Consider the following 288,358-nt stretch of genomic DNA (forward strand, 5'->3'; position numbering starts at 1 on the left):
ACCACAAGTTACTCACATTCTCTCCCCTCTCCTCTCCAGGTCCACAATCCGCCATCCAGAAACTTGCACACCCTCGCAGAAATCTCAAACACCTCAACCTACACTCACTCTATGAATCTCTCCTCCCTCTTGTAGACATACAATCCTTACACAATACAGATGCTGCTTCCTTATATAACACCACAACAGAAGCAGCTCTTGAATCGGTCTCTCCCTTCATACATAGCAAAGTTTGCACAATCAACAGGCAACCCTGGCACACCAGCCTGACTAAAGAACTGAGATGGGCTTCCAGGGTTGTTGAGTGGAGATGGAAAAGTTCCCACTCCAAAGGACACTTCATTGCATTCAAACATGCCATCACTACTTTCAGGTCCACACTCACGGCAGCAAAACAAACTCTCATCTCTCAAATGCTCCCTGTCTCACAACCCTAAACAGCTATTCAGTACTTTCAATTCTCTCCTCCATCCCCCAGCACCTCGTCCCTCTCCACTCATCTCAGCTGAAGACTTTGCCTCATTCTTCAAGCAGAAGATTGACCTTATCAGACAAAGCTTTTGCCGTAAGTCCCCACAGCTTCTCCTCATATCTACTCAACTCTCCTCCTCCAAAACCAGAAGATCAACTTTTCTCTTTACTCTCCAAGTCATATCTCACCACCTGCAAACTTGACCCAATCCTGTCCTACTTCAGCCCAACCCTAACCCACCTCTTCTACCTGTCACTAGCAACTAGTGTCTTCCCCTCATGTTTCAAACATGCCTCGATCACACCCATCCTCAAAAAGCCATCCCTTGACCCATCCTCTCTGTCTAGCTATTGCCCCATATCACTTCTCCCCTATGCCTCAAAACTACTGGAACAAGACGTCCATCTTGAGCTGTCCTCCTACCTCTCCTCCTGCTCCCTCTTTGACAGCCTCCAATCTGGCTTCTGACCGCACCATTCTACTTAAACTTTCCTGACTAAAGTCACCAATGACCTACTGACCACCAAATCCAAGCGACCCTACTCTGTCCTTCTCCTTCTGGACCTGTCATCTGCATTTGACACAGTAGACCATTCCCTCCTACTACAGACTCTCTCGTCTCTCGGCATCACAGACTTGGCCCTATCTTGCATCTCCTCATACATAACAGACTGGACATTCAGCGTCTCCCACTCACACACCATCTCCTCACCTCGCCCCCTATCTGTCGGTGTTCCCCAAGGCTCAGTTATAGGACACCTGCTCTTCCCCATCTACACCTTCGGCTTGGGACAGTCATAGAGTCTCACGGTTTTCAGTATCACCTCTATGCTGAAGACACACTGATCTACCCCTCTGGACCGGATATCACCTCCTTACTAACCAGAATCCCACACTGCCTATCTGCTATTTCATCTTTCTTCTCTGCTAGATTCCTAAAACTTAATATGGATAAAACTGAATTCATCATCTTTCCACCATCTCGCTCAACCTCCCCATCTGACCTATCTATCAAAGTCAATGGATGTCCACTCTCCCCAGTCCCGCAAGCTCGTTTCCTCGGGGCAACCCTTGACTCTGATCTCTCCTTCAAACCTCATATCCAAGCCCTTTCCACTTCCTGCCGACTCCAGCTCAAAGTTATTTCCCGGATCCGCACATTCCTCAACCACGAATCTGCAAAAACACTAGTGCATGCCCTCATTATCTCCCGCCTCGACTACTGCAACTTCCTGCTCTGTGGCCTCCCTTCTACCACTCTGGCACCCCTTCAACCTATCCTAAACTCTGCTGCCCAACTAATCAACCTGTCCACCCGCTATGCCCCGGCCTCTTCTCTCTGTCAATCCCTTCACTGGCTCCCCATTGCCCAGAGACTCCAGTTTAAAACTCTAAGCATGGCATATAAAGCCATCCACATCCTGTCTCCTCCATACATCTTTGACCTAGTCTCCCTGTACTTACCTACACGCCACCTCCGATCCTCACAAGATCTCCTTCTCTACTCCCCTCTTATCTCCTCTTCCCACAATCGTATACAAGATTTCTCCTGTGCATCCACCCTACTATGGAACTCTCTACCCCAACACATCAGACTCTCACCTACCGTGGAAACCTTCAAAAGGAACCTGAAGACCCAAGTCTTCCAGCAAGCCTACAAACTGCAGTAACCCTCGCTCCACCATCAGCTCTACCCTCACCTACTGTATTCTCACCCATCCCTTGTAGATTGTGAGCCCTCGCGGGCAGGGTCCTCTCTCCTCCTGTACCGGTCGCTGACTTCTTTTTGTTCAAATTATTGTACTTGTTTGCTATGTATACCACTGTTAAACATGTAAAGTGCCATGGAATTAATGGCGCTATAATAATAAATAATAATAAGCAAAACAAGGCAAACTATTAAATAAGTTCCCCCTATTTATATCTACGAAGATCCAATCTGCAAATTAAAGTCCCTGCACCATTTCTTACTAGGTCTTGTGATATAATCAGGAATTTATAAGCATCGTACACTGCCTAATACTGTATTCATACATTTTAGAATTCAATCTTGGTGTACACCAATTATACTTCATGGCCAAAAGTATATTAAAATGTATTAATTCCATTTCATACGGTGTCAGTGATGCTAATGACACCACCATCACCATAATGTCAATGCTGGCAGGGGTTCTAAGCAGATATTATATAGAGGCAGCCCTGTAATGCTAAAAAGAAAACATTTTTAAACAATAATAAACATCTGGAAGTCATTTTACTAAGTCGTTGGGATGCTGCCTTCCAGGCACATGCTAATAAGAGGGATTGTATGTTTGAGAGGGATACTCTTTTATCAATGGCCAAGTTCATAAAGCTGTTGAGTGTGAAGGGCAGAACAATATTAAAATTTATAGCCATATATATTTTAAACAAACTGTGAATCACATAAAATCACAAGTTTATGTAAGAACATAAATAACAATGTTACTTTACAATAAAGAGAAAGTTAAAGGCGTGTTCTCATCTTCTGTTTGTCTTCAGGACAGAACTGCTCCCCTGCCTTGTGGCCTCCTGCTTGCCTGGGGGTGATGCGCTCCATAAGTTCCTCCAACACCTCATATTGAAAAGCCCCTTTTTCTATTAAAGGAGGCAGATGGAGGATCATGTGTCCAGACCAGTCCATCAGCAGCCATTGTATAGGTAGAAGTGCTGGTCAGTTTCTGAGGAAGGTTGCAGTTTCAAGAAAATGGCCAACCTCCTGAGAATCCATCAGAGATCTCATTCTGACAGTCTAACAGGAGAGTTTGTAAGAGCGCCTCCCGGCTGATTTATGGCTACAAATTGCATTAAAGTTATTATTAAAAGGGATATATTTAAAATGAGACATTATTCAGGAAGACAAAAAAAATATATAGAGAATGACTACAACTAAAAAAAAAAGCTTATAAAGCCATGTATTAAAAGAGATATGAACTCGCAGGATAGAAATGTAATACTACCCCTTTACAAAGTGTTAATGTGACCTCATCTGGAATATGCAGTCCAGTTCTGAGTACCAGTTCACAAAAAAGATGGCATATAGCTAGAAAAGATATAAAGAAGAGCCACAAAACTAGCTGGTCACAATGGATGGTTTTAAAAAAGGCTTGGATCCTTTTTCAGCAGAAAATAACAAAAACTTAAGTAAATGTGAAAAACAATTCATATTCTGAATATTGATCCAGTCTATTGACATTCGAGATAAGGAGTGAAAAATTTGCTCTTTTAGATCAAATCGGCTCATGCTTTGTAGTAACCTGTTCCCCTTCTTAAGCATCTTCCTCGGTTGAACTTTTTACAACAGAACTAGCTATGTTACTATGCTCCTGAGTTCTAAAAATGTAATTATTTCATGACAAATCTATATTTATTTACTAAAACAGACATGTGGAGGTGACCGGTCCTCTAGATAGAATAGTAATACACATAGAATGGGATGTATAGTCAGATGCAGATCTAAACAATGTTTTATTGCGGTTCCTTACAATGTAAACATAGAATTTTAAAAACTGTAAAACGATAAGAAAATTATCTTGTAAGTGCTACAAGTCAGAGTTAAATATAAGCCACAAGTTATACATTGAGCATAGAGACACGCTAGTCCTATTTTGACCATTTCAGAACGTGCTAAATCTGGTTAACTCAAAAAATAACTTACACCACCAAACACGTGTTTAAAATGGGTTGTCCAATTCCTCAAAAAAAGGAAAAAGAGGAATAGAAATGCTCTAAAACAACAATTAAATCTGTATTCACCTCTCCTGCCACTTCCAAAGCATATTCTCTGGCACTCTCCCATCGGTGATGAAGTGATGTACTGCCATGCGCCCAACAATGACCTCAGTAGTCATTGTAAAATCTTAGGGAAAGTTCCAAGAGTGAAGTACCAAACAATTAAGAAATAAATGCAGTATAAGATCTATAAGAATTAGGCTTTAATTTCAATGAACATACAACACAACATTTAAAGAAGACTTTAAATAAAAAAATGAAAACAGTTTAGCAATTGAAAGTAGACTTTTATACTCATTTCTGAAAAACAAGGCCTGTAGTTTGTTATTGATACAGCCTGAAGACATAAAGAAGGGGATTGCTGTCTAGATCCTTGTAAGACAAATGTTGGCTATACACTTTAGATAAATACTGGCCAACCAGATGATTTCAGTAGAATGGAATAAAAATCTTATGTATGTTTGGGCAGCCCAAATTCCTGACAATGGGGAATAAATAAGCCAATTCCTTGGCTCCCGGGGAAGATGAGCGTCTTTGAGATCTTTAGTTTTTGAAATAAAAATGCACACTAAAAGCTAGTTGCTATATACATTGATAAAAGCTAATTTGCTATATGCATTGCCATTGGGCACAGCAAAAAAATGATGTGGCACTGTGTAATGCCTTATTCACATGTCAATTTTTTGGGTCGGTATTTCATTTGTATGCCAAAAACCAGGAGTGACTCGAAAACACAATAGATGTGGTGCTTCCATAATGCCTTTTCTCTCTATAGGTTCCACTACTGAATTTTGGCTTCCAAATACTGAGACAACGCTGTCCAAAAAAAACCTGAGACGTGAATAAGGCATTATGGTACATTTCCACTGGCTGATAACGGCTTCTAAATGACCCCTGATCGGTCGTATTTACACAGGACAACGAGCGGAAGAGAATGATTACTTTTAAGCACCAAATCATTCATTGGTCAGATGATTGCCAGTCATTACAAGTCATCAAGAAACGAGCGTTCCCAAGAATGCTCATTCACAATCAGCCAATGGAAATGCACCCTTATTCATTCAAATCTATGTGAGGTTTAATGTATTTGTGTCAAAAATTATAATATTACAGGAGTAATACCTTTATTAGCTAACCAGAAAGATAACTGCAAGCTCTTGGAACAAAAAGGCCCCTTCACCAGGCAGGTTTACCAAACCTTAAAAAAAAGGCCTCTGTGATTGAAAAGTTTTCACTGATCATTTTGAAATCATCATTTAACAATACATACATTTACTGGCTATAATAACAAAAAAAATCTTTTTAGGCTAACACAGTTCTGCATTATCTTTTTGTTGTACTTAATGGCAATATATGTATTGAGGTTTTTCTCAAAATTATCAGTTTGGCTCATATTTTAAAGAACATAGAAAGAGCAAAAAAATTATTGAAAGTCACAAGATTAATGCAAATTGGTATTATTTTTGTCAATAACTTTTAATAGGACAAAAAAAATGTATGTTTTATTTTATAATTTATGCAGCATGGTGGCTCAGTGGTTAGCACTGAAGCCTTGCAGCGCTGGGATCCTGGGTTCAAATCCCACCAAGGACAACATCTGCAAGGAGTTTGTATGCTCTCCCAGTGTTTGCATGGGTTTCCTCTGGGATCTCCGGTTTCCTCCCATACTCCAAAGACATACTGATAGGAATTTAGGTTACGAGCCCCAATGGCGACGGAGATGACAATATCTGTAAAAGCTCTACTGAATAGGATAGGATGAATATAAGTGAGTAAAATAATCAATTTTGCACCCGGCGTATCCATAAACTGAAAAACCTTCACACATGATTATATGTAGTGTATACCAGCAATGCCATAGCCATCAAGTAACATTCATCAATATTATGCTGACTTCACCTGCAAACTTTCCATAGGTAACTTCCACTGTCCTCTTGAATATTCATCAAACCAACTTCTCTATTAGAGCCTTTGCATGCATCTATCAACAACATTCTTTGACGATCCAAAAAACGTCAATTCTTCTAGACCTTCATTACACGTTTTAAAAAGTATTAGCCATTACAATAGGGCACACACTTGGATGGTATGCTTCGTTAATATGTACGATGATGCCTTCTAGCCGCCCCCTAAAGACATTAACATACTGATTTCTTTCCTTTTCAAGAGCCTGAGAGGTTAAACGACATGGGTGCGGCTGGCCACATGAGTGAACCTCCCATGGAAGGCTAATGGTTACACAATGGTGAAACAAAATCATGTGGACAATGGCTCATTGGGTGGCCTCACGCAAAATGTGGACCCTCCTAGATTTTCAACATTAGGAGGCCACACAAGGCAGCAGAACTTTATATATTGATTATTGTAGACAAAATTGAGGCAGTTATTTTAGTTTTATCAGGGCATTAAACAATGAATAAGGATATAGTCAGTTGCTAAAGAGTTATTTTAATCTGTGGCCTCCTAATGTGGATTCTGTAAAATGCCTCCAAACTACCATATGCCATTTAGAATACTGATGTCTTGCAATGTTGAAAGGCTCTTTGCTATCAAAAACGACATGCCTGGCCTCATTTAAAGTGTTTTGCCCTAGTAATATTCTTCCAATTAATAGCAAAACATGACTACTTATACCACAACCCATATAAGACAGTAGGACACAGTGTAAAAGTGGAAACATCAATCAAAAGTGGCGACAGTGGGACCTTTCTGAAAGGATCATCTCCGATGAAACTACACTTCACCAAAAGGTGGAGATCAATGTGTAAATTACAAATACTATAATCGGAAAAAAACTATTTGGATAGTAAATTTGGATAGTGGGATAACGTCACAACTCCGCAACAGAGATCGGAAGAGAAAGCCGAAACTGTGAATATGATTAGTGTGTGAGGAAGAGAGAATAAAGTGGTTTTTATACATCATAGTTTTTCTCTTCATACATGAAAAATGGTCCCTTTTTTTTCAATGTGCTGGATCCATATTTAGTCAGTGTCAGTTTTTACAACCCAAGTTGATCTATTTACCTAATATGGAAAAATGTAAAAAAAAAATGTAGCTTCTCCTATTTAAATAGTAAAATATGGACAGTACATTGTTGACATCAGTGCCTTGTTTCTTTTTTTTTTTTTCACAATACCATTGACTTGCAATATAGATCAGAGTAGGACATGTCTGTTTTTTATGCTGAGGTCACTTTGACATTACTAAGGCGAGTGTTTGCATTAAAGACCATGAAAGGGGTTGGATACCATCCTAGGAGACGCGTCTTTTCAGGACAACCGGAGACACTGCAGGGCTTTCAATTTGGGGCAACGATTTGCCACAAACCAAAATTTCCTAGAAAAATTCAGCAAATTTCAAAAGCTCCACTCATCTCCATTATGTGTGATTAGAACCACTTTCCAACCTTGAATTTGAAGTACTCAATTGGAAATTGAAATGCCTAAATTGGCTGAGAAACCATTGTAACATACGGCACAAGCTTAAGTCTGTTTATATAGCTGGCTGAAATATAAAAAAAATAAAATACTAAAAATAATTGAAAATAGAGGTTGGCATACAAAAACTATTGCAAATAGATGTGTTAAAAATCTAACAGAATAATTTGCCAACAACCTGACAGTCTGTAGGATTTTCTATATGATCGTAAATCAAAAAAAAAGGAGGGGTTCATTTTCTCCTCATTAGTTGAGGGATCAGGCTTCTTTAAAGAAGCACTCCTCCCATAAAAGTTTTTATCCTCTTAGTATATTGCAGTCATCATATTATATGGCACTGTGTGCTTACAGTTGCTCATTTTGTCCTTCTACCCAGCTAATTCGTATGTTTCCCATTAGGTTAATGACATCACATGATTAAAAACTGGCTAGCTGAATCTTTCTAAGCTAGGCATTGGGGAACCGCAGGCCTGAGGGCCCTTTATGGGCCGCGATGACCTTTTATCCGGACTCTGGGTAGATTGCCCGCAGTGCTTGGGCGAGCAGCTGGGTTTTGACAGCCGCCGGCCCATTAGTTTCTTCTCGCTCTGTGAGCACACACACTTCTGAAGCAGTGAAATGACAGATTAGGTCCTGACACCAGTGCCAGTGCCAGGACGTTCTTTGTGGGAAGTGTTAGCATGCGATTAGTACGGCCCCCAAAGGGTGGTATAAATATCCAAATGGCCCTTGGCATAAAAAAGGTTCCTCACCCCTGTTCTAAGCTCTATGTAGAAACAGGAAGTCTATTTTCCCTGTATGAGCCATGAGTCACTGCAATGAGCCATGAGTCACTGCAATGAGCCCTGGCAGGGGGGATGGGGAAGCAGTTGGGTCATTAGTTGAAGAGGAGAATCATTCATACAGGCAAAAGAGACTTCCTGTTCCTACATAGAGAAGAAAAAAAGAGAAGAATTAGCTGGGTAGAAGGGCAAAATGAGCAATTGTAAGTACACAGTGCTATATAATATGATGATTGCAATATATTAAGAGGATAAAAACTTTGATGGAGCACTTCTTTAAGCATGGGTGGGAGACAGCTCCTGCTGCATGCAATTGCCATCCTGGAAGACCAAAGTCTGTTATGAGGTTTGTTAGAAGAGAGGGTTGGCACTTAAGAGTTTTTAGATTTTTGGGCCAGTTTTGATTGCAATATGTTACTGGATAGGAAGAAAGGAGAGACTGATCTTAAAGGGAATCTGTCAGCAGGTTTTTGCTATGTAATCTGAGACAACCATGATGTAGGGACTGAGACCCGGAATCCAGTGGTGTGTCACTTACTAGGCTGTGTGTTGCTGTTTGATAGGATCAGTGTTTTATTAGCAGGAGATTATCACTAGAGGACTAGATGTGTCATGCCTCCTTTTCAACAGCTGTTTGTGTAACCCCGCCCCCACCACTGATTAACAACTTTCTGCTAATATACAGTGTACACAGAAAGCGACCAATCAGTAGTGTGGGTGGGGCTATACAGGGCTCAGCATTCTGAGCACTGCTAGAGCTGCAGCAGAGAAAACAGTGATTGTATTAAAATGACAGCAAGCAGCCCACCAGGTGACACATTGCTGGAATCAGGGTCTCCGCTTTTACATAATGCTGCTCTCAGATAAGGTGGAAAAAATGTGATGACAGATTCCCTTTAAGAGAAGAATCACTGGATTATTTTTTACATTTTTTTATATTTAGACTGTTTTCACTGTGGTGCAAATTACCTTGTAGCCATGTGCCAAACCATGTATGAATTTCATATATTGTAAAATTTAAGGGCTGTCTCTTAACATTACAGGGTTCAGATGCTGATGGTCCAGTGACCCATAAGTAGGTCAGCTGCAATGGTCGAAGAAGAGAGGCTGTCCATGTTTAGTAAAATAAGAATAAGATCTAAGGCACACAAAACGCAAAGATGTATAACTATTCAACTACGTGCTGTCAGGCACGACAACATGAGAAGACCGCATGCTTGGCAAAGAAGATTATAGCAGATATAAAATATGTTTTATGGTGCATTTTTTTAATTAAATGAATTCCCTTTAAAAACAAATATTCTGTCATTTCCCAAGTGTATCATAGAGAAGTAATTTGTCCCTGCTTTCATTGTGTTTTGCATCGGCATTTTATTCATGTCAACTATACTACATCCAAGAAAGGAAAATAAAGCTATGAAAACACACAAGACACAAAGCAAACCACATCCGTTCTAGCACTATTGACGTGATGTTGACTTACGTCCGGTTTACACAAATGAATTGCCAATAAGATATCGAATGGAAGAATATAATACTTCTCTTTACACCTAACTAAAAGAAATTCAAGCCAGTCATGATCTTTATTAAAATATGAATAAATTAAAAAATTAATGAAGTTGCTCAAGAGTCTTTAATAAGGGGGGGGGGGGGCAGGTTCAAATGTGACATTACCTATTACCTTGATGGATCCTGCGTTATCAGCCATTCTAACCATGCCTCTGATGACAAGGAAAAGGCTGAAAACTCTTCCAGGATGGGCAGGATGAATGAGTCGATAACAGTCCCGGTGGCCAGTGTGAATATTGCAGTTACTAATTTTGTTTTATTTGAAAAAAAGAGGGATATATAAAAAAAATAGCTTTTTTTTTCCAAGTACACGTAACACAAAAACCTCATTTAAACAATAGGTTATTTTCTGTTGATACATTTCTTTTAAGTCTAAAAAATGGGTGGGGTTCTCAGTGGTCGAATCTCCAGAATCCGTTCCTGTATATCCAAACAGTACGTCATCACTTGCTTTGGTGGAAATACCCACTTCTACTTACAAATTAGCATTATCAAAGCAAATGTTCCCTTTGTTGTTTCATTACAACCAGAGTTCATTTTATTTTTTACTTCTAATATCAGGACAGATAAACTATTCCTAATTTGTGCTAACATTTTTACCATGCCATTTTGCCAGCTACTAACATACAGAATAACAATTACAGTACCATTGGATCACTCCCTTTAATCCCTTCACATTGCTAGTGCAATCATGATCGACAATCACTTAGTTCCCTCTTGACCAAAAATTCCGTCACAATTAAAAATGACATTATTCATTAACTCTAGAAATAAACTCAAAACATCAAATTAAATATCCAGCCTAAGAAATAGCTTTCAAGGCAAGTAGTTACTACAAAAACGTACTACCTGCTCTACGTCTTCTACAGTCGGTAATATACATTACTGGCCATTATGGGATACAATGTTAATCAGTTTGCTACAAAGATGAAGTTGTTACATAAATACATATAAACAAATGTAGCTTATTTCCCAGATGGAAGAGTCGAATACATCTACTTGGGAGAAAAGCCTCAAGCATGTATTATTTAGTAGAATGGGTGCGCACATAGCCACTATGACTATGTCACAATGGGATGCCAATCAATATGCGCAAAAAGTAATAAGATTAGGAACCATTGGATTGACCTACATTAAAATTTGATCAGCACTTAGTTAATAGGAAGAGTCCTCCTCATTAGGAGGAATAACAGAGAATCATTAGGCTGGATGTTCATTTTTTTTTTCTGTAGTGAACATAGTAAAATTATTTCTGCACATTAGTGCAGTTCAGAATGACCTTAGGAGATGTCTCCTTACAAATATATAAAAAATAATTTGAAATTAAAATATTAAAAAAAAAATTATAAATTTGAAAAAGTTATCCTATTTTATAATCCCAAAATAATTGCCTGTTGCAGTTTCAATTTAATTTCTTAATTTGGTTTTTTATTTCCTTCATACAAAAGTTGCACCCCAGATAAAACATTTTTACATATATTGGTAATTCATCAGCAATATTGTAGCCATATTGCATCTATACATTTTGAGCCTTTCATTAGAGAGAGTTTTGTCATATGATCTCCATTCTGCCATAAGTCCAGTATAGGCTCTGATGGAAAAACAAGAGGAAAATCTCTGCAAGAATAATATCACCTATGAAATCCCTCCTGAGGGTTTACCAGATACCCTCCCTTCCACTAAGCTGCACTCCTCTTATTCCTGTCTACTATGTGATACAGTATCACACTGTTCTTCCCCTGCCTCCTTCTTGTGAGAGCTAACAGGGAGAAACCTATCACAAGCAGGAAGCAGAGGAGGCAGGTTGAAGCTACAACATGTAGGATACAATGAGACAAAGTGACTTCTCCATCACTGACATATTACTGCTTCCAGCAAGTAGATAAGACTCTGTTTACTTTGTTTCTGCAAAGCCAGAGGCATTATAGGAAATGTAGTCTGCATTAGGAGAAGGAATCAAGATGGCAGAAAACTCCGAAATGGCATGTTAGCTAAAACAGGTATGTTTAATAAAAGCTTATGGGCATTACATAGGCAAAACAAATGGCTGAAGGGCTGCTTTAAGCTTTAGTTTTCAATGACCTCACAGGAGGTTGTAATCTAGCTACTTCTATACAAAACCGTTATTCATCACATTGCCAAAGGAAGAAGAGGATCTATTGCTTATTAGATCAGCTCTTTTCCGCTCTTGCTACTTTAAAACAATGACAAGGAGATTTGGTCCCAAGGTGGCTTGAGGCAGAGGATTAAACTGTGATCCTGGATCCTTATACAAATTCTGTAACAGGACCACCTATTACATGGGACAATCAGATGGGGCACAAGGACCTTTTAGACGCTCTTAAAGGGATTGTCCAGTCAAAAGTGAAAAGCCTACAATCACTCTCTGTGACAGCAGACTTAAAAATCCCCCCCAAGCGCGTGCACTGTGTACTGCGAGGATTCACCGGTATGAGACCCGGTAATGGAGGGTATGTATACGTTATGCATGCCCCTGGCCAGTGGGCGCGGCCTCGCTCTCCATACACTTGTATGGAGTGAGGCCATGCCTTCTAGTCAGATCTGCCCACTGGCCGTCCACATCACTAAAGGGAGCGTGGCCTCGCTCCATACAAGTGTATGGAGCGAGGCGGCGCTGAATGGCCGGGGGTGTGTATAACGTATACATACCCTCCAGTCCCGGGTATCATACCGGCGAATCCCCGCAGCGCACAGTGCCTGCGCTTTGGGGATTCATAAGTCTGCAGTCACACAGAGTGATTGCAGACTTACCACTTTTGACTGGACAACCCCTTTAAACTATGAATCTGGGTGCAGCCATCTTAGTACCCCTATAGTTATGCCCCTGCTGTTAACAGACCAGCAAAAAATAAAGAATGATGAGGACAATCAGAGTTTCTGTGCACTTTCCACTGGCACTAATTATGGTAGATCAATACTTCATAAAATATAAACATAGAAATAAGCTTAGAAACAAACACAAATGAAAAATTTCATAAAGTTAATACTGACATTGTATCAAATGTTTTGACGTTACAACAAAATAGAACATAGCTGTGTGAGAATCCTGGCTATCTTGAGATTTTAACCCAGGTTGACAAGTCGGAAGATGGTCCCTCATAAACCTCTATAGACATAAATATATCAATCCTACCTAAATTAGCCTTTTTATTTTACAGCCCTCTTCATCACATCAGCACTCATTACAAAGTTAATCTTGGCTACTTGGAATCCTGTTTGTCTAGCGGTTATGACAGGCTTTGTGCATTTCTTTAAAATCATACAAATGCCTCATCTAGGAAAAAAATATCTAAAAAAATAAAATAAAAAAAAATAGATATTTATAAAATAAATCATCATATAACAGAAAAAGACTACAAACAAAAAAAAAACTAGCACAATGCTTTTGTTTATATTAGAAAAGTGTCTATTTCCGTCTTTTTTTTTCCCTTTAAGGCAGTGCAGCTAATGTTAACAAACCACTCCAAAACTTTGTCCATCACAGGCATGCTGATGGGACTAAAATGTAGGTTTTATTTCATGGATTATATTGTATTTTTTTATATTTGTTTCGTAAATTAACTATTTTTTTTTCTACAGAAATGGCAGTTTTAAATGTGGTAAGTTCATAAACATGTTCTAGGTGGGCGAGCCGCTATTGTGTGGCATTAGACATTCATTTGTTAAGGTTGACAGGTTTCAGTATGTTTGGAGTTAAGCCTGTTGTGTTCAGGAATCGTAGTAAAATAGGCTCCTGTCCTTATGCTGGCTCTGCAGCACTCAGCAGTGAGGCACACACTCCAATATGGTCCACATGGCCTTGTCTTTTGACCCGTTCCGTCCTAGTTCACACAACAGAATGGTCATTGCTGTGCACACCAGCCAAAATAGTATGGTTGAGTGAGGATGCAGATCGGTCAGATCCCTCTTGAGGACCATTGGCATTTTCCGTTCTCTGGCAGCACAGGATCTGTTTGAATGTGGCGCTCATTTCCTTGTCCCGGTAGGAATAAATGATGGGATTCATAGCAGAGTTGAATTCAGCCAATAGTAGGAAAAACTTCTCGTAGTCCAGAATGTTACACTGCGGACAACACACGTCAAGTAGTAACAGAACCAGGCCCGGGGTCCAACAAATAATAAAAGCTCCTGCGTGGATAAAAGAATGATAAAACAATTAGAATATATATTATATTAAAATGGATTTATCAAGAAAGAGAAGGAAAAAGTCTGGGCACAAGGTTATTATATCATAGATCAAATAAATTAAATCGGTCACACAGAACAACAAAAAGAGCATACTTTCTTCCAGGAACAGCGTCACATCTGTTTATGACTGGTATTACATCTCAGCTTCATTTACGGTAAGTGAATAAGGCTAAACTCTTCCCTCCTATGAATTCAGTGTAGGGGCAAATTAAATCTAGTTAAAGATTTTTTTCTGCATGGAGAATTATGAAATGTGATGGAGTCTATTGATCGTAACAGATGTCAATCTTCGGTCTCATGCTTGTGACCATATGACAAATCTAAAATAGAATTGTATGAATTTTAGATAATACAAAGCATTTTTTTTTCTGCTAACGAATAAAAAAGAAAAAAATGAAAATGGTACTACATTCTCCATTGCTTGCACATCATCCCATAAAAGCACTGCACCATGTAGTGAATATGGGATTTCATGTTCTACAGTTATATGGCTTTGCAAGCAGTGTCTACAGCTGGGTAGTACAGATCCATAGGAGGGACACCATGCTCCACTGTACTATAGGATAGCATATGTGATAAGAGTTTAGGAAAGCTAACACAGTGTTTCGAATACATTCTCCCAATTTGTTCCCTTTTTCTGCTAACCAGGATGGAAATCTTAGAGCACTAATCACTGCATGCTCTCTTCTATGTGAAGGACTACAGCACGGCCCAGAGTTAAGTTCTCATTTTTGATGACTTAGTAAGATAAGCCTACTAGAAAAGGTAAATCTCATTAAAGGACGCAACACTAACACGGAGCAGTGCATAAGACATGGATTCTCTCTGTTGCTCGAAAGCATTTTACACTTCTGACAGTGGATTATTATGGAATAAACAGAAAATATTCACTAGATATGGTTCACAAAAACAACTCAAACTCTTAATGAATGACCAATTATATAAACACATAATTGCCTATTCTTCAAAATAAATAATGTAATGTTATAACATTTTGGCATTCTTGAAAATAAAAGAAAGCAAAAAAAAAAGCAAAACAATAAAAAAAAAAAAACTTAAAGTAAACTACATATGCTATTTTGCTGTTTCCTAAAAACGTAGATGTGTTTGTTAGTTTAAACATCCCCCCCTAGGCATCCTCCTTCTTATCAGATAATTGACTAAAACAAGAAGGGCGTGAGAGTGTCATTCCCATTGGGGGGAAAAGTTCAATTAAACAAAACCAAGGAACAGTATATGCTACTCACAGAAAAGTCCTCAAAACCACTGTGAACTAGTCATCTGCTAGGCTATTGATTTTAGCGTCAAACATACTGTTAGCTGCTAATGGTGAAGTTTATATATATTTCTATATTTTATTAGAAAAGTTACAAAGTACATGTTAAGCACATAGGACGACAGAGGACGAAACAGCCTCCATTGTGCTGGGATTCAGTTAAAAAAAGTTAGTTAAATTTCACCCCATTTCATATGTCCTAACTTCTCAACTATCAGTTTTCTAGCATACTCCTATTACCTACCCTGCGCCTGTAAGCTCATCTCTATGTAGGCCATCTCGTCTTCTGTTATGATTCTGGCTATGCGTCTTCAAGTCTGGAAACCAGAATCGGAAGAACTGAATAGCGCACGTCATTGGTGGGGTTGGGGCTACCATAAGCTTCACTCTACTTCTCTGTCTGGATCCTGCCAATGCTTTGGGGTGCTGTTCGTTCAGCTGACAAGTACTGCAATGTGCTGCTTGTTATTAGAAAGCATATCACAGGGCTTGTCAGCTAGAGACCGCACTTCAAAGTATCAGCAGAGTCAGTCTGCACCATGAATGACGGAGCTCAGATCAGGCTTTACTCTCCTCCTCTGCCTAGATCCTGCTGATGCTTTGAAGTGCCGTCCCTTCAGCTGACAAACCCGTGACATGCTTTCTAACAACAAGCAGCATATCGCAGTGCTTGTCAGCTGAAAGAACAGCACTCCAAGGCATTGGCAGGATACAACCAGAGGAGAGAGAAGTTTGATCTGAGCATGCGCACTCCGACTGCTGTCACTCACAGAGGTAGCCCCGCCCCAACCAATGTGCACGCTTCTCAGGTCATTCAATTCTGGTTTCCAGACCAGAAGTAGCGGAGCCAGAATAACAATTGAAGACTATATGGCCCACATAGAAATGAGCTTACAGGAGTAGGGCAGGTAAAGAAGTATATTAGAAGTATTAGAAAACTGATAGTTAGAGAAACGTCTTTAAGATTAGCGTAGTAAACTATGCTGCTCGATACAACAGTATCCAGTAAAAAAATAATGCACACTATACAGTTTTCCTTTTCACAATGCCTCTGTATTGCACCCATTTATCAAAGGCCTCCATATAATGTAAATGTTTGGTGCTTGCTTATCCTTAGTATACATCAAACAGAGGCTATAAACGGGATGAGAATATGGCCCAACCTGTATTTGTATAAATCGACAAGACACCAACATATATTCAGCAAATCAAATTAGCCATATATTCATAAATGAGAAACTAAATCAGTAGCCATGGTCAGTTAATTATTACATTATGTTTTGCATTTTTAATGGCTGAATTCACATGTGACAACTAATATGGCTGCACTTCTTGTTTTCACGTTTCCATAAATGACTGCCAAAGCAAAACAGAAATTGACAAATCTGTGAAAAAACACCATATTAAGCATACTTAGGCAGAGAACTCTCTTCCGCTAACACTTCTGTTGTTAGTTCATGTTTATTGCACTTGTATTTTAGATATGTATTTTTTATATTTTACCCTCTTCACATATACAACATTCTGGAATTGTTGGTGCTTTTATTATTATCATTTTATTTATATTTTGGTTCCTGTTCTCAGATTTACTAAAATAGTGGTAATTTTGGTGACAATCACTATGTGATCATAATAGTGGAATATATTATTATTATTATTTTATGGCTTGCATTAAAATTGTCCTCAAGCTCCAATAATATTGATAGAAAGGAAATCCCAAGTATAATAGGGCATTTAGGTTATATCTGTATGATCTTATTGTTTCCCACACTTATCTCTTTGCGGCATACAGTCCAACAGTTTATGTTAGGCCACAATCACACGTTCAGTATTTGGTCAGTTTTTTACATCCGTATTTGTAGCCATAATCAGGAGTGGGTGATAAATACAGAAGTGGTGACGTGTTTCTATTATACTTTTCCACTGATTGTTCCACTCCTGGTTTTGGTTTACAAATCTTGATGTAAAATACTGAACAAATACTGACTGTGTGAACGTGGCTTTATTGTGAGAGTAGGACCTGATAAATGTTCTTCTACATCAATCACAAGTGTAACTATGTAAACACTGATGTCTGATTATTTTTATAGCAGACAAAAATTCTTCAGTATAGGGTTATCAAATCTATGTGGTCAACACATCATTCTAGAAATAAGATTTCTATGAAGTCACCCGTGGGCATTAGCCCAATACTGAAAACATACCTTTGCCAACATTTTCACTATAATATTCCTCATTAGGTCTTGCACAAACAGCCTGTATGTACACTCTTAATAGTCACGTTCTTTAGCATTGGTAGTGCACAACAGAGCATGTGCAGATGCAGAGCATGTGCAAACCCTTAACTCAGAGCTGCAAGTACAAGGCGGAGAACACTGGGACATTTGGACTTGTGTATAGAAGTTGAAGTTGAAAAACAATTGTTGCAAAAAGGGCCTTTTTTGCACAATGTAGAATAATTACTTCAATTTTAAAGAACATTTAAAGAAACCTTTAAAATTTGAAATGCAGATCCACCGGTGATCAGCTCATCCATAAAGTAATGGCTGCTGAAATGCTCAAGGAATAAATGCAAACATGAAACAAGTTGGTCATGGTCGTGTCAAGTCTGCCAAAGCGGGAGTCACTTTTTGCTGCAGCTCTCAACTATAGCTAATAGAGAGACACAGGTCCTGACCGGAATACATACTCCATGATATCTACTCAACTGCCGGCTGTGGCAAGAACTGTAGGGTAGCTCCATTCAGGTGAAAAGGAAAGGCTGCATTTCCCTCAAAGCCAGGTGCATCGCTATGCATGGAAAATCAGCACTAAATGAGTGTTTTATCCAGTGGGGCCATTATGATAAGACTAGAATAATGCATTAAATAATTTGTCAACTCCTCCACCCATCTGCTGTACAGACGAGTGCACAGAGCTGCACATGAAGCTAGTCACATCTGCAATTTGTGGATGCGACTGGTCCAATAAATTCAGCGCTCAATTGAAGTTGGTGTAAGGGTTTCATAAAAGTACGGATCGTAGTTTCGAACAAAGCAGAGGCTCCCTTTTGTCTCTCATCATCAGTTCTAGCATTGCAGTCACCGGGGATGACCATTTTATACAGGTAGCCCAAAACCTAACAAAGGCCCATAGGGCAGTTCATTATTAGTGCTTGTGTCTAAAATTTAGGTATACCCTAGCAGATGTTATATAATACTATATGGATATAACATTACTTATGTTGAATGGAACCTTTCTGCAACTTTTACCCCCCAAAACCATTTACATGACTGTACAGCCCTTTAACCCTAGAACGCATACCTGGGGCCTCGCAGGCCTGCCCTGTTAATTGTTTTCTATTTTCTGCAAGATTACTTTAGTTAGAATTTTGAAACTCTAGGTATTCCTCAGGTATATAGTTGTTTGTCATTTTTGTTTGAGTTATTCCATGTTATTTGCACACGGGCCTAAAAGGCCCCAGGTATGTGAAAAAGTAGATTTTTATGGTCATGCATTCTAGGGTTAAAAGATAAGCCAGTCAGATCCCTTTATAACCTAGCAGCGAGAAATTGCTTACTGAAGTACAGCTTGAAAGTGCATTGGGGTATGAGGATGCACTTCTAGCTTCTCAGCCTCACGCTGTATTCCCTATATAGCACCACCTTCCCTTGCTGATTGACAGGTCAGTGGCCATGTAGGAGAGCAAATGTCTTGTCAATAATAAGCCAGGGGAAAGTGCTGATAGTTAGAGAATACAAAATACGCTGAGAAGCTGTAAGTGCCTCGTCTGCCCCAATGCACTTCCAGATTGAACTTCAAAACGCGATTTCTCACTGCTGAAGCAGCACTTTGGGGTCATAAAGGCATTCTCTGGCTGATCTACTAAAAGGCTAAAAAGTGGTTTTGGGGTCTAAAAGTTGTTGATATTTCCTTTGAAATGTATATATATTTTTTCAAGTACCACAATGGGACTTAAAAAGGGTTAAATGACTCTACTACATTTCTTAACTTGGTTCTAGTACAAATATGAAAGCACAATGAGGCATTAAACAAATGCAGTAGTAATAAAGTCTCCTGAAGCAAATGTTCTGTCTTCCATAAACCGGAGTTTAGTAAAAATGCAAACCAGATCGAGCAGCAGAGAACACTTAGCTGAGAAGTATGTTAAAGCCATGGCTGCAATTACAAGGTCAGCCAATTAAGACAGGAAAGCACTAAATGAAAATGGGCTTTGAAGATATTTTTGTTCTCGTGTTGATTTTGTGTAGAAACGTGTGACATAATCCAGACCGTGTACAATGCTAGGCAAACACTTGCTGTACATTACTCAGACAGCCTAGAGATTTGTGTGTTTATCTGGGCATGTTAATCACATCTGAAATATGTTGGTTTATGCTCAATAGTTCTTAAGCTCTACAGAAAGTGGTCGCCAGGCTACATCACAAGAACCAATGGAAGTATGGAAGGGTTTGAATAGTTTATATCAAATCTTTCAAAAGTTCACAATGTATTTCATTTTTTTAGTAAACAGATTTACCAGTTGAAGCGTAGAAGAGAGTAGAAAGAGGGCAAAAAAAAATTAAAGGAGAACTTTAATCTAATTTGTTTTGAGTTTTTTTTAAAGACCCAGTTAGACAGGCCTATAACGGGGGTGGAACCTCATTTTCTCCAATTACTGGTTTGTCTAAACAGTCTAGCAATCACCCAGCAAACAAGAGAGCAAGCTCATTCAGATGAGATCATTTTTAAGCTAGCTCAAAAATTATTGCTATTGGCAGGCAGCATGTTGTTATAGGCAGCACATCTCCTGTTTACACAGGACAAATAAATGATCGTTTTGTGCACATAGAAGAGCCCTTGGCTTATCTAAACAGGGCATTAAATGACCATCCATCAGGTTGCATGTAGTCCCTCGGTGGTCAGTTAACATCTGTGGTCAGCCCCAGTAAATGGGCCCTTAGAATGGAAACTACAATGCATTTTCACATCTATTACATTACAATGACTTATAGAATCCGATCCATCGTTTCCATAATTTTAATGGGAAAAATATTGATGCATGCTGAGGCTATTAATTTAGACTCTAAACTGAGCTCCTGACCACAGGGTGAACATAGCCAAAAGAAGAATCTTTTAAAAAGCCAACTAGAATTGGCATTTCCACCAACATCTTGAGAGGATACCACCAGGAGCCTTCATATTCTCTACTTGGTACCACAGAGATATCCAGCATTCTATTTATGGGGTTGGCAGGAGAACATCCTAAAACACAAAACCATTGTGAAGATGACCTGGTTGACTTATGAGAAATTGTGTACACTAGTATTATTGATGCATACTTATACACCAATAACCACTCATATGCATGTATGGTGTCAGAGAGCAGTTCAGTAAGGGCTTGGTAACTACAAATTCTGGGCGTAATTACAAAGATGACATGATGCCCTCACCATCATGAGTTGGGTAATATAGCTATGAGGTACTTATAAAAAAATCTGTCCGTACCAGCATCAGTACTGGCGGTTGTGCTACCTCAAACAGGGAAGCTGTCGTACTCCAGTCATATTAAAAGGGTTGTGCTTGTATTTTTTCTTCAGGTGCTTACTGCTCCCTAGCCTGCCGGGGAATGGGTGCTCATGCTTGAATTACAGTTCCGGCCAGCAGAATCGTTGCAGTGCTATGGCATGCTCAATGTATACTTTAATGCTACTATATGAGATAGCTCCTGATCCCAACCCCAATGTGTTTCCAATGCTACAGAGGCAAAGCTAACCTCACTCTCCATAGAGAATGGCTGGCCTCAGTGTAGTGCTTACGAGCTCAGTATAAAAGATTGTAAGAGCTGTGATCAAGTGTCCATGGCGGGTCCTCTTGGCAATCAGCAGTAAGCAATGAAATATTAAAAGTTCCCAAAATAACAAGTTACCCACTATCTATAAGGGAGGAGATAACTTGCAGATCGCTGGTCTGAATCATGTACTCTGCTTTCTCTGGCAATGAATGGAGCATAGGCAGCGCATGCACACTTCAGCTCCATTCAGGACAAGGCCGTGCTAAGTCCATTATGGGGTTTCCCGAGCTCTATTTTCAAGATCAGCAAGTTATCCTAGAGGATACCGTATTTTAGGAATAACTCGTTGAAATAAGGGAAGGTCGGGGGCAAAAATTTAATACAAAGTTGATTGCAAAGTTGCTTGTTTTTACAAGTACTATGCAAATAAACCATTATAATAAGGTGGTAATAACTCTTTAAGGTGCTATAATGGTCTTGATGAGGACATTAGAATATATAAGTAGTGCTGTGCCACAACACAATTTTCTTTTGGTCTCTCCAAGCACTGGATGTCCATAAACATCCTTATTTAATAGCCTAGGATTATGTCAGTTTATGTGAATGATGCAATGAAGAGCAGCTGATGGAAACTGGGAATAAGTTGGACAGGAAAGCATTTCCTTCCTGTGCTGAGCAATCATTTCCAGAGCTATAATGAGGCTCTAACCACAATTACCATCATCAATGTAACAATTAATGGGGTTTTTCAGTCTTTCCCCAAAATTTACCGGTGACAGCAGTTGCGAAATAATGAAGTCAGGTATATTGACCTGCATTAACTTCCTGGATCTAGCGCAGACTATTCTGCTGGTCTGCAACAGAGGGGAAGTGATAATTTACTTGTCTTTGGTCACCTGACCACTGAAGTCTGGAATTGGCTGCTGTGGATGTGACTGACACATAATAGTCTACCTAGCTTATTAAAATCATTCAAATTAGTCATATATATTCAATACTGAGAAAAGATACTGGGAGTTGTGGATATGCCAATCAAGACTGGAGGGTTCTGGATGGAAATGCCAATCAAGACTGCAGGTTTTGGGGTGAATATGACAATCAAGATTGGAGAGTTGGGGTTGGACACCATACTGCTTGACTTTCCATACAAAATCTAAAAGAGCAGAAAGGAGTATGTTTAAAAAGACTGTCCGGTCACCATAAGACACGTTGGTGCTTATAGTGGTAAACGATGTAGCAGATTATTTTAAGTTGCTGTTTACTAGTACCAAGACAAGTTCCAATATATTATTATTGTTTATGGTGTGTACTGAAAATAAAAAAAATACTAGTTTCCTGCAGAGGTTATTCTTTTTTATGTGAGGACTTGCTTTATCAGTATTAAAGGGAATCCATCATGTAAAAAACTCTTAATTCACAGATATGGGGTTAATCTGCAGGTTAACCTGCCCAACATACGCACCGAGAGTCCCACTGCCAGGGGGAAATTAACTTTATTCCTCCCGGCAGGAGCAGACTTTCAGTCATAGGGGCGGGCCAGGACAGCTTCAGTCACCGCTCAGTGAATAGTGAGCGGCAGCCGTAACCTCGCACTCGGTACTAACTGACAGGTTCCCTTTAAAAGGGGTTTTTCGGCCAATTAAAATTAATATTAAATTATTAAAATAGCTCAGACCAGTTAAAAATAAGCTATCCTTACACACAATGACCCACCATAACACTTATTTCGGTGCTTATCCTGTCCATGCTGATCTGTGCTTCCTCGTCCAGACACATTGCACATGGTCTGATTAACGGAGCAGGCATATCCATAAGTTTCTGGTGCGCCCAGGATAGAAAAGACCAGCGGGGAAGGAGTGACTGCCAGAACAGTAGCTGCGGAGTGTCAGTTTACTATAATTTTATTATTTTTAACCAGAACCTCTTGAGAACAATTTTTCATCGCCTGAAAAATCCCTTTGATTATTTTTTTCTAGAAATGTCTTTTTTTTTTTTTTTTTTTTTAATTTTTCTAATTCAGTTGACATTTTGATGGAGATTCAGAATGAATAACCAGCTGTACTGTCAAGTTAGATATTTTTAAATTACAATATCACAACTTGATGGAGCACTGCATTATAAATGGAGTACACTTAATCCGGACGATGATGGTCTAGAATTCCTGCTAATCTGCTCATGAAAATTTTTCCTTGTGCCTGACTGGCCAATCTTCCTGCAATTTAACCCTTTAAATTTTGAGAAGAAGAAGTAGAGGTCATAGAAGAATGCTGGAAACCTCTCAGCATGTACTAAATCTATACATTCAACAGCACCGGAGCGAGTAAATAATTGTGGAAAATTAAACTTCCAGGAAAGAAACAATAAGAAAACCATTTGTTGGCTACAAGGTTCACCGAATATTAGAATTTTACCCTACCAGTAGAAAAATGGCTGGACAGTTCAGTTACTAGATGCCTCTAACAAATGGAAACCCCGTACACAGCTTTCTCCTATCAGTCAATGACAAGTGACATACAGTAAGCATCTGTGTCAGGAAGCAGACATGGCCTCGGAGATAAGCTACCTCTACAAGTATCCTCTCATGTATATCTGGTGACTAGACAGGCGACAGTTTGACTAATCTAAACACAGAAAAGGATATTTTACGAAGCAAAGCTGCCATTTCTCAGCAATCGGAAGTATCAGACTTGACAGTACTGGAACACAATGCCATCGTGGGCTGACATTGCAGGCCCAAAATTATTTAAAAAGGATTTCTACCCAAATCTTGAAACAATTCATGTAATCATGGCTTGATAAATCAAAAACTATAAGAAAAGTTGGTTAAACCCCTTTTGTTTTTACTGCGCGACTTCTAAAAATCACAAGACTTAAAAGGGGTATTCCAACAGGTAGACCTTGTCACCTAGCCACAGGAGCCCCAATGAAAGCCAGAGAGGGGCACTTTTATATCCTTTAGAATGAAGTGACCACTCCATTCACTCTCTAAGGGCCGTCAAAGCGCTCCACTAAATTTTTGGCAGTCCATTAAGGCTTAAACGGAGTGGCGATCACATGTGTGCACTGCCACTCCAATTTAATAAAAATAACGTCCCATTCTGGCAATCAGTGGGGATCCTGACAGAAGAATAACCATCAATCACTTATTATTACCCAACTTCTATTTCCTGGAATACTCTTTTAAAAAAAATCTATAATAAAATTTATATTAAAGTCACATGACCATATAGTGTGATGAATAAACACAGACTGTTTTGTGGCTCGAAAGCATAGATCTTATTAGTCTCCATCCAAAACATGCCATCATGGAGCACGGTAATCCCTTGAACACGTCAGCGCCCTAGAACATAGTGCTTCCCTTCTTCATTTAGGATTCGGGATGTACATCCCAAGGTCACGTCCTAATGGGAAACTTCTTTCATTCATCCACTCAGCCTTTAACTTAGTTGTATTTACATCAGCATTTCACCTCGCCTGTAACTTTATATACAGCAAAGTCTCCAAATGGAGCGGGGATCCCTAGAGTTTCCAGTTAGCCGCACTCATGAAAGGCTCTTTACAGAAAATCGCCATGTTATTCAGGAAGAGAAACCTTCTGCATCAAGGCAGCAAACACTTTCATTTTGTGCAAGTAATCCCCCTCCAGATTTCCATATTCCTAGATCATCTGCACATTTTTCACTTTAAAGCTTTTACAGACACAGTTCCAGCACCAGTGCATAAAGCAAAACCTGTCTCTTCCTGACAGAGTGCTAGTTTAAAGGGACATCATAGAAAACAGCCGTACTTTGAAGTGTATACTGCCGTCTCTATCATTGGCAATCATAGCAATGTAGGTCTGTTCCACATCTGAAAGGTGCTTTGTTCAGAAGTTCCTAGAACCATGCTGCCACTGGAGGCGCTGTTTCCCTAACATTGTACAGTAAAGAAAAGAGAACACTCATTCGTTTGTCAGCAGTTGCATCTATTCCTTGAATCTTGAAAAAAAAACATCATGAAACCGAATACAAAGCAGTAATACCTTCCTGAACCTTTATGCAGAACAAGTATGCTAAAAGAAATCCATTTTAGTAAATCATATTCCTCTGCTGTCATAGTACAAGTGCAAGCATGCACAACCAGAACATGGAAGATGCAAAAAGTATCCATATGCATAGAAAATCGAATTATATATATTCAGCTTAATTCACTCTGAAGAGAATAAAAAAAGTCATATCACAATGACCGGTAGAAGATTTGTTTAGTTTGTAAATTAGAATACATTTTTTTCTTCATTTTGTTTGCAATTCTTTTTAATTATTTTACCTATTTCTTTATTTTTAATTTATAACTTTAAATTTTAGTCCTTAGGACTTTTCAAGTAGTCATTCAGCTTAGCCACGATTACAGCCTTCGCGGGGGTCACTTATTTTCAGCCTAACAATGAGCTAATCTACCTAGTTATAGGAAACAACGTTCCATCCCCTGTTCCTGTATCATTGTACGACTAGGAATACCTGTCATTCAGGGGTCTGGGGAAGGTAGGTGTGTCAGGGAACTTTCATGGTGGCCACAGTAGTGATTACCTTGCACCCTGTCACTGACGAGTTACTATACATTTGACATGTATAATCACCGAGAATTCTGTTTATTTCCCGCTGTCTCTCCATTGATACCGGCGTTTCAGTCCTCCTGCATCCAAGATGGCTACTGACGTGGCTAGGAGTGCGCACTAGTAATCCCGAACCACACCTCCCTCTGCCTTTTCTTTGCTGTGCAGGAGTGGCTCAAACCTACCACTGTAGTGGCCATCTTGGATGCAGGAGGACCAGAATGCTAGTCTCAGCCAAGACAAAAGGAAGGCAACAAGTACCGTGACTATACATGACAAAATAATAGTCTCTTTTCCACGCCAGGGAAGAGGATTGATTTAAATTACCAAATAGGATTTCAAGGGTTATTGACAGTAAAACAAGTTATCCCCTATACATATGATAGGGGATAACTTGTCAATTGCTGGGGGTCCAACCATTGGGACCTTTAGTGATCCTGACCTCAGGAACCTCGGCAGCCCAGTCTTGAATGGAGTGAAGGTCCTCATGCTCCCCTCCATTGATTGTCAATAGGAATGCCAGAAATAGCCAAGTACCACTCTCCGCTTTCTACAGTATTCTATAGACAATGAAAGGAGCTGAAGTCGATCAAGTGCAACTCTGCTTCAATTCAAGAAGGGGCTGTAGAGCCTTTTTTGGGGTTCCAGAACCTCCATCTTAGGATAGCTGGACCCTCAGCCAGGGGCGCACAGCTGCACAGGGGTCTAGAGGTGGATGGGGACCCATGCAGGACCGAATTATATTGCAAATTATAATCTGGCACGTTGCCCTCATAATTAGGGGCACGCTGGGCAGGGAGCATTCCAGCAGCTCAGCTGCCAACAGTAGAAAACCATCTTCAGCTTCCTGCCCGATGCTTTCTCTAGGATTCAGGCACGCAGAGGGATGACAGTAGAATGCTGCCTGCATCATTTAGATACTAACTGGCCAGAAGAGGAAGGAAGTAATGCTGCGGGGATCATCTGGAGATGAGCGATTCTTCTAATACAGTGGGGAGAGCACGATGGGGGGAAAAAGGGATATAGGACGCTTTGTAATAAAATGGGGGATGAGGGAGGATGCTATCAGGAACTTATAATGAATTAGGGGATGAAGGAGGATGCCATCAGGAATATATAATGCATTTGGCAGTTCAGGATAATGCTATACAGAGACTTGAAATGAATTGGGGGTGAAAGGATGCCATCTGGGACTTGTAATGAATTGAAGGTACTCTATACGGGGACTTCTAAAGAATTTGGGAAAGAGATGACACAGGACAGGGATTTAGAATGAATCTGAGGGGAGTCAGTGTGACTGCTTAATTTATACTTTATTGGGCAGCAGAAATTATATGGAGGCACAGCGCCGGCTTTTCAATTTATTTTTCTAAACGGTGGGTGGCTAATTGTATGTTAATGGTGTGGTATACATTTCTATTCTGAGATACAGTGTGGGGGATTTTTTTTATCCAGGAGATAAATGTACATATATGTGACCTTGTTATTTACAGGGTTGCGGTGATCAGTGTGATAAGACGACTCGTGGTTGGAGGAGGTCCACATGAAGCTCTTATCAGATGAAGATGAAACAAGAGAGAACATCTCTAATCAGAGGAGACATCAGTGGTCACTGGATGTATTTATTCAGTATCTACTGTACATTGTATGACACGCAGAGAGATTATGGGAGTAATACTGCTGCTTGCAAAACAACCTCCCTTAAACTACACTCAGACATTTGTGTGAAATGTCCGTGTGCTTCTAGATTTTTATTTATTCGGACAGCACATACAATATGAGTATATCTAAATATATATCCGTGAAAATCACAGATCGGAGAATGAGATTTGTAAGACTGAGAGCATATCTATTTCTGATCAGATTTTGAGGCTCAGAATAGGACATTCTCAATGTGTGTGTGATGTCTGGGCAGCACAGACTTCACATGGATGCATGAACATAGCGCCGTCCTTAATTACATAATTTCTCCTCTTATTACGTCCATTATTATATAGCATTCGCCAAAAGTTAAGCAAAGCACCGTCCCTTACATAGCGTATTCTCATTTTTGTTAATAACAGCGCCCTCTCTTTACATAGAGTCCTCTCTTTTTAGATAGAAAAAAAAGAAGCTTTCCAATATTACTCAGGCTTTTTTTTAATTTATATCTAACAAGAGAGGACACTATGAAATAAAGAAAGGGTGCTATTAATAACAAGAGGATACTACAACCCCTGGCAAAAATTATGGCATCATCGGGCTCGGAGGATGTTCATTCAGTTGTTTAATGTTGTTGAAAAAAAGCAGATCACAGACATGGCACAAAACTAAAGTCATTTCAAATGGCAACTTTAGGGCTTTAAGAAACACTAAAATAAATCAAGATTAAAAATGTGTTACTCAGTAAGGGTAATTTTTTTCAGACCAAGCAGAGGGAAAAAAATTATGGAATCACTCAATTCTGAAGAAAAAATTATGGAATCATGAAAAACAAACACACCAAAGAACACTCCAATACATCACTAGTATTTTGTTGCAACACCTCTGGCTTTAATAACAGCTTGCAGTCTCTGAGGCATGGACTTAATGAATGACAAACAGTACTCTTCATCAATCTGGCTCCAACTTTCTCTGATTGCTGTTGCCAGATCAGCTTTGCAGGTTGGAGCCTTGTCATGGACCATTTTCTTCAACTTCCATAAGGCCATGACATTGACCTTATGTGTCTTCTTTCAAGGAATGTTTTCACAGTTTTTGCTCTATGGCAGGATGCATTACCATCTTGAAAAATTATGTCATCATCCCCAAACATCCTTTCAATTGATGGGATAAGAAAACTGTCCAAAATCTCAATGTAAACTTGGGCATTTATTGAAGATGTAATGACAGCCATCTCCCCAGTGCCTTTAACTAACTTGCAGCCCCTATCATCAAAGACTGTGGAAATTTGAATGTTCTCTTCATGCAGTCATCTTTATAAATCTCATTGGAACGGCATCAAACAAAAGTTCCAGAATCATCACCTTGCCCAATGCAGATTCGCGATTCATCACTGAATATGACCTTCATCCAGTCATCCACAGTCCACGACTGCTTTTCCTTAGCCCATTGTAACCTTGTTTTTTTTCTGTTTAGGTGTTAATGTTGGCTTATGTTTAGCTTTTCTGTTTGTAAATCCCATTTCCTTTAGGCAGTTTCTTACAGTTCAGTCACAGACATTGACTCCAGTTTCCTCCCATTTGTTCCTTATTTGTTTTGTTGTGCATTTCCTGTTTTGGAGACATATTGCTTTAAGTTTCTGGTCTTGACGCTTTGAGGTCTTCCTTGGTCTACCAGTATGTTTGCCTTTAACAACCTTCCCATGTTGTTTGTATTTGGCCCAGATTTTAGACACAGCTGACTGTGAACAACCAACATCTTTTGCAACATTGCTTGATGATTTACCTTCTTTTAAGAGTCTGATAATCCTCTCCTTTGTTTCAATTGACATCTCTCATGTTGGAGCCACGATTCTTGTCAGTCCACTTGGTGCAACAGCTCTCCTTGGTGTGATCACTCCTTTTTAGATGCAGACTATCGAGCAGATCTAATTTTTATGCAGGTGTTTGTTTTGGAAATGAGAATTTACAGGGTGATTCCATAATTTTTTTCCCTCTGCTTGGTCTGAAAAAAATTACCCTTACTGAATACCACAGTTTTAATCTTGATTTCTTTTAGTGCTTCTTAAAGCCATAAAGTTGCCATTTGAAATGACTTTAGTTTTGTGCCATGTCTGTGATCTGCTTTTTTTCAACAACATTAAACAACTGAATGAACATCCTCCGAGCCCGGTGATTCCATAATTTTTGCCAGGGGTTGTATGTAATAAACAGGGCGCTAGGAATAATAAAAATCAGAGATTATGCTATGTTAGGGATGGTGCCATAGATAACCAGAGAGGATTCTATATAATAAGAGATGGTGCTATACATGACAATTGATGATGCTATGAAATAAACAGAGGGTGCTATAACAAATATGACAAGAGAATCCACTATGTAAGGTACAGTGTTTTATATAACAAGAGAGGGTGATACGTAATAAGGGATGGTGCTGTACATAACAAGAGAGGATGCAATTCATAATAAGAGGGAACTCTGTAATACACACACAAAATATATATTATCTGTAGCTTTGTCACCATAAAATAAGGGGGGTTGCCAGACATACTTATTGCAAATCAGTGTTCATCCCTGACCCCCAGCGACAGATAGGGAATAGCTTGTTATTTTTGGGAGTAACTCATAAAAAGTTCACATCAATCTAATAGAGAACATATTGAAGGGATGGTCAGAGTCCACTTCTTGTTAATGCAGTCATAAATAACAGAATAATTTCAGACAAGCATTGTTTAATAAATGGGAGTTTTTCTTAGATAAGAAATGATTTGAGTGCTAGTCATTAATCATTTGCTTTATACAATGTAGAGTCAGCCGTGCTCCGGGCACAGATTCTGTACCACAGGCTGGCTTGGCCCAGAGGAAAAGAAAGCCACTAATTTGAAAAAAACAGCAGAACTTGCATGCAAGCTATAAATGCCTTCTGTTGTAAAACGTGATATTTAGTCTTTCTGGAAAATAATGTAAAGAATGCATCTTAAAAACGATTTCTATTGGTTGTCCCATAGGAACTTCATAACGGCTGGCCATTAATATCAGTGGTATGCAGCAGTTCCACTGTGTAGATGTTCACATGGAACTAACTGGTGGAACATTTCTGTGTGATGAACACCATCCTCGGCTTTTCTTACAAGCTCTTGCAAGGTCTGTGATTCAATCGGAGGAGCTTAGGTTGTCCTAATAGTTTCTAGTATTGGTAGATCTTCACACTTCTGTATTGAGGAGGTGTCTACATGGACAACCTAAATTCACTGTCTTGACTTCAGATGCAAGGAAATCCAATGCACCACATCTAATCCAGGGACAGCAGAAGTATTAATTCTGTACTGATAATATTATGATACCACCTACTTCAGTATTCCATCTGTGTCACAGGAAAGTATACTCGTTTTTTTCTAAATATTACACGACTAATTTCCTGCCTCCTCTATGGTCTCACTTTTTTTTTATACAGTTATAACTGTCTTCAGCCAGGCCATATAGCCCAAGGGGCCTTTATTAGGCGCCTGGCTGCCATGACAAACATCAGTAACCTGCAGGTTTCCTATAAGGATACAAAAGGGAGACCCCCTCCCTTGGTTATGCTCTTCGATGCCATGGTCACAATTCACCTTGACATCTAATATTATATTATTAATAATAGTAATTTATATAGCGCCAACACATTCCACAGCACTTTACAATTAAGCAGGAACATGTGCAGACAATAAAGACATTACAGAGTAACTCAGAGTTAACAGTTACAGGAGGAGTGAGGGCCCTGCTCGCTAGATACAATCTACAAGGAGATGGGGAAGGGAGGGGAATAGAATAAGTAGAACGTGCTTGTCACGTATGGTCCAGCCATGATTTTAATACATAGGGGTTACGATCTAAAGCGGCTTGACCAGGTCATTAACCAGTATCTGGTTACCAAGTGCTATTGGGTGCATGGAAGATGTGGAGACAGATGAATAAAAGGGACCAGATTCTGAGAAAAAATTAGAAGGGGGAACAGGGGATAGTTAGATTAGTGAAATTAAGTGATAAACTTGTCTAAAGAGATGTGTTTTTAATGCATGCTTAAAAAAGTGGGGGCAAAGTATTAATTAGATCTTCCGAGAAGACTGGCGCAGCAGGAGAGAAGTCTTGGAAATGGAAGTGGAAGGTTTGGATTATGGAGGATGCTAATCTTAGATCAGTAGCAGAAAAGAGCACAAATAGGGTGATAGGCAGAGGTGAGTGAGGTGATGTATGGTGGTGCAGAAATGTGGAGAACTTTGTGGGTTAGGGCGATGAGTTTATATTGTAATCTGTAGTGGATGGGCAACCAGCGCAATGACTGGCATAAGGTTGAGGCATCGGTGAAGCGGCTGGACAGAAAAACAATTCTGGCTTTCACATATAGACCAGATTACAGAGGACAAAGTTTGGTAAGAGGGAGACCAATCAGTAGAGAGTTGCAGTAGTCCAGGCGGCAAGAAGGAATAAGAGCGACAGTAAGAGTTTTTGCAGTTTCAAAGGTGAGGAAATGTCAGACACTGGAGAAGTTTTTTCACATCCAGGTGACACGAGTGAGTGATAGGATATAGGGAATAAAGAACGGTTCTGTGTTAAATGTGACCCCAAAACAGGGAGCGTGCTGTTTGGGAGTTATGGTTGAATCACCCAAGAAAATTGTTGTATTGGGTATAAGTAGGTTAGTAGAGGGAGGAAACACAAGGATTTCGGTTTTGGAGAGATTCAGTTTCACATATGGGGAGGACATGATGTTAGGGACAACGGGCAGACAATCCCTTGTATTTTGAAGTAATGCAGGAGGATGTCAGGAGATGATGTGTATAATTAAGGTGTCATGCGCATATACAGTAGATGGTACTGGACATCTAAGGAGTTTAATGGCATGTTGGGTGTATACTACAGCTGGCACCTGCTGCTGATACATGGGGCACAGGAGCTGTGCCCCATCCTCCCACAAAATAACTAGGTCGTGGTTAAATTACTTCATATCACAACATAGAGTTACGGTGTGGCAGGGAGAGGGGCTGAGAACCTTGGATTGACGACTAAAATGGCTTTTGCTTCAGATAACATGTATGTTGTGCAACGTAAATGCAGAGAGGATAATCCTAATTAATTATTAAAATATAGCTGTTGATCAGATTCGTGCTAAATTAATAACAGCTGTCCATAAAAAGTCCATAATTGTCTACCAATAATAGGTTTAGCATGTATGGAAATCTGTGAGTCTTAACTGTTACAAATCTGAAGGCTAGAACCACATCACTGCAGATCCTTGATTCCTTCAATGGTAGACATTGGGGAGTCCCCACAAACATTATATTGTAGAGTATCCTGACTAAAATTTCATGTTCATGGTCAGCCTACTTTTTAACTAAACATACACAGCAATATTAAGTAAAAAGATACGTAGTCTAATGGAAGCAATTACATTCACATTGGATTTCAAAACGATACTAAAGAATCCATTATTCTTATAATGAAAGATTTTATCCAGGCTTTCAGAAAAAAACAAACAAAAAAACCTAGTTGTCAGACTAAACAGGACCGATCAGGTCTCCTGACTGTTTTTCTAGCAAGATCTGAGACACTCAGAACTGCACAGACTGCTAATACATGGACTGGCCATGGGTCTCCCGACCCAAACGTGACAGCTCACTCTCCACAAGGAGAAACGTTACCCCTTAGACCTAGCCCAGAGCCTCTCATGCAGCCAAACCAGTTCTCACACTTTCCACTGACGAGGGGCAATTCCCCGAAACACTGTTTGCAAATTAAGGTTCTGATTTGGCTTTTATCCCAAGTCATATTACAAGGCTCGTTAAAGGGTCGATAGTGACTTGTAGGATTGCGGCTTTCAACAGATGACGCTATAGAGTTCTAGTCCTCTCTGAAGAGGCAATTCGCAGCCTCAGAAATACAGGCAGCTGTCATGCTCCGGTCTGGAGACTCACGGCCGGTCCATGCATTGCAGTTCGAGATCTGACCGATTTGCATGGACGTCTGCATAAGCCCTTACTCTGTTAATCCTTCTGGAAATGTATCATTAAATTGACATCTTGGCATTACAATTCCCATTGTGTTCCTACACAGTCTGGCTCTGGTAGTACTGATTGGACAGTATCAGGATTTGAGAACAGATGCTCCAGTGTAGGTATTTCGTGCAGAATACACCTATTCCCTAGGACAGATGTGTCTAGAAAGTGGTCAGATGCCATTTAAAAGCTATATAATGGACTGATAGCAGCACAGTGGCTCAGTGGTTAGCACTGCAGCCTTGCAGCGCTGGGGTCCTGGGTTTAAATCCCACCAAGGACAAGATCTGCAAGGAGGCTGTATGTTCTCCCCTTGTTTGCGTGCCTTTCCTCCCGGTTCTCAGGTTTCCTCCCACACTCCAAAGACATACTGATAGGGAATGTAGATGGTGATCCCCAATGGGGACAGTGATGATAATGTCTGTAAAGTGCTACAAAATATGAAGGCAATAAATAATAAATGGATTGTGACATTATACAAGTGAAGGATGTGCCAGGGAGATCTGAGTCATGAAGCTAAAATCATGCATAGCACACAAAGTTTAGCAGTACATGTGATATACAAGTGCCGACAAATCATAGCAGCTCAATGGTCTGTCTTATGTCAGTCTTGGAACCACTAAATAGATGACGCCCGGTGCCTAATCCCAGTTTCTCCGCTTGGCTTGTGGGGTCATCTTATTCACCAGCACAACAATACGCCCTGTTACTAAAATCACTATGGTCGTGGGCTAAACAAAGGCTGACATTTACTGAATGGACAGCTTTCCTTCAATGTATAAAGATACATCTATGAATCTATGAAAACCTTTGAATAACCGTCATTTTTGGTCATTTTCTTTTACCCCTTTACCACATTAGCAGAACTGATGGCTTAAAAGAGAACTTCTCTAAAAAGATTGAATTTTACTTTTTTTCTTTGTCCTTTGTTTCCTGGGGTAGCTAATACAAAGAGCGTTTTAATCACATTCACGGAGCCCAGGACTGACAGAACCAATATTAATAAACTACTGTTATGCCCGAGTAACACATAAATTTTATATACGGGACATTGGGAATTTGTATAACTTTGTGAAACATTATAATATATGCAGAGGTCAATTATTATAACTACAAGAAAACAGAAATGTGATTTCCTGCAGATGCTCAGGAAATAAAGTGTTAAATAGACTATTTTACAGTAATAGGTCATACTTGTCACGTACTGTGGTAATAGCGCAGTGCAACGTACAGAGTTAGTGCCAAGGGAAATGCAGATATTGGAGTCATTTGCTCGTATAAAGGGGTTTCCAGAGACTAACAAAGCGACGTATCCTTAGAATAGGTCATCAATGTCAGATTAGTGGGGGTCCAACACCACCACCACTCAGCTGATGACTAGAGCCCCAGCAGCCGGTGGTTCAGTGTCTGAAGTCGGGACACCATTGTTTTGTACACTCTGCAGTGGGGTTCTGAGGTTCTGTAGCTCAAATTACTTTGAAGAAATTATGGTGTTCTGGCTCTGATCACCGAACCAGACTAAAGCCCCCGTCTCACATAGCGAGATCGCTGCTGTGTCACGGTTTTGGTGATGCAACAGCGACCTCACCAGCGATGTCGCTATGTGTGACACTTTGCAGCGATCAGGCACCTGCTGTGAGGTCGCTGATCGCTGCAAAGTGTCCTGGACCATTTTTTGGTCGTTGCCCTCCCGCTGGTCAGCACACATCGCTGTGTGTGACCAGCGGGAGCAGCGATCAGGCTGGTAACCATGATAAACATCGGGTTACTAGGGGCACACGCGCACTTAATAACCCGCTGTTTATCATGGTTACGAGCCTGCTAAAGTGAGCGGTAACCTCCTGCTCACTGTAGCAGAGTGGTAACCATGATAAACAACGGGTTACTAGGTGCGCGTGTGCCCCTAGTAACCCGATGTTTATCATGGTTACCAGCCTGCTCCTGCTTCAGCAGGCTGGTAACCAGGAGCAGGACATCGTGGAAAGATTCTTTCCACGATGTCGCTGCTCCCCTGATCGTTGGTGAGCCTGCCTGTTTGACAGCTCACCAGCGACTACATAGCGACGCAGCAACGATCCCTGACAGGTCGTATCGTTGTCGGGATCGTTGCAGCGTCGCTAAGTGTGACGGGGCCTTAAGTATCAACTGAGAGTGGAGGAGTCAGACCTCCATAGATCTGATATTGACGACCTTGATTAACAATGGGTCATCAATATGCAAATACTAAAAAATTCCTTTAGTTACTTGTAAACTTTATAATTTTGTGGGTATTTTATTTTCTTGTATGCTGAAGGAAAGATCAACTAAAGCATAATGATTTTGGTGATTTTCCATCTTCTTTCTCATGTCATACACACTGCGATAGAAGTAAAGCCCCTCCATACATCTTAGATGCTTGTCGGCCGATAGCCATATCTTCAGTACCGCCGAGCACTCCTGTGTTTCCTATGAGAGAGCAGCTGACAGACATCTCTGGCGGTGGCCATTTCAGGGAGATCAAAAGGATCTGCAGTCCACAAATTGGACAACCTGAATATTAAAAGGAGTATTCCCATCTCCAAGATCCTATCCCAATATGTAGTAGGTGTAATATTAGCAAATACTTCCATTTAGAAATGTAGTATAATTTTTCTGATTCGCTATGTCTCTTTCCTCATGTGCAGGCATTGCAGGACCTTAGGTATCCATAGTTACGACCACTAGCAACTAGCTAGCTAACTGTCACTATATTAGTGGTCGTAACCATGGATACCTGAAAAGCCTGCACATGAGGAAAGACATAGCGAATCAGAAAAACTATACTACATTTCTAATTGGAGGTATTTGCAATAATTATTATTACATCTACTACATATTGGGATGGGATCTTGAAGATGGGAATCCCTTTTAAAGGCTCCAGGTCGAGCTGCCATGTTTGACACCTCTAGTATTCTCCCAGGAGACCCCCCTTGGTTCTCAGTTTCTGCAATAAAAGCAGGCAGATGTTACCTCCTGTGTGTAGAGACAGTATGTGGATGCAGCATTAACTAGTTATTTGTAGTATAGTTTTTCTGATTTGCTATATCTTTCCTCACGTGCAGGCATTGCAGGACCTTACGTATCTATGGTTATGACCACTAGCAACTAGCTAACTGTCACTATATCAGTGGTCATAACCATGGATACCCAAGGTCCTGCAACGCCTGCACATGAGGAAAGAGACAGCGAATCAGAAAAACTATACTACATTTCTAATTGGAGGTATTTGCAATAATTATTATATACTGGGATAGGATCTTGGAGATGGGAATACCCCTTGAACTTCCCAACAATCATCTGTTCAGGGGAGCCTTTACACATTGGATTGTCAAACAAACCATCGATATCAGCAGGTTCGGCAGACTTTATTCTAATCTATATGGGGGCTTCATGTCCAACTCACAGGTTCAATTCATGCCCCAAATCCAAACATTTCTATGAATGGGTTTGTGAAGTGAATGGATAGCACATGGAGGCCATCCATATTGAATCTGTGTACTCTATGTTACAAAACACTGACGTGAGCATTTAACCGGACAGTGCGGGAGCAAAATTTGGCTGCTTATATTATATTACATTTATTGTATCAAAATTGGAAGCTATCCTCTATAGGATAGGTGCTAACTTCCCCATCGTTGGTGGTACTAGAGTGGGGACCACGACCGATCCGGAGTACGGGGTTCTGAAGCACTCCTCTGAATGGAGCGGAGGTTTAGCATGCACACCTCTGCTCCATTCATCATCAATGGCACTGCTGATGATAGCCAAGCACTGCGCTCAACTGGTGTTTGGCACTTCCATTAAGAATGAATGGAACGGACATGTACATGCTCAACTTCCACTCCATTCACAAAAGGCTCTCAGGATTATTATCTCGCCATTGGTAGGGTACCAGCTGTCAGATCCCAGCTCATTTTATACTTTATTAAAATGTTTTGTTTGATTAATAATACTTGTCTGAATGGTTTGAGCCAATGCATCATTTCCCCTCCCTAAAGATCTGACCCTGAGCATACAGCAGAAAAGCAATAGGAAAATAAATATCGATATTAAAACATTGAAAATAACTTTACACGTTTGTAAACCTCAGTATAAAAGGAAGGGGCTTCTATCCAGAGAGTAGGTTCCCTCTTGCTTATTTATATGGTGAGATTTGCTACCAAATACTACAGATTTACTACTGCTTAGAAAAGTGATCACAAACTGTATTTTACGAAGGTTGGAAATCTTTTTACATTGTATTTTATCATTAAAAAGGTACATGCTGATGATGTACTTGCTCGTGATCAGGAATATCTAGCTCTACTATACATACATCCACCTTATAATGTCGGTCCATGATCTCCTGCCGTCCTTCCTGTGCTGTAGAATACAGACCTTCAGAACCACAATATAATGGACACCTTCAACTAAACATCTTCAATAAGTTACTGCATAGAAACAAATACACTTACCTAAAACAATGACAACGGTTTTCAGAAGACTCATCATAGTATCACGGTTTCTCCTGGGACCAGAGCTGTGCCTTGACATCCTCATAGTCCTCTGCCTGACATATACAAATATATGTGCGTAGAGAACCACCATAACCACGAAGGTGACCAAGTTGAAAATAGCCCAGAAGACCAAGTAGGAATCGCTGTAGAGAGGAGCCATATTGGAACAGTGCTCAAGGTCGCAGATACAATTCCATCCAACGCTTGGTATTGCCCCCATCACGATTGCCATAGTCCAGATGACCACTATCACCACGACCACTCTTCTGTTGCTCATTCGTGTATGCAGCTGCATTCTGAATACTGTAATGTGCCTTTCTATGGCGATGGCAAGCAAATTGGCTACAGAGGCGGTCAAGCTAGTGTCAATCAGACCCTGTCGGAGAAGCCATGTGCTTACAGTCAATCTTCTAGTGTTAGGACCCGTATTAAACATTAGATAAAAGTAAGCTAGTCCTGCAAAAAAGTCTGCAGCGGCCAAATTGGCCATTAAGTAATAAATAGGAAAGTGGAAACGCCGATTCACATAAATAGCCACCATAACCAGTAAGTTGGCTAACATGATGAATATACATACAGTGATGCCAAGTCCCATCACTAGCTTGTTGACAGTGTGCCATTCGGTGGCAAGAGGTTTTCCACTTCGGTTGTAGAAGAAAGCAATCGTTTCATTGTAGTAGCACTGGTGCTCACTCACTGAAGAAGTCTGTTAGAAGAGATAAAAAAGATATAAATGTACAAAAAAGCAGAACACACCTAATAAATATACTAAATATTACTGTATTACAAAAAATAGAAGCCCATACCATCTTCAAGCTTATTATGCACAGCAAAATAATCATTTGAGCCATGTTCTTCACCTATCAAAACACTGGACGCCTTTATTTTTGCTGAAATTATACATGAAATTTAAAGGAAGCCAGTCAGGTCCCCCAATGCCTTTCAAACTGTCATTGTAATGCTTTAGAGCTTATATGTACATGTATATCAAAAATCTTTCACCAGGTTTTCGCTATGTAATCTGAGAGCAGTAGGATGTAGGGACAGAGACCCTGATTACAGTGCTGTTTCACTTACTGGGTTGTGTTTTGCTGTTTCAATAAATCAGTGTTTTATCAGCAGGAGATTATTACTAGAGGACTAGGTGTCTTGTGCATCCTAGTCCAACTTCGCCCCCAGCACTGATTAGCAGCTTTCTGTCACTATACTATATACACAGAAAGCTGCCAATTAGTGGTATGAATGGGGTTACACAGGGCTCAACATTCAGAGCTCATATAGAACTGTAGCAGAGAAAACAGTGATTCTATCACATCAGCAGCAACCAGTAAACTAAGCTATACATTGGTAAAATCTGGGTCTCTGTCTCTACATCATGGTTCTATCAGATTACATAGCAAAAACCTGCTGATAAATTCCATTTAATCAGGGCTAGTCCAGCAGAGTGTCTACTCACCCAGTGTCATAGCCTCACTTGCTGCAATCACATCCCCTTTGGGGTGGCTGACATTCTCTGCACTGCTCAGGGAGTCTCCTCAGTCCCAAGAACCTTGTAGATACGCACAAAACAACACATTTGCTGCCTTGACATGTGTAATAAAAGAAAGCATACCCCAGGTTTCATTGTGCATACCCAGGCGGGAAATTCACTGGTGCAATCTGAGTTAGTAGATGCCCCGCAGGACTAGTCCTGGTTAATTGGAATACAATGAGCCGCACTTTATAACTTCACATATGAAAATTTACATAGCACATAAAGAATATTATTTTAATGTAGAAATATGGCTCTAACGCATTAAGGTAACAGTTTAAAATCATTGGTGGACCGGACAGGTTCTCTTTCAGTGTCTTCCATGTTTACCTCCATCACTTAAAAGCACCACTCCGGTGGGGTTTTTTTTTTCATTTCACCAACAGAATGGTATCACTGCTCCCAGTAAAATACCAGCCACAGTCTTCTGCTCTTCCCTGTGCCACTCCAGTCCCATTCCTCCATCTTGTGACCACAGCTTCTAATTGACCGGAAGTCAGAGCCAACAGACACAAGCACCCAATGCAAGTCTACAGAGCCTTGTTCTGACTCTCATAGACTTACACTGAGAAGTGACCTCCGGCTCACCCAGAAAACACTGCAGCAATCCGGCTAGGTACAACTAGAAGATGACTGGAGCAGTGCCGAGAACAGGAGAAGTCAGAAGTAAGTATATTACTAGGGGCAGGGAACATGCATTAGTGATACCACTCCGCGGGTGATACAAAAAGAATGAAGGAGCGCTGCTTTAATAAATGGTCACACCACCAAAGCTGATGAAAGCCTTTTGTTTAGCGTAAAGTGACACTTTGCAAATGGTCTCTCTCAGTATCCCAAATAATAAAGAAACATTTGCTGCCCAAAGCATTATAAGCTTGTAGAAGAAAAGAAAAGAAACCGTTTATGACCAGAAGAAACCAAAGCAATGTTTATTAGTCAACTATTGTCGCCACATTGTACGCAGACGGTATACAGGAATTCCCACAAGTGAGAACAAATATGGGACTTGATGACCAGGACAAGTAGGTCCTAACAAATGTTAACCCAGTGGAGATACTTATTCATTGTTTTAGAGCTAATGGTGGAATATGTTGTTAACAGGATTCTACGGAAAGATAGAAAAAAAGTCAATAGAAAGTTCTTTGACCAAGAGAGAAAGATTCCTTGTTCTTTACTAACCCAAGCTGTGACATAAAAATTCTAAAAATGTTGACTAGTTCATTTTGTTCCAGCTTGCGTTCTTCATGTTTGCTGAACAACTGAACGCTCTAATTTAGCACTAAGCGTCCTTTGTGATCAAAGATGATCCGTGGGGCACTCTAAAATGGTCTCTTTAATAAAAGGCTAGCAGGCAGAAAATACACAGAACTGGAGATGTGGAGGCTAAAAATATACAGGCAAGGAAGGTAAAAAACCGCAAGAGACTAGAATACTATGGGAAGCAGTCATTAGCTTTTCCACAGGCGTTCAATATAAACCCAAGAGAAGGGAGTTGACCTTTTTTTAAGCACATTTATTGTTAACATGGACGCAAAAATAAAGTGAGACTAGATATGAAAGTAATTTTAGGAGATGACTAGAAAAAATCAGAAATAGTCTATGCACCCTGAGTATACCTCCCATACAGGAACATGAACATGCTAAAGCCTGCAGCACAGAAAGCTGGCCAAGATCAGATCACATTCCGATATCTGTATTTCTACGTTATACTGGTTGAATATTTACATTGCCCTATATGAAAAAGGCTCTATGGGATCAACCAATGACCTAATGTGTATGGGAGCAGCCCTAAAGTCTCCCAATGACAGGTGTTGATTGAAGGAATAACATGGTGAATGACAAGTGATGCTGGAAGTATCTGACAGTGGCTTGTTCAGCTCCGTCCAATTGAATGGAGACGTCAGGAACGACTTTTTGAATGATCAGTAAGTCAACAACTTACGATCAAGATGCACTGTAAAAAATAAAAAAGGAACTTAAAAAAAAAAATTTGCTTCAAGTTTCCTGCAAGAAATATTCAGGTTTATAATATCTTGCCACATTCAACTGTGCAAAGAATGTCAGCTATCTCAAGTTAAATCAAGGTATTCCAAGTATTCCATGACATGTAACTATATCCAGGTAGACTGATATGAATGCAGGACAGAAGTTTAAATCTGGACTCAAACTAAAAAAAAGTTCACTTTTTGTTAAGTTTAGGGTCAAATTCCTGGCACCTTAAATCCTACTTATCAAGGGTTCCAGGTTATGAAGGTGTCAAGGTGAACCTTCTTCCAGGGAAGGGCGTGGACTGCTTTATTCCACGCTCACTCGTTGATTTAATAATTGGGTTGTACTAAGTCTAGCAATAAAGGATCGTATCATGCCCATTCCTTTCCCTAGTTCAATTTTAGTTTGGGATTTGTACTCCAGACACGTTCCAGTTTTCCATGATGTCTAGTGCTCAGTGTAATTTAGTTTAGATTTTGATTAACTTTTTTCATTCCTTATTTTACACAACTAAAGAAAAGGGTTTAGTTTCTGAAAACATAGAATAAGAAGTTTACAGCTGACTACCATTCCTTTCGATGCACAAGTAATAAATATACATGTGGTATCCATCAACTGTTGACTTAGTAATAGATTCTTTCTAAACACTGGAGGACGAAGCTTGAGAGGCCCTGAAAGCTCAATTACAAAACCATCTGCATGTTACTATGGGAGCTCACGAGCTTTTCCTGCAGCTCGCAATCATTGCTGTTTTCAAGGGACAGGTATAAAATTACAAAGGTCTTCACAGGTGAATATGAAGAATACGCAACTGCAGGAAATGATGTAACCAACAGGAAAGACAGAACGTTATTTTTTTTGGAGTTTACTTCATATTTTACTTTTAGATCACTATTTGATCGGTAGCGTGGTGTTTTTCCCACATGTTTGATTGTTGGAACTCTGACTGTTGGGTTTTGACTGCTGGGTTCCTTGCCTCAACCAGAAGAATGAGGCTTCCATGTCCTCTGTTACATGTAAGTAAACTAAAGACCCCCCATACAAAATAATGGGCACAATCCGAACATATTAGCTGGATCATCCAACAGTAATTTATATGGGGGAAGCCTCCTGATTCTCATCCGCCAAATGAGAAGAATGTTGAATTTCAACGGATGATCCCTATGTTCTCCTTATAGATAAGAAGCTGCTGGAGGAGTTTGGCTCTTTCATAGGAAAATACAGAAATATTAAGCAGAGCTTTCCTGTGTATGTGGAAGTCGGTAGAAATAATAGATAAAAGCTGGTTGACAGCTATCTAAAATATATGAAGGCCTTTACAAGAGAGGAGAAGAGAAGAAGGACAAAGAGGTGACTGGTGTTGGATCTCTCCATTCTTTCCTAATTAATGATGACCATTGCACCCATCACCAGCTTAAAGTGTGTGTATTCTAAACAGAAAAGACGACAAGACAAGGTCATACAATAACAATAGCTGCAGATGATCAGCTTTCACCATGGTTTACTCCAACACCAGATGGGAATGTGCAGGGGAAACAAAGACTGATGACAACACTGTAAGAAATGAAATCTTAGTAAATAAACAATTATGTAAAAGCTACACATGACATCTAACAGGCACAGACAAGAGGGGGCTGAAAGTGATGGAACCAGTAGGGCATAATGATCTCCCCCGTGGAGAAAGAAAGGGCTTATTCACACCAGGTCTGGAATGGCTCAAAGATTCTACACTTCAAAAGTGTCTGTGCAGAGTAAACCATGAGTAGTGTGAAACTGCAAGAAAAGAGGACTTTCTTCTTTGGAAGAAGATTAGGAAATAGATAACAACATATTTAAACAAAAGCTCCGATAATATAACAACTTTATGACTGTCTGGAGAGACACAAGACTGATATAAAGGGATACTAACGGTGGCTTTATAAAGGCTGCTTTCAGCCTGTTAATGAGCGCCAACTATATCCTATTCAATCGATGCTTGTTTCCTGGGCGGATTACCCAGGCCAGCAAATACTGATGGGAGCAGAGCGAAGGTTAATATAATCGCTCTTTCCCCATACAGCACAACCTGTTTACATGTGTCGCCAATCAGATGATGTTTATGACACCATAAGTAATCCAAATGACCCCACGAATCAGCATTTTGCCTGTTTATCAGACAATCACATAATGCTTACAAGGGGCAATACTCAAGGATGAGAGTTCTAAGGCCAAGTTCAGACTATCAGTATTTGGTCAGCATTTTGCCTCAGTATTTGTAGCCAAAACTGGAGTGGGTGATAAATATAGAAGTGTTTCTATTATACTTTTCCTCTGATTAAGACAAAATCAGGAGAGGAACAGTCAGAGGAGACGTATAATAGAAACACATCACCACTTCTGGATTTTTTTTACCTACTCCTGGTTTTGGCTTACAATTACGGAGGTAAAAAACTGACCAAATACTGAATGTGTGCACGTGGCCTTACAAACACTCGCACCTTCATAACTTTTTCTTGCACAGGGTGTTCCAGCTATTTACTGTGCAGGGGTACTGCAGCAGTGAATAGGGTAGGCTGCACTTTGAATACTGGAGTACCAATGTGCATGCATCATAAAGAAATGGCATATGTTAGTAATGGGTCATCTCTTTATGTGCAGTCCAAAATTGCATAAAGATTTTGCACAAACAAGCAATTTAGACAGTGCGTTATAAGGCTGAATAACCCAAATTTCATAAGACAATTTAATCAATGTGGATCACCGCTGTATATAAACCTGCTAATCTATACAGTCATGGCCAAAAGTGTTGGCACCCTTGAAATTGTTCCAGAAGATGAAGTACTTTCCCAGAAAATTATTGCAATTACACGTTTTGTTATACAAATGTTAATTTCCTTTGTGTGTATTGGAACAACACAAAAGACAGAGAAAATAAGGCAAATTGGACATAATTTCACACAAAACCCCCAAAAATGGACTGGACAAAATTGTTGGCACCCTCAACTTAATATTTGGTTGCACAACCATTGGAATATATAACTGCACTCAATCGCTTCCTATAACCATTGACAAGCCTCTTACTTACACTTTGCAAAAGAAAAGTGGTCCAAAATTCCAGTTGAAAACTGCTCCAGGTCTCTCCTATTTGAAGGGTGTCTTCTCCCAACAACAATTTTAAGATCTCTCCACAGGTGTTTAATGGGATTTAGATCCGGACTCATTGCTGACCACTTCAGAACTCTCCAGCGCTTTGTTTCCATCCATTTCTGGATGCTTCTTGAAATATGTTTGGGATCATTGTCATGCTGGAAGACCCTTGACCTAGGATGCAAACCCATCTTTCTGACACTACATTGCGACCCAAAATTCTTTGGTAATCTTCAGATTTCATGATGCTTTGCACACAGTCAAGGCATCAAGTGCCAGAGGCAGCAAAACAACCCCAAAACATCTTTGAACTTTCACCATATTTGACTGTAGGTACGGTGTTCTTTTCTTTGTAGGCCTCTTTCTATTTTTGGTAAACAGAATGATATGCTTTAACAAAAAGTTCTATTCTGGTCTTATCTGTCCACAAGACGCTTTCCCAGAAGGATTTAAGCTTACCAGCGTACATTTTGCCAAAATTTAGTCTAGTGTTTTTTATGTCTTTGTGTCAGCAGTCCTCCTGGATCTCCTGCCATAGCGTTTCATTTCATTTAAATGTTGACTGATAGGGTGCATCAGTGTCAGCACGACCTGAGCCTGTAGGACAGCTTGAATTTCTTTTGAACTTGACGGAAGCTGCTTATCCATCATCAGGACTATCCTGCGTTGCAACCTTTCAACTATTTTCTCTGCCATCCACGTCCAGGAAGATTAGCTACAGTGCCATGGGTTGTAAACTTCTTGATTATGTTGCACACCATGGACAAAGGAACATCAAGATCTCTGGAAATGGACTTGTAACCTTGAGAATGTTGATATTTTTCAACAATTTTGGTTTTTAAGTCCTCAGACAGTTTTCTTCTCCTCTTTCTGTTCTCCATACTTAGTGTGGCACACACAGACACACAAAGATTGAGTCAACGTCTCCCCTTTTTATCTGGTTTCAGGTGTGATTTTCATATTGCCCACACTTGTTACTTGCCACAGGTGAGTTTTAACGAGCCTCACATGCTTAAAACAAGGACAGAGAAAAAAAGGCAAATTGAACATAATTTCACACTAAACCCCGAAAATGGGCTTAACAAAATTGTTGACACTTTTCGAAAATTGTGGGTAGTGTGAAATTATGTCCAATTTGCCTTTTTTTCCTCTGTGTTTTTGTGTTGTTCCAATAGACACAAAGGAAATAAACGTGTATAACAAAACATGTATAATTGCAATAATTTTCGGGGAGAAATACTTCATTTTTTGGAACAATTTCTAGGGTGCCAACACTTTCGGCCATGAATGTACGTAATTAAAAAAAAAAACACCTCACTGGTCTAAACCACATTTGTATGTGTAAAAACCACATGGAAAAAAATAATGCGTTATGGATTGCAGGTTACATTCTGTCACAATTAATTCACTGTGAATGACCCACACTTTGTGCAGAATTCGTCCATTTTTTATTATTACTTTTATAGTGCCATAATATTCGGCAGCATTTTACATACATTATCATCGCTGTCCCCATTGGGGCTCACAATTTAAATTCCCTATCAGTATATCTTTGGAATGTGGGAGGAAACCGGAGAACCAGGAGGAAACCCACACAAACACGGGGAGAACATACAAACTCCTTGCAGATATGGTCTTTGATGGGATTTGAACCCAGGACCCACATCAAAAGTTACCAAGAACCCCGACGACACGTAGCTACTATACAATGTTTTGCACCCCTCTGAGTATGACATGGGGTAGGGGTTGTTGTACTACGGTTCACTACAACCATACCAGAATTTCTATTTTTTTTTAATAATTTTTACTTTTGAAAAGTAGAAACATTAAAGTAACATTACAACCAAGCAGAAACAGTGACACTACAGGTAGAACATATTTACATATAGCAAAAATAGAGCCGAGATAATAAAGTGCTTTATACAGAATAGCGTATGTCAATTCAATCAATCAACATTGGAGTTTTAAAAGAAATAATAAAGAGGTTAACAGCATTGACATGTTTAGTATTTAGGTTTACTTAGAAAACACATTCATTCATCCTTCATACATTACCAATTATCTGCCCTAGCCCGAAAGTGAAATAATGGCTGTTTGTGTGTTAAGCCAAAGGTCCCATATCTGTAGGAATCTTGTCTGGCTTATCAAATTGTTTACCACAGAAATTTGGCGTAAAACTATTTTAAAAGTTGCTAAATTTTTGTGCAACATGAGGTTGGGCAAAAATGTTGCACCTTTTGGCGTTTCCATGCCAGTCCAGCTAACTCTGCTAAAATTGGCAAAGCTGGGGCAGGACAGAGGCAGTATGGGGCAACACCTGCTCGACTAATTCATGATGAGAAGTGGCACATCTTATGACATAAATCTTTACTCCAATCTCTGACTGGAGTAAGATTTATGGCAATGCGTGTGTCTCTTAATGAATCAGGCGACTCTGACTCCGACACTACCCATCATCAAGACCAGGGTGAATTACACCAGTTTTGATGAATCAGGGACTGTGTGTTTTGATCCAGCTAAAAAAATGAATAGCAGCTTAAAAGGAAGCAAACAGAAGATAATTTATGATCCATTTCCATTCCAATGAATTGTTCCTGTACTGGAACATTTTATTTCAGTTTTTATGATCATAAGACGAATCCAAAAATCAGAATAGTTACTGTACATGTAAGCAGAGCCTAACTAGTCCAAACATCTGACGTCAGTACAAAATCTGCCATATTTGGAGGGAAAAAGAATGTCTTATCAATCCCAGGAAGGAGGACACTCCCGGAAATCCCAGTTTTCTATTTATATGCAGGTGCATCTCACAAAATTATCTCACATTGGATACCTAAGCTACTGCAATGCCCTAAATGAGGTAAGCGACATAGTGAATCAGAAGAACTATACTACATTTCTAATTGCAGGTATTTGCTAATACAGTATTATATTATGACACCTACTACATATTTGGATAGGATCTTGGAGATGGGAATACCCCTTAAGTTTTGACTACAAGTAAAAGCCCTCAAACAGATTAGACTGAAGTCGACCAAACCCCCTGATATTGACAGGATTGGGCAATAGCTCAATGTGTATGGGGGTCCTCCTGACAGATGATTTTGTGGGAGAGAATGGTCTAGCCTGCAGAATTTCAACGTCTGATCTTTTTGTTTTCCCTGAAGATAAGTTGCTGCCATAAGAGTCTGGCAGTGGCTCTCTCTCTGAGAACACAGGAGCAATCAGCCAAGCCCAGTATTAATGTGCATGGGGGAGTCAGGGGAGACGGCTGTTGGCTAAAAGATTGTTCGGCCAACTGCTATGTAATGTGTATGGGGGCATTAAGCGTCAAGTCACTTGAACAGACAGAGGTCTCCTAGGGCTCACTGGTTGACACATATTGTAAGTCACTAGACACAGAATAATCACCTTTATGTGGCGGCTTCTTGTTCGTCACAGAGCGTAAGGGACACAAGAGGAATTTCCCTTCCCTTGTAAAATATAGGCTCTCATGCATGACGTGGGTATTCTTGCTGTAGCAGAAGAATAATGGAGTCGTGCACATAATGGTGATCTATACAAGAAAGCTTCACGCAGCAGGTAAAATGCTATATATGACAGTAAGGAGTGCTGACCTATACAGAAGAGATCATGCTCACTGACAAACATTCTAGGTTCATTGTGAGCCGGATGCTACTGAAATAACACGTGAACTTTGTCATTGTCTTACAGGCAGCATTTCAGGTCAAGCCATCCGAAACTTGGTAAAACTTTGCTCATATATCAATACCAGTATGTGCAGTGTATACACCGCATGCACCGCCACATAGCTGATCCTTCCTCCTATAACCTACTAAATAGAACAGTTTACAGACCGAGACCACTCTTCTTTACACACAGGATCAGATTCACTATTTAGATTCAGATGGAATTTTTGGCATCACTTTCTGCTATAATTTAAGTCAAATGTTCCACAAATACATCAGGAATATACATGGCTGTCAGAAACCACACTGTAGGGTCAGGAGGAGTTAAAATACATATAGAGCCCCCCATAACAAACCAGAAGTGTTTCACGTCAGCCCACCCTTATAGAGTCCAGAATATGACACAATATCCAGCCACCAGAAAGTGATTCAAGGGCTTTTGTTTAGTCTGAAACAGGCACGGTCATCAACATAGGACGACATCACATACAAGAGCGGAACAGAACAGCCTTGTACTCCTTTACACAGTTCAATAAATCACATCTTGTGAATGTGCTGTGCAAGACACAATGACCATCACATCACTCCAGAAGACAAAGCCGGCGAGAAGGCGCATTGACGTGGCAACGGGGTCAGATGCTAAAACAAATTCATGCCATAGATTGTAAGCTCTTAAGAATAATTTGAAGAAACCCACCAACAGAGAGACGAGACCCCTGACAGCTTTCCATTCTCCAACACCCATTAGAGCATAGCAAAAGAAACCATAAAACTTCAAGCGAATAAAAGAAAACATATATTAAACTACTATTGATAACGGCTACGGCACTGACCCCAAAAAAGGGATAAACACAGTGCCCTATGTGCCACAGTGCCAACCTTCACTTATTGTCAGCCAGGAGGCCAACCTGAGTACCAGCCAAAACCCCCATATGATTTTGGTTTCTCTCTGTAACTGAAGTCTTTCCAAAAAAAGAAGCAAATCACTCAACGCTAACTACTTACTTCGTATATCCCTAAAACCTTCCTACTCGTTCCTCTATAAGGCCGCCTTTCTCCTTCCCCTCCAGCGGCCGGCCTCGCAGTTAACACTGTAGGAACCTGACACAGACAACGGCCATAGGGATAAATAAATTTTTTATATTATAAGCAGAAATAACCACACACAAAAATAACTTTCAGCACACTGTGCACAGACGGAGCCAGGATGAAGCAAAGCGCGCTCTATCCCGGCTAAGTCTGTGCACAGGCAGACGGAGCCGGGATGAAGCAAACCACATTCTATGTGAGCGGCGCTTTGCGCATGCCTGGGAAGTCAGGGAGCACAGTGCACATCACAGGGCCCTGTGACGTGCAGGGGAGGGTGGGAATATGATAACTAAGTATATAGGCGGGGAGGGAATAATAAGCACATAGGCAGGGATTACTTGGCATCCCCCGGACGCCAAGCCTGTACAAAATAGAATTGATTAAAGTGCTTTTCTCTGCAATCAAACCTCTACTATGGGCCATACAGGTATGTATAGATTTACTTTTCTATACCCTGTATGCCCATAGTAGAGGACTGATATCTCCAAAATGGTGACAGATTCCCTTTAAAAACTGCATTTTGTGTTTACTTGTGTTACCTTTATCTAATATTTAAATTTGTTTTGTGATCTGAAACATTTAATTGTGACAAACATGCAAAAGAATAAGAAATATATACCACAGTATATGCACATGTAGCTCTTTCAAAGACCAGACAAGCAAAACCTTTACATGGCCAGTCTGTTCCTATGTTACTAAGAAATCAGTATTTGAATTGATATGCAAATGAGGATGTAGATCTGAAACCTCTGTCACTCCAGCTCTATCCCCCGTCCAGTGGTGCCTCCTCCTGCTTGACTAAAGGCTCCTTTGCATGAAGTTACACTGCATAGAGGCTGCCAGTGAAGCATGAGGAGGCAGCACTGGGGAGAGAATAGAGCTGGCGTGACAGAGGCTTCAGTTCTACAAATAGATAGTCAGTCATTGACTGGCCAAGTAAAGGTGTTCCTGAACTTGTCTTTCAAAGACCTACATGCGCATTTATATAATATATAATAACAATAATAATAATAAGTTTTTATTTTTATAGCGCCAACATATTCCGGAGCACTTAACAAATTTTAGGGGGGACATATACAGACAATACAGAATAAGAATATCTCATATCGAAAGGAGTGAGGGCCCTGCTCGCAAGCTTACAGACTATGAGGAAAAATATATCTAAAATCCGTTGGTTATATTTTTTCCTATAAGAATTTAAGTAACTAAGAGGACACAATATTCTCATTTGTTAGTAGACGATATACATGTAAAATAATGCAGCATTGGAGAAATGCTAAAAAAAATTATTATATATATATATATATATATATATATATATATATATATATATATATATATATATATATATATATATATATATATATATATATATATATATATATATATACACACACACACATGTTATATGAAAAAGTTTGGGCACCCCTATTAATCTTAAGCTTAATGTTTTATAAAAATTGGTGTTTTTGCAACAGCTATTTCAGTTTGATATATGTAATAACTGTTGGACACAGTAATGTTTCTGCCTTGAAATGAGGTTTATTGTACTACCAGAAAATGTGCAATCTGCATTCAAACAAAATTTGACAGGTGCATAAGTATGGGCACCTCACCAGAAAAGTGACATTAATATTTAGTAGATCCTCCTTTTGCAAAAATAACAGCCTCTAGTCGCTTCCTGTAGCTTTTAATGAGTTCCTGGATCCTGGATGAAGGTATTTTTGACCATTCCTCTTTGCAAAACAATTCCAGTTCAGTTAAGTTTGATGGTCGCCGAGCATGGACAGCCCTCTTCAAATGATCCCACAGATGTTCAATGATATTCAGGTCTGGGGACTGGGATGGCCATTCCAGAACATTGTAATTGTTCCTCTGCATGAATGCCTGAGTAGATTTGGAGCAGTGTCTTGGATCATTGTCTTGCTGAAAGATCCATCCCCTGCGTAACTTCAACTTTATCACTGATTCTTGAACATTATTGACAAGAATCTGCTGATACTGAGTGGAATCCATGCGTCCCTCAACTTTAACAAGATTCCCGGTGCCGGCATTGGCCACACAGCCCCAAAGCATGATGGAACCTCCACCAAATTTTACTGTGGGTAGCAAGTGTTTTTCTTGGAATGCTGTGTTTTTTTGCCGCCATGCATAACACCTTTTTGTATGACCAAACAACTCAATCTTGTTTTCATCAGTCCACAGGACCTTCTTCCAAAAAGAAATTGGCTTCTCCAAATGTGCTTTAGCATACCTCAGCCGCCTCTGTTTGTGGCGTGCTTGCAGAAACTGCTTCTTTCGCATCACTCTCCCATACAGCTTCTCCTTGTACAAAGTGCGTTGTATAGTTGACCGATGCACAGTGACACCATCTGCAGCAAGTTGATGCTGCAGCTCTCTGGAGGTGGTCTGAGGATTGTCCTTGACTGATCTCACCATTCTTCTTCTCTGCCTTTCTGATGTTTTTCTTGGCCTGCCACTTCTGGCCTTAACAAGAACTGTCCCTGTGTTCTTCCATTTCCTTACTATGTTCCTCACAGTGGAAACTGACAGGTTAAATCTCTGAGACAGCTTTTTGTATCCTTCCCCTGAACAACTATGTTGAATAATCTTTGTTTTCAGATCATTTGACAGTTGTTTTGAGGAGTCCATGATGCCACTCTTCAGAGGAGATTCAAACAGGAGAACAACTTGCAAGTGGCCACTTTAAGTAGCTTTTCTCATGATTGCATACACCTGGCTATGAAGTTCAAAGCTCAATGAGGTTACAAAACCAAAAAAGTGCTTTAGTAAGTCAGTAAAAAGTAGGTAGGAGTATTTAAAACAAGAAAACGATAAGGGTGCCCATACTTATGCACCTGTCAAATTTTGTTTGAATGCAGATTGCACATTTTCTGTTAGTACAATAAACCTCATTTCAAGGCAGAAACATTAGTGTGTCCAACAGTTATTACATATATGAAACTGAAATAGCTGTTGCAAAAACACCAATTTTTAAAAAACATTAAGCTTAAGATTAATAGGGGTGCCCAAACTTTTTCATATAACTGTATATATATATATATATATATATATATATATATATATATATATATATATATATATATATATATATTACAGACCAAAAGTTTGGACACACCTTCTCATTTAAAGATTTTTCTGTATTTTCATGACTATGAAAATTGTACATTCACACTATGAATTAACACATGTGGAATTATATACTTAACAAAAAAGTGTGAAACAACTGACAATATCTCTTATATTCTAGGTTCTTCAAAGTAGCCACCTTTTGCTTTGATGACTGCTTTGCACACTCTTGGCATTCTCTTGATGAGCTTCAAGAGGTAGTCACCGGAAATGCTTTTCACTTCACAGGTGTGCCCTGTCAGGTTTAATAAGTGGGATTTCTTGCCTTATAAATGGGGTTGGAACCATCAGTTGTGTTGTGCAGAAGTCTGGTAGATAGAAACACAGCTGATAGTCCTACTGAATAGGCTGTTAGAATTTGTATTATGGCAAGAAAAAAGCAGCTAAGTAAAGAAAAGTGAGTGGCCATCATTACTTTAAGAAATGAAGGTCAGTCAGTTTGAAAAATTGGGCAAACTTTGAAAGTGTCCTCAAGTGCAGTTGCAAAAACCATCAAGCGCTACAAAGAAACTGGCTCACATGAGGACCGCCGCAGGAAAGGAAGACCAAGAGTCACTTCTGCTTCTGAGGATAAGTTTATCCGAGTCACCAGCCTCAGAAATCGCAGGTTAACAGCAGCTCAGATTAGAGACTAGGTCAATGCCACACAGAGTTGTAGCAGCAGACACATCTCTACAACAACTGTTAAGAGGAGACTTTGTGCAGCAGGCCTTCATGGTAAAATAGCTGCTAGGAAACCACTGCTAAGGACAGGCAACAAGCAGAAGAGACTTGTTTGGGCTAAAGAACACAAGGAATGGACATTAGACCAGTGGAAATTTGTGCTTTGGTCTGATGAGTCCAAATATGAGATCTTTGGTTCCAACCACCGTGTCTTTGTGCGACGCAGAAAAGGTGAACGGATGGACTCTACATGCCTGGTTCCCACCGTGAAGCATGGAGGAGGAGGTGTGATTGTGTGGCGGTGCATTGCTGGTGACACTGTTGGGGATTTATTCAAAATTGAAGGCATACTGAACCAGCATGGCTACCACAGCATCTTGCAGCGGCATGCTATTCCATCTGGTTTGCGTTTAGTTGGACCATCATTTATTTTTCAACAGGACAATGACCCCAAACACACTTCCAGGCTGTGTAAGGGCTATGTGACCAAGAAGGAGAGTGATGGGGTGCTACGCCAGATGACCTGGTCTCCACAGTCACCAGACCTGAACCCAATCGAGATGGTTTGTGGTGAGCTGGACCGCAGAGTGAAGGCAAAAGGGCCAACAAGTGCTAAGCATCTCTGGGAACTCCTTCAAGATTGTTGGAAGACCATTTCCGGTGACTACCTCTTGAAGCTCATCAAGAGAATGTGTAACGGGTCTGGGAGGCGGAACCTCTGAGCAACTATACAAGGGAGCGGTCCTTGTAAGGAAGCGGGTGGCTCCCAGGGAAGACGGGCAGGTAATCACGGCAAGTGACAGGGACAGTCTCTGGGTAGAAGGGCAGGTAGTCACGGCAAGTGACAGGGACAGTCTCTGGGTAGAAGGGCAGGTAGTCACGGCAAGTGACAGGGACAGTCTCTGGGTAGAAGGATGGGTACTCACGACAAGTGACAGGGACAGTCTCTGGACAGGCAGGTGGTCACGGCTAGTGACGGCAGAGCCTCCAGGTAGGCTAGCAGGCAGGTAGCAGGTGAGCGCTCCTAGGTGAGCAGGCGAGAGTCTCTGGACAAGCAGGTGGTCACGGCAAGTGACGGCGGAGCCTCCAGGTAGGCTAGCAGGCAGGTAGCAGATGAGCGCTCCCAGGTGAGCAGACAGGAGTCTCTGGACAGGCAGGTGGTTACGGCAAGTGACGGTGGAGCCTCCAGGTAGGCTAGCAGGCAGGTAGCAGATGAGCGCTCCCAGGTGAGCAGACAGGAGTCTCTGGACAGGCAGGAGGTCACGGCAAGTGACGGCGGAGCCTCCAGGTAGGCTAGCAGGCAGGTAGCAGAGGAGCGCTCCCAGGTGAGCGGGCAAGCTGGTCCATCGACAGACTGACAGGTGTCGGAAGGCAGACCGTCGGACCGCAGGCTTGCAAGCAGGTAAACGGATATCTGGCAGGTATCAAGCAGGAATCTGGCAGGTGACTGGCAGGTAACAGGCAGGAATCTGGCAGGTGACTGGCAGATAACTGGAAACAGGACCTGAGGGCTGAAGCAGAGTGAAGGCTTTGCAACAACATTGCTCGGGCACCTCCATTTTGGAGGAGGTGCCTTATATATGGTGAAGTCCTCCGGCCATTGGCCGGGGACTCCTTAGGACGGCGCGCGCGGCCCCTTTAAGAGAGGGGGCGCGCGCGCGCGTCCTAAGCACCGTGGCCGGGAAGCAGCGCGCGCTGCCAGCAGAGCGGGAGGAAGACGCCGGACACAGAGCGGAGAGGTGAGGGGAACAGCGTCCCTGCCTAGCAGGAGGCAGGGACGCCGACGCTACAGTACCCCCCCCCCTTTAGGCCCCCCCTTTTTTAGGCCAGAGAGAAATTTATCAAGGATGAGAGGGGCATGGATGTTCTCCCGGGGCTCCCACGTTCTCTCCTCAGGACCAAACCCCTTCCAATCTACCAGAAAAAAGGTTTTTCCTCTTACCCTTTTGGTGGCCAGAATGTTCTCTACCTCAAACTCGTTCTCAGCGGAAACCGGAGCAGGAGGCGTACCTGTAGACTTGGAAAAAGAGTTAAGTACCACGGGTTTGAGGAGAGATACATGGAAGGAGTTAGGGATCCGTAAGTTGGCCGGGAGTTTTAATGTATAGGCCACCGGGTTGATCTGTTTGATAACTTCCAGTGGGCCGATGAACCGAGGCCCTAACTTGTAGGAGGGAATCTTGAGCCGGACATATTTGGACGAGAGCCAGACTTTATCTCCAGGACGGAATTGTGGAGGATCCAGGCATTTCTTGTCAGCGTGTTTTTTCATCCGTTCGGACGACTGAAGGAGTGCGGATCGGGTACTCTCCCAAATGGAGGAGAATTCGCGAACGAGAGATTCCGCAGCCGGATTGTCCACCGAGGTGGAGACGGGAAATGGGATCTGAGGATGCTGACCGAAGACTACAAAAAACGGGGATTTGAAGGAAGATTCGCTCTTGTGATTATTGTAAGAGAACTCGGTCCATGGTAGGAGATCCACCCAGTCCGAATGGTGGGCATTAACGAAGTGCCGGAGGTAACTGGTCAGGTTCTGATTGATCCACTCCACTTGACCATTGGACTGTGGATGGTAAGCGGAGGAGAAGTCCAGAGTGACGTCAAGCAACTTATATGTGGCTCTCCAGAAGCGTGAGGTGAACTGAACCCCACAATCTGACACGATGTGGAGGGGCAGGCCATGGAGACGGAAGATGTGGCGGATAAAGTCTTTAGCCAGCTCGGGTGCAGACGGGAGACCCGGCAGGGGAATGAAGTGCGCCATCTTGGAGAAGCGATCAGCGACCACCCAAATGACCGTACAACCGGCAGAGACAGGAAGATCCGTTATAAAGTCCATAGCAATATGCTGCCACGGGGCAGCAGGTACTGGAAGAGGAAGAAGGCGACCGGCTGGCAGGTGTCTCGGAACTTTGTTGCGGGCGCAGGACACACAGGCAGAAACAAAGTCTATTACATCCTTGTGCAGGGTAGGCCACCAGTAATGCCGGGTAATGAGCTGGAGGGTCTTTTTATGACCGGCGTGGCCAGCTAGCTTAGACGAATGACCCCAGTGTAGGACCTTCTTCCGATCAGGTACAGTTACAAACGTCTTACCGGGAGGGAGACGATTTAGATTCACGGGAGCCCCTTGCATTACTCTGGCGGGATCAATGATGTGCTTAGGTTCCTCCTCTAGATCAGACACCAGGAAGGATCGGGACAAGGCGTCAGCTTTGATGTTTTTGTCTGCCGGGCGAAAATGAAGAACAAAATCAAAGCGGGCAAAAAACAAGGACCACCGGGCTTGGCGCGGGTTAAGTCTCTGGGCGCTCTGAAGGTAAGCCAAGTTCTTGTGGTCCGTGTAAATTATTACCGGGTGAAGAGCCCACTCGAGCAGGTAACGCCACTCCTCCAGTGCCAGCTTAATGGCTAACAATTCACGGTCTCCAATAGAATAGTTGCGCTCAGAAGAGGAGAAGAGTTTGGAGAAAAAAACGCAGGTTACCATTCTCCCGGAAGATGACTTTTGGGTAAGTACCGCCCCGGCTCCGGAGGAGGAAGCGTCAACTTCTAGCAAGAATTGTTTGTTGCCGTCCGGACGATGCAGCACCGGGGCGGAGGAGAAGGCCTGTTTTAAGGAAAGAAAGGCCTCCTCAGCTTCGGGCGGCCATCTTCTGGGATTAGTACCCTTACGGGTGAGCGTAGAGATAGGGGCAGTCCGGGAAGAGAAGTGCGGTATGAAGAGGCGGTAATAGTTGGCGAAGCCCAGGAACCGCTGAATAGCCTTCAACCCCTCTGTTCGGGGCCACTTCTGGATGGCAGACAGTTTCTCAGGATCCATTTGTAGGCCGGTCTGAGAGATTATATAGCCCAGAAATGGAAGAGAGGTCTGCTCAAAGTTGCACTTCTCATATTTAGCGTAGAGGTGGTTCTGCCTGAGCCTGAGCAGGACCTGACGAACATCCCTCCGGTGAGTAGGAAGGTCCGGAGAGAAGACCAAGATGTCGTCCAGGTACACCACCACGCAGGAGTAGAGAAGGTCACGGAAGATGTCATTGACCAACTCTTGAAAGACGGCAGGAGCGTTACAGAGACCGAAGAGCATTACAAGGTACTCATAGTGGCCGTCCCGGGTGTTGAATGCCGTCTTCCACTCATCCCCCTGACGGATACGGACTAGGTTATACGCCCCACAGAGATCCAGTTTGGTGAAGATTCTAGCCCCCCTCAGGCGGTCAAATAATTCAGGAATGAGTGGGAGGGGGTATTTATTCTTCACTGTAATCTGGTTAAGGCCTCTATAATCTATACATGGACGGAGTGAGCCGTCCTTCTTTTTGACGAAGAAGAAGCCTGCTCCCGCCAGGGAGGTAGATTTCCGGATAAATCCCCGGGCCAGATTCTCCTCAATATATTCGGACATGGACCGGGTCTCCGCTGCGGACAAAGGGTAGATACGCCCAAGGGGAGGAGTAGAGCCGGGAATCAGGTCGATTGGACAATCGTATGGTCTATGAGGGGGTAATGTCTCTGCTTCTTTTTTATTGAAGACATCCGCATAAGACCAATAGGGAACCGGTAGACCGGGTAGACTGACTGGGGTAGGAGAAGGACGAGCAGGATGAACGGGAACTAGACAAGTCCTATGGCAGTCCTGTCACCAGTGAAGGACTTCTCCGGTCTGCCAGTCAAGCACAGGTGCATGTTTCTGGAGCCAAGGTAGGCCTAACAAGAGTGCGTGAGAGAGTCCAGGCAGAACATGAAAGGAGATGCTCTCAGAATGCAGCATTCCCACCTGCAGAGTTATGGATTCGGTGATGAGTTGAATGGGATGTGGTAAGAGGCCCCCATCCACGGCGGCGACAGATAAAGGTACGGCCAGAGGTTTGGTGGGAATGCGGTATTTCTCTACCAGAGACTGAGAAATGAGATTTCCAGCAGCTCCTGAGTCAAGTTGAGCCAGTTCGAAATAGCGGTTCTCTCCGCAGGTGATAGAGACTGACAGCATCAGAGATGGAGAGGGTTTACTTATGTCTAGGGCGACCTCTCGGAGCGATCCTAGACACAGGCGTTTCCCGACCTCTCTGGGCAGGAACGGATCTGGTGCTCCTTACTGCCACAGTAGAAGCAGCTCCCCTCGGCACGGCGTAAGTCTTGACGGGTTTTGACCATCTTGGTCTGGTCGACCTGCATAGGCTCAGGTGAGTGTGCCTGGGGAGTAATGGAGGGAGTGACGGGTTTCTGGAAGGTGGGGGCTAGACGTGGAAACCTCCTCTCACGGGTAACCTCTTTGGCGCGCTCCTGGAATCGGATGTCAATCCGGGTGGCAAGTGTTATTAAGTCGTCGAGAGTGGTAGGAATGTCCCGACCGGCGAGTTCATCTTTAATACGGCAGGACAGACCCTCCCAGAAGACAGACACCAGAGCGTCGTTATCCCAGGCCAGCTCCGAAGCAAGGGTACGGAACCGTATGGCATATTGGCCCACGGTGAGATCTCCTTGACGGAGGCGTAGCAGAGACGATGCGGATGAGGTCTTCCGTCCGCGTTCGTCGAAGACTTTCCGGAAAGCCGTGAGAAAGGCTGGCAGGTCGGACACCAGGGGATCTCCTCTCTCCCACAGAGGATTTAGCCAAGCCAGAGCCTCCCCCGTGAGGTAGGACATGATAAAGGCTACTTTGGACCGGTCGGAGATAAACTGGTGGGACAAGAGTTCAAAGTGCAGGGTGCACTGGTTTATGAAGCCCCGAGCTTGAGCGGAGTCACCTCCGAAACGAGGAGGTGCAGAAAACCAGGGTCCGGGATAGGATACCATGGTATTGGTGGGCAGCGGCGCTGCCGGGTTGCGAGTCATGACACTAGCGGTGGTTGCAGGTGGAGCAGACAGAGTGTCCAGGCGAGAGTTGACACTCCGCAGGTGACTCAGGATGGACTGCTGTTGGGACCTCTGACGGGACAGTTCATGACATAGGTCCGAGAGCGAGGGAGCTTGGGTGCCACCGGATTCCATGGCCCGAGCAAACTAACGGGTCTGGGAGGCAGAACCTCTGAGCAACTATACAAGGGGGCGGTCCTTGTAAGGAAGCGGGTGGCTCCCAGGGAAGACGGGCAGGTAATCACGGCAAGTGACAGGGACAGTCTCTGGGTAGAAGGGCAGGTAGTCACGGCAAGTGACAGGGACAGTCTCTGGGTAGAAGGGCAGGTAGTCCCGGCAAGTGACAGGGACAGTCTCTGGGTAGAAGGGCAGGTAGTCACGGCAAGTGACAGGGACAGTCTCTGGGTAGAAGGACGGGTACTCACGGCAAGTGACAGGGACAGTCTCTGGACAGGCAGGTGGTCACGGCTAGTGACGGCAGAGCCTCCAGGTAGGCTAGCAGGCAGGTAGCAGGTGAGCGCTCCTAGGTGAGCAGGCGAGAGTCTCTGGACAGGCAGGTGGTCACGGCAAGTGACAGCGGAGCCTCCAGGTAGGCTAGCAGGCAGGTAGCAGATGAGCGCTCCCAGGTGAGCAGACAGGAGTCTCTGGACAGGCAGGTGGTCACGGCAAGTGACGGCGGAGCCTCCAGGTAGGCTAGCAGGCAGGTAGCAGATGAGCGCTCCCAGGTGAGCAGACAGGAGTCTCTGGACAGGCAGGAGGTCACGGCAAGTGACGGCGGAGCCTCCAGGTAGGCTAGCAGGCAGGTAGCAGAGGAGCGCTCCCAGGTGAGCGGGCAGGCTGGTCCATAGACAGACTGACAGGTGTCGGAAGGCAGACCGCCGGACCACAGGCTTGCAAGCAGGTAAACGGATATCTGGCAGGTATCAAGCAGGAATCTGGCAGGTGACTGGCAGGTAACTGGAAACAGGACCTGAGGGCTGAAGCAGAGTGAAGGCTTTGCAACAACATTGCTCGGGCACCTCCATTTTGGAGGAGGTGCCTTATATATGGTGAAGTCCTCCGGCCATTGGCCGGGGACTCCTTAGGACGGCGCGCGCGGCCCCTTTATGGCCAAGATACATAAAGACAATAAAACCATTTCATTTAAACTGTGTTATTACTCAATAAGCTTTACTTACAAAAAATGGAGGTTCTTAGCGCATAAATTGGCCAATTCATGTGTGCCTCCTGTTTGACCTTGCACTCCCCCCATTTAACCAGCAGGTGATGTATATTCTACTCTACCAGCCCATTTAAATTGTAGGTGTTTTAGCCCAGAAGTGACATGTTCTGTCCAGAGTTATAGGCTTGTAGCCCAAGAGAGGCACGTAGGCAGAGAAGTACCCATCAGACGGGAGGTCACCTTGCAGCGGTTGATGGGCACACATGAATTGGCCAATTTATGCGCTAAGAACCTCCATTTTATTGTCTTTATGTATCTTGGCCATAATGGAGTGCTGCTGCGCTTTCTTTTTATATATCTTATGCAGTTTCTGCAGATTGCACCTGTTCACATTTGGGATGTGCTGGTCAGTTTTTTTGATATATACATATTATATATATATATATATACACATACACACACACACACACATACACACAATATAGCATAATACACTGTTCAAAAAAATAAAGGGAACACTCAAATAACACATCCTAGATCTGAATGAATGAAATATTCTCATTGAATACTTTGCTCTGTACAAAGTTGAGTGTGCTGACAACAAAATCACACAAAAATCATCAATGGAAATCAAATTTATTAACCAATGGAGGCCTGGATTTGGAGTCACCCCCAAAATTAAAATGGAAAAACACACTACAGGATGATCCAACTTTCATGTAATCTCCTTAAAACAAGTCAAAATGAGGCTCAGTATTGTGTGTGGCCTCCACGTGCCTGTATGACCTCCCTACAACGCCTGGGCATGCTCCTGATGAGGTTGCGGATGGTCTCCTGTGGGATCTCCTCCCAGATCTGGACTAAAGCATCCGCCAACTCCTGGACAGTCTGTGGTGCAACGTTGATAGATGGAGCGAGACATGATGTCCCAGATGAGCTCAATCGGATTCAGGTTTGGGGAATGGGCGGGCCAGTCCATAGCTTCAATGCCTTCATCTTGCAGGAACTGCTGACACACTCCAGCCACATGAGGTCTGGCATTGTCCTGCATTAGTAGGAACCCAGGGCCAACCGCACCAGCATATGGTCTCACAAGGTGTCTGAGGATCTCATCTCGGTACCTAATGGCGAGCACATGGAGGGCTGTGCGGCCCTCCAAAGAAATGCCACACCATTACTGACCCACTGCCAAACCGGTCATGCTGAAGGATGTTGCAGTCAGCAGATCGCTCTCCAAGGCGTCAACAGACTCTGTCACGTCTGTCATATGTGCTCAGTGTGAACCTGCTTTCATCTGTGAAGAGCACAGGGTGCCAGTGGCGACTTTGCTAATCCTGGTGTTCTGCACGGTATTGGGTTGTGAGCACAACCCCCATCTGTGGACGTCGGGCCCTCATACCACCCTCATGGAGTCAGTTTCTAACCATTTGTGCAGACACATGCACATTTGTGGCCTGCTGGAGGTCATTTTGCAGGGCTCTGGCAGTGCTCCTCCTGTTCCTCCTTGCACAAAGGCAGAGGTAGCGGTCCTGCTGCTGGGTTGTTGCCCTCCTATGGCCCTCTCCACGTCTTCTGGTGTACTGGCCTGTCTCCTGGTAGCGCCTCCAGCCTCTGGACACTACGCTGACGGACACAGCAAACCTTCTTGCCACAGCTCGCATTGATGTGCCATCCTGGATGAGCTGCACTACCTGAGCAACTTCTGTGGGTTGTAGAGTCCGTCTCATGCTACCACGAGTGTGAAAGCGCAACCAACATTCAAAAGTGACCAAAACATCAGCCAGAAAGCATTGGTACTGAGATGTGGTCTGTGGTCCCCACCTGCAGAACCACTCCTTTATTGAGGGTGTCTGGATAATTGCCAATAATTTCCATCTATTGTCTATTCCATTTGACAACAGCATGTGAAATTGATTGTCAATCAGTGTTGCTTCCTAAGTGGACAGTTTGATTTCACAGACATTTGATTTACTTGGAGTTATATTCAGTTGTTTAAGCGTTCTCTTTATTTTTTTGAGCAGTGTATATTCATAAATTACAATAAAAAGCAGATATCCATTACAAGCACCTTGCATTATCCTAACCAGGGCATTCTGGACGGTATCCAAGATCTCGGTGTTACATAGGAGAACAACAATGAAGTAAAATTTTGACCTCAGGAAAGATTATTTTCAGTTTTCACTACTGACTAGTATAATCTTATTTTATAGTAACATCACTTGTTATAGGAGAATGGTAATCCTGCAGTGTCATCTATGCAGTGAACCCACACTATTATATTATGGACAACCTTCGCTGGCACAGCTGTTCTCTAGCTGGGCAAGGCGACATTAGTTTGTTTACTCTGAATAAATGAGGCAGGCAGATCATGGGTGGCCAACTTACAAAGTTAAAGACCCTACTAAAGTCAAGGGTCATGTTGTAGACTTGATGGCCGAGTGGCTCTATACTACAACTTTACAAACTGTATACAAATATTGGAAACTTTTTTTTTTAACGTATAGGAGGGATTCCGTGAGACCATGAGATGGGTCAGTGCCACTGTTCAGGAAACAGGTACTGTGTTTTTCTTCTTGCCATGCTTTTTCTCTAGGAAAAGCAAATCTTATTCTATTTTTAACTGAAGAAAAGGTCATGCTATTTTGGGTAGTTCCTAAAATAATCAGAATATTCTAATATATGTCCTATGTGAAAAACTAGGGAATGGCATACATTGGGGTTACTATTAATTATTACACAACATGACATTAGCATTTATGATACATGCAAGATTTTAATACAATGGAATCAGTTATATGCATGAAGAAATAACATTTTTGTGTAACCACTAAGCCCTTGCTTATAATAGTAATATTGTGGCCAAATTTTGGCAGTATATTGCTCTAGCTGTGGAGTTAAGCCCCCCATACACTTTAAATAGTTGTTAGCCGACTGATGGTTAGGTTGATTATTCAGCGGCAACTATCTTACCCGACTCTCGCATACATAGAAGCGCGAGTTCTGTGTTCTCTGAGAGAGATGCTGCTAGACATCTCTGGCGGTGGCCTCTCTCTTAGAGGATGTAAGGATCAGCAGTCCAAAATTAGACATGTCGTATCCTTATCTCCTCAAACAACATCTGGTGGGGGTCCCCATACACATTAGACTATCCGCAGAACCTGCTGATGTCAGAGTGTCTTTACCCAGGACTCTTCAACTTCTACAATATTCAATTTATATACAATTGTGCTCAAAAGTTTACATACCCCAGCAGAATTTTTCCTTTCTTGGCCTTGTTTCAGAGAATATGAATGATAACAAAAAAAAAAATTTCTCCCCTCATGGTTATTGGTTGGATGAAGCCATTTATTGTCAAACTACTCTGTGTTCTCTTTTTAAATCTTAATGACAACCAACCCCTCTAACATCAATGACAGCTTGAAGTCTTTTGTGGTAGTTGTGGATGAGGTTCTTTATTTTCTCAGATGGTAAAACTGCCCATTCTTCTTGGCAAAAAGTCTCCAGTTCCAGTAAATTCATGGGCTGTCTAGCATGAACTGCGCGCTTGAGATCTCCCCAGAGTGGCTCAATGATATTGAGGTCAGGAGACTGAGATGGCCACTCCAGAACCTTCACTTTGTTCTGCTGTAGCCAATGACAGGTCGACTTGGCCTTGTGTTTTGTATCGTTGCCATGTTGGAACGTCCAAGTACGTCCCATGCACAGCTTCCGGGCTGATGAGTGCAATAACGTGCAGCATTCATCTTTCACCAAGTTTCCTGTGCCTTTGTAGCTCACACATCCCCAAAACATCAGCGATCCACCTCCGTGCTTTACTGTAGGAATGGTGTTCCTTTCATCATAGGCCTTGTTGACCTCTCTCCAAATGTAATGTTTATGGTTGTGGCCAAAAAGTTCAATTTTGGTCTCATCACACCAAATTACCTGGTTCCAGAAGTTTTGAGGCTTGTCTCTGTGCTGTTTGGCGTATTGTAGGCGAGATACTTTGTGGCATTTGCACGGTAATGGCATTCTTAAGGCAACTCGACCATGCAGCCCATTTTTCTTCAAGTGCCTCCTTATTGTGCATCTTAAAATAGCCACACCGCTAGTTTTCAGAGAGTCCTGAATTTCAGCTGATGTTATTTGTGGGTTTTACTTTGCATCCTGAACAATTTTCCTGGCAGTTGTGGTCGAAATGTTTGTTGGTCTACCTGACCGTGGTTTGGTTTTTACAGAGCCCCTGATTTTCAATTTGTTAATCACAGTTTGAACACTGCTGACTGGCATTATCAATTTCTTGGATATATTTGTGTATACCTTTCCTGTGTTATACAGTTTAACTACCTTTTCCCGTAGATCCGTTGACAATTCTTTTGCTTTCCCCATGACTCACAATCCAGAAACATCAGTGGTTGGATGAAAGATGCAAGAGTCTGTCTGGATCCCAGACACTCACTCAGCTTTTATGCACACACACTGATTACAAGCAAACAGGTCACAGGTGAGGATGTTACCTTTAGTAGCCATTCAAACCCATTTGTGTCAAATTCTGTGCATGTTATCAGGCCAAAATCACAAGGGTATGTGACCTTTTGATCAGGGTCATTTGGATGTTTTTTGCTGTCATTAAGATTTAAAAAGAGAAAACACAGTAGTTTAACAATAAATGGCTTCATCCAACCAATAATCATGAGGGGAGAAAAAGTTTTTTTGTTATCATTCATAGTCTCTGAAACAAGGCCAAGAAAGGAAAAATTCTGCCGGGGTATGTAAACTTTTGAGCACAACGGTATGTAACCTAGAATAAAACCGATGTGTAGAAACACTGCAGTAAGTACATAATTAGTGACATATAAAAACATAGGGCACCCTGATGACCTTTTTTTGGATCAAAAAAGTAATTAAGCCACGGCAAGGTGTACCCAACCAGGATGGTACCTAACTCTAATATCTCACCTATGTGCCAACCAGTAATCAAAATAGACGGGGGGGGGGGGGCAAGCAGGACCTGTGCCTGACTGTTAGACACCTGCCCATGGAAAGATGAGTAGATAAGGTAACCAGCACATAACACTCAATGTATACAAACAAGTAAAGTATTATCGTTAATAATAATAATAATAATAATATATTATCAATGGGATCAATTTAATAGGAGGGTAATTGTAATTGCAGATCATAGTAATACAATGCCCTAGTAGCCTCCCTAACGGCTAATCAGTAAACACACACTATTTTATGATAGTCTGTGCCTATGACTACTTACTGAATATGCACAGTGCTATAAACTGCTAAGTTCAGATTCATGGTATAATAGAAAGGACCCTGAATCCCATCCCCTAGAAATGTCAACTTTTAATCAATTAGGGTGCTTTTACATTGCGTTTAGGCACCTGTTCAGTGGCCACACCAAGGCTTACTTCCGAACCCCCTGCAGTCTGGGATTCGGATGTATGTGCTGATGGGGCCATAGACTATAATGGTGCCGACAGTGTGAACGTGGACTCTGACGTGCATGATTTTCGGGGGTATACGTCTACTGGAGGTAGACACCCGGACGCAGTCTACTATGTCCGAGTGTCCACCTCAAGTAGGCGTATACCCCCCAAAATGATGCAGAGCGTGCACACGTTTGCTCTGCCAGCATCATTATAGTCTGTGGCCACGTACGCTTACATCCCGTTTTGGGGGTGGGGGGAGTTTGGACGTATGCCTGACAGGGCCACCGAGCGTGAAACTAAATGCAATGTGAAAGCACTCAATATTACAAATGTTTTATTTATCTATGCCCAATAAATGTTATATTATTTTGATTGTGTTTGGTCACCTCTGAAGTTTCTACTTTTGGCTGTGGGTCTTTAAATAGACAAAAGCAAAAAAGTGGTTTGGTACCGTGTTAGCCAGTTGAAAAAAAGATTGCTCTCAGTGGGAAAAATCAGATAATCTTGTAGTTATGATACCTTTTAATGGCTAACAAAAATAAAATAAATGATGCTACAAGGCAAGCTTTTGTGACAACTTAGGTCCCTACCATACCATGCCTGAGGAAGGGACCTAAGTTGCCCCGAAAGCTTGCCTTGTAACATCATTTATTTTATTTTTGTTAGCAATTAAAAGGTATCATTACTACAAGATTATCTTGTTTTTCCCACTGAGAGCAATCTTTTAAATAGACAAACATTGCACTTATAGATCGATGTCTGTGCAAGGGCTCATGCAGACGTCCATGGATTACAGTCCAATCTCGGACCGCAATGCACGGACTGGCCGTGGCTCTCCCAGCCCGAGACTGACATCCTCGTAATATATATTTCTATGAGGCTGTCACACTCGGGTCAGGAGACCCTGGGCCAGTCCATGTATTAGCGGTCCGTCCGCAGCCCGATTTGCACGGATGTCTGCATGAGCCCTACTATGGTGCATTCATATGATTAGAGTGAGTGAATAAGTGTTTGTAGGGATCCCAATAATCCACCACTGTAAGTATGCTGATGATCACCCAGCGAGCAAAACATTTTTTACCAGTAAAATGAAACAATGCCATTAGCAGTGAACAGGCAATGTGCTGCCAGTAACATGCTTCTGCATGGGGACAGGACAATCGTAGTAAGGTGCACTAACATTGAAACGCTCATGTCATCATAATCTTGCAGTGTAAACAGGCTGACGATCATCTGATGAACGAGCAATGCCCTCCTTCATTGGGTGAAGTGTATCGTCCTGTGTAAAGAGGACCGGTGCTGCCAAGAACAATGGCAGCCTACGCATACAGGCTTTTAAATAAACAAATATTTACCAATGGACGGTCGTTTAGTGCAGTCGTGTGAATGGACTCTTAGTGATTGATCTATATCTCTGCTCGTAAACAGGCTGCTGAATGAGCACTGAACGATTTGTATATAGTCGATCGGTGCTTATTAATTGTGTATTGAAGGGCAGAAATCAACACGTCTAAATGCACCATTACTTCAGCACTACATAAAGTTATGGAAAGTCCATAAATGGAGAACCGCTACCCATATCAAGCTAGGAGGCCAAAAGGAGTACCCTCTTATATCTCTACTCATCTGGGTGACTTTAAAAAAAGTGTCTATAAGAATGTCTGTCGTTTTATATGTATAACGGTGATGGATCAGACACCAATAACATTTCACAATTCCAAGTAACTGGTGACGGAGCAGCCAGCTGATGCAGGTATAGCTAATGCCCTTTCTTTAGGAGTAGAAAACATCAAAGTGATTAGGGACGTCAGAGTCTGGAGTCTGGCAAGTCATAAATCTGTAAGGAAAAGCTGGAGCTGGCAATAAAAGGGCATGGTATCAGCAAGGCTAACCCACCTACACCTTTATTTTGGAAGTCTTTCTAACAAGTGAGGCTCCTTGAAAACAAACAGGGGGTACTGTGATTAGGCAATACATGGAACTCTGAATTGTTCCTTTTGTTAAGACGTTACCTGAGACTGAGACATCATGCCGATCGGCTCAGTGACAAATTCAGAAAGCGTAGCCATCTTGGGGCAGCAGGATGGGTTTTGTCACACGTTGTCAAGTCAAATTAGGTCAAATCTCAGTCATACTGGCAGAAAACTCTGTAGAAGAAGCACAAATATAATTACTTATTCACTCGGAAGACACAATGAGCTTTGCTTGACGAAGTAATGGCACTTTACTGAAACAGGAAAAACTTCTTTCCAGAAACCTGACAGTTTTTGAGGTGTAAAATCTCTTCTAAGAATATCAAACCTAGAAAAGCAAAATGAAAAGAAAACAGCTGTCAGTGTCCGCAGGCGTCTGCAATGTGACAAGCAGCTCTCAGTCGTTCCAGTGATCAGCTGATCGTCAAGCGTCAATCCCTGGCCATCAGCTGATCGTCAATCCCAGGCCATCAGCTGATCGTCACTCCCTGGCCATCAGCTGATCGTCAAGCGTCACTCCCTGGCCATCAGCTGATCGTCAAGCGTCACTCCCTGGCCATCAGCTGATCGTCAAGCGTTACTCCCTGGCCATCAGCTGATCGTCAAGCGTTACTCCCTGGCCATCAGCTGATCGTCAAGCGTCACTCCCTGGCCATCAGCTGATCGCCAAGCGTCAATCCCTGGCCATCAGCTGATCGCCAAGCGTCAATCCCTGGCCATCAGCTGATCATCAAGCGTCAATCCCTGGCCATCAGCTGTTACCACTGGGGGGGATTTACGGGTCTATGTGTGGCACCCTGCTACCACAGGACCCAAAAGGGTGCATGGATGGACTTCTCCACAAAAGGCCCTCACTACATTACAAACACCTCCACCCTTCCACCTCATACCACCAGAGGGAGCCCCGTTAGGGATATATATAATGGAGGGTGGAGTTAGGCAGTCAGTTTAGTCAGAAAGTCAGAGAGCGTGCTGGCGCTGAGACCAGTGAAGGAGCAGCACGTCTGCTGCTGTGTTTTGAGGGCCCCGAGTGTGGCAGGAGGCAAAGAGGAGAAAGGATTTAAGGGGGCAGAGGAGCATCACAGGCTCACCCCAGAATACAAACCGGACACCGGGTCCGCGCCTACAGGGTCCTCTATACCCAGTAGGGATTACCGGCATACCAGGAGGATTACAGATCGCTGGTCGACCTGAAGCTAAACCCTTTACAGGACTAAGAACCACGAAGGCCCCGGCGTCTAGGGTTAGTGGTTGCCAGAGAAAGGTCCTACTACCAAGCGACAGGTGAGAGAACGACAACACAGAAGCTAGGCCCAGTTGCAGGCTGGCCAGGAGCTTAGCGAGAGAGGGAGAAACGGACCAGGAGGCCTTATACCCGCTCACTGGGGAGAGTCCAGAAGTGCACCCTTCCTACCGAGTACCCTGGACCGTACCTGACATCAGCACCAGTAAAGGTACTGAAGTGAATCTCCTGTCTCTGTCAGTTACTCCTGCTGCGCCATCTCTCCTGCACTACAACGTCCAGCATCACCATCTGCACCTACACTGCCCCGGGGGCCCGCTCCGCCTGTGGGGAGCAGAAACATCCCAGCTGCCATCCCATCATCCCCGGAGGTCTGCAGCAGCGCTGGTAACTATTACCGGAAACCACAGGTGGCGTCACGAGACAAACTGTACACTAAAACCCCTTTTCAAGAGAGACCCCAGAGTACGGGCCCGGGAGCCGACTGCCGTGACATCCTAAACAAGGTAAAAGGCCCGGGTACCGAGTCCCCTATATCCCCCTGGGCGAGACATATGCAATACATGGCTGTGCATGGGCTTACACAGCGTAGACACTTGTTTTGATGGCTCTCTATTAGGGTGCCTTCACATAGCGTTCTGCGTCCCCGTCGGGACATACGTCCTAAAATTCCCTGCAAAACAGGGTCTGGACGTATGCTCTGACAGGGCCATAGACCGCAATGGTGACGGGCAGAGCGAACGTGCGCTCTGCCGTGCACTTTTTTCGGGAGTGTATGCCCACAAAAGGCAGACACTCATTCGTAGGCTGCTGCGTCTGAGTGTCCGCCTCCTGTGGGCGTACACTCCCGAAAAAAGTGCACGGTAGAGTGCACGTTCGCTCTGCCCGCCACCATTGCAGTTTATGGCCCTGTCAGAGCATACGTCCAGACCCCGTTTTGCGGAGAATTTTAGGACGTATGCCCCGACGGGGACACAGAACGCTATGTGAAAGCACCCTAAGCATACATCCTCTAATTGTTCAATAGGGCATAAGCACTGGTGTTGTCCAATCTGGATATTTAATGCGATTAACTTGGTATTAAAAAAAAAATCATCTCGCTCTCAAGGACAGGGGGGTTTTTAAGTTGATAGTTGACTGCTCCTTACCTAGGTTACAAGCTATCTACGCAGTCTATCAGCCTGTCTCTAAGGTGATGAGCGCAGCTCTGAAGCTTCAATGCCCCTGCGCTCCTCCGATGCTGCAGAAGCTGCCTAGACCAGCAGCATTGGAGAGCAGGCAGTTTAGACCAACTGTCAATTTTCAGGAGAGAGCCGGTAAGGTGGGATTTGAGGAGGAGTGTGCTGAATGCTCTTCAACTGAACGAGGCAGCACTGCATTACTGGTTGAAGTTTTAAGTGAGGAAAACATTAGCTTATACCAAATCACAGGCGGAATGAGACCGGGTCTGTTACGGCAGCCATGTACAGTATATTTCATTACGATGCCAAGTCCAAAAGGCACATTCCTGATGACTTATCCATGCTGCACTTCCCTAGACTGACAGGGGTATGTGTGTAAAGAGAGACAGTCAATGGGAGCAAGGTACGAAATAGTGGGTGAACCTAAAGGGAATCTGTCAGTAAGTTTTCGCTAAGTAACATGAGAGCAGCATAATGTAGAGACTGAAATCTTGATTCCAGTGATGTGTCACTTACTGGACTGCTCAGAGCAGGTTTGATAGAATTCCTGCTTTCTTTATTGAAGCTGTAGCAGTGCTATGAATGCTGAGCCCTGTATAACCCTGCCCACACCACTGATTAGTACAGAGAAAGCTGCCATACATTGACAGAAAGCTGCTAATCAGTGGTGGGGGTGGGGTTATACACATCAGCTGGACTGTCTTGCACTACATGTAGTCCTCTAGTGATCATCTCCTCCGGATAAAACACTGATTGTATTGAAACTACAGCACACAGTCTAATAAGTGACACATCACTGGAATCAGGCTCTCTGTCCCTACCTCAGATTAAGCAGTGAAAACCTTCTAACAGATTCCCTTTTAAATGGATTCTTGATCTTCCAATTGGGAACCACGTTTTTTGGATGACAGTTGTCTCATGTAGAGCATCAGGGGTTGTTAATTTGGTGTGGAATTAGGGATCCCCAATAGAATTTGGCTGATCAGTGACATCTGCCAATAAATATCTAATGTCTATGGGCAGCTTAAAAAGAGAAGTCAAATTTCATTACAATTTTTACACTGAAAAGGCATCTATCATAGGACAGTTCTATTTATTTCACAAGATATTAATGACATTTCAAGAGAATTGGAGCTGGTGTGGAGTAACCGTCAGCAGCCTCCACACATTGAATGGAAATGTGCAGTGACATGCCTTTCAATATGTTTAAATCTGGCTGTCTTTGGAGCTTATAACAGTTGATGGGTGGGAGTGCTGGGTGTCGGACCCCCACCAATCCGATATGGATAACCGTAGTGATCAGTCATCATTATCTTGTGCCTGGACTTGAATTTCGGAATACCTGTAAAGTTTCTTACTGGGCAAGTAGGGTTCTTTAAGACAGCTCGGACTTTACCTGCTTTCATGGTAATCTGTCAATATCCTAGATATGAACAAAGAACAGGAGAGATCGGGATCTATCTCTGCTTACTGTTTTATGGAGGTGGAGTTCACAGAACCTGGTTATCAGCTAGAAGGAGGCAGCACTATCAGTATTCATCAAGACGCTCACTGATGTCTGCTATTTAACTCGCCAGAGAGCAGCTGATTTATATTGCCCACAAAGAAAATACAGCTGACCTATCAGTAGGATATTTAACATTGGGGCTGCGACTCCGACACCTTTATGTGAACACACCTGAAGCTGTCCATACAATGGGGCAGATATATTAGGATCGGTATACAGCTCTAATGTATACCAGTCGGTATTTACAGACTAGGAGGTGCTATGTCCTCTAACAAGACTCACGTCAGGTGGGGGATAAGCTACCGAACTATGCCAGGCACAAGCACCATATTCTTACCATATCATGTTGATATTTACAGATTAAAAAAATAAAAATGTGTTAATAACAACAATAATAATAAGTAATCTGAATGTCTAGCGTGATTGTATTTCCGGTCCGAGTGCTGTCCATGAAAAAACAGATCGTACTCGGACCAATGTTATTCAATGGCGCAGTGCAGATGAGCGACCGAATCTGCATGTGAAAAAAATCACAGCATGCACAAGTTTCTTCTACAAATCAGATATTGTTCACCCATCAAAGTCTATGGGTGTGGAAAATTACATAAATCGGATGCCACAGAGAGCCACGGTGTAGCATTCGATTCTTACAGATACATTGCAATTCTATAACATAGGAAACTGGAAATGGCCCTGTAAATCATTAATAGCTGCTGCTGTAAGTAATGGGTTGCACATGGATGATAAGTGAGAAAAAAAATCACTGAGTTTTCTGGATGAATGATTCTTTATAGACTGGTGTGACACTACCCTCAGAGGGTGCAATGATAAGGGGGAAACGCACACTGCCGAATTGGTGATTATTTCTGCTACATTTCCGCATTTGTTACATATTGTGATGCAAATTTTGCACCGCAAAAGGCGAAGTCCGCAAATAATTAGGCACAAACCACCGACATGTTGGGGATCTTAATATACCAACCACAGGTCGATTTACGCTAGGGAAGTATACGTAAAGTGTAGACTAAGTTATTAAAATATCACTAACTAAGCTAGTGTGCATACTGTCAATTTTCTGCAGCAAATCCGCATTTACCCTAAGAAATGGCTGCAACGAAAAGGTTTTTCTGTGTGGGCGGAAAGAGCTGAATGCATTACATTTATAGAACCTCATTCACACCGTGCAGTTTTCGCCTTGCATTTTTTTACTTTTGGTGCATTTTCTTTTTTAAAGAACGCAGCATCTATTTCAGAGGTTTTACCGATGTTTTCCCCATGGAGATAAAAGAGGTTAAAAAATAAATAAAAAGCACCAAACCTGCAGTTTTCCCACTATAGTCTGCATTTCTCATACAATAAAAAAAATGCATCAAAAACACAAGTGTGAACATACCCTAATTCTCACTCAATGAGCTTCTTTAAAGGGGAATTCTATAACTAAAAACAAAAGCTATCCCCTCCCACAACGACACCATTACAGGGATGTCAGCTCTTCTGGGACCCATGTGACATTATGTTAGGTGAGCCCTGTAGCCAGCGGCCGCAGCGTGCTCATGGTCCTCGGACAAGCAGCCCAATAGCAGCGCTCATGTGACAACAATATCACGCATGCCCCAGGATATCTGACGTGACAACCCCTTTAATTTACAAAGTCGGAAAAAATGCAATGTACTGTAGAGAACAATAAAAGTAAAGCTAATCATCCTTATGATTCAGATGTAAGATGGTACCTATGGCTCGCTACCCAGACCATACAGCGCTGGGGTCCTGGACTCAAATCCCACCAAGGACAACATCTGCAAGGAGTTTGTATGTTCTCCCCCTGTTTGTGTGGGTTTCCTCCGGGTACTCCCATTTCCTCCCACAGTCCAAAGACATAATGATAGGGAATGTAGATTGTGAGCCCCAATGGGGACAGTGATGATAGTGAGTGTAAAGCGCTGTGGAATTAATGGCGCTATATAAGTGAGATTACATCTCCTCACTAGAGAGCAGCAGAAGGTGTGACCCCTGCTATTAATCCAGTGAGAAGCGCAGAAGACTAAAGTAATGCCCAGTATAATGGAGTATTGGTCCACTGCTCACTAATATAATAATAAAGCAGCAGCCCCTGACTCCAGCTGCCCTAGGACCCCCACACTGGTACATACCGATCTCCAGCCTGCTAGTCCAGCTCATGCTTTTCTCCCCACTCCCAAGAGCGCAGGGCATCAATGTTCCACCAAAGTCACAACCTCAGTGGAGATAACAGTCAGGGATAGTCAGAGGCTAGAGGGGAGGACATCAGGGCAGTGACAGAAGCAGCGGTGATTTTAGTGCCGGCAGGGCGAGCTCCGGGGCCGGCGGGGATCATCACTCGGGCTCCCGGCGAGCTCCAGCACTACACAAGCTCACACACTGCACGCTGCACAGGAGGCGTGGCAGCCGGCGAGCCTCTGCACACTGACCAATGGGGAGGCCGCTCACTGCTCACTGGGCGGAGCGCAAGAGGCTGTGGTCAGGGGAAGCTGAGGGCCACATGACTGGAGCCACACACGGGGCAGCCACCAAGCGTCATCTACGTCACCTCCATCAGGCTGTGCGGCTCACATCTGTCAGAAGGGACTGGAGCAAAGGGAGAAGGGAGCTGCACTTCAATGCTATGGTGCTACCCACTGGAGGCAACTACTAGCTGTGTTACCTGCCCAAGTGGTCGCTTTGTGTGTCTGTGTTATCTATGTATGCGTGTATATATAGAGCTATAGAAATATGTGTGTATATTTATAGAAATGTGTGTGTGTATATATATATATATATATATATATATATATATATATATACAGTACAGACCAAAAGTTTGGACACACCTTCTCATTTAAAGATTTTTCTGTATTTTCATGACTATGAAAATTGTACATTCACACTGAAGGCATCAAAACTATGAATTAACACATGTGGAATTATATACTTAACAAAAAAGTGTGAAACAACTGAAAATATGTCTTATATTCTAGGTTCTTCAAAGTAGCCACCTTTTGCTTTGATGACTGCTTTGCACACTCTTGGCATTCTCTTGATGAGCTTCAAGAGGTAGTCACCGGAAATGGTCTTCCAACAATCTTGAAGGAGTTCCCAGAGATGCTTAGCACTTGTTGGCCCTTTTGCCTTCACTCTGCGGTCCAGCTCACCCCAAACCATCTCGATTGGGTTCAGGTCTGGTGACTGTGGAGGCCAGGTCATCTGGCGTAGCACCCCATCACTCTCCTTCTTGGTCAAATAGCCCTTACACAGCCTGGAGGTGTGTTTGGGGTCATTGTCCTGTTGAAAAATAAGTGATGGTCCAACTAAACACAAACCGGATGGAATAGCATGCCGCTGCAAGATGCTGTGGTAGCCATGCTGGTATCAGTATACCTTCAATTTTGAATAAATCCCCAACAGTGTCACCAGCAAAGCACCCCCACACCATCACACCTCCTCCTCCATGTTTCATGGTGGGAACCAGGCATGTAGAGTCCATCCGTTCACCTTTTCTGCGTTGCACAAAGACACGGTGGTTGGAACCAAAGATCTCAAATTTGGACTCATCAGACCAAAGCACAGATTTCCACTGGTCTAATGTCCATTCCTTGTGTTCTTTAGCCCAAACAAGTCTCTTCTGCTTGTTGCCTGTCCTTAGCAGTGGTTTCCTAGCAGCTATTTTACCATGAAGGCCTGCTGCACAAAGTCTCCTCTTAACAGTTGTTGAAGAGATGTGTCTGCTGCTAGAACTCTGTGTGGCATTGACCTGGTCTCTAATCTGAGCTGCTGTTAACCTGCGATTTCTGAGGCTGGTGACTCGGATAAACTTATCCTCAGAAGCAGAGGTGACTCTTGGTCTTCCTTTCCTGGGGCGGTCCTCATGTGAGCCAGTTTCTTTGTAGTGCTTGATGGTTTTTGCAACTGCACTTGGGGACACTTTCAAAGTTAGCCCAATTTTTCGAACTGACTGACCTTCATTTCTTAAAGTAATGATGGCCACTCGTTTTTCTTTACTCAGAATTTGTATTATGGCAAGAAAAAAGCAGCTAACAGTCTATTCAGTAGGACTATCAGCTGTGTATCCACCTGACTTCTGCACAACACAATTGATGGCCCCAACCCCATTTATAAGGCAAGAAATCCCACTTATTAAACCTGACATGGCACACCTGTGAAGTGAAAACCATTTCCGGTGACTACCTCTTGAAGCTCATCAAGAGAATGCCAAGAGTGCGCAAAGCAGTCATCAAAGCAAAAGGTGGCTACTTTGAAGAACCTAGAATATAAGACATATTTTCAGTTGTTTCACACTTTTTTGTAAAGTATATAATTCCACATGTGTTAATTCATAGTTTTGATGCCTTCAGTGTGAATGTACAATTTTCATAGTCATGAAAATACAGAAAAATATTTAAATGAGTGTGTCCAAACCTTTGGTCTGTACTGTGTATATATATATATATATATATATATATATATATATATATATATATATACGCTGCTCAAAAAATAAAGGGCGTAAAAATTAATTCATCACACACTCATAGGAAGTTTTGCTTTTTAGTGCCAATTTATTTATACAAATGAAATGTAGAAAAAATAACAGTGGTGAAGGCGACAATAGGTAGACGTTTCTGCCACACTGGCCTTATTCATTAAGTCGCTATTGTATCAAGTTTGTTTTAGTAGAATGTAGAATGTAGAGAGAAGTTCCAGGTTAGGCTGGGAACGCTGCCTGTACCCTCCACTTCTACCATTTATGGGACTCCCCATCTAGACACCCCTGATACAGGAACTACAGCTCTCCACAGGCTGATGAACCCCTGTCTTTTGTTAAGCTTCTGACTGGAACTTCTCTCTACATTCTATGGTGCCTTCCTACTAAAACAAACTTGATACAATAGCGACTTAATGAATAAGGCCAGTGTGGCCGAAACGTCTACCTATTGTCGCCTTCACCACTGTTATTTTTTCTACATTTCATTTGTATAAATAAATTGGCACTAAAATGCAAAACTTCCTATGAGTGTGCGATGAATTAATTTTTACGTGATTTGAGGACATTTCCAGTCCATTGTATCTGCACCTCAACTCTATTTGACAGTGTGCACGCTAATTTTCTATTTACAAAAAATAAAGGGAACACTCAAATAACACATCCTAGATCTGAATGAATGAAATATTCTCATTGAATACTTTGTTCTGTACAAAGTTGAATGTGCTGACAACAAAATCACACAAAAATCATCAATGGAAATCAAATTTATTAACCAATGGAGGCCTGGATTTGGAGTCACCCCCAAAATTAAAGTGGAAAAACACACTACAGGCTGATCCAACCTTGATGTAATGTCCTTAAAACAAGTCAAAATGAGGCTCAGTATTGTGTGTGCCCTCCACGTGCCTGTATGACCTCCCTACAACGCCTGGGCATGCTCCTGATGAGGTTGCGGATGGTCTCCTGCGGGATCTCCTCCCAGACCTGGACTAAAGCATCCGCCAACTCCTGGACAGTCTGTGGTGCAACGTGACGTTGGTGGATGGTTTTGAATCAGGAAAAAATATATTTTTTGTTATAATTTTCACTTTGTTTTTTTTTGTTTTTTTTAGTTTCCCTATAAATTGTACTTATATATTGTTCTATATAGAAAAATTACTGATCCTCTATGAAACCCAGCAAAAAAACTGTGCTTTGTAGGAACACCCATGATGGCGGCTGTGGGGCTTTCAAGCCTTCAGCAGTCCTCTAGTTGACATGGCAACCAATTGGCTAATACCTCATTTCTGACCATTCTAATGCTGCTGTCAGATATTGGCAGCAGCATATCTAATATACATACCCAATTAATTATATAAAGCGTTCCATATATCACAGTGCACATAATCATCCATCTTACCTGAGTGAGCCAACATGGCTGTGGTATGGATTAATCACTCTTCATCATCCAGCTGACCAATGTGGACCTGGCCAACGTGCACTAATAGTGACCATCTAGAGATGTCCTGGCTAGCTAGAGCTACACTCAGAGTGATGTATCTCTCTCCAACAGCTGTCTGAGCATGCACATAGGGAACTAGTGCAGCCATCGGCCATCTTTAATGAGGGATACTCAGAGACATTGGGCAGATTTATCAAAACTGACTAAAAAAAATATAACATATAAGAAAGTATAATATGCGTGTCTCCATTGCCAGGTTCATACAAGTGTATGGAAAATCGTCTGTTTTTCCCCGTGAAAAAAACTAACGTCTTAGCATCCATGTTGTGCTCCATATATCTGTATTGCATCCGTATGTCCATTTCTTACATCTATGTGCCATCCATACAGGGCCACGATCAGGGCATTAATGCTCTTAATACTGTATGGGGCCCAGTGAGCAGAAGGAAAAAGGGCGGTGCACGGCCAGCCTGGGCCCTGGGCCCCCTTTCTGTTTTCCTCTACTCACCGGGAGTCAGGGGCAACCGATCAGACCTTATGCACCAGGTGGCCGTAAATGAGCGCTATACCTTTAAACCGCCGCCAGGTGCATCATGACCCTGACGCCAGTCATGTGACATGCTGCGCTCACTTTCATTTTGGAGCAGAGCAGCAAGCAGTGTGCCACATGTGGATTGGGACTGCCCAGGACAGGCAGGCAGACTTCAGCGGCAGCAGCAGCAGGCAGACTGTGTGTCAGTGTCTATATGTGACAGTGAGGAGGCCACAGCAGCAGCAGCAGGCGGTGTATGTATGAGGACTGGGGAAGGCTGCTGGGGGGTTTCTGGCACTGTGAGGGGGGCTATTTCTGGCCCTGAGAGGGGGCTATTTCTGGCCCTGAGAGGGGGGTTATTTCTGGCCCTGTGAGGGGGGCTATTTCTGGCCCTGTGAGGGGGGTTGTTTCTGGCCCTGTGAGGGGGGCTATTTCTGGCCCTGTGAGAGGGCTATTTTTGGCCCTGTGAGGGGGTTATTTCTGGCCCTGTGAGGGGGCTATTTCTGGTCCTGTGAGGGGGTTATTTCTGGCCCTGTGAGGGGGCTATTTCTGGCCCTGTGAGAGGGCTATTTTTGGCCCTGTGAGGGGGTTATTTCTGGCCCTGTGAGGGGGCTATTTCTGGCTGCGGAGTTGGGGTGGAGCCTGGGCAGAGTCTCAAGGGGGCCCCAAAATGTTACCAGTATGGAGCCCCGAAATTCCTAGTGGCAGCCCTGCATCCATATGTCTGTTTTGGATATGCATATAGTATACAGTTTTTACCTGAATAATGTAGTAATAAAGGACAAGTACAGTACCCTATCTTAATAATTGTAATGTATCCGTGAAAAGCGCCTGCCATACGGGTGGTAACAAGATTGTTATCCATTTTTTGTGCTCCCATTGACTTATAATGAGCGAGTCTGATCTGAAATGCTTATCAAAGCGGTGCAAGCTGCAATTATTTTACACGAAGACCATTAGCCCATGTGTAAAAACGTTCATGTGACGTAGCACATTGACTCGGTCCTCCTGCTGTCCGCATGCTACCCGCTCTGCATGCGGACTGCACAAGGACATTTAATACTCTCCTCTGAAGAAGCCCTAAGGTTGAGTCTACATGTTGACTTAGGCTGCGACAAACCGCAACATAGTGCAAGTGAATGGGGTCCCATTTTGACACACAGGGTACTGTGACTATCTTCTTCTGACTTTTTGCGACTTTAGGGTCGCCACCCCATTCACCTACGTGTAGAAGCGGCATAGAGGGATCTTTGGCCGCGTGACCAGTGTTATGGCCAAAAACGCTGGGCAGCCCCAGTCTGCTATAGTGACGTACTGCACAGAAGTTCTATATTACCCTTTATAGTCTATCGTCCTCCCAGTGGGCTGAATGATCATGTGTAAATATGACAGTCCCTCCGATGTCGTTGTGACCTGTTTCACAAATAGCACACCATGGACGACCTCACCAGACAAGAGCTTGATAGCATACTATATAGGGGCATAGTTCACCAGATTGTGTCGTATTTTATGGGAATAAGACCCAATAGAGAAAGTTTGTAATCATAATCTTAGACCGAAACCGCACTCTAAAAACGCAGTGCATGTTGTAAGAACAATTTATTAAACATAAAAATCATAATTATTTTTATATTTAAACCATTCTCCAGGATGTATTATTACAGCCTATGTCTTCTGCGGGTCTGTGGAGCGGACTCAGGAGCTGAGCCCGCTCCACACATGGCTTGTGCAAGCTGTGTTATATAGCCGGCAGTTAAGTCACGCAATCTTAGATGTGCATTTATTCAGACACCTATTGTTCCCCTCACACCAAAAAGAAACGTCATTGCAGGGTGCTGATGGTTGACCATGACAGTTGGGGACCAGCTTAAGGCGCACGTCACCATCTTGGTGCTCCAGTGGACCCCAAGTCATAGGAAACTGTCATCTTCACTATATAGTGCAGTATTGCAGTATAGTGCACAAGTGTTCAAATGATTAGATACTTAACTTCTCTATGGGACTAAAAATAAACAGTAAATTAAAAGTTTTTTTTAAAAATTGGTAAACGCGCTAAAGGAAAAAAAATTCTCAAAAACAAGTTAAATTTGCCGTCTTTGGTCGGTGCACCTCGCCATCAAAAATGTAATACAAAAAAACAATCAGAATATTTTATGTACGCTAACATTTTAGCAATAACTATACCTTGACACAGAACAAAATCCTTCATATAGGTTCATAGATGGGAAAATAGGAAAGTTATTGATCTTGTAAAAGAGTAGGAAAAAATGAAAATTGGCCATGTCCTTAAGAAGTTAATAAATCATATTGAACATAATGGCCCAATTCTTCATTCACGATTTATTGATTTACTGTTATTTTTCTTTGTCTTGAGGTGTTCATGGACGTTTCTTTCAAATGGCGCAAAAATGTTCTTTATTTTGTCTTTAACCAATGTTTGCATCTTTTTAGCACCAAAAGTCCCCAAAATGAAAACTCACCCAGAGTCAAAAGCTGTATTTGATAAAAATCGCATTTCATGAATCTGTCTAAAACATCTGGAAAAGTAAGGTTGTCAAGAAATTGAAAAAAAAAAAAAAAAAAAGTGGCGCAAAGTATATAGAGGATATAGTGCAAATACCAAAGTCACTAAACAGAAGAAAATGACTCCAGAAAACTGGAGAAACAGCAATGATGAATTGGGGCCATTGTGTTTTTAGAGTGAGGTTTCGGGATATTTCATCACAGAGCTCCACTAGACCATGCTACCTTTTCTTTCCTGGCTTGTGCTCTACCTAGTTAGTACATCCCTGAAGTTATTTGCTATTAGTGCATGTCAGGCATGTCCGCATTGATCAGCTGGGTGCTAGTAGTACCTTTCTGGGGTGATGTGTGTAGAGTCCCCCCACAGTTTTCTGTCAGTCTTCTGTCAGTAAGGTCTATTTACATGGACTGACTGGCTGCACGATATTGCCACTGATCAGTAAACTTTTGAATGCCTGTTTAATTAGGCAGACCAAAATAAATGATGCTTACTGTGCAATCTATACATAGGATGATTCACTGATGAGAACAATGATTTTTTTGTGCTGCACAAAAGATCATTTCGCCTGATGAACAAACATTTTGCTCACATTTGTGTTTTGTTTACATTGTGGTATAATTGTGAAACGATTGTTTTCAACCGGTTCAGGACCGCCCACTGTACATAAACTTCGGCGCTGCCTGGGCTCTGTGCAGCGCCGACGTTTAAAAACGGTGGGTGGTCCCGCAGCGCTCAGGACCCCCAGGGTCCTGCAAGCGCTGCGGTTCTGGTGCAGAGCGATAGCTCTAACAGGGGACATCATCGGGACCTGATTGGATCAGGTCCCAATGATGTTAACCCTTTGCTATCTTCTATATGCCGCGATCTATAGTGATCGCGGCATATAGAAGATAGTGAGAGGAGAGGGGGTCGTCAACTTACCTCTCCGACGGCCCCCTGATGTCTTCCAGGACCTGCCGTTGTTATGGCAGCTGGAGGTCACATGACCGCCTCCAGATCTGCCATATATGGTGTCCTGCTGAGCTCAGCCTGCAGCTGAACTCTAGCAGGAGACAGACAGTGTAAAACTGTCAGCAAAGATCTCATCCAATGCAATACATGTCTATTACATTGCATGAGATCAGTGATTAGAAAAATAAAAATTAATGTCCCATACAGGGACTAAGTAAAAATGTAAAAAAAAAGTCAAAAAAATGTTTTCAAACTGTTAAAAAAAAAATCACTAAATAAATAAAAATAAATAAATTAAATATTAAACCAATCAATCCGTATATTTATGCAAAAACAAAAAAAGTACACATATTTGGTATCGCCGCGTCCGAAACAACCCGATCTATAAAACTGTCACACTAACTCCTTCTGTGCACACCGTAATAAAAATAAATAAAAAAGGGAGCAAAAAACTATGCTTTTTCATCATATCGCCAAACAAAAAGTGGAAAAAAATGCGATCAAAAAGCAAAATGGAAATAAAAATGGTAACGCTGAAAACGTCATCTTGTTCTGCCAAAAAAAAGCCGCCATACAGCTCCATCAGCCGAAAAATAAAAAAGTTATAGCTCTCAGAATAAAGTGATGCAAAAAAATATTTTTTCTATAAAATTGTTTTATTGTGTAAAAGCGCCAAAACATAAAAAAAATATACAGTAAGTGTAATATCGCTGTAAACGTACTGACCCGAAGATTAACGCTGCCTTATCACTTTTACCACACGCAGAACGGCATAAAAAAAACCCTCAAAAAAACAATTCCTGAATTGTTGGTTTTTGTTAATTTTACCTCCCAAAAAACGGAATAGAAAGCGATCAAAAAATGTCACGTACCCAAAAATGGTACCAATAAAAATGTCAACTCGTCCCGCAAAAAACAAGCCGTCACATGACTCTGTCGGCCGAAATATGGAAAAATTATAGCTCTCAAAATCTGGCGATGCAAAAACTAGATTTTGCAAAAAAAAGCGTCTCTTAGTGTGTGACAGCTGTCAATCATAAAAACCCGATATAAATCTGGTATCTCTGTAATCGCACCGACCCGAAGAATAAAGTTATCTCATCACTTATACCGCATGAGGAACGGCGTAAAAAATAAATAAAACCAATTCTTCAACTGCTACTGATTTGTTTATTATGTCTCCCAAAGATCGCAGTAAGGCTCTGCTCACATTTATCCTGCGCTCTGCGCTGAGCACTTACACCAGAGTTTCCGTGTAAATCTCTGAAATACGTGATTCAGACGGAACCCATGACGGAAGATTCCCTGTAATGAGGCAGATATAGGACACTGTGGATTCCGTCTGGCCTGTGATCCCACGGTGTCAGTTTTTTTAGGCGTGCATAAAAGTGCGGTTGGCCACAGTTTTGTGCACTTCTGAAAAAAAGGACACCGCTAAACAGAGGCCAGACGGAGTCCAGAGTAACTCTGCTGCCTCATTACAGTGAATGGATCCCGCAGGGGTTTCATCAGAATTACATCACTTGGAAATTTAGATGGAAACCCTGATGTAAGTGCTCAGCCTCGAGCGCCGGATAAATGTTGCGTAAAATGTTCCCAATAAAAGCTTCAACTCAGTCCTCAAAAAAAGCTAGTCCGCACTCAGGTGCGTCATCTGTTAAAAATATAAGGGACTTCCAAGTTACTGGTAGCAGAAAGACTCTGGAAAAGCGAAATGGCCCTTACCCCCCAAAAGAAATTCAGAAAATTTTGTGCTCCCAAATCCAAATGCCTATTCTACAATAATTTGTTCTCCAATTGTCAAATAGCGCTCCGTCCCGCCAAGATCTCGCCGTATGGCTAAGTGGTACGATACTTTCACATATGGGGTATTGACACTTTTAGAAGAAATTGTGTGACACATTTCGGCACCATTTTTACCCATTGCCCTGTGTGAAAATGTAAAATCTGAGGGTAAAACATTTTTTTGCGGTAAAAATATAATTATGTTTTCTTCACTGCCCAATGGTATAAATTTAAAAATTAAAAAATACTCACTGCTTCCCTAGATGAATTCCTTGAGAGGTGTAGTTTACAAAATGGGGTCACTTGTGGGGGTATCTGGTGTTTCGGCATGTCAGCGACTCTTCAAATGTGACATGGTGTCTGCAACCTATCCCAGCCAACATAGCGCTCCTTTCTCTTCCGAACCCTGCCGTACACCAAAGCAGTGGTTTTCCCCCACATATGGGGTATCAGCGTACTCAGGAGAAATTGCACAACAAATTTCATAGTGCAATGTCTCCTGTTATCCTTATGATAATGCAAAATTAGGGGATGAAAAACATTTTTTGTGGGAAACATGTGAAAATTGTATTTTTATGGCTCAATATTCTAAATTTCTGTGAAGCACCTGGGGGTGCAAGGTGCTCAGCACACATCTAGATAAGTTTCCTAAGGGGTCTAGTTTCCAAAATGGTGTCACTTGTGGGGGGTTTCCACTGTTTAGGCACATTAGGGGCTCCCCAAATGCGACATGGCGTCCGCTAATTATTCAAACAAATTTTACATTCAAAAAGTCAAATGGCGCTCCTTCCCTTCCGAACCCTGCAGTGTACCCAAATAGTGGTTTTCCCCCACATATGGGGTATCGGCGTACTGAGGAGAAAATTGCATAGCAAATTTCATGGTGCAATTTCTCCTGTTACCCTTATGATAATGCAAAATTAGGGGATGAAAAATGTTTTTTGTGGGAAAAATGTGAAAATGTTATTTTTACGGCTCAATATTATAAACTTCTGTGAAGCACCTGGGGGTGCAAGGTGCTCACCACACATCTAGATAAGTTCCCTAAGAGGTATAGTTTCCAAAATGGTGTCACTTGTGGGGGGTTTCCACTGTTTAGGCACATCAGGAGCTCTCCAAACGCAACATGGCGTCTGCTAATTATTCAAACAAATTTTACATTCAAAGTCTAATGGCGCTCCTTCCCTTCCGAACCCTGCAGTGCGCCCAAACAGTGGTTTTCCCTCGCATATGGGGTATCAGCGCGCTCATGAGAAATTGCACTACAAATTGTGTATTCCATTTTTTCCTGTTACCCTTGTGAAAATAAAAAAATTGGGTCTAAAGTAACATTTTTGTGAAAAAAAGTTAAATGTTCATTGTTTTATTCCACATTCCAAAAATTCCCGTGAAACAACTGAAGGGTTAATAAACTTCTTGAATGTGGTTTTGAGCACCTTGAGGGGTGCAGTTTTTAGAATGGTGTCACTTTTGGGTATTTTCTGTCATAAAGGCCCCTCAAAGTCACTTCAAATAAGATGTGGTCCCTAAAAAAATGTTTTTGGAAATTTTGTTGGAAAAATGAGAAATCGCTGGTCAACTTTTAACCCTTATAGCTTCCTAACAAAAAAAAATTTTGGTTCCAAAATTGTGCTGATGTAAAGTAGACATGTGACATGTGGGAAGTGTTATTTATTAACTATTTTGTGTGACATATCTCTCTGATTTAAGGGCATGAAAATTCAAATTTTGAAAATTGCAAAATTTTCAAAATTTTCGCCAAACTTCCAATTTTTTCACAAATAAACGCAAGTGATATCGAAGAAATTTTACCACTATCATGAAGTACAATATGTCACGAAAAAACAATCTCAGAATCAGGGGAATCTGTTGAAGCGTTCCAGAGTAATTACTTCATAAAGTGACAGTGGTCAGAATTGAAAAAATTTGCCCGGTCACGAAGGCAAAAACAGGCTCTGGAGCGAAGTGGTTAACTAGGCTCGTTCACAATTTTCCTGCAGTGTAAATGCCCTTTAGTGCTATGGTGGGAATGGGATCTGATAAATATGATATTAATGCTTTTGTTATACACCTCCTGCTCCCACTTTTTTACAGTAAATGTGTATGGCATATTTTTAGGGTAATCTCAGACAGGAATATTGCTGATATGTTGAAATCCACAGCAGAATACAAGGACAGGTTAGTGAATAAGATTTTAACAAATATGGATTTATCCACACAGAAATGTACCTGCGGTGAGGATTGTTAGATCTCCAGCAGCTCACTTTCTGTTATGGGAAGATCAAAAAGTAGTTGTGAATTTTCCTGTTGCATTCGATATAGGAGGACAAAAATTGTCACTTAAAGGGAACCTGTCGGCAGCATTTTACTAAGTAAAGTACAGACAGGACCATATTGGCGCTGTCATACTGATTAAAACGATACCTCATTTGTAGAAATCCGTTTTGTAGATTTTCTTGAATCCTTTTTTAAAGTTTCCTTGGATTCATATCTTTGTGCATCGGGGCAGGCCTGTGGATGGGACTGTAGGTAGGGTCTTCAGCTTTGTTCCGTCCCATCTGCTATTTCTGGGCGGGGTTATACAGCACTCATCATTCTGAATAATGGTAGATCTGCAGCAGTTAAAACAGTGATTTTATCAAAACTGTATTAAGCAGCCCAGTAAGTGACACATCTTTGCCCTTACATCATGCTGCTCTCAGATGGGGTAGCGAAAACCTGGCTACAGAGTTCCTTTAATGATATCTACAGCAGTGTTTTAATGTTTTGGGCAAGTGTGGGAAAAAATGCTGCAAAGTAAGAATGCTTCTAAAAATAAGTCTTCAGGCCACGTTCACACTTTCCGTATTTGGTCAGTTTTTTACCCCAGTATTTGTAAGCCAAAATCAGGAGTGGGTGATAAATACAGAAGTGGTGACGTGTTTCTATTATACTTATCCTCTGATTGTTCACTCCTGATTTTGTCTTACAAATACTAAGGTAAAAAACTCACCAAATATTCAACGTGTGCATGTGGCCTAATAGTTTATTTTTATCAATTAAAAACAAAGTGAATTAATAAAAGAGAAATCTAAATCAAAACAATATTTGGCGCAACCACTTAGGCTACATGCACACGTTCAGTATTTGGTCAGTATCTTACATCAGTATTTGTAAGACAAAATCAGGAGAGGAACAATCAGAGGAAAAGTATAATAGAAAAAAGTATAATTATCACCCACTTATTTTTGGCTTACAAATACAGATGTGAAATACTGACCAAATACTGAATGTGTGAACGTGGCCCAGCATCAGTTCTTCTAGGTACATTTGCGCACAGTTTTTGAAGGAACTGAATATGAAAGTTGTTCCTAACATCTTGGAAAGCTAACCACACATCTTCTGTGGATGTAGTCTGGCAATAATCCTTCTGTTTATTCATGTAATCCCAGACAGACTCAATAATGTTGAAATCAAGGCTCTGTGAGGGTGATATCATCACTTTCAAGTCTCATTCTCCTTTATGCTGAAGATTGTTCTTAATGACATTGGCTGTATGTTTGTGTTCTTTGTTGTGCTAGAAAATAAATTTAGAGCCATTCAGACATTCCCCTGATGGTATTGCATAATGGATAAGTATCTACCTGGATTTTTCAGGATTGAGGACACCATTATTCCTTGTTTTCTGTTTCATGAAGACTGTTTCTGGCCAGGTTTCTCCGAACAGTAGATAAATATAGCTAGCTGGGTCCCACTGGTTGCTGAGAGTTCTGAGGTGATGGCACTGCTGGACATCTTTCTACTTGGAAATTAAGTAAGCGTGATGTGTCTTTTATTTGCTGCACTAAGTGTCCTTATCCGACCACTGCATCTAAGGACCTCAATGTTGCCCATTCCATGGTGCTTATTAAAAAGAGATTGAAAAGCATCTTTCGAGACCTCAGTCTGCTTTGAAATTTTTGCCTGGGAGAAACCTGGCTGATGCAGTATAACTACCTTGTGTCTTGCTGCGCTCAGTTTTGCCACGGTGTATGACCATCGACAGCCTCACCTTTGTAGCAGAGTTTGATTTGATTTTGATTTCTATTTTGTTCATTCACTTTGCATTTTGTTCATTGATAAAAATAAAGTATTAACACTTCTGTTTTTGAAAGCATTCTTACTTTGCACCATCTTTCCATTCCTGACTAAAATTTTTGAACAGTACTGTCCATCAGTAATGTATTTTACTTTCAGACCATCTAACTTTTGTGAATTTTGTGTACTTTGCATGACTAAAGGATCGTACTTATTTATTGAGTGTGAATTACATCATCTGTGTCTGCTGAAAGTTTAGCACTTAGTAACCTTCAGATTTTACAACTTGTAAAAAAAAAAAAGTGAACATGATTCTTTTTCTTAGGAAGAACTATTAATATTAAAATGACAGTAAAGCAAGTCGTACACTAGTCATATACAGTGGCATAGACAAAAACAATCATACTTATTTTACATGGAAAAGATCTGGTTTTGTGCATGTATTCTTTATTTCTATTCAACCACTCAGCACTTATCGTAAATTACTTGACATTTCCCATTATTTAATACCTTAGGATTCAGGGCCTCTGTATAATCTTTATGCTAGGCATCGGTCTGTATCTCTGACTGGCCAGACTATTCCTTCATTTGTATACGTTTTCTTTGCTATTCATGTATACTATCTTCTCGGTGGTTCAGGTCATGCTATTTTTAATCATTTGTCATACATTCTATGTACTTTAATTAGTGTGGGTACCCGGTTCTTTTGTGCCACTAATGCCACAAAACAGGAGAATGGTTTAATAAGAAAGAAAAGCCTTTTCAAGTTGCCCTTTCCTCAGTTCGAAATGTAATTAAGAAATGGCAGTTAACAGGAACAGTGGAGGTCAAGATAAGGTCTGGAAGACCAAGCAAAATTTCAGTGACGCTGCTTGTAGAATTGCTAGACAGGCAAATCAGAACCCCTCCCCTTGACTGCAAAAGACCTTCAGAAAGATTTAGCAGACTCTGGAGTTGTGGTACATTGTTTTACTGTTCAGAGAAACCTGCATAAATATGGCCTTCATGGAAGAGTCATCAGAAGAAAACCTCTCCTGCATCCTCACCATAAAATTCAGCGTCAGAAGTATGCAAAAGAATATCTAAACAAGCCTGGTGCATTTTGTAAACAAGTCCTGTGGACCGATGAGGTTAAAATAGAACTCTTTGGCCACAATGATCAAAGGTATGTGTAGAGAAAAAAGGGAACAGAATTTCAGGAAAAGAACATCTCGCCAACCATTAAGCAGGGGGTAGATCAGTCATGCTTTGGGGTTGTATTGCAGCCAATGGCACAGGGAACATATCACGGGTAGAGGGAAGAATGGATTCAATGAAATTTCAACAATTTCTTGATGCAAACATAACACCATCTGTAAAAAAAAGATGCAGTTGAAAAGAGGATGACTTCTACAAATGGATAGTGATCCTAAACACGTCAAAAACCACAATAGACTACCTCAAAAGGCCAAAGCTGAAGGTTTTACAATTGACCTCACAGTCCCTGATCAGTACATCATTGAAAATCTGTGGCTAAACCTCAAAATAGCAGTGCACGCAAGAAGACCCAGGAACTGTGACTGTTAGAGGCACATGACAGCTGATCAGAGCAGCTGTCATGTGCAGGGAAAGATGCGGGTTTAGCGTCGGAACCCGCATCAAATGCAGGGACATGAGCTATGACATACTTATTCCTCCAAGGTCATAAAGGGGTTAAAGACATTAAAAAACCTACATGTGAAGGAAGGCTTTCCATGGCGATATACAGTATATGAGTCTAAGGTGCATCAACCATTTTGCTCATTCAGCAGATTTCAGGGGACGAAACAAATGGGCATGTTAAATTTCAGCACGGACATTCTTTTATTATTCCAGGAGAAAAGCCACCTTCAGAGATGTCTGGCATCAATTTACTATCATTTCCTCATTCAGAACACAAGCATGTTTAGCTGAACTCTGGGCATACATGTATATAATGGTCGGTTGAAATAGCTCATTTGGCTAACAGATATTGAATGCATATGGCCACGTTTATATTGGATACACATATGTAGGATTTATTGCAAGTTTTTAAGTCAAAGTCAGAAGTAAATGCAAAAGAATTACACTGTGTGCAGAATTATTAGGCAAATGAGTATTTTGATCACATGATACTTTTTATACATGTTGTCCTACTCCAAGCTGCATAGGCTTGAGAGCCAACTACCAATTAAGTAAATCTGGTGATGTGCATCTCTGTAATGAGGAGGGGTGTTGACTAATGACATCAACACCCTATATAAGGTGTGCTTAATTATTAGGCAACTTCCTTTCCTTTGGCAAAATGGGTCAGAAAAGAGATTTGACGGGCTCTGAAAAGTCCAAAATTGTGAGATGTCTTGCAGAGGGATGCAGCAGTCTTGAAATTTCCAAACTTTTGAAGCGTGATCACCGAACAATCAAGCGTTTCATGGCAAATAGCCAACAGGGTCGCAAGAAGCGTGTTGGCCAAAAAAGGTGCAAAATAACTGCCTATGAATTGAGGAAAATCAAGCGTGAAGCTGCCAAGATGCCATTCGCCACCAGTTTTGCCATATTTCACAGCTGCAACGTTACTGAAGTATCAAAAAGCACAAGGTGTGCGATACTCAGGGACATGGCCAAGGTAAGGAAGGCTGAAAAACGACCACCTTTGAATAAGAAACATAAGATAAAACGTCAAGAATGGGCCAAGAAATATCTTAAGACTGATTTTTCAAAGGTTTTATGGACTGATGAAATGAGAGTGACTCTTGATGGGCCAGAGGCTGGATCAGAAAAGGTCAGAGAGCTCCACTCCGACTCAGACGCCAGCAAGGTGGAGGTGGGGTACTGGTATGGGCTGGTATCATCAAAGATGAACTTGTGGGTCCTTTTCGGGTTGAGGATGGAGTGAAGCTCAACTCCCAGACCTACTGCCAGTTTCTGGAAGACAACTTCTTCAAGCAGTGGTACAGGAAGAAGTCGGTATCGTTCAAGAAAAACATGATTTTCATGCAGGACAATGCTCCATCACATGCATCCAACTACTTCACAGCATAGCTGGCCAGTAAAGGTCTAAAAGAAGAAAAAATAATGACATGGGCCCCTTGTTCACCTGATCTGAACCCCATAGAGAACCTGTGGTCCATCATAAAATGTGAGATCTACAGGGAGGGAAAACAGTACACCTCTCGGAACAGTGTCTGGGAGGCTGTGGTGGCTGCTGCACGCAGTGTTGATCGAAAACAGGTCAAGCAACTGACAGAATCTATGGATGGAAGGCTGTTGAGTGTCATCATAAAGAAAGGTGAAATATTGATCAATAATTTTTTGGGTTTTTGTTTTTGCATGTCAGAAATGTTTATTTCTAAATTTTGTGCACTGATATTGGTTTACCTGGTGAAAATAAACAAGTGAGATGGGATTATATTTGGTTTTTATTAAGTTGCCTAATAATTCTGCACAGTAATAGTTACCTGCACAAACAGATATCCTCCTAAGATAGCCAAATCTAAAAAAAAAACACTCCAACTTCCAAAAATATTAAGCTTGGATATTTATGAGTCTTTTGGGTTGATTGAGAACAGTTGTTGATCAATAATAAAAATAATCCTTTAAAATACAACTTGCCTAATAATTCTGCACACAGTGTAGTATCAGTGTTTTCTTATATTATACTTTCCTTCTGAATTCACGTTGGCTTGAAGTGCAGCAAAAACTATACCCAAAACTGCACGACGTGGCAAACAAAGTGATAGAATGGAATCTGAGTATCGTTTTTCTGTTATTTCATATGAATGAGACTAAAAAAAATATTTCTACGCCTCCAAATGAAATCATGGAAATCAAATGTACAGCAAAAGTCTGGTGACAGATTCCTCTTAAGAGGCATTATTACAGTATAAGGGCACTAAGTGTATTGTAACTGTCAAAGGGGCACACAGGATGCATTATTACTTTCTAGGGGGCTAAATGAGGCCATATTTCTCTTTGAGTCCCCAAAAAACTAATAATATTTTCTAGGAGGCAAGTTTACCATCTAAAGGACACTAAGGGGGCATATTACTATGCAAGGCACACAGTGATGGGCATCATTACTATGTGGAACACTAACAGGAGTACTGTTACCATGCCACCTAGCAGGTCCAGTAAGGCCACGTTCACACGTTCAGTATTTGGTGAGTTTTTTACATCTTTATTTGTAGCCAAAACCAGGAGTGGGTGATAAATACAGAAGTGGTGACGTGTTTCTATTATTCTTTTCCTCTGATTCTTCCACTCCTGGCTTACAAATACTGATGTAAAACACTGACCAAACACTGAACATGTGAACGTGGTCTAATGAGGAAAAATACTGCAGCAGCAGGCTCAGCATTGTGGTATCAGCAGGATGGGGAATTTGTATAGTTTGGGAATAGATAGGGAATGTAACGGTGCTGGAAATGTGAGAAGTCAAATGTGCCTTTGTTATAAACTCTGCAGATAAGTCGGGGATGGAAGAAGTTGTCATGGAGGTCTGGGCCGGATGGAAAAGACAGGAAAAGTGAACGACTGCAAAAGAAAGAACGACCCCTGTAAGCCACTATGTAGAACTGTACAATAATATTCTGCTTGTATCCTGGTAAGGCGGTAATATCGGTTTTGGGCTTTCTATAGTGTTTTTTTTCAATGACAGCATGGTCATCTGCCGAGGTTCCCCTTTACCCACAATATTTGGGGTGCACCACCATAGTTGTAAATATGGTTACCCACTCAGATGTGTTTTGCACCCCCCATCCCTGTGCTGAAACCCAAACTATGCTTCTACACTGACTACAAAAACAGTGCAAAAAATCAGTATAAATCTATAGCCTAATTGGGCTGTCCCTGTTGCATTAGGGCATACATACATCTCCTTGACAGGCTTCATTGTAATGTCCCATGATGTCTACGATATTTTGGGTAATTCTACAGTTCATTCTCTTTTTTATTTTGGCTTTTAAAATCAAGTTACACTGAACTGTTGATAGAACAGGACAAGTCCGCTCTCATCAATGTCTTTTATTTCCTCGTCTGCCTTTCATTCCTTAATTGTTAATTATTTCAAGATCTACAGTTGATCATTACTTACCAAAGCAGGCTATTCTCTTTATACTGTTTCCAACCGATAGTTAAAATATTTACTAAGAAGGAAAATACTTGTATAATAAGCTCAAATCCCTGCCTTTACATTTACATTCATCATGTCTTTTCATGTTTCACCCAGCCAAAGTCCATCATAGCTCGTTACAATCCAGTGTTTGGAGAGATCGGTTCTCTCATTGCTGGAACAAGGAAAATAACCTAGTGGGAAAATTAGGAAAGTTCCTTTCCCCTATTATGTGATCTGTTTCAATTTTGGAATGAGCTAAAAAGTGTATAAAAGCAATATATATGTTTACGAATACGATTAAAAAAGAACTCCAGTAAAATGTTTCTCTGATGCAAAGGTCCATTTAGACGGGTTGATAACTGTGGAGTGAACTTGTTCATCAGGTGCAATCATTTGTTAGCTTGCTTAAAAAAAATCGTTATCTAACAGCACAGAACACATATAATTGTCCATAGAATTGTGGTCAGCTTGTTTAAAGGGAACCTGTCACCAAATTTGTCACATATTAGCTTAAAATATCAACTTATTCACCGCCTGCGCTGCTTTCCCCAAATCCTTATGTAACCCCCTGACTCACCCTGTATACCCCTGAAAAACCTTTTTAATTTCTCCCCCGTTGTATTCTAATCGGGTTTGTCCGGTCTGAGGGGCGTGGCTACGGACTCTCCACTCCTCCCCCGGCTCATTGTCCTTGACGTTGATGACGCCTCCTGCATTATCCTCATTGCAGTGAGAAATCTTGCGTCTGTGCAGACAAATCACGTCTCGCGCCTGCGCTGTATGCTGTGCCCAACTGAAAAACAGAAGTGCACATGCGCTGGCACACAGCTTTTTGACTCACGTACCCGAAGGATTTTGCTGCCATTGCTGTGCGAATGCGCATTTCTGTTTTTCGGCTTTGCCCGCAGTTAGGCTAAGCATACTGCACAGGCGCGAGACGCGCTAGATTTCTCACGTCGATGAGAATAATGCAGGAGGCGTCATCAACGTTAAGAACGGTGAGGGGAGGAGTGGAGAGTCCGAAGCCACGCCCATTGGATCGGACGGACCCAATTAGAATACAACGCGGGAGAAATTAAAAAGGTTTTTAGAGGGTATACAGATGGGGTTAGGGGGTTAAATAAGGATTTGGGGAAAGAAGCGCAGACGCTGAATAAGTTGATATTTTAAGCTGATATGTAGCAAATTTGATGACAGGTTCCCTTTAAATGCCACTAAACTACGCCAGTCGGCTTGCATGTATCCAGTTGGCAATCCTTTAATGACTCTAATCATGCCATCTAAATCCAGTGTAACAACGAACCAATGATATTATGGCCTAAGTATACCAAGCAGTTTCTGAATATGTTAGTGAGTCAATGTGTACGTATGTCGGATCTCCCGCCATAGACCAGTGAAGCTGGGTTAGGTGTTGGGTCATGTAATGGCTAAAGTAAATCTAAATAGATTAATACTCTTGTGCCAGACCAATATTTGGGCCCTTTGCAGTCTAATAGCTCATCAGAATGCACAATTCCAACTGCTTTGGAGGTAAAAGTTGGCCCCCTTACCTCTTAGCCCCTATACAGTTGCATAGGTTGCACCAATGGTGTGTCTGCCCCTGCTGAGAAGCCATGAATCCAGCATAAAATAATGTAAATTGACTTGTTTGTAATAGTGGGGACTTTCAGCAATGCATTTTTTGGCATTTTTCTATTTCGGAGCGTTTTTTGTATTTGAGATTTTTAATTCTGAATGGCTGCATTTTTCTCTCTTAAATCTTTTTGTAAACCCTAACTAAAAAGGCTATAAACATCAAAGACTATAGAAGCCTATGGGTCATGGCTTTATAGGACAGGACTTTAGACAAAGTGTATGAAGCGCTCAGTTTGTCCCTGGGGTGCTGGCTTTAAAGAAGAGTGATGGAGGCTGGACCTTCAATTAGACAAAATAATCCCCCAAAGAGTTATATAAGAAAAAAAACAACATAAAAACTATCTAGAATTGTAATTCTGCATACCATGTGGTGATGAATGACTCTAAACCAGTTAGTCCGACCTCCCACACTAAACTCAGGGCTGACTTTGAGTTTCATATTCTCCGTTTCATTGCCAGGGATGATATGTGCTTATATTCTGTATCTTCTTGTTACAGTTCTGCTGTGTCGGTTTTATTTTCGGGTGTTGCCTTTTTCAGCAGCTGTTCATTTCATTTCCAACATTACGCAAAATTGATGTTTTAAATTAAAAGGAAAAAAAAACAACAGCATCTTGCGACATGGAGCGAAATCCACCTATCTGTTAAACCCTTCACTGTTTGTCTGTGTGGTTTAAGTAATTATTTATTTAAGGTCATAAATATTATTTTTGTGGATGGAATTCAGCAGTTAAGTCTGTTGTTTGCAGAAACCTACATTTACCAATTGGTGTGCTCTCCACAGCCAGATGTCTAAGAAATTATTATAAACAAGACACATCATCAAGCAGGACTAAAAGAAGATCCTTCATTTCCAAATCTAACACAGTATGAATAGCAGTTGTGCAACATAGATTAGGAATCAGAATTGCACCCATTGTAAGCTGGATCAGCTGATTGGAAAGGCCCATATACATTAGACTAACGTGGGCCGAACCTGCTGATATCGGTAGGATTGCCTGACATGATGTTGTAGGAGGGAAGAATCCAACATGTCCAATTTTGGACTTCTGATCCTTTTTTTCTCCCTGAGATTAGCCACAGCTAAAGAGCTTGCAAGCAGTGGCTTGCTCATAGAAAAGACCGGAGTGCTCGGGTGAGCCTAGCTCTCTTGTGTTCTCAATGAGAACACTGTCAGACTTCTCTGAGCCGAGCAGTTGAACGATCTGCCGAACCGTCTTTCAATTACTTAGAGGCTCCTGTGCATGCCTTGTGTATACCTGTATTAGTTGACATGTTATGTCTGGGTTTTCTGCCATATTGATTCCTCATTCCCTCTGATATGGTTCCGCTATTGCAAACTATATTTCTCATGATGCTAGAGTATCATCATAATGCTCTTGCTGTTATCTATTGATAGCCAGTAACAGGGTAGCAGAAACTCAGTGTATCCTGTGTGATGTATACAGCAGAGACTCAGTGTATCCTATGTGATGTATACAGCAGAGACTCAGTGTATCCTATGTGATGTATACAGCAGAGACTCAGTGTATCCTATGTGATGTATACAGCAGAGACTCAGTGTATCCTATGTGATGTATACAGCAGAGACTCAATGTATCCTATGTGATGTATATGGCAGAGACTCAGTGTATCCTATGTGTTGTATACAGCAGAGACTCAGTGTATCCTATGTGATGTATACAGCAGAGACTCAGTGTATCCTATGTGATGTATACAGCAGAGACTCGGTGTATCCTATGTGATGTATACAGCAGAGACTCAGTGTATCCTATGTGATATATACAGCAGAGACTCAGTGTATCCTATGTGATGTATACAGCAGACACTCAGTGTATCCTATCTGATGTATACAGCAGAGACTCAGTGTATCCTATATGATGTATACAGCAGAGACTCAATGTATCCTATGTGATGTATACAGCAGAGACTCAATGTATCATATGTGATGTATACAGCAGAGACTCAGTGTATCCTATGTGATGTATACAGCAGAGACTCAGTGTATCCTATGTGATGTATACAGCAGAGACTCTGTATCCTATGTGATGTATACAGCGGAGACTCAGTGTATCCTATGTGATGTATACAGCAGAGACTCAGTGTATCCTATGTGATGTATACAGCAGAGACTCAGTGTATCCTATGTGATGTATACAGCGGAGACTCAGTGTATCCTATGTGATGTATACAGCAGAGACTCAGTGTATCCTATGTGATGTATACAGCAGAGACTCAGTGTATCCTATGTGATGTATACAGCAGAGACTCAGTGTCTCCTATGTGATGTATACAGCAGAGACTCAGTGTCTCCTATGTGATGTATACAGCAGAGACTCAGTGTATCCTACGTGATGCATGCAGCAGAGACTCAGTGTATCCTATCTGATGTATACAGCAGAGACTCAGTGTATCCTATGTGATGTATACTGCAGTCTCAGTGTATCTTACGTGATGTATGCAGCAAAGACTCAGTGTATCTTATCTGATGTATGCAGCAGAGACTCAGTGTATCTTATGTGATGTATACAGCAATCTCAGTGTATTCTCTGTGATGTATACAGCAGTGTCAGTGTAACATTTGTGATGTATACAGCAGTCTGTTAATCCTATGTGATGTATACAGCAGTGTCAGTGCATTCTATGTGATGTATACAGCACAGTCTCAATGTAACCTTTGTGATGTATACTGCAGTCTGAGTTTATCCTATGTAATATATACAGCAGCCTCAGTTTATTCTTTGTGATGTATACAGCACAGTCTCAATGTAACCTTTGTGATGTATATAGCAGTCTCAGTTTATCCTATGTAATGTATACAGCAGTGTCAGTGTATCCTACAGGCTGTATACTGCAGAGTCTCTGTGTATCCTATGTGATGTAGTTTTAGCTTGGCTTACCTTCTATATCACTGCTCTCTTTTAACAAAGCAGAAATAACAGATCAGATTTAAGAAACTGTCTAAGAGAAATAGCAACCAATCACAGCACAGCTTTCTTTTTTTAAGAGCAAGAATGTAAATTGAAATCTACTTTGCGATTGGTTGCAGTGGGCAGTAAAAGCAGGTTTTTTTTTTGACAGTTTCACCTATTGTATCAGCTGCATGGGAGAGCACTCAAAGCGACAGGGAGGGTGGAGCTGAATAGGGAAGGGGTCTGAGAACTGCCAGCAGGGGTTTGATAGGTAATGATTTTCATCCTGTAGTTCACAGAGTGTCAGAGACTGACATCCTGTCTACACATTAGCGGATATACTGGACTAGTTGTCAGACTAGGGATCACATGACCTAACGCCCTACAATTAAAGGAGGAAAATTATAGATTTAACTGAGGAGGCATAAATAAATCGATAGACTCTTAGAATATTAACCCCTTTACCTCCAAGGGTGGTTTGCACGTTAATGACCAGGCCAATTTTTATAATTCTGACCACTGTCACTTTATGAGGTAATTACTCTGGAACGCTTCAACGGATCCCCCTGATTCTGAGACTGTTTATTCGTGACATATTTTACTTCATGATTGTGGTAAAATTTCTTCGATATCACTTGCGATTATTTGTGAAAAAAAACGGAAATTTGGCGAAAATTTTGAAAATTTCAAAATTTTAATTTGTATGCCCTTAAACCAGATAAATAACATTTCCCACATGTCTACTTTATATCAGCACAATTTTGGAACCAATTTTTTTTTTTTATTGGACCCCAAATTTGTTGTGCAATTTCCCCTGAGCATGCCGATACCCAATACATGGGGAAAAACCACTGTTTGGGTGCACGGCAGAGCTCGGAATAGAAGGAGCGCCATTTGACTTTCTGAATGTAAAATTTGTCTGAATAATTAGCGGACGCCATGTTGCGTTTGGAGAGCTCCTGATGTGCCTAAACAGTGGAAACCCCCCACAAGTGACACCATTTTGGAAACTAGACCCCTTAGGGAACTTATATAGATGTGTGGTGAGCACCTTGAACCCCCAGGTGCTTCACAGAAGTTTAGAACATTGAGCCGTAAAAATAAAATGTTCACATTTTTTCAACAAAAATGTTTTTCAGCCTCCAATTTTGCATTTTCATGAGAGTAACAGGAGAAATTGCACCATGCAGTTTGTTGTGCAATTTCTCCTGAGTAAGCAGATACCCCATATGTGGGGGAAAACCACTGTTTGGGCGCACGGCAGGGTTCAGAAGGGAAAGAGCGCCATTAGACTTTTTGAATGTAAAATTTACTTGAATACTTAGCGGATGTGACCCCTGATGTGACTAAACAGTGGAAAAACCCCACAAGTGAACCCATTTTGGAAACTAGACCCCTCAGGGAATTTATCCAGATGTGTGGTGCGCACCCTGAACCCCCAAGTGCTTTCCAGAAGTTTATAACATGGAAAATAAAAAAATCAAACTTTTTCCACAAAAATAATGTTTTAGCCCCATTTTTTTTATTTTCACAAGGTAAAGAGGAGAAAATGGACCGCAAAAACTGTTGTGCAATTTCTCCTGAGTATGCCAATACCCCATATGTGGGGAAAATACTGTGTTTGGGTGCACGGCAGGGTTCAGAAGGGAAGGAGCACTGAGTGACTTTTTGAACGCAAAATTGGCTGGAATTGAGAGTGGACGCCATGTTGCGTTTGGAGAGCCCCTGATGTGCCTAAACAGTGGAAACCCCCCCAAGAGTGACCCTATTTTGGAAACTACACCCCTCAAGGATTTTATCAAGGGGTATAGTGAACATTTTGAACCAAGAGGTATGACACAGAATTTGATAACATTAGGTCATCATATTGAATAAGTTGTCATTAGTTTTGAGCACAAGTGCTCGCTACTTGAGTTTGCGTCAAGTACACGGGTATGCACCATGTATCACGGGTGCTCGAGTGACATGCTTGAGTCCCCGCTCGCATGTTTCATGGTTATTAGACACCCAAAAAAAAACATGCAGGGATTGCTCGTGCATGGCAGGCAATCCCCGCGAGGTTTTTTTTGGCCACGAAGCATATGGGGCAGAGACTCGAGCATGTGCATTCCTGAGCACCCGATGCAAACTCAAGTAGCGATCACTTGCGCTCAACATTACTCGCCATATCGTCATCTTTTATCTTTTTTTTTTTTTTTCACTTTTGAAAAAAATCCCTAGCCCAACCCTAACCCTAGCACAACCCTAACCACAGCCTCAACCCTAGCACAACCCTAACCCTAGCACAACCCTAACCCCAACCCCAACCCTAACCCTAGCACAACCCTAACCCTAGAGTTTATTTTTTACACCGTTCCTATATTTTTACAATTTTTTTTCTCATTTTTTTTTCATTTTTTAACACTTTTTGGACTTTTATTCTGTGTCCCACTCTGGGACTTTCACTTTTTTTTATTCTGATCGCCTGCATAGCACAGGAATGGAGCACCATCCCTGTGCTATGCAGGCTGTCAGTGCTGCACAGGGAGAAGATAGTTTGGTCATGCACTGCGCATGACCAAAGAATCTTCCTGCTGTCTTGTGACCCGGATGTTGTCATGACGACATCGGGTCGTCATGGCAACATCCGGGAAGTCGCGGCAGATAGCGTTGGAGGCCGGAAGAGGAGGTGAGTATTGCGATCACCTCCCCTTGCCACCGCAATGCTGCGATCGACATCGATCGCAGCATTGAGGGGGTTAATGTGCCGGGAGCGGTGCGGGACAGCTCCCTGTGACAATCAGCTGACACCAGGCGGCGATCGCCCCGCACCGCTTGTGTGCGGTGCGATTGCCATATGACCTAATAGTACGTCATTGGTCCAATCGGCCCAGGTCATATGTCAGAAAGGGGTTAATGATGAATAAGAATATTGGCCCTGATTCATTATAATAGATATTTTTCACACTGGTCTTGATGACGAGATTTGCTAGAATCAGACACTTCTAAATCATCAAGAAGCACATGCTTCTTAATGAATCAAAATCGTCGGACAAGTGGCGTGCGCCTCCATGTGCGCCTAGCCTCAAATCCAACTCCAGTCAATGACTCCGCCACTCATCATGACTTTTCATGAGCTGGGGTTGTCATGCTTCCATCCTGCCCCATCTCTGTAAACTTTGTCACTTTGAGATGGACAACCTGTCCTAAGGTTTTCCAGTTTAGATAAAGGAATATTTTATCAAATCAAATCTGTGCTATCTAATATAAGAGCAACATAATGTAGAGCTAGAGATCCTGATTCCAGCAATATGTCACTTACTGGGCTGCTTGCTGTAGATTTGATAGAATCAGTGTTTTATCAGCAGGAGATTATCACTAGAGGACTAGTAAGCCTTCTGCCATGTAGTCCAACCACGCCCCCACCACTGATTGGCTGCTTTTTGCTTATGCACAATGTATACATAAAGGTGCCAATCAGTAGTGACGGTGGGGTTACTCGGAGCTCAGCATTCAGAAAACTGATAAACGTACAGCAGATAAAACAATTGTTTTATCAAAACTGCAGCAACCAACAAAGTAAAATATCACTGGAATCAGGATCTCTGTCCCAATATTATACTGCTCTCAGATGGGGTAGCAAATATCTTATAACAGATTTCCTTTAAGCCTATTGGAATAGCCCAGGTTTGGTGACTACTCAGCTCACCCCTGACCCGGTTAGCTGTAAGAAGTCACAGCCCTTTTCCCTATATACAAGAATACAGCTCATATGTATGAAGGACTGGCATCAGTAAAACAGTGTATGTGTAAGTCTCATCTGACTATGATATGCATGTCTTCTAAAGATCTGCTTTGCTACATCCATACTATTCAGCACAAATAAACACAACCCACAAAAATAACTAGCCGGCAGTATTATTTACTAAAAGGTGGCGTAATCTAAAAATGTAAAATGTAGCTCCATGAGAAACGTAAGTAGAAATATAAAAGCACATTGATTAGTACATGGTGTGACCATCTGTTACCAATAATGTAGCTACCCATGTTAATCTCCCAGACTGTCACGTTTATCTCATGGTAGATCGTTTCCCAGGAAGACATTGGAATGTTGTATAGGCCTTTGTTTAGAGGCTCGCACCTCGGCTCTCATGAAATCTCCTGTTCTACAGACCTCCAGTCTATAGTTCTGCAGTTTAATGCTTTTATAGCCTTTTATGATAGCTTTTCATGTGATCTATTACTATAGGGTCTCATTCAGACTTGCTCTAGCCTTACTTTTTTATGTATTTTTTTTCTTTGCCAAAAATGAAATGAGCTGGGTTATCTTACATTTTTAATAAAACTGCTTGCTTTTGAAAACCACATATTGAAATTTATGTACAGGAAATAATTTGTAAATTCTTATATTAAAGGGGTATTCCTATCTCCAAGATTCTATCCCAATGTGTAGTAGGTGTAATAATAATAAATATTAGCAAATACCTCCAACTAGAAATATAGTATAGTTCTTCTGATAAACTCTGTTGCTTACTCCATGTGCAGGCCATTGCAGTAGCTTTGCTATCCATGGTTACAACCACTCGTATAGTGACAGTTACTTAGTTGCCAATGGTTGTAACCATGGATGCCTAAGCTACTGCAATGCCCTGCACATTGGGTAGTTGACATAGCGAATCAGAAGAACTATACTACATTTCTAATTGGAGGTATTTGCTTTTTTTATTATTATTATTATTATTATTATTACACCTACTACATATTGGGATAGGATCTTGGAGATGGGAATACCCCTTTAAGATCAATGAGATAAAATATGCCACAAGGTCACATGGATAATATATGTTGACATTCCAAAAAATGAAGCAAGCCCTCAAAACACATGGTACATTACTGTAATATATGGTACCTAAAAACATGTATGAAAAAAACTCCACAAAGACCACCCCAAAAGACAAGCATTAATCTTGAGATGAGATTTCAGAAGCGGTCACCTGACTCTACCTTTTCCCATAGTATTGCTGAGGCTCTACTTACATCTGCGCTCTGGCTATATTGGAATCAGTTCTGAAAAAATGATGATGGATGATGGATCATGATGAACCCCCAGCAGAAAAGTGCCACAGGCTGCTCTAGTGTTGTCATTAACCTTGCCAGGACTCCCAATGAAAGACTGAACACACAATGAAAAACCCAAGTACAAGTGTGAACATGAGCATTTCACCATAATCGTTCAGTCTACTGTTTATAATCCTATACATGTGCCCCTGCTGTGTACTGTGTAATTCCTGTGTCTGACCGTACAGGAACATGGTCTGATCATACCACAGCTCCTGGGCAGGGGAGGAAGCAAAAGGGTATACAGACAGTGGGACATCATGGGACCACAGCTGATTCTGTGAGGTAAAACTTTATTTAAAAACAGGCAGAGAAATGCTTTACCTCACAAAAAAAAATCAGCTGCGATGCCCTGCTGTAATGTCTGTACTCTCTTTTGCTTCCTCCCCTGCTCAGGAGCTGTGGTATGATCAGACCATGTTCCTGTATGGTGAGACACAGGTGATCCTCTGCTGTAATGTCTGTATACTCTTTTGCTTCCTGCCCTGCCCAGGAGCTGTGGTATGATCAGACCATGTTCCTGTATGGTGAGACACAGGTGATCCTCTGCTGTAATGTCTGTATACTCTTTTGCTTCCTCCCCTGCCCAGGAGCTGTGGTATGATCAGACCATGTTCCTGTACGGTGAGACACAGGTGATCCCCTGCTGTAATGTCTGTATACTCTTTTGCTTCCTCCCCTGTCCAGGAGCTGTGGTATGATCAGACCATGTTCCTGCACGGTCAGACACCGGTGATCCCCTGCTGTAATGTCTGTATACTCTTTTGCTTCCTCCCCTGTCCAGGAGCTGTGGTATGATCAGACCATGTTCCTGTACGGTGAGACACAGGTGATCCCTTGCTGTAATGTCTGTATACTCTTTTGCTTCCTCCCCTGTCCAGGAGCTGTGGTATGATCAGACCATGTTCCTGCACGGTCAGACACCGGTGATCCCCTGCTGTAATGTCTGTATACTCTTTTGCTTCCTCCCCTGCCCAGGAGATGTGGTATGATCAGACCATGTTCCTGTACGGTGAGACACAGGTGATCCCCTGCTGTAATGTCTGTATACTCTTTTGCTTCCTCCCCTGTCCAGGAGCTGTGGTATGATCAGACCATGTTCCTGTATGGTGAGACACAGGTGATCCCCTGTTGTAATGTCTGTATACTCTTTTGCTTCCTCCCCTGCTCAGGAGCTGTGGTATGATCAGACCATGTTCCTGTACGGTGAGACACAGGTGATCCCCTGCTGTAATGTCTGTATACTCTTTTGCTTCCTCCCCTGCCCAGGAGATGCGGTATGATCAGACCATGTTCCTGTACAGTCAGACACAGCAATTACACAGTACATAGCAGGGGCACATTAATAAGATTATCTCAGCACAGGAACATTTTATTTAAGCACTTCCTATTGTGGAACTTATTTTAATTCCATGAGCTAGTGAATAAAATTAACTTTTGTTCATAGGAAAACCCCTTTAACCCCTTAATAACATCTGACGTACTAATACGCGTCTGTGCCCTGGGACTTAAGAGCCAGACCCGTATTAGTACGTCATCGCGATCGCGCGCGCACACAGGCTGTGCGGGCGCGATCGCCGCCGGGTGTCAGCTGATTGTCACAGCTGACACCCGGTACTATGTGCAGGGAGCGGTCACGCACCGCTCCCAGCACATTAACCCCTGCGATGCTGCGATCGAAGTCGATCGAAGTCGATCACGGCATTGCGGGGGCAAGGGGAGGTGATCGGCGATACTCACCTCCTCTTCCGGCTTCCAGCGCAGTCTGCAAAGGCTTCCCGGGTGTTGCCATGACGACCCGATGTCGTCATGACAACATCCGGGTCACCAGAGAGCAGGAAGATTGCTTGGACATGCGCAGTGCATCTCCAAGCAATCTTCACACTGTGCACTTCTGACAGCCTTCATGGCATAGGGATGGTGCTCCATTCCTGTGCCATGCAGGCGATCAGAAAAAAAAAAGTGAAAGTCCCAGAGTGGGACAAAGTAATAAAGTGTATAAACTGTGTGAAAGTGGAAAAAAAAAAAAAAAAAAAATGTGCAAAATATTATAAAAAAATAAAAAAAATAATACACCAAAAATAAAAATATAATGTACCCATCAATAAATATTATTATAAAAAAACAATAAAAGTACACATATTTGGTATCGCCGCGTCCGGAACAACCTGACCTATAAAACTGTCCCACTAGTTAACCCCTTCAGTGAACACGGTAAAAAAAAAAAAAAAAAAACAAGCAAAAAACAATGCTTTATCACCATACCGCCAAACAAAAAGTGGAATAACACGCGATCAAAAAGACGCATATAAATAAAAATGATACCGCTGAAAACGTCATCTCGTCCCGCAAAAAACAAGCCACCATATAGCTCCATCAGCCGAAAAATAAAAAAGTTATAGCTCTCAGAATAAAGCGATACTAAAAAATATTTTTTTCTATAAAATAGCTTTTATTGTGTATAAGCGCCAAAACATAGAAAAATGATACAAATGTGGTACCGCTGTAAACGTACTGACCCGAAGAGTAAAGCTGCCTCATCAATTTTACCACACGCGGAACAGAATAAAAAAAAAAAAAAAAAACAATTCCTGAATTGTTGGTTTTTGTTTATTCTGCGTCCCAAAAATCGGAATAGAAAGCGATCAAAAAATGTCACGTGCCTGAAAATGGCACCAATAACAACGTCAAGTCATCCCGCAAAAAACGAGCCGTCACATGACTGTCTGCCAAAATCTGGAAAAATTATAGCTCTCAAAATATGGCGATGCAAAAACTAGATTTTACAAAAAATGCGTCTTTTAGTGTGTGACAGCTGTCAGTCATAAAAACCCCATATGATTCTGGCATTGCTGTAATCACACCGACCCGAAGAATAAAGTCGTCTAATCACTTATACCGCACAAGGAACGACGTCAAAAATAAACTCTTGAGTTAGGATTGGGCTAGGGTTAGGGCTGGGTTTGGGGCTAGGGTTGTGCTGGGGCTAGGGTTGTGCTGGGGCTAGGGTTGTGCTAGGGTTAGGGCTGGGGTTGGGATTTTTTTCAAAAGTAAGAAAAAAAGATGACGATATGGCGACTAGTGTTGAGAGCAAGTGCTCGCTACTTGAGTTTGCATCGGGTGCTCTGGTATGCATTTAATATCGTGGGTATTTGAGTGACATGCTCGAGTCTCTGCCCCATATGCTTCGCGGCCAAAAAACTTTACGGGGATTGCCTGCCATGCACGAGCGATCCCCGCATGTTTTTTTTTGGGTGTATAATAACCGTGAAACATGCGGAGCAGGGACTCGTGCATGTCACTCGAGCACACGCTGTACATGGTGCATACCTGAGTACCCGATGCAAACTCAAGTAGCGAGCACTTGCGCTCAAGAATAATGACAACTTATTCAATATGATGACCTAATGTAAACAAATAATGTGCCGTACCTCTGGGTTCAAAATGTTCACTATACACCTTAATAAAATCTTTGAGGGGTATAGTTTCCAAAATGGGGACACTTGTGGGGGAGCTCCACTGTTTAGGCACATCACGGGCTCTCCAAACGCGACATGGTGTCCGCTAACAAATTGAATGGAAAATCGGCTAAATTGTTAGCGGACGCCATGTTGCGTTTGGAGAGCCCCTGTGTGCCCAAACATTGGAGCTCCCCCACAAGTGACCCCATTTTGGAAACTAGACCCCCCAAGGCACCTATCTAGATGCATAGTGAGCACTTAGAACCCCCAGGTGCTTCACAAATTGATTCGTAAAAATGAAAAAGTGAAAATAAAACACTTTTTCATTTTTATGAATCAATTTGTGAAGCACCTGGGGTTCCAAGTGCTCACTATGAATCTAGATAGGTGCCTTGGGGGTCTAGTTTCCAAAATGGGGTCACTTGTGGGGGAGCTCCAATGTTTGGGCACACAGGGACTCTCTAAATGCAACATGGTATCCGCTAACAAATTGAATGGAAAATCGGCTCAAATTGTTAGCGGACACCACATTGCGTTTGGAGAGCCCCTCTGTGCCCAAACTTTGGAGCTCCCCCACAAGTGACCCCATTTTGGAAACTAGACCCCCCAAGGCACCTTTCTAGATGCATAGTGAGCACTTGGAACCCCCAGGTGCTTCACAAATTGATTCGTAAAAATGAAAAAGTGAAAAAAAAAACACTTTTTCATTTTTATGAATCAATTTGTGAAGCACCTGGGGTTCCAAGTGCTCACTATGAATCTAGATAGGTGCATTGGGGGGTCTAGTTTCCAAAATGGGGTCACTTGTGGGGGAGCTCCAATGTTTGGGCACACAGGGACTCTCTAAATGCAACATGGTGTCCTCTAACAAATTTAACGGAAAATCGGCTGAAATTGTTAGCGACACCATGTTGCGTTTGGAGAGCCGCTGTGTGCCCAAACATTGGAGCTCCCCCACAAGTGACCCCATTTTGGAAACTAGACCCCCCAAGGCACCTATCTAGATGCATTGTGAGCACTTGGAACCCTCAGGTGCTTCACAAATTGATTCATAAAAATGAAAAAGTGTTTTTTTTTTCACTTTTTCATTGTTACGAAGCAATTTGTGAAGCACCTGGGGGTTCCAAGTGCTCACTATGCATCTAGAAAGGTGCCTTGGGGGGTCTAGTTTCCAAAATGGGGTCACTTGTGGGGGAGCTCCAAAGTTTGGGCACACATGGGCTCTCCAAACACAACATGGCGTCCGCTAATTATTCAAGCAAATTTTACAATCAAAAAGTCAAATGGCGCTCCTTCCCTTCCGAGCCCTGCCGTGCGCCCAAACAGTATTTTTTCCCCAAATATTGGGTATCTGCGTGCCCAGGGGAAATTGCACAACAAATTTTGGGGTCCATTTTTTCTTGTTACCCCTGTGAAAATAAAAAAAATTGGGTCTAAAGTAACATTTTTGTGAAAAAAGTTAAATGTTCATTTTTTTCTTCCACATTCAAAAAATTCCTGTGAAGCACCTGAAGGGTTAATAAAGTTCTTGAATGTGGTTTTGAGCACCTTGAGGGGTGCAGTTTTTAGAATGGTGTCACTTTTGGGTATTTTCTGTCATAAAGACCTCTCAAAGTGACTTCAAATGTGATGTGGTCCCTAAAAAAATGGTTTTGTAAATTTTGTTGGAAAAATGAGAAATCGCTGGTCAACTTTTAACCCTTATAGCTCCCTAACAAAAAAAAATTTTGGTTCCAAAATTGTGCTGATGTAAAGTAGACATGTGGGAAATGTTATTTATTAACTCTTTTGTGTGACATATCGCTCTGATTTCAGGGCTTAAAAATTCAAATTTTGAAAATTGCAAAATTTTCAAAATTTTCGCCAAATTTCCGTTTTTTTCACAAATAAACGCAAGTGATATCGAAGAAATTTTTCCACAATCATGAAGTACAATATGTCACGAAAAAACAATCTCAGAATCAGGGGGATCCGTTGAAGCGTTCCAGAGTAATTACCTCATAAAGTGACAGTGGTCAGAATTGTAAAAATTGGCCCGGTCATTAACGTGCAAACCACCCGCGGGGCTTAAGGGGTTAAACCCCTTCCGTACTCCTCTTTTTGATAATGACTGATCAATATTGGCAGAGACAGAAGCAGATTTCTCTGATAAGATATATTACAAAGTTGCTTATATTCATGTGTACTATGATATATGAAAAAAAATAAAACGTCTGTTACACTTTAACTTTTGCAACCATGTACTAAGTTCAGAAAGTTCAATCTTCTAATGATACTATCATTTTTTAAAATAAGGAGGTGATTGAAAGAGAACCTGTCACCAGGTTTGTCCCATATGAGGTAAGGCCAGTACCTTTCAGCCCTGACAGACAGCATTCTAATATGCTGTATATATGCCCCAATCCGGCTTGCAAGACAAGAAATAGACTTTTTAGTATATTCACCTACGGGTCGGTCCGGTTCAATAGGCGTCGCTGTCTCGGTCTTGTGCCTCCCTCCTTCCCTGCTTCGTGTGGATGACGTGTCCTACGTCATCCACACAGTGTCCCCCATCACGCTCCTGCGCAGGCGTACTTCTCTGCCATATCGAGGGGAAAGTAAAGCTCTGCAGTGCGCATGCGCAGGAAAAAGGCCAAAGAGCCCCAGTGCATGAGCATTGTAGTACTTTACTTTACCCTAGTCAGGGCAGAGAAGTACGCAGGAGCATGATGCTGGGGACAATGTGTGGATGACGTGGGACGTGTCATCTACATGAAGCTCAAAAGAAGAACGGCATCGCAAGAAGAGAGGAGGCACTGGATCAAGACCAGCGAAGCCCATCGGACCAGACTGCCCCGTAGGTGAATATTAGAAAAGTTATTTTCTTGTCTTGCAGGCCGGATTGGTTCATATATAGAGCATATATAGAGCCTATACACCATTAATAGTTGTCAATCAGTTGCTTAACAGCTATAGCAGTGGACCCCCATTAGCCACACACAGGCATACTGAGGTCTGTAGAGCATGCATGTATGCTGATAAGGGAGAGGGGAGTAGGTTGCTGTCAGACACATCCATCCCCTTACAACAAAAGTATCAGCCATTAAAATTCTGTCCACCCTATATTATCTGTAGGTGGAACATTTAGAGGCCTGTAACACATAGACCAGTTTGGTTGAAATACATAAATATAAAATACAGATTAACATTTTCACAGGTGAACTAAAACCTAGACAAGTTAATGGCCTACATTAAAAAAAAAGCTTGGAAACCTTCTCCTTTGGTGGACATTTATCTCATGCCTGTGGTGAATATTCCACAAGTTCTTCCATTTTTAACCAGTTCCCAGCATATTCTTTTGTTTTTGGCAAACCACACAATGGCTTACTTAGTGATAACGTTCCTTTGACGCTCTGCCTTGTGATGATAAAATTCTAAGGTCTAGAGAGTTCACTACAATGATCTTTGTCAGTAAAAGCGTCTGTTTCCCACAGAGCACTTTCTCATTGTCTCAGGACCCACAACTCAATTCATGATGTGGATGTGACCTGCAAAGCATGAAGGAGATACATTAGCATACAATGAAGTACTTGGCACCCAGACACAAATGTGGGAGGTTCCCAGAGGCTGCAGAAAAGTACTTCTCACTCTAAGACCTCGCTCACATGAGCGTATAACTCCAATAAAAAAGGGATTGCACTAGGACCAATGTTATTCATTGAGAGAATGCAGATCTGTTGATTTTTTCTCAGCTGTATTCAGCGCGAGAAAAAAAAATCGTAGCATACTACGAGTTCACTCCAAAATCAGATGGGTGCGAGAAAAAAATTGGACCATAAGAGTGGTATCCCATTTTTATGGATACATTACAATTCTGTAGCATAGGAAACTGTAAATGGTTAATAAATGCTGAGTAGTGATGAGCGAGCACTAAAATGCTCGGGTACTCGTTGCTCGGGTCGAGCAAATTGGAATACTCGGGTGCTCGACCCGAGCAACGAGCCCAATGTACTGTAAGTCTATGGGAAACTCGAGCATTTTTCAGGTGGCTCCCCCTGGCGGTCTGCAGAGGGCCTAAAAATTGCCCAAATCGATGGGAACAGTGCTCAAATGACATGGGAACAGCATGGGGAAGACCTCTGGAAGCATCTCTGACTCCCAGATCACTGCTGTCAGCAACGTGGTCAGAGTATTACGCCACTTTTCCGGACTCACAATAAAACATACAAAAACGAAACCAAAATGGATTTTCCTGGGAAATATGTTAAGGAACATCCTTTCCAGGGTAATGATTTGTATATAAGGCAAAATAAATAATCAAAAACAAAAATACTCCTCCACAACTTGGGCTATGTTCACACGTAGCGTTTTTGATGCGTTTTTGCACTTTTGAATTGCTTTCAACCAAGACAAATGCATTCAGCAAGGAAATGTAATTTTAACATTTTACAACCTTATATGGCCATGTGGTGTGTGACACATCATCAGACACATGCATACAGTGCTGAAAAGATATGGGAACAGCATGGGGAAGACCTCTGGAAGCATCTCTGACTCCCAGGTCATTGCCTAAAAGTGTGCCCATCAGAAGTGATCCTTGGCGCATGCGAAGATGCCTCCCACCATCCACCTGTCATTGCAGACTTGCAACAATCACCGTCCACGTCCTTATCCCACTGCAGCTTTCAGTTGTCCCTACCCCATTCCTTGGAATGCAAGCGCAAGTATGCAGGCAGCAAGCCACCCACCCACAGGCTGCAATACTATACTGCCAATTTTTTGACAGCTGCTTGCACTTGAAATGTGGCCTTTTAGGCTCGTGGAGGCGGAAGCTTTTCACAACCTCATGCCGGCGGCGGCCGGGTGTCCATACTCGGTCCCCAGCCACCACTATATTTCCCGGTATCGCCTCCACCTTCCACAAGCATGGGTCCCACAACATTACCCGTGCCCTCCCCAGTGCACTTACTGGGAAAGACCGCCTAACCACAAACACGTGGACAGGTGAATGTGGCCAGGGACGGTACGGAGTCAGTCCACAACTTTTTTTGCTAAGAGTTATATTTAGCTCGGTGAAAGGACTGGCAGAGAGGGAAACCTTATGTACTCTGCGTGTCATTTCTCCCAGGAAGTCCTATAATTGAGCTTGTTGCAGAAGCAATGGCAGCCCGTCCAACATCAACTTGCACTTTTCGGTGGTGCTTTGACACACACACACATCTTTCTTTGTGCATTTAATTTCTTGAATACAGAGTTGGACAATGGCCTGATCTGTAATGCATTTTGAGAAATAACATGCATAAGCATGGCCGATCCACATTAAAAAAGTAGCCATAGAGTGTCCGGGAACCTTCCCCCACACTTTTTTTTTAGCCAGGGCTGCTTTTCGGCAGGGTTGGATGGGCCCACCAGAGAATCAGAGACTCCTCCGTCGGGCCCTGGCTTCTCCTTCAGGAGAGTTCATAGTGCCGAGGTGAGGCCATGATGATGATAGAGGCCACCATCTGCTTAGTTTTCTGTTACTTGGAATGCAAGTGCAAGTATGCAGCCAGCCACCCACCCACAGGCCGCAACACTAAACTGCCAGATTTCTGGGCAGCTCTTTGCACTTGAAATATGCCCTTTTAAGCTCGTGGAGGCAGAAGCTTTTCACAACCTCTTGTCGGCGGCAGTCGGGTGTCCATACTCGGTCCCCAGCCGCCACTATATTTCCCGGTATCGCCTCCGCCTTCCACAAGCACGGGTACCACAGCATTACCCGTGCCCTCCCCAGTGCACTTACTGGGAAGGACCACCTAACCACAAACACGTGGACAGGTGAATGTAGCCAGGGACGGTACAGAGCCAGTCCACAACTTTTTTTGCTGAGAGTTGTATTTAGCTCGATGAAAGGACTGGCATAGAGGGAAACCGTATCTTCCCTGCGTGTCATTTCTCCCAGGAAGTCCTCTAAAGCTGCTTGCACTTGAAATGTGGCCTGAACATTACTGCTGGTACTTTTCTGTGGGAATTTGCTTGCCTCCTACCAGCCTGGAATATTTCCAGCAAACTATGATACGACGCCATGGTATTAGCACTGCCCCCAGTACCAGTAGCGAAGCCGTCCCAATTTCCTTCTCAGGAATTTTATTTGGGAGACTGAGTGGCTGCCCAAATACATTTTTTCACAAAGGAGCTGAAGATAGAGTGGCAGTAGGTGCAAGTTTCTCCAGCCTGTTAGATATTAGAGGGTGAACGGCAGCACATTGGATCAGTTTTTAGCACTGAAGCCTTGCAGCGCTGGGATCCTGGGTTCAAATCCCAGCAAGGACAACATCTGCAAGGACTTTGTATATTCTCCCCGTGTTGGCGTGTGTTTCCTCCTCAGTAAAAAAGCAGCCATAGAGTGTCCGGGAACCTTCCCACACACTTTTCTTAGCCAGGACTGCTTCTCAGCAGGGTTGGACGGTCCCACAGAGAATCCTCTAGTGTACCTTGGCTTCTACCTCAGGAGAGTTCATGATAGCACTAACTTTGCAGCTGCTATGGGGCTCTTGAGCGGGTGAGAAAGGTGAGCCCTCAAAATTAAATCCTCTGGTGGGCACAATGTTTTTCAATCTGAAACAGCTTCTCAGTGTGAGTTGTATTTCACCACAGCCATATTCTTTAGCTCGGTGAAAGGACTGGCATAGAGGGAAACTGTATCTACCCCGGCTGTCATGTCTCCATCACCAGGTTCCGCCCATTGTCACACACCACCATGCCTGGCTGTATGTTCAGCGGTGAGAGCCAGATCAGGCTGCTGTGTTACAGCTTTCAACAACTCTGCAGCGCTTGGCGGTTTGTCACCTAAGCATTAAGCATGTTATCTTCAGAACAGCCTGTTGCCGCTTGGCCAAGGCAGTGCTGCAGTGCTGTCATCTTGTGACTGATGTGGTCATTTCGGAGATGGAGGAGGTGCATGAGCTGAACAATGTGATTACATTGAGGCTAAATTGGTGAAGCTGTTTTTTATACTAAAGAAAGATCCTATTGTTTTGTTTTTTTTACGTTATTTTTTAAGACAAATGCATTCACCGGGAAATGTCATTTTAACATTTTACAACCTTATTTGGCAATGTGGTGTGTGACACATCATCACACACATCCTTTTTTATTTATGATGGAGGGACTCTGAAAGTCATAAAGCCTATTTTTATAGGGACATCAGACGGCCCTTACTATTCTTAAAAGGCCAGCAGTCGGCCCTAGCTATTGTTAGAGAGCGATCAGCCGGCTATGCTAAGTTGTTCCCATTATTAACAAGTGGGTCTCCTATACTGTTATTGCATATCCAGTGACTGCAAGGGCTGCCAAAAATGTGGACGCAACCCAATAACCCTTTGAAGAGACATATAGGAGGGTCTCAGTAAAAAAAATGTTCCCATTATAAAGGAGCGGGTCTTCTATGGTGGTAATGCCCATGCTGTGACTGCAAGGGCTGCCAAAATTTGGGAAAAACCCCACTTAGAATTTAAAGACACATAGAGCAGGACCACAGTAACAAGGTACGACATGTTCCCATTAGAAAGGAGAGGGTCTGCTATAGAGTTATTGGGTATGCAGTGAGTCCAACGGCTGACCAATTTTAGGAAAAACCCCCACTAAGAATTTAAAGACACATGGAGCAGGGCCACAGTAACAAGGTACGACATGTTCCCATTAGAAAGGAGAGGGTCTGCTATACAGTTATAGGGTATGCAGTGAGTCCAATGGCTGACCAATTTTAGGAAAAACCCCACTAAGAATTTAAAGACACACAGAGCAGGGCCACAGTAATGACAAATTCCCATTAGAAAGGAGAGAGTCTCCCATAGTGTTGGCCTATGCAGTGAATGCAAGGGCTGCCAAAAATTTGGAGGCACATCAATGCCTCTTGGAAGAGACGTGGAGGAGGGCCTCATAAAAAAATGTTCCCATTAGAAAGGAGCGGGCCTCCTATACTTGTAATGCCCATGCACTAAGTGTATGGGCTGACAAACATTTACCCTTGGGGGTATACATGAACATACTGTATAAAAACATTTTTTTACGGGCATCATAAACACCCTTTAAAAAAATTATGTGGGAGTTGCATCACGGTCCATGGTCACCCTGGTGATATGGTGGTGGAGGATGAGGAGAAGGAGGAGGACAAGAGCAAATAGCCAAAATCAGGAAGCGTATACCCATGTGTGGGTGTGAAGAGGTGCATGGGAATACACCTCCCAAGAAAAGACACTGGATTTGAGTTTATGTTACGCTGCTATCATTCGGTGGTGTTGAGAAGTCTGGCCCAATCCAGCCCTTGTTCATTTTAATAAGAGTCAGCCTGTCAGCATTTTCAGTTGACAGGCGAATGCGCTTATCAGTTATAATTCTACCAGCGGCACTAAAAACCCGCTCTGATAAAACGCTGGCGGCAGGGCAGGCCAGGACCTCCAAGGCATAGAGAGCCAGTTCATTCCACGTATCCAGCTTGGATACCCAATAATTATAAGGCACAGAGGAATCACGGAGGACGTTGGTACGGTCGGCAAGGTACTCCCTCAGCATCTTCCCAAACTTTGCACTCCTTGTGAGAGTACCCCGCGCCTCAGGGCCTGTGCGATGGGAGGGTCTGAGAAAACTCTCCCAGAACTTTGACAGTGTTCCCTTGCCTCTGCTGGATTGAAGTTGCGTCTCTCTCTCCTGTACTCCTTGGTTGTCCAGCGAAGTGTGCCCTCTGCCGCCAGCGTTTTCAGATGGGAATTTTTTTAATAGTTCCGCAACAAGGGCCTTCTGGTACTGCCCCATTTTTGTAGACCTGTCCGCCTCAGGAATAAGAGATATAAAGTTCTCCTTGTAGCATGGGTCTAGAAGTGTCACCAACCAGTAATGACTGTCACCAAAAATTTTGAGAATGCGAGGGTCATGGGAAAGGCAGCGTAACATAAACTCAGCCATGCGTGCTAGACTACTAACAGGCAGGACTTCCGTATCCTCACCAAGAGGATGACTGACCATGCTCTCCTCCTCCTCTCTGTCCTCTGGCCATCCACGCTGACCAGACGGTATGACAGCTGTGCAGGTAGTACCGTCTATAGTGCATGAAACTAGCTCCTGTCCTTCCTCCTCCTCCTCCTCTTCCTCATTGTCACCCAATCCACGTTGGGATGAGATGAGGCTTGGCTGCGTGTAATCACCCTGTATGGTTCCTTACTCCATCTCATCGTGCTCCGCCTGCAATGCATCCTCTTTGATTGTGAGCAGAGAGCGTTTTAGAAGACACAGAAGTGGGATGGTGACGCTAATTATGGCGTCATCGTCGCTCACCATCTTGGTGGAGTCCTCAAACTTTTGGAGGATGGTACATATGTCTGAAATCCATGTCCACTCCTGAGGTCTTATGTGTGGAGTCTGAACTGAATACCGACGGCCTTGTTGATGCTGGTACTCAACAACTGCCCTCTTCTGCTCACAAATCCTTCACAACATCTGCAGTGTAGAGTTCCAATGTGTGGGGACATCACACCCCAGTCTGTGAGCCGGAAGCTGCAAATGCTGCTGAAACACTGCAAGAGCGGCCGAAGCTGTATCTGACTTTCTAAAATGGGCACACAGGTGGTGTACTTTAACAAGCAGATCTGGCAGCTCCGGGTAGGATTTGAGAAACTGCTGAACCACGATGTTAAGCACATGGGCCAGGCATGGTACGTGTGTGAGCTCGCCTCGCCTCAGAGCCGCCACCAGGTTCCGGCCATTGTCACACACGACCATGCCTGGCTGTAGTTTTAGCGGTGTGAGCCACAGATCTGCCTGCTCTTTCAGAGCTGTCCACAACTCTTTAGCATTGTGCGGTTTTTCACCAAAGCATATTAGCTTCAGCACAGCCTGTTGCCGCTTGGCCGAGGCAGTGTTGCAGTGCTTCCAGCTTGTGACTGATGTGGTCATTTCGGAGATGGAGGCTGAAGAGGAGGAGGAGGCTGAGGAGGATGAGGTGCAGGAGCTGTAGACCGTGGGGGCAACCCTGACTGACCTAGGGCCCGCAATCCTTGGTGTCGGGAGGAAGTGTTCTGTCCCAAGGTCCAACTGGGTCCCGGCTTCCTCTATGTTAACCCAGTGTGCCATCAGCGAGATGTACCGCCCCTGCCCACAAGCACTTATCCACGTGTCCGTGGTTAGGTGGACTTTACCGATAACTGCGTTGTTGAGAGCATGGCTAATGTTTTGGAACACGTGCTTGTGTAATGCGGGGACGGCACACCGGGAGAAATAGTGGCGGCTGGGGACTGAATACCGAGGGACGGCCGCCGCCATCAGGTTATGGAATGCTTCCGTCTCCACGAGCCTAAAAGGCAACATTTCGAGCTCAAGCAGTCGTGAAATGTGAGATTTCAGTAGTGTGGTCTGTGGGGCGTTGGCTGCATATTTGCGCTTGTGTTCCAAGGACTGGGGTATGGACAACTGAACGCTGCGCTGGGACAAGGACATGGACGTGCTTCCTGATGCTGCTACTTGAGAGTGTGTAATGACAAGTGCAGGGCAGGAGGCGTCTTCGCATGCACCATGGACAGGGGATTGGCTTGCATGCACAACAGCGGAAGAAGCAATGGTGCCACCCGCAGACACTGTTCCTGGACCCTGGAGTTCATCCCACAAAGTCGGTTACTTTGCTGCCATGTGCCTGATCATGCTGGTGGTGGTCAGGCTGGTCGTTTTGCCACCCCTGCTGATGCTGGCCTGGCAGGTGGAGCAAATGGCCTTTTTGGGGTTATCGGCAGAGTCTTTAAAAAACACAAACCGCCTTTGGGAAGACCTAGTAGTTGTACTGGCAACTTCATGTTGGTGTTACGGGGAACAGTTGCCTGCCTTCTGTCTGTGGCCACCACACTGCTTCTTCCTGCCTGTTGGGGTGCTCTGCCTCCCTCCCTCTGTGTGCTGCTGTCCTCGCTCTGCATGTCCTCCTGCCAGGTTAGGTCAGTTACTATATCATCCACCACCTAGTCTTCTACTTCCGCACCCTGGTCCTCTTCCTGACTTTCTGGCAATTGTGTCTCATCATCGTCCACCTCTTGTGACACTTTCCCACCGTCGCCTTCGTGTGACCGTGGCTGCTCAAATATTTGGGCATCGCTACATGCGATCTCCTCTTGCCCCTCTTCAAGTGGACCGGCCGAGAGGCCCGAATCTATAAATGGAAAAGTGAACAGCTCTTTGGAGTGTCCAAGTGTGGGATCTGTTGTCTCTGGGCACTCGGCGTGGGAGGAAGACTGTCTGTGGTCCAGACTCACAGCTACTGAGACTTGACCGTGAGGAAGACAGGGTGGTGGTGGTGGTGGCTAAGTGACTGGAAGCATCATCCGCTATCCAACCCACAACCTTTTGACACTGCTCTGGGTTCAATAGTGGTGTGCTGTGGTCCCCTAGAAATTGGGACAGGAAGGTCAGGCGAGAAGATGTGGGTGTTTGTTGTGGTACAATTTTGGCTTGCCCACGGCCTGGTCCTCGGCCTCTGCATGCACCATTACCATCACGTCCAGTTCCCCGTCCCTTGCCACGTGCCTTGCCCATTTTAAATGGAGGACCGTATCTTCCACGCTCACTACAAATGACTGAGTTTGGAGCGAACTTATATGTGATCCCGTGTGATAGAGAAAACAGAGTTTTAAATACCTGGCGGGTAGGTAAGTAGTTTGAACAGCAAAGTGCGGTGAATTGCTTCAATGACACACTAAAGGAAATTTTTAATGGAGGCCAGAAATGGCAGTATTTTCTGACAACATATATGTGATCCGTTTGACTGAGAAAACACAGTTTTAAATAGCTGGATTTTTAGAGCTCTAATATGGAAAGGACCTGGCTGTATTCTGTAGTGCCAACAGGCAAATGGCGCAGAAAAAATGGTGTTCTCTGGATTACTTTTTAAGCAAATAATGAGGATTAAGATCCAAAGAAAAGTATTCCTGGCCCCTGAGACCTGGGCCTTTGTATAGAAATATCTAACAGCAGCAGAAGGCAGAATTGGAATGGAGCCTCTTGTGCTATATGCACTGCAGTCTGCTATATACACTGCCTGCCTATACACCCTGCCTGCCTGATATCTCTGCAGATGGATTAGTCCTCAGAAGGACTGTTTGTTAAGATGGATATGTGTAATGTACGTTTTTTCTCCCTACACTACCTAATACACAAGCAAATCTGTCCCTGACGCAGCAGCACCTCTCCCAAAACAAGCAAATGGCGCAGAAAAACGGTGTTCTCTGGATTGCTTTTTAAGCAAATAAAGAGGATTAAGATCCAAAGAAAAGTATTCCTGGCCCCTGAGACCTGGGTCTTTGTATAGAAATATCTAACAGTAGCAGAAGGCAGAATTGGAATGGAGCCTCTTGTGCTATATGCACTGCAGTCTGCTATATACACCGCCAAACCTATACACCCTGCCTGCCTGATATCTCTGCAGATGGATTAGTCCTCAGAAGGACTGTTTGTTAAGAAGGATATGTGTAATGTACGGTTTTTCTCCCTACACTACCTAATACACGATCAAATCTCTCCCTGACACAGCAGCAGCTCTCCCTACACTGTCTGATCCGGAGTGACTGTGACGAGCATGGCGGCGCCAGGTCTGATACAGACCTGATGACGCTGTGCGGCCAGTCAATCACTGTAATGCCCACAATCAACATGGCTATGGCATTACCGTGCATGGCAGGCAATCCCTGCATGTTCATTGGCTCTCTAAAGAGCGCCAAACATGCAGGGAGGGGACCCGAGTTTCCGCCAGAGCACCCAGAAATACTCGGCGAGCGCCAAGCATCTCGAGCAGTGAGATGCTCGGGCGAGCAGTAGCGAGCATGCTCGCTCATCACTAATGCTGAGTGTTATGCTCATGCCCGGACTGTTTGGCTTGAGCGTGGTTAGTGGTCCCAATGGGCCACGAATCGAGGAGTGCCTGGACGGGCATGACTAGGGGCCTCTCCAGATCCGACCACAGACGCACGGTGGCTTAGTCGACTCCGTGGTCCGAGGAGGGATGTGGGAGGTGGCCCAGGTGCTACTCCAGGTCAGACCCCGGTCACACAGCTGTTGACCCACACCGGGGAATGCAGCAACGGGCAGGTTTGGCTGGTATGCAGACAGGTGGGTACTGGCAGGCATTGCTGGCATACAGACAGGCGGGTACTGGCCGGCAGGTAAACAGGATGGATAGGGACTAGTACAGACTGGGATACAGGAACAGAGCCGCATTTGCGGAGGCAAAGCGGAGCAGGGCAGAGCCGCAGATGCGGAGGGGAAGCGGGGCAGGGCAGAGCAGGGCAGAGCCGCTGATGCAGAGGAGAAGCAGAGCAGGGCAGAGCAGAGCCACAGGTGTGCAGGGGAAGCGGAGCAGAGCAGAGCCGCAAGTGTGGAGGAGAAGCAGAGCAGGGCAAAACAGAGCCGCAGGTGCGGAGGGGAAGCAGAGCAGGGCAGAGCAGATCCGCAGGTGCGGAGGGGAAGCGGAGTAGGGCAGAGCAGAGCCGCAGGTGCAGAGGGTAAGCGGAGCAGGGCAGAGCAGAGCCGCAGGTGCGGAGGGGAAGTGGAGCAGGGCAGAGCAGAGCCGCAGGTGCGGAGGGGAAGTGAAGCAGGGCAGAGCAGAGCCGCAGGTGCGGAGGGTAAGCGGAGCAGGGCAGAGCAGAGCCGCAGGTGCGGAGGGTAAGCGAGCAGGGCAGAGCAGAGCCGCAGGAGCAGATAGACAGGACTCTGTTCACATGGAACAGACAGGAACAGGGAAACAAAGGAAGATAGCTAGAACACAGGAGGTAGATACAGAGGCAGGGAAACGGGACAAGCAGAACCAGATACACACAAGGTACTTGCTATGAAGTAGCGAGTGGACACAAAACTCACAAACAGAAGTACAGAGACAAGAGTAGGAGTTAGGTACTGGTTTAGACACTGCAGGAAAAGGGAAGGATCGGACATAGAGACAAACAGGTAACGGGCTAGGACACAGTTCAGACAGGAACGAGATACAGAAACGAGCCTGGGCATTCAGCCCCCAGGGTGGCGGAAATAGACTAGAAGTCTCAGATACAGGTAACGGGCCTGGGTACTCAGCCCCCAGGGTGGCAGAAATAGACTAGATATCACAGATACAGGGAACAGCCCTAGGTACTCAGCCCCTAGGTTGGCGGAAACAGGCAAGATTCAGGACAGGACCTGGAAACTCACAGTTGCACAGAACACACTGTAAGAAAGTGTTGCTCAGGCACGTCCTACTGGATGGAGAATGTTTAAGTATCCAGTGACTCACAGCAAAAGGCTGGGGACGCATTAGGACTGCGCCCACTGTAACTTTAAGAATCAGGAAGTTCCAGCGCCGCCGCCCTAAGCCAGCAGACAAGAGACATGCACACAGAAAGTAGAGGAGCATAGTGCACAGCCTGGACTGGTAGGTAAGTTGGCGGTCTTGCATGGTGGGAGATGGTAAGCCATGCCAGCACGCCGCCAGGGATGTTAAACTGAGTTAAAAAAGACGGATTGTATATAGACAGCACAAGTATGATACGTGAGAAAAAATTGTCCCACTTTTCTGGATGAAAGACGGAACAATTTTTTTTTTTAAGCTGGTGTGACCTTGTTGGCTGAAGGATGCTTCAGCGGATCATTCAGCCGACAACCATCTCAGCCGACCCTCAATAAACAGGAGAGCTTGTTCAGCTGAGCGCTCCTGTGTTCCCTATGAGAAACCTGTCAGCCGGCGGCTTATCTCAGAGAGAACAGTACGACTGGTAGTCCAAAATCAGACATGCATGATCAACATCTCTCCCTACCATCAGTCGGCCGGCGCCCCCATACACATTAGAGTGTCAGCCAAACCCCTCGATATATCGTATAATGTGTATGGGGGCCTTAAAGGCTTTTGATCAGGCAGCACTCTAATCAATGTTATTCAATAAGGCTGTTCAGGTAAGCAATATTTCTTTCAGTACACCTGTCCATGAGAATAAGATTTCAGCATGCACTACTTTCCAGATTATATTTGGATGAGACTCGCCCAATAAAGTCTATGCGTAAAAAAAATCTAATCCAGAACAATTCACCTGACAACCCTATTGAATAACAAAGGTTAGTGTGCTGCCTGTGTGCTATCCAATCAAAAATCTGACAGCACACATCCAATTCATACGCTCGTCTGCATGAGCTCTTAAGATGGTCATACACATTAGATGACTTTTGGCCAAATGTTGATTTGGCCCATTGTTCGGCCTACAGTCATCTCAGCTGACTCTCCTATTACAGAGGAGACTTCTTTGTTCTCTATGAGAAAGACGGCAGCTGACATGTCAGTCGGCAGCTTATCTTAGGGAGAGCAATGTGATCAGCAGTCCAAAATTGGACATGCACAATCGACTTTTCTCCCGAACATCAGTGGACCGGCGCCCCCCTTACACATTAGACCATCAGTTGAACCTGTCGATATCGGCACGTTCAGCTGACATTAGTCTAATGTGTATGGAGACCTTAAGGGTGCTTTTACACTGCATTCTACCACCCATTCGTTGGTCCCATCAGGGTTTATATCCAAACCCCCTGCAAATCTGGATTCAGGCATATATGCCGACGGGAACATAGACTATAATGGTGCCGGGTTAAGTGAACGTGTGCACTGTTGTGCATCATTTTTGGGCGCATATGCCTACTGAGGCGGACACTCAGACGTAGTAGATTGCGTCTGGGTGTCCATCTCCAGTAGGTGTACACGCCCAAAAATGATGCACGACAGAGCATACGTGCACTCTGTCGGCACCATTATAGTCTATGTTCCCGTCAGCGCATACGCCCGAATCCTGTTTTTTCTGAGGGTTCGGACATAAGCCCCGATGGGACCAATGAACAGGTGCTAGAACGCAGTGTGAAAACACCCTTAGATAAAGAAAATAAAATAGTAGCACTTTCTCAAATACAATTGATGAAGTACAGATGTAGCAGCTGAACCACTTTATTTAACATTTTGGAATGTTATCACACCCCATTGTTAATGTTCAGTATTAGTAATAGTGATGCCTGCCAAGGTTTAGGTTTATCTGCAGCCCTATGCAAAAATAACAGATCAAAATCATTTTAGTCACGCGATAATATAGTTATAAGCTAAAACTGATCTTCTTGCATGTTATTTCTTCCAGGAAGGAGCCTGCTACATTTCATGGGGCAAAAGTGTTTGACCAGCGCCCAAGATATCTCGACACAACTCGTCTGAGAAGAGATTTGTTGTATTTCTTGTATTATGATAATGAGATATAACTGGCTTGTTAATGGTGTTCAGCAATGCCATGGCTATGGCCTGTGGACAGGGCGTAGCCAATACAAGGAGGTTGAGCAAAGCATCATGTAATGCAAAGCATGAGAAATGCATGGAAAGATTTTAAAAGATGTAATATTATGGCCTTGTATAGACATCACAACAATTTCCCTTGTATAATTATTTCTTGCGTACGTTAAATTAGGTCAAAGCTAAGTTTCTTTTACATCCATGTCTGAACATGTTCCTAACGGTCTCTGCCCCTGTTGCTAGGCAACCCTGCACTGACACCGTGGATGCAGTTAGGCAATGCTAGCATTTTTCTGTTAAATTCCGTGTTGCTGGGACTTGTGTCCCTGCAGTTATTACACTGTGTTTCTGCAGTGAGCTGATTTTTCTGTTGTAATTAACGGTCTGCTGAGATCCGTGGAAGTGCTCTTTCCCTATATGTATCCCTGGCTTTCTGTTCCTTGTTGTCAGTTATATGTTCTACTTACTCTGGTTCACTCAAGTGACTCTGCTCCTGCTCATCTAGTTAGATCTAGTTAGTTTCCCCCTATAAACCTCGGCATCCTTCTGACTATATCCCTGTCTGCCGATTTTGTCTCTGTCTTTGACCTCCTGGGATGACCCGGCTTAACAAAGCTTCTTTCTGTCAGCTTGGTCCACCGGCCAGCAGCATCTCTGTAGGCATAACCGACAAGACACTGCTCAAGTCCAGTTCTCGGTACTGGGGTTAAAGTGTGAAGGCCATGTTCTCCAGGGATATACTACATGGAGTGGGTAGCACAAAGCCAGTCCTTTGAAGTTCTATTAAGAGTTGCCTGATGTCCACATAAACCTTACAGCCTCACCCTGGATCCTTAAAGGAGTTCTGGCATTTGAAAATCAATCCATTTGGCCTCCAAATTGAAAAAAAAACAAACTTCCAATATACTTTACAAATGTTGATCCAGTTCTTAGCACTCCTGTAGACCCCCACTGCCCTGTACATGTAAATGTGGCCATAGTAGTCATCTAATATCTTTTCTTCAGGGACGTCACAATCTCAGAGTTTGTGATTGTTTTTTGCATTTCTATACAAAATGTATTTCTTTATTTCCCCTGAATCACTCAGTTTCTGCGTGTATGTAATGGGGCTGTTGTTCAGATCTAAACTGATGAAAACTGGATTGGTTATTCTGCAGCTCTTCTGTACAATATTCTTAGCATGGCCATATGTTTGAAATTGAAGGCTCTTTTATAATGTTGGATATGGGACATAACATATGCTGTACATGAAATGGGTAATTACAGTGTGTAACCCTATGTATCCATTTCATGTTCAATTCCGAACTCTGTAACGACAGTAGTTTGCTCTATCAACACATTACTATATGATTTCTGACAGTTATTAAATATTATATGTTCCAATTAACTGTAGTTCTGAGCTGAGATCTCTTGGCAGTACATTGAGGAACGCAGCTTCAAAGAGGAAATGTGCCCCACACTTGACCCAGGTCATCTATCATACGCCCTTTTGTCAACAGACTAGGAGAATTTATAAAATCTAGATGGAAACTCCCATCTACTTTTCCTTCTACTGTAGGGATGTAGTACCATGATGAAATACAGAAGAATAACATAAGAATAATGTACGTACACATTCTTGCATTTCACGTGTCCAGCCCAGTAACCCCTCTTTCATTGGCAGGTGGCTGTTCCCTCCATTATCGCAAATACAACATATGGGAACAGGTTAATAAATGATCCGTCAGATCAATACCAATCAGTCATTTATGTCCAGTAGCTACTGTATATCATGAACATTAGCGATGAAGAATAACCTTTTTAGTCCTCCCTAAGAGAGAAGCTATCATCCAATGAAAAAAAACTTTTGTTTAAATGACATCTTGTGTAACATTTATTTTTTTTTTTAATTTTTGTCAAATTTTTTTTCATATCACAATTTTTATTAGAAAACAAAATCAGTCATATTGCAACTTTCACACTGGCCATACTCATACTTCCTACTGTTTCAGGAAAAGTTTTCATCCAGGCTCCTTATCATCAGAAGCTGGATTACAGTGACAGGTAATAGTTCTTTACACAGCTAATAACATTATCCACCAATCACAATAGGCAAAATCACAGCTGACCCTGCTCCCCCTCCCTTCACAATGTCCTGTGCACATCCTCATTAGATGATTCAATATAAAAGATAGAGTCAGAGTTTGTTCATTGTGGCTAATGTTCATGTCTAACATCCTGGCAAAAACAGGAAGTTAGAGTCTAAAAAAGCCCCAGTGGTCAGTGTGAAAATTGCAAGATTTCTATGATTTATTTTTACTGCAAATTTGATATGGGAAGAAAAAACATTACCAAAATTAAAATACAAGAAAAATATATCTTTGTACAGTGTTAGCCAGTAGATAGAATAATATTAAAATTTGAGAGTCCTCAGTGGTTGATACCTTTTAATGACTAACTGAAAAGATGGTAACAAATTGCAAGCTTTCCAGACTACTCAGGTCTCTTCATCAGGTTTGCTATTTGTTACCATCTTTTCAGTTAGCCATTAAAAAGTGTCAACCACTGAGGACTCTCAAATCTAAATATTTTTCACAATAAAAAATACTGTACATTTAACACAAAATCTTGATAGCTTCCCTTTAAGTAATGAATGTAGTTCTGTTTCTCTTTTTACAAGGTGTGAGAAAGGGATAGTTGGCTTAGTGCACAAGTCTTCTGGATAGATGATAATTGTTAGATTGGTGAGGGTCCCAATGCAGAGAAGCCCATTGATCGACAGAATGGTATAGAGATGCCAGTCACGCATGTCCTCTTATGACCACATTCCCACCCTAGATACTCTTTATACAAACTAATATAACACTATTGTAGAACATATCCTTTTCAAATTAAGAAATCTCAAAGTTTTAATAGGGCACCTCAGACACATCCCTACTGAAACTTTTGAAGAAATATCTGGAAATGTTTGTGTAAAATATTAATCTACATGGAAAGTTCTCTCTCTTCCCTTATCAATTGAATCTCACAGACTACTACATTTATCTTCATCACTGCTGTATTTGTACAACACATAACTGTCTGGAGTATTCATCCAATGTTTTACGGCTTTCTTTTCCTATCTGTATTGCTAAGCTATGCGCTCTGACGTGCTCACTCTATCCTAACTCATCCTAAACTAGCTGCTCAGTTGCCTGCCTTGACTTTTGTACTGGCTATGATAGTCTCTCCTGATTGGCCGCCTAATACCATGTGATAGCTGTAAGGTATTATGGAGAAGAAGCACAAGATAGATGTAAAACAGATAGGTGGTAAAGTACTCGGAAATGTTTGGCCATGACAAGGGTGCGCTTGGTTTGAGCAGTCATTCCCATTAAAGGCTAGATAACCCCATTTTAACTTTTCTTGAAGGTTATTGTAACTCAGCAGAAAAAAAAGAAACAGACTATGTATTAAAAAGTATTTACTTCATGATACCTATCTACAGGGTCGGTCTGGCCTGGCGGGAAATTTCCCGGTGGGCCCCGACATGAGAGTGAGAAAATTGGTGGCGGGGGCCCTTCAAAAGTGTGAGCCCTTTAAAAGCGCGTCTGAATCAAATGTAGCGCCACGCGCAAGGCACATTCATTGGTGACAGCGGGCCTGCAGTGACGTGCATGCAGCATACTTACCACGTGAGTCTCTGACACTAAGAGGATGGACTCTTTCTGGGCGGTGACACGCACCGCTCTCTGCTTTCCCGCTGGCTGGCAGACTGTGGTGTGGTGTCAGGTGACACTGACGCTGACGCCGCTCTCTTCTGGCCTCTGATACGCCGCGGCCGTGCTCTGCTTTGCTTTCTCTCTGCTCCTGGGCCGTCCTATGATACGCCGGCGCCACCAAACCTGACGTCTCGCTCTGCTCTCCCTGCTCCTGGGCTTCTCATACGGTCCCATCCCGGCTCCATATCTGCTCTGGCCTGCTCCCCTGTAGTAATACCGGCTCCCGACCAGGTGGTGGCACCGCCCCCTTCTCTCCTGCTCTGACTCTTGGCTTTTTAATACCGGCTCCGGGGCTGGATATGTGGAATGTGGCCTGGCCTGGAATTGGAAACAAGGCTGCAGGCCTACAGCTCTCACTGCTTCAATTTCATGTCAAGAGCACCGTGCCAAATAGTAAATAACGTTTTTATGGGTGAGTTATATGGCTGTGTGTGTGTGTGTATATGGCTGTGTGTGTGTATATGCCTGCATGTGTGTGTGTGTGTGTGTGTGTATATGCCTGTATGTGTGTATATGCCTGCATGTGTGTGTGTGTGTATATGCCTGCATGCGTGTGTGTGTATATGCCTGCATGCGTGTGTGTGTGTATATGCCTGCGTGTGTGTGTGTGTGTGTATATGCCTGCGTGTGTGTGTGTATATGCTTGCGTGTGTGTGTATATGCCTGCGTGTGTGTGTGTATATGCCTGCGTGTGTGTGTATATGCCTGCATGTGTGTGTGTGTGTGTATATGCCTGCATGTGTGTGTGTGTGTATATGCCTGCATGCGTGTGTGTATATGCCTGCGTGTGTGTATATGCCTGCGTGTGTGTATATGCCTGTGTGTGTGTGTGTATATGCCTGCATGCGTGTGTGTATATGCCTGCGTGTGTGTATATGCCTGCGTGTGTGTATATGCCTGCGTGTGTGTATATGCCTGTGTGTGTGTGTGTATATGCCTGCATGTGCGTGTGTATATGCCTGCATGTGCGTGTGTGTATATGCCTGCGTGCGTGTGTGTATATGCCTGCATGCGTGTGTGTATATGCCTGCATGTGCGTGTGTATATGCCTGCATGTGCGTGTGTGTATATGCCTGCGTGCGTGTGTGTATATGCCTGCGTGCGTGTGTGTATATGCCTGCATGTGCGTGTGTATATGCCTGCATGTGCGTGTGTATATGCCTGCATGTGCGTGTGTATATGCCTGCATGTGCGTGTGTATATGCCTGCATGTGTGTGTGTATATGCCTGCCTGCGTGTGCATATGCCTGCCTGCGTGTATATATGCCTGCCTGTGTGCATATATGCCTGCGTGTGTACAGTGTGTGCGTATATGCCTGCGTGTGTACAGTGTGTGTGTATATGCCTGCGTGTGTACAGTGTGTGTGTATGTATTTGAGTGCCTGCATGTCTACGTGTGTATATGTGTCTTCACACGTGTGTGTGCTTCCCTGCGTGTCGGCATTTTTGTGTGTGATTGTCTGAGTGTGTCTGTGCATGACTGCGTGTGCACTTCTGTGTGCGCTTGCCTGCGTGTGTACGTGTCCCCATTTCTGTGAGTATATGTATCTGTGTGTGTATATTAGGGCTCTTTCACATGTCCTGATATTTACGGGACTGGAGATATCCGTGTCCACCTGTGTGTCATCCGTGTGACACGTACCGGCGCTTGGGAATCAGTGTACAGTTAGCGCTGTTCCCAAGAGCCGGGTGCTGAGTGCTGCCCTCATCATAGATCCCTGCCGGTGCTGCGATCAGCAGCAGGGTCAATGATGAGAGCAGTAGTCTACTCCCGCCGTGTCCAACTGTAAAAATAGGAATAAAATAAAAAAATCCTTATACTCACCTCTCCTAAGTGTCACCCGCTGTAATCCGTGTGAGCGCTCACGCCGAGGAGAATGACTCCTGCAGCGAGCGGGCCCCGGAGCTGCACTCAGTGATTGGCAGGGCACCCCTTGTTGAGTGCAGCTCCGGGGCCCACTTGCTGCAGGAGTCGTTCTCCTCGGCGTGAGCGCTTGCACGGATTACAGCGGGTGACGCTTAGGAGAGGTGAGTATAAGGATTTTTTTATTTTATTCCTATTTTTACAGTTCTACACAGCGGGAGTAGACTACTACTCTCATCATTGACTCTGCTGCGGCTGATCGCAGCGCCGGCAGGGATCTATGATGAGAGCAGCGTTCAGCACCTGGTGCTTAGGAAGAGCGCTATCTGTCATCAGTGTGCGGGACGTTTTGCAGGAGGTGCAGCAGGTAAAAACATTCATTTGAATGGGTCTACTTGTGCCAATGTCTCTGGTACGTGTGGAAACTGTCACCGCATGTACTGACGTGTGAAAGAGCCCTTAGTATGTGTCTGTGTGCGCTTGTTTTCGTGTGTGTCAGTGCGCTTCTGCATGTCTGTGTGCTCTTCCGAAGATTTATTATATTTGGGGAGAGATGGAAGAGAAATTTTAGGAGACAGAATGGGGAGATGTGTGAAAAAACAGTATAGTGAACCAGAGGAGGGGTGGGAATGAGTGCAGGAACAGAATGGGGAAGGGGGATGTGTGAGAAAACAGTATGGAGAGTGGGGGAATAGTGTGAGGAGACAGTATGGAGGGAGAAAAGTGTGAGGTGACCCAGCACAGAGACTAGGTAGTGTGGGGGAAGGTATAGAGATGCGGCAATATGGGGGAAACAGTGTGAGGGCACAGAAAGGGGGGAACAGTATGCTGAGGAGGGGGGAGTGTGATGAAGGGGCACAGTATAGACACTGGGCAGTATAGGGGGGACACAGTGTGAGAGGACAATGTGAACAGGGGGCCCAGTATGGTAAGGAGAGGAAAGTGTGGAGAGCAGGTACCATAAGAGGGGTAGAGTGTATGTCATGTTTTGTGCAGGGAGCATTGTAAGAGTTAGGTTTATTCAGGGGCTCAGTGTAGATATTTTTATTCAGGAGCATTATAATGACTCTGCTATCTTTAAGGGCATCGTGTCGAGATGTGCTGCAGAAGACCGGAGAAGATGGAAGTCTGCAGAGACTGTTATGATCTGCTACAGGGACTAAGGAAAGACAGGAGAACTGTCCCTACAATAGAACTAAACTAGATCCCTACGATGTAACGGGGAACCTGATCCTGCGATCAGACCCGCTAAAGTCCTCGGCTAGTCTGAACGAAGACCTATAGATGTGAGGGAGGGATCCCTACAAGAACTAGGGAATGGGATAAGTTGGACACCTCCTAGCAGAAATAGTAGCAGTCAAAGACAAACACACAACAAAAAGCATAGAGGTCAAAAGACCTAGCAAAACTAACAGAGAACGGCAACAGAGCACCAAGCTAGCTCAAGAGTAGTAAATACAATGAAGTCCAGCAAGACCAGGAGGGCGGAGCCGGATTAAATAGGCAAAAATGGTCATGTGACCAGCAAACTAAAAAAAAACTAACAGGAGAGTTCTAACAGTACCCCCTCTTCTAAGAGGATCCTCCGGATCCCCTAGGCCCAGGCTTACCAGGAAACCTCCTGTGAAACGCTCTGACAAGTCTGGAAGCAGAAACATCATCCGCCCTCACCCATGAGTTATCCTCAGGTCCGAAACCCTTCCAAGCGACGAGATACTGCAAACTCCCTCTATACCGTCTAGAATTTAGGATGCGGGAAATTTCATATTCCCCGTCCTCCACCACCGGAGGAACAGTGGCAGAGGCGTCACCATCAGACACATCAGCTTTTTTCAACAGAGAAACATGAAACACCGGGTTAATCTTCCAGGACGTAGGAACCTCCAACCTAACAGCAGATTGGTTAACTATCTGAAGCACCTTAAAGGGCCCTACGAACTTGGGACCCAATTTTTTAGAAGGAATCCTCAATCGCAGATTCTTAGAGGACAACCAAACCATGTCACCAACAGCAAACAAAACCTCTTGCCGTTTCCTATCAAAGTACCTCTTAGATTTTTTGTTAGCCTCCTGAAGATTACCACGCACATCCGTCCAAACTCTCTCCAAATCACCGGAAAAACTCTCCTCATCAGGCACAGCCGAAACCAATTTGGAGAATGACCCAAAAGACGGATGTCTCCCAGAACAACAAAAAAAAGGCAAACACCCAGCAGAAGAGGATGTATGGTTGTTAAGAGCAAATTCAGCAAGTGGCAGAAACTCAGACCACCCCTCTTGATTGTCTGCCACAAAACAACGCAAGAACTGCTCAACATCCTGGTTCTTCCTTTCTGTCTGGCCATTAGACTCAGGATGATATCCAGATGAAAACGACAAATGAACTCCCAACCTGTCACAAAAGGCACACCAAAAACGAGCCACGAACTGAGGTCCCCTATCAGAAACAATGTCAGTAGGAACACCATGTAGTCTGACAATTTCCTTGACAAAGGCCTTAGCAAGTGTCTTAGCGCAAGGCAGTTTGATGAAGGGAACCAAGTGACACATCTTGCTAAAACGGTCCACGACCACCCAGATGACCGTGAAACCTTCAGAGGGGGGAAGGTCAGTAATAAAGTCCATAGCCAGATGTGTCCAAGGTGCACTAGGAACCTCCAGAGGGCAAAGCAACCCCACAGCAGGAGCATGCGAAGACTTGGATCTAGCACACACAGTACATTGGCGCACCCACTTAATGACTTCCTTCTGCCATCCAGGCCACCAAAAACTGCGACCCACAAGTCTCTTGGTCTCAGAAATTCCTGGATGACCTGCCAACCGAGACTCATGACACTCAACAAACAAATCTCTCCTAAAGGTCCTAGGCACAAACAACCTCCCATGGGGAGTGTTAGATGGGGCATTCTCCTGAGCTTTAAGAATCTCATCCTCCAAAACGGAGTCCAAAGCAGCAATCACAACACCTTCTTGTAAAATGCTCTCCTCTTCCTCCTCAACACCGACCATGGGAGAAAAGCTGCGAGACAAAGCATCCGCTTTAACATTCTTGGTACCCGGGATGTAAGTAACGGAAAAATTAAACCGCGAGAAAAAAAGTGCCCACCTAGCCTGACGGGCATTCAAGCGCTTGGCAGCATCAAGATGGATCAGATTTTTATGATCAGTGAAAACCTGAATGGGAAATTCAGCACCTTCCAAGAGGTGACGCCAGTGTTCAAATGCGAGTTTAATCGCCAGCAATTCCCGATTACCAATATCGTAATTAAGTTCAGTCTCAGAAATTTTTTTTGAAAAAAAGGCACAGGGATGTACTCCATCCTTGTTTTCCTGAGACAACACCGCACCGACCCCCACCGAAGAAGCATCAACCTCAACCAAAAACGGCTTAGTCACATCAGGCTGCATAAGGATGGGAGCAGAGGTGAACCTCTCCTTTAGAAACACAAAAGCTTCAATGGCCTCAGAAGTCCACTGAACCGCATTAGCACCTTTCCTGGTGAGATCGGTCAGCGGTTTGACAATAAAAGAAAATTTTTTTATGAATTTTCTGTAATAATTGGCGAAACCCAAAAACCTCTGTATCGATTTCAAACCAATAGGCCTAGGCCATTCCTGCACAGCTTGAACTTTAACCGGGTCCATCTCAAAACCTTCACTGGAGATAATGTAGCCCAAAAAACTAATTCTCTGTACAGCGAACTCACATTTCTCCAGCTTAGCAAAAAGCGAATTGTCCATTAATAACTGTAATACCTCACGTACGCTCCGCCAATGAGACTCCAGATCAGGTGAATAAATCAGAATGTCATCCAAATACACAACCACATTTTTGCCGATTAAAGGTCTAAGGATGTCATTAATAAGATTCTGAAAAAATGCTGGAGCATTGGTAAGACCAAAAGGCATAACCAGATTCTCAAAATGACCCACAGGAGTGTTAAAAGCAGTCTTCCATTCATCACCCTCCTTCATGCGCAACAAATTGTATGCCCCCCGGAGATCAATTTTAGAGAACCACTTGGCCCCCACTAACTGGTTAAATAAATCAGGAATCAATGGCAGTGGGTAAGGATTGCGTACAGTAATTTTATTAAATCTCACGAAAGTCCAGACAAGGACGTAAACCGCCATCTTTTTTTTTTACAAAAAAAAATCCAACAGCCACAGGAGACTTGGAAGGCCTAATGTGACCGGCGGCCAGGCTTGTCTGTATGTATTCCTCCAAAGCCTTTCTCTCAGGAATAGTAAGATTAAATAAACGACTTTTAGGAAGAGTCGCTCCAGGGACAAATTCAATGGTACAATCATAGTCTCTATGGGGAGGCAAAATTTGTGACTCCTCCTCAGAAAAAACTCTCCAAAAATCCTGAATAGGTACAGGCAATTCCCCTTTATCCACAGCAGCAATACGTCCGTTACAACACTTGTCATAACACTTAGGGCTCCAGGACTTAATTTCATTGGTAGACCAATCCAGTACAGGATTGTGCAATTTTAACCAGGGTAACCCCAATATTACTGGAGAAGGCAAATTATCCAATACCACCAAATCCAAATTTTCTTGGTGAATACCATTAATAGTGAGGGGAAATTCACAGACCTTATGAGTAACACTCTTCAAGGGAGAGCCATCAACAGAAACCACAGCAATAGGGGATGACAAAGTTTTAGGTTCTAATCTAAGTTTTTCCAAGAATCCCCCATCAATCACATTCAGAGTAGAACCACAATCCACAAATACCCGAAATTCAATTAATTCATCCTGAGCAGCAGTAGTGGCAGATAGGAATACTCCCTTAGAATTTAAACAGGCAATACGGGCATAACTGACCATTTTTTTTTCTTTCTTCAAACGAAGCACACAGTTCTTAATAAAATGACCAGAATTTCCGCAATAGAAGCACAAGCCTTCAGAAAGCCTGCGATCTTTTTCCTGAGAGCGGGGTGTCATCGCTCCAATCTCCATCGGCTCTCCATTGTCAGCACAGACCCTCTCAAGACTCGGAGCTGACATAGCAGAGGATTTGCTCTCATTAACCCTTGCACGCAGTCTCCTGTCCACCCGTATAGCTAATTGCATAGCCTCCTGCAAGTTTCCAGGTGTGGGATAAGCAATCAGTAAATCCTTAACCCTTTCACCTAGCCCTGCAAGAAACAAGCTTTTCAAAGCTGAATCGTTCCACCCCACCTGGGCAGACCACCGACGGAAGTGAGAACAATATTTTTCCACATTACCTGATCCCTGCCTCAAACGTCTCAATTCAGACTCAGCAGATGAGACACGATCAGGATCATCATACAACAAACCCAAAGCAGAAAAAAAACTATCCACTGATCTAAAGCACGGATCACTAGGTTGGAGAGAGAAGGCCCATCCCTGAGGATCTTTGCGCAAAAGTGACATTATGAACCCTATGCGCTGTGATTCATCACCAGAGGATCCGGGTCTCAAACGAAAATACAATAAACAAGCATTTTTAAAAGAAAAAAAATCTTGTTGTTCGCCAAAAAATAAATCAGGCAGACGTACCTTTGGTTCCACAAAATGTGCTCCAGAACAGCTACTCACGTGTTGTTGGAGCTTGGCCACCTCCAGAGAGAGTCCCTGCAAGCGTTGAGCCAAATCTTGAACCGAGACCATGATGGAAAACTGGAGGTCTTTCCTTAGAGAAAATTTTTTTTTTTTCTTTTAGGGCTGGACTTACTGTTATGATCTGCTACAGGGACTAAGGAAAGACAGGAGAACTGTCCCTACAATAGAACTAAACTAGAACTAACCTGATCCTGCGATCAGACCCGCTAAAGTCCTCGGCTAGTCTGAACGAAGACCTATAGATGTGAGGGAGGGATCCCTACAAGAACTAGGGACTGGGATAAGTTGGACACCTCCTAGCAGAAATAGTAGCAGTCAAAGACAAACAGACAACAAAAAGCATAGAGGTCAGAAGACCTAGCAAAACTAACAGAGAACGGCAACAGAGCACCAAGCTAGCTCAAGAGTAGTAAATACAATGAAGTCCAGCAAGACCAGGAGGGCGGAGCCGGATTAAATAGGCAAAAATGGTCATGTGACCAGCAAACTAAATAAAACCTAACAGGAGAGTTCTAACAGAGACGAGCTGTGGATGAGAAAAGTCATCATGGAGTCTGGACAAGAGGAAGAAAAGAAAGAGAACGACTCTAATCAGAGAAGACGTCTCAGGTAAGATACCTGGATGTAAATGTTCATTTGTGATCCTGTCTGTGTCTCATCAGTACTGTGGTTCCGGTATGGTCCGCAGTCTGATGATGACTGATAACTCACAGTATCTCTATTGTTAATTACATACTGGGAGTTGTAGGTTTATGCGATACAAAGATATATGGGTCTGACCTGACATTACAAATGATGGTGGTTCTGGAGGTTCAGGTGATGTATTCATGTACTCATGTGTTTGTGCGCATCTGCGTATCTGGAATAATATGTATTTTTGTAAGATGCATGTATGTAACTGTGCATTGTGGTGTGTAATAACATTCATATGCTTGAGGCACCTTTACTAAATCTATTAGGTCTCTTTCACATGTGTTAAAGAATTCCACTTGTCGTTCCACATTTAGGAACAGACAAGTGAAATTTGCTAACCCTGACATAACTGTCACCATAGGGATGTGCTTGTATGGAGCGGGTTCAGGAGCTGAGCCTGCTCCATACTGGGCAGATGTTGGCTGTGTTACTAGCTGGCGTCTGCCTGTAACAGCAGTGATCAGAGCTCGCCTTGATTGCTGCAGTTTTGAGTATTTAAGTGCCCTTGTCAATCATTGACAGCGGCATTTAGATAGCACAATGGCCGGTGCATGCAGTCACCTGCTCCCTTCAGCCCTCTGTGACGCAGTTGCAGGTTGCTGATGGGTTGCCAGTAGTGCTGAGAGAGCATGGTCGGATAAGAGACATTACAGTCACCGCGAACTACAAAGTGAGCGTTCTGCAATAACGTCCGGCACCTTGATTGTGACACTTCCATGGAGCCCAACCTCAGGCTGAGCTTCATTGAATGACTAACATGGCAGCAACACCTGGCAACTAGTGCTGAGTGAGTGTGGTCGGATAAGGTGTGATCCCAGCATGCTCGGATGTTATCCGAGTATCTTGTAGTGCTCTGCTAATATGCTCGAGTCGCTGCGGTAACATGTTTTGCGGCGGTAGACAGAAGCAACACATGCAGGGATTACCTAACAAACCGGCAATTCCTGCATGTGTTGCGTCATGTAATTATAGTACATTATAGAAAAGCATAACAAGTAATAAAACCGTTTATGGTGGGCTGTAGTGTGGGCCCCTGCAGTCAGTTCTCCTGGTGGGCCCTAGGCACCCCAGTCCGACCCTGCCTATCTATATAAAGCAGCATCAAAATCAATCTGAGTTTGACTCATATACACTACATCAGCCATAACTTCGCAAATCAGTTGATGATTATAATCATTAAGGAAGTCGTCATTCTGTAAACATTCTGTCAAGTCAGCACAACCTTGCTCTAAATTTCCACTAATGGAATGAATCCTGTGCCCTGATCGCTAGAAGAATGGAAAATTCTTTCCAACTTAGAAAAACTCCTGTCAACACAATATAAAATCACAGAGCCTGTACTGACCATCAGTAAGCTGTTTTGCAGACAGAAGAATACATGTTTGGTTTTTCTGCTAGTATTTGATTTTACATCTGATAGTTGAACTGCCAAGAAACACGTGAAGTTACCCATAGATGTGTATTAAGTATTATTTTACAAAGAGAGAAATACATAACTTGTTGTCGTGGGATGGCCTCCAGGTATGCATCATTATACTTGGCCAGTTTCTGTTATTTTGATCTCTCAGCTCAGTTCTGTAAATACCCCCTAAAGGTCATGGTATAAATATGTCCTTAATCATAGACAACCTCCTTAATCTGAAAGACGCCGCCGCAGAGAACATCTACACTCCAGCACACAGCTGATTTAACCAGGGCAAGCCGTGGCCTGCCAGACATGCACTATGTAAATCAATGTCCCTTTATGTGACACATGGATGGCAAAAGTCCCCCAACGCCTGATCTACTGCTTGTCAGCAGATCTTCACTATTCCCTAAGGCACATGTCTACCATGTTGTCTGCCCAATTTTGTGCCTTTTTATTGCTGGCTTAAAGTGATTGCTCGGTTGCCAGACGTGGTTGACCTATTTTTAGGCTAGATCATCAATATCAGATCAGTGGGGACCTGATCCCCGACATCTCCACTCTCAGAGGTTATAAGTAGAGATGAGCGTTGTTCTACTCGAACTGTTCGCCAATCTCAAATTCGAGCTGTTTTGGGCGGTGTTCGAGCCGGTCGGCGAACACGAACAATTTGAGAAAAATTCGGCTGTTCGAGGTTATGTTCGATAACTGTTCGTGCACCAAAATCATAACTGGATTTTTTCTCAGTAATGATGAAAATTAATGTTAATACGCAGTTTGAGTGTACAGCGGGGCGGGGGGAGGGGCAGGGGATGGATCTCTGCAGGAACAATGAAGATCTCCATTTTTTTTTCTCTTTCCCGCATTTGCAGTGGGGAGGTGCAATCTGTCAGCCTATCAGCAGCGCACACACGGAGCGAAGTGCTTTTTTTCACACAAGCAAGGGCATGTGTGATTGGCAGTGTATGTCACATGTCCTTGCCCTATAAGACCAAGCCATTTTCCCCGTCGCCACCATTTTCTCACTGCTGCAGCTGCGTGTTAGACGGCACCGCTGTTGCTGTGTGCGCTATACCTTGTTAATTTCAAGCCAATTTTCGCACAAATATACAGATAGCTTGGGAGTAGGGAATAGTTGTGATTGCAGTCCTTTTAAGGACTAGGTTACAGCATTTCCTACGACTTTTATCAAGCAGGTCTGTGCTCTTAAATAGATAGATTGTGGGAGTAAAGACTAATTGTAATTGGAGTCCTTTTCAGGACTAGGTTACATCAGTTCCTATCAGTTTTTGCCAGGCAGGTCTGTGCCAGTGCTGTGCAAGTTTTTTTCACAGCATTTGGCTGAATCTAGCAAAGCTAATCCTTTTTGGCCTATTGCAGAGTGTGTTAGTCAGTGGAGTAGCCTATCTGTGTTGCAAGATATACCACCTGTGTATAGAATACCAATTTTTTTACTGCACCTAGTGAAGTAAAATCTTTTGGGCATAGCATCATTCTATTAGTCCATCTATACTGACCTCCATCAGGTTGCAAACTGAATATAATTTTTTTCTGCATCTAGCTCTGAAAAAATATTTGGGCTTCTAGCAGTGTGTGGGACTTGGTCTATTAGTCCATCTATACTGACCTCCATCAGGTTGCAAATTAAAAATAATTTTTTTCTTCATTTAGCTCTGAAAAAATATTTGGGCTTCTAGCAGTGTGTGGGACTTGTTCTATTAGTCCTTCTATACTGACCTCCAGCAGGTTGCAAATTGAATATAATTTTTTTCTGCATCTAGCTCTGAAAAAATATTTGGGCTTCTAGCGGTGTGTGGGACTTGGTCTATTAGTCCATCTATACTGACCTCCATCAGGTTGCAAATTAAAAATAATTTTTTTCTGCATCTAGCTCTGAAAAAATATTTGGGCTTCTAGCAGTGTGTGGGACTTGGTCTATTAGTCCATCTATACTGACCTCCATCAGGTTGCAAATTAAAAATAATTTTTTTCTTCATTTATCTCTGAAAAAATATTTGGGCTTCTAGCAGCGTGTGGGACTTGTTCTATTAGTCCATCTATACTGACCTCCATCAGGTTGCAAATTAAAAATAATTTTTTTCTGCATCTAGCTCTGAAAAAATATTTGGGCTTCTAGCAGTGTGTGGGACTTGGTCTATTAGTCCATCTATACTGACCTCCATCAGGTTGCAAATTAAAAATATTTTTTTTCTGCATCTAGCTCTGAAAAAATATTTGGGCTTCTAGCAGTGTGTGGGACTTGGTCTATTAGTCCATCTATACTGACCTCCATCAGGTTGCAAATTAAAAATATTTTTTTTCTGCATCTAGCTCTGAAAAAATATTTGGGCTTCTAGCAGTGTGTGGGACTTGGTCTATTAGTCCATCTATACTGACCTCCATCAGGTTGCAAATTGAATAAAAAAATTTTCTGCATCTAGCTCTGAAAAAATATTTGGGCTTCTAGCGGTGTGTGGGACTTGGTCTATTAGTCCATCTATACTGACCTCCATCAGGTTGCAAATTAAAAATAATTTTTTTCTGCATCTAACCCAGCCAATAGTTTTGGCCTAATACCACAGTTTGGCCACTCAGCTCTGCTCGGTTACCATCCATTGTTTTTTTGTGCAAACAACTCCAGAGTTGTGAATTAGTTAACCACCAAAATGAGTGGAAAAAGGCCTGCTGCTGGTGGAAAGGGGAATAGGCGTGTTGGGAAGGGGAAAAAAGGTTGTGTCCGTGGGGTAGGTGCAGAAGAAAGACCATCTTCCAGCCAAACTAAAATGTCTACTTCTTTTAGCGGACAATGTGATAAGATCCCTTTCTTACGGCCACGCCAATCGCTACAAATTCCAGATGAGGCACAAAAACAGCAGGTGCTTCAACGGATATCAAGTGCTCCTTTAAGTGGGCTCTCCTCCACATCAACTTCAACATCACAAATACTCCAGTCCTCAAAGGTGTCACCCAAATCGCACTTGCTTCCTCACAGCTCCCAAATCTCCAGCTGCCCGTCTGAGTATGAGGTAGAACAGATGGTTGAGTCTGCAGAGCTGTTTACTCATACTATAGCCTGGGAATCAGAGGTCGACTCCAGCGCTTCTGTGAATCCAGACGAGGAAATGATCTGCACTGATGCCCAGAATCTTTATGAGTCGGATCCAGGACCAGACGCAGAAGGTTCTGACCATAATGTAGACCCTCATTCCCAAACTGTAACTCCTGTTGGTGGAGACAATGAGGAAGACGATGATAAGACTCAAATACCTGATTGGAGCGACAACTTTAGTTTTTTGTCAGGGCAGGAACAGGTTGGCTCTGAGGACGACGGGTGTGATAACGCACAGGGTGATGATGATGAGGTCGGAGATCCCACTTACTGTCAACCCACAGTCAGCCAAGAGATGAGGTCAGCAGAGGAGGTGGAGGAAGATGCTAGTGACGACGAGGTCAGGTTGCGCCTTCCTGGACAGAGACGTAGTACTGGAAGCACGTCAACAACTGCATCCTCAAACACAACTCTGCCTCTCACCACAAGTCGTGGTGGCTCTTCAGGTCGCATGGGTGCTAAGCCTTGCATAGCCTGGGCATTTTTTCAGATCGATAAAGATGACCCAACTCGTGTTATCTGTAACATTTGTCAGCAAAAGCTAAGTAGAGGCCAAAAAATACATAGTTTGAGTACTTCATGCATGAACCGGCACATGGACATGAAGCATAAGTTGCAGTGGGAAGCTCAGTGTGCTACAATGCGGCCTAGCCGGCCGGGCCAACCACCGTCTGCCATATCTTGTGCATCCGCGGCCTCTTCATCCTCTGTGACTGGGGGGACAGCAGTCACACCTGTTTTGGGGCGCAGACCTGCCACCTCTTTACCCGCAACAGCCAGCGTGATTGGCAGGTCATCATTTTCTTTGGAGGTGGTAACACCAGCTGGTCTTGAGCGCTGTCCGACATCGATAGCACCACCTTTGGATCAAGGCAACCTAACATGTCCGCCTGCATCTTCCTCACAGACCGGCAGTTTGCCGGGGACACCCTTATCAACCCCGTCTAAGCACAATAGCCAGCCCTCGGTCCCTCAGATGTGGACAAGTAAAAGACCATTTCCTCCTAGCCATGAGAAAGCTAAGAGGTTGAATTTCACCATCTGCAAGCTCTTGGCTACAGAAATGCTGCCTTTCCGCCTGGTGGACACAGAGGATTTTCGAGACCTTATGTCCGTCGCAGTGCCCCAGTACCAGATGCCCAGTCGGCACTACTTCTCAAAGAAAGGTGTGCCTGCGCTCCACCAGCATGTCGCACACAACATCACCGCTTCTTTGAGAAACTCTGTGTGTGACAGGGTGCATTTCACCACAGACACTTGGACGAGTAGGCATGGACAGGGGCGTTACATGTCGCTGACTGGGCACTGGGTAACTATGGTGACAGCAGGACAAGGGGCTGCTGTCCAAGTCTTGCCGTCCCCACGAGTTGTGCGTCAATCCTCTTTATGTCAAAGTTCCTCCACTGCTTCTGCCTCCTCAACCTCCTCTCGGTCTTCCACCTGCACCCAAAGCCTGTCTGGTCATGCCACAAGCTTTCTAACTGCGCAGAAGGGATCCTGCACACCTCCTTACTATGCTGGCAGTAGGGCTCAACGTCATCAGGCGGTTTTTACATTGAAATGTCTGGGAAATGTGAGTCACACAGCTGAGGAGTTGTGGTCAGCTCTGGAGAACCAATTTCATGAATGGTTGTCTCCACTGGACCTGAAACCAGGGAAGGCCGTGTGCGACAATGCTGCAATCCTGGGTGCGGCCCTTCGCCGGGGCAATGTCACACACGTGCCTTGTATGGCTCACGTGTTGAACCTGGTTGTCCAGCAATTTTTAGCCCACTATCCCAGACTAGATGGCCTTCTGCAGAGGGCACGGTCGCTGTGTGCTCACTTCCGCCGTTCGCATCCCGCAGCTCAGCGACTTACATCTCTACAGAAGTCGCTGGGCCTACCACTTCACCGGCTAAAATGCGATGTGCCTACCCGGTGGAATTCAACTCTGCACATGTTGCAGCGACTGTGGCAGCACCGACAAGCCCTGGTGCAATACGTTCTGACGTATAGCCTGGGCCAACGAGATTCAGAGGTGGGGCAAATCACGCTGGAGGAGTGGTCTCAGATCAGGGACCTATGCACCCTTCTGCACAGTTTTGAAATGGCGACGAAGATGTTTAGTGCTGACGATGCCATTATCAGCATGACTATTCCGGTGATTTACATGCTGGAGCACATGTTAAACAGAATTCGGAGTCAGGTGGTGGCACAAGAGGAGGTGGAGGAAGTAGAGGAGGAGGAGTTGTATGCGGAAGGGCTAACATCTGCAAGGTCCAGACGGTCGGCAGCACCAAGGCGGCAGGCATGTGAGGGTGGGGGAGATGATTTTACCAGGGCGCATGGTAGCAGCCAAACTAGTGAGGAAGGTGCAGGAGCCCAGGAAGAAGTGGAGGACGAACTGATGGAAGACTCATCAGATGAGGGAGACCTTGATCACATTTCTGTTGTGCGAGGTTGGGGGGAGAGGACAGAGGAAGGAAGCATGATTGTTACCTCGCCACCAACACAACAGGGACTTGGTGCTCCTGGATGCGCAACACACATGAGTGCCTTCTTGCTGCACTACCTGCAACATGACCCTCGAATTGTGAGAATTAGAAATAATCCTGACTACTGGGTTGCCACACTGTTAGATCCCCGGTACAAAAGTAAATTTGCAGAAATTATTCCTGCCATAGAAAGGGATGCACGCATGCAGGAGTATCAGCAGAGACTGTTGCAGAATCTTACATGTGCTTTTCCACAAAATACCAGTGGTTCACGTAGTGAATCTTACAGTTCTAACTTGCCAACCGTGGTCTGTATGGAATTGTTCAATAAAGGGCCCAAAATTAAGATAACATAGATGGGAGAGGTCTCTATGAATAGGAATTCCTAAGTATTTGATACCCTGTGAGGGCCAGGCAAAGGGAAAGTTGGACTAGATGGAATCCTATATGGATTTAGGGAGGGAGACATCGAGGGCCTCAGACTTCGCTGCATTGATTTTAAAATTTTACCATGTAACAAAGTGATCTATTTCAGCCATAACAGCAGGGATGGATATATGTGATTGAGTGATATATACTAGGACATCATCAGCAAATAGAGAGCACTTGTACTCGGTGCCTCCCACCTCAATCCACCTAATATTGGGGTTATGGCGAATTGATGAGAGCAGGTGCTCCGTCACTAGGATGTATAAGAGAGGGGACAGAGGACATCCCTGCCTTGTCCCATTGGTGATTGTGAAAGGTGATGAAAATGTTCTGACGCACCCCCTGGGCCTTGGGACACCCGGAGCCGGACCCTTTTTGGTGGATGCTAGTGGTTGTAGTCTTCGTGGCGGCGATCCGGTTCCGTGGCTCAGGGCGGTCAAACCAGTGGCGGAACTATTTATGTGGTTTTGATGTTTAAATGTCCGACTACGCCACCCGTGGATTGCGGTCAGAGTGAACCGCCGCTACAGGGCAGACCGCTAAGGCTGGTGTTGTGGGTGCAGCAGAGCGTAGCATAACTCCCCACGGGAGGAGTATAGCCTCAGGGCAGTGTATGCGGAGGATGGGGGTGATGGTGCAGGGCAGCAGCAGTAACGACACGGAGTCAGTGATGCAGTTCAGGGCCTTTACTCACAGTTCTTATTATCCAGACCACGTCTGCAGGTAACGGCTGCCCACGTCGTACTGTGCTCACCAGGTGAGGGGCTCAGACAACTCCCAGATAACTTTGGAGCGCTTCACAGGACCCCCTTTGTGTGTCCTTTGTCTGGCCTTTCTTACCAACACTTCTGTCCGGCTGCCTCGGGCCTCCTCTTGGTAAACTTGGCGCCAGTTTCCCTGACCCTATGTGGTGCCTTCCTAGCGGGTGGAGCAAGGGGCTGCGCCACATAAAATGTCAGAGCCTCCGGTTTCTAGCTGAGGGTCGTTTCCTGCCTCCACTAGTTCGGGGACCGGTCTCCCCCTTTGGCCTGACCCCTCCACGCAGGTGGATTCGGGCGTGCGGTGGCGACTCGCCCGTCCGCACCCCTGGGATCCCTTCATTCCTCGTTCCTGGAGCCTTCTCCGCTCCTCTTCCTTCCTTCTCCCTCTTGCAGGCCTGGGCCTCTGTTACTAGGCCCGCCTCCGGAGCAGAGCTCATGCAGAGCCCCTGCTCCCTGCCACTTCTGCTCAGACTTCTCTGCACTGAACTAAGATGGTGCCCACCTTTTATACTCCCTTCTCAATGCACCCAGGAACTGCTTCCTCCCTGCTCCTGCACTGCAGGGTTCCCCTTCCTCAGTGTTCCCTCCCCCCACTCCAGCCAGGGACAGGGACTGTCGTGCCCATCTCAGGGGCATATTGGTCGCCCTGCCCCACGGCAATGCGGTGTAATGCATGCAGGTGTCGGGTCCTGATCCACACTCCATCCTTATCTGAGAGTGAGATATCACACCTCTGGGTGAGGTGCAATACGTCTGTAGCAACCGAGCCCTCGGTGCTACAGTTCCATTTATCTTCAGCCTAGGTGACGTATTGTGATACAGGGCCGTGATTTTGGCTATAAAAGGGTCCCCTAGACCCCTTTTTAAGAGAATCATATATGGCGTGCCAGGAGACTCTATGGAATGCTTTCTCAGCATCCAACGAGAGTATCTACTTACAAATTTTTAACTGCATCTAGCCCAGGAAATACTTTGTGCCTAGTAGCAGTGTCTGCTAGTCAGCGGATTATCCCGGCTGTTAAGCAAGCTACACCACCTGTAGTTTGGACACTTAATTTTTTCAAAGGAAATGCTTCGGGACCACGGGATACTCAGTGAAGAGCATCAGGAGGCACCCCAAGGCATAGGGGCTGGGACTGGCACTAGGATGCCTTGCGGTGGACAGCCGAGCTCGATCCTTATAAAAGCTTTTTAACTGCAGCAGCTTTAGTGGACGCTACTGGAGCTGGAATTACGCGGCTGCTGGCATGAGACTTGCCCTCCAATAGATCCTTGTAAATGGATTTAAAGTGTATTCATTCAAATTAGAGGGACAATTTAAATTAAAAAGCTTAGAGCTGCCTCCACCACAGGGGGGCTCTCTCGACCCACCAGCGGACAGGCACCAGTATTGGGAGAGGGGGGCTGGCCGTCAGGGTTCACCGCGGCTCTGGCACAAACCCGGCGACACGGAGGTGGCACGGGCAGGAGCGGACTGGCCGTCTCGGCTTCTCACTTTTTGGATTTTAGAAGGGCATGACATGCCTATATCTGTGTCTCCCCCTCCTTTTACTCCTCCACCTCTTTTCTTTTCGCATGACTATATGTACTTGTCACTTTTCCATGTGTTAGTTGTGTCTTCTGAGCAGTTTGTCAGCTTTTGGACACCTTTGAAGGTGTTTTCTATGTGTTTCTATGTGTTTTTGTTTGCCTGCCATTGGTTTTAACGGTGTTCGAAGGTGTTCGACGAACAGTTCGACGAACAGTTCGGCGAACACACGGGTGTTCGACGAACCGAACCGAACTCGAACACTACGGGGGTGGCTCAACACTAGTTATAAGCTCCAGCTGGTTCCTATTTAAGCAGCCACTACACATTAAATAGACCTCCATTTAATGTTTTTTCATCCAGCCACTGTCACAGCTTACAACTGCTGATCTGTGTGAATTCTCCGACCGATCTACCATTGATAGATCATCATTATCTTGTGATACGCAAACCCCTTAAAGATTGACACCCTTTTTTACTTAAAGGGAATCTGTCAGTAGGATCAACCCTCCTAACTCGTCTATTTGGGAATTTAGTTCATAGAAAGTTGAGTAAAATGATAGCTTGATAACTGTGATCCGATGTTTTATTCCCAAGAAATCCATGTATTTCTTATAGGTAAATGAGCAGTGATGATCTATGGGTCAGACATAGATCTCCCCGAGAATCCACCTATAGAGCTTATTTTAAAAGAAAGGGGTCATTACCAGTGTGAGACAAGTAGATCAGAATGTCAGCCATTACATGTCTCACATTGGTAATACCCCTTTCATTTAAATTAACTCTGGAGGCAGATTCTCTGGGAGATCTATGTCCAGTCCATAGATCTTAACAGCTCATTTACATATTATGAAATATTACATAATATTACATTATAAAGATTTCCGTGGAATAAGACATTGGATCGCAGATATCAAGGTATCATTTTATTCAGCTTCCTATGACCTACATGTCCATATAGACGGTTTAGGAGTGTTGATCCTACTGACAGATGCCCTTTAACCGTCCCCTTTTCTTTAAGTTCTTGACTTAGGGTTCCCACTAAGGCCTAGCTAAGGACCAGCTGAGACCGTACAATTGGTCAACTTGAAAGAGATTTTCTTTTTGCTGATAAAAATTACAAGGGTGAAGGAAGTTGGGTAGAGTATACTACAAATACTATCTATTAATTGTATGTTACAATGAACTGCAATACAAATGCAAATATCAAATTCTCAGCTGAAATTCTCTGCATTAAAAAGTTCTGCAAAAACTTTTTTAGGTGCTTCGCATTGACCCAGTTGTTACTGTTTATATTCAGTATATACATTTGATTAAGACTAGGTTAGGACCAGAGTTTTTCTTGATGCTGTATTGACACATAATTTATAAGAAAAATGTAAGGAATGAATCCTTTGACAGATTCTATTTATTTCTATTAGATGTAAAGTAATGCCAGAATGCATCTGTTTTGCATCACTTTTGCACACAGTCAGGATCTGTTTTTCACAGGGTTCAAAATGTTAAGCAGACAACTATATTTGTGGTTTCTCAAAAACAACAAAACCTACAAACCTGATTGTTATAGTGATGAATCCAATATCATTTTATGAGTCTTCCTTTCAATATGTATCCGTGCTTGATAAAATAGTATTAAAGAGGCCTTTTGCATACTTCTTAGTTATTATGGTTTACTTATATACCACCATTAATTCCACAGCGCTTTACAGACATTATGGTCCCCATTGGGGCTCACAAGCTAGATTCCCTACCAGTATGTCTTTGGAGTGTGGGAGGAAACTGGAAACCCAGAGAAAATCCACACACACACACACACACACACGGAGAACATACAAACTCCTTGCAGATGTCGTCCTTGGTGGGATTTGAACCCAGGACCCCAGCGCTGCAAAGCAACAGTGCTAACCACTGAGCCACTGTGCTTCTGATCTGTTTTATTAAAATATTTCCCATAATAAAAAAATTCTGGAGAATTTTTTCGTATAACACTGTCGTTCTGTTTCTCTGTTTTTCCCACTAGAAGATTTTGATTAAATTGACAACTGGGTGTAACCAGTTGAAGGTGGGTCCCTATATGCTCCTACATTTTCCATTCAGAGTTAACATTATCAGACTGTAGAGACACGGCCTTTGGTCAATGGTACTGATAACACCCCATTGTCAATTTATTCATAAATTTAGGAACAGAGATAACTAAGGAATGACACAATGCAGAGGTATGGGAAAAGGTGCCCTAGCTAAGTTGTTTCTTGGGGAATTTGCTAAAACAGACACTTTAGTAGTGATGACAGGTTCTCTTTAACCCACGCTCAACAAAGGACATAATAGTACATCCTACGTTAGGTCCCTATGTGGGAAGAGGGTTCAGGATCTGCGTTACATAGCCAGCATCTTCCAGCGACAGCATTGACTGGAGCATGCTCCAATAGCTGTTGTGTAACCATTTAAACGCTACTGTCAGTCAATGGAAATGTCATTTACATGGCTCAATCACCAGTGCACACATGCTCCAGCTTCAATTGGTTCCCAATAACTCGATTAAATGGTGCAATTTTAGTCCTCCCGTAAAAACCAAGCCTGTGGCTGGGCTTCATAGGAGAACATAATTTTTACTATATACTGCAACACATTAGGATTGCAGTATATAGAACAGTAGTTCAAATAATCACAGATTCATGTCCCCTTTGGGGACTAAAAAAATGAAGTAAATTTAAAGACGCTTTTAAAAATATAAAAAAAAGTAAAAATGCATGTATTCTGGAGACATCCATTGGACCGGACAACACAAATTGCATGCAACGAGGGACATGAATAAAACACTTCTTCAATGGCATGGCACGTATGAAGGTGTGATGGGGTTGTAAGAACCCAATTTACATGCTTTAAAAGGTAATGGGTATGGTTTATAAGGTATAAAACTGCTGACAGGTTCCATTTAAAGGGGTATTCCCATCTCCGAGATCCTATCCCAATATGTAGTGGGTGTAATAATAATAATAAAAATAGCAAATACTTCCAATTAGAAATGTAGTACAGTTTTTCAGATTTGCTTTAACTCTTTCCTCATGTGCAGGCGTTGGAGGACCATAGGTATCCATGGTTACGACCACTGATATAGTGACAGTTCACTAGGTCCTAGTGGTTGTAACCATGGATACCTAAGGTCCTGCAATGCCTGCACATGCAGAAAGAGACATAGCGAATCAGAAAAACTATACTACATTTCTAATTGGAGGTATTTACTAATATTATTATTATTACATATTGGGATAGGATTTTGGAGCTGGGAATACCAGTATAATGTTACAAAAATGGGATTTGATAGGTCCCGATTAACAAATATTCAGAATTATCAAACAATTATGGGAGGTAAATGAAATTCACTTATAAAGGTAAAAAAGGTAAAATATTCTTGTGTAGAGCAGTTACATCCATACAGTTATTTGCATAGTACCACATATGCTGGATTAATGGGATTTCAATGTGAATAAGTAACATGGGAAAGTATGTGACCACGTCACACGTCTGTCTAGAACAGTTTTTCTCATGTACACACACAGGTAATCTCAAGAATATAGACATGCAGTTAAGTAAGATCTCGCCCTTTCCTTTGGTTTTAGACATTTACAAAATCGTATTCTTGCTTCGCTTCCTCTTATTATACCGTGGGGTTTTTCCTGCGGCCTCTTTGTTTCCTGTGGTGCTATGGGAACAAGTGAACAGATTTCTCAAAATTGTCCGACGTCCACCATACACCACTTAGTACCTAAACCTTATTGTCCGCTATTTCTATATTCCTTATCTTAATGGTTCTTTCTTCTTAAATGGGAAGTGCAGCATTTTATTGTCTGGTGTATACAGTATCTCAGCACAAATATAATTTAGCCAGCGACCCGTGCTAACGACATTCTGCATCATTTTCCTAACTTTCATAAAGAAGTAAAACTATCAGACTTGCTGCTTATGGAATGAAAACAGGAAAGGCTAATTGTTTCAAGACAAGAACTATTAGTTTTCGAGTGCAGAGTATTACTTTCCGTTTTTTGCCATGATTATACAATGAATGGGATTATACAATGAGGGAAGAATTTACTTAAAGTCCACATAATAAGTAACTGGAAAAACTGAGGCACGTTTGTCTGTTGTCTTGTAAGGAGGACACTTTACAAAGAGAAAACTAAGGGACAGATTTACTAATGCGAATAAATCAGTTTTCTGGTGTAAAAACATTGCAAATTATAGCGCATGTCATATGTACGCTATTGTTTGCAACTTTTTTAACCCACTGCCGCTCACGGCACTTTTCTTTAAGGGCGGTTAGTGGAAGGGGTAGTTTCACACACAGCCTAAAAAAATGAGTATAATATACCCCATAGATTTGACTTTCTGGCACAAGCAAAGAAAGTAATGCACCTAATCTTCTATGAAGCATGTGCCTTTTAATAAATCAGGCACATTTTACAACACCCAGCTTTTTATTCAAATTGGTGTTAAAATATGGAGTAATCAAGGAAGGGGGAAAGGAAGGGAAAACTTCCAGCGCTCTAGAAAAATAATGAGTCAAAAAAATCATATTTATTGTGAAGTTTACTTCATTAAAATTGTGAAAAGGTAAAACCGGGAAAGGGCAGGGGGGAATAAACACGTATGAACCTTACGCATTTTGGACTGATGATAGATGATGGAAGTTTTACCTTCCTTTCACCCTACCTCCTTCCTTGATTACTTATTTGATAAATGTGCCCCAATGGAAAAGCAATGATCTTATTAGTTTGCTAGAAGAATTTGCTCCACTCATGGTTCATGCTGGTTTTAATGCATAAGACATAGTATATACAGTACACAGTGTCCGGTAGGACTTCATATGGATAAAGAGGACCTGTCACCAGGTGGCAAGATTTTTCTCTTTTATTTTCGCTGCTCCATTGAGTATGCCATTTTATTTTATTTTATGATTTACTACTAGTTTTTATCATCTTTAGCCAGGGGGCATGGCTCACTGGGAAATAATACAGAGCAGATTAAACACACGCCACCAGAGAATCATGTCGGCCACACCCTTTTTGTAAAGACCATGAAAAAGTAGCACTAAATCAAAAGACCCAAATCTCTGGAACCGTTTAACGGATAAAAAAAAACACAGAATACTCAGGTGACCAGAAGGAATAAAAGACGAGCAAAAATTGGACACTTCTGACTAGGTGACAGGTATTCTTTAAATATGTTCAGCTAGATCAGTGCTTGGCAAATGATTATTTTGCTGTAGTAGTTTAGAAATATTGCTAACTTTATAAAAATTGTTCAGAAAAAGCCATTCAGCATATTGTTCTGCTTGACAATAAAACCCACTACATAAACTGACATATTTCTAAGTCACCAGTGTGAAAGATATAAGCGGACTCACTGACCACAGAGAAGACAGCTGACTCTTCACACATATATATGCGTCCATATCAGATGTGACAACTATTCTAACTTTCTGTTATGCACTTGTGTGGTTCCTTTCCTAACTCCATTCTGTATTTCTATATATTAGGACAGATTTATTAACAAGGATGCCACTGCAAAACAATTGGAGCTCCAGGTCCTTGAAAACTGTTATAGGTAACTTATCTATGACAGCACACAAGGACTCTTGCATGCAAAACTTTTTTAAAAATGAAAAATTGAGTGCCTATAGATCCTTATTGCACATTCATACGCACTTTTTTATTCGTTTCAAGGAAGATGATTATAGAAGACTATGAGAGCTGGAGATAGGCAAATAAATTTGAGTGGAATTGAATTGTACTTGAATATTTCAAAAATCCGCATTTGACAAAATGTGTTTTTTTTTGGAATTTGCTATCACACGAATTCAGCAAGATAGAGGTTGCTAGCCGACATTTTTCTGAACTGTAAAAAGTCATGAGTAGGTTAAAAGATAAAAAAAAATGTTATCCGGCCCTAAGGCTGTGTGCCCACGATGCGTTTTTCAAGCGTTTACGCTGCGGAATTTCCGCAGCGGAAACGCTTGGGAAACGCTTGGTAAACCTTCCCCCATGGTCTCCAATGCAATTACGCACTGTCAATGCCCATGCTGCGTATTTTTCCGCAGCGTTTATGCTGCACTCAAAAATACGTAGCATGTCCATTAATTTTGCAGACACGCAGCGTAATCACCGCCATTGACTTGCATTAGAACGCGCCAATTCCGCAAGACTGCATCTGTACTTGCGTAATTGGCGCGTTCTAATGTGCGGATGGTACCCAAGTCTGGAGAAGAGGAGACTCTCCTCCACACCTGGGTACCATAGAATCTGTAAAATTTAAAATAAAAAATAAAGTTTATACTTACCTTCCGATGTCCTCCCGGTGTTTTGTCCACGCCGTCCGGTCTCTTGCAATGCTCGCGCTGTTGTGAAGGACCTGCCATGACGTCATTGAGTCATGTGACCCATCAATGATAAAAAAGGCTAACATCCTTATGCTCATACAAGCCAAATCACATTCTTATTTACTTAACCCCTTCACTACCTTGCGATTTTCCATCTTTTTTCAATTTTGTTTTTTTCTCCCCTTCTTCTAAGAGCCATAACTTTTTTATATTTCCGTCCACATAGCCGTATGAGGGTTGTTTTCTGTGGGACAAGTTGTACTTTTGAATGACACCATTCATTTTATGATGTGATGCACTGGAAAGAAGGACAAAAATTACAAGTGCGTTGAAATTGCAAACAAAGTGCAATTCCACAATTGTTTTTTTGTTTTTTTTATTTACCATGTTTAACAAATGCTAAAACTGACCTGGCTGGCAATATGATTTTCCAGGTCAGTACGAGCACGCACATTTTTTTTGTTTAAGTGGTGAAAGAAAATTCGGACATTTGCAAGAAAAAAAAATTTGCTTGTGTTGCCATTTTCTGAGATCCATTAAGTTTTCAATTTTCGGGATAAATGCCTGGCGTTTAGATTTTTTTCTCGTTATGCTGATTTCCTATCGGATTAATTTATTTTATATTATGATAGATTGAACTTTTAGAAAGGAACTAATAACAAATATGTGTATTTTTTATTATTTATTTAATTTTTAATGGTGCAAAAGCGGGGTGATTTGAACTTTTGTGGGGGTTTTTTTTCATATTTTTAAAAACTTTTTTTCCTCAGTTTTTACTGTATTTGTTAGTCCCCTTAGGGGACATTAATCTGTGATTGTCCGATCGCTTGTACTATACATAGAAGTGCACTAGCACTGCTATGTATAGCTAAAATCACTATTTCCTATGAACGCCTGGCTTTCACAGGAGGATCGTAATGACAGGCACGGAGATCTTCAGCAGACCCCAAACCATCATGGCAACCCATCGGTGTCCCAAAATCACGTCACGGGTGCGCCTATGGGAGCGTGGAATGACGCAGGGGGGTGCGTGTTAAATGCCTCTGTCAGAGATTGACAGTGGGATTTAACAGGTTAACAGCCATGAGCAGAGCTCCTCTTCACCTGTAGCTATTAAAGGCACATCATGAATGATTAATCAGCCATCATGTTTGGGGAAAGATACGGGCTCGGCAGGGACACGACTTTTGACTTACAAGTACGTCAAAGGTCGTTAGGGGTTTAAAGGGGTTTTAGGACTCCTATATTGATGACTTATTTCTATCTCTATTCCTATGAAAGGTCATTTGGTGTGCGTCCGACACCCAGTAGCAGGTATGGAGCTGATGTGTTCCAATCCGTACATTGCTTACACTCAGCTGGCTTTGAAACAGATATTAGATGAGATGGGAGTTGGGATTTCAGACCCCCGCCGATCTTATATTGATACTCTAATCTAAGGATAGGTCATCAATACGTGATTTTAGGATAAGAATACATTTTCTGACTGTCTGATATAATAGCATTACCTCCTTGATGGCCGATTGGGTCTAAGAGGCAAGCATCAAGCGAAAGCTTCTCTCATTCACACTTATGAATCATCCATAAATACATTTGTTATGACCCCCTAGAATAGCATTTATAGTCTCTAGTGGCTCAGTGGCCAAGAACGCCCGTGTATATATCAAATTGTTGGGGTTTATATGGCTTATAGTAGTGTGTACAGTAATAAAAACGTAACTTACATTTAGAGCTGCCACATTGGTCTAGTATAGATTACCACTATTCTTTTCAGGTGACCTGTCCTAAAACATAAAGGTGATAAAGAACCCATTAATTTCCATTATCCATCTGCTTGTGTCACAGTACATATTAGGTAGTGAAGTCACAATAACATACTAGCTGCCTACCTTGTCACTAATGTAAGTGAAAGGTCAATGTGCAAAAATTGGAATGCGCTTTATGATTTTTATTCCCTTGTTTTCAGTGTACTATCCTTACAACACAACAGTAAAAATAAGAGAAAACAGCTGGAAGACACAGCGCTGTGTCAACTTTCTGGCTTTCCATAAGGAAAAAACTAAATATTTGGCTTAAACAAGCAGTACTGTTTTATGTTAAATAGCTAACAGCATGCAAAAGGCGAAACACGTATCATGATTCTGCAATAACAGTATAATAGAGTAGAAAAAAATATATATTATGTATGAGTTTATACATGAGAAAGCTTTGTCATACTCAAGTCTTAACCTCTTGGTGACAGAGCCAATTTTAACCTTAGTGACCAAACCTCGTTTGTCAAATTTGACCAGTTCCACTTTATGTGGTAATAAGTCTGGAACGCTTCTATATATCCCAGTGATTCTGAGATTGTTTGTTTTTTCGTGACACATTGTACTTTACGTTCAATTCACTACTAAGTCGATACGTTTTTAGTATTTTTTGTGAAAATATTTGAAATTTGATGGAAATTTAGAAAAATTATTGAATTTCAAACTTTGAGTTCTTATAGCCTTAAAACAGATAGTCATATCACACGTAATAGTTAATGAATAATATTTACCGCAAGTCTACTTTATGTCAGCATTATTTTTAAAATGTCCTTTTATTTCGTTACAATGTTAGAAGGGTTAAAATTTAGCAGCGATTTTTCATTTGTTTTCATTTACAAATCAAATTTTTTACAGACCTACTCAGTTTTGAAGGGACTTTGAGGGGCCTATAAAACAGAAAACCCCAGAAGTGATACCAATTTAAAAATTGCACCCCTCAAATTATTCTAAACAGCTGTTAAGGAATTTGTTAACCCTTTAGGTGCTTCACAGGAATAGATTCAAAATGGATTGAAAAAATGAAAAATTACATTGTTCCACTAAAATATTGTTTTAGATGCAAATTTTTCATTTTCATAAGGTGGAATAGGAGAAAATGGACAATAAAATTTGTTACGCAATGTCTCCTAAACGTGGCAATATCTTATAAATGGTCAAAAACTGCTGTTTGGGTCCACAACTGGGCTTGGAAGGGAAGAAGTCCTATTTGGTATTTGGAGTGTAAATTTTGCTGGAATAGATAGTTGACACTATGTCTCATTAACAGAGCCCCAGAGGTACCAAAACTGCAGACACAACCACAAGGGACCATTTTGGAACCTCTCAATGAATTCATCTAAGTGTGTGTTGAGCATTTTGAACCTACAGGGTGTGATAATGAAAAAGTAGTTTTTTTTAAAGTAAAATATTATGTTAGCCCCAAGTTTGTAATTTTCACAAGAGTTAATAGTAGAAAATGGACCACATAATTCGGTACACTATGTCTCCCGAATTCGATGATACCCCATATGTGGTCAAAAACTGTTGCTTGCGCACATGACAGGGCTCGGAAAGCAAAGAGTGCTATTTGATTTTTGGAACTTAAATTTGGCTGGATTAGACTGTGAATGTCATATCACATTTGCAGAGCCCCTGACGTGCCAAAACAGCAGAAACCTCCCACAAGTGACATGATTTTGTAAACTAGACTAGACACCTCAAGTAATGCATCTGTGTGTGTATTGAGCATTTTTTACCTAGAGGTGATTTACAAAACTTTATAACATTTAGATGTGAAAACAAAAAATAAAAATCTTCCCACAAAATACTGTTTTAGCACCAAATTTATAATTTCCATGAGTGGTAATAGGAGAAAATGGAACCAATAATTTGTTATGCAATTTCTCCCAAACACAGCGATACCCCATATATGGTCAAAAACTAATGTTTGGACACATTGCAAAACTTGAAAAGCAAAGAGCACTATTTAATTTTTGGAACGTATACTTGGACACCATTTGCAGAGCCCTTGAGGTGCCCAAAAAACAGACACACCCAAAAGTAAACCCCATAATAAATTCATCTATTGGTGTAGTGAATATTTGTAACCCACAAACTACATCACAGAATTTTAAAAGATTGGAGCAAGAAAATGAAAAAACTTAGGGTTTTTCAGCTAAAATGTGACTTTAGCCTCAAATTTTTAATTCACACAGGGTAATCAGAGAAAATCGACAGGACAATTTGTTATGCAATTTTTAATCAACATGGCAGTACTCCATATGTGGTTGTACACTATGGTTAGAGCACACGGCAGCGATCGGATGGTAAGGAGCATTACTTGGCTTTTAGAATGCAGATTCCATTTGAATGGATTGTGGACTCCGTTACCCTAACCCCTGAGATTCCAGATCACCAGAAACCTCTACAAGTGACCCCACTATTGGACACTTCATAACTTTGGAATGTGGAAATAAAAAAATTAGTAGTAAAAATGTAAATTTTTTAGTAGACGCAAAATTTGTCAATTGCAAAAGGACCTCATAATTTGATGCGCAATTTCTCCAAAACATGCTGATGCCTCATATGTCCACAGAAAGTACTGTTTGGTAACACAGCAAGACTGAGCAGGAAGAAGCACTACTTGGCTTTTGGAGCACCAATTTAGCTGGAATAGTTTGCAGGTGACATTTTCGGAGCCCCGAAGGTGCCAGAATAGCAGAAATACTCCAAAAGTGACCCATTTTAGAAATTGTACCTCTCAATGAATTTAATCTACAGCTGCAGTGACTATTTTGGTCCCACATGTGTTTTCATTTTTTAATGCTTTATTGCCATATCATGCTTTATTCTGGAGAATTACAAACATGTAAGTTTAGTGCCCATACATTGCACTCAGCTTCCATTTCTGGAGCCACACACCTCATAAATTGTTAATTGGGCTCTCCCCACTACAGTAATGTCAAACATGTGGCCGCTTATTGCGGTTTAGGCATACTGTGCGGCTCAGAAGGAGTGCAGATTTCACTGGATTTTATTTGAAGGTGTGGGAGCCATGTCACTTTTCCAAAGCCTTTGTTCTACTAGTAACCCGTATATTTTGACCCATTCTAGCACCCCCGGATGGGGAGATACATAAAACAACTAGTAGAAGCCAGGCCGTGAAGCCGTGTTTGGTCTCCAAGAGTAATGGGGGACTTTCCGGATCCGATGGCCCCAAAACCATCTTCCTATGACCTTCCATTAAGAAGTTAAGATTTATCATAGGTTTTGGAGTTTCAGCTACCAGATCCAAGGGGAGGGAAACTAGTACCATCCCGGGTGTGGAAAATGGAGTGACCTACTAAGGGGTTAATTGCTCATATGAGGCTGTGGCCCACTGTTCTCTTCTAAGAGAGGTCATGCCGTCATATCATATTGGAAGAAACCAGAAACCGCTGGCACCCCACACCTCCTATGTGGCTGCGCAGCACCAAGACCTAACATCCAACTGGCAACTGACGATATTGTACTACCACATGTATTTGCATATTTTACCATCATATATGTATATCCATTGTGTATATAGTGTTTTGCCTGGTGTGCCCTTAACGTGATTAATTATCCAATTTAACCTTGGGCTGCTCTTTTATATCGATCCATGAACACACATGTCTGTGTTCTCGGTTCAACGTCACATGCTACTGGGGCTGGTTTCTTGCCCAATATAATCCTGTTAACTGACCGGGCTTATATCTAACGAGGAATTGGTGGTGGCAATCCTACTGGGCTGGCAAAGCTCTGGTTCACTGGTGCTAGTAAATGGGGTCTCTCAGCCGGTCAGGGTTGTGAGCAAGACTTGTGCCATGCCGGCGGTTGCATGGGCCAGACTCTCTCACTCCCTGTGACTCCCTGTGCCTTTGTGGACAGGGGATGTCTGTGTAAAACTGTGAAAAAAGTTGACAGTACATATCCCCAGGGGGTGCGGAACGTCACGTTTGTGAAAGTGGAGAGACCATACTAAGTGACCCCTTACATATTAGTGACATCAGGAAGGCTGCAAGGCGCAGTTCTTCACAATAACATTTTTTTTTATCTCTTTTTATTTAGATTTTTCACATGCAGAATGAACAAAAAATTCAGTCATTGTTATTATATTTTTTGACGTGGTTCACCGTGTGGTAAAATTGATAAGACTGATTTATTCTTTGGGTCTATATGATGATAGCAATGCCAGATTTACAGTTAGGTCCATATATATTTGGACAGAGACAACATTTTTCTAATTTTGGTTCTAGACATTACCACAACGAATTTTAAACAAAACAATTCAGATGCAGTTGAAGTTCAGACTTTCAGCTTTCATTTGAGGGTATCCACATTAAAACTGGATGAAGGGTTTAGGAGTTTCAGCTCCTTAACATGTGCCACCCTGTCTTTAAAGGGACCAAAAGTAATTGGACAGATTAAATAATTGTAAATAAAATGTTCATTTCTAGTACTTGGTTGAAAACCCTTTGTTGGCAATGACTGCCTGAAGTCTTGAACTCATGGACATCACCAGACGCTGTGTTTCCTCCTTTTTGATGCTCTGCCAGGCCTTCACTGCAGTGGTTTTCAGTTGCTGTTTGTTTGTGGGCCTTTCTGTCTGAAGTTTAGTCTTTAACAAGTGAAATGCATGCTCAATTGGGTTGAGATCAGGTGACTGACTTGGCCATTCAAGAATATTCCACTTCTTTGCTTTAATAAACTCCTGGGTTGCTTTGGCTTTATGTTTTGGGTCATTGTCCATCTGTAGTATGAAACGACGACCAATCAGTTTGGCAGCATTTGGCTGGATCTGAGCACACAGTATGGCACTGAATACATCAGAATTAATTCGGCTGCTTCTGTCCTGTGTCACATCATCAATAAACACTAGTGACCCAGTGCCACTGGCAGCCATGCATGCCCAATCCATCACACTGCCTCCGCCGTGTTTTACAGATGATGTGGTATGCTTTGGATCATGAGCTGTACCACGCCTTCGCCATACTTTTCTCTTTCCATCATTCTGGTAGAGGTTGATCTTGGTTTCATCTGTCCAAAGAATGTTCTTCCAGAACTGTGCTGGCTTTTTTAGATGTTTTTTAGCAAAGTCCAGTCTAGCCTTTTTATTCTTGATGCTTATGAGTGGCTTGCACCGTGCAGTGAACCCTCTGTATTTACTTTCATGCAGTCTTCTCTTTATGGTAGATTTGGATATTGATACGCCTACCTCCTGGAGAGTGTTCTTCACTAGGTTGGCTGTTGTGAAGGGGTTTCTCTTCACCATGGAGATTATTCTGCGATCATCCACCACTGTTGACTTCTGTGGGTGCCCAGGTCTTTTTGCATTGATGAGTTCTCCAGTGCTTTCTTTCTTTCTCAGGATGTACCAAACTGTAGATTTTGTCACTCCTAATATTGTAGCAATTTCTCGGATGTTTTTTTCTGTTTTTCACCTGCATGGAGAGCTCCTTTGACCGCATGTTTACTTCACAGCAAAACCTTCCAAATGCAAGCACCACATCTCAAATCAACTCCAGGCCTTTTATCTGCTTAATTGAGAATGACATAACGAAGGGATTGCCCTCACCTGTCCATGAAATAGCCTTGGAGTCAATTGTCCAATTACTTTTGGTCCCTTTAAAAACAGGGTGGCACATGTTAAGGAGCTGAAACTCCTAAACCCTTCATCCAATTTTAATGTGGATACCCTCAAAGGAAAGCTGAAAGTCTGAACTTCAACTACATCTGAATTGTTTTGTTTAAAATTCATTGTGGTAATGTCTAGAACCAAAATTAGAAAAATGTTGTCTCTGTCCAAATATAAATGGACCTAACTGTATATAGTTTTTTTATGCTTTGCTTCTTTTACACACTACATATAATATTTTACAAAAATGAATTTGCTTTAGTATCCCCATATTCAGAGAGCTGTATCTTTTTTATTTTTTTGCCGAATGAGCCATATTAGGGCTTGTTTTTTGTGGGGCAATTTGGCATTTTCATTTGTACCATTTTTTTTTACATATGACTTTTTGATCACTTTTTATTCAATTTTTTGTGTGTCAATCTGATGAAAAAGATTTTTGGCGTGTTTTTTATTACTATTTTTAGGTGTTTGCCATATAGAATAAATAATGTGTTTTATCATTTGGGTATTTCCAGACACAGCGATACAAATTATGTGTACATTTTTCTTGTTTTAATGCAAGTGTTGCATTTTTAGTGGCGAAACGGGGGGGACATGAATAGTTTTCATTTTTATTGTTAGTCTAATACACTGCAGTACTAATGTACTGCAGTGCATAAAATCTGTCAGTTTTTCACTGACTCAGCCTTGATAGACCCTTATAGCTGGGTTGAAAAGGTTATATTACCCTGGGGTCATCAGATGACCTTGGGGTGCAATGGAAACTTTCAACACCCACGATTAAAATTTCAATACCAATCATGGTATTGAACTGGGTGTTTTACCCCCCTTTTAATCACTTACATGCCGCTGTCACGATTGACATTTAAGGGGTTAATCAGTCCCGATTGGTTCCAAAACCAGTCAAGGCTGATGCTACAGGGTGTTAAAAGAGTTAAGGCCCCGTCACACTTAGCGATGCTACACCGATCCCGACAACGATACGACCTGTCAGGGATTGTTGCTGCGTCGCTATGTGATCGCTGGTGAGCTGTCAAACAGGCAGGCTCACCAACGATCAGGGGAGCAGCGACATCGTGGAAAGAATCTTTCCACGATGTCCTGCTCCTGGTTACCAGCCTGCTGAAGCAGGAGCAGGCTGGTAACCATGATAAACATCGGGTTACTAGGGGCACATGCACACCTAGTAACCCGCTGTTTATCATGGTTACCACTCTGCTACGGTGAGCGGGAGGTTACCGCTCACCGTAGCAGAGTGGTAACCATGATAAACAGTGGGCTACTACGTGCGCGTGCGCCCCTAGTAACCCGCTGTTTATCATGGTTACCAGCCTGATCGCTGGTCCTGCTGGTCACACACAGCGATGTGTGCTGACCAGCGGGAGGGCAAAGACCAAAAAATGGTCCAGGACACTTTGCAGCGATCAGCGACCTCACAGCAGGGGCCTGATCGCTGCAAACTGTCACACATAGCGACATCACCGGTGAGGTCGCTGTTGCGTCACCAAAACAGTGACTCAGCAGCGATCTCGCTAGTGATCTCGCTATGTGAGACGAGGGCTTTAAAGGGTTAAAGTCACAAAATGACTGTTCAAACCAAGTACAGGCGTACTTGGCCACACCTTTATGCACTGAGCAGCTGCACTTAGTTTGAGCAGTCATTTTGTGCTGACAAAGTCCCTTAAAGTATGAAATGGGGTTCCACAAATAGTATGGCTATTATAACAAGCATTTCCATTTTCCCAATGTGGAATAGACTTGCTCTCCACTTTCCACACACATCTTTAAGCAATCATTTTCTGTGGCCATTTACTAGACATTACATAGGAATGATTATGATGGAAACAATGGGCATAATAATAATAATAATAATAATAATAATAAAATCTTAATAGTTCCAAAAATGTTTGACAGTTTTGTCAAAACTATGTCTCAGGCGGTGTTCTTTTGCATTGTGAATATGGAAGCATACAAGATCATATACATGTAGTGGAAAAACAAACTGCGGGCGTTTAAAATTTGAAGCATGGCAAATATGTTGCGGAAATGCCACAATTTTCATTGGCTATTTAACCCCTTTAATTTATAGATGTGACATTCATCATAAACCAAGCATCCAAACGATTTTACCTTTATTTTCCTCACAATAGTCCTGTTTAATGCTCAAATATAACTGTAGTTTAATGTCCAAACAATACAGTAACATTATGTGTAAGGAGTAAAAGAGCTGAGCCGAGTGACGTCCCTTGGGTTCTGGAGTGAAGGGGTTAATAGCAACCATTAACATACCATCCGTCATTTCACTTTTCACTAGCACATCTTGTTAAGGTATAAATATTCACAAGTTTAGTATTTTGAGGTTCTGTCCTTCTGTCCTTCTAAGGTCAGATTGGGCGCAAGCCACTATGTGTCACAGGTCCGTGAAGTGCTCTAGTTTTCACCTGTTCACCCCTATTCTAGGACTTGGCCTTCACTGCAATTGTTCATGGGTTAAATCCATGGACTAGCTTCTGGTTGGTGAAGAGAGTTGAAGATGTTGAGCAAATGAGGTCAGAGAAACCAGTAGCCAATTACATGATCAGGAAAATACACGGAATCAATTCCATTGGGCCAGGGAGAGACGTAAGGCAAAATAGATGTCAATGTGAAATATTTCAGGGTCAAAACAAACAAGATTTCGAATCTGTTAATCAGTCGGTTCAAGATCCAGGTCGGAACCCAAAGCATCAACCAGGGTTAGTGCACCAGGAGTGATCGGGACAATGCAATAACTGGAAATGAATAGGTGGCAGGTGGAGACTTAAATAAGACACTATGCACCCCAATTGGGCGCCAAACCTGTCCAGCAATTGATCTGATGAATAGCCCAAGCTATCAGTTGGTTGCCAGACCTAATTTACATATATAACATTAAACCTAATGGCTAAGTGGTGATCATGCTACCCAGGATGGCAGATCACTCCATTAGCAGAAAAGGCAGACTGAGTAAAAGCTGGGTGGTGAGTATGCCACCCAGCGATGAACAGGGTCAGGTGAGTATGTTGCATTTAGAAATTTAACTTGATTGCTATGGGCATTGTCTGTAGTGCATGTCTGAGCTAGCTTCTGTACATGACCCTGTGCCAGCTGGGCTCCTCTATTAGCATGTATTGCTGTGATTAAGAGCAGGTTATGCTAATAGTTCCAATATATCATACCGTGTCGATACCATTTAGTAATGAATTCTGCTTTCCTGATTACAGGTCTTGCTTCCTGTACATCTGCTGCTTTATCTATTACCATTTTATAGCTGTTTACCGATATCTGTAAGCAATTCCTACTATTACAAAGGTATGCTATATGTCATAGTCTTCTAGGACTATAAACATTGAAGAATAAAGATTTAAGGGAAGTTACAATCACAAACACTTGTTTCCCATTAATTAATATTTTTGTGCCACCTTAACATCACCCACTGTCAAGGAGATACAGGAAAAAGACATTGCAATTATTTATTTATTATTATTTTTTTATTATAGGCCTAAAAACTAATAGACAGGTTGTTGCTAACAGAGGCAACAACTTGCCTGTTCTACCTGGTGCCGGCTCAGAGCAGTCACTGACCACTCATGGCAGTGATTCAGCTGCTCCACATAAACAGAGCAGCTCTTACTCTTCTTAGCTTCTATGTTGATGGGCCGTGACTGCTGATGTCATGTGATCGACAACTGGCTCCCCACAATTAGGCAGTGGGGAGCCGGCTTTCAATCAGCAAGACGTCGGCAGTCACGACTCATCAACGGAGCAGAGCTGAAGAGAAGCCATTGCTCTGTCAATGTGACATCAGCGAATGCTGTTAAATCGCTAGCTAAGATTGGCGCCTGTCAGAATGGGCAGGTAGTCAGCAAATGCCTGCCTGTAAATTCTTAGGGTCATGCCAAACAAAATTAAATAATGCTGGATAAACCCTTTAATTTTGTGGAGGGACCAGAAGGTGACTAGTTCTCTAGAGCAGGGGAAGATGATTGCTTATCTTTATGGTCACATCAGGCTTCAACCGTCTATGGTTTATTTTCCCTAATGCTTTTTATCCATACTTAAGTTGTACAATCAACGTGTTTTTATGACCTTTATTCCAACAGTAACCACAATACCTACCAAGTTAATTTAGCGTATTGCTAGTATTGATTATGTAATGCTTCTAACCAAGGTGTGAATAAAGATAAAAGCCTGCAAAAGCCTGTGCAAGGGGAAGTGTGGAAAGCCAACCCATTGTTCAAACCTCCCATCTATCCCATCTATCAAGTGTGAAATCATTTGAAGGAAAATGGCAGGGTATCAAAGAGATTCCAGACTTGTGCCATATGAAATGTTAGTTACTTGTTTTTCTCTTTTGTCAAAAGAAAGAGATTTAAAGTTAGCTGGCATTTGGCATATTAATTTCATGGGCTGTACCCTATGCAGAAAAACAAGTCAATGCAATGAAAATGATGAAGGTGGGGTTGCTATGCATTAAATGGGATTTTCCAAAATATAATAGGATATAATGGCCAATATGTGGGTGGTAGCATTATGATAAATGATGCCAGCAAAAATGAGCAAACACAAATGGCTGTGGCACTCACTTTACGTTCTACATATAAATTTGCATATACATCTTTTTTGTATGCTGCAAGTATGCCCAAATATGCTACCTTATTACATAGTCTTGAGGACCTTTGTCAGGTCCATGGTTATACCAGCCCCAACAATTATGGCGCTCGGACTGATGAGCACCACTACTCTATATTTCCATTGTACAGCGCTAATCATGTGCAATTGCAGCATTGAATAGGCTATGTCTGGGATCGCACTTTTCTGACAGCCACCCATTATGTAGATCTTCATTATTAGGCAGTAAGTAGCTGAACGAGATCCAAAAATCCAAAGGATGGAAAACCACAAGAAACAACAGCACCGTCCACAGAAGTGGAGACAATACTTCAAGGATAGAAGATGAAAATGGTGTGGGTCTTTAGCAGGGGTGGATTAAGAGTAGCAAGGGCCCCGGGCAGTTTAGAAGGTGCGGGCCCCCCCCCCCCCCGCACACACAACTGATGTATCATGTGACATGTCACATGATCCCCTGTGATAGATCATGTGATAGTTCACGTGAAATTTATTTGGCACAATATTAATATATTAATTATAATAATTTCTTTTTACATTAATTGTATGACTTAATATTGAGCACAATTAAGTATGCTGAAATCCCCAATATACAGTATGAGAACCGAAACACAATATGAGCTGCCACAATCCTCCCATCTATACACAAGGCCGCACGTAGCCATCTATATACAGCGGGAGTCCCCAAGGTGCCATCTATACACAGCGGGAGGCCGCATGTAGCCATCTATACACAGCTGTTGGCCTCACGGCGCCATCTATACACAGCAGGGGGGGGGCACGTAGCCATCTATACACAGCGGGAGGCCGCACGTAGCCATCTATACACAGCGGGAGGCCGCATGTAGCCATCTATACACAGCAGGAGGTTGCACGGCGAAATCTATACACAGCAGGAGGCTGCACGTCTTAGAACTCTCCTGTTAGGTTTTTTCTATCTTGCTGGTCACATGACCTTTTTTGCCTATTTAATCCTGCTCCGCCCTCCTGGCCGTGCTGGACTTCATTGTAATTTCTACTCTTTAGCTAGCCTGGTGCTTAGTTACCTTTCTCAGTCAGTTTAGCTAGGTCTTCGGACCTTTATGTTCTATGTTGTGTGTTTGTCTTTTACTGCTACAATTTCTGCTAGGAGGTGTCCAACTTTATCCCAGTCCCTAGTTCTTGTAGGGATCCCTCCCATGCATCTATAGGTCTTCGTACAGACTAGCCGAGGACTTTAGCGGGTCTGATCGCAGGATCAGGTTCCCCGTTACATCGTAGGGATCTAGCTTAGTTCTATTGTAGGGACAGATCTCCTTTCTTTCCTTAGTGCTTGTAGCAGATCATAACAGTAAGTCCAGCCCAAAAATATCTCTAAGGAAAGACCTCCAGTTTCCATCATGGTGTCGGTTCAGGATTTGGCTCAACGCCTGCAGGGACTCTCTCTGGAGGTGGCCGAGCTCCAACAACACGTGAGTAGCTGTTCTGAAACACATTTTGTGGAGCCAAAGGTACGTTTGCCTGATTTATTTTTTGGTGATCAACAAGAATTTTTTTCCTTTAAAAATGCTTGTTTGTTGTATTTTCGTTTGAGACCCAGATCCTCTGGTGATGAATCACAGCGCATAGGGTTCATAATGTCACTTTTGCGCAAAGAACCTCAGGGATGGGCCTTTTCTCTTCAACCTAGTGATCCATGCTTTAGATCAGTGGATAGTTTTTTTTATGCTTTGGGTTTGTTGTATGATGATCCTGATCGTGTCTCATCAGCTGAGACTGAATTGAGACGTTTGTGGCAGGGATCAGGTAATGTGGAAAAATATTGTTCTCACTTCCGTCGGTGGTCTGCCCAGGTGGGGTGGAACGATTCAGCTTTGAAAAGTTTGTTTCTTGCGGGGCTAGGTGAAAGGGTTAAGGATTTGCTGATTGCTTATCCCACACCTGGAAACTTGCAGGAGGCAATGCAATTAGCTATACGGGTGGACAGGAGACTGCGTGCAAGGGTTAATGAGAGTAAATCCTCTGCCATGTCAGCTCCAAGTCTTGAGAGGGTCTGTACTGACATTGGAGAGCCGATGGAGATTGGGGCGATGGCACCCCGCTCTCAGGAAAAAGACCGCAGGTCTTCTGAAGGTTTGTGCTTTTATTGTGGGAAATCTGACCATTTTATTAACAACTGTGTGCTTCGTATGAACAAAGAAAAAAAAAAGGTCAGTTACGCCCGTATAGCCGGTTTAAATACTAAGGGGGTATTTCTTTCTGCTACTACTGCTGCTCAGGAGGAATTAATTGAATTTCGGGTATTTGTGGATTGTGGTTCTACTCTGAATGTGATTGATGGGGGATTCTTGGAAAAACTTAAATTAAAACCCAAACCTTTGTCATCCCCTATTGCTGTGGTTTCTGTCGATGGCTCCCCCTTGAAGAGTGTTACTCACAAGGTCTGTGAATTTCCCCTCACTATTAATGGTATTCACCAAGAAAATTTGGATTTGGTAGTATTAAATAATTTGCCTTCTCCAGTAGTTTTGGGGTTACCCTGGTTAAAATTGCACAATCCTGTACTGGATTGGTCTACCAATGAAATTAAGTCCTGGAGCCCTAAGTGTTATGACAAGTGTTGTAACGGACGTATTGCTGCGGTGGAAAAAGGGGAATTACCTGTACCTATTCAGGATTTTTGGAGAGTTTTTTCTGAGGAGGAGTCACAAATTTTGCCTCCCCATAGAGACTATGATTGTACCATTGAATTTGTCCCTGGAGCGACTCTTCCTAAAAGTCGTTTATTTAATCTTACTATTCCTGAGAGAAAGGCTTGGGAGGAATACATACAGACAAGCTTGGCCGCCGGTCACATTAGGCCTTCCAAGTCTCCTGTGACTGTTGGATTTTTTTTTTTTAAAAAAAGGACGGTGGTTTACGTCCTTGTCTGGATTTTCGTGAGATTAATAAAATTACTGTACGCAATCCTTACCCACTGCCATTGATTCCTGATTTATTTAACCAGTTAGTGGGGGCCAAGTGGTTCTCTAAAATTGATCTCCGGGGGCATACAATTTGTTGCGCATGAAGGAGGGTGATGAATGGAAGACTGCTTTTAACACTCCTGTGGGTCATTTTGAGAATCTGGTTATGCCTTTTGGTCTTACCAATGCTCCAGCATTTTTCAGAATCTTAATGACATCCTTAGACCTTTGATCGGCAAAAATGTGGTTGTGTATTTGGATGACATTTTGATTTATTCACCGGATCTTGAGTCTCATTGGCGGAGGGTACGTGAGGTATTACAGTTATTAATTGACAATTCGCTTTTTGCTAAGCTGGAGAAATGTGAGTTCGCTGTACAGAGAATTCGTTTTTTGGGCTACATTATTTCCAGCGAGGGCTTTGAGATGGACCCTGTGAAGGTTCAGGCGGTTCAGGAATGGCCTAGGCCTATTGGTTTGAAATCGATACAGAGGTTTTTGGGTTTCGCCAATTATTACAGAAAATTCATTAAAAATTTTTCTATTATTGTCAAACCACTGACTGATCTCACCAGGAAAGGTGCTAATGCGGTTCAGTGGACTACTGAGGCCATTGAAGCTTTTGTGTTTCTAAAGGAGAAGTTCAGCTCTGCTCCCATCCTTATGCAGCCTGATGTGACTAAGCCATTTTTGGTTGAGGCTGATGCTTCTTCGGTGGGGGTCGGTGCGGTGTTGTCTCAGAAAAACAAGGATGGAGTACATCCCTGTGCTTTTTTTTCAAAAAATTTTTCTGAGACTGAACTTAATTACGATATTGGTAATCGGGAATTGCAGGCTATTAAACTCGCATTTGAACACTGGCGTCATCTCTTGGAAGGTGCTGAATTTCCCATTCAGGCTTTCACTGATCATAAAAATCTGATCTATCTTGATGCTGCCAAGCGCTTGAATGCCCGTCAGGCTAGGTGGGCACTTTTTTTCTCGCGGTTTAATTTTTCCGTTACTTACATCCCGGGTACCAAGAATGTTAAAGTTGATGCTTTGTCTCGCAGCTTTTCTCCCATGGTCGGTGCTGAGGAGGAGGGGAGCATTTTACAAGAAGGTGTTGTGATTGCTGCATTGGACTTCGTTTTGGAAGATGAGATTCTTAAATCACAGGAGAATGCCCCATCTAACACTCCCCATGGGAGGTTGTTTGTGCCTAGGACCTTTAGGAGAGATTTGTTTGTTGAGTGTCATGAGTCTCGGTTGGCAGGTCATCCAGGAATTTCTGAGACCAAGAGACTTGTGGGTCGCAGTTTTTGGTGGCCTGGATGGCAGAAGGAAATCATTAAGTGGGTGCGTCAATGTACGGTGTGTGCTAGATCTAAGTCTTCACATACTCCTGCAGCGGGGTTGCTTTGCCCTCTGGAGGTTCCTAGTGCACCTTGGACACATCTGGCTATGGACTTTATTACTGACCTTCCCTCCTCTGAGGGTTTCACGGTCATCTGGGTGGTCGTGGACCATTTTAGAAAGATGTGTCACTTGGTTCCCTTCATCAAACTGCCCTGCGCTAAGACACTCGCTAAGGCCTTTGTCAAGGAAATTGTCAGACTACATGGCATTCCTACTGACATTGTTTCGGATAGGGGACCTCAGTTCGTGGCTCGTTTTTGGCGTGCTTTTTGTGACAGGTTGGGAGTTCATTTGTTGTTTTCATCCGTATATCATCCTGAGTCTAATGGCCAGACAGAAAGGAAGAATCAGGATGTTGAGCAGTTCTTGCGTTGTTTTGTGGCAGACAATCAGGAGGGGTGGTCTGAGTTTCTGCCACTTGCTGAGTTTGCTCTTAACAACCATACATCCTCTTCTGCTGGTTGTTCGCCTTTTTTTTGTTGTTCTGGGAGACATCCGTCTTTTGGGTCATTCTCCAAATTGGCATCGGCTGTGCCTGAGGAGGAGAGTTTTTCCGGTGATTTGGAGAGAGTTTGGACGGATGTGCGTGGTAATCTTCAGGAGGCTAACAAAAAATCTAAGAGGTACTTTGATAGGAAACGGCAAGAGGTTTTATTTGCTATTGGTGACATGGTTTGGTTGTCCTCTAAGAATCTGCGGTTGAGGATTCCTTCTAAAAAATTGGGTCCCAAGTTTGTAGGGCCCTTTAAGGTGCTTCAGGTAGTTAACCAATCTGCTGTTAGGTTGGAAGTTCCTACCTCCTGGAAGATTAATCCGGTGTTTCATGTTTCTCTGTTGAAAAGAGCTTATGTGTCGGATGGAGACGCCTCTGCCACTGTTCCTCCAGTGGTGGAGGACGGGGAATACGAAATTTCCCGCATCCTAAATTCTAGACGGTATAGAGGGAGTTTGCAGTATCTCGTCGCTTGGAAGGGTTTCGGACCCGAGGATAACTTATGGGTGAGGGCGGATGATGTTTCTGCTTCCAGACTTGTCAGAGCGTTTCACAAGAGGTTTCCTGATAAGCCTGGGCCTAGGGGATCCGGAGGATCCTCATAGAAGAGGGGGTACTGTTAGAACTCTCCTGTTAGGTTTTTTCTATCTTGCTGGTCACATGACCTTTTTTGCCTATTTAATCCTGCTCCGCCCTCCTGGCCTTGCTGGACTTCATTGTATTTTCTACTCTTTAGCTAGCCTGGTGCTTAGTTACCTTTCTCAGTTAGTTTAGCTAGGTCTTCGGACCTTTATGTTCTATGTTGTGTGTTTGTCTTTTACTGCTACAATTTCTGCTAGGAGGTGTCCAACTTTATCCCAGTCCCTAGTTCTTGTAGGGATCCCTCCCTTGCATCTATAGGTCTTCGTACAGACTAGCCGAGGACTTTAGCGGGTCTGATCGCAGGATCAGGTTCCCCGTTACATCGTAGGGATCTAGCTTAGTTCTATTGTAGGGACAGATCTCCTTCCTTTCCTTAGTGCTTGTAGCAGATCATAACAGTACGGCACCATCTATACACAGCAGGAGGCTGCACGGTGCCATCTATGCACAGCAGGAGGCCGCACGGTGCCATGTATACACAGCGGGAGGTCGCACATAGCCATCTATACAGAGCAGGAGGCCACACGGCACCATCTATACACAGCAGGGGGCCGCACGGCGCCATCTATACACAGCGGGAGGCCGCACGGCGCCATCTATACACAGCGGGAGGCCGCACATAGCCATCTATACACAGCAGGGGGCCGCACGGTGCCCTCTATACACAGCAGGAGGCCGCACGGTGACATCTATACACAGCAGGAGGCTGCACGGTGCCATCTATATACAGCAGGAGGCCGCACTTAGCCATCTATACACAGCAGGGGGCCGCAAGGTGCCATCTATACACAGCAGGGGGCCGCATGGTGCCATCTATACACAGCGTGAGGCCGCATGGCGCCCCCCAGATACAGCGGGAGGCCGCACGGGCCCCCCCAGAGACAGCGGGAGGCCGCACGGCGCCTCCCCAGAGACAGCACACACACTCACACACACACACTCACTCACTCACCATCCCCCAGTTCCCGTCGTCCAGCTCCTCTCCGGTGGTAAGTAGCAGTGCAGGGCGCGCCCTGCGTGACGTCACACTAGCAGACACGGCCGCGCACAGGGCCGTGTCTCCTAGCTGTGACGCGGCCAGGTCAGCACACAGGGAAGTCAACCGGTGCAGTGCTGGCCCGGCCGAAGAAGAAGCAGCGGCCGTGCGCCGCTGCTGGGGGAGCGGTCCGGGGGCCCCCGCCTCTGACTGCCGGTATGTGCCGCACATATTATGAGGGCAATCTGGCCATGGAGCACCGGGGCCCCAGGCGGTAGCCCAGATTGCCCTCATTATAATCCGCCTATGGTCTTTAGTCACACAGAATTCAACGTTTCAGATTGCACCATGAAGTTTTCCTCAAGCATTAGATATGAGATAAATTGACTTGTATTGGATTACAGTACAGTGCCTGGGATAAAGACAACTATTCCAAGAATACTTTGTGGTTTTCTCACAAACAAAGTTTATTTTAATCAATAGATCTTGGAATAAAATTAAGTTCCACAATTGGATGTGTTATAAAATGTTCCTGTGCTGAGATAATCTTATAAATGTGCCCCTGCTGTGTACTGTGTAATTATTGTGTCTCACCGTACAGGGACATGGTCTGATCATACCACAGCTCCTAGGCAGGAGGGGACGCAAAAAAGTATTCAGACATTACAGAACTGAATCACAAATCATTCTTTCTTTGCGGTAAAACATTGCTGAAAAATAGACAGGGAAATGTTTTACATCACAGAAAGAACCATTTGCAATCCCATGCTGTCCTGTCTGTATACTCGTTTTTGTGTTCTCCCCTGCTTAGGAGATTTGGTAGATCATACCACATCTCCTGAGCAGGGGAGACCATGTGTTCCGTACATGGTCAGACACAGCCATTACACAGTACACAGCAGGGGCACATTTATAAGATTATCTCAGCACAGGAGCATTTTTTTAACACATCCAATTGTGAAATTTATTTTTATTGTAAGATATATTGATTAAAATATACTTTGTGGTAAAAATCCCTTTAACCACCATACTTACTAACGTTTACATAGTAAAATCCAGTGCCTCCCTCAAAATGCCCATGGCCATCTTTAACCAACCACTTATGGGTGGGTTTTGCTAAGTCTATGCCTTTTGCAGGCCTATTTGTGGGGATGTCCTAGTAACATTAGGGCTGTTGAGTGTTGACACATTTGAACTACATAATTTCTGTCAATATCATGGTGTTCCACCTACAATCATGTGCTTTCCAATGTATAGTCCATGGTCTAAACAGGTATTTGATTAATTCATTCTTTCCCACCAACATACAAAAATGACAAAAAAGTGCCAAAATGGTCTTGCAACTGCTCTTATCCATTTAGCTATATACCTACCATTTAAGTTTGACCCATTAGTGGTGAACTTGAGGAACATAAGTGTCCTCCAGATAAATATTAGGCCTACGATTATTTTATGTCTGGTCAGCTTTACTGAGATGAGTACCATGCTTGGCCACTCACAAACAGTGTCCTGTATAGTACAGAGAACAACTGAAAGGCCAAGCAACTGAAAACTTCTACGACGACTGCATTTTAATTGAGTTCAGTGCTACATTCTACAGGATTTCTTAGCAGGAAGTCACTCAAGTAAAGAATAGTCATGCTTTGTAAGAATTAGAAGAAATCTGCTCCTTTATGACCCTGCAATGTCCCAAGGAGATGCTTAGCTAAAAGATGTTAGCATGACATGTACTGAATTCTAAAACATGCCTACTAGAGGATGGGGGTCATTATTCAAGCAGAGAGATGAGGGATTTGCTGGCATGAACATAGCAGGGTCTATTTATTAGTCTGCAGAAAAATAGCATTTGCAGACAATTAACAGGATGATGTAGTAAAGTGAAAACAGTGTTTTAGAAGAAAGAGGACACACTGACGCCATGAAAGCTGGAAAATATGACAATAGGTGGAGGGAGATTATTAGGGTAATGATCGACGACAACCTATGGAAAATTTCACTAATGTCAATGGTATTTTCTAGGCTAGAATAGTCAGCACATAAAAATTATTCCCACTAGAAAAAATATACACGTTTTAAAAAGACGAGTTAATGTAGTTGTCCTTGACTGGACAATCCATTCTTAACGGCTAAAGTTGCCCGTAAAAAATGAAAAATATATATAATTAAAGAAGTTTTCCACTACTTTTCCACTGATGCCCTATCCGTAGGATAGGGCATCAATGTCTGATCGGCCAAGGTCCAGCACCCGGCACCCCCACTGATCAACTGTAATCGGTACTGGCGGTGGCGGCCGCCGTCCGGATGCACTTACTTGCTGTGCTTGGCCGTCTAGCTGTAGTGGCCGCCGTGTGGTACTGCACATCTGCCTCCTATTCAATTCAATGGGAGGCGGATGGGCAGTACTCCGCAGCGGCCACTACAGTTAGACGGCCAAGCACCTCAAGTAAGCACTTCCACTTGGTGGCCGCTGGCACCGATTACAGCTGATCGGTGGGGGTGACGGGTGCTGGACCTTGGCCGATCAGACATTGATGCCCTATCCTACGGATAGGGCATCAATGGAAAAGTAGTGGAAAACTTCTTTAATTCACCGATGGGTGGCATTCCTCCAAAATTGGAGTTGTGTTCCCCAGAAGTCAGAAGACATTATTATGAAAGGCTGAACAGTGGCCGTGCACTGGCTACATTGGACACATAGCATAACAATGTCACATAGCCATCAGGGTATACAACACCAACAGGTATATTTTTTATTCTATATAGAGCACTTTAGCTGATAAGAGGTTGTTCGGTCGTGAATAACGCCTTAAAGGATGATAACTAGCTCATATATTGTATAAATGTGTCCAAAGATGAGTGGTCAATGTTCTTCTGTCACCAACACTCATACTGCTCCTTTTGTGTTACTGAGTAGTAGTGGTGACAGCTGCTTTGATTCCAGTGTGATTACTTTGGCGGTTATGCCTATCATATAGAAATGTACAGAATAATAGTTGTAAACACTTTTGCCTTGCAGCGCTGGGTTCCTGGGATCAAATCTAACCAAGGACAACATCTGCAGGAAGTTTATATGTTTTCCCCCTATTTGTGTGCATGTCCTCCCAAACTCAAAAATATACTGATAGTTAAATTAGCTCCCTTAGTAATATGTATGTCTGAGGTTTGGAAATTAGATTGTGAGCCTTGTTGAGGACAAGGTATGTTGGGAATGATAATAACTTCTTTGCAGTGCAGCAGAATATGTTGGCAATCTGGATATCTAAATATTAACATGTTGTATTTAGTTATGAAGTCAATCTGTTTTCAAATAATATTGCATATTATAGATAAAATCTTATTCCCCACAGTGACCACATAATAATACCGCTATATAAAGCCTAAATACTACTCTCATACAGTGATCACATAATAATACCATATATAAAGCCTAAATACTACTCTTAATGACCTTGTAATATTACTACCATATTACTACCATACTTTGCCTAAATAATACTTCCATATAGTCACCACATAATACTGCCATATAATGCCTAAATACTACTTTTATACTGTTAGCACATAATATTACTGCCATACATTGCCTAAAAAGTACTTCCATACAGTGACCAAATAATATTGCCATACAAATAGGCGCAAAACAGGAAATAGAAATGACGGTGTTTCTGTATAAGGCCATGGCCCCACTATCAGTATTTGGTCTGTACTCGGTCAGTGTTTTTTCTCAGGTGTGGGAGCCAAAACCAGGAGTGGGTGATAAATGCAGAATTGGTGACTTGTTTCTATTATACCTTTTCTCTGATTGTTCCTCGCCTGGTTTTGGCTCCCACTCCTGAGAAAAAATACTGACCGAATACTGATCAAATACTGATAGTGGAGCCGTGGCTTAAGGCTGTAAGAATGAGAGAATCGCGGTCAGCCAAGGCTCCAAGTCTGGGAGAGAATGTGTTTTTGCTCCTCTGAAAAGGTTCCTTCTTTTTTAAATTTTTCATTCCCAATTTGTTTTTCACTTACTTGATAATGGCTGACGGGGTTTAATTCTCCATTATTTCCTGTAGGTTGCAATGATCTAAATGCAATACTGGTGTCATTACGCTGTTGTTTGCTATTACCTTTCAGTTTCCAGTGCCCTATGTCTACTAGGAGCGGTTCTAGTAGTACCATTCCAGCAAAAGTGGCTCTTAGAGAATACCACAGTGCATAGCACAGTGATGAAAGGGTAGTTATCCAGCAACTCGTGAAATTGACTTTATTTTGAAAAAATTAAAAACATGAGACCATAGTGCAAATAAAAGCGTACAGAGGCTTACGCGTTTCAGATACGTAGATCCTCATTCATAGCACAGTATTGCTTAGCAACTTCCCGATATTATACCTACTAGTATGTCCAGTGTCGGGTACTCGTGTGTGATGTAGCCACATCAGCAAAGCCTGCATCATAGGCCATGACCCCACTATCAGTATTTGGTCAGTATTTTTTCTCAGGAGTGGGAGCCAAAACCAGGTGAGGAACAATCAGAGAAAAGGTATAAAAAAAACAAGTCACCAATTCTGCATTTATCACCCACTCCTGGTTTTGGCTCCCACTCCTGAGAAAAAATACTGACCGAATTCTGACCGAATACTGATAGTGGGGCCGTGGCCTAAAGCAGCAAGTTGAGCTGAATATTGTTCATTGCTGTTTAACTCTTAAATGCCACTGTCAGCAATATTCAAGTGGTCCAAGAGATGTCTTTCCACACGTCCATTGTCACCAATATAACACGCTCGCGACCTCCGAAAAAGTCTGATCTTTCAAAAAATAAAATTACCGGTCGGTGAATGCCGTAAAGAGAAAAAAAAATGAAATTCCAAAGTTAGTTATATTTTTTTTGTGACTGTAAAGTTGCAAAAATGCAATAAGAAGCGATCAAAACGTTGCATCAACCCCATAATTACATCAACAAAAAAGTTGGCGCACCATGGAAAAAGCAAGCCAGCACACAGCTCCGTTGACGTAGCAAAGAAAATGTATTTTTTTATTAATTTTTCTTTTTTTTTTTTACTACCTAACGGGGTTATCTCCTTTTAGAGAACTTTTCTAGATATGTATAGTCATCGTAAAAAAAACAAAAACTTATTGCACTTTACTTACCTTTCTAGGGTCCATCAAAGTGCTCTGCCATTGACTTGGTCTCAGTTGTTTGACTGCAGCGGTGACGTCACGTCAAGATTACTGCAGCCAATCACTGAGCACAGCAGCTCTGAGCGGCTCATGCCATCTACATGGGCAAAGCCACTGAACTCAGGGATTGGCTGCAACAAATTCGACATGACATAACAGCTGCAGCAAAATATCAGAGAGCAGGGAAGCAGTGAAAACACCGTCCTGGACCCTGCAGGGTATGCACAGCATTGTTTTTTTTTTTTTTTACAACAAATATATACAAGTACATATCAGGAAAAGTTTTCTGAAATGGGACGACCGATTTAAGTAAAAAAAATTGTTGTAATTATACTGACCTGCAGAATCATATTGCCAGGTAATTGTTTTTTTTTTGCAATTTCACTTGGATTTTTTTCCTGTTTTCCAGTACATTGTATGTTAACCTACAGTGGGGAAAATAAGTATTTCATACACTGCCAATTTTGCAAGTTTTCCCACCTACAAAGAATGGAGAGGTCTGTAATTTTTATCGTAGGTACACTTCAACTGTAAAGTGTATATAAGTTTGTCCCTGGTGTCCTAAGACAGCTCTTTGGTCTTGGCCATGGTGGAGAGGTTGGCGTGTGACTTATTGAGTGTGTGAACAGGTGTCGGTTATACAGGTAACGAGCTCAAATAAGTTCAATTAAAAACAGGTAATGAGTGCTGAGTAGGAGGGCTTCTTAAAGAAAAACTAACAGGTCTGTGAGAGCCAGAATTCTTGCTAGTTGGAGATCAAATACTTATTTCATGCAATAAAATGCAATTTAATTATTTAAAAATCATACAATGTGATTTTCTGGATTCTGTCTCTCACAGTTGAAGTGTTTATACGATAAAAATTACAAACCTCTCCATTCTTTGTAGGTGGGAAAACTTGCAAAATCGGCAGTGTATCAAATACTTATTTTCCCCACTGTAAATGGTATAATTTAAAACTCCTACTTGTCTCACAAAAACAAGCCTTCATTCGTCTATTTTGACAGAAAAATAAAATAGTTATGGATCTTGGAAGAAGGGAGAAAAAAACCAAAACAAAAGTACAAAAATAGAAAATCTCCCAGTTGGGATGGGGTTAAACTTCACAACTCGAAAACTAAAAGCAACAGGAAATGTTTGTATGGTTAGATGCTTCCTATTAGAAATCAGTAGGATGTAGGTATCTTCAAGATAACATCTAAACTACATACCCCAGGGGAAGTGAACTAATTGAATATTAGTGTGATAGTAAAAAAAGGCCATAATAAATGATATCTTGGAGACATAGCTGCAAATGATAGCAAACACATATTTAGAAGGAGGCTGCTAATTATGGCACTGAATATACGACGTGAGTAATATTATTACAATGAGTCATTCGGACAGCTTCATGTGCACAGAAATGTATTGCTTCACCTTTCATTTCCACTTGACTTTCAGGCACACATTTACAGGCATGGATAGTGTTTTACAATGGTCTTAAAGCTTATGGTCATATAGACTTGACTAAATGACTAAATAAGACTCCTCAGACTTAATTGAAATGTAAACTTCATCTGACAGCGGGCAGATCCAAGCGTCAAGGTATGTGAGTCGATTGCATGCCCTTACTGTCTTACATGCCCTACTAGGAGTTTACATGAAAGAGATACACTGAAGAGGTACATGTATTACGGTAAATCCAATATATACAGAGTGAGGGTCTCATTTAGAAACTGAAAATACACCTCTGCTGCTAATTCTCTTCATTTCTGTTGGCACAAAGAGAGTTTTTATTGGATTCCGGGAAAAAAATGATAGTAAAAACATCCTCCATGCTACCACTTCCTACCATTTCCTCGCTTGTTGCTCATACTGTATATTGTAGACTATGTATTAGGTATAGGGGCTGTCCGGTCTTCTGATAAAAGACTGCATTTACTCCATGTGACAGCAGACTTCACATTCTTTATAGTGTGTGCACTGCACACTGTTAGGATTCTTCAGTATCGCTGGCGGTCACAGGTATGCACTTTGCATTGTTACGTGTTTGGCCTCGTTCAATACAAGTTAATTGACACTGTCTAGTCAGGAATATGGCCGGAAGTATACAAATCACGTAACCTCACAGCAATACCTGAGAATCCTGACCGCGTGCGATGCACACTTTGTAAGGGTTCAGAAGTCTGCAGCCAAATAGAGTGACTGCAGACTTTTATCAGACTGGACAACCTCTTTAATCACATAGTCAAGAATTCACAAATTATTTGATCCTGAGGCTATTTTGGAATAAGGCTAATTAAATACATCATGTCTCCTTCTGTTCTTTAGGTTTGTTAATTTGTAATTCATTCACCATTTATGTAGGTGTATTGCCGGCCTGTGCCAGTAAATGCATGTATAGAGATTAATTTATTTTAATTTTCAAATTACAAGAATTTGCGTGGCGACCTTCCTAATTTACTTCATCTGTAAAAAAGCATAAAAAGCATTCTCTTACAATCACTGTAAAAAATTAAATCAGAGCATATTTCTCAAAACAGATTATTTCTTGGACAGTGTACTCTAAGATTAGACAATCTTGTGCCAAATAAATCACAGAACTTCATGCTGTTTGATAAATCTGTATAATTTTAAGACTGTCAAGGCTAAGCTTACACAAACTATTAGTTGACCTACTTTGTCCAAGAAATGTGTACCATAATTTTGATGCATTTTTGAGAACATTTTGCCATACATTATACAACGTACCTTTCCAATGAGGCCATGCTTCCTAGGTGAACATGTCAAAAAAAGTGTCTAAAACACATGATAAATATGATGCAAGTCATTAAAGACAGTCTTTAAAGCGCACCTGTCAGCAGGATTGTGCTTAGTAAACCACATACACTGTTAGGTGAGCGCCATTATACTGAGTAAAATGATACCTTTGTTGATGAAATCCGTCCTGTGGTTCTTTTATAATCTTTATTTTCAGTTCTGCCATAATGATATGTTCGTGCTCTGGGGTGGGACATTAGGTAGGGGCTGTAACTGGTGCTCTCATTATGTATTCCTATCTCTGGCCTCTGACAGGTCACTGTGCTTTCAGTGACCTGCCTACTATTTTAAATACTGTCTTTGTAATGTCTGTGGCAAAGTGAAAATTTACACCCCCCAAAATGGCTGCCAGCGCCCGAGTATGCGCAGCTGCATCTTCCGGTTGCCGAGAGATGCTACTGTGCACGCACGGGCACCATTTTGCTTTTGGAAAAAGAGTTTGGGTGCAGCAATATGGCGCCACGCATGCGCAGTAGCATCTCTCGGCAATCGAGAAATGCTACTGCGCAAGTGCGGGCCATATTGCCGTAGGCAAGTTTCTTTTTTCTGTAGCAAAATGGTGCCCAAGCGTGTGCAGTAGCATTTATTGTTTGCCCCCACCGCCCGCGCTTGCGCAGTAGCATTTCTCGATTGCCGAGAGATGCTACAGCACATGCGCGGCCCCATATTGCTGCATCCAAATTATTTTTTGAAAAGCAAAATGGCTCCTGCGCGTGCGCAGTAGCATCTCTCGGCAACCAAAAGATGCTACTGAGCGTGCGCGGGTGTCGGCAGCCATTTTGAGGAATGTAAATTTCAAATTGGCAGAGAAATTAAAAAGGCAATATTTAAAATAGTAGGCAGGTCACTGAAAGCACAGTGACCTATCAGAGGCCAGAGATAGGCATACATAATGAGAGGCTCAGATAATGCCCCTCCCTAAAGTCCCGCCCCAGAGCACAAGCATATCATTATGGCAGAACTGAAAATAAAGTTTACACAAGAACCACAGGACAGATTTCATCAACAAAGGTATCATTTTACTCAGTGTAATGGCGCCCACCTGACAGTGTATGTAGTTTACTAAGCACAATCCTGCTGACAGGTGTGCTTTAATGTAAGTTAAAACAGAAGTCTGGTGCATTTAGCTTGAAAAATATGCCCCAGTGTATGTAATTGTATAGTTAAAGAGGACTTGTCACTTGCTTAAAAAATTTAGATAAATACCTATTAAAAATGCTTGAGCTCCCTCGATTCTGCCGCTCTTTTATGTTTTACGTAGTGTCACTCCATTGCAGAGATATTCACATTTGTTGCTTTTGCAGGGCAGTATGTGAAATCTCTTCTTGCTGCCCGAAAGGACGATTCTTCAGAGTTTTCTCTGGGGGCTTGCACTTTCAATCTTCACTCCCAGCCGCTGCCACTCACAGTTTGGCAGCTGATCTTGCCGTCCTGATTGGCAGCATCTGGGAGGGAGGGGTGAAAACACACGCCCCAAGAGAAGACTCTGAAGAAACGCCCAGTTAGACTACAATCAGAGATTTTACATTGTTTATTTGTACAGGGATTTTACTACCAGGTATTTTAGCTGAAAGGTTTTCTATATTCAGTGTAGCCCCCCTTCTTTTTATTTATAGATTGTCCTATTTTTAAAAAAAGAAAATACTTCTTGTTTCAGAATCCCTGCCATCGTTTTGTGGTGTATAATTTGAGCAAATCTCTACAAGCCATCTCTTAGGCAAACAAAACACAAAAGACAAGAACGTGTTTGAATTAGCTGCTCAAATATTGATCCTTCATTGCTCAGGATGATTCATTTTATAGAACATACTAGCTGTGTTGGGTTTAGAGGGATTACTATAGTGCTTCAGCCACTGGATGCATGTAAACAGAGGTATTTCCTACTTTTTGTCACCCAGATTACACTCTGGGCAGGTGCTTTTGTAAAATGATTCATAAAAATTGGCAGCATGACCATAGCCAAGTTATATTACCAATATAATTCACAAATCTATGTGTAGATGTTTCTGCAAGTTGTCAGAACTGGAAATATCTGAGTTAAAGGGAACCTTTCACCTGATTTGCGCTGCCCAAGCTACAAGCTGCATGAATTGGAGCCTGACTACATGATTGCAGCGAGGTACACTACCGTTCAAAAGTTTGGGGTCACCCAGACAATTTTGTGTTTTCCATGAAAACTCATACTTTTATTTATCAAATGAGTTACAAAATAATTAGAAAATATAGTCCAGACATTGACAAGGTTAGAAATAATGATTTTTATTAGAAAGAATAATTTTCTCTTTCAAACTCTGTTTTCATCAAAGAATGCTCCGTTTGCAGCAATTACAGCATTGGAGGCCTTTGGCATTCTAGCTGTTAATTTGCTGAGGTTATCTTGAGAAATTTCACCCCATGCTTCCTGAAGCCCCTCCCACAAGTTGCATTGGCTTGATAGGACACTTTTTCCGTACCATACGGTCAAGCTGCTCCCACAACAGCTCAATGGGGTTGAGATCTGGCGACTGTGCTGGCCACTCCATTACAGATAGAACACCAGCTGCCTGCTTCTTCCCTAAATAGTTCATGCATAATTTGGAGGTGTGCTTTGGGTCATTGTCCTGTTGTAGGATGAAATTGGCTCCAATCAAGGGCTGTCCACAGGGTATGGCATGGTGTTGCAGTGATAGCCTTCCTTATTCAAAATCACATTTACCTTGTACAAATCTCCCACTTTACCAGCACCAAAGCAACCGCAGACCATCACGTTACCTCCACCATGCTTGACAGATGGCGTCAGGCACTCTTCCAGCATCTTTTCAGTTGTTCTGCGTCTCACAAATGTTCTTCTGTGTGATCCAAACACCTCAAACTTTGATTCGTCTGTCCATAAAACTTTTTTCCAATCTTCCTCTGTCCAATGTCTATGTTCTTTTGCCCATATTAATCTTTTCCTTTTATTAGCCAGTCTCAGATATGGCTTTTTCATTGCCACTTTGCCCTGAAGGCCAGCATCCCGGAGTCACCTCTTCACTGTAGACGTTGACGCTGGCGTTTTGCGTGTACTATTTAATGAAGCTGCCAGTTGAGGAGCTGTGAGGCGTCGATTTCTCAAACTAGAGACTCTAATGTACTTGTCTTGTTGCTCAGCTGTGCAGCGGGGCCTCCCACTTCTCTTTCTACTCTGGTTAGAGCCTGTTTGTGCTCTCCTCTGAAGGGAGTAGTACACACCGTTGTAGTAAATCTTCAGTTTCTTGGCAATTTCTCGCATGGAATAGCCTTCATTTCTAAGAACAAGAATAGACTGTTGAGTTTCACATGAAAGTTCTCTTTTTGTGGCCATTTTGAGAGTTTCATAGAACAAACAAATGTAATGCTCCAGATTTTCAACTAGCTCAAAGGAAGGTCAATTTTATATCTTCTCAAACCAGCCAAACCGTTTTCAGGTAGGCTAACATACTTGTGCAAAGGTTTTCTAGGGTTTTCTAAACATCCATTAGCCTTCTTACACAGTTAGCAAACACAATGTATCATTAAAACACTGGAGTGGTGGTTGTTGGAAATGAGACTCTATACACCTATGTAGATATTGCAATAAAAACAAGAATTTTGCAGCTAGAATAGTCATTTACCACAATAACAATGTATAGAGTGTATTTCTGATTGATTTAATGTTAGCTTCATTGAAAAAAATGTGCTTTTCTTTAAAAAATAATGAAATTTCTAAATGACCCCAAACTTTTGAATGGTAGTGTACATCTTTCTCTAAAATACTCCAGTGTGTCACAGAAGGTATGGTTAGAAGTGAGATAGTGTCAATAATCAGGAGTGGCGCTGGGAAAATGTATTTTCTCTGGAACTTCGGAGCAATCGTGCAACCAGAATCTGATTAATGCTGCCCAAACCTTATGGCAGGTTCCCTTTAGTCTAAAGCTACTGACATAATGGCAAGCCTCTCCACAGCATGATATAGCTGCTTACAGAGAGCAATTAATTGTATTCTGATGCACAGAAAAAGGAAATAATATTCCCTTCACTCAAGTGCCTCTTTATTTAACACATTTTAATATAATTGTTAAGTATCATGACTTAGATATACAGAACAATGAATACAATACCATACAGTATAAGCATACCACGTCATCTTAAAGGATATGGACACCTTTGGGTACATTCTGAAAAGGAAGTATTTTGTCTTTAAAGCATATTTGCAGCAGGGTTTTATTAAAAAATCTTGAACTATTTGGCTTCTACACCCTCTATGTATCACAGTACATAACAGACTGCCGAATAAAGTTCCAAAGAGAAACTTGATAGGAAAGTTAGATTGTGAGCCCCAATAGAGACAACAGTGATGACAATGTTTGTAAAGTGCTGTGGAATATGTTGGCACTACATAATTATAATAAATATATAGGCAAGCATAATATACTGTGAAATCCATGAGTGAGCTCATTATGATTGCAAGGTTTGTAACCAGTGGCGTAACTAGAGTCCGATGGGCCCCAGTCCAAAACTTGGACCTGCCCCTCCCCCACTCCCTCGCATTTTGGTCAGATGTATGGGCATTTGTAGCGTCATTTGTAGACTTCTAAATCTTAAAAGACATAAGAGTTGCACCCACTCCCCCATTATGTAATAATATCCCCCATCCTGGGCTCCTCCCTGATATATACGTCCCCCACACTGGGTCTATCCTAGTATATACGTCCTCCATCCTGGTATATATGTTCCCCAACCTCGCCCCATTCTGGTATACAGTATATGACCTCCATCGTGGTATACGTATATGTTCCCCATCCTGGCCACATTCTGGTATACAGTACAGACCAAAAGTTTGGACACACCTTCTCATTTAAAGATTTTTCTGTATTTTCATGACTATGAAAATTGTACATTCACACTGAAGGCATCAAAACTATGAATTAACACATGTGGAATTATATACTTAACAAAAAAGTGTGAAACAACTGAAAATATATCTTATATTCTAGGTTCTTCAAAGTAGCCACCTTTTGCTTTGATTACTGCTTTGCACACTCTTGGCATTCTCTTGATGAGCTTCAAGAGGTAGTCACCAGAAATAGTCTTCCAACAATCTTGAAGGAGTTCCCAGGGATGCTTAGCACTTGTTGGCCCTTTTGCATTCACCCTGCAGTCAAGCTCACCCCAAACCATCTCAATTGGGTTCAGGTCTGGTGACTGTGGAGGCCAGGTCATCTGGCGTAGCACCCCATCACTCTCCTTCTTGGTCAAATGGCCCTTACACAGCCTGAAGGTGTGTTTGGGGTCATTGTCCTGTTGAAAAATAAATGATGGTCCAACTAAACGCAAACCGGATGGAATAGCATGCCACTGCAAGATGCTGTGGTAGCCATGCTAGTTCAGTATGCCTTCAATTTTGAATAAATCCCCAACAGTGTCACCAGCAAAGCACCCCCACACCATCACACCTCCTCCTCCATGCTTCACGGTGGGAACCAGGCATGTAGAGTCCATCCGTTCACCTTTTCACGTCGCACAAAGACACGGTGGTTGGAACTAAAGATCTCAAATTTGGACTCATCAGACCAAAGCACAGATTTCCACTGGTCTAATGTCCATTCCTTGTGTTCTTTAGCCCAAACAAGTCTCTTCTGCTTGTTGCCTGTCCTTAGCAGTGGTTTCCTAGCAGCTATTTTACCATGAAGCCCTGCTGCACAACGTCTCCTCTTAACAGTTGTTGAAGAAATGTGTCTGCGGCTAGAACTCTGTGTGACATTGACCTGGTCTCTAATCTGAGCTGCTGTTAACATGCGATTTCTGAGGTTGGTGACTTGGATAAACTTATCCTCAGAAGCAGAGGTGACTCTTGGTCTTCCTTTCCTGGGGCGGTCCTCATATGAGCCAGTTTCTTTGTAGCGCTTGATGGTTTTGCAACTGCACTTGGGGACACTTTCAAAGTTTGCCCAATTTTTCGCACTGACTGACCTTCATTTCTTAAAGTAATGATGGCCACTCGTTTTTCTTTACTTAGCGGCTTTTTTCTTGCCATAACACAAATTCTAACAGTCTATTCAGTAGGACTATCAGCTGTGTATCCACCGGACTTCTGGACAACACAACTGATGGTCCCAACCCCATTTATAAGGCAAGAAATCCCACTTAATAAACCTGACAGGGCACGCCTGTGAAGTGAAAACCATTTCCGGTGACTACCTCTTGAAGCTCATCAAGAGAATGCCTTGAGTGTGCAAAGCAGTCATCAAAGCAAAAGGTGGCTACTTTGAAGAAGCTAGAATATAAGAAATATTTTCAGTTGTTTCACACTTTTTTGTTAAGTATATAATTCCACATGTGTTAATTCATAGTTTTGATGCCTTCAGTGTGAATGTACAATTTTCATAGTCTTGAAAATATAGAAAAATCTTTAAATGAGAAGGTGTGTCCAAACTTTTGGTCTGTACTGTATATGACCTCCATCCTGGTATATATGTCCCTTATTCTGGGCCCCATCCTGCTATATATATCCCCCATCCTAGCATATATGTTCTTTATCCTGGGCCCCATCCTCGAACATATATCCCCCATCCTGGTATATATGTCATGTATGCAGTGCAGGGAGCTGGTGGGTCTCTCGCTGCAATATATTTCAGCTGAATGCATGTCCAAGGACTCACATACAGTTGAAATAGACGATGGGGTCGGCGAGCCTCCCTCCTGCACAGGCCCGATTACAGTCGCACACTGTGCGACTGCGATTGTTACACCCCTGTCTGTGCTGATACATTTTATTGATGTAACACTTAAGACATCAAAGTGGTCTGGAGTGTTGACCTGTGTCAGAATATGTGTAACATAGCACTGGGTGGTAGCCATGGGTGAGCTACTCGTCTCTTTCAACCCGTCATGTTACATGAAGGTGGGGGTCCTGGCTGGGGGTGTGGACTTGTGCTATGGGGGCGCTATGCCATTGCAGGCTTCATGTTACCGATGACTTTGAATGACCCGGACTAGATGTTGAGGACTTCAATGAGGGAGACCACCAATCGAAAAATAAACTTTTTAGTTAAAGATAATTTGGTTGGAAATTATGTACAGTAGGTAGCGGGTACACCGCTTAATGAACTTTTCCTTCACAGTCCAGGCATTTTCACACACCGTTTCAATTCCTTTCTCGTTACTCATTTGTTATCTATCTCCACTGTTTCACTTTCCTTCACCACTACCCTGCTCATTACTACAGTCCAGTTAGTCCTATTCTCAACTCGCGGTTCTGTGTCTTCTTTCCTCTCAAGTGAACTATGTTGCCAATATGGTCGGTACTTAGCTTCTCTCCTTCTGACGCATTGGAACTCCCACCCGGGGCACTCTCTTTCTCTCACACACTCTATCCCAACTTGACCCGTTACCTCTCTGAGTTATAAACTCGGGAAGGTACTGCTAGGCATCCTCTCCCAGGACCCAGGACCCAGGACTTTGCAATAAGTAATAAAAATGCCTTAAAACATTCTCTCTCTCTCTCATTATTCTGTTATTTGGCAAATATTAAAAATTATGGTAATCCTCATTGACCTAAAACAGGAAAGGTTTATTCTTATTTCATGTCAGATATTGAGAAAAACATGCATATGTGTCTTTTTACATAGTGTATGTAAACTTCTGGGCAAGCTGAAGATATGGATGAACTCTTTATGTATCAAATGACCAAGTTCTCCAAAAAATATGATGTAGTGGTCATGGGAGATTTCAACTATCCAGACATTTATTGGGAATCTCTCTCAAGTAAAACTAACAGGTCAAGCAAATTCTTATCCTCTCTTGCTGACAACTTTATCTTCCAAAAGGTAGGAGAGAAAACAAGGGGATCTGCTACTTTGGATCTAATCCTTATAAACAGGGAGGAAATGGTTGAGGAGGTAAAGGTGGCTGGGACTCTAGGAGGCAGCGATCATGCTATTATAGAATTTTGGATAACTAGAGGAGGAAGACATGTGAAGACTCAAACTTCAAGGTTAGATTTTAGAAAGGCAGATTTTAAGAGACTCAGAAAGAGAATAGGAGGGATCCAATGGCTGGATGTCCTTAAGGACAAAAATGTCCAGGAAGGATGGGAAATTTTTAAAAATGAGATTCTCAAAGCACAATCGTTAACAATCCCGAAAAGTAGGAAGAATGGGAAGCATTTAAGGAAACCAGGATGGATGAACACAGAACTTAAACACATGCTAAAAAGAAAGAAAGAAATGTTTATTAAATGGAAAGAGGGAGGCATATCTAAAGAAGATTATAATGCAGTCTGCAGATCCTGCAGGGCACGTATCAGGTTAGCTAAAGCTGACAATGAATTAAGGCTTGCAAGAGATGTCAAAAGCAATAAAAAAGGATTTTGGGGGTATGTCAAAAGTAAAAGAAAAGTCAAAGATGCTATAGGATTTTTACAGGATGAAAATGGAGAAATGGTAAGAGAGGATGTTGAGAAGGCCGAACTTTTTAACTCCTATTTTGCATCTGTTTTCTCTCAGAAAGAAAATGTAACATCAACTGATCTTCACTGTCCTTTTAAAGGAATAGAGGAATCCAAGTTATCTGTAAACAGAAAGATTGTGAGGGAATATTTAGCTAACATAAATGAGTTCAAGTCTCCAGGTCCAGATGAATTACACCCCAGAGTACTGAAGGAGATCGTAGAAGAAATTTTAGAACCACTCTCCATAATCTTTGAAAATTCTTGGAGAACAGGAGAAGTCCCAGAAGACTGGAGAAGAGCAAATGTTGTTCCTATCTTCAAAAAGGGGAAGAAGGTGGACCCAGGGAACTATAGGCCGGTGAGTCTGACTTCTATACCAGGAAAGATATTTGAACAAATTATTAAACAACATGTATGTAAGTACATGGATAAGAATGAAGTGATTAACCAGAGTCAGCATGAGTTTGTAACTAACAAGTCATGTCAGACTAACTTAATTTCCTTCTATGACAGAATCACTGACTGGGTGGATCAGGGAAATGCTGTAGATATAGTATATCTTGACTTCAGCAAAGCATTTGACAAAGTATCTCACACCATCCTTATTGAAAAAATGACCAAGTATGCAATGGACCAGGCAACTGTTAGGTGGATTCATAACTGGCTTAGTGATCGGACTCAAAGGGTGGTTGTAAATGGCTTCACATCCAGCTGGATGAATGTCTCAAGTGGGGTACCACAGGGCTCTGTCCTGGGACCTGTATTGTTCAACATCTTTATCAATGATTTAGATGAAGGAATTGAGGGTAAACTGATTAAATTTGCTGATGACACAAAGCTAGGAGGGATAGCTAATACTAGAGAAGAGAGAGAGAGGATTCAAAAAGACCTAAATAAACTGGAGCAGTGGGCATCAACCAACAGAATGGTTTTTAACAGGGAAAAATGCAAAGTACTACATCTGGGCAATAAAAATGAAAAAAGCATATACAGAATGGGAGGAATAGAGCTAAGCAACAGTACATGTGAAAAAGACTTAGGTATACTAATAGATCATAGACTGAACATGAGTCAACAGTGTGATGCAGCAGCAAAAAAGGCAAATACAATTCTGGGATGTATTAACAGAAGCATACAGTCTAGATCACGTGAAGTCATTATCGGTCTTTACTCCTCTTTGGTCAGACCTCATCTGGAATACTGTGTACAGTTTTGGGCACCACATTTTAAAAAAGACATCGACAAACTGGAGCAAGTTCAGAGAAGAGCGACCAGAATGGTGACTGGTCTGCAAACCATGTCCTATGAGGAACGGTTGCAGGATTTGGGAATGTTTAGCTTGCAAAAAAGAAGACTGAGAGGAGACTTAATAGCTGTCTACAAATATGTCAAGGGCTGTCACATTGTAGAAGGATCATCTTTATTCTCATTTGCACAAGGAAAGACTAGAAGCAATGGGATGAAACTAAATGGGAGGAGACACAGATTAGATATTAGAAAAAACTTTTTGACAGTTAGGGTGATTAATGAGTGGAACAGGCTGCCACGAGAGGTGGTGAGTTCCCCTTCAATGGACGTCTTCAAACAGAGGCTGGACAGACATCTGTCTGAGATGATTTAGTGAATCCTGCTTTGAGCAGGGGGCTGGACCAGATGACCCAGGAGGTCCCTTCCAACTCTACCATTCTATGATTCTGGTTTCAGCTGTAGCTGCCTCTTTTTAAAGGGACCGAAGGTAATTTGATAATTATTTCCAAAGCTCTTTAATGGGTTGCATGAGCTATTCCCTAATTAATCCATCATTAATTAAGCAGCTAAAAGGTCTGGAGATGATTCCAGGTGTGGCATTTGCATTTGGAAGCTGTTGCTGTGAACCAACAATATTTGGTTAAAGGAGCTCATAATAGAAAATAAACAGACCATCATTAGACTAAAAATAAGAAATCCATCAAAGAGATAGCAGAACTGTTAGCACTGGTCAATTCAATAGTTTGGTAGAATTTGCAAAAAAAAGAGTGTTCTCGTGAGCTTGGGAACTCAAAAAGGCAGAAGATGATCGCAGAATCTTTACCATGTTAAAGAAAAACCCCTTCACAACATACAGCCAAGTGAAGAACACTCTCCGGGAAGTGTTTCAGTATCTGAGTCTACCATAAAGAGAAGATTTCATAAGAGCAAATACAGAGGGTTCACCTTAAGGTGCACAGTATTAACCCCCCAGGGTGGTTTGCACGTTAATGACCAGGCCAATTTTTACAATTCTGACCACTGTCACTTTATGAGGTACTTACTTTGAAACGCTTCAACGGATCCCCCTGATTCTGAGATTGTGTTTTCGTGACATATTGTATTTCATGATAGTGGTAAAATTTCTTCGATATCACTTGCGTTTATTTGGGAAAAAATTGGAAATTTGGCAAAAATTTTGAAAATTTCACAATTTTCAAAATTTGAATTTTTATTCCGTTAAATCAGAGAGATACAGTATGTTACACAAAATAGTTGATAAATAACATTTCCCACATGTCTACTTTACATCAGCACAATTTTGAAACCAAACATTTTTTTTATTAGTGCGCTATAAGGGTTAAAAGTTGATCAGCAATTTCTCATTTTTCAACAAAATTTACAAAACCATTTTTTTAGCGACCACATCACATTTGAAGTGACTTTAAGGGGCCTTTATGTCAGAAAATACCCAAAAGTGACACCATTCTAAAAACTGCACCCCTAAAGGTGCTCAAGACCACATTCAAGAAGTTTATTAACCCTTCACGTGCTTCACAGGAATTTTTGGAATGGGGAAGAAAAAAATGAACATTTAACTTTTTTCACAAAAATGTTACTTTCGACCCCAATTTTTTTATTTTTGCAGGGGTAACAGAAAAAATGGACCCTAAAATTTGTTGTGCAATTTCCCCTGAGTACGCAGATACCCCATACTTGGGGAAAAAATACTGTTTGGGCACACAGCAGGGCTCAGAAGGGAAGGAGCGCCATTTGACTTTTTGAATGTAAAATTAGCTTGAATAATTAGCGGACTCCATGTTGCGTTTGGAGAGCCCCTGATGTGCCTAAACAGTGGAAACCCCCGACAAGTGACACCATTTTGGAAACTAGACCCCTCAGGGAACTTATCTAGATGTGTGGTGAGCATCTTGAACCCCCAGGTGCTTCACAGAAGTTTATAACATGGAGCCGTGAAAAAAAATAAAATTTTCACATTTTTCCCACAAAAATGTTTTTCAGTTTCCAGTTTTGCATTTTCATAAGTGTAACAGGAGAAATTGCACCATGCATCTTGTTGTGCAATCTCTCCTGAGTAAGCCGATACCCCATATGTGGGGGAAAACCACTGTTTGGGCGCACGGCAGGGTTTGGAAGGGAAGGAGCGCCATTTGACTTTTTGAATGTAAAATTTACTTGAATAATTAGCGGATGTGCCCATGATATGCCTAAACAGTGGAAAACCCCCACAAGTGAAAACATTTAGGAAACTAGACCACTCAGGGAACTTATCTAGATGTGTGGTGAGCACCCTTAACCTCCAGGTGTTTCATAGAAGTTTAGAATATGAAGCCGTGAAAATAAAAAAATCTAACTTTTTCCACAAAAATGATTTTTTGCCCCAAATTTTTTAGTTTCACAAGGGTAAGAGGAGAAAATGGAACCTAAAAACTGTTGAGAAATTTCTCCTGAGTACGCCAATACCCCATATGTGGGGAAAATACACTGTTTGGGCGCACAGCAGGGTTCAGAAGGGAAGGAGAACTGTGTGACTTTTTGAACGCAAAATTGCCTGGAATCAAGAGCGAACGCCATGTCGCATTTCGGGAGCCCCTGATGTGCCGAAATAGTGGAAACCCCCCACAATTAACTCCATTTTGGAAACTAGACCCCTCAAGAATTTTATCAAGGGATATAGTGTACATTTTGAACCCAAAGGTACGACAGAATTTGATAACATTAGGTCATCATATTGAGTAAGTTGTCATTAGTCTTGAGCGCAATTGCTCGCTACTAGAGTTTGCATCGGGTACTCGGGTATGCACCAAGTATCGCGGGTGCTCGAGTGACAGGCTGGAGTCCACGTCCCGCATGTTTCACGGTTGTTAGACACCCAAAAAAAAACATGCGGGGATCGCTCGTGCATGGCAGGCGATCCCAGCAACGTTTTTTTGGCCGCGAAGCATAAGGGGCAGAGACTCGAGCATGTCACTCGAACATCCACGATACTCCATGCATACCCGAGCACCCGATGCAAACTCAAGTAGCGAGCACTTGCGCTCAACACTGGTCGCCATATTGTCATCATTTTTTTTTTCTTTACTTCACGGCTTGTTTTTTGCGGGACAAGTTGATGTTTTTATTGGCACCATTTTCGGGCATGTGACATTTTTTGATCGCTTTCTATTCTGATTTTTGGGAGGCAGAATAAACAAAAACCAACAATTCAGGAATTTTTTTTTGCTTTTTTTTTTATGCCGTTCTGCGTGTGGTAAAATTGATAATGCAGCGTTATTCTTCGGGTCAGTGCATTTACAGCAGTATCGCATTTATATAGTTTTTTTATGTTTTGGCTCTTTTACACAATAAAAACGATTTTCTAGAAAAAATATTTTTTTTGTATCGCTTTATTCTGAGAGCTATAACTTTTTTTTTTTTCGGACAATGGAGCGGTGTGGCAGCTTGTTTTTTGCAGGACAAGATGACGTTTTTAGCGGTACCATTTTTATTTACAATCGTCTTTTTGATCGCGTGTTATTCCATTTTTTGTTTGGCGGTATGATGATAAAGCATTGATTTTTGCTTTGTTTTTTATTTTTATTTTTTACAGTGTTCACTAAAGAGGTTAACTAGTGGGACAGTTTTATAGGTCAGGTCGTTCCGGACGCGGTGATACCAAATATGTGTACTTTTATTGGTTTATTTTTTTTTTCATAATAAATAAATATTATGGGTTCAATATATTTTTATTTTTTGGGGATTATTTTTTTCATTTTTTTTTTGTATATTTTTACAATTTATTTTTATTTTTTTTCACTTTTCTACTTTTTTTTTAACTTTTACACATTGTCTCACTATGGGACTTTCACTTTTTGCAGCCTGATCGGCTGCATGGCATAGAGAGCAGCAGCTCCCTATGTCATGCAGCCTGTCAGCGCTGCACATAGGGGAGACACTACTTTGGTCGCGCACTGCGCATGACCAAAGTAACGTCCTGCCTCCTGGTGATCCGGATGTTGTCATGACGACATTGGTTCGTCATGGCAACATCCGGAAGCCGCCGCAGACATCGCTGGACGCCAGCAGGAGAGGTGAGTATACTGATCGCCTCTCCCCTTGCACCGCAATGCTGTGATCGACTTTGATCGCAGCAATGCAGAGGTTAATGTGCCGGGAGCGGTGCGGGACCAAAGAAAGTGCTTTAGTAAGTCAGTAAAAAGTAGGTAGGAGTATTTAAAACAAGAAAATGATAAGGGTGCCCACACTTAGGCACCTGTCAAATTTTGTTTGAATGCAAATTGCACATTTTCTGTTAGTACAATAAACCTCATTTCAAGGCAGAAACATTACTGTGTCCAACAGTTATTACATATATCAAACTGAAATAGCTGTTGCAAAAAGACCAATTTTTATAAAACATTAAGCTTAAGATTAATAGGGGTGCCGAAACTTTTTCATATAACTGTATATCATATATACATAGACAGGCCCTGAGACGTGCACTGTGCTCCCTGACTTTCGGGCATGCACAAAGCGCCACTCACATAGAGCGCGCTTTGCTTCATCCTGGCCCCGTCTACCTGTTCTCTGCCCCACAGGTTTCTATTGCGCAGGCGCCGGAAAGTGACAGTGACGCCCCCGACCCCCATTCTGAATGCAGCAGCCAGGGTCGTATTTCTGTCCAGCCGCTTCACCGACGCCTCTACCCTGTGACAGTCATTGCACTGGTTAACCATTCACCACAGAATACAATACAATACAAACTCATCTCTCTCACCCACAAAGCTCTCCACAGTTTTGAACCGCCCTATATCTCTTCCCTCATTTCTGTCTATCACCCCTCCCGTGCCCTCTGTTCTGCAACTGATCTAAGACTAACATCCTCCTTAATCTGAACCTCACACCTCCGTCTCCAAGACTTCTCTCGTGCCGTGCCAGGTTTCTGGAATACACTGCCCCAAACGGTCCGACTGATATCTAGCCCCCATGTCTTCAAACGTGTTTTAAAAACACATCTGTTTAGACAAGCCTATCACCTCAACTCACTAGCCCAGCTCTCCCCTGTTCCCTCCTAAATGTTAATCTTAATCTGCTCCTGCCTATTCATCTGTCTCCACATCCTCTATGCTCCAAATAGCACACTGCTCTTAGACAGATACTGGCTGATGACCATGTTCAACCTATTGTGTCCCCATTTCCATATACAGTTGGCAAAAAAAGTATTTAGTCAGCCACCAATTGTGCAAGTTCTCCCACTTAAAAAGATGAGAGAGGCCTGTAATTGACATCATAGGTAGACCTCAACTATGAGAAAACAAATCCTGAAAATCACATTGTCTGATTTGGAAAGAATTTTTTTTCAAATTTTGGTGGAAAATAAGTATTTGGTCAATTACAAACAAGCAAAATTTCTGTCTCTCACAGACCTGTAACTTCTTCTTTAAGAGGCTCCTCTGTCCTCCACTCATTACCTGTGGTACTGGCACATAATAGTATAAAAGACATCTGTCCGCAGCCTCAAACAGTCACACTCCAAACTCCACTATGGTGAAGACGAAAGAGCTGTCGAAGGACACCAAAAACAAAATTGCAGCCCTGCACCAGGCTGGGAAGACTGAATCTGCAATAGGCAAGCAGCTTGGTGTGAAGAAATCAACTGTGAGAGCAATAATTAGAAAATGGAAGACATACAAGACCACTGATAATCTCCCTTGATCTGGGGCTCCACACAAGATCTCACCCCGTAGGGTCAAAATGATCTCAAGAATGGTGAGCAAAAATCCCAGAACCACACAGGGGGACCTAGTGAATGACCTGCAGAGAGCTGGAACCAATGTTACACAGGCTACCATCAGTAACACACTACACCGCCAGGGACTCAGATCCTGCAGTGCCAGACATGTCCCCCTGCTTAAGCCATTACATGTCCGGGCCCGTCTGAAGTTTGCTAGAGAGAATTTGGATGAACCAGAAGTATTGGGAGAATGTCATATAGTCAGATGAAACCAAAGTAAAACTGTTTGGTAGAAACACAACTCGTCGTGTTTGGAGGAGAAAGAATGCTGAGTTGCATCCAAAGAACACTATACCTACTGTGAAGCATGGGGGTAGCAACATCATGCTTTGGGGCTGTTTCTCTGCCAAGGGACCAGGACGACTGATCCATGTACATGAAAGAATGAATGGGGCCATATATCGTGAGATTTTGAGTGCAAAACTCCTTCCATCAGCAAGGGAGTTTTGCACTCAAAATACAAATTCTAAGAGTCTATTCAGTAGGACTATCAGCTGTGTATCCACCAGACTTCTGCACAACACAACTGATGGTCCCAACCCCATTTATAAGGCAAGAAATCCCACTTATTAAACCTGACAGGGCACACCTGTGAAGTGAAAACCATTTCCGGTGACTACCTCTTGAAGCTCATCAAGAGAATGCCAAGAGTGTGCAAAGCAGTCATCAAAGCAAAAGGTGGCTACTTTGAAGAACCTAGAATATAAGACATATTTCAGTTGTTTCACACTCTTTTGTTAAGTATATAATTCCACATGTGTTGATTCATAGTTTTGATGCCTTCAGTGTGAATGTACAATTTTCATAGTCATGAAAATACAGAAAAATCTTTAAATGAGAAGGTGTGTCCAAACTTTTGGTCTGTACTGTATGTGACCTTGTTATTATCTAGGCTGGAGATCATCATGACAAGATGAATTGTGACTGGGAGATGTCGGCATGAAGGTCTGACCAGATGGAGAAGAAGCAGCAGAAACCGACTCTGATCAGACGAGACGTCAGCGGTAAGTGCCTGGATGTAAATATTATTCCGTATCTGCGTTGTCTGACTTGGAGTGATAATGTTACATGTAAAATCCCTTAGGCTGCATTCTCACATTTGTGTGAAATGTCAGATTTTTTTATCGGATGGTCCACGGACTTATACAGTAGAGTTTTATAGATCCATTCACACATCCATGAAAATCGCGGATCTGGGAATGAGATCTGTGAGCCTCAGAGAATGTCCTGTTCTGATCCGATTTTGAGGATTAGAATAGGACATGCTCAGTGCATCTGTAAAACAGGGCAGCACACTGACACTGCACACAGATGCTGGAATGTAGCCGTATTATGTATAGCACAGTCCCTTAGTACATAGTGTACTCACTTATTATGTATAGCATACTCCCTTAGTATTTAGTGTACTCGCTTATTATGTATATAGCGCTGTCCTTAGTTATATAGTGTCAGGAATATTATAAAATATTAATATCGGGGAAATGTTCGTCCATATCTGCCTGACATAGATGTTCACCCCCCTCCCTTATTCCCCTTCTGCTCAGCACAAAAGCCCCAATTAGCACACGCCTGGGAAATAGTTTATGCAAACAAGGCCAGCCAAGGAGTGTTAGAACTTCGTTAGGAAGCAAGCATCTTGTCTCTGAAAGACGTAGGAGGTAATTTAAACGCAGGCTTGCACTAATTTACGTGAAACTGTTGAAGCTGCTTCCCAAGGCTCAAAGGAAAATTTCTAGACGCACTGACTCCGATATGAAATATGAAATCTTGCGAGTTCCATAGGTCCGACAGTAACGGGACCCATATGTGCAGTGACCAAATCAGCCCAGGAATGTATAGGTAGTTTTCCAGGGCTGTAACCAAAATCAGGGAGCTGTAGCGCAAAAACACCAGAATGGCAGACTGCAGCTATGTGATGTGTGATATCTAAATACAGATAAGATCATAAGGGAAAAAATGGCATAGTTTGCAAGCTTCTGCGATCAACGAGCGATGAGTTATCACAGAAGTTAGCGTTTTTAATAAAAATGTACACCCTGGGGACCGGCCCACATTATGTCACCACAAGGGGCGTGTGGCCAGATCTCCCCTTAGGTATAAGAGAACTCATGGACAGTACAGGAGCACTCATTGCCAGGGGGGAATAACAATTATAAGCAACGGGTCCTGTTCAATAACAGCATATTCCAACGGGGGAGCCCCTCCTCCACCTATATTGAGTCGTCGCAGCGAACTTTATAGTGTAAGTTTCACTTTTTTATCCTGTTTTATTTTAGGTAACTGCCTAGGTATTTTAATGTCCCCTTTGTAACATCCTTATGTATATATTTTTCCTAAACACTGCCTCCCTTTTGGATTAAATATAAAACTTAATAGTTCTGTTTCTTTTGTTCTGTAATCGTTCCCTCCCCCGAAGCCATATACGCTACCAAAACGCAGGCGTCTGGCCAGGCCTGTATTATATTTTAAGCTCGGCCGGTGGTGGCAGAGAGTATTAATAATTGGGCTATCGTGAAGCTGACAGTGACCATACAGAGGGTGTTAAACATGGATTCCAGGCTGTGGAACCCAGGGTGTTACACCATACTCTCACTGGTCGCTTACCGATACCTTCGTAGAGAGTAGTCTGGATCGCGTGCTCGCGACTCCGGACGAAATACTGACAGCGTGACGGCACGGTGAGATATTGCGTGATCTCCCCGGTGTCGTTCCTGACTGTGTGTGGGTGGAATTCCTGACATATAGTTTCATCTTTTATTATGTATAACACCCTCCCTTATTACCTACCATCCTCTCTAGCTCTAGGGCTCACAATTGGGGGATCATACTGTGTTGGGGTCAGCAAACTTTGCTCTGGGAGTTGAGGTGAGGTACAGTAGGGTCATTATACTGCGCATATGGAGGAATTCACCATGGGGATATCATACTGTGTTTGGGGACACTTTTGTTGGTATCACACTTTATGTGACAATGAAAGAGGGGCCTAGGACGTCAGCAAGAGGAAAATTACTATGTAAAGGCTGGAAGGTTGTGAGATTTGCTCTTCTGTGACCCTGACAATTATTTACATTTTTTTTGGGGGGGGGCCCAATTTGAACTTCTGCTATGGGGCCCCATGAATGCTATGTACGCCCCTTGCTACGAGCCAGATATCCAGCTACAGGTCTTCCATTGACCTCACACCTGCACTCTCAAAGGCTATCATGGTGCAGGGTAAGATGTCAATGGAGGTCTATCCTGTTCAGCGTTGAGTCCCGCCTTTGTTTTGGACTCAATGATACCCAGAGTTTTTTTATGGAGGCTACATGTCCAATTATGCCAAGGCATGTAAGTTCATGTATTTCTGCACTTGTTCTTCACACTCATTAAATAAGTTGAAATGTTTTGAAATTTTGTAACTATTTTTTTCATTATTTGCACATTATTAACATGTATTTCGATCCTGTGATTTTCATAATTCCATGAATTTTCCTTCCTGGGGTTGCAATGTTATTGTTGAGCTGTGTATAATATACCGTATTTCAATAGGCTTATAACAATACAGCATACAGTACAGACCAAAAGTTTGGACACACCTTCTCATTTAAAGATTTTTCTGTATTTTCATGACTATGAAAATTGTACATTCACACTGAAGGCATCAAAACTATGAATTAGCACATGTGGAATTATATAGTTAACAAAAAAGTGTGAAACAACTGAAAATATGTCTTATATTCTAGGTTCTTCAAAGTAGCCACCTTTTGCTTTGATGACTGCTTTGCACACTCTTGGCATTCTCTTGATGAGCTTCAAGAGCAGGTCACCGGAAATGGTCTTCCAATAATCTTGAAGGAGTTCCCAGAGATGCTTAGCACTTGTTGGCCCTTTTTCCTTCACTCTGCGGTCCAGCTCACCCCAAACCAACTCGATTGGGTTCAGGTCTGGTGACTGTGGAGGCCAGGTCATCTGGAGTAGCCCCCCATTACTCTCCTTCTTGGTAAAATAGCACTTACACAGCCTGGAGGTGTGTTTGGGGTCATTGTCCTGTTGAAAAATAAATGATGATCCAACTAAACGCAAACCAGATGGAATAGCATGCCGCTGCAAGATGCTGTGGTAGCCATGCTGGTTCAGTATGCCTTCAATTTTGAATAAATCCCCACCAGTGTCACCAGTAAAGCACCCCCACACCATCACACCTCCTTTTCCATGCTTCACGGTGGGAACCAGGCATGTAGAGTCCAATCGTTCACCTTTTCTGCGTCGCACAAAGACACGGTGGTTGGAACCAAAGATCTCAAATTTGGACTCATCAGACCAAAGCATAGATTTCCACTGGTCTAATGTCCCTTCCTTGTGTTCTTTAGCCCAAACAAGTCTCTTCTGCTTGTTGCCTGTCCTTAGCAGTGGTTTCCTAGCAGCTATTTTACCATGAAGGCCTGCTGCACAAAGTATCCTCTTAACAGTTGTTGAAGAGATGTGTCTGCTGCTAGAACTCCATGTGGCATTGACCTGGTCTCTAATCTGAACTGCTGTTAACCTGTGATTTTTGAGGCTGGTGACTCGGATAAACTTATCCTCAGAAGCAGAGGTGACTTTTGGTCTTCCTTTCCTGGGGCGGTCCTCATGTGAGCCAGTTTCTTTGTAGCGCTTGATGCTTTTTTGCAACTGCACTTGGGGACACTTTCAAAGTTTTCCTAATTTTTCGGACTGACTGACCTTCATTTCTTAAAGTAATGATGGCCACTCGTTTTTCTTTACTTAGCTGCTTTTTTCTTGCCATAATACAAATTCTAACAGTCTATTCAGTAGGACTATCAGCTGTGTATCCACCAGACTTCTGCACAACACAACTGATGGTCCCAACCCCATTTATAAGGCAAGAAATCCCACTTATTAAACCTGACAGGGCACACCTGTGAAGTGAAAACCATTTCCGGTGACTACCTCTTGAAGCTCATCAAGAGAATGCCAAGAGTGTGCAAAGCAGTCATCAAAGCAAAAGGTGGCTACTTTGAAGAACCTAGAATATAAGACATATTTTCAGTTGTTTCACACTTTTTTGTTAAGTATATAATTCCACATGTGTTAATTCATAGTTTTGATGCCTTCAGGGTGAATGTACAATTTTCATAGTCATGAAAACACAGAAAAATCTTTAAATGAGAAGGTGTGTCCAAACTTTTGGTCTGTACTGTATATTTCCATTTTTATATCCATATAGTAGTGGCTATAGCTATGGCACATACATACATACATGCATGTAAGTAACGCCTCCCAAATTATCAGTCAGTCCCAGTGCAAATTTCATGCTTAGCCATATGAGCCAAATAATGCAAAACATATAGGATCTCTTTACATGTTTTTAATGAAGTCAATTCCTCGAGTTTATAGTGCCAGGAAAGTAAAAAGCCAGCCCTTATGCAAAAACATATTGGGTAAATTCAGTATTACCAAATCTCCCATAATGTATTCATATGCCAAATGAAAACAGTAGCGACATCAACAAGATTAAGACTCAACCTAATAATACAATTAAACAACAAACCCTGAGGACGACGCTTTCAGTATACTTTGCACCTAAATTTGGCAAAGATCTGTAATAAATTTACAAGGCTAATGGTTTAAACTTGTTTGGAAAAATACAGATGTCTTTTAGAGAAAAAATGTTAATTACATGTTGTATATTTTGGCTTTATTTCTAGGCTCCTGTATGTAAAGTCTGTTATACTTTGTTACTCTGTGACAATATTTTATCTAAGGCTGCGTGCCCACGTTGCGTATTACAAGCGTATATGCTGTGGAATTTCCGCAGCGTAAACGCTTGTAAAACGCATGTATATCCGCACCCCATGGTCCCCAATGGCATTCCGCAATGTTAATGCCCATGCTGCGGATTTTTCCGCAGCGTATATGCTGCGGTCAAAAATCCGCAGCATGTTCATTAATTTTGCGTTTCCGCACATGGAATCAATGTACGGATGGTACCCAAGTCTGGAGGAGAGGAGACTCTCATCCAGACCTGGGTACCAAAGAACCTGTAAAAAAAAAGAATAAAATAAAGTTTATACTTATCTTCTGATGTCTTCCCGGTGTTTTCACGCCGTCGCGCTGTTGTCTGAAGGACCTGCCACGTCATTGAGTCATGTGACCCATCACATGACTCAATGACGTCACCGAAGGTCCTGCACACAACAGCGTGAGCCGCTCAAGACTCCGGACGGGGCACAGAATGCATCGGTAGGTGAGTATAAACTTTATTTTTTTATTTTTTACCATTCTGATTCTTTTTTTTTAACTATTACTTGGTCACACTATATAAATCCATGCCGGTTGCATGGATTTATATAGTGTGAACAAGTTGTCAAGCACTTTTCCAAGTGATGCTTAAATCACTTGGAGAAGTGCTTGATAACCCGCATGCGGAAATGCATGCAAAGACGCTGCAAAGACGCCTCACAAACGCTTCTACCTGGCGGGAAAACCGCATGTAAAATCCGCATGCGATTTTCCCGCTAGGGAGAAGCGTAAAAAATATGCTTCATTTCCGCAACGTGGGCACATAGCCTAAATGCAGCAATGAGGCATTTTAATGGATTCTTACAAGTAAAGTGCCACAATTACAGGAAAATTACATTTTTATTCCGTTACTTGACTAGTGCTAGATAGAGATGAGTGGAGTGACCTGCGGAGGATCGACTTTGAAATTAATTTCCTGAAATTCACTGTTTTACACAAAATCGAACATTTTGAGATTTAATTTGTGGTTCTCTTGGTTTGCAAAAAAAAAAAAACTTGATCAGAACCATTTCTCTCTATGGTAAGCATCAGAGAGTGGGCTAACGTCATATTGCCTTGCTGAGCATGCTTCTCTATAATGCCCTGCAGATATGACATCTAGCGGATTATGATATGTTGTACAGTGGTGGTCAGCACCTGGACCATCACAGATCAGCGGTTCCTAGCAGAGCACAATTTGCACGGCAGAGTAATTTTCCATCTCAAGAGTTACTGGGTAAATATCTCTCTCCCGAAGAGTGTAATCTCTTATAGTCAGCAGCGTCCTCTCTCTCCTGTATTGTGTAAGCTTCTATAGTCAGCGGTGGCAGCTCTCTTTCTCTACTATAGAGTGTAAGCTCTTATGGTCAGCAGGGTCCTCTCTCCTGTAGAGTGTAAGCTTTAATGGTTAGCAGGGTCCTCTCTCTCTCCTGTAGAGTGTAAGCTCTTATGGTCAGCAGGGTCATCTCTCTCTCTTGTAGAGTGTAAGCTCTTATGGTCAGCAGGGTCCTCTCTCTCTCCTGTAGTGTGTAAGCTCTTATGGTCAGCAGGTTCCTCTCTCTAATAGAGTGTAAGCTCTTATGGTCAGCAGGGTCCTTTCTCCTATAGAGTGTAAGCTCTTATAGTCAGCAGGATCCTCTCTCTCTCCTGTAGAGTATATGCCCTTAAGGTCAGCATGGTCCTCTCTCTCTCTCTCTTCCGTAGTGTGTAAGCTCTTATGGTCAGCAGGGTCCTTTCTCCTATAGAGTGTAAGCTCTTATAGTCAGCAGGATCCTCTCTCTCTCTCCTGTAGAGTATATGCCCTTAAGGTCAGCATGGTCCTCTCTCTCTCTTCTGTAGTGTGTAAGCTCTTATGGTCAGCCGGGTCCTTTCTCCTATAGAGTGTAAGCTCTTATAGTCAGCAGGATCCTCTCTTTCTCCTGTAGAGTATATGCCCTTAAGGTCAGCATGGTCCTCTCTCTCTCTCTCTTCCATAGTGTGTAAGCTCTTATGGTCAGCAGGGTCCTTTCTCCGATAGAGTGTAAGCTCTTATAGTCAGCAGGATCCTCTCTCTCTCCTGTAGAGTATATGCCCTTAAGTTCAGCATGGTCCTCTCTCTCTCTCTCTCTTCCGTAGTGTGTAAGCTCTTATGGTCAGCAGGGTCCTTTCTCCTATAGAGTGTAAGCTCTTATAGTCAGCAGGATCCTCTCTCTCTCTCCTGTAGAGTATATGCCCTTAAGGTCAGCATGGTCCTCTCTCTCTCTCCTGTAGTGTGTAAGCTCTTATGGTCAGCCGGGTCCTTTCTCCTATAGAGTGTAAGCTCTTATAGTCAGCAGGATCCTCTCTCTCTCCTGTAGAGTATATGCCCTTAAGGTCAGCATGGTCCTCTCTCTCTCTCTCTTCCGTAGTGTGTAAGCTCTTATGGTCAGCAGGGTCCTTTCTCCGATAGAGTGTAAGCTCTTATAGTCAGCAGGATCCTCTCTCTAATAGAGTGTAAGCTCTTATGGTCAGCAGGGTCCTTTCTCCTATAGAGTGTAAGCTCTTATAGTCAGCAGGATCCTCTCTCTCTCTCCTGTAGAGTATATGCCCTTAAGGTCAGCATGGTCCTCTCTCTCTCTCCTGTAGTGTGTAAGCTCTTATGGTCAGCCGGGTCCTTTCTCCTATAGAGTGTAAGCTCTTATAGTCAGCAGGATCCTCTCTCTCTCCTGTAGAGTATATGCCCTTAAGGTCAGCATGGTCCTCTCTCTCTCTCTCTTCCGTAGTGTGTAAGCTCTTATGGTCAGCAGGGTCCTTTCTCCAATAGAGTGTAAGCTCTTATAGTCAGCAGGATCCTCTCTCTCTCTCCTGTAGAGTATATGCCCTTAAGGTCAGCATGGTCCTCTCTCTCTCTCTCTTCCGTAGTGTGTAAGCTCTTATGGTCAGCAGGGTCCTTTCTCCAATAGAGTGTAAGCTCTTATAGTCAGCAGGATCCTCTATCTCTCTCTCCTGTAGAGTATATGCCCTTAAGGTCAGCATGGTCCTCTCTCTCTCTTCCGTAGTGTGTAAGCTCTTATGGTCAGCCGGGTCCTTTCTCCTATAGAGTGTAAGCTCTTATAGTCAGCAGGATCCTCTCTCTCTCTCCTGTAGAGTTTATGCCCTTAAGGTCAGCGTGGTTCTCTCTCTCTCCTGTAGAGTGTAAGCTCTTATGGTCAGCCGGGTCCTTTCTCCTATAGAGTGTAAGCTCTTATAGTCAGCAGGATCCTCTCTCTCTCTCCTGTAGAGTTTATGCCCTTAAGGTCAGCGTGGTTCTCTCTCTCTCCTGTAGAGTGTAAGCTCTTATGGCCAGTGGGATCCTCTCACTCTCCTGTATATTTTCTGAGGAGTTACAAGCTTTCCAGTATTGAGATTTGCTTGAATTTATTTGCCAAAAAAAAGTTGGTAAATTTGAATTTCAAAAGATCCACTTGTCTCTAGTACTAAGCAATAACTGTGGTTGATGTTGATGTGTACTCCATGGTGTTAAAATAACTAGTACATCATATTTATACAATATTTATACAAATTATTTGAAAAATCTTTGTACACTGTATACTGCCCCAGTGGTGGCTGCAGAGTTTTATAATTTAAAGGAAACTTTTCAGCTCTCTTTTATTTTGTTCCTCCTTGATATTTCTGAATGAACTGCCAGCTAAGTGCTACCAGTAGAGGGTGTGTCTCTACACTGTGACACTGGCCTATGAGCGCAGCCAATGTCCGACTCTGTAGGGACACGCCCCTTTTCAAGGAGAATTTATACACCCTCTTGTCAATATATTCATGAAAGGATTGATGGGAGGAACAACAAAGAAGCACAATGTAGAGTTATAAGAAAATCTGCTGCTGCATTGTTATTTTATGGCAAGTAGAAACATTTACTAAAATAATCATACAAGGAGTGGTGAAGAGTTGTCATTGAAGGAAATCTGTCACCAGGATTTTGCTACCCCATTTGAGAGCAACAAGATGTAGGGGCAGATACCCTGATTCCAGTGATCTATCACTTACTTTGCTGCTTGCCACAATCTTGATAAAATAGCTGTTTTATCTGCTGAAGATCTACCAGTATAACCCTGCCCACACCACTGATTGACAGATTTCTGAGTTCACTGTGTATAGGCCGAAAGCTGCCAATCATTGGTGGAGGCGGGATTATGGAAAGCTCATGAAAGTGAAGAACAGGTTTACTAGTCCTCTAGTGATAATCTCCTGCTGATAAAACTGTGATTTATGGACATACAAATTGGGCTTCATACACCTGAGTCTATGAGTACTATATAACGGTTGAAAAATATAGATAGCCATCAATGGGTTCTTGAGGCTTATTTACTTTTTCTGTGTGTTCCCAAGATTTCCATATAACGTAGAAGTACCAATTCTTGGAGCTTTTATGTGTATAATTAATTTGCCAGCATTATTGATACAAAGTACAAATGATGAGAAGCAGAAATGGTGGTGACCACTTTAAATATTAATAGGCGAATCAATGTTTCATTGTAAACACTAAAACATCTGTGAACTAAAAAAAAGGCAAAAAAATCTAAAATGGACCATATTATAGCTTTAAAACACATCTGGTTAAAGAGTTCTAGGGCAAGAAAGGCTTGGGGGATGTCTGGATGTGACTGTAAGCAGCTGGAAACCTGATACCTGCTTCACGAGAAACTGTCCTTTCTTTATTATGTCTATTACAACTTGTGGAAGATTTATACAATGGCTGTGCTTTTCTTTATTAATTATGTCAGTTATTATTTTATCACACATTGGATAATACTATGACCCTCATGTCATGGGATGGTGACTGTTAAAAAGTTCTTCTAAACAACGAAAACTCTGCTCCTAGGGATTTTTCTCTAACGTCTGGTATTGAATAAACGCTTAGGATGGATATCCAGATGATACATGATATACTGCCCAGGGACGGACATACCTTGTGCAGCTGTACAGAGACTCAGTAGGTTATGGAGCTCACTGACACCTTCAAAGTAGCTTCCTGTTGCCATATTAGTGATGGGTGGTTCACGAACAAATCATGACAAAGAGTCAGCTCTCTGCTGTGAACAATGGGAGCCGGCACCCCAATGAGAGCCACTAAATTCACTGACTGGCTCTCACTGGGTTCAAAATTCTGGTGTCCAGCGGATGTAACTCTGCCCACCCTAGCCAAACTCTGCCCGCTCATCAATTCAATTGGTTAACTGCAAGTAAGTGGAGTTTCAGCCATGGGTGGGCTGGGTTTCGGCCACATTAACATCATTTTAAGTATGTGGTCACCTATTGTGAACACAAATTTAATAGGGATCCATTTAGGATCCAATAGAACAGAGCCAGATCAGCAAAAAGAGCCGGACTGCCCATCCCTATTTCATATAAAAGACCGAGCTAAAGAATGTCATGACTCACGATAACTGGGGAGACCCTGGAAAGCATCAGGCACCTATTCTGTTCTTGCACAGGGTCTCTCTACTGTTCGTGCCCACTGCAGATACTGCTTACCCTCTCGGCTTTTATCACCATACTGGGTCCTTCTACAAGGCTGTTGCTATTCTGCACCACCTCCAAGTAGGCATTGCACAAAATATAATTACCTACTAGGCATTGCCACTATAGTAAAAAAATTGGTGTATAATATTTAAGAGTGTCATGAAATAGTGTGCAGTATTAGGCCTCTCTAAGGTATAGCTCCAGAAATATGTCACTATAGGATACATTTGCTCCGTTGTGGAGACTAATCTAAGTATGTTCATGACTATAATAACGCCATTCGACATATTGACTGGCACAAAGCCATAAATGTGACATTGAAAATGTGAAGTGTAAACCAGGAAATACCCTTTTAATGGCCATTAAATGCTACAGAAGGAGAACTGATTGTAGATGCTGCAGGCTATAAGAAGCTTGTGACTACTTGACCTTAAACCTCGCATCCTGGCAACTGGATATCGCCGTCAGAGAAAGTGACATTGTATGTAGCAAGAGAAGGGAAAGCATAAGAGCAACAGGTCAGGCTTTGATGCTGGACATAAAACATGTAGTGCACTGGAACACTAGGCTAAAGTTATTAACATAGGCTACAAATTATTATTATATGGAGTGAATAATAGTGAAGGCAGAATAATATAGATGAATCCATACATTGGTAATTCTGCACTTGGTGATATTGTCCCATCTATAGGAGAGCACCTAAAGCTGACAATTGCAACACAATGCATTTTCCATGAGATCCAGGGATGTGGTCATATCTCACCAGGTAATAACTGTCAGCCTACAGTCTTAATCATAGACATATTGGAGGCTCATAAAGACCCACATAGATTTTCAATTTCAAAACGGTAAACCCCTTTAAGAAAACTATGTCCCTCCCAAAGCTGAATAAAGGGCATCCCATTCCACCAGCCAAACCATGCGCTACACCAGTGTTTCTCAACTCCATTCCTCAAGGCCCCTCAATAGATCATTATTTGTGGATATCCTATAGCCCTATAGAGAACCTGTGTCAATTTCTGATGTATTGCTAGTAATTAATTCCATCACCTGTGCAATACTAAGGAAATCCTGAAGACATGACCCGTTGGGGGGCCTTGAGCACTGGATTTGGGAAACACTGGTGTAAACCAAAGCGGGGCACATATCATGGAACAGCTGTCACTATGTGTCTGGCTGAGCTAATATCGCTAGTTAAAGGAGTTATCCTGGACTATTTTATTTTTTTCTTACGGGCCTAAGAACTTACAGGCAGGTAATTGCGAGCTAACTGTCAGTTCTGTTCAGCACTGATCTCCACGGGCTCAAAGCAGTCATGGACGGCTCCTGAGAGCGATTCCGCAGCTTCTAATGTTGTCACATCGATAATGCAGCTTCTTCTCCTCCGCTCTGCTCTGGTGACAGGTTGTCACTGCTGATGTCATGCTGATTGACAGCCTTCTCCCTATTGCCTAACTGCAGGGAGCCAGCTGTCCATCAGCATGACGTCTGCAGAGCAGAAGAGGAAGAGCTGTTCTCGACATGACGGCAAATGAAGCATAATTTCCTGCAGGAGCTGTCCGTTCCATTCCCTTTTGAGTATGAGCTGATCTGCAGGACACTGCAGTAGCCGCTGCACATTGAATGGAGCTGTGCAGTGCAGTTCCTATCAATATTTATATCCTGCTGCTGCCAGAGCCCACAGCCTCAGATTGGTGTTAGTGCCGGGAGAATGAACCTCAAAACCTGATGATGACCCATCCTAAAGATAGTTATGGTGGCTAAGTAGTTAACACTGTTGCTTTGCTGGGCTGAGGTCCTAAGTTTAAATCTCACCAAGGAGAACATATGCAAGAAGCTTGTGTTTGTGTTTCCTCCCACACCCCAAAGACATAATGATGGAAAATTCAGATTTTGAGTCCCAATGGGGACAGTGATGATAATGTTGATGATACTGTATATAAGCAATCATTATAAATAGTCACCAATAGCCCTTGACATCCCCTTCAATTAACAATTTTTGGTCTCCTGCTTTTATCTAACATTGGGAAGTTTACTACCATGCTTGAAAAGTTGTGCTGACATAATTTTGTGCCAAATTTTGCATTATGTTGTTACATTTGATAAAGATGGAGTGGAGGAGTTGACTTGCCATTTTTGATAAATGTAGGACAATTTTCAGATCACTGCTATTATTGTGTCTAAATGCTGTATACCGGCCAAGGCAAAGCAACTCGTTGACATGACAACAACTTGGGCACATGCCTAGTGTAACCACAGTTAGACCCTTGGCTGAAAAGCTTGCTTCAACTGAACTCTAATACATTTAAGGATATGGTCACATGGGGAATATTTGCTGTGGAAATCCCACAGCAAAATTAAAGTACTGTGCAAAACTTTTAGGCAGGTGTGGAAAAAATGCTGCAAAGTAAAAAATGCTTTTAAAAATGGAAATGCTAGTTCATTTTTTATCAATTAAAAAAATGTAAAGTGAATCAACAAAAGAGAAATCGAAATCCAATCAATATTTGGTTTGACGACCTTTTGCCTTCAAAGCTGTATCAATCCTTCTGGGTATACTTGCACTTAGTTTTTGAAGGAGCTCAGCAGGGTGGGTATTCCAAACATCTTGGAGAACTAACCACAGATCCTATGTGGATGTAGCGCAAATCCTTATGTCTCATCAAGTAATTCCAGACAGACTCGATGATGTTGAGATCAGAGCTCTATGGAGGCCACATCGTCACTTCCAGGGCTCCTTGCTTCTCTTTACACTGAAGATAGTTCTTAATGACATTCCCTGTGTGTTTGGGGTCTTTTCCCTGCTGAAGGATAAATTTGGAGCTAATCAGATGGAATTTCACCTACACATCTGCAAAACCTGCTCTGGTTTCATTGTTGTGGTTTCCACTGGGCAAAAGCTGTGGATGTGCTACCAACTTCACCCTTTGCATTACTAAGGGGGAAATCCAGGGTGAACATTTGCAGCATAAATTTACACGCCTAGGATGTGAAATCTATTTACACTGTGTTTTCTCCACAATGTCTTGATAAAAATTCATAAAATGTAATTTACAACACAAGCAGAGTAAAATATTGTGGGTTTACTGTCTATAATTTCTTCAGTAAAAACGTTCTGTGTAGACAGACTCTTAAAGAAGCAGTCAGAATATAGTCCGGGCAAATTTGCTTTCATTGACAGCAAGAAGATATGTTGTAAACTTTCAATTTAAAGCACAAATTACGATATATGAGAAAATTGGAAGACCTTTCATTATGCAACGTAATATTACAAAACTCTGAAAACTATTGCTCTTGTTGGGATCAGATTAAAAATGGGTCTCAGGCCTTTTTCCAGATAATCAAAAACTAGTTTGATGGGGTTTTTTTATAAATGAATTGAAGCAAAACTTTCTTTATAAATTTCAAAATAATAACAATAATAAAAATAATAAATATTATCTACTATATAATCGGCTTATCCCGTCTGTCTGTCTGTCCGTCCAGGAAATCCCGCATCGCTGATTGGTCCGGCCGTGGCCAATCAGAAACGCGGGATTTCAGAACAAGATGGCGGCCGTTGGCGGCTCATCTGCCGCACAGAGGTCAGCGGCGATGCAGCCGGGAGAAGACCGGCTGCTCGCAGCAGAAGTACCCCGACCGGCGGCCTAGGCGGCGCCGCTCCCCGTCCTCCCTTCACACTTGCCGTCGGGAGATCAGCGGCCCTAGCCACTGATCTCCCGACGGTAGCCGCATGGAGGTCAGCGGCAATGCAGCCGGGAGATGACCGGCGCTAGTCCTCACTAACACGGTTCGCCGGCCGCGACCAGTCAGCGATATTGGCGCGAAATTTAAAACACCGCTTCTCTGACTGGTCGCGGCAGAGACAAAGCGCGCGGTGGATGCTGGGTGTGACACGATGGGGGATAACCCCGCCCACAGCCCGTCATTCACCGTGGTACGCAGAACAGGAGACCCCTGGCTGCAGCCGCAAATAGTTGTGATGTAAGCGGAAGCAAGAGCCGGCTGCAGCCGGGGGAATTACGTGCTGGCTGTGCGTGGTCAGCGATGTTGTCACAAGCAGTATTGACAACATGACGTAATTACAAAATTCATTAGGGGCCCCGGGGGGATACATCGAGGGGTTAATTTAAAGTAGTGCACAACCCATTTAAACACTGCTTCGCTGATTAGTCGCGCCCGGTCGTCCGCATACATATTCTAGAATACCCGATGCGTTAGAATCGAGCCACCATCTAGTAGGAGATAAATATATTAGCTTGGAAAGTGTGAACTATTAGTTCAAGTGACTTTTACTCTATACTGTTGAGTTAGTCCTTAGACGATACTTAGTATAGATAGTGTTATGCATGCCCTATAAATGTACTAAGCAGAGTGATTGTTGGGAATTGTAGCAGGAATGGCTGCAGGGCTCTCGGATAGCAAGTGGGTGGCACCAGTAGTAACACCCTGCATTCTCTCTACATACATCTGCAGGGAGATGGTTAAGCAGTAGTGGGAAACAGACAACCACTACAAAGAGCAGGCAATGAACGTGTGGTGAACGTGAGGCTGCCTCTATTCAAACTGCGGAGAAACGCAAATAAAATTGTTCAAGATGCAGCAGACAGACATCAAAGACCACACTACATCAAAGTCAACACACTGAACATATTAACACTACATCACAGCCAAGGACAGGAACCTTGAAGTTGCCTTAGCAGTGTAGACTTTTTCAACTCTCTCCTTAAATATCCCTGAAAGGTCAATTTCTAAATGTTTTCATTGATTTTGTAAAAGAAACTTCAGTCAGTATCTGGAAACTGTCTTTTTTACTATTTCACAGTGGCCATGCAAAAAATAATAAAATCAACTGCTACTCCTTCTCCTCAGGTCCAGCACTGTGTTTTTGCCTCTGCTCTGGTGATTGGGTAGAGTCTGCAGCAATGGCAGCATGTCAACAGCGCTGCAGCCAATCACTGGGGTCAGCGTCTCTGCCAAATTGCTAAATGACTGGCTGATTGGCTGCAGCACTGTTGAAATGACGTAACCATTGCACCCTGTACAAAAAGCATCAGAGCAGTGGCAGCGATGCAGTGCTGGACCATGGGAGGTTAACAGATGACTATTATTTTTGGCATCGCCACCATAAATTAGTAAAAAAAAAAGTTTAAGAGGAAAATTCCTTTAAGAATTCAATAGATGCACTATATAAGGCTAATTGACCTTAATTAACAGGCATTGGGACAGATTTGCATCTAGGAGAATCAGTTGAAAAAAGAATGAAATGCATCGAATTACTGACAATTCTTCAAAATTGAGGTTCTTCACAATGTTGGGGAAGAATCAATGGAGACAAATCTAATATTTTCTCATTTCTATTACTGATCAACTGTGTCCCCTTGTTTTTATCTACAAGACATACATTGAATGGAGGAGCTATTTCTGTCCTCAAACAAAAGTTTCCCCTGTCCATCAGACTGTTGAAAACCATCAATAGCCTAGAGTGATCATCAACTTAAGTCCTATTCTGTAATATAGATATAAATCCAATAAAACAATTTGCCTAATATTCATACCTGCTTGAGGAATGAGTGAAGAAGAAATGTGATTCTGAACCAAGGTAACTCTATGATCATTTTACTGAAGCAGATGATCCAGTTTTCAGCAGGGCATCTAAGTTGTGGCCATAAATGTAGCCAACTTTCTCCTCACATAATCGCCTCTAATTCTGATTGTTACATCTTTGGTACTAAGATTGTTGTTTTCTTGGGCTGAAAAGTTTATCTCACTGATCGATACCACCACTAATGCGCCAGAATTACAATGCACGGTAATTGTGTTTGCAAATTTCTGCATTAATGTAGAAATCAAACAATTTTCCAATCTTTAAATATTTACCAGTTGCATTGTAAAAAAAACATCATTTCTTTCTGTTGCTTTGTGTTGCTAATGAGATACAGTCATCATAGTTAATTAACGTTCTATCAACATCAAAACGTTCCCAGTCCAACATCTATGAAGTGTTAGCAAGCTCATAACATTTTATATTGACTGATATGACAAATGTAGCATTGACTTATGTACTAAGAAAAAGTTAAGGACTTTACCTGTTCTAGTCCTCTGCTTAGTGATCCACGTTGCAATATTTCAACCCAAGGAATCAAGCCAAAAAGAAAAACCTCAGTAGATCTTTTTTTTTCCCTTCTCCAAGTCCCACCAGACAAACTGTCTCCCAATTCCGTCACTGCGAAACAGATCCACAAACTACTTGGAACATCATTGTAGAGCATGAAGCAGAGCTGGAGAAGGAGAGAATAGCTAATGGTACCGTAGAGTCTCCAAATTCTAGGTCACTACTTAAAAGAAAATGGCACTGCCAAGTGTGATTGTGTATCTGGGCAGGAGGGGTGAAGGACAAGGTGAGACCCAACTTCTTTCTTCTTTGCTTTTCCTTCTTTCCAGAAGAATAAGGAATCCCTTTCAGTCCAGGTTTAGTAGAGATTGTGCTGCCAACCCTGGGATTAGGGAGTGTGGGATGATAGCACAGAGGCTGCCTGTGCTGTAATGTCTGGAGTGTGTGGAAAGCTTCTCACTCTGAATGTGAGTCCCACCTATGTCACTCCCACTCTCTGCTAGTTTTCCTGTGTGTACTCCCAGGCAGTGCCTCCACCTCTCGAAAGTATTATGAATGAAGAGGCTCATGACATTTGCTATCGCTGGCCCTGGGGCTATTTAAATAGTAGTGGCACTTTTGAAACACAACATAGCAAGTCTTCTAAGCACTGCACTGCTAGATGTATGGTGTAGATGATGACATATTCTTCAGTCTGTCACTCTTGGGTTGCTGAACAGTGTATCACCGCTTTCATTACTTGTAAGGCTATGTTCCCATCAGCATCAGGAATTCTATTTTCTGTTCCATTTAGGCACAAAAAAAACAGAATTAATGCCAGGGTTGGTCAGATCTATCTGACCCAAATTACTCTCAATGGACCTCTTGACTATAAAAGGGTCCATAGTACTTCTGTTATGGTGTCCGTTATTTTACCAATTTTTTGTCAACTGAAAACTAATCGCAATGTGTGTTGTAAAAAGAAAAATTATGACAGGACTGATGTATTTTGCGCCCCATAAGTGTGAATAGAATCTGTCAAAAATACACTTTTCTGTATGTACACTTCAGAATTCAACCGGCTGCTTCTGTCTTCAGTCACATCATCAAACAACACTAGTGACCCAGTGTCATTTAAAGCCATGCATTCCCATGTCATCATACTGCCTCCACCATGTTTTACAGAGGATGTGGTGTGCTTTGGATCATAAGCTGTTCAAAGCCTTCTCCATACTTTCTTCTTCCCATCATTCTGATACAGGTTGATCTTAGTTTCATCTGTCCTAAAAATTATTTTCTAGAACTGGGCAGTCTTCATTAGATGTTTCTGGCAAAGTCTAATCTGGCCTTTTACATTTTTAAGGCTGATTAATGATTTGCACCTTGTGGTGAACCCTCTGTATTTGCTCTCATTAAGTCTTCTCTTTATGGTAGACTTACATACTGAAACATCTACTTGTCACGAAAGGTGTGGGAAAGACTAAGTGCAACATGAAGGGAGAAGGGGGAGGAAGCCCAAACACTAGGGAAAGGGTGAGTGGAGACCCCTAGGCAGATCTAATATCACCCTGCCTACCCTTCCGTCCCTATAGAGGTTCCACACCTATAGCCAAGCAGGACCCTAAGCCCTGAATGCCCACAGAGCTTGGCCCTAGATAGGGAGGGGGAGGGGTGAGCACTGGTCAGGCCACACAACAAACTAAAGACAACAAGGTAGACAAACAAAGGGGATAAACTTAGCCCGAGCTGACACAAGAGCAGTAACACTAACTGTCCTCCAAGGGCACCAGAGAAAAAGCTAGCCGAGTGCTAGTGCTCCAAGCTTGTACAAAGGTACATAGAAGTATCACTGGTGATTCCCTGGAGCAAACTGAGTGTTTTTAACTCCCAGGCAAGGGTGTGTCAATCAGCAGCAGGAGGGAGGTCGTCGCTGGGTCCAAAAGGAAAGAGGATTAAGAAGATGTCTGCAATGCCAAGCGCTGTGACCTTCTACAGCCAGATCCAGAGCGACTGTGTTATGTTCTGCTACCAAAGCTAAGGAAAGAGAGGAGATCTGTCCCTACTATAAGACTCAGCTGAATCCCTACGATGTAACAGGGAACCTGATCCTGCGATCAGACCTGCTAAAGTCCTAATCTAGTCTGTACGAAGACCTATAGATGTGGGGAGGGAATCCCTACAAGTACTAAGGACTGGGAGGAATATGGGACACCTCCTAACAGAAATAGTAGCAGACAGACGAACAAACAAAATAGATAGAACATAGAGGGCCGTAGACCAAGCAAACTAACAGAGTTAGATACAGAGCACAGGCTAGCTAGAAAGTAGATATACAATGAAGTCCAGCAAAGCCAGAAGGGCGGAGCAGGATTAAATAGGCCAACAAGGTCATGTGACCAGCAAAGGAAAAAAAACCTAACAGCAAGGTTCTAACAGACTGTCTATTACACCTCACACACCCGTGACAGTAACCCCCTTCTACAAGTGGCCTCCGGACACTCAGGACCAGGTTTCTCAGGATAAGAAGTGTGGAATACACGAACCAACCTAGGAGCATTCATCTCTGATGCTGAAATCTACATCCTTTCCTCTGAACCATAACCCTTCCAGTGCACCAAGTACTCTAGGGAACGACACTGGAGGCAAGAATCTACAATCCTCGAAATCTGAAACTCCAAATTACCATCAACCATGATTGGGGGTGGCGGTAGGGGCGAGGACTCAAGAGGTTCTACATATTTCTTGAACAGAGACCTGTGAAAGACATTGTCAATCTTAAGGGCCTGAGGTAGCTCAAGACGAAACGCTGCTGGGTTAATGACGACGGTTATTTTACAGGGACCAATAAATCTAGGTCCCAGCTTCCAGGAAGGAACCTTCAACTTGATATTCCTGGTAGACAACCACATAAAGTCATTCACACTCAGGTCCGGACCTGGCAAGCGTTTCCTGACAGCCATAAATAATAATAATAATTTTTATTTATATAGCGCCAACATATTCTGCAGCACTTTACAATTAAGCGGGGACATGTACAGACAATAAATTCAATACAATTTAAGCCAGTTCAAACAGTTAAATTAGGAGTGAGGTCCCTGCTCGCAAGCTTACATTCTACAAGGAAATAGGGGGACACAATAAGTGGACACAATAGGTGAAAAGTGCTTGTTATTTCAGGTCTGTCAATTATAATAAATAAGGATTTTCATATAAAGTTGCATGATCCGGTCATCAGCCAGTATGTTTAAGTGCAATACTCAAGTATTGAGTGCAGTTATCGTGTGCATGGAGGGTGTGGACACAGATGACTATTAGGGTGCAGATTCTGAATAATATTTAGAAGGAGGGGACAGGGGAAAGTTAGTTTACTGAGTTGAGGTGGTAGGCTTGTTTAAAGAGATGGGTTTTTAAAGCGGGCTTCAAGACATGGGGGTTAGGCATCAGTCGGATCGTCAGGGGTAGTGCATTCCAGAGAACTGGCGCAGCGCGAGAGAAGTCTTGGAGACCGAGGTTCGGATTATGGGGGATGTTAGTCTTAGGTCATTTGTAGAACAGAGGGGACATGTAGGGCTATAGACAGAGATGAGAGAGGAGATATAAGGCAGTGCAGAACTGTGGAGAGCTTTGTCGGTGAGAGCGATGAGTTTATATTGGCAACCAGTGTAATGACTGGCACAAGATGGAAGCATCGGTGAAGCGGCTGGACAGAAATACAACCCTGGCTGCCGCATTCAGGATGGATTGGAGATGAGAAAGTTTGGTAAGAGGGAGACCAATCAGAAGAGAATTGCAGTGGTCCAGACAAGAGTGAATAAGAGCGACAGTAAGTTTTAGCAGTTTCAAATGTGAGAAAAGGTCGGATTCTGGAGATGTTTTTAAGATGCAGGTGACAAGAGCGAGTGAGTAATCAGATATAGGGAGTAAAGGAAAGGTTAGTGTCAAATATGACCCCAATGCAGTGGGCATGCTGCTTGGGGGTTATGATTGAACCCTCCAAGGTAATTTCGATATTAGGTAGAGTTAGGTTAATAAAGGGGAGTGTTACGGATCTGGGTGTTGGAACCTCTGTGCTGTGGTGCATGGAGGGACCAGAGGGGCGTGACTAAGTACCTACTCGGCCTGACCAAGGTCGCACGGCGGCTCAGTCGACTCCGTAAACCAGGGAGGGACCGAGCAGGGGGACCAGGTGCCACTCTGGGACCGACCTTGTATGAGAGCAGGTGACTCCCACGGGTCAGATAGCAGGAACAGACCGGTAAAGCGGATAAGCAGGCTGATTCGGCAGATAGCCAGACGGGTGCTCCAGGTAGACAGGCTGGCGGGCACAACGGCTAACTGGCAGGTGCTTCCAGGTAAGCAGGCTGGCGGGCACGGCAGGTAACAGACATGTGCTCCCAGATACGCAGGCTGGCGGGCACGGCAGGTAACTAGCAGGTGCTTCCAGGTAAGCAGGCTGGCGGACACGGCAGGTAACTGGTAGGTGCTTCCAGGGAAGCAGGCGGGCAGAGCCCATAGACAGACTGGTGGACTGGACTGTAGACAGACTGTCGGCCTGGATTGTAGTCAGACTGGCGGACAGGACTGACTTTCAGAGGGACCTGAGGGTTGAAGCAACAGTAAGAACAAAGAGCAACAACCTTGAACGGGCACCTCCATATTGGAGGAGGTGCTTTAAATAGGGAAAGACCTCCGGCCATTGGCCGGGGACTTTTAGGACGGCGCGCGTGGTCCCTTTAAGAGAGAGAGAGCGCGCGCGTGCACGCCCTAAGCACAGTGCCCGGGAAGCTGCGTGTACCAGCAGCAGCAGCAGCATGGAGACTGGAAGACGCCAGACCAGGACAGCGGCGGTAAGGGGGACGGCGTCTCTGCCTGGCAGGGGGCAGAGACACTGATGCTACAGTACCCCCCCCCCCCTTTACGCCCCCTCTTTTTTAGGCTTGCAAGAAATTCTTTAAGAAGAAGAGGAGCATGGATGTTCTTCCTGAGCTCCCAAGACCTCTCTTCTGGGCCAAACCCCTTCCAATCCACCAGAAAAAGATTTTTCCTCTTACCCTTTTGGTGGCCAAAATGTTCTCATAGACGTCCTCAACGGAGACCGGAGCTGGGGTGGTACCTGGATCGTCAGAAAAAGAATTAAGAACAACTGGTTTGAGGAGAGATACGTGGAAGGAGTTGGGAATCTGTAAGGTGGCCGGGAGTTTTAGCTTGTAAGCCACGGGATTGATTTGGTTCAGAACCCCGAACGGGCCGATGAACCGCGGACCCAACTTATATGATGGTATTTTGAGACAAACATATTTGGAGGAGAGCCAGACCTTGTCTCCCAGATGGAATTGAGATGGAGCAAGACGTCTCTTATCAGCATGTTTCTTCATCCGCTCGGAGGACTGAAGAAGTGTGGATCTAGTGTCTTCCCAAATAGCAGAAAATTCGCTGACCAGAGACTCCGCGGCAGGATTGTCCACTGAAGAAGAGACGGGAAACGGAATCCGGGGGTATTGACCAAAGACCACAAAGAACGGGGATTTGGAAGAAGACTCGCTCTTATGGTTGTTATAGGAGAACTCGGCCCAGGGTAGGAGCTCAACCCAATCGTTATGGTGAGCGTTGACAAAGTGCCGAACGAAGCTGGTGAGGACCTGGTTGATACGTTCCACTTGACCACTGGACTGAGGATGATAAGCAGAGGAGAAATCCAAGGAGACATCCAGCAGCTTGCACGTAGCTCTCCAGAAGTGCGAAGTGAACTGGACCCCGCGATCAGACACAATGTGGAGGGGTAGGCCGTGGAGACGAAAGATGTGATGGATGAAGTCCTTAGCCAGCAGAGATGCAGACGGGAGACCAGGCAGCAGGAGAAAGTGGACCATTTTAGAAAAGCGGTCAGCGACCACCCAGATGACAGTACAACTGGCAGAAACAGGGAGATCCATAATAAATTCCATAACAATGTGTTGCCACGGAGCAGAAGGTACGGGAAGAGGAAGGAGACGGCCGGCTGGAAGATGCCTGGGCACCTTGTTATGGGCACAGGAGGAACAAGCCATGACGAAATCCGCAACATCCTTGCATAGGGAAGGCCACCAGTAATGCTGGGCGATGAGCAGGAAGGTCTTCCTCTGGCCAGCATGGCCGGCTAGTTTGGATGAATGGCCCCAGAGAAGAACCTTCTTACGATCCGAAACCGCTACTAAGGTCTTACCGGGTGGAAGACAAGACAGGTCAAACGGAGCCACAGTCATTACTTTGGAGGGGTCAATGATATGCAGAGGCTCCTCTTCTTGGTCAGAAGACAGGAATGAGCGGGATAGAGCATCGGCTTAAATGTTCTTGTCCGCAGGGCGGTAGTGTAGAGTAAAGCAGAATCGGGCAAAGAACAGAGACCCCCGGTCCTAACGTGGATTGAGTCTTTGGGCGTTTTGTAAATAGGCCAGGTTTTTGTGGTCAGTGTAGATGACCACCAGGTGCCGAGCCCCCTCCAGCAGGTAGCGCCACTCCTCCAGCGCAAATTTGATGGCAAGCAGCTCACGATCTCCTATGGAGTAGTTGCGCTCGGATGAGGAGAAGAGCTTGGAAAAGAAGCCGCAGGTTACCATTCTCCCAGACGGAGATTTCTGGGTGAGCACCGCTTCGGCTCCAGAGGAGGAAGCATCAACCTCCAGGAAGAACTGCTTGTTGCAATCCGGATGGTGCAGCACAGGGGCAGAGGAGAAAGCTTGTTTAAGGGAGACAAAGGCCGCCTCTGCTTCGGAAGTCCATTCCCTGGGATTTGCTCCCTTACGGGTGAGCGCAGAGATGGGAGCTGTCCGGGAGGAGAAATAAGGGATGAAGAGGCGGTAATAATTTGCGAAGCCCAGGAATCGCTGAATCGCCTTCAACCCCTTCGGTCAGGGCCACTTTAAGACGGCAGAAGCCTTCTCGGGATCCATCCATAGACCAGTCTCGGAGATAATATATCCCAGGAACGGAAGGGAAGTCTGCTCGAAGAGGCATTTCTCAAATTTTGCGTAGAGGCGATTCTGCCGGAGCCTTAGCAGAACCTGACGAACATCCCTCTGGTGTGTGGGAAAGTCTGGAGAGAAGACCAAGATATTGTCCAGGTACACCACCACGCAAGAATACAGGAGATCAAGGAAGATGTCGTTAACCAGCTCCTGGAAGATGGCTGGGGCATTACAGAGACCAAAGGGCATCACGCGATATTCATAGTGACCGTCCCGGGTGTTGAATGCCGTCTTCCACTCGTCTCCCTGGCGGATCCAGACCAAACTGTACGCCCCACGAAGATCGAGCTTGGTGAAGATCTTCACGCCTTTTAGGCGGTCGAACAGCTCCAAGATGAGAGGCAGGGGGTACTTATTCTTGATGGTAATCTGGTTAAGACCCCTGTAATCGATACTACGACATAGTGAGCCGTCTTTCTTCTTAACGAAGAAGATCCCTGCTCCAGCCGGGGAAGTAGATTTCTGGATGAATCCCCTAGAAAGATTCTCTTCTATGTACTCAGACATGGCCCGGGTCTCAGCCAGTGACAAGGGGTAGATACGCCCGCAAGGAGGAGAAGCCCCAGGTACCAAGTTGATTGGGCAATCATACGGACTATGAGGTGGTAGTGTCTCAGCCTCCTTCTTGTCGAAGACATCCGCATACGACCAGAAGGGTGCTGGCTGACCAGATAGATTAGCCGGAGTAGATGGGGGTCGAGCTGGACAAACCGGAACCAGACAGGACTCATGGCAATCCTGCCCCCAACGGAGCACCTCACCAGATCGCCCATTCAGGACGGGTTCATGTCTCTGTAACCAGGGTAGACCAAGCAAGAGGGAGTGAAAGAGACTGCACAGCACATGAAAGGAGATCCTCTCCGAATGCAGCATTCCCACCTGAAGGGTTAAAGGCTCTGTGACGAGCAAGATGGTCTCCGGAAGTAGTCACCCATCCATAGAAGCGACTGCCAATGGTTCAGCCAGATGTATGGTAGGAATCTGATACCACTCCACTACAGCCTGTGAAATTAGATTCCCAGGGGCTCTGGAATCCAGGTGGGCAGTCTCGAAGAAGCGGATCTCACCACTGGAAATGGAAACAGATAGGGTCAAGGATAGAGAGGATTTACGCTTGCCTAGGACGACCTCTCCGAGCGGTCCTAGACACTGGAGTTTCCCGGCCTCACCGGGCAGGATTGGATCAGATACTCTTTACTGCCACAGTAGAAGCAACTACCCTTAGCTTGGCGAGACTTGACCATCTTGGTTTGGTCAATTGCATGGGCTCAGGCGAACATGCCAGGGGAATTGCTGGTTGAGAGGCAGGCTTTTGGAATACAAGAGCGAGACGCAGAAATCTTCTCTTCCGGGTAGTCTCCTTGGCACGTTCCTGAAAACGGATGTCAAACCGGGTAGCTAATGAAACCAGGTCGTCCAGGGTGGTAGGGATGTCACGACCGGCTAGCTCATCCTTGATCCGTCCGGAAAGACCCTCCCAGAAGGTTGACACCAGGACCTTGTTGTTCCAGGCAAGCTCAGATGCGAGGGTTCGAAAATGTATGGCATATTGGCCCACAGTGAGACTCCCTTGGCGAAGACGGAGAAGTGACGAGGCAGTAGAAGATTTTTGTCCAGGCTCATCGAAGACCTTCTGGAAGGCAGTGAGGAAAGACGGAAGACGGAAGATCGGACACCAGGCGATCCCTTCTCTCCCACAGAGGGTTTAGCCATGCCAATGCCTCCCTGGTGAGGTGAAACATGATGAACGCTACCTTGGCCTGGTCGGAGGAGTCCTGAGGAGATAATTTGCATATTCCCACTGCATTTTGGGGTAAGTGAAAAGTCTCGGCGAGCTCAAACAACACTGGATTTTGGCTGTTGGAGCTGAAAAGAGGACATCGGTAAACCGCGCGCCTCCTGGCGCGCGCATTTTGAAGCTTTTTTTTGAAGCTTTTTTCACTGTTTTCAGAACATTAACAGTAAGAACATGGAAGAGTCCAGGAGCCATTTGGTGAGCTGCATATCCTGCTACATGTTCACAGACTTGCCAGTGGAAAAGCCAAACTTCACATGCCAGAAATGCAAGCTTGTGTCCCTGTTGGAGGAAAAGTTGCGAAATCTAGAAGAGAGGTTAACTACCTTGAAAATCATTAAGGAAGGTGAAGAGTTCTTAGACAGAGCAGAATTATCTCTTCATGATTCAGAAAGAGAAGAAATTCGAACTGCACCTGACGAAACAGAGGAATGGAAGCATGTGACCCACAGAAGCAGGAGGATCGAGAGGCAGTCAGCACCCATACTGCTCAGGAACCAGTACCAGGCTCTCACGCAGGAGAACCATGAAGAAATACAGCAAGATAAGACTTTGCCAGCAATGAATAACCTTGTAAGCCCTCAGAATCCTCCTGGATGGAGAAAGAAGAATGTTGTGAAGAAAAAACGGAGAATGGTGGTCATGGGGGATTCCCTGTTAAGAGGAACAGAGGCCGCTATCTGCAGACCAGACATAACCTCAAGAGAAATGTGCTGTCTTCCAGGAGCAAAAATTAAAGATGTGTCTGACAGGATATCAAGACTCTTCAGACCTACAGATCACTAACCATTCCTGCTAATACATGTGGGGACAAATGACACCGCAAGACAGGACCTGGAAACCATCTGCAGTGACTTTGAAGACTTAGGCAAGAAAGTGAAAGAATTGGGAGCGCAGGTGGTCTTCTCATCCATCCTCCCAGTGGATGGCCATGGAACAATGAGGTGGAATAAGATTCTACAGGTGAACAACTGGCTACGTCGATGGTGCCGTCAACAAGGATTTGGATTTCTGAATCACGGAATGAATTACCTATACGATGGACTACTTGCTAGAGATGGGGTGCACCTTACGAAGACTGGAAAACATGTATTTGGAAGTCGCCTTGCTACACTCATCAGGAGAGCTTTAAACTAGAACAATGTGGGAAGGGAAGCAAAAGGCCAGAAAAAGCCATACAGCTGACAAATACTATTGAGATCTCTGCTACCGGAAGTGGAAAGAAAGAACAAAGACAAAACAATTTAAATAATAAAAATATGGGAGGAAGAGAAACCAATCACAAACTAAAATGTTTTTATACAAATGCAGAAAGCATGGGCAACAAACAAGGAGAATTGGAACTACTAATGCAGGAAAAGAAATATGATGTCATTGGAATCACTGAAACTTGGTGGAACGATACACATGATTGGAATAAAAGGCTAAAAGGATACAACTTATTTGCAAGAAACAGACTTGATAAACGAGGAGGAGGTGTCGCATTGTATGTTAGAAAAGCATATATCTGCACAGAGATTGAAGCTTCAGAGACTGGGAGTTCTGTGGAAACTGTTTGGGTAAGAATACAAGGAGAGAACAACGGAAAGGACACCATTGTAGGCATTTACTACAGGCCACCTGGGCAAGCTGAAGATATGGATGAACTCTTTATGTATCAAATGACCAAGTTCTCCAAAAAATATGACGTAGTGTGTCATGGGAGATTTCAACTATCCAGACATTTGTTGGGAATCTCTCTCAAGTAAAACTAACTGGTCAAGCAAATTCTTATCCTCTCTTGCTGACAACTTTATCTTCCAAAAGGTAGGGGAGAAAACAAGGGGATCTGCTACTTTGGATCTAATCCTTATAAACAGGGAGGAAATGGTTGAGGAGGTAAAGGTGGCTGGGACCCTAGGAGGCAGCGATCATGCTATTATAGAATTTTGGATAACTAGAGGAGGAAGACATGTGAAGACTCAAACTTCAAGGTTAGATTTTAGAAAGGCAGATTTTAAGAGACTCAGAAAGAAAATAGGAGGGATCCAATGGCTGGATGTCCTTAAGGACAAAAATGTCCAGGAAGGATGGGAAATTTTTAAAAATGAGATTCTCAAAGCACAATCGTTAACAATCCCGAAAAGTAGGAAGAATGGGAAGCATTTAAGGAAACCAGGATGGATGAACACAGAACTTAAACACATGCTAAAAAGAAAGAAAGAAATGTTTATTAAATGGAAAGAGGGAGGCATATCTAAAGAAGATTATAATGCAGTCTGCAGATCCTGCAGGGCACGTATCAGGTTAGCTAAAGCTGACAATGAATTAAGGCTTGCAAGAGATGTCAAAAGCAATAAAAAAGGATTTTGGGGGTATGTCAAAAGTAAAAGAAAAGTCAAAGATGCTATAGGATTTTTACAGGATGAAAATGGAGAAATGGTAAGAGAGGATGTTGAGAAGGCCGAACTTTTTAATTCCTATTTTGCATCTGTTTTCTCTCAGAAAGAAAATGTAACATCAACTGATCTTCACTGTCCTTTTAAAGGAATAGAGGAATCCAAGTTATCTGTAAACAGAAAGATTGTGAGGAAATATTTAGCTAACATAAATGAGTTCAAGTCTCCAGGTCCAGATGAATTACACCCCAGAGTACTGAAGGAGATCGTAGAAGAAATTTTAGAACCACTCTCCATAATCTTTGAAAATTCTTGGAGAACAGGAGAAGTCCCAGAAGACTGGAGAAGAGCAAATGTTGTTCCTATCTTCAAAAAGGGGAAGAAGGTGGACCCAGGGAACTATAGGCCGGTGAGTCTGACTTCTATACCAGGAAAGATATTTGAACAAATTATTAAACAACATGTATGTAAGTACATGGATAAGAATGAAGTGATTAACCAGAGTCAGCATGGGTTTGTAACTAACAAGTCATGTCAGACTAACTTAATTTCCTTCTATGACAGAATCACTGACTGAGTGGATCAGGGAAATGCTGTAGATATAGTATATCTTGACTTCAGCAAAGCATTTGACAAAGTATCTCACACCATCCTTATTGAAAAAATGACCAAGTATGGAATGGACAAGGCAACTGTTAGGTGGGTTCATAACTGGCTTAGTGATCGGACTCAAAGGGTGGTTGTAAATGGCTTCACATCCAGCTGGATGAATGTCTCAAGTGGGGTACCACAGGGCTCCGTCCTGGGACCTGTATTGTTCAACATCTTTATCAATGATTTAGATGAAGGAATTGAGGGTAAACTGATTAAATTTGCTGATGACACAAAGCTAGGAGGGATAGCTAATACTAGAGAAGAGAGAGAGAGGATTCAAACAGACCTAAATAAACTGGAGCAGTGGGCAGCAACCAACAGAATGGTTTTTAACAGGGAAAAATGCAAAGTACTACATCTGGGCAATAAAAATGAAAAAAGCATATACAGAATGGGAGGAATAGAGCTAAGCAACAGTACATGTGAAAAAGACTTAGGTATACTAATAGATCATAGACTGAACATGAGTCAACAGTGTGATGCAGCAGCAGAAAAGGCAAATACAATTCTGGGATGTATTAACAGAAGCATACAGTCTAGATCACGTGAAGTCATTATCGGTCTTTACTCCTCTTTGGTCAGACCTCATCTGGAATACTGTGTACAGTTTTGGGCACCACATTTTAAAAAAGACATAGACAAACTGGAGCAAGTTCAGAGAAGAGCGACCAGAATGGTGACTGGTCTGCAAACCATGTCCTATGAGGAACGGTTGCAGGATTTGGGAATGTTTAGCTTGCAAAAAAGAAGACTGAGAGGAGACTTAATAGCTGTCTACAAATATGTCAAGGGCTGTCACATTGTAGAAGGATCATCTTTATTCTCATTTGCACAAGGAAAGACTAGAAGCAATGGGATGAAACTGAATGGGAGGAGACACAGATTAGATATTAGAAAAAACTTTTTGACAGTTAGGGTGATTAATGAGTGGAACAGGCTGCCACGAGAGGTGGTGAGTTCCCCTTCAATGGACGTCTTCAAACAGAGGCTGGACAGACATCTGTCTGAGATGATTTAGTGAATCCTGCTTTGAGCAGGGGGTTGGACCAGATGACCCAGGAGGTCCCTTCCAACTCTACCATTCTATGATTCTATGATTCTATGATGTACCAGGAGTTCAAAGTGCAGCGTGCACTGATTTAGGAAGCCTCAACATAAGACGGGGTCACCACCAAAACGTGGAGGCACAGAGAGCCAGGGTCCAGAGCCGGGTGCCATAGCGCCAATAGGTTGAGGTGCCGCCAGAGCGGGTGCCGCTCGGCTAGAGACGGACACAGATGGGCTGGACAGCGTGTCCAGGGGGAAATTGACATTCTGCAGATAGGTCAGGTTAGTCTCCTGTTGGGATCTCTGACGTGAGACCTCCTGGTACAGGTCAGAGAGTGAAGGAGCCTGGGGGCCACCTGATTCCATGGCCCGTGCAAACTGTTATGGATCCGGGTGGTGGAACCTCTGTGCTGCGGTGCAAGGAAGGACCAGAGGGGCATGACTAAGTACCTACTCGGCCTGACCAAGGTCGCATGGCGGCTCAGTCGACTTCGTGAACCAGGGAGGGACCGAGCAGGGGGACCAGGTGCCACTCTGTATGAGAGCAGGTGACTCCCATGGGTCAGATGGCAGGAACAGACTGGTAAAGCGGATAAGCAGGCTGATTTGGCAAATAGCCAGACGGGTGCTCCGGGTAGACAGGCTGGCGGGCACAACGGGTAACTGGCAGGTGCTTCCTGGTAAGCAGGCTGGTGGGCACGGCAGGTAACTGGCAGGTGCTTCCAGGTAAGCAGGCTGGCAGACACTCAGGTAACTGGCAGGTGCTTCCAGGTAAGCAGGCGGGCAGAGCCCATAGACAGACTGGCGGACTGGACTGTTGATAGACTGTCGGCCCGGATTGTAGTCAGACTGGCGGGCTGGACTGAAGAACAGACTGGCGGACAGGACTGACTTTCAGAGGGACCTGAGGGCTGAGGCAACAGTAAGAACACAGAGCAACAACCTTGCACGGGCACCTCCATATTGGAGGAGGTGCTTTAAATAGGGAAAGTCCTCCAGCCATTGGCCGAGGACTTTTAGGACGGCACATGCGGCCCCTTTAAGAGGGAGGCAGCGCGTATGTCCTAAGCACGGTGCCCGTGAAAGCTGCGTGCACCAGCAGCACCAGCAGCAGGGAGACTGGAAGATGCCAGACCAGAACCAGGGGGGCGGCATGTCTGCCTGGCAGGGGGCAGAGACGCCGATGCTACAGGGTGAAACACAACATATACACAGTTCATGGAAGCGCGTAGTATGTACCTCATAGATCGAGTATATCTTTAGATCATATCATAGAATATTCAATACTACCATATTATGGACTCAATATACTCCATCGTCAGACAGACACAGAAAACCCAGAGAAAAAAATTGACGACATAGGAGCCTCTAAGTATGAAAAAATACAGTAAATTTATTTTATTATAAATACATCATCAGGTACACAGCAGGGGTAAGTGCAGAAAATCTGTGGGGCTAAAAGAAGAAAAATCCACCCCACATAGTGACCTCCAAAATAGATCCTACATACACATATATGAATAATATATCACAAAGGTATATATAGGGACAACAGGAACATCACCATGGAAAAGAAGGTAATAGGTAACATCTCAATATATATTCATACAGCCAATATGGCAATATCAGTTAAATTGATTCAGTACCATTATTGATTTCATTTAAAACATGGGATATCCACTACCCTGTCCTCATTACTTAGATGGTATAGCTGGGTAAGTACTCCAGCCACTTGTTACCTTAAGCCCATAGATAGTCCCCAGTACAGCCACTGTATACATACCAGGGATGTCGGGCAGGCGTCACGTGACAGTCGCTGGGCAGTTAGAGATGCAGGAGTCTAAATGGATGGTACGCACGTGGAGCGGGGGTGCCCCGACGCGCGTTTCGGTCTTCCCTTCGTCAGAGGGCGGCCCTGACGAAGGGCTGTATGAATATATATTGAGATGTTACCTATTACCTTCTTTTCCATGGTGATGTTCCTGTTGTCCCTATATATACCTTTGTAATATATTATTCATATATGTGTATGTAGGATCTATTTTGGAGGTCGCTATGTGGGGTGGATTTTTCTTCTTTTAGCCCCACAGATTTTCTGCACTTACCCCTGCTGTGTACCTGATCATGTATTTATAATAAAATAAATTTACTGTATTTTTTCATACTTCGAGACTCCTATGTCGTCAATTTTTTTCTCTGGGTTTTCAGGGTGAAACACAAGAAGTTCAGTTTTGGAGAGATTCAGTTTAAGATAGAGGGAAGACATGATGTTAGAGACAGCAGACAGACAATCCTTGGTATTTTATATTAGGGTAGGGGTGATGTCAGGGGGAGAAGTGTATAATTGGGTGTCGTCAGCATAGAGATGGTAATGGAACCCAAATCTGCTGATTGTTTGTCCAATAGGGGCAGTGTACAGAGAGAAGAGGAGGGGGCCTAGGACTGAGCCCTGTGGAACCCCGATAGTAAGGGGTTGAGGAGAGGAAGATGAGCCAGAAAAAGATACAATGAAGGAGCGGTCAGAGAGATAGGAGGAGAACCAGGAGAGAACGGTTTCCTTGAGCCTATAGAGTGGAGCATAGTGAGGAGGAGCTGCTGATCCACAGTGTCAAATGCGGCAGAGAGATCCAGGAGAATCAGCAGGGAGCAGTGACCTTTGGATTTAGTTGTTGGTAGATCATTAGAGACTTTAGTGAGGGCAGTTTCAGTGGAGTGTAAAGAGCGTAAACCAGATTGTAGAGGGTCAAGAAGAGTTATCTGAGAGATAGCGGATTAGACGGGAGTGGACCAAGCGTTCCAGGAGTTTAGAGATGAAGTGAAGATTAAAGACCGGTCATATGTTTGTACCTGTCTCCCATGATCTTCAAATTACTCAGAACCCCCTGCCACATTGAGGAGAGTGATGAAGCAAAACGTTCCTCCTCAGGAACTCCCGAAGCCACTCCCCACAAAAAGTACCAGGCTGTGGATGGAAACCATATGCACCAAAGAACGGTGACCTGTCGATAGATTCTAGTCGATGATTATTAATAGCAAATTCTGCCAGCGGTAAGTAAGTAGTGTTGAGCCACCCCCGTAGTGTTCGAGTTCGGTTCGTCGAACACCCGTAAATTCGCCGAACTGTTCGTCGAACTGTTCGTCGAACACCGTCGAACACCGTTAAAACCAATGGCAGGCAAACAAAAACACATAGAAACACATAGAAAACACCTTCAAAGGTGTCCAAAAGCTGACAAACTGCTCAGAAGACACAACTAACACATGGAAAAGTGACAAGTACATATAGTCATGCGAAAAGAAAAGAGGTGGAGGAGTAAAAGGAGGGGGAAACACAGATATAGGCATGTCATGCCCTTCTAAAACCAAAAAAGTGCGAAGCCGACACGGCCAGTCTGTTCCTGCCCGTGCGACCTCCGTGTCGCCGGGTTTGTGCCAGAGCCGCGGTGGACCCTGACGGCCAGCCCCCCTCTCCCAATACTGGTGCCTGTCCGCTGGTGGGTCGAGCGAGCCCCCCTGCGGTGGAGACAGGTCTAATCTTTTTAATTTAAATTGTCTCTCTAATTTGAATGAGTACACTTTAAATCCTTTTACAAGGATCTATTGAAGGGCAAGTCTGATGCCAGCAGCCGCGGTAATTCCAGCTCCAGAAGCGTCCACTAAAGCTGCTGCACTTAAAAAGCTTTTATAAGGATCGAGCTTGGCGGTCCACCGCAAGGCGTCCTATCACCAGTCCCAGCCCCTGTGCCTTGGGGTGCCTCCCCGATGCTCTTCACTGAGTGTCCCAGGGGCCCGAACCATTTCCTTTGAAAAAATTAAGTGTCCAAACTACAGGTGGTGTAGCTTGCTTAACAGCTGGGATAATCCGCTGACTAGCATTCACTGCTACTAGGCACAAAGTATTTCCTGGGCTAGATGCAGTTAAAAATTTGTAATTATATACTCTCGTTGGATGCTGAGAAAGCATTCCATAGTCTCCTGGCATGCCATATATTATTCTCTTAAAAAGCATGGGATAGGGGTCTAGGGGACCCTTTTATAGCCAAAATCACGGCCCTGTATCGCAATATGTCACCTAGGCTGAAGATAAATGGAACATTTTCATCACCTTTCATAATCACCAATGGGACAAGGCAGGGATGTCCTCTGTCCCCTCTCTTATACATCCTAGTGACGGAGCACCTGCTCTCATCAATTCGCCATAACCCCAATATTAGGTGGATTGAGGTGGGAGGCACCGAGTACAAGTGCTCTGCATTTGCTGATGATGTCCTAGTATATATCACTCAATCACATATATCCATCCCTGCTGTTATGGCTGAAATAGATCACTTTGTTACATGGTCAAATTTTAAAATCAATGCAATGTCTCCCTCCCCAAATCCATACAGGATACCATCCAGTCCAACTTTCCCTTTGCCTGGCCCTCACAGGGTATCAAATACTTAGGAATTTGCATTCATAGAGACCTCTCCCAAAAGGTTGATCGAAGAGTGTGGGGGATCTAAGAGTGTGGCAACCCAGTAGTCAGGATTATTTCGAATTCTGACAATCTGAGGGTCATGTTGCAGGTAGTGCAGCAAGAAGGCACTTATGTGTCTTGCGCATCTAGGAGCCCCAAAATTATTTTCCGGGCTAGATGCAGCTAAAAATTATTATTAATTTGACAGCTGGTGGAGCTTAGTATAGATGGCCTAATAGAATCAGTACTGCAAACTGCTACAAGGCCCAAATTATTTTCCAGCCAAGATACAGATAAACATGATTAGTAATTTTAAATCTGGTGGAGTTTAGTATAGATGGCCTAATAGAATCAGTACTGCTCACTGCTACAAGGCCCAAATTATTTTCCAGCCAAGATACAGATAAACATGATTAGTAATTTTAAATCTGGTGTAGTTTAGTATAGATGGCCTAATAGAATCAGTACTGCACACTGCTACAAGGCCCAAATTATTTTCCAGCCAAGATACAGATAAACATGATTAGTAATTTGAAAGCTTAAAATGGTTGGTGAGGTGATTTTAACAAATCATCAAGCTTTTATTCTCCCCAGGATGACACAGGGGTAGAAAAGTACTTTCGGATCCATGATTTGTTCATATTTATGAACGTGAGTCTGCCTACATTATCAGTGGAGAGCCGCGTGCGCTTATCTGTCAGCACACCACCAGCAGTGCTGAACACATGTTCAGACAGAACGCTGGCTGCGGGGCATGACAAGATCTCCAAGGCGTAAGTGGCGAGCTCCGGCCATTTATCCAGATTGGAAGCCCAAAAAGAGCAAGGGTCCAGTGACACAGTCATGGCTTCAATGTTTACTTGGAGATACTCCTGTACCATCGTCTCTAGGCGTTGACTATGTGTCAGACTTCTTGTCTCCTGTGGCCTTGCAAAGGATGGGCTAAAAAAGTGGTGAAATGATTCCGCAAAATTGATGTTATCAGCAGATACTGTGTTTCTGTTACGTTTTGAGTGCTGAACACTCGACGGTCCCACGGTTGGCAAGTTGGAACTGTGAGATTCACTACGTGCACCACTAGTGTTTTGGGGAAAAGCACATGTAAGATTCTGCAACAGTCTCTGCTGATACTCCTGCATGCGTGCCTCTCTTTCTATGGCAGGAATAATTTCTGCAAATTTACTTTTGTACCGGTGATCTAACAGTGTGGCAACCCAGTAGTCAGGATTATTTCTAATTCTCACAATTCGAGGGTCATGTTGCAGGTAGTGCAGCAAGAAGGCACTCATGTGTCTTGCGCATCCAGGAGCACCAAGTCAATGTTGTGTTGGTGCGAGGTAACAATCATGCTTCCTTCCTCTGCCCTCTTCCCCCAACCTCGCACAACAGAAATGTGATCAAGGTCTCCCTCATCTGATGAGTCTTCCATCAGTTCGTCCTCCACTTTTTCCTGGGCTCCTGCACCTTCCTCACTAGTTTGGCTGCTACCATGCGCCCTGGTAAAACCATCTCCCCCACCCTCACATGCCTGCCGCCTTGGTGCTGCCGACGTTCTGGACCTTGCAGATGTTAGCCCTTCCGCATACAACTCCTCCTCCTCTACTTCCTCCACCTCCTCTTGTGCCACCACCTGACTCCGAATTCTGTTTAACAAGTGCTCCAGCATGTAAATCACCGGAATAGTCATGTTGATAATGGCATCGTCAGCACTAAACATCTTCGTCGCCATTTCAAAACTGTGCAGAAGGCTGCATAGGTCCCTGATCTGAGACCACTCCTCCAGCGTGATTTGCCCCACCTCTGGATCTCGTTGGCCCAGGCTATATGTCAGATCATATTGCACCAGGGCTTGTCGGTGCTGCCACAGTCGCTGCAACATGTGCAGAGTTGAATTCCACCGGGTAGGCACATGGCATTTTAGCCGGTGAAGTGGCAGGCCCAACGACTTCTGTAGGGATGTAAGTCGCTGAGCTGTGGGATGCGAACGACGGAAGTGAGCACACAGCGACCGTGCCCTCTGCAGAAGGCCATCTAGTCCGGGATAGTGGGCTAAAACTTGCTGGACAACCAGGTTCAACATGTGAGCCATACAAGGCACGTATATGACATTGCCCCGGCGAAGGGCCGCACCGAGGTTTTCAGCATTGTCGCACACTGCCTTCCCTGGTTGCAGGTCCAGTGGAGACAACCATTCATGAAACTGGTTCTCCAGAGCGGACCACAACTCCTCAGCTGTGTGACTCACATTTCCCAGACATTTCAAAGTAAAAACCGCCTGATGACGTTGAGCCCTGCTGCCAGCATAGTAAGGAGGTGTGCAGGATCCCTTCTGCACAGTTAGAAAGCTTGCGGCATGACCAGACAGGCTTTTTGTGCAGGTGGAGGACCGAGAGGAGGTTGAGGAGGCAGAAGCAGTGGAGGAACTTTGAGATAAAGAGGATTGACGCACAACTCGTGAGGACGGCAAGACTTGGACAGCAGCCCCTTGTCCTGCTGTCACCATAGTTATCCATTGCCCAGTCAGCAACATGTAACGCCCCTGTCCTTGCCTACTCGTCCAAGTGTCTGTGGTGAAATGCACACTGTCACACACAGAGTTTCTCAAAGAAGCGGTGATGTTGTGTGCGACATGCTGGTGGAGCGCAGGCACACCTTTCTTTGAGAAGTAGTGCCGACTGGGCATCTGGTACTGGGGCACTGCGACGGACATAAGGTCTCGAAAATCCTCTGTGTCCACCAGGCGGAAAGGCAGCATTTCTGTAGCCAAGAGCTTGCAGATGGTGAAATTCAACCTCTTAGCTTTCTCATGGCTTGGAGGAAATGGTTTTTTACTTGTCCATCTGAGGGACCGAGGGCTGGCTGTTGTGCTTAGACGGGGTTGAGAAGGGTGTCCCCGACAAACTGCCGGTCTATGAGGATGATGCAGGTGGACATGTTAGGTTGCCTTGATCCAAAGGTGGTGCTATCGATGTCGGACAGCGCTGAACACCAGCTGGTGTTTCCACCACCAATGAAAATGATGACCTGCCAATCACGCTGGCTGTTGCGGGTAAAGAGGTGGCAGGTCTGCATCCCAAAACAGGTGTGACTGCTGTCCCCCCAGTCACAGAGGATTTAGAGGCCGCAGATGCACAAGATGTGGCAGACGGTGGTTGGCCCGGCCGGCTAGGCCGCATTGTAGCACAGTGAGCTTCCCACTGCAACTTATGCTTCATATCCATGTGCCGGTTCATGCATGAAGTACTCAAACTATGTATTTTTTGGCCTCTACTTAGCTTTTGCTGACAAATGTTACAGATAACACAAGTTGGGTCATCTTTATCGATCTGAAAAAATGCCCAGGCTATGCAAGGCTTAGCACCCATGCTACTTGAAGAGCCACCACGACTTGTGGTCAGAGGCAGAGTTGTGTTTGAGGATGCAGTTGTTGACGTGCTTCCAGTACTACGTCTCTGTCCAGGAAGGTGCAACCTGACCTCGTCGTCACTAGCATCCTCCTCCACCTCCTCTGCTGACCTCATCGACTGGGTGACTGTGGGTTGACAGTAAGTGGGATCTCCAACCTCGTCATCATCACCCTGTGTGTTATCACAACCGTCGTCCTCAGAGCCAACCTCTTCCTGCCCTGACAAAAAACTAAAGTTGTCGCTCCAATCAGGTATTTGAGTCTCATCATCGTCTTCCTCATTGTCTCCACCAACAGGAGTTACAGTTTGGGAATGAGGGTCTACATTATGGTCAGAACCTTCTGCGTCTGGTCCTGGATCCGACTCATAAAGATTCTGGGCATCAGTGCAGATCATTTCCTCGTCTGGATTCACAGAAGCTCTAGAGCCGACCTCTGATTCTCAGGCTATAGTATGAGTAAACAGCTCTGCAGACTCAACCATCTGTTCTACCCCATACTCAGACGGGCAGCTGGAGACTTGGGAGCTGTGAGGAAGCAAGTGCGATTGGGGTGACATCTCTGAGGACTGGAGTATTTGTGATGTTGAAGTTGAGGTGGAGGAGAGCCCACTTAAAGGAGCACTTGATATCCGTTGAAACACCTGCTGCTTTTGTGCCTCATCTGGAATTTGTAGCGATTGGCGTGGCCGTAAGAAAGGGATCTTATCACATTGTCCGCTAAAAGAAGTAGACATCTTAGTTTTGTTGGAAGATGGTCTTTCTTCTGCAGATGTTACAGTTGCTTTAACACCTACCCCACGGACACAGCCTTCTTTTCCCTTCCCAACACGCCTATTCCCCTTTCCACCAGCAGCAGGCATTTTCCACTCATTTTGGTGGTTAACTAATTCACAACTCTGGTGTTGTTTGCACAAAAAACAATGGATGGGAACCGAGCAGAGCTGAGTGGCCAAACTGTGGTATTTGCCCAAAATTATTGGCTGGGTTAGATGCAGATAAAAATTATTTTGAATTTGCAACCTGGTGGAGGTTAGTATAGATGGACTAATAGAACAAGTCCCACACACTGCTACAAGCCGAAATATTTTTTCAGAGCTAGATGCAGAAAAAAAATATATTGAATTTGCAACCTGGTGGAGGTTAGTATAGATGGACTAATAGAACAGGTCCCACACACTGCTACAAGCCGAAATATTTTTTAAGAGCTAGATGCAGAAAAAAATTATATTGAATTTGCAACCTGGTGGAGGTTAGTATAGATGGACTAATATAACAAGTCCCACACACTGCTACAAGCCGAAATATTTTTTCAGAGCTAGATGCAGAAAAAAATTATATTGAATTTGCAACCTGGTGGAGGTTAGCATAGATGGACTAATAGAACAAGTCCCACACACTGCTACAAGCCAAAATATTTTTTCAGAGCTAAATGCAGAAAAAAATTATATTGAATTTGCAACCTGGTGGAGGTTAGTGTAGATGGACTAATAGAACAAGTCCCACACACTGCTACAAGCCGAAATATTTTTTCAGAGCTAGTTGCAGAAAAAAATTATATTGAATTTGCAACCTGGTGGAGGTTAGTATAGATGGACTAATAGAACAAGTCCCACACACTGCTACAAGCCGAAATATTTTTACAGAGCTAGATGCAGAAAAAAATTATATTGAATTTGCAACCTGGTGGAGGTTAGTATAGATGGACTAATAGAACAAGTCCCACACACTGCTACAAGCCGAAATATTTTTTCAGAGCTAGATGCAGAAAAAAATTATATTTAATTTGCAACCTGGTGGAGGTTAGTATAGATGGACTAATAGAACAAGTCCCACACACTGCTACAAGCCAAAATATTTTTCAGAGTTAGATGCAGAAAAAAATGACATTGAATTTGCAACCTGGTGGAGGTTAGTATAGATGGACTAATAGAACACGTCCCACACATTGCTACAAGCCGAAATATTTTTTCAGAGCTAGATGCAGAAAAAAATTATATTGAATTTGCAACCTGGTGGAGGTTAGTATAGATGGACTAATAGAACAAGTCCCACACACTGCTACGAGCTGAAATATTTTTTCAGAGCTTGATGCAGTAAAAAATTATATTGAATTTGCAAATTGGTGGAGGTTAGTATAGATGGACTAATAGAACAAGTCCCACACACTGCTACAAGCCAAAATATTTTTTCAGAGCTAGATGCAGAAAAAAATTATATTGAATTTGCAACCTGGTGGAGGTTAGTATAGATGGACTAATAGAACAAGTCCCACACACTGCTACAAGCCGAAATATTTTTTCAGAGCTAGATGCAGAAAAAAATTATATTGAATTTGCAACCTGGTGGAGGTTAGTATAGATGGACTAATAGAACAAGTCCCACACACTGCTACAAGCCGAAATATTTTTTCAGAGCTAGATGCAGAAAAAAATTATATTGAATTTGCAACCTGGTGGAGGTTAGTATAGATGGACTAATAGAACACGTCCCACACACTGCTACAAGCCAAAATATTTTTTCAGAGCTAGATGCAGAAAAAAATTATATGAAAATGAGGGGGTTTCGCCCCCCTCAATTTGCATACAGAGCACTTAATCAAATATTGATTGACAGAGCTCAATCGAATGCCGGCTGAACTTAATCAACGGCTCTGCATGGACCCTGCAGGAGTCCAGCCGCTATCACATAGTGTAATTGCGGGCTCTAACACCTGTTACACTCAGATGGGAAAAACAGGAAAGATGTATGCCAAGCCCGCATCAAAGTCATGGAGACGACAAATGACGTAAATGTACATCATATGTCGTGAAAGGGTTAACAATGAGAGCCAACAATGATATTATGATTGTGAGGCTGCAGTGTCCATGTGGGGGAGCAGAGTTGCTGATTGTGAGATCTTATACAAGAGGAATAACGGCACTCCATTTGGTATGTAAGGTGCACGGATAGGGCCCCAATCCATATAATGCAAAAAATAGTGGAATCCGGCACATAATATTTTTGACGTTTCAGTCAATAATTACCTATATATATATATATATATATATATATGCATTGCACTCCGATTTCATACTGATTTGTTCATACGTCTCAATGCACCCTAAGAAAGATAAGAGAGAACAAAGTAGTAATGGTTAGCAGATCTAGATCGGTGGGTGTAAGGTGCCTCAGCGAGGTAGTCGTGGGCGAGCTGTAGCCCATACTTGCTCTGGACACAGCGATGATAATGTCTGTGAAGCGCTGTGGAATTAATGGCTCTCTATAAGTGAGTAAAACAGATAAATAAAATAAATACTTCATTACCTTTGTGTACGGGAATTTCTAGGCCTCTCTGCTTCCAAATTTTGTATTCAAAGAGGGAAAGTGAATATTGTGTCTGATATTTGCTGAGGAGCAGATGAAAGCAACTTCTAAAGAAGCATGGCCCTGACATTGAAATAGGATTACAGCATAGTGTTTGGGAATGAAAGAAGTAAACATATATTACAAAAAAACATCATAACCTTACAATTCCTGGAGGATAATTAAATTAAAAAATATATATTTTAGTCAGTCTTTAAGGCTGCATTCAGAGAGGTGTAATATGTTTGCATTGCAGGAACATTACCTAGAATGTCCATGGTTCTATGAACTGAACATAATAAATATCCCTAGAGTTCTATGGTGCTTTTTTCCCATGGAACCACAGTAATACCTGCAGTATTATCAACCATATTGTGTCACTCTTCTCTCAGATGGGGTAGTAAATAGAGATGAGCGGTGTTCGAATAGAACTGTTCGCCAATCTCAAATTCGAGCTGTTTTGGGCGGTGTTCGAGTTGTTCGACGAACCCGAACGATTTGCAAAAAATTCGGCTGTTCGAGGTTATGTTCGATAACTGTTCGTGCACCAAAAGCGTGTCCTGCATGTCTGGCGCTATTTAGAGCACCAATCATGCAGGGATTGTCTGCCACTCACTGTAATGCCACAGCCATGGTGGTTGTGGCATTAGAGTGATTGCCGAAATCGATGAGAACTGTGCTCACAGTGAAACATGAAAAGCCGGCAATTCAGCAGCGGCGTACACCGGTACCCGACAATTTAGAACCGAAAGAATAGAGCATCACACATAGATTAGATAGATAGAAACATGTCAGTCACATATATAAGAAGTACAGTGACAGTGTTGGTTACTGTACTTGTCATTTAGTGTAAAGGATTTATTAAAAAAAATATTAGTGTTTTCATGCACCGTCTCTTTAAAAAAGCCGGCCGGCAATTCAGCAGCGGTACCCGACAATTTAGAATAGAAGGAATAGAGAATCACACATAGATTAGATAGATAGAAACATGTCAGTCACATATATAAGAAGTACAGTGACAGTGTTGATTACTGTACTTGCCATTTACTGTAAAGGATTTATTAAAAAAAATATTAGTGTTTTCATGCACCGTCTCTTTAAAAAAGCCGGCCGGCAATTCAGCAGCGGTACCCGACAATTTAGAATGGAAGGAATAGAGCATCACACATAGATTAGATAGAAAGAAACATGTCAGTCACATATATATGAAGTACAGTGACAGTGTTGATTACTGTACTTGTCATTTAGTGTTAAAATAAAGGATTTATTTTAAAAAAAATTGGCGTGGGGTTCCCCATAATTTTAGGCTCTAGCGGAGGTTAAGCAGACAGCTGGGGCAGATGTTTGAAGCCTGGGAAGGGGTAATACCCACGGAGCTTCCCAGGCTACTAATATCAGCCCCCAGCTGAATGCCTAGCCTTTACTAGCTATTAAAATGCTGGACCCCCCCAAAAAAATGACGTGGGGTCCCCCCTATTTTAATAGCTAGCAAAGGCTAGGCAGACAGCTGGGGGCTGATATTAATAGCCCAGGAAGGGTGCCATGAATATTGGCCCCCTCCCAGGCTAGAAACATCAGCCGTCAGCCGCCCCAGAAATGGCACATCCATAGGATGCGCCAATTCTGGCACTTAGCCTCGCTCTTCCCACTGCCCTGTAGCGGTGGCAGTGGGGTAATAGGGCTGGGGTTGATGTCAGCTTATAATGCCAGCTGACATCAAGCCCAGGTTAGTAATGGAGAGGCGTCTATAAGACACCCCCATTACTAACCCCATAGTCAAAGTTAAAAAAAAACACAAACACCCAGAATAAAGTCCTTTAATTGAAATAAACACACAATTCTTTATTGTTCTAAATTAAACCATACTTACAATCACGCCCATTCCAGCTAAAGCCAACGATCCCCTGCAATAAAAGAAAAATAATAAAGCAACATAATCCTTACCTTTCCATGGTTCCCACGACAGCTTCAGCTCTGCTACATCAAGATGGCAGGCTGGACCGCAGCAGAAAGCTGCCATCCAGCCTGTCATCCCGCAGACACTGAGAAGCGCAGGCTTGCTTGCGCTCCTCAGCGTCTCTCTGTGACGGCATCCAGATGAGCCGAGTTCATGTCCAATGAACTCGGCTCACCTCATGCACGTCACTGACAGCGTGGGAAAATTCTCACGCTGAAGCGCTGAGTGCAGGAGAATTCTCCCACGCTGTCAGTGACGTGCATGAGGTGAGCTCATGTCCAATGAACTCAGCTCACCTCATGCACGTCACTGACAGCGTGGGAAAATTCTCCTGCACTCAGCGCTTCAGCGTGAGAATTCTCCCACGCTGTAAGTGACGTGCATGAGGTGAGCTGAGATCATTGGACATGAACTCACCTCATGCACGTCACTGACAGCGTGGGAAAATTCTCACGCTGAAGCGCTGAGAGCAGGAGAATTTTCCCACGCTGTCAGTGACGTGCATGAGGTGAGCTGAGTTCATTGGACATTAGCTCACCTCATGCACGTCACTGACAGCGTGGGAGAATTCTCCTGCACTCAGCGCTTCAGCGTGAGAATTTTCCCACGCTGTGAGTGACGTGCATGAGGTGAGTTCATGTCCAATGATCTCAGCTCACCTCATGCACGTCACTAACAGCGTGGGAAAATTCTCCTGCACTCAGCGCTTCAGCGTGAGAATTCTCCCACGCTGAAGCGCTGAGTGCAGGAGAATTTTCCCACGCTGTCAGTGACGTGCATGAGGTGAGCCAAGTTCATTGGACATTAACTCACCTCATGCATGTCACTGACAGCGTGGGAAAATTCTCACGCTGAAGCGCTGAGTGCAGGAGAATTTTCCCACGCTGTCAGTGACGTGCATGAAGTGAGCCGAGTTCATTGGACATGACCTCGGCTCATCTGGATGCCGTCACAGCGAGACACTGAGGAGCGCAAGCAAGCCTGCTCTTCTCAGTGTCTGCGGGTTGACAGGCTGGATGGCAGCGTTCTGCTGCGGTCCAGCCTGTCATCTCGATGTAGCAGAGCTGGTGCTGTCCTGGGAACCATCGAAAGGTAAGGATGATGTTGGTTTATTATTTTATTTTTATTGCAGGAGATCATTGGCTTCAGCTGGAATGGGCGTGATGGTAAGTAGAGTTTAATTTAGAACAATAAAGAATTGTGTGTTTATTTCAATTAAAGGACTTTATTCTGGGTGTTTGTGTTTTTTTTAACTTTCACTATGGGGTTAGTAATGGGGGTGTCTTATAGACGCCTCTCCATTACTAACATGGGCTTGATGTCAGCTGGCATTATAAGCTGACATCAACCCCAGCCCTATTACCCCACTGCCATCGCTACAGGGCAGTGGGAAGAGCGAGGCTAAGTGCCAGAATTGGCGCATCCTATGGATGCGCCATTTCTGGGGCGGCTGACGGCTGATGTTTCTAGCCTGGGAGGGGGCCAATATTCATGGCACCCTTCCTGAGCTATTAATATCAGCCCCCAGCTGTCTGTCTAGCCTTTGCTAGCTATTAAAATAGGGGGGACCCCACGTCATTTTTTTGGGGGGGTCCCCCATTTTAATAGCTAGTAAAGGCTAGGTATTCAGCTGGGGGCTGATATTAGTAGCCTGGGAAGCTCTGTGGGTATTACCCCCTTCCCAGGCTTCAAACATCTGCCCCAGCTGTCTGCTTAACCTCCTCTAGAGACTAAAATTACGGGGAACCCCACGCCAATTTTTTTTTTAATAAATCCTTTATTTTAACACTGAATGACAAGTACAGTAACCAACACTATCACTGTACTTATTATATATCTGACTGACATGTTTCTATCTATCTAATCTATGTGTGATGCTCTATCTTTCTGTTCTAAATTGTCGGGTACCGATGCTGAATTGCAGGCCGGCTTTTTTAAAGAGACGGTGCATGAAAACACTATTATTTTTTTAAATAAATTCTTTACACTAAATGACAAGTGCAGTAACCAACACTGTCACTGTGCTTCTTATATGTGTGACTGACATGTTTCTATCTATCTAATCTATGTGTGATGCTCTATTCCTTCTTGTCTAAATTGTCGGGTATGCCGCTGCTGAATTTGCCGGCCGGCTTTTTTAAAGAGAGTGTCTTCTGAGCAGTTTGTCAGCTTTTGGACACCTTTGAAGGTGTTTTCTATGTGTTTCTATGTGTTTTTGTTTGCCTGCCATTGGTTTTAACGGTGTTCGACGGTGTTCGACGGTGTTCGACGAACAGTTCGACGAACAGTTCGACGAACAGTTCCTCGAACATCCCGGTGTTCGACGAACTGAACCGAACCCGAACACTACGGGGGTGGCTCAACACTAGTAGTAAATACCTCAGCACAGATTCCCATTAAGCGCCAGTGGTAGCATTTTGTAACTTATTAAATGATCTCAGGCTGTATATTGAGTTCTGACATAGTTTGAACTTTGACTAAACTGCTGCCCAATTAGTTCAATACATTGAATATTACCAAATATCTATGGGGTACTTCAACAGGTTGAGGGATGTTGCATGGAAGTAACATGATTTTCTAGGTTAGACTTCCCGATCACTTAGGTTGTGCAAGTATATACAGTTGAAAACCAGAAGTTTACATACAATATATAAAAGACACATATGCATGTTTTTCACAATATCTGACATGAAATCAGAATAAACCTTTCCTGTTTTAGGTCAAGTAGGATTACCCGAATTTTTAATATTTGCCAATTGCCAGAATAATGAGAGTGAGAGAATGTTTTAAGGCATTTTTATTACTGCAAAGTCAAAAGTTTACATACAGTACAGACCAAAAGTTTGGACACACCTTCTCATTTAAAGATTTTTCTGTATTTTCATGACTATGAAAATTGTACATTCACACTGAAGACATCAAAACTATGAATTAACACTTGTGGAATTATATACTTAACAAAAAGTGTGAAACAACTGAAAATATGTCTTATATTCTAGGTTCTTCAAAGTAGCCACCTTTTGCTTTGATGACTGCTTTGCACACTCTTGGCATTCTCTTGATGAGCTTCAAGAGGTAGTCACCGGAAATTGTTTTCACTTCACAGGTGTGCCCTGTCACGTTTAAGAAGTGGGATTTCTTGCCTTATAAATGGGGTTGGGACCATCAGTTGTGTTGTGCAGAAGTCTGGTGGATACACAGCTGATAGTCCTACTGAATAGACTGTTAGAATTTGTATTATGGCAAGGAAAAAGCAGCTAAGTAAAGAAAAACGAGTGGCCATCATTACTTTAAGAAATGAAGGTCTGTCAGTGTGAAAAATTGGGCAAACTTTGAAATTGTCCCCAAGGGCAGTTGCAAAAACCATCAAGCACTACAAAGAAACTGGCTCACATGAGGACCGCCCCAGGAAAGGAAGACCAAGAGTCACCTCTGCTTCTGAGGATAAGTTTATCCGAGTCACCAGCCTCAGAAATCGCAGGTTAACAGCAGCTCAGATTAGAGACCAGGTCAATGCCACAGAGTTCTAGCAGCAGACACATCTCTTCAACAACTGTTAAGAGGAGACTTTGTGCAGCTGGCCTTCATGGTAAAATAGCTGCTAGGAAACCACTGCTAAGGACAGGTAACAAGCAGAAGAGACTTGTTTGGGCTAAAGAACACAAGGAATGGACATTAGACCAGTGGAAATCTGTGCTTTGGTCTGATGAGTCCAAATTTTAGATCTTTGGTTCCAACCACCGTGGCTTTGTGCGACGCAGAAAAGGTGAACGGATGGACTCTACATGCCTGGTTCCCACCGTGAAGCATGGAGGAGGAGGTATGATGGTGTGGGGGTGCTTTGCTGGTGACACTGTTGGGGATTTATTCAAAATTGAAGGCATACTGAACCAGCATTGGCTACCACAGCATCTTGCAGCGGCATGCTATTCCATCCGGTTTGCGTTTAGGTGGACCATCATTTATTTTTCAACAGGACAATGACCCCAAACACACCTCCAGGCTGTGTAAGGGCTATTTGACCAAGAGGGAGAGTGATGGGGTGCTACGCCAGATGACCTGGCCTCCACAGTCACCAGACCTGAACCCAATCAAGATGGTTTGGGGTGAGCTGGACCGCAGAGTGAAGGCAAAAGGGCCAACAAGTGCTAAGCACCTCTGGGAACTCCTTCAAGATTGTTGGAAGACCATTTCCGGTGACTACCTCTTGAAGCTCATCAAGAGAATGCCAAGAGTGTGCAAAGCAGTCATCAAAGCAAAAGGTGGCTACTTTGAAGAACCTAGAATATAAGACATATTTTCAGTTGTTTCACACTTTTTTGTTAAGTATATTATTCCACATGTGTTAATTCATAGTTTTGATGCCTTCAGTGTGAATGTACAATTTTCATAGTCATGAAAATACAGAAAAATCTTTAAATGAGAAGGTGTGTCCAAACTTTTGGTCTGTACTGTACATTTCATTAGTATTTGGTAGCATTGCCCTTAAACTGAATGACTTGGGTGAAACGTTTGGGATATCCTTCCACAAGCTTCTCACAGTAGTTGGTCGGAATTTGGGTCCATTTCTCCTGACAAAACTGGTGATACTGATCCACGTTTGTAGGTCGCCTTGCTCGCATCTGACTTTTCAGCTTTGCCCATAAATTTTCAATAGGATTGAGATCAGGGCTTTGTGATGGCCACTCAAAAACATTGACTTTCTTATCCTTAAGCCACTTTGTTACCATTTGGGCAGTATGCTTCAGGTCGCTGTCCATTTGGAAGACCCATTTCAGCCCAAGCTTTAACTTCCTGGCTGATGTCTGAGATATTGCTTCAATATTGCCACATAATCTTCTTTTTTCATGCTTTTTGATGCTATCTATTTTGTGAAGTGCACCAGTCCCTCCTGCAGCAAAACAACCCCAAAACATGATGCTGCCACCCCCGTGTTTCACAGTTGGGATGGTGTTCTTAGGCTTCCAAGCTTCTCTCTTTTTCCTCCAATCGTAACGATGGTCATTATACCCAAAAAGTTCAATTTTAGTTTCATCAGACCACAGGACATGTCTCCAAAAATTAAGGTATCTGTTCCTGTGTGCATTTGCAGACATTAATCTGTCTGTTTTATCTTTCTTTTGGAGTAATGGCTTCATCCTAGCAGAGTGGCCTTTCAGCCCATGTTGATACAGTACTCATTTCACTGTGGATATTGACACAATCTTACCAGCTTCTGCCATCATCTCCACAAGGACTTTTGCTTTAGTCCTTGGGTTGATATTCACATGTCGGACCAAAGCACGTTCATATCTGGGACACAGAACCCGTCTCCTTCCTGAGCGGTATGATGGCTTGACATTCCCATCTTGTTTGTACTTGCGCCTAATTGTTTGTATAGATAAACGAGGCACCTTCACGTATCTTGAAATTGTACCCAAGGATGAGCCAGACTTGTGCAAGTCCACTATTGTCTTCCTAATATCCTGGTTGATTTCTTTTGACTTTCCCATGACGCTACACAAAGAAGCAGTGTGTTTCAAGTGTGCATTAAAATACATCCACAGGTGTATCACTAATTAACTCAGATATTGCCAGAAGCTTCCAAACACATGACATCATCATATGGGCAGTCCAGAATTGTTTAAAACATAAAAATCACTGCACACGTAGAGAGGTATGGTATGCTTTAGGTGAAACTTTATTTGAAGTGTGATGCTTGAGGCGACTAGTGGGACGTTTCGGCCAAAACTGTGGCCTTGATCACAATGTCGCAAGTGGATAGACGCGTCCGGGAAACAAAGGAGAAGAAATACCAGTCAAGTAGAAGTGAGGGGCAATTCTTACATAAGGAAATCAATCCAGTAGGGGGTGTCTGGGTATAGACACGGATGGAGTATGCCCGTCAGTTGGAAAAGTGCTGGGTTCAGAGTGTCCTGGAGACAAGGACCACGTCTGCTGGAAAATTATAAATGGCGGACAGGCAAATATGGTCTGGTGCCGTGCTGCAGTTGGCTCGGTACTGTGTGCCACGTGTATGGGATATATGTTGCGAGATAATGTGGGAGGCGATAATGGCCAACCCCATACATTAAGGTCTCGGCAGATGCGGTGCTCCAGAGAAGCCTGTACAGGGATCCGTGTGGATTTAAACGTGATGCCTTAAATATTCTGAACCTGTCATAGGTGGTTCTGGTGGAGGACGCTGTAGGCAAGCCTGTGCCCTGACAGGACACCCTGAACCCAGCACTTTTCTAACTGACGGGCATTCTCCATCCGTGTCTATACCCAGACACCTCCTACCGGATTGGTTTCCTTATCTAAGAATTGCCCCTCATTTCTACTTGACTGGTAATTCTTTATTCTCAAGCATCACCCTTCAAATAAAATTTCACCTAAAGCATACCATACCTTTCTAAGTGTGCAGTGAGTATTATGTTTTATTACTGACGGAACCACTGGCTCCCTTCATTAGCACCGTGCCTTTCCACTTTGTTGAGTGCTAGCCTTTATAGTTTCCATCAGAATTGTTTAAAGGCATAGTAATCTTAGTGTATGTCAACTTTTGACTTTGCAGTAAGTAATAAAAATGCCTTAAAACATTCTCTCTCTCTCATTATTCTGCTATTTGGCAAATATATGGTTAAAATTATGGTAATCCTAATTGACCTAAAACGGGAAAGGTTTATTCGGATTTCATGTCAGATATTGAGAAAAACATGCATATGTGTCTTTTTATATAGTGTATGTAAACTTCTGGTTTCAACTGTAGTATATTTGTTTGGAATTTACATCTTTATTTTTTTCTGAAATGTAGATTTTATTTATCCAAACATTACTCTATGCAATAGAAATCATATTTAATAATTTAGTGCAATACACATTGTGCAGGCTTGAGCAGCCATTCATACATTTGCAGTCATGAATAAAAGAGAAGGTGTACTTAAGGAGTATAGTATGTTGAGACATTGACAGATTACATGGCTATCACTGACTGACCAGCTCAATTTATAGGAGTTTCATGTTCCCAATTGCGTTACCAGAAATGTTTTTTTGCATTAATTTTAACTTGATCGATGTTACCCACATACAAATGATCTGGGGTACAAAGCAAAATGTGAAAGCTTCCCATAGTGACATTTACACTAGCCATGGCTGCCCAGCAAGAGGCTCATTTTATTCTCACCTCTTCAGTAGAAATAGAAACGCAATCCTTTGTAATGGGACAACTGTAGGGCACATGTACTTCTTAACTATTAAAAGGGTGGAAAATATGAAAAAAGTTCCAGTATACACCCCACAAACAGGACAAGAAAACCACCCTTTCAGACTAATAATATGTATTATTTGGCTTTATCAAATCTGCTCGTGTCCTCCCTACTACACCCAGTACCAAATGTGGGCTGCTACTCATTCTGTAGGTCTTGCAATACACAAATGACGTCTTTAACCCCCAATTAACAGTTTTATGTTTGGGTGCACCAGCCAAAACTAAAGTGGGAGTGAAATTCAAGCTTAAAGTGCATGTGATATTATCTTCTATACGATTTGCAGCATTTTATCACACACCTGGCTAAAACTTTTGCACAGTGTTGTATGGAGTAAATGAGCAATAATAAAGCTGTATAATCAGATGAAGGCCAAGAGTGTGTTGTTTTGCCCACCACCTATATATCAGTATACCGAAAAAAAAAGGTATGAAATAGCAAATAGCACAGCTAAAAAAAATACATTAAACATATGTTTTTTTTAAATATGAAAGTTTTACATGATGACTACCACTGTACGCCATCTGTCAAAGGCATCCATTAACAGATATGCAATGAGGTTTTCAAAATGGATATCGATTTAATCTACGGGTGACAGATGGCACAGGTAGGAATGTGTCACAGCCTTGATTCAATGTAAAGATCAGGGGTAGGGAACCTCTGGGCTGAGGGCCACAAGCTTTTCTTCAGACTCCGAGCAGATTTTCAGTGATTGCAGTGTGTTATGCACACGCCCGGACTGACTGGCGTGTGCGGGTGTTGTGGTTCCACTGGACCATGGACCGGAGAGTGCCTGGAGGGGCGTGACTAAGTATCTGGCCGATCCGACCAAGGTGGCACGACGGCATACGACGCCAGTGCACCAGGGAGAAACCGGGCAGAGGGACCAGGTGCTACTCCAGGTCAAACTCCGGACACGGGGGTTGACCCACACTGGGATTACTGGAACAGGCAGGTTAGGCTAGCACAGACTGGTGGATGTAAGCAAACACGGCAGGTATGCAGATGGGTGGATACAGGCGAGTATGCAGGCAGGGAGGTACTGGCCGAAAGGACGGGCTGAAGCACAGAAAGGTTAAGACCCAGTACAGACTGGGTCACAGAACCGCAGATGCGGTAGACAACCACAGCAGAGAGGGAACGCCCGAAGCGGTGGGCAAGAACAGAGCAGGACGGGGCTGCAGGAGCAGCGAGCACAAGCAGGGCAGGACAGGACTGCCGGAGCAGCGGGCAGAAGCAGGGCAGGACAGGACTGCCGGAGCAGCGGGCAGAAGCAGGGCAGGACAGGACTGCCGGAGCAGCGGGCAGAAGCAGGGCAGGACAGGACTGCCGGAGCAGCGGGCAGAAGCAGGGCAGGACAGGACTGCCGGAGCAGCGGGCAGAAGCAGGGCAGGACAGGACTGCCGGAGCAGCGGGCAGAAGCAGGGCAGTACAGGACTGCCGGAGCAGCGGGCAGAAGCAGGGCAGGACAGGACTGCCGGAGCAGCGGGCAGAAGCAGGGCAGGACAGGACTGCCGGAGCAGCGGGCAGAAGCAGGGCAGGACAGGACTGCCGGAGCAGCGGGCAGAAGCAGGGCAGTACAGGACTGCCGGAGCAGCGGGCAGAAGCAGGGCAGGACAGGACTGCCGGAGCAGCGGGCAGAAGCAGGGCAGGACAGGACTGCCGGAGCAGCGGGCAGAAGCAGGGCAGGACAGGACTGCCGGAGCAGCGGGCAGAAGCAGGGCAGGACAGGACTGCCGGAGCAGCGGGCAGAAGCAGGGCAGTACAGGACTGCCGGAGCAGCGGGCAGAAGCAGGGCAGGACAGGACTGCCGGAGCAGCGGGCAGAAGCAGGGCAGGACAGGACTGCCGGAGCAGCGGGCAGAAGCAGGGCAGGACAGGACTGCCGGAGCAGCGGGCAGAAGCAGGGCAGTACAGGACTGCCGGAGCAGCGGGCAGAAGCAGGGCAGGACAGGACTGCCGGAGCAGCGGGCAGAAGCAGGGCAGGACAGGACTGCCGGAGCAGCGGGCAGAAGCAGGGCAGGACAGGACTGCCGGAGCAGTGAGCAAAAGGGTCAGAGCGGAGCAAGGCTGCCGGAGCAGTGAGCAAAAGGGTCAGAGCGGAGCAAGGCTGCCGGAGCAGTGAGCAAGGAGTCAGAGCAGGACGGACAGGGCTCTGTTCACACGGAACAGACAGGAAGGGAAAGGCAGAGCCAGATACCCACAGGGTATTTGCAGTGAAGTAGCAAGTGGACCACAAACTCACAAACGGGAGTACAGAGACAACAAGCAGGAGTTAGGTACGAGTTCAGACTCTGCAGAAAAAGGAAAGGAACGGACATAGAGGCAAAACAGGTAAAGGATAGGAGAGAGTTCAGACTGGAACTGAGTGTACGGAAGAGACCGACACTGCAGCGGGATACAGGAGCGGGTCTGGGAATACGGCCCCCAGAGAGGCGGGACGAACAGGCAAGGAGCGTGTTCAGACAGGACAGACAAGATACAGGAACGGATCTAGGTAATCGGCCCCTAGAAGGCGGGAGGAACAGGCTAGGAGCGTGTTCAGACAGGCCTGGAAATACAGCCTCCAGGAAAGGCAGCAGGCAAGAGTACACAGACAGGACTCAGTTCAGACACGGGAACTGATACCGCAAGGCAGGAGACATAGACAGGACTCAGTTCAGACACGGGAACTGATACTGCAAGACAGGAGAAATAAACAGGACTCAGTTCAGACAGGAACAGATACCGCAAGGCAGGGACACAAACAGGACTCTGTTCAGACGGGAACAGATACCGCAAGGCAGAGACACAAACAGGACTCTGTTCAGACGGGAACAGATACCGCAAGGCACAGACAGGCAGATCTAGGAATACGGCCCCTAGAAGGCGAAAGAACAGGCAGGAAGCGTGTTCACAAGAACTGACCACAGTTCAGACACAGAACTGGAAAACAGGCAGGAAAACAGGATAGGACCTGGCATGTCAGAGACAAAAAGCCGACTGACAGGACACAATGCTCAGGCGCCATCTTGAGGAAGAAGGTGGTATAAATACCCAAAGATGGACAGCAATAGGCTGAAGGTGCAACAGGGGCGTGTCCGCAGCAGGTACAAGAAACAGGAAGTTCAGCGGGCGTCGCCCTATGCAGCCAAAACAGACAAACAGACAGCAAGGAGGGAAGCCAGAGAGACATTCTGGACTGGAGATCAAGTGCGCGCTCTTGCACAGTGGGAGATGGACCACCATGCAAGGACGCGCCAGGTATGTTACACAGTGCTCAGGGCGGCAGATTCGTTTGACCTTTAATTCCTTCTTGCACTGCGAACACATGCATGCAGCATTCACTACTGAACGCTGCTGCACTTGCAACAAAGGATTATGTACTGATGCTGGCCACTGAAAGCGTCAGGACATTCTTAGCGGGTGGCGTTAGTGCGTTATGAGTACCCATCCCAAAAATGAAGACAGCAGCACCCGTGTCTCTTGTGATGTATCTTCTCCTGTCCCAGCGTCTCCTGTGCTGTAGCTGCTTCTGCCCAAGCATCTCCTGTTATGTATCTGCTCCTGCCCCAGCGTCTCCTATCATGTATCTGCTCCTTCTCCTGCGATGTATCTGCTCCTTCCCCAGCATCTCCTGTGATGTATCTGCTCCTGCCACAGCATCTCCTGTGATGTATCTGCTCCTTCCCCAGCATCTCCTGTGATGTATCTGCTCCTGCCCCAGCGTCTCCTGTCATGTATCTGCTCCTTCTCCTGCGATGTATCTGCTCCTTCCCCAGCATCTCCTGTGATGTATCTGCTCCTGCCCCAGCGTCTCCTGTCATGTATCTGCTCCTTCTCCTGCGATGTATCTGCTCCTTCCCCAGCATCTCCTGTGATGTATCTGCTCCTGCCACAGCATCTCCTGTGATGTATCTGCTCCTTCCCCAGCATCTCCTGTGATGTATCTGCTCCTGCCCCAGCGTCTCCTGTCATGTATCTGCTCCTTCTCCTGCGATGTATCTGCTCCTTCCCCAGCATCTCCTGTGATGTATCTGCTCCTGCCACAGCATCTCCTGTGATGTATCTGCTCCCGCCCCAGCGTCTCCTGTGATGTATCTGCTCCTTCTCCTGCGATGTATCTGCTCCTTCCCCAGCATCTCCTGTGATGTATCTGCTTCTGCCACAGCATCTCCTGTGATGTATCTGCTTCTGCTCCAGCATCTCCAATGTGATACATATGCTCCAGCCCTAGCATCTCCTGTGATGTACAGTACAGACCAAAAGTTTGGACACACCTCATTTAAAGATTTTTCTGTATTTTCATGACTTTGTAAATTGTACATTCACACTGAAGGCATCAAAACTATGAAATGGAATGAGGAGGTGCTGGTCAGGCTTCTCTGGTTTTGGACGACTGGTTGCAATTGAAGGAAACATGAATGCGGCCCAGTACAGAGATATCCTGGATGAAAAACTCTTCCAGAGTGCTCTGGACCTCAGACTTGGCTGAAGGTCAACAAGACAATGACTCTAAGCACACAGCTAAAATAACAAAGGAGTGGCTTCAGAACAACTCTGTGACCATTCTTGAATGGCCCAGTCAGAGCCCTGACCTAAACCCAATTGAGCATCTCTGGAGAGACCTGAAAATGGCTGTCCACCAATGTTCACCATCCAACCTGACGGAACTGGAGAGGATGTGCAAGGAAGAATGGCTGAGGATCCCCAAATCCAGGTGTGAAAAACTTGTTGCATCATTCCCGAGGTGACTCATGGCTGTAGTAGCTCAAAAGGGTGCTTCTACTCAATACTGAGCGAAGGGTCTGAATACTTATGACCATGTGATATTTCAGTTTTTCTTTTTTAATAAATTTGCAAAAATTTCTAAATTTCTGGTTTTTTTTTCAGTCAAGATGGGGTGCAGAGTGTACTTTAATGAGAGAAAAAAAAATGACCTTTTTAGAATTTACCAAATGGCTGCAATGAAACAAAGAGTGAAAAATTTAAAGGGGTCTGAATACTTTCCGTACCCACTGTATATATAAAATTCCTGAGAAGTATATAGGTGTTGTTTTTGAGATTTCACCAGCTGTATAATAACACGATAAATAATAAAGTCAAAAAGTGGAAAAATAGAACTTCTGAACCTAGAAAAAAAAAAAATTTCCATTATATATAGTAAATATTAGCGCCCTGTCCTTATACAAAGTGGCTACATTTTGCCATATTAGTAGGCTAATAATGTAGAAATTAATATAAAGCACTGCAAACAACAGATGCACAAACATAATACATGTGCAGTGTTTTACGGGTAAAATGGTTGGGCTTACAACCCAGTTGATCTTGCTGGCGGAAACTTAAATCTTGTTTTAATGAACTTGATAGATGAAAAGAAATCCTGAGTGCAGCATATAGAAGTCAAGTCTTGTTCTGATTAAGTTTTCTGTACCAAGCTTTTTATCCCCTTGCTTTCTCCACATGGGTCTCATTAAGAATCCATTATGCATTCACTGTGGTGAACATATACCATTTTTTTCCTCTCTTGTCATATTGACTGGCTTCCTCAGCAGCAGACCCCTCTCAACATCATTTTAGGCAAATGGGACTTTTCCTACAAATTGTCATATTTCCATAAGTTAAAGAAAACTTTTTTTTCTCTTTCCATCTCCTCCAGATGTGAGTCCCAAGGCTGTTTAGCTAACAATGTGTGTGGCGTCTGGGGTCTCTCCAATTCACATGAGAGTTTAGACTCGGCCATCAGAGGCTGCATTATAAATATTAATCTACACGTTCTGTCACCTATACGAAATATTTTTTCAATGTGTATTCAAATGTGTGGAGGAAACAAGAATTTTTTTTGGAAACACTGAATCATTACATCATAAGGAGCTTGTTGGAAATCTGTAACCCAGCTCCACTTTAACAGTCAGCCTAATGATTAATCATCTGGTTTCCATTATATTAACGTGGTTCTGTAGCCAAATCTCTAATTGGTGACACTTCACTAGGGTCTGACTGCTGGTCTTTCCTTCTGGCTTCGAATGGCTTCAAGAAGACCATCCGTTGGCAAAGCTCAAAGTGGTCAGACCAGACATTGCTGACAAATCCTAACAAGAATTTAAAGCAAGCAAGTTATTAATTATTGTGTGTAATGTTGCTCACAGATCAGCAGGGGTCTGACCCCTGGCCACCCATAGGCTAGTGTCAAAGCAGTCAGACAGGATATTGGTGAAATATGCTAGCAATACGCCACCAATATCTATGATGAGTCAACCTCTTCATTTATTTGGCAGTATTTTTTGTTTTACTTATTTTCGATTTTTTTTTCTATATATTAGATGCAAAGTTTCTCTTTTTGGTATAATTTCATTTTACATATAATCAATGTTGTTAAAGCTCATGGGTCCCAATACATAATCTCCAACAGGGTCCCCCAATATCTTTAATAGTATTGGTCTGCTCATATGGGCCAAAGGGACCTTTAGACCTCCCCTAGGCTCCAAGTCCTAGGTGCAACTGGAACCCCTGCACCCATTATAGTTATACCCCTGAATACTATTACATAAAATATCTTTTTTTATTTTACACTGTGGTATAAATTGGCTTTATTCTATGGGTTTTTATCATTGCTTTGATACAAATAATCGTTTTATGTTGCAATCTATTTTCTTTTGAAATGAAAATATTTTATTTTAAATTAAGTTTATTGATTTGGTCTTTTTTACCCTATAAAGTTACAATCGGTTGTATAATATGCATTCCAAACCATTATTTCCTGTTAGTGCACCACTGAGAAACAATCTGAAGGTATGGCCTAATAGGCAAAAGCCTCTGGCAGACCTAAGGTCTATTGACAGGCCACCACCCGCAATGAAGATCCATTGGCACCCTGTAATCGTAGTGGTGCTAGTGGGGTGACAGAGGGTCAGTGGTCAACACAAAGACAGAAGCTGTCCATGCAATCTTTTCAGATATGTTTACGGCATTATGCACTGAGACAACCCTTTCCATGTTGTCCATGTATGTACAGTACGTATGTCCATAATGCATTAAGTGGTTATGGTAGATTCACAATCATTAGCTTTCAGTGATGGAGAAAATATCACCACTAGAGAAACTAATGGTCTTTTAAGAGTCAATTACATCAAAGTCATAAATTTAGCATTTTAAATCTGGCCTTTCAAATATGAGATGTAATTTGGCTTGTCCAAGTCTTCTGTGCCTTAAATCACTGGGATCATGTGTTGGTATGTGACCAAGACAACATCTGCATGGAGTTTATATGCTCTCCATGTGTGTGTGCAGATTTCCTTCAGGAACTGCAGTTTCCTCCTACATAACAAAAACATACTGATAGGGTAATTGGTTTCCTATAAAATTGCTCCGAGCATTCACTGTACATATGTTTGTTAGCACTAGATGTAAAATTTAGATTATAAAGGAGAAATGTATGCAATAGCTGAATTATGTGTACCTCTGTAATGTCTGATATTGTTGGTACATGTACTCTCTGAATTGTAACATGTTGAACAATATGTTGTTGCCATATAATGAAAGAATATTTCTACTACTAATAATAATAACTGGCTGCATAAGTATGCAGTCCTGGAATATGTGGTGGCCTATAAAACAGATGCTAATCATGTGGCAGGTATTATGCCCAGTGATGGGATCTCTAAACCCACATACTATCCCACTGTTTTGTCAATGTCTGAAAGAGGCATTACTTCAGCTATGCCTAATTAGAATAAAGTGTCACCCATATCTGTTTGAGGGCAGTGTCTGGTATAGCAAATGAGCTCAGTTGAATTTAGATGACCTGACTTAGATGGACCTGCAATACTAGATACAGCCTATGGACATGGACATGACCTGCAATACTAGATACAGCCTATGGACATGGACATGACCTGCAATACTAGATACAGCCTATGGACATGGACATGACCTGCAATACTAGATACAGCCTATGGACATGGACATGACCTGCGATACTAGATACAGCCTATGGACATGGACATGACCTGCAATACTAGATGCAGCCTATGGACATGGACATGACCTGCAATACTAGATACAGCCTATGGACATGGACATGACCTGCAATACTAGATACAGCCTATGGACATGGACATGACCTGCAATACTAGATGCAGCCTATGGACATGGACATGACCTGCAATACTAGATGCAGCCTATGGACATGGACATGACCTGCAATACTAGATACAGCCTATGGACATGGACATGACCTGCAATACTAGATACAGCCTATGGACATGGACATGACCTGCAATACTAGATACAGCCTATGGACATGGACATGACCTGCAATACTAGATACAGCCTATGGACGTGGACATGACCTGCAATAGTAGATACAGCCTATGGACGTGGACATGACCTGCAATACTAGATACAGCCTATTGACATGGACATGACCTGCAATACTAGATACAGCCTATGGACGTGGACATGACCTGCAATAGTAGATACAGCCTATGGACATGGACATGACCTGCAATACCAGATACAGCCTATGGACATGGACATGACCTGCAATACTAGATACAGCCTATGGACGTGGACATGACCTGCAATAGTAGATACAGCCTATGGACATGGACATGACCTGCAATACTAGATACATCCTATGGACATGGACATGACCTGCAATACTAGATACAGCCTATGGACGTGGAAGTGACCTGCAATACTAGATACAGCCTATGGACGTGGACATGACCTGCAATACTAGATACAGCCTATGGACGTGGGCATGACCTGCAATACTAGATACAGCCTATGGACATGGACATGACCTGCAATACTAGATACAGCCTATGGACGTGGAAGTGACCTGCAATACTAGATACAGCCAATGGACATGGACATGACCTGCAATACTAGATACAGCCTATGGACATGGACATGACCTGCAATACTAGATACAGCCTATGGACGTGGACATGACCTGCAATACTAGATACAGCCTATGGACGTGGACATGACCTGCAATACTAGATACAGCCTATGGACGTGGACATGACCTGCAATACTAGATACAGCCTATGGACGTGGACATGACCTGCAATACTAGATACAGCCTATGGACGTGGACATGACCTGCAATACTAGATACAGCCTATGGACGTGGACATGACCTGCAATACTAGATACAGCCTATGGACGTGGACATGACCTGCAATACTAGATACAGCCTATGGACGTGGACATGACCTGCAATACTAGATACAGCCTATGGACGTGGACATGACCTGCAATACTAGATACAGCCTATGGACGTGGACATGACCTGCAATACTAGATACAGCCTATGGACGTGGACATGACCTGCAATACTAGATACAGCCTATGGACGTGGACATGACCTGCATTACTAGATACAGCCTATGGACGTGGACATGACCTGCAATACTAGATACAGCCTATGGACGTGGACATGACCTGCAATACTAGATACAGCCTATGGACGTGGACATGACCTGCAATACTAGATACAGCCTATGGACGTGGACATGACCTGCAATACTAGATACAGCCTATGGACGTGGACATGACCTGTAATACTAGATACAGCCTATGGACGTGGACATGACCTGCAATACTAGATACAGCCTATGGACATGGACATGACCTGCAATACTAGATACAGCCTATGGACATGGACATGACCTGCAATACTAGATACAGCCTATGGACGTGGACATGACCTGCAATACTAGATACAGCCTATGGACATGGACATGACCTGCAATACTAGATACAGCCTATGGACATGGACATGACCTGCAATACTAGATACAGCCTATGGACATGGACATGACCTGCAATACTAGATACAGCCTATGGACATGGACCTGACATGCGATACTAGATACAGCCTATGGACAAGGACATGACCTGCAATACTTGATACAGCCTATGGACGTGGACATGACCTGCAATACTAGATACAGCCTATGGACGTGGACATGACCTGCCATACTAGATACAGCCTATGGACGTGGACATGACCTGCGATACTAGATACAGCCTATGGACATGGACATGACCTGCAATACTAGATACAGCCTATGGACATGGACCTGACCTGCGATACTAGATACAGCCTATGGACATGGACATGAGCTTCAATACTAGATACAGCCTATGGACGTGGACATGACTAGAGATGAGCGTTGTTCGACTCGAACTGTTCGCCAATCTCAAATTCGAGCTGTTTTGGGCGGTGTTCGAGCCGTTCGGCGAACACGAACGATTTGAGAAAAATTCGGCTGTTCGAGGTTATGTTCGATAACTGTTCGTGCACCAAAATCATAACTGGATTTTTTCTCAGTAATGATGAAAATTAATGTTAATACGCAGTTTGAGTGTACAGCGGGGCGGGGGGAGGGGCAGGGGATGGATCTCTGCAGGAATAATGAAGATCTCCATTTTTTTTTCTCTTTCCCGCATTTACAGTGGGGAGGTGCAATCTGTCAGCCTATCAGCAGCGCACACACGGAGCGAAGTGCTTTTTTTCACACAAGCAAGGGCATGTGTCATTGGCAGTGTATCACATGTCCATGCCCTATAAGACCCAGCCATTTTCCCCGTCGCCACCATTTTCTCACTGCTGCAGCTACGTGTTAGACGGCACCGCTGTTGCTGTGTGCGCTATACCTTGTTAATTTCAAGCCAATTTTCGCACAAATCTACATATAGCTTGGGAGTAGGGAATAGTTGTGATTGCAGTCCTTTTAAGGACTAGGTTACAGCATTTCCTACGACTTTTATCAGGCAGGTCTGTGCTCTTAAATAGATAGGTTGTGGGAGTAAAGACTAATTGTAATTGCAATCCTTTTCAGGGCTAGGTTACATCAGTTCCTATCAGTTTTTGCCAGGCAGGTCTGTGCCAGTGCTGTGCAAGTTTTTTTTCACAGCATTTGGCTGAATCTAGCAAAGCTAATCCTTTTTGGCCTATTGCAGAGTGTGTTAGTCAGTGGAGAAGCCTATCTGTGTTGCAAGATATACCACCTGTGTATAGAATACCAATTTTTTTACTGCACCTAGTGAAGTAAAATCTTTTGGGCATAGCATCATTCTATTAGTCCATCTATATTGACCTCCATCAGGTTGCAAATTGAATATAATTTTTTTCTGCATCTAGCTCTGAAAAAATATTTGGGCTTCTAGCTGTGTGTGGGACTTGTTCTATTAGTCCATCTATACTGACCTCCATCAGGTTGCAAGCTGAATATAATTTTTTTCTGCATCTAGCTCTGAAAAAATATTTGGGCTTCTAGCAGTGTGTGGGACTTGTTCTATTAGTCCATCTATACTGACCTCCATCAGGTTGCAAATTAAAAATATTTTTTTGTCTGCATCTAGCTCTGAAAAAATATTTGGCCTTCTAGCAGTGTGTGGGACTTTCTCTATTAGTCCATCTATACTGACCTCCATCAGGTTGCAAACTGAATATATTTTTTTTCTGCATCTACCTCTGAAAAAATATTTGGCCTTCTAGCAGTGTGTGGGACTTTCTCTATTACTCCATCTATACTGACCTCCATCAGGTTGCAAACTGAATATAATTTTTTTCTGCATCTAGCTCTGAAAAAATATTTGGCCTTCTAGCAGTGTGTGGGACTTGTTCTATTAGTCCATCTATACTGACCTCCATCAGGTTGCAAACTGAATATAATTTTTTTCTGCATCTAGCTCTGAAAAAATATTTGGCCTTCTAGCTGTGTGTGGGACTTGTTCTATTAGTCCATCTATACTGACCTCCATCAGGTTGCAAACTGAATACAATTTTTTTCTGCATCTACCTCTGAAAAAATATTTGGGCTTCTAGCTGTGTGTGGGACTTGTTCTATTAGTCCATCTATACTGACCTCCATCAGGTTGCAAATTGAATATAATTTTTTCTGCATCTAACCAAGCCAATAGTTTTGGCCTAATACCACAGTTTGGCCACTCAGCTCTGCTCGGTTCCCATCCATTGTTTTTTTGTGCAAACAACTCCAGAGTTGTGAATTAGTTAACCACAAAAATGAGTGGAAAAAGGCCTGCTGCTTCTGGAAAGGGGAATAGGCGTGTTGGGAAGGGGAAAAAAGGTTGTGTCCATGGGGTAGGTGTTAAAGCAACAGTAACATCTGCAGAAGAAAGACCATCTTCCAGCCAAACTAAAATGTCTACTTCTTTTAGCGGACAATGTGATAAGATCCCTTTCTTACGGCCACGCCAATCGCTACAAATTCCAGATGAGGCACAAAAACAGCAGGTGCTTCAACGGATATCAAGTGTTCCTTTAAGTGGGCTCTCCTCCACATCAACTTCAACATCACAAATACTCCAGTCCTCAAAGGTGTCACCCCAATCGCACTTGCTTCCTCACAGCTCCCAAATCTCCAGCTGCCCGTCTGAGTATGAGGTAGAACAGATGGTTGAGTCTGCAGAGCTGTTTACTCATACTATAGCCTGGGAATCAGAGGTCGACTCCAGCGCTTCTGTGAATCCAGACGAGGAAATGATCTGCACTGATGCCCAGAATCTTTATGAGTCGAATCCAGGACCAGACGCAGAAGGTTCTGACCATAATGTAGACCCTCATTCCCAAACTGTAACTCCTGTTGGTGGAGACAATGAGGAAGACGATGATGAGACTCAAATACCTGATTGGAGCGACAACTTTAGTTTTTTGTCAGGGCAGGAACAGGTTGGCTCTGAGGACGACGGGTGTGATAACGCACAGGGTGATGATGATGAGGTTGGAGATCCCACTTACTGTCAACCCACAGTCAGCCAAGAGATGAGGTCAGCAGAGGAGGTGGAGGAGGATGCTAGTGACGACGAGGTCAGTTTGCGCCTTCCTGGACAGAGACGTAGTACTGGAAGCACGTCAACAACTGCATCCTCAAACACAACTCTGCCTCTCACCACAAGTCGTGGTGGCTCTTCAGGTCGCATGGGTGCTAAGCCTTGCATAGCCTGGGCATTTTTTCAGATCGATAAAGATGACCCAACTCGTGTTATCTGTAACATTTGTCAGCAAAAGCTAAGTAGAGGCCAAAAAATACATAGTTTGAGTATTTCATGCATTAACCGGCACATGGACATGAAGCATAACTTGCAGTGGGAAGCTCACTGTGCTACAATGCGGCCTAGCCGGCCGGGCCAACCACCGTCTGCCATATCTTGTGCATCCGCGGCCTCTTCATCCTCTGTGACTGGGGGGACAGCAGTCACATCTGTTTTGGGGCGCAGACCTGCCACCTCTTTACCCGCAACAGCCAGCGTGATTGGAAGGTCATCATTTTCTTTGGAGGTGGTAACACCAGCTGGTGTTGAGCGCTGTCCGACATCGATAGCACCACCTTTGGATCAAGGCAACCTAACATGTCCGCCTGCATCTTCCTCACAGACCGGCAGTTTGCCGGGGACACCCTTATCAACCCCGTCTAAGCACAATAGCCAGCCCTCGGTCCCTCAGATGTGGACAAGTAAAAGACCATTTCCTCCTAGCCATGAGAAAGCTAAGAGGTTGAATTTCACCATCTGCAAGCTCTTGGCTACAGAAATGCTGCCTTTCCGCCTGGTGGACACAGAGGATTTTCGAGACCTTATGTCCGTCGCAATGCCAGAGTACCAGATGCCCAGTCGGCACTACTTCTCAAAGAAAGGTGTGCCTGCGCTCCACCAGCATGTCGCACACAACATCACCGCTTCTTTGAGAAACTCTGTGTGTGACAGGGTGCATTTCACCACAGACACTTGGACGAGTAGGCATGGACAGGGGCGTTACATGTCGCTGACTGGGCACTGGGTAGCTATGGTGACAGCAGGACAAGGGGCTGCTGTCCAAGTCTTGCCGTCCCCACGAGTTGTGCGTCAATCCTCTTTATCTCAAAGTTCCTCCACTGCTTCTGCCTCCTCAACCTCCTCTCGGTCCTCCACCTGCACCCAAAGCCTGTCTGGTCATGCCACAAGCATTCTAACTGCGCAGAAGGGATCCTGCACACCTCCTTACTATGCTGGCAGTAGGGCTCAACGTCATCAGGCGGTTTTTACTTTGAAATGTCTGGGAAATGTGAGTCACACAGCTGAGGAGTTGTGGTCAGCTCTGGAGAACCAATTTCATGAATGGTTGTCTCCACTGGACCTGAAACCAGGGAAGGCCGTGTGCGACAATGCTGCAAACCTGGGTGCGGCCCTTCGCCGGGGCAATGTCACACACGTGCCTTGTATGGCTCACGTGTTGAACCTGGTTGTCCAGCAATTTTTAGCCCACTATCCCGGACTAGATGGCCTTCTGCAGAGGGCACGGTCGCTGTGTGCTCACTTCCGCCGTTCGCATCCCGCAGCTCAGCGACTTACATCTCTACAGAAGTCGTTGGGCCTGCCACTTCACCGGCTAAAATGCGATGTGTCTACTCGGTGGAATTCAACTCTGCACATGTTGCAGCGACTGTGGCAGCACCGACAAGCCCTGGTGCAATACGTTCTGACGTATAGCCTGGGCCAACGAGATCCAGAGGTGGGGCAAATCACGCTGGAGGAGTGGTCTCAGATCAGGAACCTATGCACCCTTCTGCACAGTTTTGAAATGGCGACGAAGATGTTTAGTGCTGACGATGCCATTATCAGCATGACTATTCCGGTGATTTACATGCTGGAGCACATGTTAAACAGAATTCGGAGTCAGGTGGTGGCACAAGAGGAGGTGGAGGAAGTAGAGGAGGAGGAGTTGTATGCGGAAGGGCTAACATCTGCAAGGTCCAGACGGTCGGCAGCACCACGGCGGCAGGCATGTGAGATGGTTTTACCAGGGCGCATGGTAGCAGCCAAACTAGTGAGGAAGGTGCAGGAGCCCAGGAAGAAGTGGAGGACGAACTGATGGAAGACTCATCAGATGAGGGAGACCTTGATCACATTTCTGTTGTGTGAGGTTGGGGGGAGAGGACAGAGGAAGGAAGCATGATTGTTACCTCGCCACCAACACAACAGGGACTTGGTGCTCCTGGATGCGCAACACACATGAGTGCCTTCTTGCTGCACTACCTGCAACATGACCCTCGAATTGTGAGAATTAGAAATAATCCTGACTACTGGGTTGCCACACTGTTAGATCCCCGGTACAAAAGTAAATTTGCAGAAATTATTCCTGCCATAGAAAGGGATGCACGCATGCAGGAGTATCAGCAGAGGCTGTTGCAGAATCTTACATGTGCTTTTCCACAAAACACCAGTGGTGCACGTAGTGAATCTCACAGTTCCAACTTGCCAACCGTGGGACCGTTGAGTGTTCAGCACTCAAACCGTAACAGAACCACAGTATCTGCTGGTAACATCAATTTTGCGGAATCATTTCACCACTTTTTTAGCCCATCCTTTGCAAGGCCACAGGAGACAAGAAGTCTGACACATAGTCAACGCCTAGAGACGATGGTACAGGAGTATCTCCAAGTAAACATTGAAGCCATGACTGTGTCACTGGACCCTTGCTCTTTTTGGGCTTCCAATCTGGATAAATGGCCGGAGCTAGCCACTTACGCCTTGGAGATCTTGTCATGCCCCGCAGCCAGCGTTCTGTCTGAGCGTGTGTTCAGCGCTGCTGGTGGTGTGCTGACAGATAAGCGCACGCGGCTCTCCACTGATAATGTAGACAGACTCACGTTCATAAAGATGAACAAATCATGGATCCGAAATGACTTTTCTACCCCTGTGTCATCCTGGGGAGAGTAAAAGCTTGATGATTGGTTAAAATCACCTCACCAACCGTTTTAAGCTTTCAAATTACTAATCATGTTTATCTGTATCTTGGCTGGAAAATAATTTGGGCTTTGTAGCAGTGTGCAGCACTGATTCTATTAGGCCATCTATAATAAGCTCCACCAGATTTAAAATTACTAATCATGTTTATCTGTATCTTGGCTGGAAAATAATTTGGGCTTTGTAGCAGTGTGCAGTACTGATTCTATTAGGCCATCTATACTAAGCTCCACCAGATTTAAAATTACTAATCATGTTTATCTGTACCTTGGCTGGAAAATAATTTGGGCTTTGTAGCAGTGTGCAGCACTGATTCTATTAGGCCATCTTTACTAAGCTCCACCAGATTTAAAATTAATAATAATTTTTAGCTGCATCTAGCCCGGAAAATAATTTTGGGGCTCTGAGATGCGCAAGACACATAAGTGCCTTCTTGCTGCACTACCTGCAACATGACCCTCATATTGTCAGAATTCGAAGTAATCCTGACTACTGGGTTGCCACACTCTTAGATCCCCCAAACTTTTCGATCAACCTTTTCATTTTTATAAAGACCAAGAAAATGGTCATTTTTGAAATTATAAGCATTAGCAGGTTATTAGAAACTGAAATCAAACAGTTTTCAACTCAAAACTTTATTCTAGGTGATGTTACATTTTCACATAGGACCCCTTGTTCGAAAGGAGCTTCTGAACTCTCTCGTCCATTGAATTTGTCAGGTTTTGGATGGTTTTTGCTTCAATTGTTTTGCATGAGGACAGAATACCCTCCCAGAGCTGTTGCTTAGATGTGAACTGCCTCCCGCCATCATAGACACTCCTTTTGATGATGCTCCAGAGGTTCTGAATGGGGTAGAGGTCAGGGGAGCATGGGGGTCATACCATAAGTTTGTCCCCTTTTATGCCCATATCAGCCAGAGATTCAGATGTTTTATGTGCAGCATGAGATGGTGCATTATCATGCATAAAAATGATCTTGCTGTGGAATACACGGTTCTTCTTCTTGAACCATGGCAGGAAGTGCTGTTTGAGAAACTCCACATACATTATGGAGTTCATCTTTACCCCTTAAGGGATCCTAAAGGGGTCGACAATCTCTCTCCCCATGATTCCAGCCCAAAACATTACTCCACCTCCTCCTTGTTGGTGCTGTAGCCGTGTTTGCGTGGGGTGTCCATCAACCAGCCATCCTCCACTCCATCCATCTGGACCATCGAGCGTTGCACGGCACTCATCCGTGAACAAAACAGTTTTGAAATCAGTCTTCATGTAATGTTTGGCCCACTGTTGCCGTTTCTGCTTGTGTGAAGTGGATAGAGGAGGTCGACAGGATGGCGTATGCACAGCTGCAAACCTCTGAAGGACCCTGCATCTTGTTGTTCGGGGGATGTTGGAGGCACCAGCAGCTTCAAAAACTTGTCTGCTGCTATGACAAGGCTTTTTTTCCGCTGCTCTTTTAACCTGACGTAATTGCCTGTAGGAAAGAGTCCTCAATTTGCCCTTATCAGCACGCACACGTGTGTACTGTGAATCAGCTACATACTTCTTGATTGCCAAGACACTTCATCCTGATCATCGCACAATGTTGACTGTAGTCATGCCTTGACCTAAACACTCCACAATTTGTTGCTTCTCAGCAGCCGACACATCCTTTTTCTTTCCCATTTTGGCAGAAAATGTAGGCTGCTTAATAATGTGGGACAGCCTTCTTAAGTAGTCTTGCCTTTCATTGGACACACCTGCCAAACTAATTAGCACAGGTGTCTGCAATTGCTTACAGTGATATAAAGAGCCCTGACACACATCACCATCAATGAGTTTAACTGACAAACAAACAAATTCTTCCCTTATCACTCCTAAACACTTTTTGCATAATAATTTGGAACACAGTGTACATGTGCTTTTCCACAAAACACCAGTGGTTCACGTAGTGAATTTTACAGTTCTAACTTGCCAACCGTGGTCTATATGGAGTTGTTCAATAAAGGGCCCAAAATTAAGATAACATAGATGGGAGAGGTCTCTATGAATAGGAATTCCTAAGTATTTGATACCCTGTGAGGGCCAGGCAAAGGGAAAGTTGGACAGGATGGAATCCTGTATGGATTTGGGGAGGGAGACATCGAGGGCCTCTGACTTCGCTGCGTTGATTTTAAAATTTGACCATGTAACAAAGTGATCTATTTCAGCCATAACAGCATGGATGGATATATGTGATTGAGTGATATATACTAGGACATCATCAGCAAATAGAGAGCACTTGTACTCGGTGCCTCCCACCTCAATCCACCTAATATTGGGGTTATGGCGAATTGATGAGAGCAGGTGCTCCGTCACTAGGATGTATAAGAGAGGGGACAGAGGACATCCCTGCCTTGTCCCATTGGTGATTGTGAAAGGTGATGAAAATGTTCTGATGCACCCCCTGGGCCTTGGGACACCCGGAGCCGGACCCTTTTTGGTGGATGCTGGTGGTTGTAGTCTCCGTGGCGGCGACCCGGTTCCGTGGCTCAGGGCGGTCAAACCAGTGGCGGAACTATTTATGTGGTTTTGATGTTTAAATGTCCGACTACGCCACCCGTGGATTGCGGTCAGAGTGAACCGCCGCTGCAGGGCAGACCGCTAAGGCTGGTGTTGTGGGTGCAGCAGAGCGTAGCATAACTCCCCACGGGAGGAGTATAGCCTCAGGGCAGTGTATGCGGAGGATGGGGGTGATGGTGCAGGGCAGCAGCAGTAACGGCACCGAGTCAGTGATGCAGTCCAGGGCCTTTACTCACAGTTCTTATTATCCAGACCACGTCTGCAGGTAACGGCTGCCCATGTCGTACTGTGCTCACCAGGTTAGGGGCTCAGACAACTCCCAGATAACTTTGGAGCGCTTCACAGGACCCCCTTTGTGTGTCCTTTGTCTGGCCTTTCTTACCAACCCCTTTGTCCGGCTGCCTCGGGCCTCCTCTTGGTAAACTTGGCGCCAGTTTCCCTGACCCTATGTGGTGCCTTCCTAGCGGGTGTAGCGAGGGGCTGCGCCACATAAAATGTCACAGCCTCCGGTTTCTATCTGAGGGTCGTTTCCTGCCTCCACTAGTTTCGGGGACCGGTCTCCCCCTTTGGCCTGACCCCTCCACGCAGGTGGATTCGGGCGTGCGGTGGCGACTCGCCCGTCCGCACCCCTGGGATCCCTTCGTTCCTCGTTCCTGGAGCCTTCTCCGCTCCTCTTCCTTCCTTCTCCCTCTTCCAGGCCTGGGCCTCTGTTACTAGGCCCGCCTCCGGAGCAGAGCTCATGCAGAGCCCCTGCTCCCTGTCACTTCTGCTCAGACTTCTCTGCACTGAACTAAGATGGTGCCCACCTTTTATACTCCCTTCTCAATGCACCCAGGAACTGCTTCCTCCCTGCTCCTGCACTATAGGGTTCCCCTTCCTCAGTGTTCCCTCCCCCCACTCCAGCCAGGGACAGGGACTGTCGTGCCCATCTCAGGGGCATATTGGTCGCCCTGCCCCACGGCAATGTGGTGTAATGCATGCAGGTGTTGGGTCCTGATCCACACTCCATCCTTACCTGAGAGTGAGATATCACACCTCTGGGTGAGGTGCAATACCTCTGTAGCAACCGAGCCCTCAGGGTGCTACAGTTCCATTTATCTTCAGCCTAGGTGACGTATTGCGATACAGGGCCGTGATTTTGGCTATAAAAGGGTCCCCTAGACCCCTACCCCAAGCTTTTTAAGAGAATCATATATGGCATGCCAGGAGACTCTATGGAATGCTTTCTCAGCATTCAACGAGAGTATCTAATTACAAATTTTAAATTGCATCTAGCCCAGGAAATACTTTGTGCCTAGTAGCAGTGTCTGCTAGTCAGCGGATTATCCCGGCTGTTAAGCAAGCTACACCACCTGTAGTTTGGACACTTAATTTTTTCAAAGGAAATTCTTCGGGACCACGGGATACTCAGTGAAGAGCATCAGGAGGCACCCCAAGGCATAGGGGCTGGGACTGGCAGTAGGATGCCTTGCGGTGGACAGCCGAGCTCGATCCTTATAAAAGCTTTTTAACTGCAGCAGCTTTAGTGGACGCTACTGGAGCTGGAATTACGCAGCTGCTGGCATGAGACTTGCCCTCCAATAGATCCTTGTAAATGGATTTAAAGTGTATTCATTCAAATTAGAGAGACAATTTAAATTAAAAAGCTTAGAGCTGCCTCCACCACAGGGGGGCTCGCTCGACCCACCAGCGGACAGGCACCAGTATTGGGAGAGGGGGGCTGGCCGTCAGGGTTCACCGCGGCTCTGGCACAAACCCGGCGACATGGAGGTGGCACGGGCAGGAGCGGACTGGCCGTGTCGGCTTCTCACTTTTTGGATTTTAGAAGGGCATGACATGCCTATATCTGTGTCTCCCCCTCCTTTTACTCCTCCACCTCTTTTCTTTTCGCATGACTATATGTACTTGTCACTTTTCCATGTGTTAGTTGTGTCTTCTGAGCAGTTTGTCAGCTTTTGGACACCTTTGAAGGTGTTTTCTATGTGTTTCTATGTGTTTTTGTTTGCCTGCCATTGGTTTTAACGGTGTTCGAAGGTGTTCGACGAACAGTTCGACGAACACACGGGTGTTCGACGAACCGAACCGAACTCGAACACTACGGGGGTGGCTCAACACTAGACATGGCCTGCAATACTTGATACAGCCTATGGACGTGGACATGACCTGCAATACTAGATACAGCCTATGGACATGGACATGACCTGCAATACTAGATACAGCCTATGGACATGGACATGACCTGCAATACTAGATACAGACTATGGACGTGGACTTGACCTGCGATACTAGATACAGACTATGTACGTGGACATGACCTGCGATACTAGATACAGACTATGAACGTGGACATGACCTGCGATACTAGATACAGCCTATGGACATGGACATGACCTGCAATACTAGATACAGGCTATGGACATGGACATGACCTGCGATACTAGATACAGCCTATGGACATGGACATGACCTGCAATACTAGATACAGACTATGGACGTGGACATGACCTGCGATACTAGATACAGCCTATGGACATGGACATGACCTGCGATACTAGATACAGCCTATGGACATGGACATGACCTGCAATACTAGATACAGCCTATGGACATGGACATGACCTGCAATACTAGATACAGCCTATGGACATTTTCTTCCATCATCTACTACTTTGATTTCATTTGTATTTTGTACAATGTGATGTTTTTTATACTTCAATTATTAAGATTGTGCTATACAATATTATCCGTCATGTTTCGTTATGCCAGACCACAAGTATCATTCATTTACTGTACACAGACCATATTCACAGAATGTACAGTCTTCAGCTTTACCTCATAGTTTATATCATGAATACTGGGAAATATATCTCAGCAGCATCTGGAGTGGCCAAGGTCATCTACTGCTGTGCAAGACACATCTAAAAAGCTAAAAACTATGTTTTAGGTTTTCTTTTAAAGACCAATGTCTGGACTTTTCCTTAATTAAAACCTGACTTCCAGTATTTGGTGATTTATATATTTACCTCAGACTTCCTGCCCCATGTAGAGAATTTATTTAACACTTTCATCTCCATAGGCCACAACAAAAAATAAAGGTATTACCTTTGCTACTAGAAACATTTACATTTAACCAGAGTGCGTTGTGCAGTTTAGTTCAAAAGTAAGGAATATTGGCAACAGCTATAATAAGCTCAAGTCAGTGATTCTGTTTCATATTTTAATCTATAGGTTATTAACTAGCCCATTTTACCAAGTAAGTTGGGTATCTTTTTTTATTTATGCATGGCCTCTGACAGAGAATGGGGCTTTCTAATTTATTGCCCCTTTTAAACACAGCACTTTTCACATGCTGACTCAATGATGCTCTCTTTTGTTGAGTAAAAATGGTGGCCTCCAGAACCCATGACCTGAGAAATCAAAAAATGCTCTCCAGCATCAAGCAAAGAACTGGAGGTGTAGCTTCTAGAACCCGAGACTTGCTGACCCAGAAAACACTCTTCTGCTTTGAAATGGAGGTGTAGCTTTCAGAACCTGAGACCTGCCAACTCAAAAAATGCTCTCCTGCATCAAGCAAAGAGGTGATGGTGTAGCTTCAAGAACCGGAGACCTGCTGTCTTAAAAAATACTCTTCTACATCGAAATTGGGGAGTAGCTTCCAGAACTCGGGACCTGTCAACTCAGGAAAATGCTTTCTTGCATTGAGCTAAGAGCTGGAGGAATAGCTTTCAGATCCCTAGACATGCTGATTCAGAAAACCCTCTAATGCATCAAGCAAAGAGCTGGAGGTATAACTTGAGAAACCCAGGACATGCATGCTCAGAAAACGCTCTTCTGCATTGAGAGAGGTATATCTTCCAGAACCTGGCACCTGCTTACTCAAAAAACCCTCTCCTGCATCAAGCAACGAGCAGGAGGTATAACTTCCAGAACCTGGGGCCTGCCTACTCAGAAAACCCTCTCCTGCATCAAGTAAAGAGCAGGAGTTGTGACTTACAGATCCAGAACCCAGTATCTGCCTGTCCAGAAAAACCTTCTCCGGTGTCTCTTGCGTCAGGTCGCTCAATCCTATTGTTTTACTGGTATTTAGCTTGTTACTCTGAAATGTCTCATTTTATCTGCTGTACGTGTACCTCTGATTTGTAAGGTGTTGTGAAATATGTTGTTGCTATAGAAAGATTAAAAATGGATTTATATACATATATATACACTGTGCATATACTGTATATATATATATATATATATATATATATATATATATGCACATAAACTAATAAAACAGCTGTTTTAGTCTTTCTGTAATATTTAATTTTGATTTCTGAGTGTAACCACTCTGTAGTACATGTATAATTAATTTCCAGTTCTGGCCCATTCCATGTACTTGTTTTAATACCTACATTCACGCCAAACTTCACTGCAGCTCCCTTCCCTTAATTGTAGAAACATTTGGGATACTAATTAACAATACATATCATTCAGGAAAACATGGTGGCTCAGTGGTTAGCACTGCAGCCTTGCAGCGCTCGGGTCTTGGGATCAAATCTTCAAAGAGTTTGTATGTTCTCCCTTTGTTTGCGTGGGTTTCCTCCGGGTTCTCAGGTTTCCTCCCACACTCCAAAGACATGCTGATAGGGAATTTAGAGTGTGATCCCTGATGGGGACAGTGCTGATAATGTCTGTAAAGCGCTGTGGAATTAATGGCGCTATATAAGTGAGTAAAATAAATAAATAAACAAGTATTAGGAGGGATCAGTCAACAGCAGTCTGGCTGTTTATTGATTATTCTTCAATGACTGATTTTTTTATTCCATGATCAACAAACATGATATCCAGGGTATTCAAACGATACAAAACATTCCATGGGTGCAAACGAAGTATAAGGCTAAGTGCCCACGAAACAGAAATGCTCCGGATTCTCTCTGCATCTCCCTGGCAAGAAAAATGCATGCGGATTGTACATGCGGATTGTACATGCGGATTGTACATGCGGATTGTACATGCATTTTTCCTGCCAGGGACAAGCGGATGTGAAGCGTTCTTCACATGCATTTCTGCATGCGGGTTGACAAGCGCTTTTCCAAGCGATTTTAGCATCACTTGGAAAGTCCTTGACAACTTGGTCACACTATATAAATCCATGCAAACGGCATGGATTTATATAGTGTGACCAAGTAATAGTTAAAAAAAGAATAAAAGTGGTAAAAAAACAACAAAAAACATTATACTCACCTTCTGATGGCCCCCGGTCTCCATCTCCGCTGCGTCCGGTGTCTTGGGCGGCTCGCGGTGGTGTAAAAGGACCTTCCATGACGTCATTTAGTGGACGTGCTGCGGATTTTTCTGCAATGATAATCCGCAGCGGAAATTTCCGCAGCATTGGATTATCATTGGGGACCATGGGGCACGTATTACCAAGCATTTTTTAAGCGTTTTCACATCTCATAGGGATGCATCTCATTCAGTGATAACTTGTGTCTTCGGGATCCATCACCATTTCACGGTTGGATAAACTGATGAAGTACATTCCAAACAACAGCAATAGATAGGAATTGAAGGCAATAAACACTGAAAAGTGATGATAAAATGGATTACTGTTGCCTAATTCATAATTTGCCATACATTAAAAAAAGAAATCGCATATTTAACAATGATCCTTTACTATAACAATATGAAATCAGACGGCAATCAGGATTGAGAAAGGAAACATAAAAACTTTAGTTAGGAATGCAGGCAGCATGGGTTATCTAAAAAAAAGATCTGATACCAAATTTCACAATACACACTGCATATATTTTTAAATACATCTGATTAACCTGATGAGGTTGATGTACTTATTTTGATCAATAATTTCAGAATAGCTATAAAATCCTTTTTTAAAAATTAGATTCAGTCTCCTGCTCACCTAACCTAACTAACAGCACCTCGGTGTACAGTGGTGGCCAAAAGTATTGGCACCCCTGCAATTCTGTCAGATAATACTCAGTGTCTTCCTGAAAATGATTGCAATCACAAATTCTTTGGTATTATTATCTTCATTTAATTTGCTTGCAAGGAAAAAACACAAAAGAGAATGAAGCAAAAATCAAATCATTGATAATTTCACACAAAACTCCAAAAATGGGCCAGACAAAAGTATTGGCACCCTCAGCCTAATACTTGGTTGCGCAACCTTTAGCCAAAATAACTGCGAACAACCGCTTCCTGTAACCATCAATGAGTTTCTTACAATGCTCTGCTGGAATTGTAGACCATTCTTCTTTGGCAAACTGCTCCAGGTCCCTGATATTTGAAGGGTGCCTTCTCCAAACTGCCATTTTGAGATCTCTCCACAGGTGTTCTATGGGATTCAGGTCTGGACTCATTGCTGGCCACCTTAGAAGTCTCCAGTGCTTTCTCTCAAACTATTTTATAGTGCTTTTGGAAGTGTGTTTTGGGTCATTGTCCTGCTGGAAGACCCATGACCTCTGAGGGAGACCCAGCTTTCTCACACTGGGCCCTACATTATGCTGCAAAATTTGTTGGTAGTCTTCAGACTTCATAATGCCATGCACACGGTCAAGCAGTCCAGTGCCAGAGGCAGCAAAGCAACCCCAAAACATCAGGGAACCTCCGCCATGTTTGACTGTAGGGACCGTGTTCTTTTCTTTGAATGCCTCTTTTTTTTCCCTGTACACTCTATGTTGCTGCTTTTTCCCAAAAAGCTCTACTTTTGTCTCGTCTGACCAGAGAACATTCTTCCAAAACGTTTTAGGCTTTCTCAGGTAAGTTTTGGCAAACTCCAGCCTGGCTTTTTTATGTCTCGGGGTAAGAAGTGGGGTCTTCCTAGGTATCCTACTATACAGTCCCTTTTCATTCCGACGCCGATGGATAGTATGGGTTGACACTGTTGTACCCTCGGACTGCAAGGCAGCTTGAACTTGTTTGTATGTTAGTTGAGGTTCTTTATCCACCATCCGCACAATCTTGCGTTGAAATCTCTCGTCAATTTTTCTTTTCCGTCCACATCTAGGGAGGTTAGCCACAGTGCCATGGGCTTTAAACTTCTTGATGACACTGCGCACGGAAGACACAGGAACATTCAGGTCTTTGGAGATGGACTTGTAGCATTGAGATTGCTCATGCTTCCTCACAATTTGGTTTCTCAAGTCCTCAGACAGTTCTTTGGTCTTCTTTCTTTTCTCCATGCTCAATGTGGTACACACAAGGACACAGGACAGAGGTTGAGTCAACTTTAATCCATGTTAACTGGCTGCAAGTGTGATTTAGTTATTGCCAACACCTGTTAGGTGCCACAGGTAAGTTACAGGTGCTGTTAATTACACGAATTAGAGAAGCATCACATGATTTTTCAAACAGTGCCAATACTTTTGTCCACCCCCTTTTTTAGGTTTGATGTGGAATTATATCCAATTTGGCTTTAGGACAATTCTTTTTGTGTTTTTTCATTGAAGACAAATTAAATGAAGATAATAATACCAAAGAATTTGTGATTGCAATCATTTTCAGGAAGAAACTGAGTATTATCTGACAGAATTGCAGGGGTGCCAATACTTTTGGCCACCACTGTATGTCCTTCTTGGTGCTGAGATCTCACTTTGCTCAGTGTAAGCTACAGCTGTTTGTCAGGCTGGGTGGGTGGAGATTCACTTCGAGTTATGAGCTCTCTCATTCTATAGCTGATTCATGTTAATTGTAATATTAGGATTATATAGTCATGCTGACATGGATTTTCACTGTAAATACAAGAGCTCCTAAAGTATAAAGGTGAACTATTTGAATAAACCTCATAGCTCTTTATAGGGCTTCCTTGGACAGACTTTGTGCAAGCCGCTCTATTTAGCAGGACCCATCATCTATTAACTCCTATCCCGGGATCTGGACTTAAAACACAGACTCCCTGGTTTAAATCCACAGGGTAATTGCTGGATGATAAAGTGAGCTTGCAGAGGAAAGTCCTCTAGCTATGTCAAAGACAGAGAGGGTAGATGTTAACCAAATTTGGATACCGAGACAAAGGAAGGAAGCAAAGTCAGAGCCAGGAGCAGGGACTCAAAGGCAAAATCATCAGGCAAATTTAGGGTTAAGTCAGTCAAGGGTCAGAAAAAGGTATAAAACCACCCTGGTGAGATAGCAGGGTTATACAAGAGAAGCAAACCAGGGTAAGTATACACTTGTATCTGGCAATTCTCCACAGGCTGCTTGGAGTTTGTATAGGGTGTAGTGCTTCCTCTAAGGTCACAGCCAGAAGATATTTACATCCACTGACTAGCATGCTGGTATCATAAGTCCCAGCTTAGCTTCGCCAATACACTTAGTGATACTAGAAAGAGGGTAATGAAGAAAACCCACAGAGTATATACCCTGTGGTAGATCAAACATGAAAAAAATACAATTGTATCCAGCTCACTCACGATTAAGTAGTTATCCCAAAGCGATGCACGGGCTGAAAGCTTGTATCGGCCACAAGGAAACTTTAGCTCTAATTATTACCAAGTTATTAATGTCATTAGAAAGAATCTTCCTATTTTACACACTGACAAAATATTGAAAGAATTTTGGAAACAGGTTGCCATTTCGTAGCTAAACGTGGTACCACCATTTCTAACGTTGTATCTCCCAGTGATCATACCAATGCTGCAACACGTAGGACTAGCTGCTGGCTCTCCATTAAGGGCTCTTATAAATGCGGACAGAGAGCATGCGGTTTGTGTCCCTACATGGATAATACAAAAAAATGTCTTTCTACTAAAGATATTAATTAGTGTTGATCGAGCACTAAAATGCTTGGGTGCTTGAAGCTCGGGCCGAGCTCACCGTGATACTCGGGTGCTCGAAGCTCGGGCCGAGCTCGCCATGATACTTGGGTGCTCGACCCGAGCAACGAGCCCAATGTTAGTCTATGGGAGACCCGAGCATTTTTGCGGCCGCACCCCTGGCAGTCTGTAGAAGGCCTAAAAAGTGCCCAAAAAGATAGTGACAGTGCTCAAATGACACGGGGACAGCATGGGGATCGCCCCAGGAAGCATTTCTGACCCCCAGGTCACTGCTGTCAACAACGTGGTCAGAGGTATTAAGCCACTTTTACGGGCTCACAATAAAACGTTCAAAAACAAAACTGAAACTCTTTTACTGTAAAATATGTTAAGGAACACACTTTCCAGGGTAAAGACTTGTGTATAAGGTAAAATAAATAACCAAAAACAAAAATACTCCTCCACACCTTGGCTATGTTCACAAGTAGCATTTTTTATGCGTTTTTACACTTTTGTATTGCTTTCAACCGTGACAAATGCATTCACCGGGAAATGTCATTTTAACATTTTACAACCTTATCTGGCCATGTGCTGTGTGACACATGCATACAGTGCTGAAAAGAAATGGGAACAGCATGGGGAAGAGCCCTGGAAGCATCTCTGATACCCAGGTCACTGCCTAAAAGTGTGCCCATCAGAAGTGATCCGTGCCGCATCAGAAGATGCAGACTTGCAACTATCCCCGTACAAGTCCTTGTCCCAGGGCAGTGTTCAATTGTACCTCCCCCATTCCTTGCAATGCAATCGCAAGTATGAAGCCTGCCACACACCCACCCCCAGGCTGCAATGCCATACTGCTTGCTTGCACTTGAAATTGGACCTCTTAGGCATGCGGAGGCGGAATCTGGCCACCACGTCACGGCTGCGTCGGTGGCCTGGTATCCATACTCAGTCCCCAGCCGCCCGGCGACCGGGGGTCCACGCTTAGTCCCCAGCCGTCAGGGGGCGGCCGGGTGTCCATAAACGGTCCCCAGCCACCCCTATTTGTCCCGGTGCGCCTTATACACAAGCGCGCATACCAAAACTTTACCTGTGCCCTCCCCAGTGCATTTAGTGGGAAGGACAGCCTAACCACAAACACGTGGACAAGTGAATGTGGCCAGGGATAGTCCATCTCACTGACCCCTTCACACTGGGTTAATATTGTGGAAGCCAGGACACAGTTGGACACTGGGATGCAACACGTCCTCCAGACATAGAGGATTGCGGGTCCTAGGTCAATCAGGCTTCAACACAAAGTTCAGAAGGTAGCAGCAGTGGTCGGCCTCCTACTCAATGAGTAAATTATTCATGATCATGAGGCCATCCATCTACTTAGTTTTCTGTTCCTTGGAATGCAAGTGCATGTATGTAGTAGTGGCTAGGCCTGAGGTGGTCAGCGTTTTGGTGCATATCCTACCTCCTCCGAGGATTGCTGGATGTTTTCCTGCTACTATCCCATTAAAACAAAGCTTCAGGTGATGAATGATGGATGAGGTGGTGGCAAAGGAGAAAGAGCTGGAGGAACAGGGACCATTCACATCAATATCAGGCCAGTCAACCACACATGTCTTGTAGGATATGTTTCTGTACCAAAAGGAGCGGTTGGGCTACACAGTTATAGGGCATACAGTGAGTGCAATGCCTACCAAAAATTTCAAGGCACTCCAATGCCCCTTGGAAGTGACATGGAGGTCAGAGTGCCTTAACTAAACCGTTTTTTCCATTTATAGCAACTGGGTCTCCTGTACACTGTTGGCCTAAGCAGTGAATGGAAGGCTTTCCAAAAATTATGAGGAACTGCAATGCCCCTTGAAACAGACGTGGATTACAGCATACTAAAAACCTTCTACCCATTATTGGGAAGTGGGTCTCCCTTAGTCTTCGCCTATGCATTGACAAGCAAAAGTTGACTAAAATTAGGAGGAAATGCAATGCCCGTTGGAAGAGTCGTGGAGGTTAGAGGTAATTAAAAATAACATTTCAATGCCCCTTGGAAGAGCTGTGGAGTTCAGAGTGGTTTAACAAGATGGTTTTAATGCCCCTTGGAAGAGACGTGGAGGTCACAGTAGCTTAACAAGACGGTTTTAATGCCCCTTGGAAGAGACGTGGAGTTCAGAGTGGTTTAACAAGACAGTTTTAATGCCCCTTGGAAGAGACGTGGCGGTCCCAGTGGAATAAAAAGACAATATCAATGCCCCTTGGAAGAGGGGTGGAGGTTACAGTGGAATAAAAAGACAATATCAATGACCCTTGGAAGAGACATGGAGGTCACAGTAGCTTAACAAGACGATTTTAATGCCCCTTGGAAGAGACGTGGAGTTCAGAGTGGTTTAACAAGACGGTTTTTATGCCCCTTGGAAGAGACGTGGAGGTCACAGTAGCTTAGCAAGACGGTTTTAATGCCCCTTGGAAGAGACGTGGAGTTCAGAGTGGTTTAACAAGACAGTTTTAATGCACTTTGGAAGAGACGTGGAGGTCCCAGTGGAATAAAAAGATATTATCAATACCCCTTGGAAGAGCGGTGGAGGTCGCAGTGAAATAAAAATACAATATCAATGCCCCTTGGAAGAGTGGTGGAGGTCGAAGTGGAATAAAAAGACAATATCAATGCCCCTTGGAAGAGTGGTGGAGGTCCCAGTGGAATAAAAAGACAATATCAATGACCCTTGGAAGAGACGTGGAGGTCACAGTAGCTTAACAAGACGATTTTAATGCCACTTGGAAGAAACGTGGAGTTCAGAGTGGTTTAACAAGATGGTTTTTATGCCCCTTGGAAGAGACGTGGAGGTCACAGTAGCTTAACAAGATGGTTTTAATGCCCCTTGGAAGAGACGTGGAGTTCAGAGTGGTTTAACAAGACAGTTTTAATGCCCCTTGGAAGAGACGTGGAGGTCCCAGTGGAATAAAAAGACAATATCAATGCCCCTTGGAAGAGTGGTGGAGGTCGCAGTGGAATAAAAATACAATATCAATGCCCCTTGGAAGAGTGGTGGAGGTCCCAGTGGAATAAAAAGACAATATCAATGACCCTTGGAAGAGACGTGGAGGTCACAGTAGCTTATTAAGACGATTTTAATGCCCCTTGGAAGAGACGTGGAGTTCAGAGTGGTTTAACAAGACGGTTTTCATGCCCCTTGGAAGAGACGTGGAGGTCACAGTAGCTTAAAAAGACAATATTAATGCCCCTTGGAAGAGTGGTGGAGGTCGCAGTGGAATAAAAAGACAATATCAATGACACTTGGAAGAGTGATGGAGGTCGCAGTGGAATAAAAAGACAATATTAATGCCCCTTGGAAGAGACGTGGAGGTCACAGTAGCTTAACAAGACGATTTTAATGCTCCTTGGAAGAGACGTGGAGTTCAGAGTGGTTTAACAAGACGGTTTTAATGCCCCTTGGAGGAGAGGTGGAGGTCACAGTAGCTTAACAAGACGGTTTTAATGCCCCTTCGAAGAGACGTGGAGTTCAGAGTGATTTAACAAGACGGTTTTAATGCCCCTTGGAAGAGATGTGGAGGTACCAGTGGAATAAAAGACAATATCAATGACCGTTGGAAGAGACGTGGAGGTCACAGTAGCTTAATAAGACGATTTTAATGCCCCTTACAAGAGCCATGCAGTACAGCATATTAAAAACATTGTTCCTATTATTGGGGAGTGGATCTCCCATAGTCTTTGCCTATGCCTTCCAAGCAAAATCTGCCAAAAATTAGGACGGAGGAACTTGCAATGCCCCTTACAAGAGTCATGCAGTACAGCATATTACAAACATTATTCCCATTATTGGGGAGTGGGTCTCCCATAGTCTTTGCCTATGCCTTCCGAGCAAAAGCTGCCAAAAATTAGGACGGAGGAACTTGCAATGCTGGCAACACGGACCGCAGTCACCCTGGTGGTATAGTGGTGGTGGAGGCTGAGGAAAGGAGAAGAGCAAAAAACAGCCGAAATGAGGAAGCGTATACCCATGTGTGGGTGTGAAGCGGTGCATGGGAATACACCTCCCGAAATAACACAGTGGATTTGACTTTATGTTACTCTGCTGTCATTTGGTGGTGATGACAAGTCTGGCCCAATCCAGCCCTTGTTCATTTTGATAAGAGTCAGCTTGTCAGCATTGTCAGTTGACAGGCGAGTGCGCTTATCAGTTATAATTCCCCCAACGGCACTAAAAACACGCTCCGATAACATGCTAGCGGCAGGGCAGGCCCGGACCTCCAAGGCATACAGATCGAGTTCATTCCAAGTGTCCAGCTTGGATACCCAATAATTAAAAGGCACAGAGGAATCACGGAGGACGCTGGTATGGTCGGCAAGGCACTCCCTCACCATCTTTTGAAACTTTCCACTCCTTGTGAGAGTACCCCGCGCCTCAGGGCCGTAAGCTGGGCGGGTCTCACAAAACTGTCCCAGAACGTTGACAGTGTTCCCCTCCTCTGCTGGATTGGAATTGTGTCTCTCTCGCCTGTACGCCTTGGTTGGGCAACGAACTGTGACCTCTGCCGCTAGCGTGTTCAGATGGGAATTTTTTTAACAGTTCTGCAGCAAGGGCCTTCTGGTACTGCCCCATTTTTGTAGACCTATGCACCTCAGGAATAAGAGAGTGAAAGTTCTCCTTGTAGCGGGGGTCTAAAAGTGTCACCAACCAGTAATGACTGTCATCCAACATTTTGACAACGCGCGGGTCACGGTTAAGGCAGTGTAACATAAAGTAAGCCATGCGTGCCAGACTGGTAACGGGCAAGACTTCCGTGTCCTCACCAAGATGACAACTGACCATGCTCTCCTTCTCATCCTCCTCCTCCTCCTCCCCCTGTCCTCAGGCCACCCATGCTGAACCGACGGTATGACAGTTGTACAGGTACTACCGTCTACAGCGCATGATACCAGCTCCTGTTCTTCCTCCTCCTCCTCCTCTCCCTCATTGTCCCCCAATGCACGTTGGGATGAGATGAGGCTGGGCTGTGTGTAATCGCCTGCTACGGCTTCTTGATCCATCTCATCATACTCTGGCTGCAATGCCTCCTCTTTAATTCTCTGCAGAGAGCGTTGCAAAAGGCAGACAAGTGGGACGCTGACGCTAATCATAGCGTCATCACCACTTACCATCTTGGTGGCCTCCTCACAGTTTGTCAGGATGGTACATATGTCAGACATCCAGGTCCACTCCTGAGGTCTTATGTGTGGAGTCTGACCTGAATATCGACGGCCTTGTTGCAGCTGGTACTCCACAACTGCTCTCTTCTGCTCACAAATCCTTTGCAACATGTGGAGGGTGGAGTTCCAACGTGTGGGGACATCACACACCAGTCGGTGTGGCGGCAGCTGCAAACACTGCTGCAACACAGCAAGGGCGGCGAAAGCTGTAGCTGACTTCCGAAAATGAGCTGACAGGCGGCGTACTTTGACGAGCAGATCTGGCAACTCGGGGTAAAAATTTAAGAAACCGCTGAACCACGAGGTTAAGCACATGAGCCAGGCATGGTACGTGTGTGACCTTGCCTCGCCTCAGAGTCGCCACCTGGTTACGGCCATTGTCACACACGACCATGCCTGGATGTAGGTTCAGCGGTCTCAGCCACAGATCTGCCTGCTCTTTCACAGCTGTCCACAACTCACAAGCAGTGTGAGGTTTATCACCTAAGCTTATGAGTTTCAGCACAGCCTGTTGCCGCTTGGCTGAGGCAGTAATGCAGTGCTTCCAGCTTGTAACTGATGTGGTGGTATCTGAGATGGAGGCTGAACATGAGGAGGAGGAGGATGATGCGCAGGAGCTGTACACTGTGGGGGCAACTCTGACTGACATAGGGCCCGCAATCCTCGGTGTGGGGAGGATGTGTTTCATCCCAAGGTCCGCCTGGGTCCCGGCTTCCACGTTTACCCAGTGTGCCGTCAGGGAGATGTACCCTCCCTGGCCACAAGCACTTGTCCACGTGTCCTTTCTCAGGTGGACTCTCCCAGTGGGCACAGCAGATGTTTTGGGACACGTGCTTGTGTAGTGCGGGGATGGCATACCGGGCAAAATAGTGTCGGCTGGGGACCGAGTACCAAGGGATGGCCACCGCCATAAGGTTGCGGAAGGATTCCTTCTCCACCAGCCTAAAAGGCAGCATTTCTAACGCAAGCAGTCGTGAAATGTGCGAATTTAGGACTGTGGCCTGTGGGGCATTGGCTGCGAATTTGCGCTTTCGTTCAAAGGTCTGAGATATGGACAAATGAACCGGCGCTGGGACGTGGACGTGGACATTGATGCTGCTTCTTGAGAAACTGCCATAACAAGTGAAGACTGAGAAGAGGGGGCATCTTTGCATGCGTTATGGACAGGGGATTGCCTCTCATGCACAACAGGGGGTTCTCTTACATGCACAACAGCGGAAGAAGCAGTGGTGACACCTGCTGACACTGGTCGTGGACCCTGGGGTTCACCCCACAAAGTCAGGTGCTTTGCTGACATGTGCCTGATAATGCTGGTGGTGGTCAGGCTGGTAGTTTTGTCACCCCTGCTGATGCTGGCCTGGCAGGTGGTATAAATGGCCTTTTTTGGGTTATCAGCAGAGTCTTTAAAAAAATTCCAGACTCTGGAAGACTTACCTGTTGTACTGGCAACATCCCTCGTGTTGGTGTTACGGGGAATGGTTGCCCGCCTTCTGTCTGCGGCCACCACACTGCTTCTTACTGCCTGTTGGGGTACTCTGCCTCCCTCTCCCTGTGTGCTGCTGGCTTCGCTCTGCGTGTCCTCCTGCCACGTTGTGTCAGTTACTAGATCATCCACCACCTCCTCCTCTTCCACTTCCGCACCACGGTCCTCCTCCTCACTTCGTGGCAATTGTGTCTCGTCATCGTCAACCTCTTGTGACAAATTGCCAGCGTCGCCTTCCTGTGGCCGTGGCTGTTCAAATATTTGGCCATCGATACATGGGATCTCCTCTTCCACCACTTCAAGCGGAGCAGGCGAGGGGCCCAAATATGGAAATGGACCAGTGAACAGCTCTTCAGAGTGTCCAACTGTGGGATCAGTTGCTGTCTGACGACATTCGGCATGGTGGGAGGAAGGAGCATCAGGGTGAGGAGGAGTATGCAGTTGAGACTCACGGCTACTAAGACTTGACCGTGTGGAAGACAGAAAGGAGGTGGTGGTGCCCAGGTGACTGGAAGTATTATCTGCTATCCAATTAATAACCTGTTCACACTGATCAGTTCGCAATAGTGGTGTTGTTGTGTGCTTCCCTAGTAATTCAGTCAAGAACTGGGAGTGAGAAGATGTGGCTGTTGGTTGTGGCACATTTTCACCTTGGCCACGGCCCCGTCCTCTGCACGCACCATCACTAGTTCCACGTCCCTTGCCACGCGCCTTGCCCATTGTAAATTAAGTAAAATAGCTTATACTCGCACTATCAATGGCAAAAGGGTAATAAAAAGGAGATTAGAACCGTGGAAGAGGAAAACCACAGTTCTAGTTCTCTGGCCTACACAAGAATCTTTTAAACAGTGTAATGCAGCGCCTTACTGCATTGCTAAATTGTCCAGGGGGTGTGTTCTGGCTGACCATGTACCTCCCCTCAGGTGACTGATCACATGACTGTGACATCATCACAGGTCCTGTATGCACAGACTGATACAGTTATATGAAAAAGTTTGGGCACCCCTATTAATCTTAAGCTTAATGTTTTATAAAAATTGGTGTTTTTGCAACAGCTATTTCAGTTTGATATATGTAATAACTGTTGTAGACAGTAATGTTTCTGCCTTGAAATGAGGTTTATTGTACTAACAGAAAATGTGCAATCTGCATTCAAACAAAATTTGACAGGTGCATAAGTATGGGCACCTCACCAGAATAGTGACATTAATATTTAGTAGATCCTCCTTTTGCAAAAATAACAGCCTCTAGTCGCTTCCTGTAGCTTTTAATGATTTCCTGGATCCTGAATGAAGGTATTTTTGACCATTCCTCTTTACAAAACAATTCCAGTTCAGTTAAGTTTGATGGTCGCCGAGCATGGACAGCCTTCTTCAAATGATCCCACAGATGTTCAATGATATTCAGGTCTGGGGACTGGGATGGCCATTCCAGAACATTGTAATTGTTCCTCTGCATGAATGCCTGAGAAGATTTGGAGCGGTGTTTTGGATCATTGTCTTGCTGAAAGATCCACCCCCTGCGTAACTTCAACTTTGTCACTGATTCTTGAACATTATTGTCAAGAATCTGCTGATACTGAGTGGAATCCATGCGTCCCTCAACTTTAACAAGATTCCTGGTGCATTGGCCACACAGCCCCAAAGCATGATGGAACCTCCACCAAATTTTACTGTGGGTAGCAAGTGTTTTTCTTGGAATGCTGTGTTTTTTTTGCCGCCATGCATAATGCCTTTTTGTATGACCAAACAACTCAATCTTGGTTTCATCAGTCCACAGGACCTTCTTCCAAAAAGAAATTGGCTTCTCCAAATGCGCTTTTGCATACCTCAGCCGACTCTGCTTGTTGCATGCTTGCAGAAACAGCTTCTTTCGCATCACTCTCCCATACATCTTCTCCTTGTGCAAAGTGCGTTGTAAAGTTGACCGATGTACAGTGACACCATCTGCAGCAAGTTGATGCTGCAGCTCTCTGGAGGTGGTCTGAGGATTGTCCTTGACTGATCTCACCATTCTTCTTCTCTGCCTTTCTGATGTTTTTCTTGGCCTGCCACTTCTGGCCTTAACAAGAACTGTCCCTGTGTTCTTCCATTTCCTTACTATGTTCCTCACAGTGGAAACTGACAGGTTATATCTCTGAGACAGCTTTTTGTATCCTTCCCCTGAACAACTATGTTGAATAATCTTTGTTTTCAGATCATTTGACAGTTGTTTTGAGGAGCCCATGATGCCACTCTTCAGAGGAGATTCAAACAGGAGAACAACTTGCAAGTGGCCACTTTAAGTAGCTTTTCTCATGATTGCATACACCTGGCTATGAAGTTCAAAGCTCAATGAGGTTACAAAACCAAAAAAAGTGCTTTAGCAAGTCAGTAAAAAGTAGGTAGGAGTATTTAAAACAAGAAAATGATAAGGGTGCCCATACTTATGCACCTGTCAAATTTTGTTTGAATGCAGATTGCACATTTTCTGTTAGTACAATAAACCTCATTTCAAGGCAGAAACATTACTGTGTCCAACAGTTATTACATATATCAAACTGAAATAGCTGTTGCAAAAACACCAATTTTTCTAAAACATTAAGCTTAAGATTAATAGTGGTGCCCAAACTTTTTCATATAACTGTATATAAACCCTGGTAGTTTTAGAAACAGGTGTGAAAGGCATGAGGCCTGATCCCTGTGTGTGGGACACCATTAGCCTGGAGGGGCTGGAAGAGAAAGGCCTGGTGAGGCAAGAGGCTAAATCCCGGTGTTTGGGATGCAGTAGCCCTGGAAGGCACGTGGCTTGGAGACCACGGCTGGGAAGCCTTAAAGCCACAGCTGTGGCAGAACAGAGCTGAGAGAAGCAGCTAAGACCCAGCAAAGGTAAAAATGGTTCTTTAAATGGACATTGATGTTGTAGCTTGCTGAAGTCTGTATCTAAAGCCAAGCTGGCATGTCTGCCATTGGAAAGGTCTCCTGGATGTTATGTGTATAACCATGCCGGTGAGCCACTGAGATGGACTATGTTATGTGCAGTTATGAAGTGTAATAAACTGCTGGATGTCGTGTTATCAGAAAACGTGGCTGGTGTGCTTTAATTAACCCCTTGAAGCGAGTGTCCCCCAGCGTGATGAATAGCGCTACCTTACATGTGGTTCGAGAATGCGGGCAACTGCAGCCCAGTTGCTAGGGGCAACTGCAGCCCGGTTGCTAGGGGCAACTGCAGCCCGGTTGCTAGGGGCAACGGCACAGGACGACGAGTGTGGATACAAGCATCTTGCTGCGACTCGGCGGGGTCACGAAGATTAAAGCATCTTGCTGTGACTCGGTGGGGTCACGAAGATTAAAGCATCTTGCTGTAACACGGCAGGGGTTACGAAAATTATCGTCGCACTCAAACCTGGTTTGCTGTAACTCGGCAGGGGTTACGAAAATTGTCGTCGCACTCAAACCTGGTTTGCTGTGGCTCGGCGGGGCCATGAAAATTTTCCGGGGAGAGCGGTGTGTGTGAATAGTGTACCGCGATGGCTGTGAATGGAGCAGCAAAAGAAAATGAAGCTTTTGAGCGATTAAAGTGCCGGTTAAAACCGCAGCAGGAATGTGAGAAACGTCTACAGGACATGGTGGAGGAACCGCAGGAGCTGTGGGCACCGTATAGAATGGCGGCAGTGGACCATTCTGTGGACTCTCTGGGGGCGCCAGTATTGTCACAGAGTGCCCGGGGAGGTGGTAAGAGATGTTGTGAACTGAGTCCTAAGTCTATTGTTGATTTTTTTTGTAAAAATTCTCCTACAGGTGTGGGTGTCCAAAAGGGGGCAGAGTCTAAAAAGGGGGCGAATTTCCAAAAGAGCGTGGAGTATAGAAAACCAAAATTTGTTACTGGTTGTGGGTTGGTACCGCCTAAAAATGACAATTTGACCGTTGATAACGGGGTAGCTCCAGTAGAAGGGGTTGACGTCAAAGTGGGAGGTGACTTATTGGTCCACGACACGATGGGGAGTGACACAGACCCCGTAGCTGACGGTGACACTTTGAAAGTAGAAGGAGAGTTCAGTCAGGAGGAGCTAAACGAGGAGAGAAAGTCCCCCTCTCGTCGTCGACGGCACAAGGGCCACAAAAAGGTTGCTCCTATAGTCTTTGCTGCAAGTGAAAATAAAGAAAATCTAGTACTGTGTGCCTTTGTTTCCAGTGTGGATCCTCCTTTAGAGGCAGAAGAGGAGGTGACATTGCCAGTAGCAACCTCCGATACAGTACTGAGACAGAAGGATCAGGATCTGACAGCCATGAAAGAGGAGGCGGCCAGTCATGACCAAGAGCTGGAGCCTGTCAGGCAGCAGTGTCAGAGTGACGTGCAGCAACTATGGCATAACCTGGAGTCTGAACAGCAGAAAATATACCAGGTTGTGAGGAACTTACAGCAAGAACTGGAGGAAAGCAACGAGGAAGTTAACCAATGGAAGGAAATGTTCCAGGGAATTAAGGAGGACCACCGCAAAACCAAGGAGGAGGTTTTGCAGTTGAAACTTGAGAAGTAGGCGCTGCAGGATGAAGTTTCTGGGCGTGAACAAAACCTAGAATGACTGCGCGAACAGTTTAACCGGGAGCTGTGTGAATCCAAGAAGGAATGTAGTGAACGCAGTGGGGAACTGCAACAAGTTAAGAGAGACTATGAGGATCTCCTCAGGGTTAAAGAAAAGAGGATGATAAGGTGGATGCAGAACACATGAGCCAAGTGGTTGAGACCACTCTGCAGGACACCCGTGATGAAAATGATGATCTCCGCAGAAAGACCCTAGGTCTGGAAGCTCAGGTGAAGGAGCTGCAGACGTTCTATGATGATCTCCAGAGGGCAGAGACATGCCTTAAGGAAAGAATCAGCAAGATGGAAGCTGAGTGGAAAAAGATGGAAGAGTCTATCGGAGAAGCCACAGACCAGGGCCAGGAGTGGGCCACTGGAGATGGGAGGTATGAAACAAATACCTACTCGAATAATGCGAGCTCAGATGATTCGGTGGATGTAAGAACCAAGATCAAGGAGCTCAAGGAGACGCTACAAGCCCATTTGAAGCAAGAGAAGCTTGAGAGACTGGCTGTTGAGAGCCGAGTGGGCGCATTGGAGACAGAGAGGTCTGAGAGAACTGTACTGTTAAAAGAGCAGTTGAAGCAGGAAGAGCTTCAGAGATGGGCTGCTGAGAGGCGAGTAGCTGAGCTAGAGGAAGAAGTTGTTAAGCTCAAAGTTCGCCTGGCAAAGCACCACTGAGTGAACGAGGCCTCCTTGGAGAAGGAAAAGGGCAAACAAGTGGCACTTACTCCTTTATACCATGAGAAGGTGGACCTCAGGAGAGCTGAGAAAATGTTAAAAGAAGATAGGTATGAAATAGAAGTGGTCAAGACGAGAATTATTGAGGTTGTAGCTGTGAGTCGGCTCAGGAGAAGCATACAGGATGAAGAACCTGAGAGTCAGTTGTCCCTGCAACCTGAGCCGGATGACTGCTTGGAAACCTCTGGTGAGACAGAAACGTCTCGGTACAAGTGCCTCGTAGATGCACCCGAAGATTTGAGAGAAGAGTGCACCAGAGAGTCAGTGCATGAAGAGTTTAAGAAGGCTGTGGGAGCCTGTAAGGTGTACTCGACACCAGAAGCTAAACGGCTGGTGGTCCTGTCCACAACCGAAGTCACAGTGAAGAGGGTGGCTATCCTAAGTGACATGCACTGGCGATGTATTCGCACAAAGCGGTTTGTCCGGTTGAAGACGGAACAAGCCATTAGACAACTGGAGCTTATGAGAAAAGCTCAAAGTCTGCGTGAAGAGGTCATCCGGGTGCCTCATGTTCTGGTAAGAAAGCTCATTGGGAGGAATGGCCGAACCATGCAAATGATGGTAAATAAGTCTGGGGTGATGAAAGTAAGCAGTCCACGTGATCGTCAGGACTGGATACCAGATGAAGATGCCATGGTGTCATTCTCTGCTTTAGGAACGGAAGAAAGTCTTGCATATATACGCATGCTGATGGAGTACCGAGTGACCTACCTGCGAGAGGTAGAACAGTTGAATCTCGCCAGACTGCGAGTGGAAAGACAGCATCGCCTGAGCAGCAGAAGATGGCAGCCGTCTAGAAATTGTGAGACCAGACAGAGAAAGGGCCCTTCAAATAATAGAACGGCTACAGTAGAAGGTAGAGACCTTCCAAGATGTCCTGAGGGTAGTGGGCGTGGGTGTAGAGGTAGTGAGACCTCCAGTAACTCAGGTTTGAGAGGCCCATACAAGCAACCCAATAGAGGACGGGACAGTACGGAGTCTAACCAGACCTTAGATACAAGGGCAAGTGAGTCACACAGCTGTATTGACCGCTGGGACCAGGGAAGGCCTGACAAGGTGACGACTGACCGATGGGAGCGGGGGAGGTCTGACAGGGTTACGACCCAGAAATGTGACTTGACGAAGTCAGTGACGATGACAGATGGTAGGTCCCTAAGGAATGGGCTAATGTCGTTGACTAATGTTCCAGGGGCTGAGCAGCGCAATTGTCAAGTACATGGTCTCTGTGTGAACTGTGGGTTATAATGTGTATATTATGTGTTCAACCCCACAAGTTTGAACAGAGGGGGGGATATGTAATGCAGCGCCTTACTGCATTGCTAAAATGTCCAGGGGGTGTGTTCTGGCTGACCATGTACCTCCCCTCAGGTGACTGATCACATGACTGTGACATCATCACTGGTCCTTTATGCACAAACTGATATATAAACCCTGATAGTTTTAGAAACAGGTGTGAAAGGCATGAGGCCTGATCCCTGTGTGTGGGACACCATTAGCCTGGAGGGGCTGGAAGAGAGAGGCCTGGTGAGGCAAGAGGCTAAATTCCTGTGTTTGGGATGCAGTAGCCCTGGAAGGCACGTGGCTTGGAGACCACGGCTGGGAAGCCTTAAAGCCACAGCTGTGGCAGAACAGAGCTGAGAGAAGCAGCTAAGACCCAGCAAAGGTAAAAATGGTTCTTTATATGGACATTGATATTGTACCTTGCTGAAGTCTGTATCTAAAGCCAAGCGGGCATGTCTGCCATTGGAAAGGTCTCCTGGATGTTATGTGTATAACCATGCCGGTGAGCCACTGAGATGGACTATGTGATGTGCAGTTATGAAGTGTAATAAACTGCTGGATGTCGTGTTATCAGAAAACGTGGCTGGTGTGCTTTAATTAACCCCGTGAAGCGAGTGTCCCCCAGCGTGATGAATAGCGCTACCTTACAACAGATATATTTGTGTCTGAACACTCAAACTGTTTTTTTTTATGTAAAAAAGGCTAAAAGTTGGGTTACACCCAGATTTGAACCGTGGAAGAGGAAAACCACAGTTCTATTTCTCTGGCCTACACCAGAATCTTTTAAACAGATATATTTGTGTCTGAACAGTCAGCGAGACACTCAAACTGTTTTTTTATGGAAAAAAGGCAAAAAAGCGGATAATACAGAGATTTGAACCGTGGAACTGCAAAACCACAGTTCTAGTTATCTGGCCGAAATCAGACTATTTTAAACAGATATATTTGTGTCTGAACACTCACAGACACACTCAATTTTTTTTTTTTTTGGGGGGGGGGATTACCAAAAGCTTAATAAGACGGGTATTTGTACAGTCTGACTAAGAAAAAAAAAAAAAAAAAAGAGGATTTAGATGAAAATAAAATTATTTTTATTGGCCCCTGAGACCTGGGGCTAAGGCTAAGTCTAGCAATTTGAGAAGCAGCACACAGGACTGTAATGCAGTGTTTGCTGGTATAACCACTGCGTCTCCTATACAGCCTGCCTGCCTGCCTGATATCTGGGATGGATATTAGTCCTCAGAAGGGCTGTTTGTTTGTTTGATTTTGCAGGCTTTTGCAGGCTTTAGAGACCCTACACTACCTATTTCTCAGTTTAAATCTCTCCCTAGCTCAGCAGCACTCTCCCTAAACTGTCTGATCCGGAGCGGATGTGTCCAAGATGGCGGCGCCCGATTTTAAATACTCGAGGTGACGCTGTGCGGCCAGCCAATCACTGTAATGCCCACAACCAACATGGCTGCAGCATTACAGTGAGTGGCAGGCAATCCCTGCATGTTCATTGGCTCTGTAAAGAGCGCCAAACATGCAGGGCGGAGACCCGAGCTCCTGCCCGAGTAACCCGGAAATGCTCGGTGCTCGCCGAACATCCAGAGTAGTGAGATGCTCGGGCGAGTACCGAGCAGTGTCGAGCATGCTCGCTCAACACTAATAATAATTAATTTTGCATTTATGACTTTATGAATTGTAATAGCACGTTTGTTCTATATGTTATCACTTGTAGAAAATGTCTTGAACAGTATGTGGGGTGCACCACACGTGCTCTGAAGAAACGCATAGCTGAGCACATATATGATGCGCAAAACAATACTACTCGCAGCTTGTCAGGAGCGTCTAAACATTTTTTATATATGCATAAAGGCGATGTCCACAGCTTGTCAGTAACTGCTATAGAGAGGGCTCTTCCCCCAAAAAGAGGTGGGGATAGAACACGCTTGTTAAAATTTAAAGCAGAAGCATGGATTTTAAAACTCAATAGCAAAATCCCCAATGGAATGAACATTCGCTCTGATTTAATGTATATACATTGAGTTTGTATTATTTTGTATACATTATCATGCAAAGGTTTATAATTTGCCACTCCCATTTTTCTCCTCCCACTATTTCCTTTCTCTATTTAAGCAAACATGAGGTACCATGTGCTCATGCTTAGACTATGATAAAGAACTAGTTTCAGTTCGAAACGCATCGTCGCACACATGCATGCTGTAGCATCCGTGACCATTTTTTAACCTCTCATGTTTTTTTAAAAAGATTTTTCATTAAAGGTTGATTTTACCAAAAATTTTTTTTCCCATATTAGATGCTGGACTTTTTTTCTCTACCTGTGGTAGATCGGTTCACTCGGCTGCACAGAGAGGTAGACACAGGAACACTGTCTCTTTAAATCTTCCGATGGTTTATAAAAGAGGTTGTCCACTACTATAGAGAATGTCCCTATTGATTTAAAAGGTGGAAATTAGGTTTTTGTAAATACTTCCCATGGTAATTGATGCCTGTGAGCGGCGCTATTGCTGACCGCTCACCAGGCATCACGTGACCCACCTGCCGCCTGCTCTGACATCCGCTGAGGTCACGTCAAGTTCCGGATGCAACCAGGCGTGACCCAGTGACGTGCTCCCCCCTGATTTATGGGCTGTGGGCAGGGTTTCACTGCACGTCACAGCCCAGGTATTTTCACTTCCTTTTCCTGATGGCACACTTCTATGGGTTTATGGTAAACCCCCCTTTCCTCAGCAATTCCTGCATTGCCTGGATCTTCTGCAGATGACTTCTCCAATCCGGGCTGAATATCACAATATCGTCAAGGTAAGCTGCGGCGTACCTTTTGCGAGGGGCTAAGAGGCGGTCTGTAGCATTGGCGTCCCTGCTTCCTGCTAGGCAGGGACGCCGTTCCCCTCACCTCTCCGCTCCGTGCCCGGCGTCTTCCTCCCGCTCTGCTGGCAGCGCGCGCTGCTTCCCGGCCTCTGTGCTTAGGGCGCGCGCGCGCTCCCCCTCTCTTAAAGGGACCGCGCGCGCCGTCCTAAGGAGTCTGGAGGACCTCACCATATATAAGGCACCTCCTCCAAAATGGAGGTGCCCGAGCAATGTTGTTGCAAAGCCTTTCAACTCTGCTTCAGCCCTCAGGTCCCGTTACCAGTTACCTGCCAGTCACCTGCCAGATTCCTGCTTGATACCTGCTTGATACCTGCCTGATACCTGCCTGATATCTGCTTACCTGCTTGCTATCCTGTGGTCCAACAGTCTGCCTACCAGCACCTGCCAGTCTGTCTATGGATCAGTCCGCCTGCGGACCAGGAAGTACCTGCCAGATACCTGCCTGATACCTGCCTGCCTGTCCAGAGACTCTTACTCGCTCACCTGGGAGCGCTCACCTGCTACCTGCCTGCTAGCCTACCTGGAGGCTTAGCCGTCACGTGCTGTGACCACCTGCCTGTCCAGAGACTCTTGCCCGCTCACCTGGGAGCGCTCACCTGCTACCTGCCTGCTAGCCTACCTGGAGGCTCTGCCGTCACTTGCCATGACCACCTGCCTGTCCAGAGACTCTTGCCCGCTCACCTGGGAGCACTCACCTGCTACCTGCCTGCTAGGCTACCTGGAGGCCCTGCCGTCACTTGCCGTGACCACCTGCCTGTCCAGAGACTCTTACCTGCTCACCTGGGAGCGCTCACCTGCTACCTGCCTGCTAGCCTATCTAGAGACTCTTCCCTGCTGTCACTTGCCGTGACCACCTGCCCATCTAGAGACTCTTTGCCTGCTGTCACTTGCCGTGACCACCTGCCCGTCTAGAGACTCTTATCCTGCTGTCACTTGCCGTGACCATCCGCCTGTCAAGAGACTGTCCCCGTCACTTGCCGTGACTTCCTGCCCCTTCTACCCAGAGACTGTCCCTGTCACTTGCCGTGACTACCTGCCCGCCTTCCCTGGGAGCCACCCGCTTCCTTACAAGGACTGCCCCTTTGTATAGTTGCTCAGAGGTTCCACCTCCCAGACCCGTTACAGTTTGCTCGGGCCATGGAACCCGGTGGCACCCAAGCTCCCTCGCTCTCGGACCTATGCCATGAACTGTCCCGTCAGAGGTCCCAACAGGAGTCCATCCTGAGCCACCTGCGTAGTGTTAACTCCCGCCTGGACACACTGACTACATCTTCGGGACCGGCTTCCTGTCGCACGACTCCTACCCCGGCAGCGCCGCTGCCCATCAATTCCATGGCATCTCTTCCCGGTCCCCGCCTCACCGCCCCACCTCGTTTTGGCGGAGATCCCGGTCAGGCACGGGGCTTCATTAACCTGTGCACTCTGCACTTCAAACTGTTGGCACACCAGTTTTCCACCGACCGAGCCAAAGTAGCCTTCATCATGTCCCATCTCACGGGGGAGGCCCTGGCTTGGCTAAATCCTCTATGGGAGAGAGGAGACCCCCTGGTGTCCAATCTGCCAGCCTTTCTCTCGGCCTTCCGGAAGGTCTTCGACGAACCAGGACGGAGGACCTCATCCGCCTCATCTCTGCTATGACTCCGCCAAGGAAGTCTCACCGCAGGCCAATATGCCATACGGTTCCGTACCCTTGCTTCGGAGCTTGCCTGGGATAACGACGCCCTGGTGTCCGTCTTCTGGGAGGGTCTGTCCGGCCGTATTAAAGATGAACTCGCCGGTCGGGACATTCCTACCACTCTCGACGACTTGATCACACTTGCCACCCGGATTGACATCCGGTTCCAGGAGCGCACCAAAGAGGTCACCCGTGAGAGGAGGTTTCCATGCCTTGCCCCTACCTTCCAGAGATCTGTCACTTCCTCCATTACTCCTCCGGCGCACTCACCCGAGCCTATGCAGGTCGACCAGACCAAGATGGTCAAGACCCGTCAGGAATTACGCCGTGCCGAGGGGAGCTGCTTCTACTGTGGCAGTAAGGAGCACCGGATCCGTTCCTGCCCGGAGAGGTCGGGAAACGCCTGTGTCTAGGATCGCTCAGAGAGGTCACCCTAGACAGAAATAAACCCTCTCCATCTCTAATGCTGTCGGTCTCTATCATCTGCGGGGAGAACCGTTATTTTGAACTGGCTCAACTTGACTCTGGAGCTGCCGGAAATCTCATTTCTCAGTCCCTGGTAGAGAAATACCGCATTCCCACCAAACCTCTGGCTGTACCCTTATCTGTCGCCGCCATGGATGGGGGCCTCTTACCACATCCCATCCAACTCATCACTGAATCCATAACTCTGCAGGTGGGAATGCTGCACTCTGAGAGCATCTGCTTCCATGTTCTGCCTGGACTCTCTCACGCCCTCTTGCTAGGCCTACCTTGGCTCCAGAAACACGCACCCGTGCTTGATTGGCAGACCGGAGATGTTCTTCGCTGGGGACAGGACTGCCAAAAGACTTGTTTAGTTCCCGTTCATCCTGCTCGTCCTTCTCCTACCCCAGCCAATCTACCCGGCCTACCGGCTCCCTATTGGTCTTTTGCGGACGTCTTTAATAAAAGCGAAGCAGAGACATTACCCCCTCATAGACCATACGACTGCCCAATTGACCAGATGCCCAGTGCTACTCCTCCCCGTGGGCGTATTTACCCTTTGTCCGCTGCTGAGACCCGGT

At 43.6% G+C, this 288,358-nt stretch overlaps 1 protein-coding gene across 6 annotated transcripts; it reads right to left on the reverse strand.

The window, feature by feature from the left end:
* Positions 1–4,403: 4,403 nt before the first annotated feature.
* Positions 4,404–209,681, reverse strand: LPAR1 (lysophosphatidic acid receptor 1). 6 transcript variants are annotated; one of them, XM_073664780.1, is made up of 7 exons: positions 209,173–209,681; positions 151,611–151,670; positions 150,027–150,184; positions 85,792–85,979; positions 67,745–67,879; positions 38,010–38,757; positions 4,404–14,162 (listed from the first exon to the last, which is right to left on the reverse strand). In XM_073664780.1, exons 5-7 carry the CDS (start codon positions 67,799–67,801, stop codon positions 13,861–13,863), a joined length of 1,107 nt encoding a protein of 368 aa, XP_073520881.1. In that variant the 5' UTR covers positions 67,802–67,879; positions 85,792–85,979; positions 150,027–150,184; positions 151,611–151,670; positions 209,173–209,681; the 3' UTR covers positions 4,404–13,860. The 6 variants fall into 6 exon arrangements, with proteins under 6 accessions (XP_073520881.1, XP_073520872.1, XP_073520900.1 ...); XM_073664771.1 differs by lacking the exon at positions 150,027–150,184; XM_073664799.1 differs by lacking the exons at positions 150,027–150,184; positions 151,611–151,670.
* Between the last annotated feature and the right edge of the window lie 78,677 nt (positions 209,682–288,358).

The sequence above is a fragment of the Phyllobates terribilis genome, unplaced genomic scaffold (assembly GCF_046119375.1).
Source record: "Phyllobates terribilis strain yellow unplaced genomic scaffold, ASM4611937v1 Scaffold_1__5_contigs__length_1240528914, whole genome shotgun sequence".
Taxonomy (NCBI): Eukaryota; Metazoa; Chordata; class Amphibia; order Anura; family Dendrobatidae; genus Phyllobates; species Phyllobates terribilis.

Coding starts and splice junctions, on each gene's coding strand:
- LPAR1 (XM_073664790.1), bottom strand. CDS start 67,801: ATGGCTACGCTTTCTGAATTTGTCACTGAGCCGATCGGCATGATGTCT. Junction 38,758..67,744: donor GCATGATGTCTCAGTCTCAG/GTAACGTCTTAA, acceptor CTCTTCTAACAG/ACTTCTTCAGTGAGTGAGCA. Junction 14,163..38,009: donor AACCGTTGTCATTGTTTTAG/GTAAGTGTATTT, acceptor TTATCCACGCAG/GAGCTTTTATTATTTGTTGG.